Below are 235,600 nucleotides of genomic sequence, written 5' to 3'. Positions count from 1 at the left end.
ATCTTTAACAGCCAAAAAGGTAAAGGTCCAATCTGCTCTTCATTAGACAACCCTTCAACTGAGAAGTCAACCAAGTGCATCTTCTCCAGGTTTCCTCTAGTGCTAATAAACATGGTGACCAAAACTGTTTGCAATACTTCAGCTATATTTGCAGCCATGCCATATAAAGTTGTGTGAAACTTCCAAACTATTATACTCCATGCCATCTTGGACAATGTCTCCCATCCACTCCATAATGTACTGGTTAGGCACAGGAGTACATTCAGCCAGAGACTCATTCCACCGAGATGTAACACTGAGCGTCATAGGAAGTCATTCCTGCCTGTGGCCATCAAACTTTACAACTGCTCCCTCGGAGTGTCAGACACCCTGAGCCAATAGGCTGGTCCTGGACTTATTTCCATTTGGCATGATTAACTTATTATTATTTAATTATTTATGGTTTTATATTGCTATATTTATACACTATTCTTGGTTGGTGCAGCTGTAAAGAAACCCAGTTTCCCTCGGGATCAATAAGGTATGTCTGTCAGTCTACTCCATATCTCTTGCATTAAAGACCAATATTGCAATAACTTTCCAAACTACTTGCTCTACCTGAATGTCAGCCTTTTACCGGGATCCTCAAGTAGCCTTACACCACAACATTTTGTAGCCTCATTATATTTAAATAAAAATTATTTTTTCATTTTCCTTCTGAAGTGGATAAACTCACATGTTCAGACAACATACTCCATCTGTTAAAATTCCTGCCAATTTACTTATATACATGCGGTGGAGACTTTGTTGGCCCAGGAATGGAAGCCAGTGTGCTCTCCTGCTGCCGTAACCCATCCACTTCAAGGTTCAACGTGTTGTGCATTCAGAGAGCATCTTGTGCACATCACTGTAAAGTGTAGATATGTGAGTTACAGTTGCCTTCCTGTCATCTTGAACCAGTCTGGCCATTCTCGTCTAACCTCTCTCACTAACAAAGAATTTACGCCCACAGAATTGCTACGCACTGAATGGTTTATTTTCATTTTTCACACCATCCTCTGTCAACTCCAGAGACTCTGATGTGTGAAAATCCCAAGAGATGGGCAGTTTCTGAGATATTCAAACCAACAATCAAACCACAATCCAAGTCATTTCGATCGCATTTCTTCTTCCATTCTGATGTTTGGTCTAAACACAACTGAACTTCTTGACTATGTCAACATGCATTTATACATTGAGTTGCTGCCACCTGATTGGCTATTAGATATTTCCATTAATGAGCAGGTGTTCAAGTGTACTTAATAAAGTGGCCATAAGACTCTTTGTGTCTGCTTCACAATGTGCTAACCCACCTATCTTTGCATCAGCAAATTTGACCGCAGCATAGTCAGTCTCCCTGTCCAAGTTATTAAAATAGATCGTAAGTAGATGAAATCCTGGCACTGTTCCTGTGAGGCCCTTTGGATTATTGCTCACCAGTCCAGAAGTAATCTATAATCTTTCAAAAATAATTATTCAGTATCTTTGAAATTCTCTATTCCTCACTCTCATCCTCTAAGTAAGACTGCACCATTTGGTTTAGATACTTTCTATATATCTGCAAAAGCTTTTACTGTCTATTCTTTATATTTATTTGCCATCACAGTGTTCTCCCATTTTATGTTTTTTGTAGTCATTTGCTGAATTCTAAATGTTTCCCAAGTATTTTGCTCTGTGGTGTATATAAATAATAATGAAACTTGCAGACCAGAAGTTTAGATAGCCTTTCCTGAGTTAGTTATTTTCAAACAAGGGAACAAGTCATGGTGATACAATTCACTTAGTATCCTTGAATTACTTCCGAAAAAATCCTATTCTTAAGCACCAACATTTTAATTCCTCCTAATATTATTTGTTGACTGAGCATTTCATGTGACTCAGCCATTTTGGTGGTTAAACAGTTTGATGTCGTTTAGTATATAAATGAAAGTCACTTTTAAGTTAGGCTAAATGAGGCATTGTTAACTTTGATAACTTAAGTCATCAAGTGAGGAGGCAACTAGTAAAAGAAATCACTATTGTACACATTATTGTGAATCATAGACTGAAATTGGACTTGGAACGTACTAGAAATATGGCTCAGAAAGTTAATTGTATTATTTAACTATAATTTTCTTTTCTTGGTAAAATATCATGGATGTAGCAGTTTTATTTTTATAAGATGATTCACTATTGTGTTACATTGTCAAGAGAAATGTTCCTTGAAAGTTAACCCACAGGATTCTGATAAATCTTCTTTCCCAATATCTCCAAGACTAATGTGTGATACAGAGAACTGGACCCATTATTCCATGTTGGATCTCGAGAGGTTAATTTTCTGATCCTTAGGGTTTTCCGGGAGTCAGGAATGGGGAGTAGTCTTAATTTCAAGACTGCTGTTCAGTTTAGAGTTCAAATAAACATACAGAAACTAAGCAAAGTAAATAAAGAGCTGAGAAACAGTGCTAGAAAGTGTATAGATGTGAAGACAAAGGATTAAAGATGGTCCCTAGTTTAGCTGCTATACCACTTTCTGCCAGTGAGTGGGGATTAACCACAAGATACTGTGAAAAATACATGAGTTTGTTAAAAAGTACAAATCTTATTTAAAAAGTATTAGTTTTTTTAAGAAGTGTTTTCCAACATCTATCCGTTAAGCTTTACACAGAATTTTGTATAACTTTTAACCTAACTTGCGCCTCTTACAATGACATGAGAGAGGAACTGGCCAAGGTTGACTGGAAAGGGACGCTAGCGGGAATTAGTTTTAAATTTTCTCTTCCCACCCCACTCTTCATTTTCCAAAGCGATCACTCTGTATCTGACTTCCTTCTCCATTTGTCCTTTCTCATGGTCTCCCTCCTAGCGCTTATGCCTGCAAATGGGATGTGCTATGCCTGCCCATACACCACCTCCAGAAGCACCATTCAGAGCCCCAAACAGTCATTCCAGGTAAGGTGACACTTCACACGTGAGTCTGTCATCTCTGTATCCGGTGTTCACAATGTGGGCTCTTGTTCGTCAGTAAGACCAGATGTAGATTGGGCTCCGACTGCCACAAAAGATGGGATTTCTCAGTGGCCTCCCATTTCAGTTTGACTTCTTAACCCAACATATTGGTCATAGCCTCCTCTACTGTCATGATGAGACTGAGGCCTCACTTGTACTGAGGAGCAACACCTCATATACCATCATGGTTACCTCCAATCTGATGGCATGAACATCAATATTTCTAACCTAGTAATTTCTTTCCCCCCCCCACCCCCCCAATATCTTCTCTCTTCTTCCATTTCTGCGAGACCTCAAGGCCCAGATGCGACAGGCCATGCATGGAGTTGAAAATCATATGTCTCCAGTTTGTGGGCATGATGGGGCGAGGGTGACCGGTTGAGATAATGCACGGGAGTGAAACCCCAAACGTAATGTCAGCCAACCACAGGCCCATGACTGCTGTTCGGTAAGCCTAGACCTCTGGGTCGGTTGCCACGCCGACAGTCAACCTCTATGTGTATGACCTCAAAGGTTGTAGGTGAGAGGCAGTCAGCCACAGCATTATTTTTTCCCTTGATAAGCTGTATATCATTTGTGAACTTGGATATGCAGACTAGGTGGTGTTGCTGCCCTGCAAACCAAGGGTCTGATATTTTGGCCATCGCTGCACAAGAGGTTTGTGGCCAGCAAATGCTGTGAAATGGCAACCTTCTAGATGAAAACAAAAACGGTGAACAGCCAGACAGAGAATGAGAAGTTCACTGTCAACCACGCCGTACTTCCTTTTGGGGGTGGGGGGGGGGGAAACGGAGCTGCTGGCTAAGGAAGGCGAGCAGCTGGCACACACCTCCAACCAGCTGTTCATGCACAGTATATGTCTACAAACAAGAGAAAATCTGCAGATGCTGGAAATCCCAGCAACACACACAAAATGCTGGAGGAACTCAGCAGGCCAGGTAGCATCTATGGAAAAGAGTACAGTTGACGTTTTGGGCCAAAACCCTTCAGCAGACTCCTGCCAAAGGGTTTCGAGCTGAAACATCAACTGCACTTTTTTTCCATAGATGTTGCCTGGCCTGTTGAGTTCCTCCAGCATTTTGTGTGTGTTCCACAGCATATGTCTCCTCTGTCTTGTATCTTAAATGGCTCTCACTATGCATTGAGTGCCCCTGGAATGTTTATCAGTGGAACCATCTACTCCAGGATCTCTCAATTGGAGTTCCATGGAACTCTAGGATTCTAGGTTGCACAAGATCATGATTTTAAAAAATGAAAATCATTTTTTTGCACCTTGCATGACACACAATGCTAGCACTCGCAGTGGTGGGCAGTGACCGAGCAGCCGTCAGGAATCTCGTTAGATGTCTCTCTGCCCACTGAGGCAGTGTGCAGTAGGACCGTTTTTATTTGGTTGAGTCCTCTCCCTCCTGAATTACCACCCCCAACATCCCCTTACGTGCTGCCGACTGGCTTATGGGAGCAAACAAACTCTACCAGTGTCGTAGAAAATTGGAGGGAAATTTTCATTCTAAAGACAGTCCAATGTGGCAGGCCAAGACCTATGGACAATTCTGAAAAGGTTAATGAAGAATTACAATCTTCTGAGTCATTTCAGTGCACTAGTTCAACAACGCATAATAAAACAGTCTGCCTTTGGGTTTTACATGAATGGTGATTCAAGCTGTCCTGTTCCACTGTGCCCAGTCTGTGGCAAACAACCTACAGATGCAGCAATGGCTCCAGCAAAATTGAAAAGACACTGAACCGAAAAATCACAGCCAAGGGGCCCAGAAAAGGGCTGATCATTTTAAATGGCTATTGGAATCTCAAAACAAAGTAAAGCTTTTCTTAATAATGTCACAGTCAGTTAAAAAGGTTCAGGAAAGAAGCTATTTAGTAGCAGAACTTATTACCCAGAAAAGGAAAAGTCACACAGTTGGTGAGAACCCAATAATGCTAACATGTAAAATTATAGTGGGTAAAATGCTAGGACAAGCTGCAGTATGAGGAACTGAAAATGTTTCACTCTCAAACTGTACGATAAGTCAATGTGTTGATGACGTGTCACATGATGCTGAAGAGGTTTTGCGTGACCAACTTGAAAACAACAGGTCCTCTATCCAGGTTGATTAGTCAACAGGTTTCACCAATAAATGTCATGTTGTAGCATTTGTAATTGATGGTAAAAATTCAAGAAAACTTTTTCAATTGCAAAGAGCTGCCCGAAACAAACAAAGGCCAAGATATATTTATTGTTTTGTCTTCATATCTGGAAACAAAAGGTCTGTCTTGGAGGAACTGATTTGGCATCTGCACTGATGGTGCCCCGTCAACGGTTGGCTCCATGAGGGGATCTGTTTCTCTTTTTTAAAAAAAAGAATATCCTTATGTTGTCACAACACACTGACTTCTTCACAGTGAGATGCTGACGTTAAAGAGTCCTGGAGAAGAAATGAAAAAAAAAATCCTGGATGGTGCTATAAAAATGATTAACTTTATTAAACAAAAACCAGTTCACTCAAGAATGTTTAAAAAACTGTGTGCAAACCTGGAAAACAGCATGCCAATCTCCTGCTACTTATCAAAGGAAGAGTTCCCATCAGAGTGTTTGAGCTGAAGGAGAATTGCAGGAGTACTTTCACGAAAATAGTAAGCCAGATTTTGCTGAGAGCTTTGAAGATGAAGAATGGCTGCAGAACCTAGCCTACTTAGCAGACATTTTTCATCGTATGAACCAGTTGAACAAGTTTCTGCAAGGCCCTGGAGAAAATGTTTTGACTTCAAGTGACAAGATACTTGGATTTAAAAGAAAACTGAATATTTGGAAAATTCTGGTTGCAAAAGGAAATGTTGAAATGTTTCCACTCCTGCTTAGGCTCGAGACTGAGGAAAGATATCAGAAAGTCCTGAGTCTTATTGAAAAGCACCTGGAAGAAATGCAGAACAAAATTGAACAGTATTTTCCTCCCTTTCAACACTAGAGGGAGCCTTTCTCTGAATCTTCTGCTCAGCCTGAGAACTTGACTTTGAGAGAAGAGGAAGAACTTTGTGAGCTGCACTCTGATTGTGCACTCAAGATGAGATTTACTAACTTGCCCTGGTCAAGTTCTAGATTTCTATGAAAGTAGAGTATCTTGCCATTCATAGGAAAGCAATAAACATTTTGCTGCAGTTTTCAACTTCTTACATGTGTGAGCATGCTTTTTCTTTGTTAACAAGCATCAAGAGCAAGAATAGAAATGATCTCAATTCAGTGTGCTTATCTCAGGTTCTATCCCGAATTGAGTACTTATGCAGTGAAAAACAAGCATAGGTTTCACATGCTGGGACCATATTTGAGCCTGATCATGTCACTTTTGTGTCTTAGCCTATATTTTTATTCATATTGCTTTGGCTTATGGCTTTTAGTAACTTTACTATTCAACATAGTCAATAAATTTTCATGTTGTAAATAGCATTAATTAAAATCAATTTATAACCTTTATTTAAGTTAAATCTACCAAGCCTACCTTTAGAAAAATTAAATCCCATTTTGCCTTAAGCCAGTTATTTAACAGAAATTTGTTATATTTGCCTTAAGCGTTTTTAAAATTTATCAGAAGGAAAGAAAGATTAATTTTCAAGGAAGGTAAGGCTAAGCTCAGCTACCTGTTTTTCCTTTTCAAAGAAGGGTTAGCTAAAAATTCATTCCCTACTCAAAAGAGCATCAATAATTATTTTTGATTATAGATACAACTTGCTGATCACACTGATGTATTGTGAGCTGTAGATATAATAGTTTTTACACAGTAGTTCCCTGAGATCTGAAAGTTATCTCAAGGGCTCCTCCAAGGCAAGAAGCTTGAGAAAGGTTGATCTACTCTATCTTTTGTTGGTGAGGATATAATCCATCTGGTGCCTGGTTTTACCATCAGGAGCTGCCCATGTGTATTTGTGTCGAGGGTGTTGATCAAACATTGTGTTCATTGTACAGAGGTGGTTTTCTTGACAGAACTCAGCTAGCCATGTCCCCTGTTCCTTTGGTGTTCCTAAAACGTTGTTTCCCATGACTTCCTTATTCAGAGATATTTGACCTACTTTTGCATTGAAATCACCTAGAATGAGCACAACATCAGTTTTCGGAGTATCATCAATGAGGCCTTGCAGGTTGTTGTAGTGTCCCTCAGGCTCTTCCTCCTCTGCAAAGCCAGTTGGTGAGTAGCGGACAATGAGCATGATTGGGAAAGGCTTGCATTGTATGCAATGGACATTAGTCGTTCGTTCAATGGGCTGTAGCCTAGAACTGTTTTAGATATTTCTTGCTTCAAGATGAACGCAACACCTGCTCTTCCTCCTTTCTCAGATCCGGAGTAGTTCATTGTGTAGCTGTTCTTTATTGTAAAATGACCTCTGTCAGACTATCTGATCTCTGTAATTCCAATGATATTACAGCCGATTCTGCTGATTTCATCGATGAGAAGGTGAAGTTTCCCTGTGCTTCTTAAAGTGTGAACATTCCAAGTGCCAGTATTGATATAATGTTTGTTAAGTCTGAGGGTCTTTGTGCCAGCTCTGGTTGCATCAGATTCTGGGGTTCCTGGAATAGGATTTCCCCCAGAGTCGTCATTATGACCATCGGTACTTAAAGTGCCGTCAGCCTCTTCCCCAGTAGCATTGTTACCGTGATACAGCCTGCGGGTCCCACTGTCCACCGAAAGGTTTTTGTCATTCATTGGTCCTGCCATAGAGTGAAAGTGGTTGTCTTGGAGGATAGAGGATTCTGTGAGTGGATCCCACGTCCTTCTCAAAGCGCGGTGGACACTCACTGACCAAACTGCCCAGCCATTGATGCCATTATGCCGTTCTTCCGCCTGCGCAGTTGACATTATTGCCATTAACCTGTCAAGTTCCCCCGCCAATGCTGTCATCCAACACCCTGCTGCCAGAATAAAGCACCTGGTCCAGACAACATCCCAGCAGAACTACTGAAAGCAACAGGCACCTCAATGGCCTGCATCTTGCACCACATTGTCTGCACCATCTGGAAGACTGGCAAATGGCCAACGAACTGGTGCAAATCTGTCTACATTCCAATTCCCAAGAAAGGGGACCTCCTGCAGGGCAGTAATTACCGAACGATCACATTGATATCACACGCCAGCAAGGTTCTACTCATAATCATCTCTGAGAGACTAAAGAACTACGTAGATAGAGAAATTGCACTCAAACAGGCTGGCTTCAGGAGCGGCCGAGGCACCAGGGACCAGCTTTTCAACATACACCTAAATGAGAGAGGTCAATACCCCCCTGTACATCTGCTTCACAGACTACTCAAAGGCATTTGACTGTGTCCAATACACTAGACTGTGGACGACAATGATTCAACCGGGCATGGCGCCACACCTAGTGGCTCTTCTAGAAACACTGTATGCTATGCAATCCTCCAGCCTTCGGACCACATCTGGCGAGACTGAATCATTCTGCAATGGAAAAGGAGTCCACCAAGGCTGCGTTCTTCCTCCACACCTTTTTAACATCTATGCTGAGATGATCATGAGACTGGCAATTCCAGACAACACTGGCATTAAAATAGGAGGAAGAACCATCAGTAACTTGAGATACACCAATGACACAGCCCTGTTAGCCACAACAGAAGAAGACCTACAAGCTCTACTCAATAATGTTGCAAAAGTTTCTGCTGAATTTGGATTGCTGATAAATGGCAAAAAAAGACCATTGTTATGGTGATAAGCAAAACTTCAATACAAGCTGACATCTACATTGGAAATGACAAGATCAAACACGTGTCTTCCTTTATATACCTTGGTGCAGAACTAAATGACACAAATGAATGCAGCAAGGAAATAAAGCAAAGACTAGCACAAGCACTACCAAACTCTGGAACATCTGGAAAAAGAGATCTGTGAGCACTGACACCAAGATACGCCTCCTCAAGAGTCTCGTCTAGCCAGTAGCCCTATATGGCTGTGAAACATGGACCCTAAAAGGAGCTGATAAAAAGAAGTTGACAGCATTTGAGTTGTGGACATACAGACGGATCCTCAGGGTATCATACATTGAAAGGAGATCCAACAATTTCATCCTAGGAAAGACTGGCACGAAACTAATACTTCTGGAAACCGTTATCCAAAGGAAACTTTGTTACTTTGGACACATCTCAAGAACTGACAACACACTGGAACACACTGTGTTTGAAGGCAGAGTAGAAGGAAGCCACTCCCAAGGCAGACAGAGGACAACCTGGATCGACAACATCAAGAAGTGGAACAGCCCCACCGCCAGAGATGCAGAAGGTTTGACTGCCAACAGATCGCAGTGGAAGATAGTGGTTGCCGAGGCTCTGGCAGAGCATGGCACATGAAGATGAGTCTATCACTTTGAAAATGCTGCCCTCTACAGGGACCTATGGCCAATAGCAGGGAAACTGAATAATCTTCCGTACAAAATAGATCTTAAAATTACAAAATAATTTGAACAGTCTCAAAGAAAATAGTCTAAAGATCAGGGTGTGCAGATGGAACTAAGACACAAAAGAACAAAACTATATAACAATTATCAATTTTTCTTCTTATGGAATTAAATTCCATGTGAGATTAATTCTCCCAGATTAGAATGGTTACTGAGCTTAACTTCATTTTGCTGTTTCAACGCTGAGTTATTCCTGATGAGCAATCTTTCCAGCTGCTTTTGAAGTAGACTGCTATTACCCTGTGTTCACACCACTATGGTGAGTTCTGTGGAAATTCTCTCAGTAAAGGTTATCTTGGGCTAGGCTGGGCTGCACTGGTGGAGCAGTGATACTGTGAGGGACAGAGACAACCATGGCACCTCAGGACTGTCAACATTTTGATCATTGAGATTAATTTCAAGGCAGAATACCAAACTCACTTTTTTTAAATCACCTTAATGATTTTTTTCTGTATTTACTCTCAAAACCCGTATCATTTTCATTTGATGTTGTGGTGTTCGTCAAGTTTGGCAACGAGCTTGCAGATGTTTCACCACCAGTCGAGGTGACATTGTCAGCTGCAGTTGTTGGGGTTTCCCTCCAGGAGTGCTCATGTTTAGAGAGGCCTCCACTCGCTTGCCTCGGTCCTGATTGGCTACCCCTTCAGCTGACTTTTGAATTCTATTGGTTCACATTTATATAAGCCTCCATTCACTTGCCTCGGTCCTGATTGGCTACCCCTTCAGCTGACTTTTGAATTCTATTGGTTCACATTTATATAAGCCCCCATTCACTTGCCTTGGTCCTGAATGGCGTTTCTTTGGCTCTTTGGGGTTCATAGATGGTGTCCATTTCAATGTGCTTGTTTACAGTTTTACAGTTCTAAAGATTCCCATGCCTGCTTTGTGATTGCCTGCACCAGTACCTTCACAGTGTCCCAGTTAAAGTGGTGTCCTTCTTGGTCTCCATGTAGTAAGATCAGCAAAAGTGACATCTACAAACCCCTCAGAGCCAAAGAAGCATGAATCAATAGAATACAAAGGTCAACTGAAGGTGAAGCCAATCAAGACTGAGACAAGTGAAGGGGGTGGGGGAGGCCTATATAAATGCAAGCACTCCCAGAGAGAAACACCAACAACTACACACTGAGGATGTCTCCTCAACTGGTGATGAAATATTTGCAAGCTAATTGCCAAGCTCAGCAAACACTGAAGCAAGCTGCCAACATTCAGCAATTCCTAAACTTATTATTTTCATTAGTTTCACAAGGAATCAAGGATGGGGCTTTATGGTTATTCCTTTGCAGGGGTGTTAACTTGCATTTATTCCCCATTGCTAACACTCCCTCTGCCTTTTCCTTTCAAAGCACACCACAAGGTATGTACATGGCTCACATGGATTGGTCATTGTGTTGATTGCATTGTAGCATCATCGTATCAGTGATTGTAAAATATTTGCAGTAACTTGTGCCAATTCAACAAGTAACAAAATGTTCCGAGTGTTGCACATTATGAACATTGAGTTTTGTAAACTTGAATCGTGTATGTGCTTATTAAAAGATTTTTATTGTCACAGGGATGTGTATAATTTGCAGAATTAAATAGAAGAGTTGCAGGTCAACAAATCTGCTTAATTCAAGAGAATATCAAAAAGATTCAGATGATTCAGTTGCCAGGAATCTGAAATAAAAGCAAAATTTATTCAAAATAATGCAGCATTGAAGAGTTCCATTTCAAGTCACTGATATTTCTTTAGAAGTGAAAAATAATGTTAAAGGACCAAGGGCAGGAAAGGACAAAATGGAAGGTTTCTTATAGGCTGGATGACAGGAGAGATTGGATGATAAAATAATTGAAATTTTTGGTTCTTGGTGTTGACTGTGTAAAGGTGTAATCCTTAGGGGAAAAAAGCTGTTCTTTGAGCTCATGTTGAGCTTCACTGGAAAAAAAATATGAAGCTAAGGACAGGCAGATTTGAAGGAAGTGACATGAAGAGCTATACTGACCAAGACAAAAATTTGGAATCGTGCTTGTACATTAAACAGGTGCTTCATAAAATGGTTTTGCGCTCTCCTGTCTCTCTAGGGCAATACAAATTACAACAGCAGCAAAATAAGCAATATACAAAATTGAAAACATAAGGGAATTGTTGTTCCACTTGCAGAAAAACGCTTGAGGTGAAAGATTGGGAGGATGAGGTGCTTCATTCTTTCTGTTTGAAAGGAGAAGTGCCATATTGTGGGGAGGTAGTGAATAAGGGACCACCTAAGATGTCAAGACAGGCTGATTCTTATGAGGTGCAGGGAGTGAAGTAGAATGTGTTAGTAATGGCATTGGTTTCATGATGCTTCAAATGGTGGAAGATGATCTGCTGGATATGCGGATCAGCAGTGTAAAAGATAGGGACAGGGAAATTAATGATACTAGAAGCCGAGGTAGGGCAGGAGCAGAAAGGCAGGAAAAGAACCCTGATATCTCAATTGAGGAAAAAAAGAAGACATGTCATGAGCACTGTAGTTGAAGGTTCCAATTTTAAAATATGTGGCAGAACCGAGGTGAGGTAAGGCAGTGGGCCCATCACTAAGAGCAGGAAAGACCAGAGGTTCGATCAATTTAAGTGCCAGGCTGAATCGAAGAAGTCAGGTACAGGCCAAATCGAGGCAACAGGGTCCAGGCCCCAGAGTATACCAAGGTGATGGAACCTGAAGTTTGGATGACGATTTAAGCACCAGGCCAGAATAAAAGGATCAGACAAGAGATGCTCTGGTTCAGGTGGCTGCTCCACTCTACAGGTGGACAGGACTGTCTTTATGGACTTCAGTTCCAACAGTTATTTGCTCGTGCTGATGATTCTGCCCCTGTAAGCAGTAACTCACACTGACGCTGAGGATGGACTATGCCTGACCAGTTGATGGCAAAATAACTACTAAATATGAGATAATATCCATCAGTTAAGATGACTGGCAATAAATTTAAGAATTATGAGAGGCCTTTGTTCCTTACATTGTTCATAGAATCAGTGGAAACAGAGTCAGATGGTTTTTTTAAGTGAGAATCTTTTGGAATTATTCGAGGAAACAACAGGCAGGGTAGACAAAGGAGAGTCAGAGGATGTTGTTTATTTTGGGTTTTTTAGAAGGCCTTTGACAAAGCACCACAGATGAGGCTGCTTAGTAAGATGAGAATCCATGATATTACAGGAAAGGTACAAGCATGGTTAGAAGATTGGCTGATTGGCAGGAGGCAAAGAGTGAAAATGAAGGGGCATTTCCTGGTTGGCTGCTAGTGGTCAGTGTGGAAACCGCTTCTTTTCACGTTAGATGTTAATGATTTGGATGACAGAATTGATGGCTTTGTAGCCAACTTTGCAGATGATGTGAAGGTAGGTGAGGGGCAAGTAGTGTTGCAAGAGCAAGGAGGCAGCAGAAGAACTTAGATTGGAAGAATGGGAAAGAAGTGGCAGATGGAATACAGTGTGGGAAGTATATGGTCATGTACTTTGTGGAAGGAATAAAGGCATTGACTATTTTGTAAATGGGGAGCAAATTCTAAAATCAGATGTGCAAAGGGACTTGGGAGTCCACGTGCAGGATTCCCTAAACTTTCATGTTGAGTCGGTGGTACGGAAGGTAAATGCAATGTTAGCATTCTTTTCCAGAGGGTTAGAATACAAGTGCAGGGATGTAATGCTGAGGCTTTATAAGGCACTGGTCAGACCGCACAGAGTATTGTGAGCAGTTGTTGATGCCTCATCTAAAAAAAGCTAAGCTGGCATTGTAGATAGTCCAGAGGATGGTCATGAGAATGCTTCTGAGAATGAAAGGGTTAATGTATGAGTAACAATTGATTGCTCTAGGCATGCTCACTGATGTTCAGAAGAATGAGGGGGAATCTCATTGAAACATATTGAAAGGCTTAGAGTAGATGTGGTGAGGATGTTTCCTATAATGGGCAAGTCCAGGAGAAGAGAGCACAGCCTCAGAATAGAGGGATGTCCATTTAGAACAGAGAACAGGAGGAATTTCTTCAGCCAGAGAGTGGTGAATCTGTGGAATTCATTACTACAGAGGGCTGTAGAAGTCACGGCATTGGATATATTTAAAGCAGAGGTTAATGAGTTCTTGATTAGTCAGGACATCAAAGGTTCCAGTGAGAAGGAAGGAGAAATCCTTAAGATACCTATCACTACAGCAAAAAAAAAATTGCTGCTCTTTGTCTAAGCTTGCAAATGATTCAGTAAATACATTGGACTTCCTTTGATCTGATGTGTTCATTTATAAATCTTATCTTTCCTAATAACACAATGGGTTGTCAAGAACTCATTTTTTCATTGGTTTTATTTATTAATTGTTTTGTAGTGCAATTGCAATGGAGATCTTGAGTACCCTTCAACTACTCCCTTGTATATTATAAACAGGGAAATCTAACCAGCAATTTTAAGAGAACCCTACTCTTTTGAAACTATAATTGATACTTCAAAGGATATGACCATAAGACATAGTAGTATTAGGCCACTTGGCCCATCGAGTTTGTTCCGCCATTTAATCGTGGCTGATTCTTTTGTCTTCCTTCCTCAGCCTCTTTCCTCCATGGCCTTCTCCCCGTAATCTCTGATGCCATGTCCAATCAAGAACCTATCAAGCTCTGCCTTAAATATACCCAACAACTTGGCCTACACTGCTGCATGTGGTAATAAATTCCACAAATTCACCACCCTCTGGTTAAAGAAACTTCTCTGCATCTCAGTTTCAAATGGACACCCCTCTATCCTGAGGCTGTGCGCTCTTATCCTAGACTCCCCCACTGTGGGAAACATCCTTTCCACATCTACTCTGCCTAAGCCTTTCAACATTCAAAAGATTTCAATGAGATCCCCCTTCATCCTTCTAAATTACTGTGAGCACAGGCCCACAGCTATCAAATGTTCCATGTATGATAACCCTTTCATTTCCAGAGTCATCCTAGTGAACCACATCTGAACCTTCTCCATGCCATCACATCTTTTCTTAGATAAGGAGTCCAGAAGTATTCACAATACTCATTGTGAGGCCTCACCAGTGCCTTATAAAGCCTCAGCATCACATCCTTGCTCTTATATTCAAGTCCTCTTGAAATGAACGCTAAGACTGCATTTGCCTTCCTCACTACCAGCTCTGCCTGCAAGTTAATCGTTAGGGTGTTCTGCACAAGGATTCCCAAGTGCCTTAGCATCTCAGATTTTGGATTTTGTCCCCATTTAGAAAATAGTCTGCACATGTATTCCTCTACCAAAGTGCATGAGCATGCATTTTCCAGCTTTGTATTTCATTTGCCACTCTCTTGCCCATTCTCCTAATTTGTCTAAGTCCTTCCGCAGCCTACCTGTTTCCTGAATACTACCTGCTCCTCCACCATTCTGCGTTATCACCTGCAAACTTGGCAACAAAGCCATCATTCCATCATCTAAATCATTGACATACAGCATAAAAAGAAGCGGTCCCTACACTGACCCCTGCAGAACACCACTAATCACTGGCAGCCAACCAGAAAAGGACCCTTTTATTCCCACTCACTGTCTCCTACCAATCAGCCAGTGCTCTAACCATGCCAGTAACTTTCCTGCAATACCTTGGGCTCTTAACTTGGTCAGCAGCCTCATGTGTGGCACCTTGTCAAAGGCCTTCTGAAAGTCCAAATGTACAACATCCACTGCATCCACTTTATCTAAACTACTTGTAATCTCCTTAAAAAATTCCAAAATGTTTGTCAAGATTTTCCGTTAATGAAACCATGTTGACTTTGTCCCATCTTATCCTGTGTCACCAAGTACTCTATAACTGCATCCTTAACAAAATTACTCCAACACCTTCCCAATCACTGAGGTCAGACTAACTCATCTATAATTTCTTTTCTGCTGCTTTCCTCCTTTCTTAAAGAGAGTGACTTTTACAATTTTTCAGTCCTCTGGCACCATAACAGAGTCCAATGATTTTGCATCCTTCAACAGCTGGCACACTGCTGGTGTCCTCCACAGTAAAGACTGATGCAAAATACTCATTTAGTTCATCTGCCATATCCTTGTCCCCTATTATTACTTCTCCAGCCTCATTTTCTAGCGGTCCTATATCCACTTTCATCTCTTTGGAGGATTGGAGGGAGGCAAATGTTATCCCCTTGTTCAAAAAAGGTTATAGACCAGTGAGCCTTACATCTGTGGTGGGAAAGCTGTTGGAAAAGATTCTTAGAGATAGGATCTCTGGGCATTTAGAGAATCATGGTCTAATCAGGGACAGTCAGCATGGCTTTGTGAAGGGCATATCATGCCTAACAAGCCTGATAGAGTTCTTTGAGGAGGTGACCAGGCATATAGATAAGGGTAGTGCAGTGGATGTGATCTACATGGATTTCAATAAGGCATTTGACAAGGTTCCACACGGTAGATTTATTCAGAAAGTCAGAAGGCATGGGATCCAGGGAAGTTTGGCCAGGTGGATTCAGAATTGGCTTGCCTGCAGAAGGCAGAGAGTCGTGGTGGAGGGAGTACATTCAGATTGGAGGGTTGTTACTAGTGGTGTCCCACAAGGATCTGTTCTGGGACCTTTACTTTTTTGTGATTTTTATGAACGACCTGGATGTGGGGGTAGAAGGGTGTGTTGGCAAGTTTGCAGACAACACAAAGGTTGGTGGTGTTGTAGATAGTGTAGAGGATTGTCGAAGATTGCAGAGAGACATTGATAGGATGCAGAAGTGGGCTGAGAAGTGGCAGATGGAGTTCAACCCGGAGAAGTGTGAGGTGGTACACTTTGGAAGGAAAAACTCCAAGGCAGAGTACAAAGTAAATGGCAGGATACTTGGTAGTGTGGAGGAGCAGAGGGATCTGGGGGTACAGGTCCACAGATCCCTGAAAGTTGCCTCACAGGTAGATAGGGTAGTTAAGAAAGCTTATGGGGTGTTAGCTTTCATAAGTCGAGGGATAGAGTTTAAGAGACGCTATATAATGATGCAGCTCTATAAAACTCTAGTTAGGCCACACTTGGAGTACTGTGTCCAGTTCTGGTTGCCTCAGTATAGGAAGGATGCGGAAGCATTGGAAAGGGTACAGAGGAGATTTACCAGGATGCTGCCTGGTTTAGAGATTATGGGTTATGATTGGAGATTAAGGGAGCTAGGGCTTTACTCTTTGGAGAGAAGGAGGATGAGAAGGGACATGATAGAGGTGTACAAAATACTAAGAGGAATAGACAGAGTGGACAGCCAGCGCCTCTTCCCCACTACTCTTTGCGACTTTATATCCATGTAGTTTGATGTCTTACTTCTTTATTTATCCAATGCTGGCTCTCTCCATCCGTACTGCTCTTGCTGTTAACTGGAATATACATCAAGCAATGAATCTGGGATGCGGCTTTAACGCTTAGTTGTGTAGCTCGGGCTCCCCAAGGGGAATGGGTAAAGTGAAAGCGAAAACAGCGGATCAGCTGACAGCCCGGACTTGGAGCGGAAGCAGCCGGGGGCCACTCTAATACTCGGGTTTCTCCCGTCTTGCAGAATGTCTGGAGCGATCCTGCTCTTGTGTCTTTCCGGCGTGCAGCTCCTTCAGCCCGGGTGCTGCAGTGACCAGCAGCCGGAACTCGAAAGCCGAAACGCCACCGCCGCTCCCGAGAAGCTTTTTCTACAGTTTGTTACCAAGTACGGCCGGAGCTATGCGCTGGGGAGCCCCCGGTTCCTTCAAACATACCGAGTGTTCCAGGTACCGTACGGCATCACCCCTGCTTCCTGCACGATCAGACCCGAGTGCGAGTTCCGGGGAGCGTTCGACTAAAGGGATGCGGGGAGGTGGATTACTAATTTCTACCGAGATGTTCCCGATTTAACTGTATTTGTTTTAACATGAGGCTCTCAGTAACGTGCAAAATTGGCAGCGAAAATTAAACTTTGAAATGTACGTGATTAATGGTTTAGTTTTATAGTGCGGTGTTTATATAATGCAAAAGGGTAGAAACTCTCAAAATGATTTGACTTCAATTTTCATTGCGAGGTCCGCGGAAAAGCCTTTGCAAATCACATGCTCTTATATTATCCTTTATTCCTTTCCTCGATCGGTTCTTGCAGTGCGCCTGCACGGAAATGTTTGCCTGCAAAGCGCAAGACAGTTCTGAAGCCATGGCAACTTGCTGAAAGCGATAGAGAAGCGTTTTCACCAGTGGTAAATCTATTCCTCTTTGTCTGACGAGCGATCTTGGGGCTGAAATTTTCAGCAAGAACCCACAACTCTGCTTGACCTGCTGAGTATTTCCAGAATTTTTCTGTTTTTATTTCAGAGTTCCAGCATCTACGCTGGACTTAATGTTCATAGAGATAGTTGCCACCTTGGGGGGTGGGGGAGGTGCAGGAGCCTTTAAGGCCCACAGTCAGTGTTTTAAGAACAGCTTCTTCCCCTCTGCCATCAGATTTCACAATGGTCCTTGAACAGTATCTCACTATTCCTCTTCTGCACTTTGTTTTTGTAATTTGGAACAATGTTTATTCCTTACATTGTACTGCTGCTGCAAAATAACAAATTGATAGCAGTATACAAAATTATGAGGTGAATGTAAGCAGGCTTTTTCCCTCACTGAGGTTGGGTGCTACTGGAGGTCCGGTCATGGGTTAAAAGTGAAAGGTGAAATATTTGGGGGAGCATGAGGGAGAACCTCCACTCAGAGAGTCATGAGAGTGTGGAATGAGCTGCCAGCAGAAGTGGGAGATGTGAGTTTGATTTCTACATTTAAGAGAAATCTGGCTGGTTGCATGGATGGGAGGGGTATGGAGGCTGTGGTCCAGGTGCAGATCAATGGGACTAGGCAGTGTAATAGTTCAGCACAGTCTAGATGGGCCAAAAGGCCTGTTTCTGTGCTGTAGGTTTCCATGATTCTGATGAGTCCAGATTGAACTCCACCTTGGTGTCGAAGGCAAATTTGCTGATCTAGTTTATCATGTTATCATCCTGATCGTTGATATAGGTGACAAACAACAACGGACGCAGATCCCTGCGGCACACGGTTAGTCACAGGCCTTCAGTCAGAGAGGTAACCATGTACTACCACTCTCTGGCTTCTCCCGTGAAGCTAATGTCTAATCCATTTTACTACCTCATCCTGAATGCCGAACCTTCTTGACCTACTTCCTGTGCGGGACCTCGTTAAAGTCCATGTAGGTAATATCCACTGCCTTTCTTTCATTAGCTTTCCTGGTAACTTACTCAAAAAACTCTATTAGGTTGGTTAGACATGACCTACCACGAGCAAAGCCATGGTGACGATCCCTGTCCATCCAACTACTTATATATTTGTTACTTAGAATATCATCAATAATTTTGGCGGACCAATCGAAGAGAGAGAGAACGTCACACAGGTTGGGGAGAAAAGTTTGAAAAAGGGGCATTTCCGGGGCTTGGCGCATTAGAATAGTGGGCATGACTGTGAGGCCAGTTTTCTGTTCTGGGTGTCAGATGTGGATGTCCGGGAGACTTCCAGCCTCCCTGATGCACCAGGTGCTTTGAGTTGCAGCTCCTTAGAGACCGAGTTAGGGAAATAGAGCTGCAGCTCGATGACCTTTGGCTTGTTAGGGAGAGTAAGGAGGGGATACATTGGAGCTACAGGCAGGTAGTCACCCCAGGGCCACAGGAGACAGATAAGTGGGAGACTGTCAGGAGGGGCATCAGGTAGTGGAGAGCACCCCTGTGGCTGCCCCCTTAACAATAAGTACTCCATTTTTAGTGCTGTTGGGGGAGGTCTACTTGGGGGAAGCAACAGTGGCTGTGCCTCTGGCACTGAGTCTGGCTCTGTGGCTCAGAAGGGTAGGGAAAGGAAGAGGAGGACAGCGGTGATAGGGAACTCGATAGGGGGTCAGACAGGTGATTCTGTGGACACGGATGGTAGTTTGCCTCCCAGGTGCCAGGGTTCATGATGCTTCTGAGCGCAACCACCATATCCTGAAATGGGAGGGTGAGCAGCCAGAGGTCACGGTACATATTGGTACCAACGACATAGGTAGTAGAAAGGTGGCAGTCCTGAAAGCAGAATACAGGGAATTAGGAAGGAAGCTGAGAAGCAGGAACTCAAAGGTAGTAATCTCGGGATTGCTGCCTGTGCCAGGTGACAATGAGTATAGGAATAGAATAAGGTGGAGGATAAATGCATGGCTGAAGGATTGGAGCAGGGGGCAGAGATTCAGATTTTTGGATCATCGGGACCTCTTCTGGGGCAGGTGTGACCTGTACGAAAAGGACAGGTTGTACTTGAATCCGGGGGGGGGGGACCAATATCCTGGTGGGGAGGTTTGCTAATTCTGTGTGGGAGGGTTTAAACGAGATTTGCTGGGGGGGGGGGGGGTGGGAACCAAAGAAGTGAAGAGGCAGAGGATGGGAAGGTTGGAGCACAAGTTGAGACAGCTTGGAAGGAGTTTGTGAGGAAGAATAGGCAGATGTTAGAGCAAAGATGCACTCAGGCTGGTGGTTTGAGATGTGCCTGTTTCAATGTAAGGAGTATCATAAACAGGGTGGATGAACTTAGAGCGTGACGTTATGGCCATTACAGAGACTTGGAGCAGGAATGGTTCCTGAATGTGCCAGGCTTTAGGTGTTTCAAAAAGAACAGAGAGGGAGGCAAAAGAGGTGGGGGCATGGCATTGCTAATTAGGGATAGTGTCACAGCTGCAGAAAAAGAGGAAGACATGGAGGGTTAGTCTACTGAGTCAGTGTGGGTAGAAGTCAGAAACAGGAAAGGGGCAATAATTCTATTGGGTGTTTTTATAGACCCCCCCCCCCCAATAGTAACAGGGATATTGGGGAGCAGATAGGGAGGCAGACTCTTGAACAGTGCAATAATAATAGTGTTGTTGTGATGAGAGATTTTAGTTTTCCTAATATTGATTGGCTTCTCCTTAGCACAAGGGGGATTAGATGGGGTGGAGTTTGTTAGGTGTGTTCAGGAAGGTTTTGTGATGCAATATGTAGATAAGCCAACTAGAGGAGAGGCTGTACTTGATCTAATATTGGAAAATGAACCTAGTCAAGTGTCAGATCTCTCAGTGGGGGAGCATTTTGGAGATAGTGATTGCAACTCTACCTCCGTTACAATAGCATTGGAGAGGGATAGGAGCAGACAATTCGGGAAAACATTTAATTGGGGTAGGGGGAAATGTGATACTATTAGGCAGGAACTTGGGAGTATAGATAGGGATCAGATGTTCTCAGGGAAATGCACAGCAGAAGTGCGGCAAATATTCAGGGAACATTTGCATGGAGTTCAGTATGGGTATGTTCCATTGAAGCAGGGAAAGATTGGTAGGGTTAAAGAACTATGGTGTACAAAGGATGTAGAAAACCTAGTTAAGAAGAAAAGAAAAGCTTACGAAAGGTACTGTTAGAACTCTAGAAAATTACAAGGTTGCTAGGAACCTTGCAACCTTAAAAATGGAATTTGGAGAGCCAGAAAGGGCCATGAAAAGGCCTTAGCGAGCAGGATTAAGGAAAACCCCAAGACATTCTACAAGTATGTGAGAATAGGACCAATCAGGTACAATCATGGAAACATGTGAGTGGAGTCGGAGGAAGTAGCTGAGGTACTTAATGAATACTTTGCTTCAGTATTCACCAGGGGAAAGACCTTGGAATTCTAAGGATGACTTACAACAGACTGAAATGCTTGAGCATGTAAACATTAAGAAAGAGGATGGGCTGGAGCTTTTGAAAAGCATTAAGTTAGATAAGTCACCAGGACCGGATCAGAAGCGAAGGAGAAGATTGCTGAGCTTCTTGTGATGATCTTTGCGTCATCAATAGGGACGGGAGAAGTACCAGACATTTGGGATTGCAAATGTTGTTCCCTTGTTCAAGAAAGAATATAGGGATAACCCAAGAAACTAGACCAGTGAGTCTGACTGCAGTGGTAGGCAATTTGTTGGAGAAGGTCCTGAGAGGCAGGACTTATGAGCATTTGGAGAGACATAGCCTGATTAGGAATAGTCAGCATGGCTTTGTCAAGGGCAGGTTGTGACTTATGAGCCTGATTTAATTCTTTGAGGATGTAACAAAGCACATTGATGAGGGTAGAGCAGTGGATGTAGTTTCTATGGATTTCAGTAAAACATTTGACAATGTTCCCCATGCAAGGCTCCTTCAGAAAGTAAGGAGGCATCAAGAAGACCTTGCTTTGTGGATCCAAAATTGGCTTGCCCACAAAGGGTGGTGGTAGATGGTTCATATTCTGACCAGTGGTGTTCCACAGGGATCTGTTCTGGGAACCCTCCTCTTTGTGATTTTTATAAATGACCTGGATGAAGAAGTAGAAGGGTGGGTTAGTAAGTTTGCTGATGACACAAAGGTTAGTGGTGTTGTGGATAGCCTGGAGGGTTGTCAGAGGTTACAGTGGGACATTAGTAGGATGCAGATCTGGGCTCAGAAGTAGCAGATGGACTTCAACCCAAATAAGTGCGAAGTGGTTCATTTTGATAGGTCCAATTTGAAGATACAATATAATACAAATGGTAAGACTCTTGACAGTGTGGAGGATCTGAGAGATCCCGGGGTTCGTGTTGAAAGGACACTCAAAGCTACCATGCAGGCTGACAGTGTTGTTAAGAAGGTGTACGGTGTGCTAGCATTCTTCAACCATGGGATTGAGTTCAACAGTCGTGAGGTAATATTACAGCTATGTAAGACCTTGGTCAGACTCCACTTGGAGTACTGTGTTCAGTTCTGATCACCACACTACAGGAAGGGTGTGGATACTATAGAGAGAGTACAGAGGACATTTACAAGGATGTTGCCTGGATTGGAGGGCGTACCTTATGAGAGTAGGTTGAGTGTTCTTGGCCTTTTCTCTTTGGAGTGATGGAAGATCAGAGGTGACCAGATAGAGGTGTATAAGATGATGAGGGGCATTGATTGTGTGGATAGTCAGAGGCTTTTTACCAGATCTGAAAAGGCTAACATGAGGGGGCATAGTTTTAAGGTGCTTGGAAGTAAGTACAGAGGGGATGATTTTTTATGCAGAGTGGTGAGTGCATGGAATAGGCTGCCGGTGGTGGAGATGGAAACAATAGGGTCTTTTAAGAGACTCCTGGATGGATACATAGAGCTTAGAAAAACAGAGGGCTATGGGTAAGCTTAGGTAGTTCTAAGGTAAGGACATGTTCGGCTGAGCTTTGTGAGCTGAAAGGCCTGCATTGTGCTGTAGGTTTTCTGTGTTTTTAACTGCACTGCCGGAGGCTGCAGTGGAAGCGGCTACAATAGGGTTGTTTAACAGACTCTTAGATGGGTATGTGGAGCATAGAAAAATAGAGGGCTATGCACTTGGGAAATTCTGGGCAGTCTCTAGAGTAGGTTACATGGTCGGCACAACTTTATGGGCCGAAGGGCCTGTAATGTTCTATAACTTACCCACTACTGACTTCAGGCTTGGCAGCCTATAACTTCCTAGTTTATTCTTAGAGCCTTTCTTAAACAGCGGAACAACATTAGCTATCCTCCAATCTTCTGGCACCTCACCCGGGGCTAAGGACATTTTAAATACCTCTGCTTGGGTCCCTGCATATTTTGTACTGGCTTCCCACAAGGTCCAAGGGAACATCTGTCAGGCCCTGAGGATTTGCCTCAAGGCAGCAAACATCTCCTCTGTAATTGTAATCGGTATAGAGTCTTTGACCTTCCTGCTGCACTGCCTCACATCTGTAGACTCTGTGTCAATCTCCGGGTTAAATACAGATGCAAAAAATACATTTAAGATCTCCCTCCCCATCTCTTCCATCTCTGTGTATAGATGACCACACTGATCTTCATGAGGGCCAATGTGGTTCCCTGCTGTCCTTTTGCTCTTAATATATCTAAAGAAGACCTTGGTACTCTCCTTCAACACCTTGTCTGCTAGAGGAACATCTTTGCCTTTTTTTCTCCCTCTTGATTTCCTTATGAAGTGATCTCTTGCCCTTTGCAGTTCACCTGCCATTCAAACAGTGCACTGATGAAGCCAGAGCATATCTCTCCACTCTGTCCTGTCTCACCTAGGAAACAATGCCCCCTATGCCAGGATGCTGTTACTCAATTTCAGCTTGGTGTTCAACATGATCATCCCTCAGAGGCTGGTGGGTCCTCGTTGGGACTCAGCACCCCTCTCTGTAACTGAATCTTGGTCTTCCCAGAAAGATCCCAGTTAGTCCAAGTTGGCAGCAACTTATCAAGCTCCCATCACGCTGAGCCCCTAGGCTCTGTGCTCAGCCCACTGCTGTTCATGCTGGTTGGACAACATCCGTGGAGCGAGCAGTCAACGTTTTGGGCCAAGACCCTTCATCAAGGAGGGGGCAGGGGCCCTATAAAAAAACGTGGGGGGAGGGTGGGAAGGAGAAGGCTGGTGGGTGTCAAGTTAAAAACCAGTAAGGGGAAAGATCAAGGGTTGGGGGAGGGGATAGGCAGGAAAGGTGAAGAAGGAATGTAAGGGGAAAGCACTATGGGTAGTAGAAGAAGGCGGAACCATGAAGGAGGTGATAGGCAGCTGGAGGAGGAGACAGAGTGAAACTGAGATAGGGAAAGGGAGAGGGAGGGAATTACCAGAAGTTGGAGAATTCAGTGTTCACGCCAAGGGGCTGGAGACTACCCAGACGGTATATGAGGTGTTGCTCCTCCAACCTGAGTTTGGCCTCCTCATGGCAGTAGAGGAGGCCATGTATGGATATCGAATGGGAATGTGAAGCAGAGTTGAAGTGGGTGACAACCGGGAGATCCTGTCTGTTGTGGCGGACAGAGCGGAGGTGCTCAATGAAGCGATCCCCCAATCTACGTCAGGTCTTGCCAATGTAGAGGAGGCCGTACTGGGAGCACCAGATGCAATAGATGACCCCAACAGACTCACAAATGAAGTGTTGCCTCACTTGGAGGGACTGTTTGGGCCCTGAATGGTGGTAAGAGAGGAGATGGAGGGACAGGTGTAGCACTTACTCTTGCAGGGATAAGTGCCAGGTGGGAGATCTGTGGGGAGGGACATGTGGACCAGGCAGTTGTGGAGGGAGCGATCCCTGCGGAAAGCGGAGAGGGGTAGAGAGGGAAAGATGTGCTTAGTGGTGGGGTCCTGTTGAAGGTGTCGAAAGTTTCGGAGGATAATGTGCTGGATCCGGAGGCTGGTGGGGTGGTAGGTGAGGACAAAGGGAACTTCCCATCCTACCCCCACCTTCTTTATAGGGCCCCTGCCCCTTCCCTCTTCAGTCCTGACGAAGGGTCTCGGCCGGAAACATTGACTGCTCGTTTCCACGGATGCTGCCCAACCTGCTGAGTTCCTCCAGCTTGCTGTATGTGTTCCTTTGACCCCAGCATCTGCAGTGTACTTTGTGTTTGCTGTTCATGCTGCTGGCACGCGACTGCACTGCCAGATTCAGCTCAAATCGCATCAACAATTTCTCTGACGACACTGTAATGGTCTGCCTCATCGGCAACAATGATGAGTCAGCATACAGCAAGGAGGTTGTCAACTGGTGTGAGAAGAACAGCCTGTGTGTCAAAGTGGACAAGACAAAAGAAATGATTGTGTACTTCAGGAAGGCAAAGGTCGGCTCCTCTCCATTGCACATTAATGGCTCTGTTTTGGAGGGAGTAAAGTTCTTAATATAGTTGTCGACAGAGGAATGCATTCAGTGTATGTTGTGTTCTTTTGATTGTAAATAAACAAAATCAGTGCAGACACATAGTACAGAGAATGGATTACCTTCATTCAACGCTTTCAATGATTGTATCTTCCAGATCTTCATTTTCATTGGATAATTATTGATAACTTCAAATTTTTCGTAGTTCCCAACTTGTTGAAGTAGTGTAATAGTTTAATTTTCACTCCTGGCTGTTTCTAGCATCTCCATGCTTAAACGTTTGAAACTGCAGTGAGCAATGTAGTTCTGAGTTGTCTTACTGCTTATTTCTCGCCAACTCTCAGTGCCAAAAATCACTGCTATTTTAACACAAAGACACGGAACTGTCGCTACTTAAAAAATGTTCGCTCTAAGCACGTGTAGTGTCTAACGGCCATGTAAGTGCATTCAACTGACGCTAGTTAGATATTGTTCGGCAACAGTTAATTAAGCAACATAGTGTCCCAAATAAACGAAGGGAGTCCTAGCTATTTTCTCGATTAGTTTTTGTACTTTAAGAGTTGTCTCAAATAAGCATATGCAATTAACCGATGGCCCAATTAAACAGAACCCAATGTATATACCTAGTAAAATTCTTAATTAAACCAATCATTTGTCGCTTAATTTATGTAACTCTCTCCTACTGAAGCATGCTGCATTGTCTACATTTTAGTGTGTAATGCTTGAAGTGCTACATGTAGAATTTTGAGATCATTCATATTCCTTGTATGTGAGATTAAAATTAGTATAAATAAGTTTTGGAAATATACAACTCTCAAACCTGATGATGAAAATGAATCAAGAAATGGGTCGCTGGAGGTACTCTGCATCATTTTGCAAGGAAGAAATTGAAGTTTTCGAGCAAGATCCTGCATTAGGACTGTGAGAGTAGTGAGTGGGGGCGAGGGGGAGGTTGGGGGTTAACTTCAAACATTAGCAATCCTTGCCATCCACAGATGCTGCTTAGCCTACTGAATTCTTCCAGTGGCTTGTTCATTGCTCCATATCCCAGTGCCTGCAGTCTCATATGTGTCCGTCTGTGGAGAGAAATGAGCACTTGTCTGAATTCCAAATTCAGACACTTCATCTGGAAGAGTGAATTTGGATGTGAATATTTTAGTGCTTCACAGCTGTTGAAAAGCATCTGAGGACTATATAAAAATCAGAAGTATTAAATTTAAATTATTATTTCAATACCTGCCTTGTCAAGTCTTGCCGGTTAGAATTAAAACATGATCATTTTGGTATTGAAGCAAAATATTTTAACCCATGCCTTTTCTGAAACAAAAAGGCTCTTTATTTGAGCGTCATCTTACACTTCTGCAAGATCACTGCTTTCCTATCCTTGATCCAGGCTGTTCTTTCTGATGTGATCTTTTGCTGGGAGGCTAGCCTTCAGCAAATTGGCATAGATCAGTGCAATGCGGTGAAACACAGGACCTCTCTGTGTGATTGGCTGACCATGTGCAGAGAGAGGCTTTGACAGCTGTTGAGACCCCTCTCTTTGACTCACTGGATGACAAAGATGACGTTGAGATTCAATGTTTCTGAATACCTTTCAATTCACAAATATTCAAAAATATTTGAGAACTATTTAAAAATAACATGAATTATAACAGTTATATCAATGCCTAAGAAGAATAATGTGAGCTGCCTTAGTGACTATAGCCCAGTAGCACTCACATCGACAGTGATGAAATGCTTTGTGTGGTTGGTCATAACTAGAATGAACTGCCTCGGCAAGGACCTGGACCCATTTCAATTTGCCTGTTGTCACATTAGGTCAACAGCAGATGCAATCTCAATGACTCTTCAGATGACTTTAGACCACCTGGACAACACAAACACCTAAGTCAGGATGCTGTTCATCGCCTATAGCTCAGCATTTAACACCATCATTCCCACAATCCTGACTGAGAAGTTGCAGAACCTGGGCCTCTGTACTTCTCTCTGCAATTGGGTCATCAACTTCCTAACCAGAAGACCACAATCTGTGCGGATTGGTGATAACATATCCTCCTCGCTGACAATCAACACTGGCGCACCTCAGGGGTGTGTGTTTAGCCCACTGCTCTACTCTCTGTATACACATGACTGTGTGGCTAGGCATAGCTCAAATACCATCTATAAATTTGCTGATGATACAACCATTGTCGGTAGAATCTCAGGTGGTGATGAGAGGGCGTACAGGAGTGAGATATGCCAATTAGTGGAGTGGTGCCGCAGCAACAACCTGGGACTCAATGTCAGTAAGACGAAAGAGCTGATTGTGGACTTCTGGAAAGGTAAGACGAAAGAGCACATACCAATCCATACAGAGGGATCAGAAGTGGAGAGAGTGAGCAGCTTCAAGTTCCTGGCTGTCAAAATCTCAGAGGATCTAACCTGGTCCCAACATATCAATGTAGTTATAAAGAAGGCAAGACAGCAGCTATACTTTATTAGGAATTTGAAGAGATTTGGTATGTTAACAAATACACTCAAAAACTTCTATAGATGTATCATGGCAAGCATTCTGACAGGCTGCATCACTGTCTGGTATGGTGGGGGGGGGGGGCTGCTACTACACAGGACTGAAAGAAGCTGCAGAGGGTTGTAAATTTAGTCAGCTCTATCTTGGGTACTACCCTACGAAGTACTCAGGACATCTTCAAAGAGCGGTGTCTCAGAAAGGCAGTGTCCATTATTAAGGACCTCCAGCACCCAGGGCATGCCCTTTTCTCACTGTTACCATCGGGTAGAAGATACAGAGCCTGAAGGCACACACTCAGCGATTCAGGAACAGCTTCTTCCCCTTTGCCTAAATGGACATTGAACCCTTGGACACTACCTCACTTTTATTTTGTGTTTCTTTTTCTATATTGTGTATTGCATTGTGCTACTGCTGCTAAGTTAATAAATTTCTTGTTAAGTGCTGGTGATAATAGACCTGATTCGCATTCTGAATATCAAAAGAATTATTAAAACTTAAATGATTACTTAAATAATACTAACCAAAGCTTAAACACAATCAAATAACAAGCAAATTAAAATTTTAAAAACCTACTTGCCATTCATGCAGCAGCATTTTTTTCCAATTGCTTTTGATAAGGCTCCTTGAGGGAGATTTCAGTCTCTAGAGCAGAGAAATTCAACCAGCCCCATTGTGCTCCAGCTTTGGAATTCCATGGAGCATGGGAACTGGATTAAGTCTAACCGAACTGCAGGCGCCCATACAGAAGTTCCACATTATAGAATTAGCACAGGGGTTCCCAACCTTTTCTATGCCATGGACCCCTGCCATTAACTGAGGGGTTTATGGACCTCAGGCTGGGAACCCCTGCATTAGCGTGTCCTTCATCTTGCCACATGTTAATTATTAGACTAAAGTGCATATTGCAGTTATCACTAGTTTAGCCTGACTGTAAAATAACAATACAATATAATTTATTAATAAATGGTTAAAACGGTTTAAATATGATACGTGACTTCAATAATTTTTTTTCAGGAGAACATTCAGAGACATTACAGCTTGAACCTTATTTCTTCAAACTTGTCGAGTGGAAGCAATTCTGCTATCTATGGAATTAACCAGTTTTCTGATATATCACCTGAAGTGTTCAGAGGTGAGGTTACATCTTAATATTAAATATTATTAAGGCTTGGACTTACTATATTTTGTGTAGTTGAAGTTAATTATGCCATTAACATGTTAAGCTTTAACAAACTGAAAATTTATAATATGCTGGATAATGAAAAATATGAAAAATAAGCATCGGTTAAAGTATGAACATAAGAGAGTAGTCCTGTTTCATTGTTCTAGTAGTCTTCCACATCAATAGTTACAGTAACGTATTAAATTTTCTCCCTTATTGTTCTCGACTGAAATTTGACATTTTAAAAAAATGCATACCACCTCTGCAGTGAACAGATCATTTGGGCTAATTTGTTCTGTTATTGGACTACGAAGAAAATTTGCATTTTTATTTGCTATTCTGTTTCACAGGGAGATCTAAAGAGATATCTATCTGCTATCCATCACAATTGTTTCAACCACAGCCATATCTGAATAAAAGTCTCAGAGGCAGAATCAGGTTTAAGATCACTGGCATATGCCAGGAAATACAGTGCCTTGCAAAAGTATTCAGCCCCCCACAACTTCTTTCACATTTTACTGTTTCATTTTCTGAATTTAAAATACACTGAAGTAGGATTTTTTGAGCTAATCTACAAAACATTGTGCATCATTTCAAATCTAAGGAAAAATTGCAAAACCTGTCAACAATTTAAAAACCAAAATTGTGAGGCTGTAAAAGTATTCATCCCCTTTGTAATTACAATGCTAACTTTCCACAGTGCAATACTGTATATTACCTTACCAGCTCACCCAGTTTGTTGATGTAGAAAATTGGAGGATCACCTATTTTCAATGAGTTCATAAGAAATTCTCTCTGTAAGGTCCAACGATATTATCAACAGACCAAACTAAGAAGACAAAAGAGCATTCAAGGCAAGACAGGGAAATGAGAATAGAGAGGCACAAATCTGGGGGAGGGTACAAAACCATCACAAAGGCACCGAACATACCTTAGAGTTCAGTATAGTCCATTGTAAAAAAGTAAAAGGAAATATGAAACCACAGCCACACTGCCCAGGTCCTGCCACCCCTCTAAACTTAGTTGCCAGAGAAGAATGGCACTGTGACACTGGCAGTCACTCTGAGTGAGCGGCAGGTGTCAGTGCCTGCAGCTGGAGCTGAAACTCATGGCTCCACAATCTCTAAGGCCTTGCACAAAATGGGTATGTACGGAAGAGTGGCAAGAAGGAAGCCCTGGGCCAAAACCCTTCAGCAGGGCACCATAACAGTAATATTCATCTATGTGAACAGAGGGTTGGGGGGAATGAATACTTGTACAAGACACTCTATGTTGTTTGTGGCAGCTAGACATTGCAATTGTTCGTTCATTTGTTATCTGCCATGTCATTCGGACTATGATGGTCTTTCTGTGACCATGATTGTTCTTGGCAAATTTTTCTACAGAAGTGGTTTGCCATTACCTTCTTCTGGACAGTGTCTTTACAAGACAGGTGACCTCAGTCATTATAAATACTCTTCAGAGATTGTCTGCCTGGCATCAGTGGTCACATAACCAGGAATTTGTGATATGCGGCAGCTGCTCATACGACCATCTACCATCTGCTCCCACGGCCTCACATGACCCTGATCGGGGGACTAAGCAGGTGCTACACCTTGCCCAAGGATGGCCTGCAGGCTAGTGGAGGGAAGCAGCACCTTACACATCCTTTAGTAGAGACATATCTCCACGCCACCACCCTAAATTGCAATATATAATGGAAGTATATACAAAAACTTAGATAAGTAGTGTAAAAGAAAGCAAAAAAATTGAGCTATAGGCACAGAATGCCAGAGGAACTTAGCAGGGCAGGCAGCATACCAAGTCTCCTCGAACTCCTAATGAAATATCACTGCTGTCATGCCGCCTGTGTAATTGTGTCAATATGTTGGGCCTCAGAAAGATCTTCAGAGATGTTGACACCCAGTAGCTTGAAACTGCTCACCATTACCACTGCTGATCCCTCAGTGAGGACTGGTGTGTATTCCTTTAACTTCCCCTTCCTGAAGTCCACAATCAATTCCTTGGCCTTGCTGATGTTGAGTATGAGATTGACGTTGCAACACCACTTAACCAGCTGCTCTGTAAGCCTCTCATCGCCACAAAGAAATTCTGCCAACAATAGCTGTGTCATTGGCAAATTTATAGATGGTATTTGAGTTGTGTTTGGCTGCATAGAGTGAGTAGAGCAGTGGGCTAAACTTGCATCCTTGAGGTGTGCCAGCGTTGACTGTCAGCGAACAGTTGACTGTGGTCTCTGGTCAAGGATGTCAAGGATCCATTTGCAGAGGGAGGTACAGAGGCCCAGGTTTTAGAGCTTGTTGATTAGAACTGAGGTTATGGTTGTGTTGTACGTTGAGCTGAAATCAATAAACAGCAGCCTGGCGTAGGCATTGTTACTGTCCAAATGATCCAAGGCCGAGTGGAGAGCCAGTGAGATTGCATCCGCTGTATGTTATGGCGATAGGCAAACTACAGTGGATCCAGGTCCTTGCTTAACCAGGAATTCGTTCTAGCCATGACCAACCTCTCAAAGCACTTCATCACAGTAGTTGTGAGTGCAGCTGGGCAATAGTCATTGAAGCAGCTCACCCTGCTCTTCTTGAGTACTAGTTTAATCGTCGCCCTTTTGCAATCTGTGCAGTAGTGACAGATTGAAGATGTACTTGAATACTCTTAACAGTTGGTTGACACAGGTTTTCAGAGCCCTACCAGGTACACCAACAGGGTCTGGTGCCTTGTGAGGGTTCACCCCCTTGAAAGATGTTGTGATGTCAGCCTCCGAGAAAGAGATCACAAGATCACCAAATGCTGCAGGGATTTGCTCAGGTGTAGTTTTTGAGAATGTATAAAAGGCACTAAGCTCATCTGAGAGTGAAGCATCACAGCCACTCGTGATGAAGAACAAGGGAAAATCTGCAGATGCAGGAAATTAAAGAAATACACACATATTGCTGGAGGAACTCAGCAGGCCAGGCAGCGTCTGTGGAAAAAAGTGAACAGACAATGTCTTGGTCTGAAATGTCAGCTGTTTCCTCTCTTCCTTAGATGCTACTTGGCCTGCTGAGCAGTGTTCCCTCTAAATTGTAATGAACAGTGTGCACAAAAATCTTGTGCTGTACAATATTTTGCCCAGTGACAACAACGTGGATGCACAGAATTTTATATAGAGGTATTTATTTCAACAGCTAGCAAAATACTGTCAATAAGAACTTTGATCTCCTCTGGGTTTGATCATTTTCACTCTCGTTCATCTGCACTCTCAAAAGATACATAGCAGGCCATTAGAGGGTAATGAAGGATTTTCTCACTGGAGCTTTTGCACACCATCTAGATATGATTTGCTTGCTAAACAACACTTTTAAAGTCAAGTTAATTATCGCTCCATTTCTTCCCACTCGCAAATTCTCCAGCTATCTTTGCATCGCAGCAATACATGCAGGTATCACCAGTTTCTGTATTGTACATAAATATTTCTTGTAACTGCACGTTCCTGACCTCATGAGCTTTTGGTGTAGCAGTTCAATAAAAGCAGTATTGTTACGAACCCCATAACTGGGTCACTTACCAGCAAAGATAGAGAGGTCTGTTGAAGCCTGATGATACTATTTTTAACAGTATTTATTGGTAAAAATGCACAAAAATAATATCAATGCAAATCTACAGATAATATACGTCATCAATACTAAATCTAAAAGTGTGGGTACAATAATAATCAATAAGAAATAAGCTCTATCGTTGTCTAGGGGATAAATGTATTGTCTGAAGGAAATATAAAAGTCACTCAGTTCATGCAGGCTGCAGCCTTTTGGGGGACTGCTATGTGGCAATGGTTGGAGAGAGAGAGAGATTTTGAGAAACTTGACGATTCCTTTTATGATTTCGATCCATCGGAGTCTCGTTGGTATGGCTGTTCACTTGTGGCCTCTCCTTTAGCTAAGCCGTTCTTCCGTGGTGAGCCCGCCAATCCCAGGCAAGGGAAGGACGCACACAAGCCCTCACCGGCTGTCACTATTAAACGCTGTCACGGGATTTCTAGCGTTTCTCCTGGTGCGTCTGAAGGGGTTGTTCCCCAGACCCTCTTTTATCCTTACTCACAGGGTCTCAGATGTCAGTCAGGTTGGGATGATGCAATCCCTCAACCAGCCCACTCTGGTTGTCCCCTGAGGACTTCAATGAATAGTACAGTACTCAATACACAATCCCGTCTCCAAGAGACAATAGCCGTTATCAGGGGGTTTTGTTTCGCTGAGGCCAGGACACATTCCAAACCTTGTGGATTCTCTCTCATTTCCTGCGTCCCAGACCCGAATTAATAGCGATCTTGCGATCCTCATAAAGGGGGGGGGGGTGACTTTGTACCCTTCGGCCTCTCAGATTTGTGGCACATTTGTAACACCCCCTTCCTTGTAAGATTTTTACCACCAGGTAAAAATGAATTAATACAGAGTCTTACAGGATTTCAGAATCTAACACAATACAAAAGAGATTTTTTTTCACTACAGAGTAATACAGTTATACATACAATTCAGCATCTAAACAGTTAGCGATTACATTGTCACTTCTTTTAATATCTTAACATCTTGTATCTTAATAAATTCTTGTTGCATCAGACTCCAATTTAATAACCACCATTTTTTATTCCTTTCCTTCAGCAAACAAAAACTAAAGAGTTGTGATCTTAGCTTACGTGTATACTACAAAAGTTCATGCAAATACTAATCTTTATGTTACTTTCAAACTTAACAGTCAATCTTCCATGGGGGTTGTCTTTATTATTCACATGCTTTGTCAAAATCCCTTCAGACCAGATCCTGTTATTTAAAGTGGCATCCCGTCAACCCTCGCCCCTTTTCCAGTTAACTCCCACATGGTTAACTTGTATATCAGTGTGGAATAGGCTTATGCATGCTCCTTTCATAGGAGTTATTTATCAACAACGTGTTCCAAACTTAGACCAATTTCCGAATTTCCACACAATTCTTTAATTTTAAGCAAGTTGTTAGCATGAGTTTTCAGTTTAAACTCTGCAAGGGATCTCCCTTTGTCCAAACAGCATTTCAAATTTGACCTCTTCACAGCACACTCTTGAATAACAATAGTGTGTGGGGCACCTTTACATTCCAAATCAACCTGTAATTGAGTCGCAGGCAGGCATCCTGTTACCAAGCCATTGTCTCTGCAGCCTGGTTGCTGCTTCTGACATCAATCCAGAGTTTAAATTTTCTTCATTCAATTTAGGAACTACACTTTTCCCTTTTCCTTCAATAGTAATATTCACCTCACCACCTTTTATCTCCTCACTAACTTTTAACACACCTTCGAACACAAACAACGAGGAATTCTCACTTCCCACTATTACCAAGGTTAACCCTTTCTTCACTGAACCAAGTCCACAAGGACTGCATTCCTTTTCAACTGAATCAAATACCTCAGACTTTTTCTGAGCTCCATTACTAGGTTCAGTGCACCACGTGCATCCACATCTTGAACACACTCAAACGGGACATCTGCCTCTTCCAGGCTTTCAATACCCATACCCTTTTCAAATTCTAAATTCCCCTGATCCTCCCAGTTACTCTCTGGGCAACTCCCTTCCGGAGTCAACTCAACCCCACGGTCTGAAAAAACTTCATCTGCCAACCCAGCAGACTTCTTCAAGGTAATGGCATCCTTTTCATCTAGGACTGCCCTCATTTCATTATCAGGAACACCTTTAGAATTTGAACTTCAAACAGTTCTGCCAAACCAGACAGATCATCCATGTCCAACCCTGGACCTTTTAACAGCCTTACCTGTTTCTCATCTTTACTTTGTGCCTCTATAAATTTCCTCCTGGCTAAGGGCAGGTCTACCTCCTCTCCCTTAGTCTCTTTCACTTTCCTATTCTCCGTTTTACCACCCTCTAACCCCTCTTGGTACAGGGTCGGTAAAAACGTCTCAGCCAAATCGATACTGGCCGGATTTAAACTGGTCTCGTTCTCAGCTGCCTTTCTCGACATGCTGCGAGTGATCGCGCATGCAGGATAGAGCTTGTAATCTAGGGGCGGGACCTCAACACCTACAGGCTGGTTCCTCCGCTCCATGGCCGACCAAACGTCACCACCAGCTAAATTGTTACCCAGAAGGATGTCTACGTCAGTTCTCAGGAATTCTGATCGTTTCCCTATTTCAACTGGTCCAGATACCAGCTCACAATTTATAATGATCCTATGCAAGGGCACCGCTTCTGTCCCTTTTCCTATGCCTCTCAAAGCTACCTCTCCAGTCTGAGGGCCAAAATCTAGTACCTTACTGCAAATCAATGACGGCTCAGCTCCCGTGTCTCTCCAGATCCGCACTGGAACTGGTGTGTCTCCCTCTTTCACAGACACAGTTCCTTCTGAAATACATTTCTCAGACCCTTCTCATACTCTGTCTATCTGAGGCTCTCTTGTCGATTTACTGATCACCACAACACATCCTGTAGGGACTGCTGCTTTCCATTTTCCTGTCTCCTTCCTCGGAGCAAGGCACTTAGTTGCAATATGACCCACCTTTCCACAATTAAAACAGGTCAAGCCAGGACCTCTCCTGCTGTCTTGCCTTTCCTCCTCCTTAATTTTACCACTAGCTCTCGGCGGGATCTCTGCCTCAGCCGTCGGGCTTTATCTACCGTTCCCATGGTCTCTCTGGTAACTTTCTTTCGAGGAAAACTTTGTCTTGTGGGTTAGGGCATATTCAGCTTCGAACCTAGCAAATTCGGAGATGGACTTATTCGGCTTCTCATTCAAATACATCCGGATATCATCCGAAACACAACCTTTAAATTCCTCAATCAGAATTAACTCCCTGAGACACCAAAAATCTTCTTCCACTATTTCTGCTGCACACCCAACGATCCAAGAGCACACCCTTCTCATAGGCAAACTCTGCATACGTCTGATTCCACCCTTTCTTTAAATTTCTGAACTTTTGTCTATACGCTTCAGGTACCAATTCATAGGTCTGAAGAATGGCCTCCTTTACTTTCTCATAATTCTCAGACTTCTCCTCCATGGACAACGCCACATATGCCCGTTGTGCCTTCCCTTTTAACACAATTTGTAACAATGCCACCCACTGCTCTTTGGGCCACTTCTGACTCACTGCCACCTTTTCAAAATGCAAGAAATAACTATCAACATCCGTCTCCTCAAACGGAGGTACTAACCTCAACTCTCGACTAACATTAAACCGCTCCTCTCGGTCTGACCCTTGAGCTCTTCGCTCTTGCCTGAACTTCTCCATGTCCAAGTCATGTTGCCTCTGTTTCTCCTTCTCCTCATACTCCCGCTCCTTCTCGGCTCTCTCCTTCTCTTTTTCGGCCCTTTCTTTCTCTTTTTCAGCTGCTTCCAGCTGTTTTAACTGAATTTCATGCTCCCTTTCTTAATCAGCTCTTTCCTGCTCCCTCTTCACCTCTAACTCCTTTAGCTGGAGCGCATGCTTCCTTTGCTTTTCGGCTCTTTCCTGCTCATTTCAGCTGCTTCCAGCTGTTTTAACTTAATTTCATGCTCCCTCTGCTTCTCGGCTCTTTCTTTTTCCTTTTCGGCTCATTCTGTTTCCTTTTCAGCTACTTCCAGCTGCTTTAACTTAATTTCATGTTCCAACCTTAATTTCTCCAACTCTAACTGAGCCGTCCCACTAGCTGGTACCTTTTCAGGGATATTTTCCAATACCTCAGCTGAAAACACGTTCTTCACAATATAGTACTGAGTTATGGCCCTCCGCACCTCCCGCTTTTTCATCGGCAACCTCACCTCTGCGAGATTTAATCCATTCGCAATATTTATCAAGTCCGACTTTGTGGCTGCCTCTAGCGCCTCCAGAGTCGAGTTTTCTATAAATTCATCCACGTCCATCTTTGCTGGTTTCCCGTCTGGTTACCTGCGCAACCAGACCCACGTTTGGACTTAAAAGCCCGATTCACTGGCCCTCCAATTTGTTATCAAATCCCGGAAGAGCCCCCACTTTGTTACGAACCCCGTAACTGGGTCACTTACCAGCAAAGATAGAGATGTCCGTTGAAGCCTGATGGTACTATTTTTAACAGTATTTATTAGTAAAAATACACAAAAATAGTATCAATGCAAACATACAGATAATATACGTCATCAATACTAAATCTAAAAGTGTGGGTATAATAATAATCAATAAGAAATAAGCTCTATCGTTGTATAGGGGATAATGTATTGTCCGATGGAAATATAAAAGTCACTCAGTTCATGCAGGCTGCAGCCTTTGGGGACCGCTGGGTTTTCAATGGTTGGAGAGAGAGAGAGAGAGATTTTTGGGAGAAAAACTTGCCGGCTTTTCCTTTTATGATTTCAATCCGTCAGGAGTCCCGTTGGTGTGGCTGTTCACTTGTGGCCTCTCCTTTAGCTAAGCCGTTCTTCCGTGGCGAGCCCGCCAATCCCAAGGCAAGGGAAGGACGCACACGAGCCTCCCACCGGCTGTCACCATTAAACGCTATCACAGGATTTCTAGAGTTTCTCCTGGTGCGTCTGAAGGGGTTGTTCCCCAGACCCTCTTTTATCCTTACTCACGGGGTCTCAGATGTCAATCAGGTTGGGATGATGCTATCCCTCAACCAGCCCCCTGGTAGTACCCTGAGGACTTCAATGAATAGTACAGTACTCAATACACAATTCCGTCTCCAAGAGACAATAGCTGTTATCAGGGGTTTTTGTTTCGCTGAGCCAAGGACACATTCCAAACCTTGTGGATTCTCTCTCATTTCCTGGGTCCCAGACCCGAATTAATAGCGATCTTGTGATTCTCAAAAAGGGGGGTGGGGAGACTTTGTACCCTTCGGCCCCTCAGAGTTGTGGCCCATTCATAACAGTATATATAAGCCAATTCTAAAATCTGCAAACAAAGTGTCGCAAACTCCACGTTGCCAATGCCATCTGCATCAGAAACTGGAAAAGGAAATGTGATTGTGTACGATTGTGAAATAAACTTAACACGTCATTGAGGGAGAGGGTGATGACCTTTTGTGCACAGTTTAAATTCCTTTGTGTGCTAGTAGCAAAAGGTGTGTGGATGTGCACAGCTTAGAGGGAACATTGATAATGAGCTCCTCCAGCATTTTGTGTTCAGCATTCATGAGTGTTAGGTTTTGACTTGTAGGAAGTAATGGCCTGCAAACCCTGCCAGAGCTGAATTGCATCCGACTCCATCCCTAACATTAATTAGAATGGATAATCACTCTTAAAATAGCCTTTCATAGGTTGTAGCTGGACTTGTTATATAGCTCTATATCACCAGTCTTGAATGTTGCAGATCGTGCCTTCAGCAGACGATGAATCTTCTGGTACATCCATGGCTTTTGGTTTGGGTATGTTCTCGAAGGCACACACCCACCCACGCAGCTCTTGATAAAGCTGGTGACAACTGTGACGTTTTCATTCAGATTCAAAGATGAATCCCTGAATAATGTGCAGTCTACTGACTCAAAGCAGTCCTGTAAGCACTCCTCTGCCTCCCTTGACCATTCCCTTCTTGGTACTCAACACTGGTGCTGCTGCCATTAGTCTCTGCCTGTACTCAGGGATAGAAGTAAGTGATTGGACTTTCCAAAGTGTGGTTGTGGGATGTCACGGTAAGCTTTCTTAATGGTAGTATAACAGTAGTCAAGTACGTTCCTCTGGTTCCACAGGTGGTATGTTGATGTCAGTTCAGAGGACTTTTTCAAGCTAGCCTGGCTGAAATCCCCCACGATGATAGGGAAGGCATCAGTCTGCATTGTTTTGGGGCTGCTGATCAGTGCTCAGCTTCTCCAGTGCTTGCCTGAAGTTGGTCAGAGATAAAATGTTACCACTACCAGGATGATGGCAGACAACTTTCTCGACGGATAGAATGGTCAGCACTTGATTGCTAGATGTTCAAAGTCGGGTGAGTATGATTGAGACAGAACCGCCATTTCTGTGCACCATGATGAGTTAACCATGAAGCATACTCCATCACCTCTACCTATAAAAGACTCAGTTGCCCTGTCTTTGTAGCAGATAGTGAAACTCTCGGGCTGCAGCTCTGCATCCAAAATGGCTGGGGATAGCCATGTTTCCTTGAAGTAAGGTACACAGCAGTCCCTGATGTCCCTTGGACTGCAGTCTTGCTCCAAAGTCTTCAGTTTTATTTTTCAGACAGTGTACATTTGTCAGCAGGATAGTCGGGAGTGGGAGGGTACAAGGGTTTTGCTTCGTAAGCGTTCCTGCAGACCAGCACACCTTCCACGCTTTTTCTTTAAGGTGAAACGCACTCGTGAGCTGAGTCTGCCATCTGGAGCCCACTGATTTTGAAGATCAGTGGATTTTTTAAAAATGCCTTACATCATTTGCTTCCTGAAGCACCCATGGTCTTTGACTGTGGATTTCAGCTGTAGCAGTCCCAAACAGAAATATGTGATGATTCCTGGTGGAGCTGCACACAATCAGTCACTCCTTAACAGCGCCATCAGTGCTTGACAATGAATATCTGAAACCATCTGCAAGAATGCTATATGTGTGGATGGTTTGGTAGTGCTTTTAAATAATCTTTATTTGACTTATCACACACAATAGCCATATATTTAAAGACTCGGAACAGTCTCTGAAATAGGTAAGTTTTGCCTTTTGTCCCCTGTGTGCATTCAGTCTTGTAGTCAATAATGCACACTAATTGCCTTATTTATGGGTGACTTGTTTCTACATAGTATATGGGCCGGGCTGTTAAAAAGTGATTATACGTGAATGGTTAATGTGTTCATACTATGCTCCTTTCTGTGGGTCGATTCTGGTGTTGAGCTATTACATATTTAAATTTGTCAATTCACATAAATACTCTATATAGCTATAGGTTAGCGGGGTGGGGATACGTCTCTAAGAGGTGCAAGACGCTCCTACCCTCTACTAGCCTGCAGGTCAACCTTGGGCAAGGTGTAGTGCCTGCTTAGACGCCCCCCCCCCCCAACCAATCAGGCTCATGTTAAGCCATGGGAACTGGTGGTGGATGGTCGTACAAGCAGCCAGTGCATTTCACAGGTCCTGGTTATACAACCACTGATGCCAGGCAAACAATCTCTGAAGAGTGTTGATAATAGCTTGGTCACCTGTCTTGTAAAGACACTGCCCAGAAGAAGGCAATGGCAAACCATTTCTGTGGAAAGATTTGCCAAGAAAATCATGGTCATGGTAAGACCTTGGTTGCTCCGTCATATGACACAGCACATAACGAATGAACAGCGTAGCAATGCACAATTAGTTGTATAAAATGGCTATTTGAACAAGTTTGCTTTCTGGAAATACTTCTGTTAAACTACTTTAGAACTTTAATATGGACTACTGTATGGTTTTGAAATTTCACATTTACAAGAAGCTAATATCAGGCGGGAAGGAAATAAGTTCTTTGACAATTAAATCTGCAGCAAAATATTTGGGTTCGAAACCAATGCCGCTTCCAAAATTCATGTCATTACTAAAGGACAGCAAGAAACCAGCATTACCAGCAAAGTTCGACTGGCGAGACAAGAACGTTGTTACCTCTGTGCGAAATCAAAGATCAGTAAGTTTCTCTTCAACTTTAAGTCTGTGGCACCATATCCAGGTTTATACACTAATGACTGCGTGGCCAGACTCTGATCAAACTCCAACAACGAGTTTTCAGCCAACTCCACAGTAGAGGGCCAAATCTCAAATAGTGCTGAGTTGGAGTGTAGGAAGGAGATAGAAGGCTTAGTGGTATGGTATCCTGCAACAACTTTTCCCTCGGTGTCAGTAAAACAAAAGAGTTGGCTCTTGATGTCAGGAAAGTAGGTGGGGTGGAGCACACATTCATGTTTATATGAGTGGTGATGAAGTGAGAGGATTTAAAGCTTCAAGTTCCCAGAAGTGAACACCACCCATAGCCTGACTTGATCTATCATCTCGATGCCATGGCTAAGAAAGCACACTAGGACCTCTATTTTACCAGGAGGCTATAGAAAAATTGGTAAGTCCTCTTTGACCCACACCAGTGTTTATTGATGCACCACTGAAAGCGTCCTGTCTGGATGCATCACAGCAGTGCCCAAGAGAACAGGAAACTGCAGAGAGTTAGGGCACATTGTGGAAATGAATCTCCTCTGTGTGGACTCTGTCTACCTTGGTAAAGCAGCCAACATAAAGACCCCAGCCTCCCAGACACTCTTTCTTTATTCACACATCAAGCAGAAGATACAAAAGCCTTGAAAGCAAATTACACCAGGCTCAAGGACAGCTTCTAATAAGACTATTGAATAGTCCCCTAGTACAAGAAGATGGACTTTTGTCCTCATAATGTACCTCATTATGCCCCATTGTCTGCCTGCACTGCACTTTTTCTGTAATTGTAACACTTGGTTCTGCATTCTGTAATTGATTTCCTTCCTATTACCTCAGTGCAATATTATAATGAAATTATCTATTGGGATGGGATGCAGAACAAATGCTTTTCACTGTACTTTGTATAGGTGATGATAATAACCAATTTACCAATTAATGCTAACATTGTATGTAATGAAAGAGTTTTTCAAAAGGATCCAATATATTTGTATAAGACATTGGTGAGGCCTAATTTGTATTGAGTGCAGTTTTGGTCACCTACCTGCAGGAAAGATGTAAATAAGGTTGAAATAGTGTGGAGAAAATTTACAAGGAATTGCCAGTTCTGGAGGACCTGAGTTATAAGGAAAGACTGAATAGGTTAGGGGTTTATTCCTTGGAAGATTGAGAGGAGATTTGATAGAGGTATTCAAAATTATGAGGGGTATAGATCGAGTAAATGCCAGCAGGCGTTCCCACTGAGGTGAGTGGGACTACAACACTTTAAGGGAAACATGATCATGAGAGCGTGGAACATGCTGCCAGTGCAAGTGGTTCACTAGAATTTGATTTCAATGTTTAAGAGAAGGTTGGAGTGGCACATGGGTGGCAAGGGTATGGAGGGTTACAGTCTGGGCTCAGCTCGATTGGAGTAGGCAGTTTAAATGGCTTGTCATGGACTAGATGGGCTGAAAGGCCTGTTTCTGTGCTGTGTTTTTCTATGAGAGATGAGGGCAGGGTGGTGGCCATCGTTTGTATAGACTTCAGCAAGTTCCTTGACGGTGACCCACATGGTAGGTTAGTCTGAGGTCTCGGGTGAGCTAGCTAACTGGATTCATAATTGGCTGAATGTGGGAAACAAAGGGTGATAGTGCAGGCTATTTCTCGGACTGGGGGCCTTGATAGTAGCGTGTCATAGGGATCAGTGCTGTGGCCTTTGTTCATTGCTTATGTAAATGATTAGCTAGGTCAGACTGACAAATGACATTTCGATTCAGAAAAGTGCAAGGTGTTGCCTTTTGGAAAGTCAAACCAAGGTAGAACTTAAACAGTGAATGGTCGGCCCCCTCAGGAGTGCTGTGGAAGAGAGGGACCAACATGCAGAACTTAGTTTCCTATATTCCTGCAAATCATCTGAGCTGCAGTACTAGGCATGTATTGCATTTGAGATCACAGCACCACAGAATTCTCAGTATCTGTGGTGTATTTTGAAATGGCTGCAGAGAGAGACATAGAATTGTAATTATGATGGTGATTGACTTTGCTGTTGAAGCAATAAGGCTGTATTGGACTAACTTCTGATTATTTTGTGCTGTAGTGTGGAGGATGCTGGGCTTTCAGTGTGGTGGAGAGTATTGAATCTGCTCTCGCGATTAAAAGTGGAAAACTAAAGACTCTGAGTGCACAAGAAGTTATAGATTGTTCTTACAAAGATGCTGGCTGCAATGGTGGATCACCAGTCAGTGCCCTGAAGTGGCTAAACCAGGTTGGTAAAAAAAAATTTCACAGAGATTATTCACCAGTGTTCTTGTCGGACTGCCTTTAATAAATTTCTGAAACTGACAGAGAAGAGGATAATTCAGCTCATCCATTAGGTTGTGTTATGGTCTTCATCATAACCAAACACTTCCAAATCTATTTCCAATGCTTCTCCATCTTGTTCATACCATTGGCAGCTAAATGAATGGAAAGGTAATAATTTCCAGATTGTTACCTGAGGCACATACCAATTGGCACAGGGTTAATAAGATCAGAGAGTTAAATGCATAGCTCAACAATTGGTGTGGAAGAAGTGGGAATGAAGTCACAAGACAACTGCACCAGTACTGAAGAAGGAAGAAGCTATTCCGATGGGATGGGCTCCACCTGAACTATGCTGGGAGCAGGGTCCTGGTGAATCGCATAACTAGGGCAGTGAGTAAGGCTTTAGGATGAAGCAGAATGAGGCATGAGAAAGGAGCAGACCAAAGTTGATTGGAATGGGACACTAGCTGGGATGATAGCATGACCAGCAATAGCTGGAGTTTCTTGGAGCAATGCAGAAGGCACGGGATAGATACATCCCAAAGAACAAGTATTCTAAAGGGAGGATGACATTACTGTGGCTGACAAGGGAAGTCCAAAGAGTGGTGTTTCAACAGCTTGGCAACATATAGATAAAGCAAAAGGGAGGGAGGGAGAGTGTAGGAGATGTTACTGAAGTCTCTAGAATAAAAAAAAGACCAAAAAGTTTAGAAAGTGATTAAAAGTTTAACTTCAGGCCACATGGGGACAAAATTGAAAAGAAAAGTGATGATTACAGGTACTGTAAGTGTTATATTTAAATGTGTGTTATATATGAAGTAATGTAAATGATCTTGTAGCACAGTCAGAAATTAGCAGTAATGACATGGTGGGTATCGAAAGAAGATCACTTCTGGGATCGTAACATCCAAGGATACACATCGTATCACAAGGACCAGCAAGTGGGCAGAGGGGATGGAGTGGCTTTGTAGGTTAAAAAAAGATTAAATCAGATCCTTAGAAAGAAATGACACAGAATCAGAAAATGTAGAATCCTTGTTAGGAAACTACAGGGGTAAATGGGAGTTACGTACAGACCTCTGAACAGTAGCCTGGATGAGAGGTACAAATTATAATGGAGATAGAAAAGGCAATGTTACAATGGGCATGGGGGATTTCATTATGTAGGTAGATTGGAAAAATTAGGTTGGTGCTAGGTCCAAAAGAGGTGTCCACCGCAAGACGAGTGGTGAGGACCACAAAGGCCTACAGGACTGCTTTGAATCGGTGGACTGGGCAATATTCAGGGATTCATCTTTGAACCTGAATGAAAATGCCACAGTTATCACTGACTTCATTAAGACCTGCGTGGATGATTGTGTGCTTTTGAGAACATACCAGACATACCCAAACCGGAAGCTGTAGACGAACCAAGAGATTTACAGTATGCTGAGGGCTAGATCTGTGGCATTCAAGACTAGTGATCCAGAACTCTACTGGAAATCCAGGTACCACCTATAGATGGTTATTTTAAGAGCAAGAAAGCAATTGCAATTAAAGTTAGACATGTCAGCTCTGCCAAAGTTTTCAAGCCATTACCTCCTTTTAGGCGAAAGCCAACATTGTAAATGCTTCACTGCCAGATGAACTCAGTTTGGATAGGGAGAATATAAACCACACCTATGCAAATCCCTGAAGCAGCTGGCATCCCTGTGACCTCTGTTTCAAAGGCCAACGTCAGAGCATCTTTCAAGAGTGTGAGCCCTCACAAGGCATCAGCCCCCAATGGTGTGCTTGGAATGCTGTGCACTCAAGGGTTCTTAGCTGCTTCAGGAGGTCATTAATCATACCAGTGCCCAAGAAGAACAGGGTGAGCTACTTCAACAACTATTGCCCAGTTGCTTTCCCTTGTATTGTGATGAAATTATTTGAGAGGGGCATGGTTAGAATGAACTGTCACAGCAGGACCTGGCCCCACTTCAATTTGCCAACCATCACAGTAGGTCTATAGAAGATGCAACCTCACTGTCTCTCCATTTGGCTTGGACCAACTGAATAACAGCAGTACCTATGTCAGGCTGTTGTTTTTGATTACAGCTGGGTATTCAACACTATGCTGCCCTTGGTGCTAATTAACAAGCCTCAGAACCTGGGCCTCCCTCTGCAACTGGAACCCTGACTTCCTCATTGGAAGACCACAGTCAGTGCAGATCAGAAATACAACATCTCCTAGCTGGCTCAAGACTCCCCTCCATCAAGGACATTTTCAAAAGGTTGTGCCTCAAAAAAGTGGCATTGTTCATTAAGGACCCTCGCCATCCAGGGCATGCCCCCTTCTCATTCAAACCATTGGGAAGGAGGTGCAGGAGCCTGAGGACACACACTGATGTTTTAAGAACACGTTCTTCCCCTCTGCCATTGGATATTTGAAAGGTGCATGAATCCATGAACACTGCCTCATTATTCCTCTTCTGCACAGTTAATTTATCTACTTCAATAACTAATAGTAATTTTTACGTGTTGTAATGTCTTGCCACTGCAGAACAATGAACTTTGTGACGTATGTCTGTGAGAATAACCTGATTGTGATTCTCAACTCCCAGAATATTTTTAGCTTCAAAAGTCCAAAAAGTACATTCATTCTTACAAGTGGCAGAACTCGTGTCCTTCCTCTCTTCATTTTATTCATTGTTTTTTTTGTTATCAACCTATGCCTTTCAATTCAACACTGTGGAGGTACAGTTACCATGTCGAGTGACTATTGTGTATTTTCTCACTTGAAGGACAAAATCAAAGTCTGTAAAAATAGATACCATTTGTTACCCAGGTTACCGTTACCTCGTACTTCTGTTTTATAATTTAAAAATGCAATTTTAGGCATTGTAAGTCAGAAGTATGGGATAATGTGAAATGAAATTGTACTGAACATGCAGCTGATAGTGTTCTATGCATTTAAGATTATTTCACGGGGCAGATGCCAATTAACCTGCATGCACATATTGACAGTGAGAATATGTAAACTTAGCACAGATACCGCCCCGTGTCAGGATCGAACTCTGGTCTCTGGAGGTGTGACATAGTAGCATTTATGGTATTGCTAATGTGCTGCCCTCGATTATTTTAATAGTCTTGGGATATATTTTATATAGACCTGATGGTTTATCTTATTCAGTAATACTTCCTGTCTTTTTGTTGTATTTATCCCATACAATTTTTCTACATTTACTGAAGGAGATTGATTTTCTGGCTAAGTTATAATGGAAGAGCGAGGGATATGCGGGCTGTTTTGTGTACATTTGTGCCACTGCTGCTGGTCCACAGTGTCCAGTGAACAAACACTTTGGTTGTGAATCTACCCCAATTTGCACAAATGTAATGCCACAGTGTCTGGGATGGGATGATGTCTCTGAAAGGGCCATGCAAACTGCAGTAGGACATGTATTGTTGTGTTGAGAGTGTGGAGTATTTAAAAGGACAATGCGGGGATATACTGTGTGTATGGTATAAGGATCTGGAGTTGAGGTAGAAGGATGTCAGACACAGGGACTTTGAATATTCGAGCTGCAAACATCATCAGACAGGGAGGGGTGAGAGGGAGAAATGGGATATTCAAAACTGAACTCAAATATTGTGGCTGGCTATATGTGGGTTGGGGCGGTCAGCAATGCAGCTGGGTGCAAGAACAGACACAAAATTGGCTTGTGATCCTACTTGGAGGTTGGCAGACTGTTGGGTTCATGAAACTCAAAAGGTGATCAACATGCAGACTTTTAAAGGACCAACCTGCAACAAGATCAACACCTCAGACTCTCCCAGGAAGCCAGCAGATCTATGCCTAAGACTGCCCTTGGTGTGAATGGCTCTGTATTCATAGGCCACCAATATGTTACGCATGTTACAGCAGCACATGACTTCACTCCACATATCGATCGTCTTCACGTCATGGCCATGGTCAGATCTGCATGCTCATGTTGGTTTGGTGTTAGATAACATTCATTTTGCAATACTTGAAATAAATTTTAATTCCATCAGGTTGAGCCAGCAGTCCTGAACCTTTTGGTTTTGTTCCTTGACTAGTACACTTGTATTTTTGGTTACAGAGTAAAGCACGGTTGGTGGAAGAGTCTGTTTATCCCTTCACTGCAAAGACTGGAATATGCCATTACTTTCCAAAGTCCACATTTGGTGTTTCAATCAGGAACTATAGGGCATACAGCTTCAGGTAATCCTTGTTTGTTGTAGTTTATTGGGTCTTGCAATTTGAAATGATGAGTATTGAATACTGTTACTTCTTTACTGTCAATCTGATACTGCAGTGTTTATGGTGAAGGAAATGAAGTTTGATATTTCCAAACAATTCCACAGCCTTCCTGTGTACTTTCATCAAAAAGACATATCGAATAGATTCTGGATAGGGAAAGATTTATTTATTTATTTACACTTATTGTGCTACGGCTCAGAATAGGCCCTTCCAGCCCTGTGAGCCATGCAGACCAGCAACCCCCCAATTTAACCCCAGCTTCATCATGGGACAATTTACAATGACCAATTAAACTACCAACCAGTATGTCTTTGCACTTTGGGAGGAAACTGGAGCATCCAGGGGAAGCCCATGCGGTCGTGGGGAGAACGTACAAACTCCTTACAGGCAGTGGTGGGAATTGAACCCAGGTCGCTGGTACTGTAAAGTGTTGTACTAACCACCTTAAGATCTAAGCAGTCGTAATTCACCGTAAGCCAGTATGTAGCTCTGGCAAACCCTAAAATTGTCATATATTAAGGATGACTGCCCTCTAGCTAAATTGAACAGTAGACTGCATGAATGTTATTGTATTGCTCAGTAATATGCCTGTATGATCATACAGATTCAGCCATGTAAAATTGTTATCTTTCCAGTGTGGAAAACTTTCTAGATCTCATACTCCATCTCTGTATTTTACTGTTGCTTTTGTCATAGGCTGCGATGCTACTATGGTATGTGTACAGGACTAAAAACCTTTTCTAAAAAATGTCTCTAAATTTAACATGCTTACTAATCAGCAAAGTGCCTTCTGCCGTTTACTTGTCCTGTCAAAGTGTCTAAGTCCATAGGTGCTCACATTCTGTTCCACCTCCCACTTTCTTACACAACTTAATCTGTCTGTGATTCTTTGCTAGTTCTTTGATTTGTCATTGAGTCTGACTTTGTTACCTAGCTTTGCACCTTCAGTAAACTCTGCTATAATACATTCCCGTGACAGGAGAAGATTACGTTTAATGTAAATGGATGAGGCCTAAGGACTAAACCTTGTGGTTCTCCAAAAGATATCCACTGCATCTCAAAAATATCTCCTCCAAAAATAGGAGGAAATGATGAGCTGTTGGCCTCGTTCTATTGGAGACATTGCATTCATCTCAAATAAAGTAAGTAATTACTGACGTTTGTAGAGTCATACAACACAGAAGTGGGTCTTTTGGCCCACCACATCGACTGTATGATAACTTTTTTGCCCACCACACCAATCCCATTTAGGCATTTATCCTTTGTTGGATAGCGTGTGTTCATTCAGATAAGCTCTGATTCTCAGTGCTGAGTTCAGTTTGTGATTTTTAAATACTTGAAGTTTAATTTTTATAAAAATTGCATCAAATAAGTACATTCAGCAAATTCAGCAGTTCACTTCCCTATTACCTCTGTTAACAGTATACAATGATGTCTGAGAGGAATCACTAAGTAGCCAGAAATGTCCTAGTTTAGATAAAAATTACCCATGCAATAGTAATAAATCTATTTCATTCTAATCATATAACCATATCTTGGTTTACTCTTCATCGATTTCACAAAATATCTCTGAAACTTTGAAAATGTCATTTAAAATGTAACTCAATGTGTAATCAATCCTTAAAGCTTAACCCTTGAGATCCAGTGGTCTATGACAAAATCTAGAACTCCACGCATTGAAGCATAACCCTCAGCAAATCCATTCCGACAGAGTGCTGGAACGTGTAGCTGTCACTATTTATCACATGACATCTACATCTCCAGTAATTTTCTCACTAATGCTCAGGTTGGATTTCCTCAGGCGCACTGAATTACAGACCCCATCGCAATCTCAAACATGAACAAATAAGCTGAATTTCAAAGGTGGGGCAAAGGTGACTGCCCTTGACATCAAAGCAGCATTTGACCATGAGCCTGGTTAAACTAAGGAAAGTGAGCATCAAAGGCTGAACTCCAGTGGCTGGAGTTAAACCTCACAAAAAGGGTGTTGGTTGTTGTTGGCAGGAGTCAGTTATCAGTGCTGGACTTCCTCGTTGCGATGTTGGAGTCAACCTTATTCATGAAAATCAACCATAAAAGTAGATCCTAGAGATCTCATACCTATTAACTTCAGTTTTACTAGGCTCCTTAATCCCATACTTAGTCAAGTGGTTCCTTGAACATCTAACTAAATCCAGCCTACATTCATTGATAGGGAAAACTGCATTCAGCATGGAGAAATCTCAAGCTGATGCCCACCAACCCATCATGAAATGGAGCATTTGTTGTTCCAGGAAAGGACAAGTAAACCGTATTGGAAATATTCCTGCTGCCATATCAGGCTCTTCTTCAATGTCATTACCAATCACAAAGTTGAGCAGCCATCATCATCATCATTATTAGGTGCCATGTTGATGACTTAGATGGTCATGGTCTTTCCATGACCATGGTTGTTTTTGGCAAAGCTCAGAAGTGGTTTGCCATTGCTGCTTTCTGGGCAGTGTCTTTACAAGATGGGTGTCACAAGCCATTGTCAATACTCTTCAGAGATTGACTGTCTAGCTCCAGTGGTCGCATAACCAGGATTTGTGATATGCACAAGCTGCTCACACAACCATCCACCACCTGCTCCCATGGCTTCACGTGACCCTGGCTGAGGGGGGCTATGCAGATGCTACACTTTGCCCAAGGGTGACCTGTAGCCTAGTGGAGGAAAGGAGCACCTCACACCTCCTTTGGTAGAGGTGTACCTCCACTGTGCTCCCAAAGAGATGGTTGAGCAGCCATCTTCCTGATAAAAAAGGCTAGCATTCCATTAACCATTCAGCGCACGTTGCCAGAATTGTATATACACATCAATCTCTTTGGACCTCCCTGGTTCTACTTTTTCATCATTGTCATGATATCATGTCTGCCAATATTGAAATTCATTTATGATAATTTTGACCGTTCATTTAACACACTAATATCTCTCTGCTATGCTTCTGTTTACACCGTTATGCCCTCTGTATCAATACTATGCTAAGGAAATCTGGCTTCCTTTACTGCTGCACATTTTTTACTAGGACAGTTAACAGTCCAATGTGGATTCTAGCAGGATTTCCCAACCCACTGATTGGATTCTGCCAGTTCAAGTACTTGGTTGTTATCACTACTTCCTGTCTTCCACGTGCCAGGCAAATAATTTGCTCCCAATTTTAATAGTTTCAAAGTTGGCTCTTAGGTCAGACGTGAAAAATGCTTTCTAGAATTCCACATGAATAATAACCATAGATATTCCTTTCTCTGGCACTTTTGAAATCTCATTAAAAAAAAGCCGTCTTCATCAGACTTTGACCTAACCTTTACAAACCCATGGTGTATTGGGTATATTTTGTGGTGTAAATTTTATAATTCTAAACTATGGTAATTTCCCCTTGTGTACTTTCTATTTTTTATGTTCTCATTCACATGATGTTTGTGTCTTTATAATTTTTTCTTGCATTTTCCTATTTTATTTTTTGATTCCACTGTAACAAAAGTCTTGGATTTTTTTTCCCCAGAAAATAGGCTTTGTAAATAGGACATGAAAAATATAAGATAAAAACAGAAAATAATGGAGAAAAAAACTGCTCAACAGGTCAGGCCGCATCTGTGGGAAGAGAAAGAGAGAAATTGAAATTGGCATTTATCCAAGACCTGCCACACCAATCAGATGGATTATGGTTCGTTTGTTTCTTAATTGAACCAGTTTGGTCGATTCAAGAGCGACAGTGAGATTTGTGTCCAAAGTGGAGCACAGTTGGATGTGTCCTTGTTAGGACATAACATTAAAATTAGTTCTGCCCATTGAAATTGGAGCCCGTGTGTCCTATGATGACCTGATCAATGTTTATCCTGTTGCTATAATCAATCAAAATTCCTAAAAATCTATCATTGAATTGCTGTGCATGTCAAATTTACAGATACAATGAGGAGGAACTGATGCAGAAGCTATTGGAATGGGGACCTTTGGTGGCAGTTGTAGATGCAGTCAGTTGGCAGGATTATCTGGGTGGCATTATACAGCACCATTGCTCTCATGAAGAACCAAATCATGCAGTAGTTATCACTGGTTATGACAAAACGGGTAAGTGAAATGAATAAATGTAATTATTTTCCTGTTAGTTTAACTCTATTTGCTAAATAAGAAGCAGCATTTTGTCCCTTTTCACAAAATTACTGTCCTTAAAATTCAGTAGAAATTTTCTAAAAACCTGCTTAATGTTTAAAGAATGTGTATATCATTCTGCTGTTTCTCCCAATCTTCATTTGATAATCCCGTGACGTTTCCACTGAAGTAGCATGTTCCTACTTGGATCAAGTTCCCGATTCTTATCAATTCTTTTCTATTTGTTTCTGATGGATTTATTTATTCTGTCTACCATACATGTATGAGGTGTCTAGGGTGGGGTAGCACCTCTGGTGAAGGGGCTTGTCATGTCCATTCTCGGGCATCTCGCTCGCCTTTGGTCCTCACCAGCCACTCAGCTCTCATCTGTGGCTCCAAGTAGTTGTTTGCTTGCGGCAGCAGCCACACCTTGTTACACTACTTTGACAGGCAGCTAGACCAGCTGAGCGTAACCAGCAGACCTCAGACCCCAGTGAGATAGGGGCATGCCTGTCCTAACGTGTGAAGTCAGCTCCAGCGGACTGGCAGATGAGATTTTCAAAGAGATCCAATGGCTAGGAAGGCGGTACTACAATGCTGCTTGGAGCACGAGGGCCATCACAAGGCACAGAAAACATGATGGTCATCCACTGCAACCAAGGAAGATCCCAGTTTGTGAAGCTTGTCCGTACCACTGGACCCAGACTTCTGAGATCGCGAGAGTGGAACTGCCTCATTGCAACAGCTTTTCCACTTCAAAAACTCTCCTGCACTGGTTTCTTGTAGACGTCGGACACAGTGGACAACCACCATACCATACATCATGGTTTTTTTTTGCAGAGGTAAAGGGATTTCTAATCAGCACAGTTGTCCTTTTTAATTCTTTGAAGTTCTCTTGTTATTAACTTAAAAACCTGATGCTTTACATGTCTTTAACTTAAAAGCAAACATAATTTATCATTCATCATTTTTTTGATTTATACTTCACGTTGCTTTGTGACTGAAATTTGATTCGTACAACTGAATATACACTGTTTTCCTAAGAATGAATGACAAATATCGATCACATCTAATTATTTTTGTAACATAGAATCACTGATATCGAGTACAGTATTTTGAATAATTCCATTGTGAAGTTACAGATGAAAAGAGCATTCAAAATGGATACAGTCTGTCTACCTCTTCCTAATTCCCCTTCTCTTCACCTCATCTGCTCATTTCCTCCCTTTGATGCCCTTCCTTTTTACATTTCACAAGTAGTCCACTCTTCTCTTCTGTCAGATTCTTCCTTCAGCTGCCTTCTATTGTCCACCTATCATCTCCCAGCTTCTCACTTCGTCCCTCCTACCGCAACCAACACCTTGCCTCTCAACAGGCTTCCCCAATCACATGCCAGCTTATGTTCATCCCCTGTCCCACCTTTTTATTCTGGCTTCTTCAAAGATTCAAAAGATTCATAATTCAAAGTACGTGTATTCTCCAAGTATGTATGCAGTGTACAACCTTGAGATTCATCTTCCCACGGACAGCCACTTCCCATTCCTTCCCAGTTCTTATGAATGGTCTCAGCCTGAAACATCAACTGTTTATTCCTCTCCTTAGATGTTGCATTTTGTGGGTGTTGCTCTGGGTTTCCAGCATCTACAGAATCTCTTCTATTTACAATCTAAGTTATGTAGTCTTGTGCTTGATCAGACAGGGAGGGGTTCATACCAATATCCTGTAGCTTTTGTTTCCTGACAAACAAAATAAGCGAGTATGGTAAAACTCATACATTCCCTTCTATTTTGTAAACAGGTGATATTCCTTACTGGATAATAAGAAATTCATGGGGAACCAGCTGGGGAATTAATGGCTACGTATATGTCAAAATGGGAAAAAATGTTTGTGGTAAGTTTTTCTGTCTGGTTCATTAAAAAGCTAACATTCCTTGGGGCAATATGTATTGATTAATTTTAATGCTGTTGTCCAATAAATTATTTGTTTGGAATACTCGGTCACAATTTTCCTCCTTGTTCAGTTTGCCCCCTGATGAGAACCAGTCATAATTTCCTGCAGCCTCAAAAGTAATGAAGTTGAGAAGCATCCACCCTTTCATTGCTGAGGCTGGTGAGTCTTCATGTCACTACACCCATGAACAAAAGACTTGCATTTAATGTATATCTCCAGCAAAGTATGTCCCAGTTATTTAGTCCCACAGAAAGAGGCCAAAAGAAAAGTGGATAGCTTGTATGATGAGTGATGATGTTTCTAGTAAGATGGCGACACTTCTGGTAGGATGGCGACATGTACAAATGCAGCAGCGTGTCGGGAGCCTATCAAAGGTGTTCTTTCCTTTGTAAAATGAGATTTTTTTCCGATCCATAGACAAGTCCACTCAAAGAATTTTGGGTACTGCAGGGCTATTCCTAGTAGGCCTCCGTTAGTCTCGATAGACCATGGATTTGCACCTTTGGAAAATTTCCAGGGCACAAGCCTGGGCAAGGCAGTTACCAAAGCTGCAAGTCTTCCCTTTCCACACCACCGATGTTGTCCAAGGGAAGGGTACTCCATCAGTGAACTGCTTGTTGATCACAGTAGCTGGACTGGTATAGGCCAGCGTGTCAGAGAAGAGCCCGGCCAGGATGTTGAAGGAGTCAGTTTGGGTTCGGAGGAGCCGATCTGGCTTCGGACCATGTTGCTGCCTCCTACTCAAAGGCATCAGGGTTAGTGCGTGAAGGCAGCATGCAGTATAAACATAGGGATTGTCTTGGATATTTCACTTGTAATCACAAAATTCTGTAGGACAGTGATAATGTAAGTTGTAGTAGGCCGGTTACCCTTATCTGGTGGAGCGACAGGCGACATGGGAGCTGTGTAGCCTGGATTGTAGCAAGGACTAGGCCTCAAGTCTCAGGCTTGCCTGCTGTTGCAGACCAGTCGAGAAGATGTGCGGAAGTGTTACAGCATGGTGCCCGTGCCTCTCCCGTTGGTGCTACCCCCATGTGTTCAAGTGGTGGAATGACAGGCTGGTTTGCATGTGTCTGCACACTCATGGGAGACTAACATCAATTGCCAGACATCGTTGCTCAGGTTCTTGTCCAGATATATGTTTTTTCTTGAGGGCATATGTTTCTTTGCTCGCTATTTTGAATGTCGCTTGTTCTTTTGAATGTTTTCCACCTTGGCTCCAGAGGAATGCTGTTCCATTCAGCTGAATGTATGGTTGAATGATAATTAAACTTGATTTGGTTTTGATTTGATTTGAAACCCTCATAGTCACTTTCTGCTGCTAGAACTTCACTAAAGTCACACAATTGTGATTTGGACACAGGAGTGCCAATACCAAACAAAGGCTGAAATCTGAAGATTGCAGGGTATTATATTGCTGTGACTGAATATATTTGTAGCTCACTGGGACCACCCAGACCAGGCTCTCTTCTTGCTGCTGGTAAAAGGTACAAGAGCCTCAGGACTCACTCCACCAGGTTCAAGAAATTACTACCCCTCAACCATCAGGCTCTTGACAAAAGGGGATAACCACACTCCCTTTCCCACAATCAGTGATTTCACTTTTAAGGTCTCTTTATCTCATTATCTACTGTTCTCGTTGCTTATTGCTATGTATTTGCATTTGCAGTTTGTTTTTTTTCTGCACTCTGGTTGATCTTTCATTGATCCCGTTATAATTACTATTCTGTAGATTTGCTGAGTTTGTCTACAGGAAAAGGAATCTCAGGGTTGTAAATGGTGACATAGATGTACTTAGATAATAAAATTTACTTTGAACTATGAATTGTCCTCACATTGTCCAGTTTTCAAATAGGAACAGTTCACAGTTATCCATTTCCCACATTCATGTTGTTCTGACCGTTGAGTTAGCCAGCTCATGCAAAAATTAATTAGGGGTTTGTTTTTGGAGCTCATTGGAGCTGGCTGATTTACTTCAAGTAACATCCAGACAGCTGTCAGGAAAACCCTGTCATTCTCTCTATTTCAGTGAGGTAGTGGCTAGCAGTCAACATATCACATCATTCATTTCCATCCACCAATTCCACAATCCTCCAGTGTAAATTCTGTTTCATAAAGGTCTCCAAGTAGATAGTGTAGCACAAAACAGATGGGTTACTCTTGCTGCCATGAAATAGGATTGTCAACATTTTCTTTCATAGTAATAGTGACAGCTATAAAGTAAGCCTTCCAAGCAAGTCTCTTCATCGTTGTATCTGAGTGAGGGAAAAATAATTTGCAACTAAATATTGGATATCATTATAAATCGGAAATGTAACTCAGTGTTTCTCTTTGCTTTTTTAGGCATTGCTGATTCAATTGCAGTAGGAATTGTGTGATAAGAAACTCCATTGATACCTCTCTGTGGGACAGCCTCTTACCACAAGCTAATATGAATCCGAAAGACTTTGATTACACTAGGTATGCTGAGAATTAAGCATTTGGCTTATCAGAGTATAGAACTACAAAGGAATCAACCTGACTTTCTTAAATTGGCAATGCCTGCTGAGGTCCATTACCTTTTGATGCCTTTGGATCCAGAAGAGATTCACCTGAAGCTTTTTCAACTCTGTATTGGTGGCACAATTTCTCAGCAGCTCCTGAAAATCATAAGCTCATGGTGCTAATTTTTCTTGTACGTTGCCAATGGGCAAGCTACCTCCCAATGGAATAGCCACGGAAAAATAATGTCAAAGTGTCTTGATATCAAGTTAGTCAGGCATTAACATTTCTGCTTTATGCAGAACTTTTGGCTTCACTAGCAAGGTTGGCATTTAGAGTCATATGTGGTACATCACAGAAATCGGCCGTTTGGCCCATCTGGTCCATGACGAATCATTTAAACTGCCTACTCCCATCAACCTGCACCAGGACCATCACCCTCCATACCCCTACTATCCATGTACCTATCCAAACTGAAATGTTGAAATCGAGCTAACATGCACCAGTTACACTGGCAGTTCATTCCACACTCTCACAACCCTCTGAGTGAATAAGTCTCCCCTCATGTTCCCCTTAAATTTTTCACCTTTCACCCTTAACCCATGACCTCTAATTGTAGTCCCACTAAAGCCAGCTTGTATTTATCCTATCTATAGCCCTCAATTTTGTATACTTCTATTAAATCTCCTCTCAAACTTCTACATGCCAAGGAATAAAGTCCTAACCTATTCAATATTACCTTATAGCTCAGCTCCTTCAGACCCAACATCATCCTTCTAAATTTTCTGTGTACTCTTTCAAACCTATTTACATCTTCCCTGTAGGTAGGTGACTAAAACTGCACAAAATACTCCAAATTAGGACTCTGTACAACTTCAACATGACCTCCCATCTCCTGTACTCAGTACTTTGATTTATGAATGCCAATGATTTATTGAATGCTCCCTCCTTGGGAAGTTGGTGGTGAGCCACCATGATTAGCTTGAGATTTTCAGTACTCTTCAACTTCTACATCAGAACACTGTGTGAGTTGTCATTATTTATAATTTTAATACTAAAAGTTTCTCACTGAAAATGATGAACAGCTATTCACAGAATTCAGTTGAGTCTTGTGATTTCTTAATGCAATAAATGCTATTATAGAACTTTACAAAACTGCCTTAGTTTTATTAAGCCTACAAACGGACAATATTGAAAGCAAAATAGATGTGTTTTAAATTTGAAAGCTAATTCATTTTCCCCAGTTTATATCCATCATATCTATTTCAATAATGAGGCATTTGACTGATACCTCACAAATGTCCTTCTTCCTGAGGGAAGGGTTAGGCCAGGGGTCGGCAACCCACGGCTCCAGAGCCACATGCGACTCTTTCATCTCTGTGCTGCGGCTCCCCGTGGTTTGTTAGTTTTTGAAATGTAATTCAAAATTTGAAGATTATGGTGATCTTGTACAATCTAAAAACGTTGTGGAGACCCCATTTCCTGGAACATCCGAACCGGCTCACAATTAGCCACCGTTCCGGCTAAGGAAGATAGCATACGGGGGTTTGTGAGTACGTGTCTTTTGGAGCATCCGCGCCCACGGGGACGGGTTGAGGGAGGCTTTAAAGCAAGGCTGTTTAGTTCGAATAAAGTTACCTTTGACTGCAGTGTCTTTATTTTAGCGCTGTGTGTAGCACACCGCTACAAAGTGTTTTTTATTGCTATTAATATACATCACCACTGCCAATGCCTGACACCCGCCAGTGCGCGCTTTCTTTTAATTCTTCGATCCAAGGTAGGCTAACTATGGAGTAACCTTCAACCCAACGTCTTTTTTTCGGAGTTCAAAATGTTTTAGTTGCATGCAGAAATGTAATTTCGTTTTCTCTGCAGGAGTTCATCAATTTCATAAATGCAACACATTATAGTTTGTTTATACATAGCATAAAGGCAAAAAAAACCGTTTTATGCAGTGTTATTTCATTTTAAATGTCAAACGGGTTTTGTGGCTCCCAGTGTTTTCTTTTTTGTGGGAAATGGGTCCATATTGGCTCTTTCAGTGGTAAACGTTGCCGACCCCTGGGTTAGGCTAATCGAGGAGTGTGCTCGAAGGATGGCACAAGGTTATGGGCCAAAGGGCCCATTCTGTGCTGTACTGCTCTGTGTTGTAGGACAGGCTAAATATGGGAAGAAAAACTCCCTAAATAAAAATTTTAACAACTGCAAATGTTGGAAATCTGAAATAACAGCTAGAAAGTGCTAGAAACGCTGAGCATATCAGGCAGCAGCTGTGATAAGACGGTGTTCAGAACTGTGAAAGAATGAAATCAAGTTAGTTTGAAATTAGTGATAAGGTTGGGGAGGGACAGGTAGGATAAAAGGAGTAGAGATGTGAGATTGCAGATGATGGAGGAACTCAGCAGGTCAAAGAGCGTCTGCAGAGGCAGAGTGATGGCTGATATTTTGGGTAGTGACCTTGTATCAGAGCTGAGAGGAAAGAAGGAACAGAGCCAGACTGTAGAAGTGACACAGGCTGGCAGGTGGTGCGTGGAACCAGATTTTGAGCAGGGGAAAGAAATGGAGATAGTTGTGGGAGGGGCGGAGGGGAGTTTAGAGACTGAAGACTGGAGTTGATAGGTGGAACCAGGTGGGGTTGAGGATGAATGGCAGATAGAACCAGGTAGGTGTGAGAAAGGGACAATAAAGGTGAACCAAGTAAGAAAAAATTCAGGTATATAGGTGATGGGAGGATAGCAAGTCCTAGGTAACGAGGAGAGGTACATAAAAGGGAACAATGAGACAGGGAATTTGAGTGAATTGTTGGCTGGATTGGGAAAGGAGCAGATGGGGTGTGGGTTACATGATATTTCATGCTGACTGTTCTGCCCATCTATGCTAGTCCCATTTGCCTGCATTAGGGTCATAGGGCTATGACTTCCCTTTGTAAGTGTGTGTCTCAATGCTCTTAAAGAGACTAATTAATTCCGGCTTCTCCTCTGGCATCATGTTGCAGATATCAATCACTAACAATTTGTTTTAAAAAAAGCTTACCCATAGAACCTCCTAGTTTTCACCTTGAACCTTTGCACTCATCTTTGATACCCCTTCCATGGGGCAAAATTTTGACTATTTACCCTATGTCATTCAAAGTCTTACATGCTTATTTTGGGTACCCCTTCAGCCTCCTTGCTCCAAGAAAAACAAGCCTAGCCTATTCAATCTCTCTCCATTACTAAGAGTCCTCCAATCCAGGCATCATACTGGTAAATCTCTTTTGCATTCTCTGCAGCACAAAAAGATCTTTCCTGTAGCGCAATGACCTGAACTGGACACAATACTCCAAGTATTTCCCAGTAAATGCATTGCAAACTTGCAACAATCTACTTTATGTTGAAATCAAGCTCACATGCTCTTATACTTCATGCTCTGTGAAGACAAGCATGTCATATACCTGCTTCACCACCTGTGTAGCCACTTTCAGGGAACTATGGACTTGAACCCCGATTTTTCTATGTCCAACAACATTCCTTGATGACCTTCTATTAACTGTACATGTTCTATCCCTACTTGACTTTCCAAGTTAAAGCAACTCTCACTTGACAGGGTTAAAGTCCATCCACCAATGCCTCACCCAACTTTCCCACTGAACTACTGTATATCCTGGTGATGGCTGCAACATGTCCAGATAGAAGATGCGATACTGTTTTTTAAGCTAACATTGAGCTCCGCCATATAAATGTGGGAGGGCACAGATTGATATCTCAAAGTGGGAGTGGAATGGAACATTAAAGTGGCGGGTAGTCCTGAGGGACAGAATGCAGGTGGTCAGTCAATTTGCAGCTGGTTTCTCCAATGCAAAGAAGACCACAAGTGTGAAAGTGGTGATTAAGGCCAGGACTGGATCAACCATTATGTTACTGAGCAGTGGAACAGGCTCAAGGGCTGTTATCTGGAACAGTTTTATCTTTTCCTTTGCTCCTCCGCCATTTTGGTCCAGGAATTCTTCAGTCTTTCTCGATGAGGCTTGGAGAACACCTTTAGCCCCAACAATGTTTTGTTATGGCAGAGTTCAGGGTAGAGTGTTTTGGGAGGTCTGGTGTTTTGTAATCACTGCTGAGTAAGGTTATTAGGTCTTCAATGATGGGGATATTGAGTTATGAGAAGATATTGATGTTTAGTTCATTTATTTTGGGGATTTTATGGTCAAGATATCAGTGGTAATTTTCCAGTTTGTTGAGATACCCCTACAGATAGCCTCGATGTCAGAAACCAGCAAGAGGATATGAGTCACTGTTGTCTGGTAACCATGTTTATCATGGGTTAGAGGCCTAGATCTTCAGATATTCTCTTTCTCAATGGCCTTTCTACATTCAATAGGAGGAGGCTCCTTAGTTACATGATATATTCCTTGTTTCCATGGACTTTTTTTTTTGTTGAACAGCAAGGTTATGTTGGTTTTTTAAAAAAATCTTTGATTTGCATATTTAATGTTTTGGTAAACAGATTGTTGATGGCTTGGAGCTTGGCCTCTTCAAGCATCATGCACTGAAAGACCAAACATGCACATCTACTGAGAGAAGGCTCTGCAGCAACACTGCTCTATAAGAATTCACTACTTACAGAGAAATCCTGATAGCAGGTCCCTGCAGATATTGAGGTTAGATTTGCCAATTGTTCAAAACAGTTTTATAAATTTAGTATGATCATCTGTTAGAATAACTTCTACTTTATTCAAATACTACACTTTATTTACAACCTGAAATAAGGTTACCAGACAAATTTGTACTTGATTAAGTGTAAGTTCCTAAAGAAGGCATCTGCTTTAACCCACCATGACACAATTTGCATGATTTTGTGTTTCATAATTGCTGAATTCAATATTTGAATGTCCCAATAAGATGAGGAGCAACTATATTGTTTTTCATTCTGTGGCTGGTGGTTACGCTATGGATTTACCAAAACAGCCACAACCAATTTTTCATTTCCTACCATGGCAAACCTGTGTGATTGTGATCATCTACAGCTACAATGTTAAATGTGGGAGGTGCAACAGGATTGAAACAGGTGTATTTTTGCAGCTGCTACTGTAACTGAGCAGTCCGCTTTAGGGTTCCTTCTGCTGACCATGCATGGGAGAAAAGATAGAAAATGTGCCTGAAATTTAAGCTCTTTCCCTTTTCCAGGATAGCTAGTAGGATCACCGTGCCCTGAATAAGACTCAAGTATGTTAAACATAAAAAGTCTGACACGACATCTCCCCTCTCCCGTGTTATCTATATATATAATGGGGAGAGAGAGAGAGAGAGAGAGAGAAATTAGAGATATATATGTAGATATATGTTTCTCCCAACATTGTTATTTGTTGACAACTTCCTTGGACAGCAGTGTGATTGGGAGAACAGGACAAGCTGCAAGCAAGCATAGGAGGAGGAAGGGAATAATAGTTTTCAATAGGAAATCATTTATACAATGGTTCATCTATCTAATTTTATCTTATGACACAAGCGACTGGTCCATGTGCATTCATAACATGGATACAATGAACTTCCTATTGTTTCGTATCACTGGTGCATCTCCAGAGCACCACTGAAGAATGTGTAACCTGCTCCTTCCCATTTAGTGCATTTTCTCAATTTCAGAATCAGTATAATGTTTAATATTGCTGGCATATATCATGAAATACCTTTCTTTGTGATGGGAGTACAGTGCAAAATATCATTTTAAAAACTATAGAATAAGAAATATATATTTAAAATTTTAAATTAAGTAAGTAGTTCAAAAAGAGAGCAAAAATGCTGAGATAATGTACATGGATTCATTGTCCATTCAGACATCCGATGGCAGAGGGCAAGAAGTTGTTCCTAGAATGTTGAGTGTGTGTCTTGAGGCTCCTGTACCTTCTCCTTGATGGGACCAATGAGAAGAGGACATGTCCTGGGTGATGGAGATGCTGAATGATGGGTGCTGCCTTTTTGAGGCTAGGGAGTCCAGTGCCATGCTGGAGGTGGTTGGGTTTGCAACTCTGCAGCTTTTTCCAACACTGTACGTACCTTGCAGTGATGCAACCAGTTAGGATGCTTTCAAGGGTACTGTATATCTGTAGAAATTTGTTAGTGTCTTTGGTGAAAAGCCAAACTCCGAATGAAGTATTGCTGCTGTCCAGGATAGCTCTTCAGAGATGTTCACAGCCAGGAAATTGAAGCTGTTCACTCGTTCCACAGCTGATCCCTCAATGAGGACTGGTGGTGTTCCCTCAACTCCCCCTTCCTGAAGTCCACAGTCAGTTCCTTGATCTTACTGATGTTGAGTGCAAGGTTGTGGTTGCAACGCTGATCAACCAGCTGATTTACGTATCTCACTTCTATACACCTCTCATCACCATCTGGAATTCTGCCAACAGTAGTTGTGTCATTTGCAAATTTATAGAAGGCATTTGAGCTGTGCCTATCCACAGAGTCATGGATGTAGAGTGAAAGAGTAGTAGACTAAGTACACATCCTTGAGGTGCACCAGTGTTGATTGTCAGCGAGGAGGAGATGGTAATTCCAATCAGCACTGACTGTGGTCTCAAGATGAGGAAGTCAAGGATCCAGTTGTGGAGGGAGGTACAGAAACCCAGGTTTTGGAGCCTGTTGGTTAGTACTGAGGGTACGATGGCCTTGAACACTGAGCTATAATCAATAAACAGATTCTTGTAAATATGGAAACTTGGGTCAATATTGTTGTGAAAAAATGTCTAACCTGAAAATATTGCAAAAAATGTGTATGAGTGAGAGAAATTTTATTAACTCCTCAAAAGTCATCAATCGACCATCACAAAATAAAATCTGTAAAAGAATGGATTCCTTTATTTTTCCATAGAAGAAAAATGGGGTCAGTTGTTGAACGTTTAAGTGAAAAGTTTCAATATAAAAAACTAGACAACTTAAATTGTTTAAAATTGTAAAAATTATGAAACTGAACCCAAATCTGTAGGGATTGTTTAATAACTGGATAGAGATTTAAATTTGGAATTTTAGAGAGCTGTAAAGGTAATGGAGCTCCTAAAATCGAAGCTAAATGGAATAGTTTAACAGCTTTTAATTCCAAATCAACCCATAATGGTTTTTGGTTCTTATCAAGCCAATATAACCAAAAACATAGTTGTCTAATATTCACAGCCCAATAATAGTCTTAACTTAGGATGTGCAAGTCCACCATCTTTTTTAAATTTTTGTAAACGATACTTATTAATTCTTGGTCTTTTATTGTTCCAAATAAAAGAAGAAGTAAGACAGTCAATTTGATGGAAAATTTTTTTAGTTAAAATGATAGGTATATGTTGGAAAATATATAAAAATCTAGGTAAGATCATCATTTTCACATCATGAATATGACCTATTAAAGAAAAAGTAAGTGGATTCCATCTACAAAATAGTTGTTTCATGGAGTCCATTAAAGGAACTATATTCGCTTTATAGAGATCTTTATATTTTTTAGTAATTATAATACCTAAATATCTAAATGTATTAACAATTCTAAACAGAATATCATTATATATACTAACATGGACATTTAATGAAAACAATTCACTTTGGATACCATGTTGGATACCATTTTGAAATTGAATCCCTTAGTGAAAGATTCCATGAGGAGAATTTATAATTTATTTTTGTTACAAAAAGAGAACCTATCACTAAAGATTAAACAAGATTGGGTGAGAGAACTTAATATGACCTTTGTTAATGAAGATTGGCTTCGAGATTAGAAAAACGTAAATTCTTCTTTTGTAAGTGCCAACCATTGTTTAATTAAATTTTAAATTGTTCACCGTTATTATTTAACAAAGGGGAGACTATCTAAAATATTTCCTAGTGTAGACAACTATTGCGATAGGTGTAGAACTGAAGTAGCTACTTTGTCACATATGTTCTTCATTAAAATCATTTTGGAAATCTTTACATTCTACAAGTTCTAAAGCTTTGAAAATTAATTTACAACCTAATAGATTGACTGTTCTATTTGGAATGGTTCCGCATCGTATTCAGGGTATCTCATCTTCAGGTCAACATGTAATTGCATTTGTTACACTACTGGCAAGAAGGGCCATTTTATTAAAATGGAAAGATATTTTTCCCCTACATTAATTGGATGGTTTTCTCAAGTAATGTTATGTCTTAGTTTGGAAAAAATTAGAAGTAGAACTTTTGATCCACGGTTTGATTTTGAGAGAAGATGGGGTTCTTTTGCCAAATACTAACATTTAATTTGAATTAAGTTATATGGTTTCCTTCCAATTTTATTTTTTTTATAAATATGAAATGGCAGTTGATGACTTTTTTATATATTTAGATGACGGTCAAACATATTGCTCTGGGGGGTTGATTCCTAATGGGTTTTTTTTCTTTCTTTTTTGAAGTTAGTGGGGGTTTTTTTCCTAGTTAGATGGGGGGTTTTTTCCCATCTTTTTCCTATATATATTTTTTTTATTCCGTTTTTATATTTTATGATCAGTTTTTTCTTCAGCTTTATTAATTGTATACATAGTAATCTGTTGAAGTTTTGTATCATTTTATAGCTGTTGAAGATTATGTACCAATAAAAAGATTCTAAAAATGAAAATCAATTAACAGCAGTCTGACATAGGTAATGCTGTTGGCCAGGTGGTCCAAGGCTGAGTGGAGAGCCAGTGAAATTGCATCTGCTGTAGACCTGGTGTGGTAATTGTCAATTGTAATGGGTCCTGGTCCTTGCTTAGGCAGGAATTGATTCTGGCCATGACCCAGTCTCTCAGTGCACTTTGTCACAGTAGATAGAGTGCAACTAGTTGATAGTCATTGAAGCAGCACACCTTAGGTTTTATTCACTCATAAAATCGTCTTCTGTTAGTCATACCTGGACATCCTGTATAGTTCTGGATCACCAGTCTTGAAAGCCATAGATCTAGCTCTCAGCAGACTACAAATCTGGTTCATCCATAGATTTTTGTTTGGGTATGTCCAGTATGATCATGAAGGCACACACTGGCTCTCACAGGTCTTGATGAAGTCAGTGGCAACTGTGGCATATTCATTCAGATTTGAAGATTAATTCCTGAACATTTTCCAATCCACCAACTCAAAGTAGTCCTGTAAGTGACCCTCTGCCTCCCTTGAACAAATCTTCTTGGCCCTCACCACTAGTGCTGTGATCTTTATTCTCTGCCTGGACACTGGGAGTAGAAATACAGTCAGGGGGTTGGATATCCGAAAGTGCAGGGTCAGGTGGCACGGTAAGCATTCATGAAGGTGCTATAATGGTGGTCAAGTGTGTTAGCTCCTCTGGTTCTACGGTGATATGTTGGAGATAGTTGTTCAGAGACTTCTTCAAGCATGCTTGATTGCAATCCCCTGCTATGATGGGGAAGGCACCAGCGCTGTTTTGTGACTGCTGAGCACAATACTCAGCTCCTCCAACGCCTGCCTGACATTGGCCAGTGGTGGAATGTACTCTGCTACCAGGATGATTGGCAGAAAATTCCCTCAGCAGATAAAAATTTATAGGCTGGCTTCAATTACAGAATGCCTGCAGTACCTCCCAGAAGCTCCGTTCCTCTATTTATACATTTATGTCTCCACTTAGTCTATGATGTGTTATTTTAGATCAGGACATTGCGAGCAGGCTGTCCTGTGCTGTTCTGCAATGAGAAAAGGTTAGCAAAAAATCTTATTGTGCAGTATTCTTTAGGGATGACTGACCATAACATAATAGAATTCTTCAAATAAGCTCAATACAAAACCAAGATTCTAAGTTTAACCTAATGGAATTTGGAAATGAAGAATGTATTGGCAATAGACAATTGAAAGCTTCAGTTAAAGATCCATTCGTGACAGGCACTATCTAACATTTAAATTCAAGAACTGCAATCATTAGTCATTCCGTTCTGCAATAAAAACACAAAAGGAAAAGTGATCCAATCCTGCCTTGCAAATAGGTTAAGAATAATATTAGATCCAAAGTGGAGGCATATCAAGTTGTAAAAAAAAAGTTTTAGACATGAGGTTTAGGAGCAATTTATAATTCAGCAAAAATGGATCAACGGTTTGACTAGTGAGGATCAAATTTTCTAGCAACATAAAAATGGACAATAAAAAATTCTACAAGTACAGACAAAAAGATTAGTTGATGACACATGTAAGCTTCTTACAGTCAAAGATGCGAACTCACTAATTAAAAAGCTGGAAAGAGTAAATGGGGAATTAGAGTTCCTATAGTTCCATAGTTCCTCCTAAACAGGATAATCACTGGAGTCTGTTCTGAAGGATGTAATAGCAGAATACATAGATAACATCAATGGGATGAGACAAGGTCATGCATTTATAAAAGGGAAATCATATTTGGAAAACCACCTGAAGATATTTTTTGAAGATGATATGAATAGAATAGATAAGGGAGAATCAGTAGATGCGATATATCTATTCAATTGATCTTTGATAAACTCCCACATATGGTTAGGGCAGGGGTCAGCAACCTTTACCACTGAAAGAGCCACTTGGACCCGTTTCCCACAGAAAAGAAAACACTGGGAGCCGCAAAACCCGTTTGACATTTAAAATGAAATAACACTGCATACAACGTTTTTTTTGCCTTTATGCTATGTATAAACAAACTATAATGTGTTGCATTTATGAAATTGATGAACTCCTGCAGAGAAAACGAAATTACATTTCTGCATGCAACAAAAACATTTTGAACTCCGAAAAAAAGACGTTGGGTTGAAAGTTACTTTTAAGTAAAATATTCAATGTCTATTTGAGTCCTTCTTGTATTTATGAAAAACGCCGAACTTAAATTTTCCGCCAGCAGCAAACCAAAAATAACGTCAGCCAGCTGTCATCCTGAAAAATGAAAGGACTATTTCACTGAACTATGAAAAAATATGAATATAAGTAAAATAATAGGCAATTAAAATATTTATCATACTTGGTTAATGGGATTTCTGCTCCTGGACCTCAGCGCACAGCGTCTGCACATCAGGGCTGTATGATGTCACCTTCATCTTTACACAGGATCGCAAGCTGTCATCTGTGAGGTTTTCAATATCACTCCATTTGTTTCTGAGCAAGAACGGCCTTCTGACGGGCAACATCTTCAAGGTCTGCTGTCAAGCGTCTAAACTTGGACACCCATATGTCTTTGTCGGCTATGACGGCCAGTTCCATCTCAAGATCAGGCTGACTCACACCTGCCAATGCAGTCGTATTCAGTAGGGAAGGATCGATGCTTAAGGGAGTGACCGGGAAGGATAATGTGTTTTTTTCCTCTCTGAACTCACAGAAGCGTTTCCCAAACGATGTTTGCATTGCGATGATTGCAGAATGTAAATACTCCGAAATTATCATGTCGTGACCTTGTTTGAACTCTCTCAAATTGGGGAAGTGAGACAAAGTGCCTTTCTGTAAATCTCTGGCAAGCACTGTCAACTTGCGCTCGAATGCCAAAACATCCTCCAACATGTGCAGGGCTGTACGTCCTTTCCCCTGAAGAGCTGTGTTCAGCGTGTTCAGGTGCGCTGTCATGTCTACCATGAAGTGTAGCTTTTCCAGCCACTCTGGCTGTTCCAGCTCAGGAAAGGTGAGCCCTTTGCTGCCCAGGAAAGTTTTCACTTCTTCCAGACACGCGACAAAGCGTTTCAGCACCTTCCGTCTGGACAGCCAGCGATAAAAACACGTTGTAGCGGTGTCAGTAAACTGCAGTCAAAGATAGCTTTATTCGAACTAAACAGCCTTGCTTTTAAGCCTCCCTCAACCCAGCCCCCATGGACGCAGATGCTGCAAAAGACGCGTACTCACAAACCCCCGTAGGCTATCTCCCTTAGCCGGAATGCTGGCTAATTGTGAGCCGTTTCGGATGTGGCAGGAAATGTGTCGCTACACTTAGGTTGTACAAGATCACCATAATTACATTTCAAAAGCTAACAAACTAACATAAAATACATTTTAATTAAATACTGACCAATTATTTCCCAAAGCCACAGGGAGCCGCAGCACAGAGGTGAAAGAGCCACAAATGGCTCGGGAGCCGCAGGTTGCCGACCCCCGGGTTAGGGTGTAAAGTTAAAATGTATAGTCTTGAGGTAATAGACTAGCATGGATTGAAATTCAGCTAACAGACAGAAAATCAGGTAGAACTAAATAGAATTTCTTTGGGGGGGTTTGATGATGACAAGTGGAATACTGCAAAGTCGACAGCTTAGCCTCTAAATGGCATTTAGAACTGTGGAAAAAAATCAGTAGAATTCTCCACTATAAGCCAAAATTGACGAATATGTTTAAGGAGGTAAATTGATTTCTTATCCAAAAGATAGCTTTAAGGTATCTCGGAAGAAAGTGGGAAGATAATATTGATAAAGAGTATCAAGCATGTTATTATCAAATGGTGCAGCAAATCTAACTGTTGACTACTCAAAATATTGGTGCCCTGCTGAATCATGCAGCATATGACCACTGAATTGTTTGTATAAGCCAAGCAGGCAAAAGATCAAGCAACACCAATATGGCCTGATGCCTGCAGTAAAGACAACCAGCCAGTTTTAATTAAGCACAGTTCACCCTTGACTCTTCTCGGGATCTCTATTAAGTAAACTTAGGCATTATTACTTTACTTTTAATTTTAATAAGTAGACAAACGAATACACAAACAGCCAGAAGAAATGGAAAAGGGAATTAAAATGATTTAAATTGCAACAAGGCGAATAGACCTTCAGGAAATTATTTAAGAGGGAATTACAGAAGAAGACAGCTAAAAGAGGAACCATCTTTGATGGGTTAGATGTCAACAAGCTGGTGGATGTTACATTAGGCCAGAATGAAGCATATGGTAGAGTACACTAGGACAGATAACCATAAAATTAGTGAGAAATGGTGAGCCAGAGTATCTATACAAAGTAGGTGAGAAATTCCATGGTGATGAGAACTGGAGCTGAAATGTGTGTTTTGCGAAATATAGAGCAGAATAGCAGGTCATTTGTTAATAAATGTTAGGCTGTATTTCAAAACCAACTGAAAATAATATCAATACATCTTTAAAATAGTACATGAATTTTGCTTTATAATGTCTAGCTTAACAATAATCATTCAACCTTAGAATGTGTTTAGATCTCTTAATTATTACCATTTTGTGGAGTAATGACTAGAATGACACGAATTAGAATGATATCTTACCAAACACAAGGCCCTTTTGATAACATTTATATCACTATATATTTATAGTACTTATGTCAAAAGGCTTGTCAATTAATTTTCAGAAGCAATATTGCCCTTTTTTTGAAATATAACATTAAGAGTGTGCATCAATTACAGAATGAAAATGATTTTACATATTCTACATACTATCTAATAAAAATATAGGTAATGAAAATATGAATAAATACAGTGGATTCTGATTAATTGGTCCATTGATTAATTATTTGGGATAATTCTTAAAGAACGAAAACTAATTGCAAAAATAGTTGGGATTTCCTTTGTTTATTTAGGGCAGTATCTTGCTTAATTGGGCCAGGAGTCTGTTGCCAAACAGTTTCTAACTAGCATCAGTTGTGAGAACTTGTGTGACTGTTAGACATTACATTATGCTTAGAGCGAACAGTTTTTTAACAGCATCAGTTGCATATGTTTATGTTCAAAAAGTATTTATTTTTGTCACTGATAGTTACCAAGATGCAATCAATAAGACAACTTGGAACCATTTTGCTCACTGCAGTTTCAAGCATTCAGGTTTGGAAATGCTAGAAGTAGCTGGGACTGAAAATGAAATGATTTCACTACTTCAGCAAGATAGGAACGAAGGAAAATTTGAAGGTTCTTGACAATCATCTTGAATGTTACAATCAAAATGAAGACTTGGAGATACAATTTTTGTAAGCATTGTATGAAAGTAGTCCATTTTCTACACTAGGTGTCTGCACTAATTCTGTTCATTTACAGCCAATCAAAAGTGCACGGCAAACTGTTGGTTGCCGGCTGTATCCAGCAATGACAGTGAAACCTGGGAGGGAGAGTTCTTAAAGTGGGAAAAACAATTGGACTGGGGCAGTTCCACTCTCTCAACCTCAGAAATCCAGGTCCAGTGGTATGGGTAGTCCTCACAAACCTGGGTCTTGGATTCAATGGATTACCATGACTTCTGTACTTTTTCATGCACTCTCATTGCAGAACAGCCTTCCTGGCCATCGGATCTCACTGTGAATCTCATCTGCCCGGTCCACCAAAGCTGACCTCACATCAGTCAGCTCACAAACTGGAGTCTTACTGGGACAAGCATGTCTCTATTTCACCAGGGTTTGAGGGCCATTTGTCAAAGCAGTATACTAGGGTGTGGCCATTGTCGCAAGCAAATGGCTACTTGGAGCCACAGGTGAGAGCTGAGTGTCTGGTGGGATCCAATGGTGAATGAGCTGCCCCATAATGGATGCAACAACCTTCTTCACCAGAGCTGTTACCCCTTATTGGACACACCATACACAGCAGCATACACTGGATTAAATCCTCCACTGATAACTATTAGGAACTAATACACATTTTATAGTACTCTAGTAACACTGGTACTGTTCTAAGTTCTTCTGTATTTTATTTAAATGCCTAATTTGTTACTCAGTTAAACAGTAGTTTGTTATTTTTAAACCTTTTTAAATTATTTCTTTGAAACTTCAGCTAATTGGGGGCAGCCATTTAATTGAGCCAAAATGTATGATGTGTCCCAGTTAACCAGAATCCACTATATTTGTGAAATTGGTGCAACAAACCAGTTACATCTAGTGGTATTTAGTAGGGTGCTAGTCAAGCAGATTAGATTGAAAGCACAAGATAATCAACAGAAGTAAGAATCTGGGAAGATGTAAAATTTGTGCTCAATTTGTTAGTACATACATTTCACTATCATAAGATTTATCCCAAGTTCTTTCTCTGTCTTGCTTGATGATGTATTTGAGGAAAAGATTGCATTATAAGCTTTGAATATCTTGAACTTTATGTATTTTCCTTTCTGAATCATATTCCGTGTGAAACATTGATGCGATCTTGACTTCAGTCAGATTCCTCACTGCTGAAGTATGAGCTATCACAGCACTCTGCAGTGTAGAGGAATTTGTGGATTGACGATGTTAGCTTTGGAATCCAGTGTCGTGGGACCAAGAAGGTTGCAAGATTAAACAGGTCAACAAATACTTTGTATCGGTCACTAAAATAAAGATTACAAAAAAGAAAAAAATATATTTAAAATGCATTTTATTGGCTAAAATTACTTTTACAACAAGGGCAGATTACTGAAATAGTTCTTTCACAACAATGTTTACAAAATTACTATTTGAAGATTTTCCAAAGCGCTCTATGCTTTGTATCTGTTGGTAGTCGTGGCAGATCTAAAAAAACATCATTCCTCAAGAATGTTACAGGGGAGGGGAATTATTTTGGGAAACCATAGTGAGAATCAAGAGAAACTGGCTTGGATTCTTCAGTCATTTCTAATGTTATCTGTGGCAAATAAAGGATGCTTTGCCAACATTGGATTTTGCATTACAGAAGTCTGAATCAGAACTTAAAGTGGATTTTTTCAATTGGCATATTTGGCTAGGAGACTGAATTGAACTGAATTGACTTTATTTCTAACAACCTTCATGTCCACATACATGAGGAGTAAAAATCTTTCTGATATGTCTCCATCTAAACGTGCAATCATAGTAATTTATAATAATTTACAATAATTAGAACAGTAAATGTAACATAGAAATAGACTCAGATCAGCATGAGTTAATCAGTCTGGTGGCTTGGTGGAAGAAGCTGTCCTGGAGCCTGTTGGTCCTGGCTTTTACGCTGTGGTACCCTTGCCCGGGTGGTAGTAGCTGGAATAGATAATGGTTGGGGTGACTCGGGTCCCCAGTGATTCTTCGGGCCCTTTTCTTGCACCTGTCTTTGTAAATGTCCTGAATCATGGGAAGTTCACATCTACAGATGCGCTGGGCTGTCTGCACCACTCTCTGCAGAGTCCTGCGATTGAGGGTGGTACAGTTCCCATACCAGGCAGTGATGCAGCCAGTCAGGATGCTCTCAATTGTGCTCCTGTAGAAAGTTCTTAGGATTTGTGGCTCATACCAAACTTCCTCAACCACCTAAGGTGAAAGAGGCCCTGTTGAGATTATACATTGGAGAAGTGAGTTTCTAATTTATATTCTGTATAAATTGCCCCTCCCAAGAAAAGGACAGTGGGCTGCAACAGATTTTAAGTATAACTTAAACCCTAACAAAAGATAAAATTGCATTTCACTATCAGTAATAGATTAATCGTCATAAAACTGTTTTACTAGAGGATAAAGCCACCAATTTTACTTCAATTTCTGTGTTACCACTCCACCAACAGACAAATATTGGTCATTAATATAAGGTGGGGGAGCACAGAGGTGTGATATACAACAACAAAAGAACTAGACTAGCAGTGTGTGACCACTCTCAAACCTACCCCAACATTCAATATGATCATAGTTGATTTACCCCAGGCATCATCTACTCTTCAGTGCCATTCCCCACAGCCCTCCATTTCTTGATCCTTATGAAAAATAATTATTTATTTCCTGTAAGAAGTCATCTTTAAAAAGGTATTTGCATGCTTAAAAAGCTGAACCTGCAATCATGCAGTAAATTTAAATGTGTCAGAAGTGCAAAACAGACATTTGCATTTTAGTATTCAAATATTGATGTGAAACAACTTTGTGGAATTTTATAAAAACAAGGAAGTACATCTTGTCACTTGGTGTTCTGTCTTTCAATAAGATTGTGCTTCATCTGGACATAACTGTCTTACAGTCAGATGTAAATCTTCAATGTCTCTGAAGTAATCGATCAAGTGCATGGGTTGCAGGAAGGCATTTTAGCAAAAATAGCTTTAGAAAATTATTATTCAAGTTCCTTCCCTTAAACAAGTAGTTCTCAAACTTCTGAGCTAAACTCATCTTCTGAATTATAATTTTTGGTTGCCTAATAACCCATGCAAAAATATACTTTACACCCTGTCTATCTGACACCTTAACAGCTACACCACCTCAAATTACTTGTAATTCTCAAATGCTGATTACACACAATTTAAATTGTTAATCTTTGTAGAGGTGCTCAACCAGTGGAAAATTGCTCAAAAGCAGGCACACTAAATTTGTCCTCTGTTTCCATTCTTTGTGTAGTTTTTAAAGAGCATTATAAGGAAGGAAATGGCAGCTGAGAAGTGGAGATATAGGAAGGGAAATTCAGTGGATGTGGCCTCATTGAATGAAAACATGGCTGCCAATAGAGGATTCCATAATTAAATTTCAACTTTGGGAAAGAACAAGAAGCCAGAATTGTAAGACTGGGGGTAGTTACAGAGTTTGAAGAGGTAAGGCCAGGGAATGGGAAGGGAACTTTGAAATGGAAGGACTGGAAGCACTGAGAATCAATGTGGATCAGCTACTCGAAGGGTGTTGGGTGAGAAGGACTTGGTGAGAGTTAGGATGCAGGTTCTGAGTGAGCTCAAACCTACTGGCAACTTGAATGGTGAATTCCTTGGATGATTAACTTTTAAATTTTGCTGAGGGCTAAACAAATATATTTGCAGTAGTGGCAGATTCCAAAATAATGTACGGAGAGTTTGAATAAAGGAAAATAATCTTTGGGCATGAATCAAAGGAAATCATTCAATATGCATGAAAAGAGCATTCATTAACTAATCTTGGGTGCATGATTATAGTCTGTGCCTCTGAAACTTAACGCACGTCCTTCAGCTGCTATCAGCCCCTGGCCTTGCAGAAGCACTATGCATCTGGTGGTTGAATGCATTTAAGCCAGTTCCTCATATTAATCAACCATGACTCTTGGGGGGGGGGGGGGGGGGTAGGGGGGAACCATGAAATTGAACAACAAACACAAAGCACAGTCTTCCCACCTAGGAGGTTGAGAAGCAAGGTTAGAGCACATCGAACTGGGAATAATGCATTAACATAGATTCAAAACTGATTACTGAACAAAATTCATAGAGTGGGAATAAATGGATCAATTACAGGTTGTTAGGTGAATACTTGTAAATTAGACTAGTGTTTGGGCCAAAGTTATTCACAGTCTGGATCAATTTGCCTAAGGGAAACATATGTCTTTATTTCCACATTTGCAGAATCCTGAGCTTTCAGTAATGCTAACACAGAAAATGGCTATTTGCACACAGCATTGTGTTCAGTTTTAGAAATTGGGTGCTGGAAAGTTTAAGGCTTTATTTCCCTAGCTAAAGTGTAACCCACATTTGAATGTTTAACTCAATGAAACCACCTTCACACTTGATATATAATTTAATTAATCCACGATATGTTCAGTGATTTAGAATTTAATTGAAAAAATTTTTTGATGTATTGAGGTACAGCATGGAATAGGCCCTTCTGGACCTTCAAGCTGCACTGTCTAGCAAAACGCTGCACCCCCTCCCCCTATTTTAACCCTATCCTAATCCCCCCCCCGCCCCCCGACTTAACTCTAGCCTAATGATGGGACAGTTTACAATGACCAATTAACCTACCAAACAAAGCATGTTTGAAACGTAGGGGGAAAGGAGAGCACCTGGAAGAAATCCACACAGTCACAGGGAGAACGTACATAGAAACAACAGCGGCAAACGAACCAGGGTTACTGGTACTGCAAAGTGTTGTGCTAAACCAGGCATGGGCGAACTACGACCCACGGGCCATATGCGGCCCATTAAGCTTTTTAATCCGGCCCGCAGAACTTGATGAAATTATATTAATAAACCTTAACGTTTTTTCCCCGCAATTCTGGCGTTTTCCCAATAGATGACGCACTCTATATACATTGACCTTTGTTGAGGTGCAGCGTATTACTCCACATTTGCGCTTTACTTTGTGACCTTGTGGCGACCCATTTCCTGGCACATCCGAACCGGCTCACAATTAATCAGCGTTCCGGCTAAGGGAGATAGCCTGCGGGGATTTGCGAGCACAGAGCTCCGCATATTGGCGCACTCTCACTGTTCTGTCATTGTGCGGGTCGTTGTTGAGTTTTGGGACAGTGGACAATTGAATAAGAAGGAGCAGGACAAGTAGACCTGCATCTCCTACCGTTTTTGAAATAAAGACAGTCAGGAGGAGAGTGATGATGATAATATCTTGAAGGATAACAGAATTTTCAGTGCTTTAAAATAATAACTGTTACTATTAAAAAAGCTGTATTTTATTCATTTAATTTTCAGTGTTTTAAAAGACATTTCAATAAATAGCTAAATACCATGGGACTTCAAAGACAGATATTTTGTTGTAATGCATTTGTTCAATTTCAATTGAAATTAAAGCACATGTTTTCTACATATCCCATGATATTTTATTTTCTCTTATGAGGTGTATTACCAAAACACTCGTCCATCTGCTCCTGGTCCGGCCCCCCTGTCAAATTTTAGAACCCTCTGTGGCCCTCAAGTCAAAAAGTTTGCCCACCCCTGTGCTAAACACTATTGCTACCATGCCACCTTTAAGCATTTATAAAACTTGTGTTAAAGAGCTGACACAATTAGCAGACAGGAAAATACTATATTTTTAGGTAAGAGGGGAGAGGAAATGCAAAACTTAATGTCAGGTCAAAGAAGAGTTTGCACTTTCTATTGTTTAAGAGCAGGCAAGTTTCTTTAAAAGACTTCTCAGCTGCAGTGTTACAGCATGCAGGAAAGATGAACTGGCTGTCCACCAGCAGATGTCAGCAGTGAGGCAGGGCTCACTGTATTCAGGAGGGAAGTGACTTGGTCAATTGCTCAAAGCAATGCATCATTTGATTTATTGGTAGTTTGTCCAGGACAGATTATACCATTTTCATAGCAAGCAAGTAGAGAAGAAAGACAGGGTATCAGCTCATAACATAGCAGGAGGCTTCAAGAAAGTGCAGACTGCAGCAGAAGGCAACGACTTTCATCAAAAAAACTCCACCGTCCAGGCCACACTGTTGTTTCACTTTTACCATCAGGAATGAGGTACAGGAGCCTGAAAGCAAGTTCAAGAACAGTTACTTCCCTTTGACCATTTCATTCTTGGACCTGTGCTTATCCATCAACACCAGCTCACTATTTCTGTTTCATACCATTTATTTATTTGTAATTTGTTGTAGTTTTTTTTTGACTTGCACGGACTTGCCGCTTCAAAACAAATTTTACAACATATGTATTCTGATTCTGATGGTCTCCATAATCAAGGGCCTGAGTTAACCATTGTTCAGAACTACAAACGGGCCATGCATGTACTGTAAATGCAATGGTAAGACAAGCTGGGTACCATGTAGTGAGCCTCTCACCTTCTGATACCTCATTTCTTCCCCATCCTCCACAATGCATAATTCCAGAATGCAACTCCAACAGTACTTTTGATCATTTATTGATTGATTGATATACAGCACTGAGTAGGCCTTTCTGGCCCTGCAAGCCATGCCGCCCAGCAACCCACTTACTTAACGCTAGCCTGATCACAGGACGATCCACAATGACCAATTAACCTATCGACCAGCATGTCTTTGGACTGTGAGAGGAAACCAGAGCACCCGGAAGAAACCCACGTGGTCATGGGGACAATGCACAAACTTTAACTGTATTGTAAAGCATAGTGCTAACCACCACACTACCATTCTTGATGTCCTTCATAACAAAGTGTCCCACTAGATTGGTATACCATCAATAATCCTAAATATTCATTCCTTCCACCAGCAGTTACAACAGCTGCACTATGCACTGTGTATAAAATGCACTGTAGGTATTCAAGCTCAACCAGTCAAATAGCACCTCCCTTTGGTGACACATCAGTCCTGCTTGGAAATACACCATTCCTTCTTCATCACTGGGTCTACACTCTGACTGTCCCTACCCAGCTGTATCCTGGAAGTGACACCACCAGAAGGACAGCAGCAGTTCATGGAGCTGTTCACCATCAACAATTTCTGACCCTGGTGTGTACCAGTCTGCCTCTAGGTTGCAGCAAGCACACCTCCCTGTGGACCCTGATCCCACCAACCAGCATGAGGGCATAGTCTCCCAGACTGCCACACATCTCACAAGCAACATGCACAAACTGTTGGCAGATCTAAGCAGGTCAGACAGCATCTATCAAGGTGAATAAACAGTCAACAGAGACCCTTCATCAGGACTGGAAAGGAAGGGGGCAAAAGTCACAAGAAGAAGGCAGGATGTGGGGAGGAGAAGGAATGCAAGCTGACAGGTGAAACCAGGTGAGAGGGAAGGTGGGTGATTGAGGGAGGGGAGATAATGTAAGAAGATGAGAGGTGATAGGTGGAAGAGGTTTAGAGGTGAAGAAGAAGGAATCTAATTGGAGAGGACAGTGGACCATGGAAGAAAGGGAAAGAGATGGACAACCAGAAGGAGGTGATGGACTGATCATGAGGACAAAAAGGGGAAGAGAAGTGTGAGAAGACCAGAATGGGGACTGGAAAAAGAGAGAAGAAGGGTGGGGTAAACAGAGCAAAGTGTTTGTCTGAAATTAGAGAAATCTATGTTCATGATAATTTCATCAGGAGAAATAGGATTGTTTCAGCAGACCTTTTGATACAGTATGTGCTCTAAGACACGTATAACAAGAACCTCTATTCCTCAGCATTGCTGAGGTTCCTACCATTCATTGTGCATATTATAGACTCCAAAAATACATTATCTTGCATTTTTCAGGATTAACTTCCATATGTCATTGTCTGTGCAGTCTTGGTTTATGTGAATTCAGATCCTCTGTACTGCTGGCATAGCTAAGATCCCCTTTAAACTGACTGAATAAATCACTCACTTGCATCCTTATGTAAGAAAATGAAATTAGACAGGCCACCTGACATTAGTCTGGGCATTGAATTCTGATAGGAAAGTTTGTCCCCAACCCAACGGATCTTACAGTCCTCCTCACAAACAACAGGGGACTATTATTGAAGTTCACGTATCTATTCCACAGCAATCCAAGAAACTGATATATTCCTTGCTTAAAAAATCATCTTGTAGACTGAAATAGGAATTGGAGCTGTACAGAAATATAGGATAATAGAAGAATTACTACAAGGCGTCAATGCATAAGCACAAAGAAACTAGAAATATATACCTGTTGTACTTAGGGGCTGGGTATGTGTGATTTTTTTGTAGTAACAATTTGATAAACTGAGCAATAGAGTTGCTGGAACAGGACAAGAGCAGAGACACATAGATTGCAAACAAGAGAAAATCTGCTGATGCTGGAAATCCAGGCAACACATACAAAATGCTGGAGAAACTCAGCAGGTCAGTCAGCATCTATGAAAAACAGTGCAGTTGATGTTTCAGGCCGAGACCCTTCAGCAGGACTGGAGAGAGAAAGATGAGGAGTAGAGTTAAAAGGTGGGGCGGGGGGGAGAGAGAGAAACACAAGGTAATAGGTGAAACCAGAAAGGGAGGGGGCAGGGGTGAAGTAAGGACCTGGGAAGTTGATTGGAGAAAGATGCAGGGCTGGAGAAGGGGGAATCTAATAGGAGAGGACAGAAGGCCATGGAAAAAAGGAAAGGAAGAGGAGCACCAGAGGAAGGTGATGGGCAGGCAAGGAGATTAAGTGAGAGAGGGAAAAGGGGATGGGGACTGCAGAAGGAGAGTGGGGTAGGGGGGCATTACCAGAAGTTCGAGAAATCAATGTTCATGCCATCAGGTTGGAGGCTACCCAAACAGAATATAAGCTGTTGTTCCTCCAATCTGTGTACAGCCTCGTCACGACAGTAGAGGAGGCCATGGATAGACATATTGGAATGAGAATGGGAAGTAGAATTAAAATGGGTGGTCATCCCACTTGTTCTGGTGGATGGAGCATAGGTGTTTAACAAAGTGGTCTGCCAACCTACATCAGGTTTCACTGATATGCTTTAGCCCACACCGAGAGCACTGGACACAGTAGATGACTCCAACAGACTCACAGGTGAAGTGTCGCCTCATCTGGAAGGACTGTTTGGGATACTGAATGGTAGTGAGGGAGGCGGTGTAGGGGCAGGTGTAGCACATGTTCCACTTGCAAGGATAAATGCTGGAAGGGAAATCAGTGGAAAGGGACAAATAGACAAGGGAGTTGCATAGGGAGCGATCCCTACGGAATGCAGAAAGTTGGGGGGGGGGAGGAAAAGATGTGCCTGGTGGTAGGAAACCATTGGAGGTGGCGGAAGTTGCACGGAATTATGTCCTAGACATGGAGGCTGGTGGGGCGGTCGGTGAGGTCAAGTGAAACCCTATCCCTGGTAGGTTGGCAGGAGGATGGGATGAGAGCAGACGTGTGAAATGGAAGAGATGTGGTTGAGGGCAGCATTGATGGTGGAGGAAGGGAAGCCCCTTTCTTTGAACAAAGAGGTTATCTCCTCCATTCTGGAATGAAAAGCTTCATCCTGAGAGCAGATGCGGCATTTTCACAAGTTACAGGTTGGGACGAGATGTAGTCCCGGTAGCTGAGAGTCCATTGGTTTATAATAGGCATCAGTGGATAAGCTGTCTCCTGAGATAAGAGACAGAAAGATTCAAAGGGGAGGGAGGTGTCGGAAATGGACCAAGTAAATTTGAGGGCGGAGTGGAAGTTGGAGGCAATGTGGATGAAGTCGACAAGTTATGCATGGGCGCAGGAGGCAGCACCAATGCAGTCGATGTAGCGTAGGAAGAGTGAGGTCGGCCATTAGTGTAAGCTTGGAACATAGACAGTTCCATATAGGGAACAAACAGACAGGCGTAGCTGGGACCGATGCGAGTGCCGCTGGCTACAACTTTTGTTTGAAGGAAATGGAGGAGCCAAAGGAGAAATTATTAAGAGTTAGGACATTCCACTAGACAGAGGAGAGTGGTGCTGGATGAGAACTGGTTGGGTCTCAGTGTCCAGAAAGAAACGAAGAACTTTGAGGCCTTCCTGGTGGGGGATGGAGGTGGATAGGGACTGGACATCCATAGTGCAAATAAGATGATGGGGGGCCAGGGAACTTGAAATCATTGAAAAGTTCGTGAAGATTCATGGATGTAGGTAGGAAGGGACTGAACTGGGGGATAAAACAGGGTCAAGATATGCAGATGCAAGTTCAGCGGGGCAGGAACAATTGGTCTACCTGGACAAGCGGGTTTGTGGATCTTGGGTGGGATGTAGAAACGGGATGTGCAGAGTGATGGAACAATGAGGCGGCTGGCAGTGGGTGGGAGATCCCTGAGATTGAACATTTGACCTTGAAAGGTAATAGTACATCCATAGAATCTATAGAAAATCGTTTGCTAGAGAGACTTTCATCACCGCAGGACTAAACGATTAGTGTATAAAGAGTTATCAGGGCTAGCTGAGGGTAGAGGCAGGCAGAGATAGCTCCAGAAAGCCTCCAACAATTATGTCAGAGTAATGGGAGTTGAGTGAGCTTAATGCTGAGTTAGTGTGGCCACGATTGGAGGGGTTGTGGATTGGGTAGAAAGCTGGCAAAGAATACAGCCTAATATAGATCTCAGGGACAATTTGTGGTTATCAAATGTAACTGACTACAGTACATAGATGTGGGGAAGAAAGCTAATTGAAAATTTGTAGTCAGGAGGATAGAGTTAACATGATAGTACCACAGCAAAGATATTCAGCATTGAAACCCCAGTTCAGACAAACACTATGCAACTAACCACAATTAAATCCTTGGCATTATTTTATCTAGAGAAGCAAACTCTCAGGAGATATGTGACTTATGCAACAGTGATTATGTAGGTTGTCGCAGGCCTGTTGCCCTTGTCTGGCGGAGGGACAGATGACATGGGAACTGTGTAGCCTAGCTTGTAGCAAAGACTAGGCCTCAAGCCTCAGGCATGCCTGCTGCTGTAGACCAGGTGAGAGACACGGAAGCATTTACAGCATGGCGTCCGAACTCGGCTGGGGCCTGGCCTTTCTCGTCAGTGCTACTCTCCAGTGTTCAAATGGCTTAATGACAGGCTGGATTGCGTGCATCTGGGAAACTGTATCATCGATTGCTGGACATTGTCGCTCTGGACTATATATATATATATATATATATATATATATATATATATATATGTTTTTTTTTCCCGAGTGAATATGCTTCTTTCCTTGCTATTTTGAATTATGTTACTCACTAGTTTTGAACTTCCGCTTGCTAGTTTGAATGTTTTGCACCTTGGCCCGTTCAGCTGTGTCTGCACGATTTGAATGACAATTAAACTTGATTTGATATTTAGTGTACAAATATATATTGTAATAACCATCAGTAACTTCTGTTAGATTTCTGTCAGTTTTCCACCGCAGATTTGGGAGAGGATTAATGGAAGGTTAGAGAAATGGTTATCCTTTAGCCTACCTCATGGTGGAACGTAAATATTGATAACCAGATGATCCGCCTGTACCAGCTTTACCACCAATCATCCTTTGTGCCATACAAACATGATTATCTTTGGGAGAATAAGAAGAAATTAAAACTTTAATAAAAAATATGCTTTAATGCAACTAGTATAAATATATACATAGCTTAAAGGATAATTACATACATCTCCATTTAGTCATAAGAGCATCAATATCCATGAGTGAATTCAGTAACTGGAATGGCACCTGGAAACGTGGCTCTTCTCTGGAGAGAGGTAAACAATACAGTTAACTTGCACAATTTCATCTCCATTTTAAAGTTAATCAATCTTCAGTCCTCTGAAGCCATGCACTAACAAGAGTGGACAAAAACCCTGCCTCCACCTCTCAGCAGGAACCTTTGCTCAGTGTAAAACAATTAAGAATTTCATCACTCAAGGGGCTCAGATGGATCACTGTCTTTTGTTGGCTCCTTGGTTGAACAATCTAAAGGATCATGTCTGTGCATTTTTCTCATTAATATGTTTCTGCTCCTGCCTCAGATGTCCAAACTTTCTTCTGTAAAATGCAGGTTTCTGATAAAGATCTGTTGATGTGCCTACACCCCTACCACCTTTCCACTTTTATTCCACTATTTTGATGTTACTAACCTGTAGAAGTAGATCATGAGAGCCCCCTGCATTGCCTTGTATGATACTCTCCGTTCACCTGAAGAAAGTAAAAACACAGGTTCACTGAGTTTTCAGCCCACAGTTCACCTCTGGATACAAAATGGAAACTGGACTAATTTCCATTACTTTTCTATTCATATTTTTTGTATAAAAGCATGTTGTGGTTTGAAATGGCAATGGTCATTTCCTGCTGAAATACTGTCAGTCGGGAAACCGGACTGTTCAACTCCTGTCACAATGCACCCAAGCACAAGTTTTCTGTACTTAGCATATTTTATGCACATGATGATGTCATCAACATGGGCAGCACATTTTAGTCACTCATTGACAAGTGTCCATTGCAGGAAAAATAAACATTTTTTCAATGGTGGAAACTTGCAAGTCTCGGGAATGAAGAGGAAACTGATGTCCCAGTGAATGATTCACGAAGGACAATTACACAGGTACAACAAGTAATCAGGAAAGTTGATGAAGGATCTCAACCTGAAACGTTGTCTGTTTATTCTTTTCCATAGATGTTGCCTGGCCTACTGAGTTCCTCCACAATATTGTGTATGTCTTGCTTTGGATTTCCAGCATCTGCAGACTTTCTCATGATCAGGAAAGCTATAATATTACTTACTATAAGGGGAATTAAATAATACATATGGAGAAGGACCATACCTCTTCCTTTCAAAACTTAAACAAAACCCATCCATGGGTCCTTTTGTTGCCAAATGGAAATAGTGAGCAGTTTCCAATTCCTGGTTGTCAATATTTCCAAAGATCTGTCTTGGACCCAATATATTGATGCAATTACAAATAAGGCACAACGGTGGCTATAGGAGTTAGAGGAAATTTGTTTTTTTTTTATCAAAGACTGTAGCAAATCTTTACAGAAGTACCAGGGTGAGTGCATTCTAACTGATTGCATCACCATCTGATATGGAGGGGCCATGGCACAGGATCAGAAAAAACTGTAAAAACTGTAAAAACTCAGCCAGCTCCATCATGGGCACCAGCTCCCCAGCATCGAGGACACCTTCAAAAAGGGTTGATTCAAAAAGGCAGCAGCCATCATTAAGGACCTCACCACCCTGGATATGCCCTCTTCTCATGGGTGAGGAGGTACAGGAGTCTAAAGACACACTCTCTGCAATTTAGGAACAGCTTCAGATTCCTGAGCAGACAATGAAACAACCTATGAACACTACCTCACGTTTTGTTTTATATATATATATAGTTTTACAGTAATTTATAGATCTTTAAATATATTGTACTGTATTGCTACCACACAATGACAAATTTGTTAATTTATGCCAATGATATTAAACCTGATTCTGAAAGGGCAAGAATAGGGAGGAAGGTGACAGAAGCAGGAAGAATGGAAGAGTTCTCAGCCATTACTCCCTTTCTAGCAATGGTCTTCAGGAAGCAAGACTACAAAGTCATTTCAACATTATGATAGGAGATAATGGTTAGGAGGTTCTCGCAGAAATAATTCAAATACTGCAGCTACAGAGCATAGTCAGAATTCCAGCTTCAAATTCTGGAAATAGTTAGCCTGGTGTTTTACATAGAACACTATGTGCCCTTAAGTAGAGCCTGAACTTTCATGGAGTCCATTATCCTCACAAATCTATTTGCCTATTCGAACTAATTTGCCTGCTTAATAAAATAGAGGCAAAGTCCCTTTTCGTTACAGGAAACAGAAAGCAGGGAAAACTATCAGTACTCAGCTACAACAGCCTCAACTAATTCATGAACTCATAGAGGGATACAGCATGGAAGTGGACCATTCAGCCCACCAAACCTGCACTAGCTATCAACCACCCATTTACACAAATACTGCATTAACACCATTTTTAATTCTCATCAGTATTCCCAGGTTCTGTTACTCGCCATTACACTAGGGCCAACTTAACAACCAAGCTGTGCAATTTTTTGGATATGGGGAAGAAATGGAGCACCCAAAGAAAACCATGCAGTCAGAGGAAAAATGCATAAACTCCACACAGTCAATTCCTGAGGTCAAGGCTGTTCCCAGTTGTCTTGCACTGTGAGGCAGTACCTCAGCTTATGAAACTCCTTAAGAGGCTAGAAAATCTTGCGCTTCTATTGGCACAAATCGATTAACAGAGGTCTGCTCACAATAGGTGTATATCCACAAACACTTAGAAAATCAATGGATGTATTATTGCTCAGGGAGATGGAGGTTAGTCCTGACGATGGGTCTCAGCCCGAAACGTCGACGGTGCTTCTCCTTATAGATGCTGCCTGGCCTGCTGCGTTCCACCAGCATTTTGTGTGTGTTGCTTGAATTTCCTGCATCTGCAGATTTCCTCGTGTTTTCTTTTTCCTGGATGGATCAAACCTCCTGAGCTGGTGGCATGGCAACAAGTGGAAAATATTCTACTAAGCTCCTGATACGGCTTGTTGAGGATGAGGATTGCCACCAAGGACCCAGCCTCTGACCTGCTTTCAAAACCACAATTTTATGGGGTCAGAACATCTGAGATTCCAGTGAACCTCAGCATCTGGTGACTATCAAAATGTTGATGATGCTAGATATGGTAATGGTAATGCCAGTGTCAATGCTCATCAATGGATGTTGTTTAGAATCTTTCTTACTGGGAATGGCAATTCCCTTACATAAATTCCACTCACTGCTTCTTAACCCATGCCTGAAAGTCACCCAAGACTTGTGTGCAGGGTTCATCTGCTAATGATTTATGAATGTTATTGAACACTGCAAAATCAGTGAACCTTATGGTGGTCATTAATGGAGCAGCTAAAGTTAGCTTAGTTTCAGATACTGCCCTGACAAATACTTGCAATGATGTCCTCGGACTGATGTGATTATCCTCCAATAGTCATACTCTTATTCCTTTACATAAGGGATAGTTTCAACCATTGAAGTGTTTTCCTCCGGATGCACATTGATTTTCAATTTTAACTGGGCTCCTTGAAGCCACACTCCATCAAATACTACCTTGATATCAAGGATTGTCACTCTCACTTCACCCTGGGAATTCACTTTTTTGGTTTTTGTTTGGATTAAGCTGTGATGAGATCTGGAATGGAGTTCCCCTGATGAAACTCAAATTGGCATCAATGATGTGGTTATTGTGAGTAAGTGCTCCTTGATAACACTATTGATGACAGCTTCTCAATTTGCTGATGATCGAGAGTAGACTGAAGGAGTAGTAATTAGCTAGATTTGATTTGTCAAGCTTTTTTTTTTGAGAACAGAACATTCTTGGCAATTTTCCACATTGTTGGAAAGATGCCAGTAAGCCAACTATATGGAATAGCTTGGCTAGAGTCCCAAATAGTTAGGCCATAAAACTATAAGACATAGGAGCAGAACTAGGCCATTCAGCCCATCAAGTCTGCTTCACCATTCCATCATGGCTGCTTTATTATCCCTCTCAACACCATTCTCCTGCCTTCTGATAACCTTTGATGCCCTCACTAATCAAGAATATATCAAACTCCACTTTAAATATGCCCAATGACTTGGCCTCCACAGCTGCCTGTGACAAAGAATTACGCAGATCCACCACCTTCTAGCTAAAGAAATTTCTTCTCATCTTTGTACTAAGTGGACATCTCTCTATTCTGAGGCTGTGCCACCCAATCCTAGACTCACCTACTATAGGAAACATCTTTTCCATGCCGACTCTATGTAAACCTTTCAATATTCAATAGGTTTCAATGTGATCCTCCTCATTCTTCTAACTCCAGCGAGAATACAGGCCCAGGCCCAGACCCAACAAATGCTCCTCATACATTAAACCTTTCCCTCCCAAAATCATTCTCAAGAATCTCCACTAGAACTTCTTGAATGCCAGCACATCTTTTCTTTGATAAGTGGCCCAAAAGTACTCAGAATACTCTGTGCAGTCTGACCATTGCCATACAAAGCCTCAGCATTACATCCTTGCTTTTATATTCCAGTCCTCTCAAAATGCAAACATTGCATGTCTTCCTTACCATCAACTCAACCTGCAAGTTAACCTTTAGCGAATCCTGCACAAGGACTCTCAAATCCCTTTACATCTCAGATTTTAGAATTTTCTCCCCATCTAGAAAATCGTCTACACCTTCATTCCTCTACCAAAGTGCATGACCATACATTTCTCAACATTATATTCCATCAGCCACTTCTTTGCCCATTCTCTTAATCTATGTAAGTCCTTCTGCAGACTCCCTGCTTTCACCACGCTACCTAGCCCTCCATCTATTTTTGTATTATCTACATACTTGGCCAGAAAGCCATGAATTCCATCATCCAAATCTTCATGTACAACATGAAAAGAAGCAGTCCCATCAACTATCCCAATGAAACACTAGTAGTCACCAGCAGCCAACCAGAAAAAATAACCTTTATTCCCTCCTGCCAGTCAGTCAATCTTCTAAATGCATTAGTATCCTTACCACAGGCTCTTATTATCTTGTTAATCAGCCATGTGTGTCAAAGGCTTTCTGAAAATCCAAGTAAACAAAATCTACTAATTCTCCTTTGTCTATCCTGCCTGTTATATCCTCAAAAAAATTCCAACAGGTTTGTGAGCCAAATTTCTCCTTAAGGAAACTATGCTGACTTTGGCCTATTTTATCATGCACCTCCAAGTACCCCACAACCCCTTCTTTAATAATGGAATCCAACATCTTCCCAACTCCTGAAATCAGACTAACTGGCCTATAGTTTCCTTTCTTCTGCCTCCCTCCCTTCTTAAAAAAATGAAGTGACGTATGCAATATTCCAGCCCTCTGGAACCATTCCAGAATCCAGTGATTCTTAGGCCTCCACAATCTCTTCAGCCAGCTCTTTCAGAACCCTGGGAGTAGACCATCTGGTCCTTGTTACTTATCTACCTTCAGATCTTTCAGCTTCCCAAGCACCTTCTCTTTAGTATTAGCAATTACACTTACTTCTGCCCCCGACACTCTCAAATTCTGGCATATTTCTAGTGTCTTCCACAGTGAAAATTAATGCTAAATACTTCTTTGTCCCCCATTTCTACCTCTCCAGTGAGATTTTCTAGAGGTCCAATTGCCACTCTCACCTCTCTTTTACTCTTTATAAAGCTGAATAAACTTCTGCTATCCTCTTTTATATTATTGGCTAGCTTACCTTCTTACTTCATCTTTTCTCTCCTTATGCTTTTTATGGTTGCCTTCTGTTGGTTTTTAAAAGCTTCCCAAACCTTTAACCTCCCACTAATTTTTGCTATATTATATGCCCTCTCTTTTCCTTTCATGTCGTCTTTGATTTCCCACATCAGCCACAGTTGCCTCATCCTCCCCTTAGAATACTTCTTCATTTTTGGGATGTATTTACCCTGCACCTTCCGAATTTGCCTTAGAAACTCCAGCCATTGCTGTTCTGCCATCATCCCTGCTAGTGTCCCCTTTCAATCACCTTTGGCCAGCTCCTTCCTCATATCTCTATACTTCCTTTTACTCCACTGTAATACTCATACATGTGACTTTATTTTATCTATCTCAAACTGTAGGGTGAATTATATTATGATCATTGCTTTTTATTTACCCTGTAATTCCACCTTATTATTTTAAATACCTTTCAAGTCACTCTTCTGGATCATTTACAACACAGAACGTTTGTTACCTGGAATTCACTGCCAGAGGAGATGAAAGAGTAATATACAGTCACTAAGTATAAGAAGTGCTTAGACATCTGTCTATGAAGGTTCTCAGCCATCCAGGTGTTTGTATATCAAGCAGCAGTCAAACAAGGCAACTGGACATTTCACCACTCATCCAAGAGGCTTCCTCATTTCTAACCCATGATAGGTAGTTCTTCAGTTTATAAACTCTGTGAGTTGTTTAAAGGTACAGCAATCACATGAGGGTTGTTAAGAGTTGTAGAGGCAATCAGAAGGTCATTAGTCTTATCTTTGCATGAATGGAGGTGAGAACTGTGAATTTATCAAAGGTGTGTCCCTCAGCTCCCTGGGATAACACACTGCCCAGTGAGTTCATGCAGCTCCCTGGGATAACACACTTCCCAGTGAGTTCATGCAGCTCCCTGGGATAACACACTGCCCAGTGAGTTCATGCAGCTCCCTGGGATAACACACTGCCCAGTGAGTTCATGCAGCTCCCTGGGATAACACACTTCCCAGTGAGTTCATGCAGCTCCCTGGGATAACGCACAGCCCAGTGAGTTCATGCAGCTCCCTGGGATAACACACTTCCCAGTGAGTTCATGCAGCTCCCTGGGATAACACACTGCCCAGTGAGTTCATGCAGCTCCCTGGGATAACACACTGCCCAGTGAGTTCATGCAGCTCCCTGGGTTAACACACTTCCCAGTGAATTCATGCAGCTCCCTGGGATAACACACTGCCCAGTGAGTTCACGCAGCTCCCTGGGATAACACACTGCCCAGTGAGTTCATGGAGCTCCCTGGGATAACACACTGCCCAGTGAGTTCATGCAGCTCCCTGGGATAACACACTGCCCAGTGAGTTCACGCAGCTCCCTGGGATAACACACTGCCCAGTGAGTTCATGCAGCTCCCTGGGATAACACACTGCCCAGTGAGTTCACGCAGCTCCCTGGGATAACGCACTGCCCAGTGAGTTCATGCAGCTCCCTGGGATAACACACTGCGCAGTGAGTTCATGCAGCTCCCTGGGATAACACACTGCCCAGTGAGTTCATGCAGCTCCCTGGGATAACACACAGCCCAGTGAGTTCATGCAGCTCCCTGGGATAACGCACAGCCCAGTGAGTTCATGCAGTTCCCTGGGATAACCCACAGCCCAGTGAGTTCAGGCAGCTCCCTGGGATAACGCACAGCCCAGTGAGTTCATGCAGCTCCCTGGGATAATGCACTGCCCAGTGAGTTCATGCAGCTCCCTGGGATAACGCACAGCCCAGTGAGTTCACGCAGCTCCCTGGGATAACACACTGCCCAGTGAGTTCATGCAGCTCCCTGGGATAACACACAGCCCAGTGAGTTCATGCAGCTCCCTGGGATAACGCACAGCCCAGTGAGTTCATGCAGCTCCCTGGGATAATGCACAGCCCAGTGAGTTCATGCAGCTCCCTGGGATAATGCACTGCCCAGTGAGTTCATGCAGCTCCCTGGGATAACGCACAGCCCAGTGAGTTCACGCAGCTCCCTGGGATAACACACTGCCCAGTGAGTTCATGCAGCTCCCTGGGATAACACACTGCCCAGTGAGTTCATGCAGCTCCCTGGGATAACACACAGCCCAGTGAGTTCATGCAGCTCCCTGGGATAACGCACAGCCCAGTGAGTTCATGCAGCTCCCTGGGATAACGCACAGCCCAGTGAGTTCATGCAGCTCCCTGGGATAACGTACAGCCCAGTGAGTTCATGCAGCTCCCTGGGATAATGCACAGCCCAGTGAGTTCACGCAGCTGCCTGGGATAACACACTGCCCAGTGAGTTCATGCAGCTCCCTGGGATAACGTACAGCCCAGTGAGTTCATGCAGCTCCCTGGGATAACACACAGCCCAGTGAGTTCACGCAGCTCCCTGGGATAACACACTGCCCAGTGAGTTCACGCAGCTCCCTGGGATAACACACAGCCCAGTGAGTTCATGCAGCTCCCTGGGATAACGCACTGCCCAGTGAGTTCACTCAGCTCCCTGGGATAACACACAGCCCAGTGAGTTCACGCAGCTCCCTGGGATAACGCACAGCCCAGTGAGTTCACGCAGCTCCCTGGTTCACGCAGCTCCCTGGGATAACACACTGCCCAGTGAGTTCACGCAGCTCCCTGGGATAACGCACAGCCCAGTGAGTTCACGCAGCTCCCTGGGATAACACACAGCCCAGTGAGTTCACGCAGCTCCCTGGGATAACACACAGCCCAGTGAGTTCACGCAGCTCCCTGGGATAACACACAGCCCAGTGAGTTCACGCAGCTCCCTGGGATAACACACAGCCCAGTGAGTTCACGCAGCTCCCTGGGATAACACACAGCCCAGTGAGTTCACGCAGCTCCCTGGGATAACACACAGCCCAGTGAGTTCACGCAGCTCCCTGGGATAACGCACAGCCCAGTGAGTTCACGCAGCTCCCTGGTTCACGCAGCTCCCTGGGATAACACACTGCCCAGTGAGTTCAAGCAGCTCCCTGGGATAACGCACAGCCCAGTGAGTTCACGCAGCTCCCTGGGATAACACACAGCCCAGTGAGTTCACGCAGCTCCCTGGGATAACACACAGCCCAGTGAGTTCACGCAGCTCCCTGGGATAACACACAGCCCAGTGAGTTCACGCAGCTCCCTGGGATAACACACAGCCCAGTGAGTTCACGCAGCTCCCTGGGATAACACACAGCCCAGTGAGTTCACGCAGCTCCCTGGGATAACACACAGCCCAGTGAGTTCACGCAGCTCCCTGGGATAACACACAGCCCAGTGAGTTCATGCAGCTCCCTGGGATAACACACTTCCCAGTGAGTTCACGCAGCTCCCTGGGATAACACACAGCCCAGTGAGTTCACGCAGCTCCCTGGGATAACACACAGCCCAGTGAGTTCATGCAGCTCCCTGGGATAACACACAGCCCAGTGAGTTCACGCAGCTCCCTGGGATAACACACAGCCCAGTGAGTTCATGCAGCTCCCTGGGATAACACACAGCCCAGTGAGTTCACGCAGCTCCCTGGGATAACACACAGCCCAGTGAGTTCATGCAGCTCCCTGGGATAACACACTGCCCAGTGAGTTCAGGGACACCCCTTTGATGATAACAATGTGCACACTTTGGACAGAGGAAGACCAATAGTTTGAAAGAGAGTTTAAAGAAACCATCTTTGTCAAAATGGAAAACCCATCCCTTTACAGAGAGGGTGGAGTACGACACCTCCTATCATCTATTTACAATGCAGTCCTAACATCTCTACCTCAGTGTTATTACAACAGTTCACACCTCCATACATGCAAAGTTAAGACTAATAACCCTCTCATTACCTCTGTGAATCTTAACAACCCTCATGTGACTAGAAAACTACTCACCATGAATTAAAATTGAAGAAGCTTCCTAGATGAATGACGGAACAGCTTCTGGACAACACAGCAAGTGCCGATGCCTTGCTTTGCTGCTGCTTGGTAAGTATTTAGACTGGCACTTTAATGGGTGAGGCATAGATGGATATAGATCTAAAGAGGCAAATTAGATTAGAGCAAATGAGCAAGAATGTTGGTTTAGATACAGTGGGCCCAGGGACCCATTACCATGCATTGCATCCCTCAACTCAGCCTATTGTAACATCGGAATTTTTTTTAATATGTACACCAGCCTATGAAGAAAAGTGTGTTATATGCCTTCCTCACTGCCTTATCTTCCTGTATTGCCACGTTTGAGGAACTATGGACTTGAAGCCTCATCGTTCCTCTTTTCATCAACATATCCCTACTGTTCATGATATACATCCTACTTCTGTTTTGCTTTACAAACTGCATCACCTCACAGTTGGTGAGAATAAGATCCACCTGCCAACGCACCACCCAACTTTTCGTCTGATCCATATCCTGCCATAGCCCTAGACAACTTTCCTTGTCATCCATAACACCATCATTTTTCTTGTCATCTGCTGGCTTATTAGTCATACCAACCACACACAGACAAAATGCAGGAGGAGCTCAGCAGGCCAGGCAGCATCTATGAAGGCAAATGAGAAGGCAAGCTTTTGGCCTGAGACCCTTCATCTGTTTATCCCCCTCCATAGATGCTTCCAGACCTGCTGAATTCCTGCAGCTTATCGCGTCTGTTGCTCAAGATTTCCAGCATCTACAGAATCTCTTGTGTCAATTATATCCACACCATTTACACCCAGGTTAGTAATATTGAAATGCATCAAATTCTAAGAAGATTTGATAGGGTAGTTAATAGGGAAGATATTTTCAAAATGTGGGGCAATTAGAACAATGGAGAATAGTTTCAGAGTTTTTAAATACTTCTATAAACAGTACCCTCTGAACTGGCACAACAAACAAACGACTGGCGGAAATCAGTGGGGAAGCAGAATTTGTGGGGGGGGGGGTGGGGGAGAGGGTAATGATTTGTCCTTCACAAGTGCTGCTTGTCTCATCGGGTTCCTCCAGCCGATTGTTTGTTGCTCCAGAGGCAACATCTACAGTCTCTCGTGCCTTCACACTCCGATTTTGTCTGCTGTGCACAGTGACGCCAAGCTACCTTTAAGGAGGATCTGTCGATGACAGATATCTTCCTTAGCTTATTTCACAGGGTCATAAACTAGAGGGGTCATATTTAGAATAAGATAGAAGAGGTTTAGAAGGGATACAAGCTGGAAGCTTCTGCCAAGAGACTGATTGAAATCCGGAATGCACTGCCTGAGCAAGCATTGAGATGAGCATTTGAATTGCAAAAGCAAAGGAAACAATGAATCGACTGCTGGAAAATGGGTGTTATGTGTGGATGGATATGATGGTTGGTGTAGACAGAGCAGTCGGTAAAGAGCCTCTTTCTATGCTGTATGACTTCATGAATCTTCGACTCTACGACTGGAGCAAGATGCCACTACTCTTGGTCTCAAATACTCCTGCAAAAAAAAAGTAATATAGTATTTGCTTTCTGTACACATACGTTAAATTGTACTTTATGCACAAGGACACCCAGGTCCCTCTGGACACAAATGCTTTAAACATCTACGCTTCGTCTGCCCAACAAGCGGTATCTTCCAATGGCCATCCATTTTAATTCCACTTCCCAATCCCATTCCAATATGTTCACCCAAGGCCTCCTCCACTGTTGGGATAAGGCCACACTTAGATTGGAGGAACAACACCTTATATTCCGTTTGGGTAGCCTCCAGCATGATGGCATGAACATTGATTTTTCAAACTTTCAGTAATGCCTCCACCCAACACCCCACTCCATCACTTCCCATCCCCTTGTCCCCCTCTCATGTTATCTCCTTGCCCTCCTACTTCTGGAGCTCCTCACCTTTTCTTCTTTCTTCTGTGGCCTTCTGTCTCTTTCACCAATCAACTTCCTAGCTCTTTCCTTCATCCCTCCCGCTCCAAGTTCACCTATTGCCTGATGTTTCTCTCTCCCTTCCCCCACCTTTCAAATCTACTCCTCAAATTTATTTTTCTCCAGTCCTGCTGAAGGGTTTCGGCCCAAAACATCGACTGTACTTTTCTTCCATAGATGCTGCCTGGCCTGCTGAGTTCTTCCATCATTTTGTGTATGTTGCTCAGATTTCCAGCATCTGCAGATTTGCTCTTGTTGTGCTTTAAACATCTACTTAATCTATTTAAGAAGGCTTGACAGCAACTATATTTTATTTGGAGTTTAAGGAGATTTGATATATATCGCCAAAGGTACTGACAGGTTGCTACAGATGCATTCTAACTGTCAGCACCACCAGCTTGTATGGGGGGGGGGCTACTGCACAGGATCGAAATAAGCTGCAGAGTTGTAAACTTAGTCTGCTCCATCATGGGACTAGCCTCCATGGTATCCAGGACATCTTCAAGGAGTGATGCCTCAAAAAGGTGGCATCCTTTATTAAGGAATCCCGTCACCCAGTACATGCCTTGTTCTCATTGCTACCATCAGTAAGAAGGTACGAAGGCTTGAAGGCACACACTCAACATTTCAGCAACAGCTTCTTCCCTTCTGCTATCTGATTTCTGAATCCATGAACATCACCTCACTACTTTTTTCTTTCTATTTTTGTCCCATTTATTTAACTATTTAATATACTATATATAATCACTGTACTTCAGTTTTATCTCTATTATTATGTATTACATTATGCCGCTGCTGCAAAGACAACAAATTTCATGACATATGCTGGTGATATTAAACCTGATTAAAAGCTATTCTGTTGTTCTGTTTTTCTACCAAAATGGATAACCTTACATTTATCTTCTACCTGCTATAACCCTGTCCACTCACTCAGCACCGTATCCTCTGCTTGCTGCACATACTCCAGCTATTCTTGTCTCACCAGCAAACTTGATATATCTCATATTTGATCCTTTCATCTGCATTATTTTTATAGTTCATGAACTGCTGATCTGAGCTACTAAATGCATGAATCATATTTAACAATCCAAATATGGCCCATTTATTCCTACTCTAGTTCATATTCATTAACCAATCTTCAGAAATGAAACCAGCATATTATTCTTAATACTGTGTGTTAGAATTTTATTTAACTCTTGTTGTCTCTAATTAAAGGCTTTCCAGAAGTCCAAATTCACTAATTCAACTAATTCAGTCTTATCTATTCTACTAGTTCCAAACTCAATATATTCAAACAGATATATCAAACATGATAACTCTTTCATAAGTTCACGTTCACTCTTTTAACCTTATTATGGCTCTGTTACCATTTCCTTATTAACAGATGCTATCATTTGCCAAAGTACCAATGTCAAATTAACTTAACTGTAGTTTCCTGTTCTCTCACTCTCTTTCTCTTCCTTTCATTGTAAAATACATTTTCTACCTTTCAATCTACGGTTCTAGTATCAATAGAATTGGGTAAATGACTAACCAGTGCACCCACTATCTCTGTAGCCACCTCCTTCAAAACTCTATCAAACTCATTTCCTCAGGTAACAGAATCAGAATTGGATTTATTACCACCAACATGCAACGTGAAATTTGTTAACTTAGCAGCAGCAGTTCAATGCAATAAATAATCTAGCAGAGAGAGAAAAAATAATAAATAAAATAAAACATAATAATAAATAAACAAATAAATCAATTACGTATGTTGAATAGATTTTTTTAAATGTGCAAAAACAGAAATACTGCATATTAAAAAAAGTGAGGTAGTGTCCAAAGCTTCAATGGCCATTTAGGAATTGGATGGTAGCGGGGATGAAGTTGTTCCTGAATCGCTGAGTGTGTGCCTTCAGGCTTCTGTACCTCCTACCCATCTCACTGATGGTAACAGTGAGAGAAGGGCATGCCCTGGGTGCTGGAGGTCCTTAATAATGGACACTGCCTTTCTGAGACACCACTCTTTGAAGATGTCCTGAGTACTTCGTAGGGTAGTACCCAAGATAGAGCTGACTAAATTTACAACCCTCTGCAGCTTCTTTCAGTCCTGTGTAGTAGCCCCTCCATACCAGACAGTGATCCAGCCTGTCAGAATGCTTGCCACAGTACATCAATAGAAGTTTTTGAGTGTATTTGTTAACATACCAAATCTCTTCAAGTTCCTAATAAAGTATAGCCGCTGCTCTCTTGCCTTCTTTATAACTACATAGATATGTTGGGACCAGGTTAGATCCTCTGAGATTTTGACAGCCAGGAACTTGAAGCTGCTCACTCTCTTCACTTCTGATCCCTCTGTATGGATTGGTATGTGCTCTTTCGTCTTACCTTTCCAGAAGTCCACAATCAGCTCTTTAGTCTTACTGACGTTGAGTGCCAGGTTGTTGCTGCGGCACCACTCCACTAATTGGCATATCTCACTCCTGTACGCCCTCTCATCACCACCTGAGATTCTACCGACAATGGTTGTATCATCAGCAGATTTATAGATGGTATTTGAGCGATGCCCAGCCACACAGTCATGTGTATACAGAGCGGAGAGCAGTGGGCTAAGCACACACCCCTGAGGTGCGCCAGTATTGATCGTCAGTGAGGAGGATATGTTATCACCAATCCGCACAGATTGTGGTCTTCCGGTTAGGAAGTTGAGGATCCAATTGCAGAGAGAAGTACAGAGGCCCAGGTTCTGCAACTTCTCAGTCAGGATTGTGGGAATGATGGTATTAAATGCTGAGCTATAGGCGATGAACAGCATCCTGATGCAGGTGTTTGTGTTGTCTCGGTGGTCTAAAGCCATTTGGAGAGCCATTGAGATTGTGTCTGCCATTGACCTATTGTTGCAATTGACAAATTGCAATGGGTCCAGATTCTTGCTGAAGCAGGAGTTCAGTCTAGTCATGACCAACTGCTCAAAGCATTTCATCACTGTCAATGTGAGTGCTACTCGGCGATAGTCACTAAGGCAGCTCACAAACTGGGGATTTAGTTGATTTCAGTCCATTAATTCCTCCATTACTAACTGTTTATAAGGCTAATTTCTTTATGCTTCTCACTGACTGTGGATCTGTAGTTCTTCATTATCCTTCTGACCTATGGGCCAGGAGATCCGCATCACAAGCTTCTCAAATCTCACTCCAATTACCCAGTAGATTTGGTGCTCTGACACAGGTTCCTGTTATGTTTTGTAACTTCAAAGCATTAAACTATTTCAAAGAAGGACATGGGAGGCCGAAATGCAGGTCTAACTTTGAGTTTACTTTAAGCAAGGCGTGCCCGTATCACATGATGACGTATGCAATTCACGTATTTATACATATAACTCATAATGAATTGTTTAAACAAACAAGATTGCTTAATCAAATGATAAATATACAAGATTACTCAAATATGAAATACACAGCAGTTCCCGCACTGAGCAGTACTTTCAATGTCCTGTGTTTCTCTATAGAGTCCTCTCAGTTTGACTGGAACCATACTGTCTTCAACTATCAAAACTCTGTGGTTTGCAGGGAAATCTTCTTGTTTCCTTTGTAAAGCTACTGCCTCATCCACCTGCATAACACAGCCCTGTTAACACCCAGGCCATTACATTATTTTTCAAGGCTTCTTCAGGACCTGATTCAATATCCTGTAGAAGAAATCCTACAGGAAAAGAAAAGAACAGAACCTATTGCGTACATACTAAATACATCCCATAGGCCCTAGGAAGGAATCATTGTCTTCTGCAATTCTCAGTGATTCAAAGCACAAACTGGATTGGCATTTTTCTTCCCAAACCAGGTAAGGTCACCTCCATGGCAAGTGATTGCGGAATTGATCATACTGTAGCGGTGTGCTACACACAGCGCTGAAATAACAACACGCAGTCAGTGAGCTGCGGTTGCAAAAGAGATTTATTCAAACTTCGCGGCCTCGCTTTAAAGCCTTCCTGATCCCACCCTCCTCGGGAGGGAATACTGTAGGGGGCGCGTATTCACAGTCCCATCCTGCGCGCGGGCTTTTCCCCTTGCTGGGGAAGCAGACTTGGTGCCCTTTTTGGGACCAGCCTCAATGCCGGCGTGCGCCACTTTGTGAGCTGGTTCGAGTGCACTGGGAAGTGGGTCGCCACATAACCCCCCCACCAGAACCGGCGATACACCCCCCAATGTCCACAGTCTGGGTCGGACTCTGTTTGGGAGGTCTGCCTCTGCACCGCGGTGCCAGAATCTCGACCGGCTGTGCCAAATCCACATGGGCCGCCACCTTCTGGGGGTCGCTGAAATCCACGTTGGACAGCAGTAGGCGTATGTCTGCGGGCAGCTGCTCCAGGAATGCCTGCTCAAACACAAGGCAGGGCTTGTGACCTCCGGCCAGGGGCAGCATCTTGTTCATCAAAGCCGGCGGTGGCCTGTCCCCCAAACCATCCAGGTGCAGTAAGCGGGCAGCTCGCTCGTGCCGTGAGAGTCCAAAAATCCTTATGAGCAGGGCTTTGAATTCTGTGTATTTGCCGTCCGCTGGGGGTGATTGTATGAACTCCTCAACCTGGGCCGCTGTTTCCTGGTCGAGGGAGCTCACCACGTAGTAGTAACGTGTGGCATCCGAGGTTATCTGCTGAATGTGTGTGGTGAACTCTGTGCCTGTCTGGACACGCCCCCTGCTGAATGCTCCTGTGGCTCCTCCCACAGGCCCCTGTATAAAGGCGATCTGAGGCCTGACGCTCAGCCTCAGTCTCCAGGACATAGTATGATGGACACTCACTCCTGGTTCCTTCTTCCAGTCAATAAAAGCCGATATCTCGCCTTACGTCTCAGTGTGAGTTATTGATGATGCATCAATTTTATTGACTGGAAGAAGGAACCAGGAGTGAGTGTCCATCATACTATGTCCTGGAGACTGAGGCCGAGCGTCAGGCCTCAGATCGCCTTTATACCGGGGCCTGTGGGAGGAGCCACAGGAGCAGTCAGCAGGGGGCGTGTCCAGACAGGCACAGAGTTCACCACATTCACCCTCAGACCCCGCCACCGCCGGCTCCCGCGAGCGAAATCGCCGCTGCCAGTCGCGATTCCACGAGCTCCCCGAACCCGACCACAGCGGCAGCCCGTCAGATGCCTGTGCTTTGTTATTTCTGTGGCCATAAAAAACATCCTCGACAACGCTGTCCAGCGCGAGAAGCGACCTGCTCCAGCTGCGGAAAGCGGGGCCACTTCGCCAAGGTCTGTAAGTCTCAACCTCGAGCGGAGTGCAGCGCTGCGGGTGAAACGTGGGGGCCGCCATCTTGCTTGCCCGGATGTGTGCAGCCATCTTTGTCGACGTCAGCATGCCCCGCCCCCGGCCCTCAGATGCTTACCGGGCACCCTGATGGCGATTCGACTCTGGCCACTGTAACCCTCGACCAAAGCGCCCCACACCAGCTTGCAAGGTCCATGATGGACATCCGGGTGGAGGGGCACAGGACTAGATGCCTGTTTGACACGGGCAGCACTGGGAGTTTTATTCACCCGGACACAGCGCAACGCTGCGGACTTGCAACGCGGCCGGTAAGTCGGAGGTTCCATTTGGCTTCTGGGTCGCAGTCCGCAGACATCCGGGCGGGTTGTGTAACGACTTTGGTGGTGCAAGGCACAGAATATCGGAACTTTGAACTGCTGGTCATGCCTAATCTGTGCGCACCTGTGCTATTGGGGCTGGACTTCCAGAGCCATCTCGAAAGTGTGACTATGGCATATGACGGGCCCCTCCCACCGCTCACTGTCAGGAATCCTCAGTTTTGTGGGACTTCTTCACATACCCCGCTACTGACCACACACACACACGGACACACACATCCCATCCAGAACCAGGCCGACAGCTGCGCTACCGACACTTGCAGCCTCTCCACTCTCAAGGTCCCTCCCCCACCGCTGTTCGCCAACCTGACCCCTGACTGTAAGCCTGTGGCAACTAAAAGCAGGAGGTACAGCGCGGGGGACAGGGCCTTCATTCAGTCGGAGGTGCAGCGGCTGCTCAGGGAGGGGATCATTGAGCCAAGCTCAAGCCCTTGGAGGGCCCAGGTGGTTGTTGTTCGGACTGGGCAGAAAAATAGGATGGCGGTGGACTATAGTCAAACCATCAATAGGTTTACGCAGCTTGACGCGTACCCCCTACCCCGCATCGCAGATATGGTCAACCAGATTGCTCAGTACAAGGTGTACTCGACGATAGATCTGAAATCCACTTATCACCAGCTCCCCATCCGTCCAGAGGACCGCCCCTACACCACCTTCGAGGCGGGCGGCAGGCTCTATCACTTCCTGCACGTCCCTTTCGGTGTCACGAATGGTGTCTCTGTCTTCCAGAGGGAAATGGACTGGATGGTGGACCAGTACCAACTGCAGGCCACATTTCCCTATCTGGATAACATCACCATCTATGGTCACGACAGGCCAGATCACGACGCCAACCTCCAACGATTTCTCCAAGTGGCCGCAGCTCTGAACCTTACTTATAACAGGGACAAGTGTGTGTTTGGAACCACCCGCCTTGCTATACTTGGGTATGTCGTGGAAAACGGGGTTATTGGCCCTGATCCCGAACGTATGCGCCCCCTGTTAGAACTCCCTCTTCCCACCACTCTCAAGGCCCTCAGACGGTGCCTGGGTTTTTTTTCCTATTATGCCCAATGGTTCCCCCATTACGCAGACAAGGCACACCCCCTGGTCAAGTCTACCTCGTTTCCCCTCTCTGCTGAGGCCCGTGCGGCCTTCAGCTGCATTAAAGAGGACATTGCCAAAGCTACAATGCATGCGGTGGACGAGACCGCTAACCCTTCCAAGTGGAGTGTGATGCCTCCGATTTTGCTCTGGCTGCTACCCTCAATCAGGAAGGCAGACCAGTAGCATTCTTTTCTCGCACCCTCCAAGGCTCCAAAATTCGGCACTCTGCGGTGGAGAAAGAAGCCCAGGCCATAGTGGAGGCTGTTAGGCATTGGAGCACTATCTTGCTGGCAAAAGGTTCACCTTGCTGACCGACCAGCGCTCGGTTGCGTTCCTGTTCAGCAACCAACAGCGGGGCAAAATCAAAAGTGATAAGATTTTGCGGTGGAGAATAGAACTCTCCACCTACACCTATGATATCCTGTACCGACCTGGCAGACTCAATGAGCCCCCTGATGCCCTATCCCAGGGAACATGTGCTAGCACACAGCTCGACCAGCTGTACACCCTTCATGCACAACTTTGCCATCCGGGGGTCACCCGATTTTACCATTTTGTGAAAGCTCGGAACCTGCCATACTCCCTGGAGGACATCAGGACGATGACCAGGGACTGCCAAATTTGCGCTGAGTGCAAACCTCACTTCTACCGTCCTGACACGGCACAACTTGTCAAGGCCACCCGCCCTTTTGAACGACTGAGTGTTGACTTTAAGGGCCCCCTTCCCTCCACTGACCGCAATGTCTATTTTCTCAGTGTTATTGACGAGTACTCACGGTTCCCCTTTGCCATCCCCTGCCCCGACACCACTGCCACGTCCGTCATAACAGCCCTGCGCCAGCTCTGTTCGGGTATCCCTGCTATATCCACAGTGATAGAGGGTCCTCCTTTATGAGTGAGGAGTTGCTAGCTAGGGGCATTGCTACCAGTCGGACCACGAGTTATAATCCCCGGGGAAATGGACAGGTGGAGCGGGAGAATGCCACAGTGTGGAAGGCCACACTTTTAGCCCTTAAGTCAAAAGGGTTGCCGGTCTCTCGATGGCAGGAGGTCCTCCCTGAGGCACTGCACTCTATCCGCTCTCTGTTATGCACGTCCACCAATGCCACCCCTCACGAACGCCTATTCTCTTTTCCCAGGAAGTCTGTCACTGGGACCACCCTACCAGTTTGGCTGACGTCCCCGGGGCCAGTGCTGCTCCGGAAACATGTGAGGAGCAATAAATACTCCCCGCTGGTGGAGAGGGTTCACCTTCTACATGCGAACCCCCAGTATGCCTACGTGGTCTTACCTGATGGGCGGGAGGACACAGTCTCCATCCGCGACCTGGCACCCGCAGGTGCAGCAGACCACTACCCTGAAGGCTCTCCGGTAACTATGAACCCTGCACCAGAGGTGACACCGTGCTCACCAGGCCCTACACAGACTCCTCACGACACTTGTATACCGGGTGTTTCGTACGCATTTATACTAGGCGCCTCGCGTGCGTGCGCCTAGTGGGCAGGAACAAGCGCAACCTCCGTCCCCTGTGCAATCACCAATGTTGCCGGCATCCATGCGATCACAGCCGGTGCTACGTAGATCGCAGCGACAGATTCGACCACCTGATAGACTTGACTTGTAAGAAACTTCGCCACATGGGGACTCTTTCAAACAAAGGGGGGGTGAATGTGGTGAACTCTGTGCCTGTCTGGACACGCCCCCTGCTGACTGCTCCTGTGGCTCCTCCCACAGGCCCCTGTATAAAGGCGATCTGAGGCCTGACGCTCGGCCTCAGTCTCCAGGACATAGTATGATGGACACTCACTCCTGGTTCCTTCTTCCAGTCAATAAAAGCCGATATCTCGCCTTATGTCTCAGTGTGAGTTATTGATAGTGCATCAATGTGGAATTGGGCTTCTGCTTGCTGGAACCACAGGTGAGGTCGCAGCTTCCAGAAGCTTGGCAGTTTTAATGAAACTGCATGAACAGATGCGGTGTCGTTCATCTTCGGCCCAAATATTGTTTGGGCCATCGGGGTCACTAATTGTAGTGGTGTGCTACACGCAGCACTGAAATAACGACACGCAGTCGGTGAGCTGCAGTTGCAAAAGAGGATTATAAAAACTTCGCTGCCTCGCTTTAAAGCCTTCCTGTTCCCACCCTCCCTGGACAGGAATGCTGTAGTATTCACAGTCCCATCCCACGCGCAGGCTTTTTCCCTTGCTGGTGAAGCAGGCTTGGCACCCTCTTTGGGACCGGCCTCTATGCCGGCGCACGCCACTTTGTGAGCCGGTTCGAGTGCGCTGGGAAGTGGGTCACCACAATACTTCCAATTTTCCTCAGGACATTGAGCTTTCGTATAAAGAACAAGTATCAGTGTCTCTCCTCTACAATGTACATCCCTACCTTTACTCAACAGATGCTCATGACGTTTTTCATCAAACAGCGATGTCAGCATCTCCTTCCGTTTGTTAAATTCCAACAACATATCTTCCTTCTCCTCAAATGCAGGATTTGACTTCTGAAAAACAGAGAATCTGCATAATAGTTTACCACTTTCACGCTTGAAATGTTTTTAGCTTTTAAAATAAATTTCTCTTCAGTTAACTTAAAATATGATTTTACCACTTTGTTTCCTAAGTAGATTTCCTGTTAAATCATAGCACCGTAAAAAAATTAAACTTTAATCTCATACATTCATACATTTATCCAGTCATAAATACATTACTATTATTAGAATGATTAATTCCTTTCCTCAGATTAAATTATGTGTTAATATATATTTGTTTTTTAGGAAATCCACCAAATGCTTTATTAGTACACGCATAAATGTCCTTTACATTCCTGTCTTGCTTTAAATCTTTTAGTGAAAATTACCTGAAGATTTGTAAATTCTTCTTCCAACCCTGCTTCAATGTTGATTTTCAATTTGCCCCAGAAATCAAACCCATCAGGTTCAAGTCCAGGAGTTCTCTCGAGCCATTGCTGAGGAAAATAAAATCAGTGAGAAGCTGCAATATTGAATAGATGTGGATTCTCAGTGACCGTAATCTCACCACTAATGAATGCCTCTTGGGTGCTCCAGGTGAAGAGGATAACCCTCAGCTGCCCTAAGCAGAGAATAATTAATACAATGAGTGGGTAAGCCGTACTCAGTTATGAACACTTTCACTCTTGTGTCAGGAAATAGTGAATTTAAATCATACTCCAAACATAAATCTGGAGTCAAAGAGTTGTTCAGCATAGGAACAGGCCCTTCAGCCAACTGCATCTATGTCGAGCATCATGTCAAACTTTACTACTCCCATTTAGCTGCAATAATCCCACATCACTTTATGCCTTACTGAGTCGAGTACTGGCCTGGATGTCCAGCTCAAATGCCTCTAAATGATGCCATTGTTCCTGCCTCCACTACATCTTCTGACAGCTCATTCTCAAAACCAACTATACTTAGTGTGAAAAATTTACCTTTCCCATCCCCTTTCAGCCTCTTCCTTCACTTCTGAAGCCTCTGCCTTCTAGCTTTACGCACTCTTACCATAGGAAACAGACCATAAGCTCACCACCCTATCTGTGTGTCTCACTTTATTATACCTCTACCATATCACTGTTCAAGCTCCTTTGTTCCAGGGAAAATAGGCCCATCTTATCCCAACCAATCTATCTCCATAACTTTGAGCGTGGCATGGTAGTATCTCAAATAGACTGCAGTGCCAATACCTCAGGTTCAATTCCTGCCACTGCCTATAAGAAGTTTCTCCCCGTGACCACGTAGGTCTCCACAAAGGCTCCTGTTTTCTCCAGACATTCGGATTAGTAGGTGAATTGGTCACACAGATGGTGCAGGCTAGGTGAGCGGAAAGGATTTGTTATTGCGCCATATCGCTAAGTAAAATAATCTCAAGCCCTCTAATCCAGGCACAACCTTAAGAAACTTTTCTACACCGTTCCAGCTCAAGCACTCCTTTCCTGTGGTGTAGTGAGCAGATTTGTGTGCTGCTAAACCAACATTTTGCACAACTTGTACAATCTAGGGTGACAACTTAGTATGGAACTGGAGAAGCTCGCAACTATGGATGAAATCTTACACTGAATATCTTTTTTTTTGTCAAAGATAGCATCTCATTATTTTGAAGAATCACAGGTGTATTAACCCTGGTGACCATATTGATTTTTAATCAATGAATGTCACTGAAACAGTTTATTTTAGAGATACAACATTGTAACAAGCCCTTCCAGCTCAATGCTGCCCAATTACACCCATGTGACCAATTAACTTACTAACCCGTACACCTTACGGAATATGGGAGGAAACCAGAGCACCAGAAGAAATCTCACATGGTCACGGGGAAACGTAGAGAACTCCTTAAAGACAACAGCTGGAACTGAACCTGGGTTGTTGGCACTGTGAAGTGATGTGCTAACCGCTTCGCTACTGTGCCGCCCCTGTAGTTGACCTGTCGTTATTATTTCACTCTGTCTTTAAGTTTCTTCTGAGCAAGTTAATGGATTTTCCCTTCATTTCAACAGCAGCAACTTGAAGGACCTCACTGATTTTTCAACAGGATGTGGAATTTGGAATCCTCAAAATATAATAGCCATGGAACTGAAATTACCTATAAAAAGATTTAGAAAGAAAGAAAAGGAACTGAAATTACCAAATCACCATCACTGTACAGCAAACGAACCACTGCCACTGCAAGTAAAATCCCCAAGAGGACTGCAGCCTCGTTATAGGGTTTAGAGGCTTGCATGCCTCAATGACCTGGAGAGCTAGGTTGGCTGGAGTTAAGGCCTTGTGCTTTGGCTCTTGATCGGGTCACCCATGCCAAGAAAGTCAAAGGGTAAAGGGCAGACTAACTGGTCCTCCAGATTCAGGGGTTCAGCTCTGACTGGTTTTTTAAAAAAATTGTTATGGAAACAGCACACAGACAACATTCATAAATGACCTTTATGAATCTATTAACCCAGATTATTTCATGAATAATTTATTCCCACAGGAACCGCATCCTTTCCCTCTCAGGTATGTTCCTTTAGGCTTCCATTCATCTCCCATCTTCACTGCTTACCACTAACTTTCCTCTCTTTCCTATTTGACTGATTCCAGCATTTTCTATTCAGATAGGTAAGAATCTTTGAATCCGGACAGCTTTGAGGAGACTTAACCAAGAAATATAAAGTTGTGAAGGGTCCTATTGGAGTAAAAGTATATCACTTGTGCCTTGTAACATCAGTGAGTAATATTTGAATCTCAATGCTAAATACCTCAACGAGTTGTAGCAGCGTAGGTTCCATCTCAGATTGACGAAGTAACTCATTTTCCCTCCCTTTGAAGTTGTCCCTATAGTGCTTTCTGTTGTAAGGAACCCGCAGATTCTCTGGAACTCCGATCTTATTCTCTATAAGGCGAAACTGTAGGCTCTGAAATCCAGATGCAGGTACTAAGTAATTTCTTCAAAAAGAAATGACAGAAAATAATTAGCATGTTACATGCACAATGAAAGATCGATACATAATACATTATATTTTTAAAAAATAAGCTAGTACGTTGACTCACAGAAGTATCTATGGGAGTTAGGAAAACTGGAAGGGTAATCCAGGACAACCTATCATGGACATTGGGACATAAAGAGTGTTACATTTGCTTTTTTCAGTTCTCTGGCACCTCCCTTGTTTCTAAAGAGAATTAAAAGGCTTTAGCAAGTCCTTCTGCATTATCCATCCTCACTTCCATCAGCAACTGCAGCACATTCAAGCCTCGTGGTCTGTTTACCAAAGACAGCCTTACAATAACCTTTTCCCCTATTTTTGCCACATTTATTTTGTCTGCTGCTTGACTGAGATGCTGACTGTAGCATCATCCTTGGCAAAAAAATGAGTTTCTAATATTCATCAGATAAGAGTTGCTCCATCCCTAATCTTAGCACATAAAATCCTGAAGAAAATCCTTGTAGCTGGAAGGAATTTTGACCAATTTTTGGATGTTGAAACTACTCCGGAACCTCCCTCTGAGGATGACTCCTGAGGCTTCTTAGGTAAAGGGGGTGATTTGGCAGACCTCAGAGTCAGCTCCATAATATTCACTAGTCTTTAGCTGAAACAGAAACAAAATCAGAATCCAGATCCTCATCTGTATCTTCAGACAATAGGAACGAGGCACTACAAATGGTCTTTGTGCTCCTGGGACTAGGCTCCAAGGATCTACGTTTAGGAGCCCTTCCCTTACACGGAACATGGTTGGGCAGCTAGAGTTCAAGACTGCTTGGGCACCTCCTTGTCTTGCTCCTGAACTACAGACCCTCTCTCTATTTCCAGTGCACCCCTGATTAGACAGGGTCAGGGCTCAAACAGTCCTCTTGGCTGAAGCCAGCTTGTCTGCCCTTGGAGGCAGGACTGGGTCTCCCAAAGGCTCCAGGTTACCCCAAACAAAAGTCTACCTCTTCATCGGCCACTGGTCTCAGTGGAGTCTGGGAGTTGGAACATTAAGCTGAAAACATACCCTCTTGAAACGACTGGACCATGCAAAGATCTTCTTCCTTCCATTTCACGGAAGGGTTTTGCTGGGACAGCTAAGGGTGCCCAAGGATCAGGAGTTTGTGAGGAGAGTCAATGATATAGAAACAAATGTCCTCTATCCTCATCTGCAAAACTGATGTCTGCTGCAGGAAATACCCGGAACTAGGAGGATAGGCTGTTGCACGCATGGGCTGGCTCAACTCCTGCAGTGGTTTGTTGAGGTGATGGATGGTCCCCAAGTCCAGGAACTTACCGGCTGCCCCAGAGTCCTGTATTCTATAATGTGCACAAAGATCACAGTATTGCAGTACTACATTGAGGTTGTGACGAGAGACCTAGGCGAGGATGGTCAGGACCCAAATGCTGGCGTATCCAAGACTAGAATCGAGACACGATACAAGACTAAAATGAAGACCAGGTTCTAAACTAGACACTAGATGAGAATCCAAAGTTGAACTGATGATTAAACACTGAATCTCAATTCAGGTGCTCCTTAAATATTAAAATCCTGGCACCAAAACATAGTCGCCAATTAGCAGGGAGGGCCTGAAAGGGGCCACACCCTCCATATTCCAGAGAATTAGAGCGCCTAAACCCTGGAGGCTGGCGTGTCTTAACGAAGATAGTTAAAAGCAAAACAGTAAGAGTGCAGAATGAAGTGTTACAGTTACAGAGAAAGTGCACTGCAGTTGGGTGATAAGTTGTAAGATCATAGCAAGGTAGATTGAGTTCAAGAGTCCATCAGATTATGCTAGGGAACCATTCAATAGTCTTACAACAAAGGATGGAGCTGTCCTTGAGCCTGACGGTATGTGCTTTCAATGCTTTTGTACCTTACAGTTGTAAAGTCAAAGAAAAGTCCAGCACAGAAACAGGCCCTTAGGTCCACCTAGTCTGTGCTTAACCATTTAAACTGCTTACTCCCATTAACCTACATTAGGACCATACCCTCCATGCCTCTACCATTCACGTACCTATCCAAACCTCTCTTAAACGTTGAAATTGAGCTTGCATGAACCCCCTGCACTGGCAGCTCATTCACACTCTCAGAACCCTCTGAGTGAAGAACTTTCCCCTCATGTTCCCCTTAAACTTTTCACCTTTCACCCTTAATCCATGACCTCTAGTTGTAGTCCCATCCAAACTCAGTGGTAAAGGCCTGCTTACACTTACCCTCTCTATACCCCTCATAATTTTGCATACCTCAATCAAAACTCCCCTCAATTTGCTAACCTATTAAAGTCCAAACCTATTTGATCTTTCCTTATATCTCAGCTCCTCTGGTCCCGTCAACATCCTTGTGAATCATCTACCCAGTAGAAGGGGTGAGATAGAAAGGAGAATGATCAAGGGTTAGTTGATGCTTTACGGAGACAGGAGAACGTGTAAGCAGAGTCCATGGAAGGGAGGCTGGTTTCTGTGATCTGCTGAGCTGCATCCACGATTCTCTGCAGTTTCTTGCAATCATTGGCAGAACAGCGGCCATACCAAGCTGTAACGCTTGCTATAGAGTATCAATAAAAATTGGTGAGAGGCAAAGGGGATGTGCTTTTTTTCAGCCTCCTGAGGAAGTGGAGGCTCTGGTGAGATTCCTTTGGTTGTGGCATCAATGTGGCTGGATCAGTACAGGTTACTGGTGATGTTTACTCCTTGAACCTCAGCACCATTGATGTAGGCAGGAGCACGTGCATTGCCCCCTTTCTGAAATCAATTTTGCTGACATTGAAGTAAAGATTGTTGGCATGACACCAAGTCACTGGGCTCCCTGTCTCCTTATGTACTCCGAATCATCGTTATTTTAAAAAGTGATCCACTACAGTCATTATCACCCACAAACTTATAGGTGGAGTTACAGCAAAATCAGGCCACGCAGTTGGAAGTGTACAGTCCGTAGATTAGAGGGTTGAGGATGCATTTTTGCGGGGCACCAGTGTTGAAGATAATTTTGACAGAGGTGTTGATGCCTATCCCTACTGATTGTAGTTTATTGGTCAGGGAGTCAAGGATCCATTTGCACAGGGGGTGTTCAGTCTCAGGTCTAATACTTGGAAATAATCTTGCTGTAGTCAATAAGTAACATAGCTGTCTTTACTGCCCATGTGCTCCAGAAATAAGTGCATGGCCAGAGAAATGCCAGCTGTCAGCAGCCTGTTCAAGGTTAAACGTCATTCAACCAAACATGTGTATACAGCTAAATAAACCAGCATTCTGCCAGGGGCAAGGTGCAAAGTACAGAACATACAGTCACAAAAAAATAATATTAGTCCAAGTCACCTTCTGGCACAGCCTGAAGATAGATGGGACGATGCATGGGATGTTGTCTTGTAGCCACGTTTCCGCAAGAACAAGCACGCAGCAGTCCCTCATCACGTGCTAGTGCAGCTGCAGACGAACACAATCCAGTTTGTCTTCCTCCGAGGGAACACTGGAGAGCTGCACCATAGGAAGGGGCCAGTCCAGACCCCCACATACTTCCACAATGCCGCCAATGCCTCCTTCCCCAGGTGACTGCAACAGGCAACATGAGAGCCTATTCTGTGCAAATACCCAGGCCATGCTTCTCCCCTCTCTTTGGTCTCACCAATAAACCAGACCTCATTACCAAAGTCCAACAGGGTCTTCCAATCACAAAAAAAAAATCCAAGACAATCATTTAGACCACTTATTAGACCATGATGCCATCTTCCCTGGGTACTGTACAGGCGATGACATGGTACACAACAAGCCCACACTGCACAGCTCCACTGCTATCCACCAATGCGCCAGTGAGGCAGATCTGCAGTACTGGGATGATAGAGGCCTTCTTAATGCTATTGGGAACCTCAGATTGAAGCAGGAGAAGCTAAAACTGTCTGAAAATACTCCTGCCAGCTGATCTGCACAGAATCCCAGAATATGGCTGGAATGCCTTCCTGTCCAAACGCTTTCCACAGGTTCACTTCTGGAAGAGCGATTTAATGTCCACAACAGTGATAGTGGATTCAAGTGCATTGGAGGCTACCAGATGGGTGGTGACATTCCAACTCCCTTCTGTTCAAAATGTGCATAGACGCATTAAACTCATCCGTGAAGAATGTGCTGCTGTCAGCGATGCTGCCCAACTTTGTTTTGTAATCCATTATAGAGTGTAAGCCCTGCAGCAACTGATGGCTGGTTTGAGACTTGAGTCTGGATAGGTATTGTCCCTTGGCACCCATGATATCTTTACAGAGGCTCCTTACTTCCTTTTAATTATCCTGGCACATGATACCAGTCCTGTTCTTTTCTATGTCACTGTTTGAGTATTAGAACTACAACATATTCCGACAATACTGTTGGAAAAGAGAGAGAGAGATACCGCTTCAACCTCTTCCAACGATTCTGAGTGAGGCACAGAGAGATCTGTATTTACTGACAATTATCTTTATTGTTGAAACTAACTAATACGTGAATTTATACACTAAATACCTTTTGTGCACACCTGCTAAGTGTCCCTGACTCTCCTGAATAGTCAAAGAATAGCAAAGGTATTACCCGGGTGGAGGAATTTACACTGGCCAGGCGCTCCTTGTTCCTCGTGGTCCCGACTCACTCTCCACGTGCTTCACGCAGGGTTCTTCTCACTTGTGTCTACGGTGGTTATTCTTCAAAGTTACCGCCACCAGCACCCACAAAGCATCCACCTTCATATCCATTCCTTATCAATTCAAATGTTGCATTCCCATGTCATTGGCCGCAGGTCATGTGTCTGGCCTTTAACACCTGGTTATTGGCTCTGGTCCAAAGCAGCATCCATCTATTGTCCTCTTCCCATCAAGGGACAGTTGCTGACTCATGGCTCTTTGTTCTCAGACAGCAATGAGTTTGAATCACCTTAGGCATTCACAAGTCTGCATGTTATAGCCAACCAAAGAACACCTCACAAACAACTCTTTATTTGGAAATGATGTCCAGTCCAGCAAATTACCTGAAGTCTTTGTGTCTTCTTTAAAACACTAATCAAGTCCAGCATGTCAAGCTCACAAAATGGAGAATCGAGTGTCTTCACAAAATGGCAGCCTCCATCCCCCAAGCACACGGCAAGAACAAAGACTGTTTCCACTGACCTTGATTCATTTGAATTCACAGATTTGAAGATTGTCATTCTTTCTGGCCAAAAATACACACAAAATGCTGGTGGGACGCAGCAAGCCAGGCAGCATCTATAGAAAGAAGTACAGTCGATGTTTCGGGCCGAGACCCTTCGTCAGGACTAACTGAAAGAAGAGATAGTAAGACATTTGAAAGTGGGAGGGGGAGGGGGAGATCCGAAATGTTAGGAGAAGACAGGAGAGGGGAGGGACGAAGCTAAGAGCTGGAAATTTGATTGGCAAAAGGGATACAGAGCTGGAGAAGGGAGAGGATCATGAGACGGGAGGCCTGGGGAGAAAGAAAGAAAGAATTCCCATGATCCTCTCCCTTCTCCAGCTCTGTATCCCTTTCGCTCTGACTATCTCTTCTTTCAGTTAGTCCTGACGAAGGGTCTCAGCCGGAAACGTCGACTGTACTTCTTCCTATAGATGCTGCCTGGCCTGCTGCATTCCACCATAATTTTGTGTGTTGATGCACCATCAATAACTCACACTGAGACGTAGGCGAGATATCGGCTTTTATTGACTGGAAGAAGGAACCAGGAGTGAGTGTCTATCATACAAGGTCCTGGAGACTGAGGCCGATCTTCAGGCCGCAGGTCTCCTTTATACAGGGGCCTGTGGGAGGAGCCACAGGAGCAGTCAGCAGGGGCGTGTCCCGACAGGCACATAGTTCACCACATTCACCCCCCCTTCGTTTGAAAAAGTCCTCATGTAGCGAAGGTTCTTACAAGTCAAGCCGATCAGGCGGTCGAATCTGTCGCTGCGATCTACGTAGCACCGGCTGTGACCGCATAGGTGCCGGCAACATTGGCGATTGCACAGGGGACGGGGGTTGCGCGTGTTCTTGCCCACTAGGCGCCGGTGATCCCTCATGCATGTGCGAGGCGCCTGGTATAAATGCGTACGAAACGCCCGGTATACAAGTGTCGTGAGGAGTCTGTGTAGGGCCTGGTGAGTACGGTGTCACCTCTGGTGCAGGGTTCACAGTTACCGGAGAGCCTTCAGGGTAGTGGTCTGCTGCACCTGCGGGTGCCAGGTCGCGGATGGAGACCGTGTCCTCCCGCCCATCAGGTAAGACCACGTAAGCATACTGGGGGTTCGCATGGAGAAGGTGAACCCTCTCCACCAGCGGGGAGTATTTATTGCTCCTCACATGTTTCCGGAGCAGCACTGGCCCCGGGGACGTCAGCCAAACTGGTAGGGTGGTCCCAGTGACAGACTTCCTGGGAAAAGAGAATAGGCGTTCGTGAGGGGTGGCATTGGTGGACGTACATAACAGAGAGCGGATAGAGTGCAGTGCCTCAGGGAGGACCTCCTGCCATCGAGAGACCGGCAACCCTTTGGACTTAAGGGCTAAAAGTGTGGCCTTCCACACTGTGGCATTCTCCCGCTCTACCTGGCCATTACCCCGGGGATTATAACTCGTGGTCCGACTGGTAGCAATGCCCCTAGCTAGCAAGTACTGGCGCAGCTCCTCACTCATAAAGGAGGACCCTCTATCACTGTGGATATAGCAGGGATACCCGAACAGAGTGAAGAGCTGGCGCAGGGCTTTTATGACGGACGTGGCAGTGGTGTCGGGGCAGGGGATGGCAAAGGGGAACCGTGAGAACTCGTCAATAACACTGAGAAAATAGACATTGCGGTCAGTGGAGGGAAGGGGGCCCTTAAAGTCAACACTCAGGCGTTCAAAAGGGCGGGTGGCCTTGACAAGTTGAGCCGTGTCAGGACAGTAGAAGTGCGGTTTGCACTCGGCACAAATTTGGCAGTCCCTGGTCATCGTCCTGATGTCCTCCAGGGAGTACGGCAGGTTCCGAGCTTTCACAAAATGGTAAAATCGGGTGACCCCCGGATGGCAAAGTTGTGCATGAAGGGCGTACAGCTGGTCGAGCTGTGTGCTAGCACATGTTCCCCGGGATAGGGCATCAGGGGGCTCATTGAGTCTGCCAGGCTGGTACAGGATATCATAGGTGTAGGTGGAGAGTTCTATCCTCCACCGCAAAATCTTATCATTTTTGATCTTGCCCCGCTGTTGGTTGCTGAACAGGAACGCAACCGAGCGCTGGTCGGTCAGCACAGTGAATCTTTTGCCAGCAAGATAGTGCCTCCAGTGCCTAACAGCCTCCACTATGGCCTGGGCTTCTTTCTCCACCGCGGAGTGCCGAATTTCAGAGCCTTGGAGGGTGCGAGAAAAGAATGCTACTGGTCTGCCTTCCTGATTAAGGGTAGCAGCCAGAGCGAAATCGGAGGCATCACACTCCACTTGGAAGGGAGCGGTCTCGTCCACTGCATGCATCGTAGCTTTGGCAATGTCCGCTTTAATGCAGTTGAAGGCCGCGCAGGCCTCAGCAGAGAGGGGAAACGAGGTAGACTTGACCAGGGGGCGAGCCTTGTCCGCGTAATGGGGGACCCATTGGGCGTAATAGGAAAAAAACCCCAGGCACCGTCTGAGGGCCTTGAGAGTGGTGGGAAGAGGGAGCTCTAACAGGGGGCGCATACGTTCGGGATCAGGCCCAATAACCCCGTTTTCCACGACATACCCAAGTATAGCAAGGCGGGTGGTACCAAAAACACACTTGTCCCTGTTATAAGTAAGGTTCAGAGCTGCGGCCACTTGGAGAAACCGTTGGAGGTTGGCGTCGTGATCTGGCCTGTCATGACCACAGATGGTGATGTTATCCAGATAGGGAAATGTGGCCTGCAGTTGGTACTGGTCCACCATCCGGTCCATTTCCCTCTGGAAGACAGAGACACCATTCGTGACACCGAAAGGGACGCGCAGGAAGTGATAGAGCCGGCCGCCCGCCTCGAAGGCGGTGTAGGGGCGGTCCTCTGGGCAGATGGGGAGCTGGTGATAAGCGGATTTCAGATCTATTGCCGAGTACACCTTATACTGAGCAATCTGGTTGACCATATCCGCGATGCGGGGTAGGGGGTATGCGTCAAGCTGCGTAAACCTATTGATGGTTTGACTATAGTCCACCACCATCCTATTTTTCTGCCCAGTCCGAACAACAACCACCTGGGCCCTCCAAGGGCTTGTGCTCGGCTCAATGATCCCCTCCCTGAGCAGCCTCTGCACCTCCGACTGAATGAAGGCCCGGTCCCCCGCGCTGTACCTCCTGCTTTTGGTTGCCACAGGTTTACAGTCGGGGGTCAGGTTGGCGAACAGCGGTGGGGGAGGGATCTTGAGAGTGGAGAGGCTGCAAGTGTCGGTAGCGCAGCTGTTGGCCTGGTTCTGGATGGGATGTGTGTGTCCGTGTGTGTGTGTGGTCAGTAGCGGGGTATGTGAAGAAGTCCCACAAAACTGAGGATTCTTGACAGTGAGTGGTGGGAGGGGCCCGTCGTATACCATAGTCACACTTTCGAGATGGCTCTGGAAGTCCAGCCCCAATAGCACAGGTGCACACAGATTAGGCATGACCAGCAGTTCAAAGTCCCGATATACTGTGCCTTGCACCACCAAAGTCACTACACAACCCGCCCGGATGTCTGCGGACTGCGACCCAGAGGCCAAATGGAACCTCCGACTGACCGGCCGCGTTGCAAGTCCGCAGCGTTGCACTGTGTCCGGGTGAATAAAACTCCCAGTGCTGCCCGTGTCAAACAGGCATCCAGGCCAATGCCCCTCCACCTGGATGTCCATCATGGACCTTGCAAGCTGGTGTGGGGCGCTTTGGTCGAGAGTCACAGTGGCCAGAGTTGGATCGCCGTCGGGGTACCCAGTCAGCATCGGAGGGTCGGGGGCGGGGCATGCTGACGCCGACAAAGATGGCCGCTCACATCCGGGGTACCCGGTCAGCATCCGAGGATCGGGGGCGGGGCGTGCTGACGTCGACAAAGATGGCCGCCCACATCCCGGCATGCAAGATGGCGGCCCCCACGTTTCACCCGCAGCGCTGCACTCCGCTCGAGGTTGAGACTTACAGACCTTGGCGAAGTGGCCCCGCTTTCCGCAGCTGGAGCAGGTCGCTTCTCGCGCTGGACAGCGTTGTCGAGGATGTTTCTTTTGGCCACAGAAATAACAAAGCACGAGTTCCTTACGGGCCACAGCCGTGGTCTGGGTCGGGGAGCTCGTGGAATGGCGACTGGCGGCGGCGTTGGCGAATTCGCTCCCGGGAGCCGGCGGTGGCGGGGTCTGAGGCGTCCACGAAACCGGCGGGGAATCGCGCGACTGGACAGCGTCGGCGTTATGCCGCGCAGCTTCTAGAGCGTTGGCCTTCTCTATCGCCGAGCTTAAGGTAAGATCCGAGTTCTCCAGCAGCCGCTGGCGCATGTACACTGACCTCAGTCCCGTCACAAAGGCGTCTCGCACCAGCAGCTCCGCATGCTGTTCTGCCGTGAGCGTCTTGCAGTCACAAGCTCGGACGAGTGTCTGTAGTGCTCGGAGAAACTCAGCGCACGATTCGCCAGGCCGCTGTTGCCGGGTAGCTAAGCGATGTCTTGCGTAGACGGTGTTCACCGGCCGCAGGTACTGTCGTTTGAGGGCGTCCAGTGCCCCTTCGTAGGTCGGCAGGTCCCGGATAAAGGAGTAAACTTTGGAGGAGACCCTCGAGAGTAGGATTCTGTGCATAACGGCGGGTTCAGTCGCACGAAGCTCCGCCAAGTACGATTGGAAGCATGCAAGCCAGTGTTCAAAAGCGAGAGCTGCGTCAGGGTCTTGAGGGTCCAAATCCAACCGGTCCGGACGCAAAACGGGTTCCATGTTTTAAAACTTCCAGTCAATAAAATTGATGCACCATCAATAACTCACACTGAGACGTAGGCGAGATATCGGCTTTTATTGACTGGAAGAAGGAACCAGGAGTGAGTGTCTATCATACAAGGTCCTGGAGACTGAGGCCGATCTTCAGGCCGCAGGTCTCCTTTATACAGGGGCCTGTGGGAGGAGCCACAGGAGCAGTCAGCAGGGGCGTGTCCCGACAGGCACATAGTTCACCACATGTGTGTTGCTTGAATTTCCAGCATCTGCAGATTTCCTCGTGTACAATGTCCTGGGTATGTTACTCAAAATGGCCTCTTTGGTTTGTTACAAGTAGGAATGTTTCTTTGTCGGATAAGTGTTTCTCTAGCCGTTGTTTCACTTTAGAATGGCTGATATGGTAATTGTATTCAATTGTTAATCAATGGGGAATGTCATTGTGTCTTGTGATGCTGGGAACTTGGGGGAGGGGTTTTCGCGGGTTTTTGGGGAGAGGCCGAGGAAGAGACTGAAGAAGGTGGACGTGTGCTGGACTGCTCGTAAGACCACCGGGGTGGTCCCAGGTGCGACGGCCGGATGGGTCGATTGGTTCGTTGATTGAGCTCCAACGAGTGCACTAAACAGACTGAACTTTGATAAGTGGCGCCTTTTGTTTTTTTCCTTGTGTATATATATTGTATTGCTTACTACTCTTTTTAATTTTAGTAAACTCTTTAAAGTGTATTTCATAACGGTATTTGTTGTGGATTTGATACTGTTGGCGGGCTCGAGGCGTAAACTCGATTCTCACAGCACCTGCGTGTACAGGAGGTGGGTTGGAGAGTGGCTGGATCCCCTTTTTCCCCTAGACATATACCAGCCTGTTGGGTAAGGGTTACACTCGTGTTTGCGTTTTTATATATTCTGACTAGTTTATTCGTACTTGAAGTTCACTGATGCTGTTCACCATGAAGTCATACCAAAGTGTATTAATAAAAGGTCAGTGAGATTGATGCAGTCTACAAGCAGGGACTCCTACTATTGCTAAATACAGTGATGATTTGATTTTAGACAATAGACAATAGGTGCAGAAGTAGACCATTCGGCCCCTCGAGTCTGCACCGCCATTCTGAGATCATGGCTGGTCATTCACTATCAATACCCAGTCCCTGCCTTGTCCCCATATCCCTTGATTCCCCTATCCATGAGATATCTATCTAGCTCCTTCTTGAAAGCATCCAGAGAATTGGCCTCCACCATCTTCCGAGGCAGTACATTCCACACCTCCACAACTCTCTGGGAGAAGAAGCTCTTCCTCAACTCTGTTTTAAATAACTGACCTCTTATTCTCAATCCATGCCCTCTGGTACTGGACTCTCCCAACATCTGGAACATATTTCCTGCCTCAATCCTATCAAATCCTTTAATTATCTTAAACGTTTCAATCAGATCCCCTCTCAATCTCCTCAATTCCAGCGTGTGCAAGCCCAATCTCTCCAATCTCTCTGCGTAAGACAGCCCTGCCATCCCAGGAATCAACCTAGTGAATCTACGCTGCACTTCCTCAATTGCCAGAATGTCCTTCCTTAAACCTGGAGACCAAAACTGTACACAATATTCCAGATGTGGTCTCACCAGGGCCCTATACAAATGCAAAAGGACATCCTTGCTCTTGTACTCAATTCCCCTTGTAACAAAGGCCAACATTCCATTTGCCCTCTTCACTGCCTGTTGCACTTGCTCATTCACCTTCATTGACTGATGAACTAGGACTCCTAGGTCTCTTTGCATTTCTCCCTTACCTAACTCTACACCGTTCAGACAATACTCTGCCCTCTTGTTCCTGCTTCCAAAGTGGATAACTTCACATTTATTCACATTGAATGACATCTGCCAAGTATCTGCCCACTCACCCAGCCTATCCAAGTCTCCCTGTATTCTCCTAACGTTCTTTTCGCATGTCACACTGCCACCCAGTTTAGTATTTTCAGCAAACTTGCTGATATAGTTTTCAATGCCCTCATCTAAATCGTTGACATAAATCGTAAAGAGCTGTGGTCCCAATACAGAGCCCTGTGGTACCCCACTAGTCACCTCCAGCCAGTCCGAGAAACACCCATTCACTGCTACCCTTTGCTTTCTATCTGCCAACCAGTTTTCTATCCATGTTGAAACCTTGCCCCCAATGCCATGAGCTCTGATTTTACTCACCAATCTCCTATGTGGCACCTTATCAAATGCCTTCTGAAAATCTAGGTACACAACATCCACTGGCTTACCCTCGTCTAACATCCTTGTTAAAAAACTCCAACAAATTAGTCAAGCATGATTTGCCCTTGGTAAATTCATGCTGGCTCGGCCTAATCCTATTACTGCCATCAAGATGTGCCACTATTTCGTCCTTAATAATGGACTCAAGCATCTTTCCCACGACTGACGTTAGGCTAACAGGGCGATAGTTCTCCGTTTTCTCCTTCCCTCCCTTCTTGAAAAGTGGGATAACATTAGCCACTCTCCAATCTTCAGGAACTGATCCTGAATCTAAGGAACATTGGAAAATGATTACCAATGCATCCGCAATTTCTTTTAGAACCCTCGGATGCAGACCATCTGGACCCAGGGATTTATTAGCCTTCAGTCCTATCAGTCTACTCATCACAATTTCTTTCCTAATGTCAATCTGTCTCAATTCCTCTGATATCTTATGACCCTGGCCCGTCCATACATCTGGGAGATTGCTTGGGTCCTCCCTGGTGAAGACAGATCTAAAGTATGCATTAAATTCTGTTGCCATTTCTTTGTTTCCCATAACAATTTCTCCCAATTCATTCTTCAAGGGGCCAACATTGTTCTTAACTATCTTCTTTCTCTTCACATAGCTAAAAAAGCTTTTGCTATTCCCTTTTATATTCCTGGCTAGACTGAGCTCATACCTGATTTTTTTCTCTCCCTATTGCTTTTTTAGTTAAGATCTGCTGTTCCTTAAAACTTTCCCAATCATCTGTATTCCCACTCATCTTAGCCCTGTCATACTTCTTTTTCTGTAATGCTATACAATCTCTGACTTCCTTTGTCAACCACTGTGGCCCCTTCCCCCTCTTTGAATCCTTCCTTCTCATTGGAATGAACTGCTTTTGCATCTTTTGTATTATCCTCAAGAATATCTGCCACTGCTGATCCACTGTCTTTCCTGCCAGGGCATCCGCCCATTTAACTTTGGCCAGCTCTTCCCTCATGGCTCCGTAGTCTCCTTTATTTAATTGCAACACTGACACCTCTGATCTGCCCTTATCTCTCTCAAATTGTAGATAAAAACTTATCATGTTATAATCACTACTTCCTAATGGCTCCTTTACTTCAAGATCACTTATCAATTCCTGTTCATTACACATCACCAAGTCCAAAATAGCCTCGTTCCTGGTTGGCTCAAGCACAAGCTGTTCCAAAAATACATCCCTTAGACACTCCACAAACTCCCTATCCTGGGGTTCAGCACCGACCTGATTCTCCCAGTTCACCTGCATGTTGAAATCTCCCATAACGACTGCATTACCTTTAGCACGTGCCAATGTTAACTCCCTAATCAACTTGTACCCAATATCCACGCTACTGTTTGGTGGCCTGTACACAACACCCATTAGGGTCTTTTTACCCTTACTGTTCCTCAGCTCAATCCACACAGACTCTACTTCCCCTTTAAATGCAGGTTGGTACGATCCCGGGGTTTGCAAATGTTACAAATTCTGAAGGTGATGTCAGTAACACAGAAGAGTTGTTACTTGGGCAACAAGATGATACTGATGGCCAAAGCAATGGCAGAGGAAGCATTATGCACTTCGGGAGGACTAAAAAGAGCTAAACACACACAAAGGAAGGTCGGGCCCTCAGTGGGCCTCAATACTACTGAGGCCTTCAGTGTAGGTCCAAGGATCCCTAAAAGGTTGGATAGACCCACATAAACAGGTGATGAAGAAGGCATGCCGGATATTTGTTCTCATCCGTTTTCCACTCCCTTTCAGCCCACTGGGCCCACTTGAAAAACTATTGCTCTACACGTGGTAGTGTAGTGGTTAGCACAATGCTTTACCGTACCAACCACCAGGTTCAGTTCCCCCGCTGCCTTCTGTAAGGAGTTTCTACAATCTACATTCTCCCTGTGACCACGTGGGTTTCCTCTGGGTGCTCCAGTTTCCTCCCAAAGTCCGAAGATGTACTGGTTGGTAGGTTTACTGGTCATTGTAAAAATTATCCTGTGATTAGGCTGGCATTAAATCGGGGGATTTCTGGGCCGCAGGGCTCAACAGGCCTACCCCACGCTGTATCTCAATCAATCAATAAACAAACAAACAGATAAATAAATGCAGCCATGGTGTGTAAAACCAGGGGCAGAGCTTTAAAGTGAGGGATGGGAGATTGAGATGGGATGTGAGGAAACATTTTTTATCCAGATGACGGTCTGAATCTGGAACAACTGTTGAGGGATTGGTGAAGGCAGAGACCCTCACAACATTTAAGAAATACCTAGATGAGTACTGGGTCAAGGCAGGAAATGGAAATAGGATTAACATAGTTGAGTGCTCAATAACCAAGAGGGATTTTGTGCACTGAAGGCCCATGTCAGTGCTACATGATGCACCTCATGCTTGGAAATCTTGATCCTTGAATTCAAGCACCTAGTGTCACTTTTACTACATGTGGCCCCTGAGGAAACATGTTATATCCTGATTCCCAAATATTACACAAACTGCAAGCAAACTTTCTTCTGTTGTCCTTTCAAGGAATCTCTAACCACTTTTAGAAATATTCATTCAATTGCTACCCTGAAATACTCCTTTTTCTCACCTTTCCAGTTTAAGATAAAGGCATTAATTGGAAAGCAGTGGTTCCACCACAGTCAGAGCAGATACCTGGGGTATGAATTGCTTAAATCTGCACTTTTGATACTTGAGCTTTGAGTGGTTTCACCCTAGGTGCTTTGTGAAATATCAGACTGATATCACTAAACGTAGTTCCTACAATTGCCTAATTTCAACTTTTGCATTGAGGTGTAACGCATCCACTCAGCACTTACAATCTCAAGAATTGCTCTCGTGGATTGCTCATTTTAGGTATAACTTTATCATAATTATTTATTTACTTTGCAAGTTTTAATCTTCTTTAAATCTGCTTCTTAGCTAATCTGCACAAAGCAGTGTATATGATCAGATTAATCTGGATATTTACAGAGGAAGACAATTCCTTCCCTACCATGATTATATTACACTTGGTCGCTTTTGTTTTGGTTGCTACTTTGTGTGATTTTGATCAGGGTGAACTGGCTCTGAGACCCGAAGTTAACAAATGACACAGCGCTGGATTGAACTGAACTGAGCTGAACCAAATTATGCCTGGACTCTTCAATGATTTTACGGTTTGGTGTCTTATATTCTGTATTTTTCGCTCTTATTTTGCCGTTTGCACTATTTGCTTTTTTTAGCACATTGGGGGAGTTGATGTTTTTCTTTGAATGGGTTCCATGGTTTTCTTTGTTTCGTGGCTGTCTGTGGGAAGACAGATCTCAGGGTTGTATACTGCCTACAGACTTTCATAGTAAATGTACTCTGAATCTTTGAAAGCCACTTTAAACATTGACTATGGTACAGCTTTCAGTTTTGTATGACGTGTGATTGCAGGTCTGGAGAACGTCAAGCAAAGTCACCTGCGCTGCAGGGTGGATTCCAAATACCCAGTAAAACCCTGCAGATTTTCATCCCACTGCTCTCAGGAATTCCTGTATGTCTGGACATCAGTGGCAAAAAAATGAACAGCATACCCATGGCTGAAAATTCTTCTTCCCCCAAAACTCCTCATACAACCCCTCAATACCACTCCATCAGATGCCCAAGGACACCAGACCCTGACTCACTGGGACTTCCTCTCTCTGGCATTGACACAACTTGGAGCACAAATGATGGGTCCAGCAGCAAGTCACGTCACAACCTGATGCCTCACTGTAGTTCTTCTGATGACAGCCATGGTTTTTGATCATTCTAGAGGCAGAAGATTTTAAAACTCCATCCTTATGTGTACATGACTAATTAAACCCCATGGCCCTCTCTTTTGTCTACCTGATTTGGAAATCTTTATCCAACAAACACCAATATGTGGAACAATATACTCCAGTAAAGTGGCAAATGACAAAGGTTTTTTCCCCAAATTCAGATGCATTGTGCTGTAATTTACTTTTGTTCTGTTCCAGCATTTAATTATAAGTATTTGCTACCTGAAATCAAAGAAATCCAAAGCTGTCATTGTCTCCAGAACTGCAAACTGATCCACTAGGAGTTTAAGGATTGTCGCGATTCGATGAATTCTTGAGATCACCTTCAACATATTTCTTTCATCTCTTACCTGGAACAAATATTTTCCCAAAAGGGTTATAATTTACTGTTCATTCAATTTTTTTAAAAAAAAAGCAAAACTGAATTATCCTCAAGATAAGTTGGAATGGCCAACCACCTACATACCTAGAACAAATTAAAAATAACATAAAAAGATTCTGAAATGTCTCAAATTTACCATGTGGCCAGAAGCACTTTCAAACGTTACTTCTGATTTGGTCTTATAGCATTATACATATATTCTGACAGGTTCTGAATTGACAAATGAAAACTATTGCTTTCCCTTAACTACCAACAATTGTGGCAGTGATCAACATTCCAGAAGCTGAGAATATAAATTCCAGCACTGAATTTCTGCAATTAAATTCATAGCACCAGTTTTGCAGTTGAAATGTCAGTTCTAAGTGGAGCTTCCTACATCTCCTTCAGCGAGTTCCAGCAACTCTGGGAATTCAGCACTTGCATGTTAACACAGAAATCCCAAGCACACTTACCGTGTCTAGTGCGGAAGCAAATTGCTGTGGCATTTCTCCACAACTAGTGTTAGTGGTCTCACTGAAACTATCCGCACAAGGTTGGATTCAATGTTTACAAATTATTCACCACTGAGTTCAATGAAAGAGGCTGGCTGCAAGACGTTGAAAGGAAAATACTAACAGACTAAATAACTTCTTTTAAATGCCTTAATATTTTTCAAGTGTTTAGGTCCTCTATTTTCCATTAGTAACCTCTACATTTTACAAATAACGTTGGGAAATGAGAAACGTTATGTTTTTGACTGCTTTAAACCAGGGAGCACGTATTAGCTGCCTGCCGAAGGACTTCTTCAACAATTTTGTGGGTGCAACTCCTTTTGCTCCCTCCATATGAAATCCCTGCACATAAATTGGGATTTTTGTTGATGACGTGTTTGCCAGCAGGTTCTCACAGAAGGAATCACACAAGGAAAGTACACACAGATTGACACCGACCACAGATGTAAGTAATTAAATATTACAAGTATCAGTAATATCTGTTAAACCTAAAAATAAACATTTAGATATCTGTAATATCTAAACATTTAGTTTGCATGATGCAGTATAACAAGTACTGTATATTTGTATAGAGACACAAGAAATTGCAGATGCTGAAATCAGAGGCAAAAATGTAAACTGCCTGAACCACAAGTATCAGTAGAGGCAAAGGGAGAGCTGACATTGTGGGTAACGATCTGCATTAGGAGTGAGACTATAGGGGAAAGGTAGTCAGAGGGAGAGCAAGACAAGGGCTGGAACAAGGTGAGGTGGCAGCTAGGGGAAGAAGAATGAGACATTTCGAGACAGATACTAGTAAGGAATGGGTGGAACCATAAGAGAAAGGAAACTGGGCAGATGGAGAGAGGGAGCAGGGGATAGAGAAGACAGAGACAGAAATGGGAAAAGAGGAAACCAAGGTGGACCAGTAGGAATGGGAAAACAACACAAGTGGACTGTTTCCTGATTTTAATAAAGTTCTTTCAGATTTTCTTGTAATGTTTTCCCAAACTCCTCCAGAGTATTATTGTATTCTATATTTGGTCAGTTCAGCTACACAGGAATCATGGTTCTGAAGTTATTGAGATATATCTTCTCCAAAAAGTACTGATGTCCTTCCAAGCTAATAAAAAGAGCAGAACTTCCAACAAAAATTCCAGTCAATTTCAGAAAGAAACCAAAGAACAGCCCAATCATTTTCGCAATACAAGATCACTCAACAGACAAGGGGGAAGAATGAAATTAGAATGGAATATGCTAGAAATACTTAGTGGATCAGGCAGCTTCGGTGGAGGAGGAAAAAGATGCTCTGTCTTTTTTTGAGGAAAAAGATTACTAAGCTTTCATCAGAACAAGGAAGTTAGACATCAAACCTATTTTATGGCAGAGAGAATGGAGGGTAGAGAAAGAAAGACAATCTTTGTGATAGTGGAATGGCAAAACGTCATTGATGGTGATGATGGTGCAGCTGGAAGTGGTTGAAGGGAACATTGACTTATATTCAGTATTGACATGGATATGCATTATTTGCGTTTAATTGGGTGGCTTAGCTTTACAAGTAGAAGCTCCTGTATAAATTACAAACCAGGATCTGGTTAGGATGTCATGGAAACGCACAGAAGTGGTGGGGGGGTGGGCAGTTTGCTCCATTATGTCTGTTCCTACTATAAGAAGAATTAATCAATTAGTCCATTTTCCCTGGTTCCAATGGACAATTCCTCCTCTGGCAAATTTTATCCATTTACTCAGCCAGGAGAAATCCACCCAGCTGTGTCAAATGCTCCTCCATCTCATCGCGTGTATTCAGAATAGGGGAGAATGCAAATTACTCACGTGACCATTCTGAAATATTTCCCGTACTGAATCCAGTTCCCAAAGAATCTGCTTGAACCACAATTCATAAGCTGCAATTTGTAAAGACAAATAGAGTTACTGATAATGTACCAAAATAATGCTGAATTATTTCATGAACAATTTGCAAGTACCGCATATTTTCAGCAACAAATGTTAGCTCCTCACCTTGGTGGGTTATAATAAAAAGATGTTCATCATGTATCTTGTTTCCCTTCTTTTCACTAACCAGTTCTTGTGCGTTGATGATTTTATCCAGCTTAAACAGAAGAATAAAGTTCAATTACCAGTCAAAAAGCATTTCAGAGATACAAAATAACCAAGGATTCTGATTGTTTATTTTTATATCTTTTACTTCATGCTTCCTAACCTGCAGCAAGTACAGTACACCGTGAGACGAAGAAATAATGCAGTCATTCAGAAGGACAGAGGCAATAAGAAAACAAGTCTTTATGGCGAATTATAAGCTCTTCTTCCATGGAGGGAGCAGCAGAAACAGAAGAAATGTCATTTAAAATTGGTCTTTTAGTATATTTGTTCATCTTTTACACAAGTTCCAGTTTGGCAAGCACTGTGAAAAATTAATTTTACTATAACTCTCAAACATATACTGAGGTATCTTTAAAGTCACTAATTATGTGTTATGTTGACAAAGACAGTCTGCAAATTGGACCACTGCTGAACTAAAGCCATTAGAACAATGGAGCACAGTTAGCATTACTCTGTTCAAGCTGATGAATATTTGATGTGATATTCAAACACTGCATCTCTAGAAATCTTGAGCACTTGCTTCCCTTCTCTTCCAAATGTGCGCTTCACACTAATTGACACCCCGTACCTTTCATTCTATTTATGTAGAGAACTGTGTTAGGGCAATTGCAAGCCTCCTGCTTATTAGAAATGCTTCTCTTTCTTCTCCTGAATGATTTGATAATAGTGGTAAGAGAGTGCAGGTGGGAGGGTGAGGTTGTGAGGGATACATCCTCTGCCAGGAGAAGCCATCATTGAGCAGACATGAAAAGGTGATTTGATGGAACTACTGAAGTAATTGCCTGCAGCTCAGACAGTAAATGAGAAATTATATCAACTTACTGGATTTGACAAGATTACTTTTACATACTTGGACTGTAGGTCACAAAATAAACTTTGAAATAGATATAATTGCACTATTTCAACGCGCCCTCTCCTTTCCACAACTTGAACAGGCTTATATCCTTCCCTCTACCTATTCTTAACTTAACGATATCGTGATTTCTGTTTGATAGATGTTCCTTGTTTACTTCCTAGAAACAGATCCTTCACCATTGGCCAAAGACACACCGAGCAAAAACAGCTCTCCAGAACACATTTCAAAAGTTATTCCTCCAACTTATGTTATTGTTCTCACAGCTTAGACATCTGGAAAGCCTTCATGTCTACACTTCCTTACAAATTTGTTCTGCAGTACCATTTCACTAAACAGGTGACCTATAGAATGCAACCATGTCTCTGTTGTTGATTAAATAGATCAGTTTAGTCCTCCATTGTACCAATCTTCTCTCTAGTGCTACAACATTCTCCTTAACCAATACAGCACCTCCCCTCCTTTCTTCCTCTCCCATTCTTTACTGAACACCATGTGTCAAAGAATATCACAGAACCCACCTCTGCCTTTTTGTAAATGTCAGATTCAGATTCAGTTTATTGTCATTTAGAAACCACAAATGCAATGCAGTTTAAAAATGAGACAACGTTCCTCCAGAATGATATCACAAAAGCACATGACAAAACAGACTACACCAGAAAATCCACATAACATTTGGCAATCCCCAATCCAGAGTCCGGAGAGGCTGCTGCATATTAATATCACGCTACCGTCTAGCGTGTACCCCGGAAAGGAGCTCCAAATCCACCAGACAAAACAAGACCAAAAACTAAAGCTACAAGACCTGCACAAAACCACATAGTTACAACAGTGCAAACAATAGCATAATTGATATAAAAAAAACAGACCATGAACACAGTAAAAATAGTCCAAAGATGTTCAAAGACTATAAATTCAAAAGAAACCACCACACAGTCTCTATTATTGCCACATCATTATGCTATATGGTGCATTATGCATATGCTATATGGTAAAGATGTTCAAAGACTATAAATTCAAAAGAAACCACCACACAGTCTCTATTATTGCCACAGCATTATGCTATATGGTGCATTATGCATATGCTATATGGTAAACTGTGCCTGCCACAAGCAATTGTAAATTTCAAAGCTTTCTTAGACCTTCATTCACTATTAGAATAGTCTTGTTTAAAAATGCTGTATGAAATTTTTTTATTTACTGAGATACAGCACGGAATAGGCCTTTCCAGCCCTTCGAGCAACATTGCCTAGCAACCCCCAATTTAACCCTAACCTAATCACAGGACAATTTACAACGACCAATTAACCTACCAACCAGTACATCTTTGGACTGTGGGAGGAAACTGGAGCACCCAGAGGAAAGCCACACAGTCACGGGGAGAATGTACAAACTCCTTACAGGCAGTGGCAAGAATGGAACTCGGGTTGCTGGTACTGAAAAGTGTTGTGCTAACCACTACGCTACTCTGCCGTCCTAAAAATAAAACTGCAAATGTTGGAAATCTGATATGAAAATACTCTGTAGGTCAGTCAGCATCTTAACATTTCAGGTCAAGACTGTCCATATTTTGGAGAAAGGGAGGGAGAAAGAAGGATTCCACTGTGTCCATTTGTGCAAGTTGCAACCTTCTGGAAAATATCAAACTTTTCAACTTCAGGGAACTCAGCTTTACACAATAGCTACCTTCTTACTGCCCTGTGAATCCATTTGTGATAGTCTCACCCTATCACAAATATTCCCCATGCAATTTAAAATTTCTCAGTTTAACTCTTTCCTAGCTTTGATAAAGGTTCCCCTGACTGCAATGCATAAACTTTGTTTCCTTTCCAATGATGCTCCCTGTATCTTCAAATTCTCTTTCTCCTCTACCAGGTACTGTCCAGGGATGCAGTTCTTATTGAAAGGAGAAGGGATTTGATAATAGGCTGTGAAGAAAAAGTTCAAGTTGCATGTTCGATTCAGTGGTTTGTAAAACAGAAATAATGTTGAGGTGGGGCAGACTGAGAATTGAAATGGTATAATTTCAGCCAGCGCTGGCGTCAGTATAAATTCCCCCCCCCCCCATGACATTTAACAATATTCCCTCTGGATAGGAGGGTGTGGTTACATGCTCATCCCCATCCTGGTTTGTTGCCTTTGCCTCCATGGCTTCTGTTTTATCCTGAAAGAGGGAAGGAACTGCGTGTACATGCAGTGTGAAGTAGTGTGCAAACAATTGTTCAAGGAGTTTAGACAATGGAGTAACTTGTGCAGTTTTGGTCACCTACCTATAGGAAAGATGTAAATCAGGTTGAAACAGTACAGAAATAGTTTACAAGGATGTTGCTGGGACTGGAAGAACTGAGTTATAAGGAAAGCTTGAATAGGTTAGGACTTTAGTCCTTAGGACATAGAAGATTGAGGAGAGATTTGATAGCGGTGTACAGAATTATGAGACGTATAAATGGGGTAAATGCAAGCTGGCTTTTTGCACTGAGGTTTTTTGGGACTGCAACTAGAGGTCATGGGTTAAAGGTGAAAGGTGAAAAGTTTAAGGGGAACATGAGGGGTAACTTCCTCACTCAGAAGGTTGTGAGAGTGCAGAATGAGATGCCAGTGCAAGTGCTGCAGACAAGCTCAATTTCAACATTTAAGCAAAGTTTGGATAGATACATGGATGGTAGGTGTATGGAGGGTTATGGTCCTGATGCAGATTGATGGAATTAGGCAGTTTAAATGGATTGGCACTAACTGAATGAGCCAAATGGCCCATTTCTGTGCTGGACTTTTCTATGGCTCTAATGTGTGCCTGTGTGTGGCACGTGGCCAAGTGGTTAGGGTGTTTGACTAAGCGACCTGAAGGTCGTGAGTTCAAGCCCAGCAGAGGCAATGTGTGTCATTGAGCAAGGCACTTAACCACATCTGAATAATGGGTCAACCTCGCGATAGACTGGCATCCTATCCAGGGGGGTGGGGGGGGGAGTCTCGTACTCTCAGTCGCTTCACGCCACAGAAACCGGCATAAGCACCGGCCTGTCAAGCCACAAAGGTTCGGGACAGGACTTTGACTTTGAATGTGTGCCTGTAGGGCTCACCCCAGTACTAGAAAACAAAGAGTGCATGTTTGGTGATGTTTATTACATTACTGGTGTGCAGAAATAGGTTGCCTCTGCTTCTGTGTTTTCTGCATGAAGATTTCTGCAGGATCCCGCTAGATGGAATGATCATTAAATATTTACAAGTTATGATAGTTTGGAGAATGCCCACACAAGTTCCTCCAATTAAGTGCTGGAGGCTGGCATCAAGAAGAGCTTTAAGTGCTCTGAGCGTTCGCATAATTGGACCCTCTACTGAGGCTAAATTTCCGATTAACAGTATGGCTTGCTCTGGCTGTGTGTAGTAGGTGTTTTAAAATTAGTAGGTAGCACAATGTTGGTACGCTGTTTACATCAGAAGTAAATGGCACAAATGAATCATGCATGACTATACTTGTGTGCATTTACTGAGGCTGTCCAATATTGCTGAGCCTTTTTCTTATGTGATTATAAATAACTCCTTAGATAGAAAAGTCAGTGATGGAAACGAAGAACAGGATAAAAACCCAGAGGCGAGACTAGTTCACTGAGATTCTCATGCATTGAAATAATGATGTGCTTATAAGTAAATTTTTGAACTTAAAAATGTGTGTTTGCACCCCAGTACTAGAATTGGAACAAAGTTAGTGCAAGTTTGGTGATGTTTATTACATTAGTGATGTGCAGTAAATCGCCACCATCATCCAATACTACCAGCACTGATTGAAACCATTTTTCAAAGTGGATCATAGAGATTAGAGAGAGCTTTGGTGAATGCAGAGGCTATGGTGGGGAGGGGCTGTGGAATCTTTTCAGCACTAACCTTTGGTTGGACAGCACAACACTGGTGTCGGTCAGAAAGGTAAGTGTGGTATACAAGTATGTATACCTGTCTGGACACGCCCCTCTGCTGACTGCTCCTGTGGCTCCTCCCACAGACCCCTGTATAAAGGCGATTGGAGGCACTGCTCCCCCCTCAGTCTCCGAGATGCCATGCTCCCTTTTGCTGCTAATAAAAGCCTATCGTTCACCTCTCGTCTCCAAGAGTTATTGATGGTGCATCAGTAAGTATTTTCACTTTTCTGTAATTCATATAAAATGCAGGAACAGATTGGATCACATTTTACGGGGTTTTTTCATATTAAAAGTATAATATGTAAGCTCAGTCCCTTGTCTTTACAACATGCTGCTCCATGTAAACTGGATGAAGTGCCTGTGGTTTGAGCAGCTTGAGCACTGGTTTTTGGAACTTGAGTGACAATTGGAGACAGACGTGCACCAACAAGGCTGAAGGAGATATTATTTATTTATTTATTGAGATACAGCGCAGAACTGGTTTTTCCGGACTTTTGAGCCATGTGCCCAGCAAACCCCCGATTAACCCTAGCCTAATCCTGAGACAATTGACAATGACCAACTAACCTACCAACCGGTATGTCTTTGGACTGTGGGAAGAAACTGGAGCACCTGGAGAAAACCCACGGAGTCACGGGGAGAATATACATAATCCTTACGGGCAACAGTGGGAAATGAACCCAGGTTGTTGGTACCATAAAGTGATGTTCTAACCACTATGCTACCATGGAGAGCACAACTTTCGAGGTAGTCACTCTGCAAGTTAAGAAAAGCTGTCAAACAAAGGGATAGGTGGCACGAGGCAAAGGAATTGAAGCAAACAGGTACGGTATTCAGTGAAATCTCAGAGCACATCATCCCCCAAGGGCAGGCTTAGAAAGAACCTGACGAAAGCAGACAGCCAGGAGCTACCCATAGGTACAATATGTCTACATCTGACAGGGGAGAGAATCTAAACTGAAAATAAGAATCAGACCACTTCTATGAGGGTGAATGACTCGCACAGTGAGTTCACAAAACTCTGAGTGTCAAGAGGTATAGAGAGCCGAGTAAAAAAGGAAAAGAGGCATATGGCACATACAGAGAACTGAAAATGGGGGAGGTCTTTCAGGTCCATAGAAAATGCAATCGGAAGAAATCAGGAGGGCAAAGTTGAGGGGGGGGGGGTACATGATATATCACTGGTGGACAAGATTAAAGCCCCAAAGCATTTTGCATGTATTTTGAAGGCAAGAAAGCAACCAGGGAAAGAGTGACCAGTGTGGATGAATGTCGTAATTTGTGTATGCAGACAGAAAATGTAGGTGATCGTAGGGGAATATTTCTCATTTGTATTTGCTGTAAAGAAATTTTACAGCAAATTATCAATGAAAGAAGAAGTATGGGATATCTTCATGGACTTAAATGAGAATAATTTCCAGAGCTTAATGAGATGTATCCCAGGTTCCTAGGACAGGAGATCGCCATGGCCCTGACAGAGAATTTTAAATACTTCATTGGCTATTGTTGAAGTGCCAGGTGACTGACAGAGAATAAATGAGGTGTTTCTATTCAGGAAGGGGAGCAGGATAAACCAGACAATTCAGGCCAGTGACTGCAATATCAGTGCCAGTGAGGCTACTGAAGAAATAGCAAAGGATTAGGATTAATCAGCAGTTGGATATGCAGTAATTAATCAGGATAGTCATCATTACTTTAAGTGAGGATCCTAGATGGCTAATAATTTCAACAAGATAACCTAGTACATCAGTGAGTGTAAAGTGTTTTATGTACTGTACATGAACTACGGAAACGCCACCAGCATTTGAGGCTGGTCAAAAATGTAAGAGCCATAGAACTCTTGAAATGCTGGTCAAGTGGATTAGAAATTGGCTTGGTGGTAGAAAGCACAGGGTTGTTTCAGCAACTTGAAGCTTATGACCAGTGGTATACTGTTGTGTTCTTTATACGTGCCATGGGGCACTCATAAAGAAACATATTCTGGAAGAATATAACTAGAGCTTTTATTTAACAGCAAATAGCAACCATGCTTTAACCATACAAGTTTTGCAATCATCCTGTCATTTCTGTGCATGCTCAGAACTCTGTCCAATCACATCTTACACATGACATGTGATATCACCACATCTTCCTTTCCTTAAAAAGAAAAACAATTAGCAACATTAATCAAAACAAATGCATAATTTAACATGTCTCCATCAGTCTCTCTGGCAGTTTACAAACACGAGTAGACCTTCTAAGTGGTTCACACAGTTCTTGTGTTTTGTTGTTATTTTCATGTTTTGTCTGGTCTGCATCAATTAAGTGTAACTCTGAAGTTGACTCCTTCTTGAGGCCTTTGTGATTTCTTCTTAACACTGCTCCTTCTTCTGTTTGGACCATGTATGATCTGGGTTGTACTTCTTCAAGTACTGTAGCTTTCTATGTCCATGTGTCCATTTTGTCTTGTATCCTTACTTCACCTCCTTGGTACAGTTCAGGTAATGGACAAGAAGATCTGTCAAAGTATGTTTTCTGTTTTGCTTTGTGTTCATCTTTCCATTTTTTCACTTATTCCCCTCCCTCAGTTCTCAGAAGGCTCTCACCTATTGGCAGATTGGATCTCAAACGGCGTCCCATCAAGAGCCGAGCAGGTGAAAATCCACATTCAAGTGGAGTACTGTGATGGGCTAACAAAGCTTTATAAAATCACTTACACTATCTTTTGCTTTGTGCATCAGTTTCTTGATAATTCCTACCGACTTCTCAACCATTCCATTGGACTGAGGGAAAAATGGACTGGATGTTGTATGAACAAAGCCCCATTCACGAGCAAAATGTCTCATGCATTCACCATTGAGTTGTGGACCATTGTGTTACACGGGGGCAACGGAGGAAAACCTCTGGCACGTCAACTCAGTTAGGGAGGCTGGCATAGACCTGAACGTAGAGCAGGAAACCAGAGGGATCTTGACAAGGAGACAGGATTCACAGGAACTCTCTAGAAACTAGAGTGGAACTTAGAACTACCGGTTCTAATCAGAACAGGGAACGAAGTATCACACGAGAATTGACCAACGAACTGGCAACCTGTGATAGAGTCACCGTCGTATTTATTTCCCAGTCTCTGATGAAAGCCAGGTGTACGGTAATTGGGTAACTAGCAGCAATTGACTGAAATTGGGGCATAAACAGGGAGAAAGAAGTGTTAAAGGGGAATGGCCGACCAGAACCATGTCACATTTTCTGTGAAAACTTCATCAGGTAACCCATGTCTGGAGAAAACTGATTTCATGCATGTAATTACATTCTCTGCCATGATTCTGCTCAGACCACACACTTCAGGATACAAGGACCAGTAATCTGTTATTAATGGATAATCTTTGTTGTCAGTGACAAAAAGATCAACGCCTACCTTCTGATCAGGTCTCTGGGGACTAGGATGTGGATCCAGTGGCTCCATAGGGTTGTTACATTTGTATTTAAGGCATATTTGACAAGAAGACACCAATTCTGCAATTTCTTGATTCATCCTGGGCCAAAACATCACTTCTTGCTTCCTTCTCTTACACTTTTCAATACCCAGGTGGCCTTCATGAATTTTCCCAAGCATTTCTTTTCGGAGACTTTTAGGAACCACAATTCTGCTACCTTTGTACAATATTCCATCCACAACAGACAGTTCTGATCTGTGGTTCCAATATTCTTGTACTTCTGAGGTACAGTCATGCCTATTATATGGCCATCCATCCATCACCACTTGTATTACTTAACTGAGAATTTTGTCCTTCTCTGTCTCAAGACACAGCAGTTCCAACTTTTTGGGAGCAACAGGTACAGTCTGTATGATCATACCAACAAATGCCTGAACATCAACAGCGTCCCTGTGACTGCCTTTTGTTGTTGGATCCACAGCTCTGTAAAGTGTGTCAGCCGTGTACATGAATTTTCCAGATGTGTATGACACATTCAATGCATATCTTGCAATTTGATAATCATTCACTGAATTCGCAAAGAACAGTCACTTAAAGGTTTGTGAAACAATGCAATCAGAGGCTAATGATCAGTTTCAACATCAATAGATTGCCCTGACACAAACTGATGAAATCTCTCACAAGCAAACATAATGCTGAGCAATTCTTTTTCAATTTGTTTCTAGATCAGATAATGAACGAGATGCATATGCCACTGCTAGCCATTCCTTATCATGTTTCTGGAGTATTACTGCCCCTAAGCCTGCTTGAGATGCATCACATGAGATTTTGATAGGTCTCTCAGCATCATAGAATTTCAACACAGGTTCTTTGGTGAGCACTTCCTTGAGATTTTGCTATGCCTTCTCCTGTTCATGATTCCAGCTCCATTCCTTTTTCTTTTCTGTTAGCTGCCTCAATGGAGCAAGCTGTTCCAAAAGATTGGGTATGAATTTTCCCATGTAGTTGACCATTCCCATGAACCTTTGAACATCCTTTTTACATTGCAGTCTTGGCATGTTCTCAATAGCAGAAACCTTCAATGGATCAGGACGTACACCCTCAATGCTGATGATATCACCCACAAAGGTAAGTTCAGTCACTCCTAGCTGACATTTGTCTTTATTCAACTTCAGGTTTGCCTTGCGCGTTGCCCCTAAGACTTGACTAAGTCTGGCATCATGCTCTTGTATAAATGATCCCCAAACAATAATATTGTCCATGGAAGTATCCACACCCTCAATGTGCTCATATAGCATGTGAATAGTTTTATGGTACATTTCAGGAGCAGATGCAATTCCAAATGGAAGCCTAAGAAAATGGTATCTGGCAAAAGGAGTGTTAAAAGTACATGACTTTGAACTCAGTTCATCTAGCTTAAGTTGCCAGAATCCAGGGGATGCATCTAATTTACTAAAGTACTTCACATTAGCAAACTGTGACATAATTTCTTCACGAGTCGGAAATTTGAAATGCTCTCTTTTAATGGCTTGATTCAAGTCTCTTGGATCTAAGCAAATCCTCGGTTTTCCATTTTTTATCAACAATGGCAAGCGAATTGACCCATTCAGTCGGTTCATCAAATTTTTTTATGACTCCTAGCCTTTCCATTCTGTCTAGCTCTGTTTTCAGTTGATGACGTAATGCAAAGGTACTTTTCTACATGGATGTACTACGGGTGGCACCGTATTGTCAATTTTAATCGTGTGCTCTCCTGGAAGACAACCAAGCCCTTTGAACAAGTCCTCATACTTTTTCATCAAATAACTGTATTCTGACTCTGTGTCACTGTCCAGGACTAATACTCTTTTCACCAAATTCAGTCTCTCACAGGCAGGTAAACACAATATTGACTGACCACAAATGAAAGCGTGTGCACAATATTTTGGAGTGATACTTTTGCCACTCATGTTCCTTTAACTGGAATGTTTGCACCTGAATACCCAGTCACTTTCATATTTGTCTGATGTAACTTCGGTCTTGGCTTTAATGCATTCAACCCAGATTCTGCAAGAACATTTACTTGTGCTCCAGTATCCAGTTTAAACAGAATATTGTTTTGGTTCACTTGCAATGGCACAGTCCAGTCATTCTTATTTTGTTTGTTTTCACAAAGCACATCTACATAAAACTCCTCACATTCATTTTCAAGCACTGCATTTATGTGTTTGATTTTCTTTCTACTTCTGCAACAGCATGAAAAATGATTACTCTTACCACAATTGCTGCACATTTTCCCATATGCTGGACACTTTTTTGGCAGATGTTGCTACCCACAGCAATCACAAAGTTTTTTTCTTTCAGATGACATCTTGCTCTCTGTCTGGTTTGTTGCCGTTTTATAAATTTTTCTAGCATGTTTGCGCTTTTCCACAGCATCTACGCAGCTCTCAATAAAAAGCTCTTTAGCATTACAAACGTTACAGTTTCTGAAGCCTTGCAGAGAATCAAAGCTTTTCCCAAATTTATGTCTGGTTCTCGTAAGAGTCTTTCTCTCAGAGCATTATCCAGAAGGCCACAAACAATTCTGTCTTTGATGACAGAGTCTGTCAGCTCTGCAAACTCACATGTTTTACTGCGGTTTCTCAACTCAGTGACAAATTGATCAATTGTTTGACCAGCTCTCTGTCAACAGGTAAAGAATTTGTACCTTTCATATGTCACATTGTGCTTTGGTATACAAAATGCATCAAGTTTGTCCATTATCGCTCTTAGATTCAAATTATCTCCATTCTCAGAAGTAAAATGGTTATATACCTCAATTGCATTGTCACCAGTCACGTGAAGTAGAACGGCAGCTTGCGTGTTTTCTGATTTATCTTCTGCTCTGATCGCCGATAAATAAATTTCAAAACGCTGTTTAAATTTTTTCCAGTTTTCAGTTACGTTCCCAATCAGCTAAAGCATCGATGGGAGTTGCAAAACTTCCATTTTTAAAGCTATTAGCAAACAACAAAAAAGTTTGTGCTCTTTTTTTTGATAATCTTCACTTCTCCCGTGTTAGCAAAAAGTATTATTCTTCCAAACCAACTTCTGACAACATGTTGTGTTCTTTATACATACCGTGGGTTACTGTCATTTCTGCGCATGCTCAGAACTCTGTCCAATCACGTTCTTACACGTGACACGTGATATCACCACAGTATACCACACCATTGGCTGGAACTTTGCGGATGTCAGGGACATTATTAGTAAGTGTAAAGATGAAATAAACATTGATGGTATTGTTGCTGTTGTGAAGAACAGTCTTCAGCTACACTTACCTCTTGGTAAGATGGGCAGAGTAAATACAATTTAATTCTGGTAAATGTAAGATGATGTCATTTGGAAAGACTTATAAAGTTGGATGATTACATTCACACAAATCTCCCGCATTCTCCCCCATTCTTGCCTTTAGTGGGGAGGCAAAGCTGAACACAACACTTCAACTGGAACTGGATCAGTGTGGTAGAAGGTCTTGGTGTAGGAAGAATGTGCAGGCACTGCGGAGAGGGCATTGGAGATTTGAGGTTCCTGAGATGAGACACTAAAGTTTAAAAATATATATAGATTTGAGAATGGGGCTTTCCCTGTGAAATCAGAATTAAGTTTATCATCATTCACATATGTCATAAAATTTGTTTCTTTTGCAGTAGCCATGGCAATACAGTGCAATACGTAAAATTACTACAACACTGTGCAAGAGTCTTAGACACCTTATCTATCTATCAATTTATATACACTTAAGACTTCTGCACATTACTGTATATTTTGAAGGAAAATGTTGAAAGCTACTAAAGTGGGCCTAATGTGTTGTTCTGTTAGAAATAAATGCAGATATGATGGACTAAAAGGCTCTTTCATTACAGTTCTATAATTTTAAATAGCACATGGTAAGGTTTTTCCCTTCTACTTAAGCCATATCCATGGTCTAACAATGGGTTACATGGATTACTAAAGTCTAATTTGGCAGGACTGGTCTTAACAAGGTATCGCATGAGTACTGATGCCACCAAGAAACTTCGGTGGAGATTTATGGATTGTGTGAAATGCTACCTTGCCAAATAATTCTTGGTGTGCAAGAAAAAGTGTTCTTATGAGTTGTAAACTGAAAAAGTCAGCCAAAAGAATAGTGATGATACCCAAAGCTGCAGCTTTTCCTTTAAAAGTTGAATGTTTTCCAATGCTGAGACATTTTCTGTGTCTCATAGGTTTCAATGACACTGACACAGTTATGTAAATAGGGGTATGCTATTGAGGTAAAGAGACATTCAGTAAGGAATAATGCTGCAGTAGACTCATGAGTACCTGAAGGTAGTCCGCATATATTATTCCACCTTTACTAGCTTTATTCGTTCCAGCTTGTGATGCGTCATAATTCTCCTGTACCTCTGAAGGAAACGGATGTCTGAAAAAAGTTTGACATAAGTTTCAGTTAGAACATATCAGGGTATTTTACTGCATGATATCACATCTTACAAAAAATTAGACACTTTATTCTATAATTCAGTAAAACCTTGCACCTTCTTTCTGACCCTATGAATATGGCCCTTTTCCACCTTTGTCTCAGCTCAAGATGCTAAATGTCTCATGCCTTTTTCACTTCTAGTATCAGCTACAATATTCCAAAGTTTTTCCTGCATGTTTGCAAGCTAAATTCTCATTTTCCCAGGTCCTATTCACAGGTCACCGTGGTGTTTCATAATCTGCAATAACGTCTCCATTTTAAAATTATCACCTGTTTTTCACATCCACGCTTTCATCAGCTCCCACCCCACCTTCCTATCTCTCTAATCTCATTCACCTCCATGACCGACTGAAGTCTCTGCACTCTTGTGCACCCCAGGTTCCACCAGTAATCTCGGCTCCAAGCTGTGGAATTATTTCCCTAAAATATTGGAGAAGAACAGAATGTTTTAACAAATTAAAATTTTAAGTCAACCCATGCTTGTGATTAACTGTCATAACATTTTGAAGGTAATAATGAAGCATTATAATGATAAGATGTTGCATTTTATTGTATATTTTATATTTTATTGTATATTGGCAAATCCCATAGTCTAGTGTGTTATGTGATAGAATATCCAAGTGTGCAATAGCTAGTTAATTCCATTATGAAGTACAGTACTAAATTTTTGAATGTGATGAAGGTTTCTGCCTTTACCAAAATAGAACATAGAACAGTACTGCTCTGGATAGGCTATTCAGCCCACATTGTTGTGCCAATCTTGATGCCAATTTATACCAAATATCCTCCTCTTGTGTCTGATAGGGTGGTAAGACATAGGAGCAGAATTAGGCCATCTGGCCCAATGAGTCTGCTCCACCATTCAATCATGGCTGATCCTTTTTTCTATCTTCTCCTCAACCCCAGTTCCCGGCCTTCTCCCCGTAACCTTTGATGCCATGTCCAATCGAGAACCCATCAATCTCCGTATCATCCATATATCATTCCATTCCCTTCACAAGTTGTGTCAGCCTAAGGTGGCTTTCTTTTTCTCTCAATCTTAAGCACACAGTCACTAACAGTTAACTTCTCAACATAGTTAAGACCAAGTCATTCATATATTTGGAAAAAAATAATGGACCGAGCACTCTGCTGGATTTCATTATGTAAAGGTGTATCATAAAGTAAAAGCCATTTACCAATCTTTCAATGATTCTGATAAACTGAGAAGTTATTTTAATCAAAATATTTTCTGTTATAATCATCAGCCATAAAACAGGGTATTTCCCGGATTACAATGGCTTAGTTCACTGAGTCAACCAATCTATGCATTTACAATAAGCAGATAGGACAAGATGATACAGAAAAAGGGGGAGACTGAAAATTGAATTGACTGAGTGGAAATTTTATGTTTTAAAGAAGATTAGAGGGAATAAATCTTAAAAGGGACCTGCATCCAGGTTTGATCATCTCTGCCCATGGGGAACACTCTTTCAAGTGGCTGCAGAGTGAGTAATGTTGAAAGTCAACCACATTTAAACAGAACTTTGCTTGCAAATAGTTTTTAAAATTTAAAGGGAAGAGCAGATTAGAATGTGTGCAATTTTTAAAATCCAAAAAAATAACTAAACAAAAAATGAGTTTACTGCTTTTTTGTGAGCTTTTTCTTTTCCCTCAGCCAGAAGTACTCAAGTCAAATTCAGGAGTTACTGTATCAGAGAGGAAGCATGGAGCATCGAACTATAGATTTCAGAATTCACAGGTAGCGAATCCAAATTAAACTCTGGAGATAGTTCAATGATTTTAATTTAGGAAGGATTTATTTATTCTTACAAAAAGTCTGAAAAAAACAGGGATAATGACTATTTTGAAATTTAATCATAACAATTAACTTAGTGAATGACTAATTTATTTGCTTCCCATTGGAAAAGAAGCATGGTCCAGGAAACCGAGAAAACTCATTACACTCCTCAGAATAGATTTTCAACATCTGCCAGGGAAGGTAGGAGAGTAAAGTAGCCCCTCATAGCTTTATGTTGTATCCTATTTAGACTTTGGTAAACAGTTTTTTTGTTTTTGATAAAATCAACAGAAATCTGTATGGAAGTTAATGATTTATAATATTTATCCATAATATAACATAAATATGATAACTCAACATATTAGAAATTGTTTTTGGATTATTCATTTAATCAAAGTTATCCAATAATAAATTATACAATCATTATGGAACTTGCTCTACAGATATGCACTCAGTTTGAGTTAGGATGCCAATGTACTCTGTCCCAAGGTAAATGATTCATTGAAGTCCATTCATAAACAAGGTTCAAAACAATGATTGAAATACTCCATTGTAAATTTGCATTTCTACTAACCCATTCAGTGAGTTTTCTTATCGATGTTCATACAAATCCTTCGAAAAAATATTCTATAATGCAATAGTTCTGTAACTTACGGTTATTATATTGCAGCTCTTTATCCGTGAAATGTAATGTAAAGCTGGCAGAGAAATTGCAATCAAACTAAAGTCAATAATATAGTACCAAGAAATTTCAAAAGCAGAACATACTGGTTCTTGAGTAGATGGTGAATTGATTGTGTCTTGATTGTTTTTCTTTTGCTGTGATGTTTAACCTCATCAAACATTCAAATTAGTATCCAAACTTTAAACTTGAACATTACATGGTCTTTTCTTTGTCCACATCACCCAGAGTCATCAGGACTGATGCACAAAATGAATGAAATCATAAAAGAATGATTATATTGTTAATGTTGCTAAATATGATGAGAAGAGCATACCATAGCCTACAGCTCTTCCTGTGGTTTTATGTCGCATCAGAGGAACCCCAAAGAGGAAAGCCAAACTAAGTCAATTCGAGTTGGTAACAGGACATCCTGTGTTATTGCCCAAAGCTCTCGATCTCAGAGATGCTGATATACACATTATGACAGAGAGTTTCATTAACTGTTGTGTGAAATTAACCCAAGCAGTCCAGTCTGCTTCTCAGCAGGTTTCTGCCACTTGGAGTGATCCAATGGGAGGACACACCCTGATTCCTGGTGAGCGGGTCCTGAATAAGAAACCGCATAAGGAAGCACTGGGACGTCCTTTACGTCCTTATCTTGGCTATTAATTACCAACTCAGTGGTGAAGGTAGAAGGTAAAAGTTAGTGGATACACAACAGCCACTACAAGTGAACTAAAGCTGTATCTGATGATGACAACATGCACTGTAGTTAATGTCCTAGTAACCACCGACCCAGTGCCTACAATGCTGGGCTACAGTAAGCAAATCACCAACCAGCCAGAAGGCTTCAACAAAGTCAACAACTACTTAACTTTATGAAGTTTATTCTAATATTAGTTTTTATATTTTTGCCAATTTTCCCTACTCACAATGTGCCAGTTGAGATGACTCATGATGTGTATCACATGAAATTGCTGATGCTGAAAATAATTCTAGCCGTTAGGTATGTCAACACAGTTGAAAATATTCAACAATGATCCGGAACAAACATAGGCCCTCTTTATTGAACATTGCATTGATATTATATCTTCGATTCCTTATTCTCAAGGGATTCAAAAATCTATGGTGATCATGACCCGAAATATCATCTTAAACTTGATCATTTATGTTAATATAATCAGCATGATAATATTTACATAATATAAATATATTCATTTTATGTAAAGACCCTATTCATGTCTTATCCTGGGAATTCTCAATATCTGCATTTAACGTTCATGACAAAGCTAGTAAATCTTTACACATGTTCACTATAAAAGCTACCTTTTGCTTAAGTTCAGAAGGTATCATTCCAGTAGGTCATAGTTTATGCAATTTCACTTTACGTTGTCCGAAATGGGGTAATAACTCTGGAGTTTTCATTGACGATCAGGAAAATATTACAATTTATCAAAGTTCCTGTCAAGAAATAAGTGAAGTTTTAAGTTCATGGAACAATACATGCCTTGTATGCAGAAATGGGACCTACACCTCTCTTCTACTTAACTAGTCAGGATCTTGTATTGAGAGTATGTCTCTCCTGCCATGAGACATACACACACCTTTCCTTTACGTCCCGAGTCTAGAAGTAGAAGAGTCATTTCAGAAGGAGGTCATTTTGCATCAGTTTTATTCCTATTTTATGGTTCTGCAAGGAGTCAGCATCATCATTACTGCCATGTCATAATGGTCTTCCATCTGTCATTAGACTAAGAAGTTCTAATAAGTTCTTCAAAACTTTTGCTAGCCCATTCTTTGGTGGAACTTACAAATGACATTTTGTTCCATCAGTTTTTCTCGTCACTCCAAGATGTTCAAGCTACTCTTTCCTTAGTATATGACCCAGAAATTCCATCTGCCATTTCCTGACTGATGGTATCAGCTCTCTTCTTCTTCCAGCTTTTTACAATACTTCATTTGTTACTCTGTCCTTCCATGATTTTTTCATCAATCTTCTCAAAATCCACATTTCTGCAGCTTCGATCCTTCCCGCATTTTGCTTTGACATTTGTCCAGCATTTGCAGAAAAATTATGTTATTCTTCTAATTTCAACGTAAGTCCTACCATCAGATATTTTCATGCTCCCTAAGTAACTGATATTCCATACTTGTTCTGTTTCATTGCCCACTTTCAGTTTGCATTTGTGTAGTTCCTTCTTCTTTGTGATAACATTCACTCATCCTGCAGTGGATGGTCAATCCTCTTTTTGCTCTTTGTTTGACGATTTTATCTTGTGATTCTTGGAGCTTCTCTTCGAGGTAGCTGTCAGCACTGTGTGGTCTGCATACTGCAGGTTGTGAAAATTGTATCCACCAATTATCATGCATGGAATACTGATAATTTCTCTTAGAATCTTCTCGCTGTAAAGGTTGAAAATAGGTCAAGCCAGAGAACACCATCCTGTCTGACTTCCCTCTTAATCTCAACAAAATCACTTGTCTTATTTTCAACTCTTATTCTTGCCTTTTGTTCCCAGTACAAACTTCTGATGATTCTGATATCTTTCCCATCAATACCCAAGTGCTGAAGGATTCTTATAAGTTTTTCATGTCTCACCTTATCAAATTGTTTCACCTTATTGATGAAACACTGGTATAGGTCTTTCTGGACCTCCAAGGTACACTCTCAAATCGTTCTAAGGATGAAGATCACATTTCATTTTCCACTAGCTTCAAGAAGCCACACTGCTCTTGCATGACCTCCTGTTTCAAGTTTTGTCTTCCTCTCATCATGATGATTTGCAGCACAACTTCACAACATGATTCATCAAACTAATTGTGCAGTTTAACTCGCATTCAATTGCTAGGACTAGATTTTTGGCAGTGCAATAACTAAATTGTAATGAGTATAAGAGAGATTAAAAATGTGGTGTCATTGCTTACTCGTTCTAAGACAGCAGCTAACATTTTTAATACCCTGGGAAATGGAACACCTTGAAATATTTGCCATGTGCAAGATGGTTCTTCAAAACCAAATGGCAAGTTATCTTCTCTTAGCAGTTAAGGGAGGAGCACAGGGCACGTGCAGTCACACCTGATGAATCTGAAGTCATAACTGATTTGGCTGATCATATCCATAAAGTAGCAGCTAAAATACATCAATCTAATGGATAGGGTTTCTTTGACTGGATTCATTCAAGTCTCGGAAGCTGGGGTTATGCAATATTCTGAGTCATATTATTGATACTAATACACCTTATCATTTACATCTTTTTTTACTTGCCTAAAGCAATTATTAATAGGATAGTTCAAATGCATAATAATCTGCCTACTAATCTGCCTAATTATGGCATAATCCTTTGAGTGAAGAATATATACCCTTTGATATTTCATAACCTAAGTAGCTTTTTTGATTATTATATAGTAATGTAGATACCAGAAGTTTTTTTCAGCCTCTAAATTTTCAAATGTACTGATTCTATACACGTGATTTATAATCAAAGGGGGAATTGTTGGATCCAACTGTTTAATTCTTAGATTAGACTATTTAATTGCTTATTTTCTTTGCAATTTAACAATTAATTGTCTGCTAGTATTTTAAATAGTTCTTATATGTAGATAACAGTTTAATATGCCTCTACTGGCAATACAAAGCGTAATTCTGGAAAACTTTGGAAGGTTCCTCATTCTGGATTATTTGAATAAGTGCTTTCTCATTGGTTAACGGTTCTACAGTATTTGAATAATAACTTTCTAATTGCTTAATTCTTATCTATAAATGTGATTGGAATTTTCCTTGTTTCTGTGGTAGAAAAATAGCTGTTCTATGCTAGATGCCACCTTAATCTTAGCTTTCCCTTCACTTAGTTGGCCACTATCACTGTATTCAATCTTAATAAAGTTATTAAGATAGTTTCCTCGTTTGTCTCTTAATAAAGTGATTGTGAAGTGTTGTCCCTTTTTCCTGACTTCTAAAAGAACCTTGATTTAAAACATCAGAATCCAACACTGAACTCTTATCACTTCCAGTTTCACTGATGATCACATATGTGAAAGTAATAAACATGTGGCAAAGAACTAAAGTATTATGACATAAAGGCAGGCAATTACACTTGGGGTGCAATTAGGCTATGATCTCACTGAATTCTTAGGAATTCAAGTGCCGATTACTATCTTATAATAGAATTGTGTCATACATTCTCTACAGCACAGAAGTCTCTAGCCCCATCGAGTCTCTGCTTGCACTTTTAAGTGCAATACTTCCCTGGTTTTTCCCCAGTGCTTCATTTTCTAATCTTCAGACGTTTATCCAAATCACCTTTGAATGCCACAACTGAATCTGGATCTATCCCACTTTTAGACAACTTATTCCAGTTAGTAAATACTTTTTCAAATCACATCATGCTTTTCTTCTTTTTACCAAACATTCAGACTTCAAAGCCAAACGTTGTGTTGCCGCCAACTTTGCGGCCTCTCTCCCAGATGAGCTCGATCGCTTTTATGCTTGGTTCAATGTCGCTGACTCTGAGCCTCCGAGGAAAGCCACCGCTACAACCTGCAACCTGGTCATCTCTGAGGCTGAGGTACGGAGATGTTTCCAACGAGTGGACAGCCGCAAGGCGGCATCCCAGGGCGAATACTCAGGATGTGCACAACACAACTGGCAGGTGTGTTTACAGTCATTTTTAATCTCTCCCTCTCCCAGTGTAGGGTGCCATCTTGCTTCAAAATATCCACCATTGTCCCTTACCAAAAAAGACCCAGGTAACATACCTGAATGACTGGTGTCCTGTCGCACTCACCTCAATAATAAGCAAATGTTTTGAGAGGCTGGTCAAGGATTACATCTGCAGCTTGCTACTGCCCACGCTGGAGCCCCTACAGTTCACCAATTGACACAACCGATCGACAGATGACGCAATAGCCACAGCTCTACATACCATCCTTATGCATCTGGAGAAGGATGCATATGTGAGAATGCTGTTCTTGGACTACAGTTCAGCATTCAACACCATAATTCCTTCCAGGCTCGACAAGAAGCTCAGAGACCTCGGCCTTGGCCCTGCCTTGTGCAGCTGGATCCTGGACTTCCTGTCAGGTTGCCAGCAGGTTGTAAGAGTGGACTCCCTCACCTCCAACCCTCTGACTCTCAATACAGCAGCCCCCCAGGGCTGCGTACTGAGCCCCCTCTTTTACTCCCTGTATACCTATGACTGTATCCCCACCCACAGCTCCAATCTGCTAATTAAATTTGCCAACAACAATACATTGATTGGCCTAATACATTGATTGGCTTAATCAATACATTGATTGGAGACGTTATCTCAAACAATAACGAGGTAACCTACATGGAAGAAGTAATCTCTCTGACACAGTGGTGTCACGAAAACAATGTCACAAAAACTAAGGAGCTGGTTGTGGATTACAGGAGGAATGGAGACAGGCTAACCCCTATTGACATCAGTGGATCTGGGATTGAGAGGGTAAACAGCTTCAAGTTCCTCGACATCCACATCACTTAGGACCTAATGTGGTCTGTACACACCAGCTGTGTGGTGAAAAAGACACAATAGTGCCTCTTTCACCTCAGACAGTTGAGGAAATTTGGTATGGACCCCCAAATCCTAAGAACTTTCAATAGGGGCACAATTGAGAGCATCCTGACTGGCTGCATCACTGCCTGGTATGGAACTGTACTTCCCTTAATAGCAGGACTCTGCAGGAAGTGCTGCAGACAACCCAGCATATCTGTAGTTGTGAACTTCCCATGATTCAGGACGTTTACAAGGACCCGTGTGTAAAAAGGGTCCGTAGGAACATTGGGGTCCCAAGCCATCCCAACCACAATCTATTCCAGCTGCTACCATCAGGGAAACGGTACCACAGCATAAAAGCCAGGACCAACAGGCTCCGGGACAGCTTCTTCCACCAGGCCATCAGACTGATTAACTCACACTGACTTGAGTGTACTCTATATTACATTGACTGTTCTATTTATTATAAATTACTATGATTGCACATTGCACATTTAGATGGAGACGTAACATAAAGATTTTTACTCCTCATGATTGTGAAGGATGTAAGAAATAAAGCCTATTCAATTCAATTCAATATTATGATGAAAATTAACTTACTTTCTGATTTAGGCCAAGGCAAACAGATAAGTTTTTATATCTTTACATGTAGGGTAATGATAATTATTAAACTTTGATCTATTATTAAACGTGTTTGTGCATATTATGCCAAAACAACAGCAAGTTGTCAAATAAACCTTTATCATGTTGACTGATCGAGATGCATCATGTGAGTTACTTTTGATCTATAGTCGTCATTACGGTATATAAATATTCACAGGATTTGAGCAGTTCAACGTAACACTTACAGCTGCCTGATACTTTCACATTAATTTGAAAACATGTAAGTACCAAGTTAATTAGACTACTTTTTTGCATTTTATTCACAAAATCACCAGCATTTTTAGAGTCCAAAGGAGCACAATTGCCAAAAAAAACAAGACTTCAGATCCAACAAAGAGGTTTTAAAGTTATGGAATTACAAGTAGTTGTTTTTTCTTCTAGTTCTTAAATTAGAGGGAAACTTACATTGGTTTACTGCCTTGGAATGGACATCCACTCATGATCCCACCTTCTAGGTTTTGCTTAATGCACTTGATGCACTTGTTTTGTTTATAAAATGAGTCTCCTTATCTATTCCAATCAATCATCAGCAGAACTTTGATTTGTGTTGGGATTCAATTTTACTATGCAAATATAAAGAAGAAAAAAATAAATTAAACAAACTTTAATCAGCGTACAGTGAGCATAAATGTAATTATTGACAGATTATTTTGCGACTTTCCTTACTGACTCCAGTAATCCGGAGTAATGCATACTTAATGCACCAAATAACAAATTGATATATTTTTAAACACTGGTTTGCTCTTTCTAAAATATCCCTTAACTGATTATATTGTTAAGAATAAGATGATGTCAGACTGAATTAACAGAAATAAATATTGCGGAAGATTAAAGAGAATCACATAATTCCAAATAGGTCGGGGCAATGCCCCTGGCAGGTTGCCTTGTGATATCCAAGAAATGTCCTTCAGCCTGTAATTCTGCAGTAACTTTTGTAGCTTCCAGTACATCTCTGTGACACTGAAATTAGACATCAGTTAATGGACATGGAACTATTCACTAATTTACTAAAGTTTTCACTAAGCATTCAGTTGCCTAATGCTGCTGAGACATTAAATATACACCCTTACCAACTGATATATAATTCCTTTATTTAGCAATGAGCTCTTTCAGAATCCTGGGGTGTAGTCTCTCTAGTCCAGGTGACATCGACCATTAGAGCTTTCCATTTCCCAAACACCTTCTCCTCAGTAACAGTGACTGAACACAGGTCTGCCTCCCGACACTCGAGTTTCTGACGTGCTCCTGATGTCATCCTTGCTAGTGTCCCTTTCTCTCACCAGCTTCTCTCTCACACCTCTGCAAGTCCTTTTGCTCCATTGTAATACTGATATATCAGATTTTAGATTTTTCCTCTCAAATTGCAGGTGCATTCTATCATGTTATGATCACTGCCTCCTTAGGTTTCCTTTATTTTAAGCTCTGTAATCAAATCTAGTCCACTACTAAACACCCATTCCAGAACTGTCTTTCCCTCGACCAGCTCAACCACAAGCTGCACTAAAACGATGTCTCGTAGGCATTCTACAGATTTCTTGTCTTGGATTCCAGCACTAGCCTGATTTTCCCAATCTGTCTGAAATCCCCACTGACTATCACAACATTGCCCTCTTTACGTCTTTTCTAACTCCTGTTGTAATTTGTACCCCCACATCCTCGTTATTGTCCAAAGACCATCCAGGTCCCACCAGGGTTTTTTGCAGTTTCTTAACTCTATCCGCAAGGATTCTACATCTTCTGTTCCTATGTCACATCTTTTTAAGGATTTGATTTTCATTTTTTTTTACCAACAGAGCCCCCCCCACCCCCTCTGCCCACCTGCTTTTCCTTTTGATACGGTGTGTATCTTTGGATGTTAAGCTCCCAACGGTATTCTTCTTTCAGCTATGGTTCTGTGATAACCACAATATCATACCTGCACATCTCTAACTGCACTGGAAGATCATCTATGGTATTTTGTATGCTGCATGCATTCAAATATAACACCTCCAGTCCTGTACGGTATTCACCATCCTTCTTTTCAATTTTGTCTCCACGTTGCCTGAAGTTAAATTCTTGTCCCTTCCTACACCTTTTGTCTTTTTTTTATTCTGAAGTCATCTGTAAATTCTTCTACATTTTCATTCCCTTTTATTTTATTGACACTTTTCCAAGTTGACCCCCCCCCCCATTATTTAGTTTAAAGACCAATCCACATCCCTAGTTACGTGAATCATCAGAATCCTGATTCCAGCATGGTTCAGCTGCAGCCTATCCCTTTGGAACACTCCCTCCTTCCCCCAAAACTGGTGCAGACATCCCGCAAATGCAAACCCACTTCTTCCATACCAATCTTTGATCCATACCTTTAGCTCTCTGATCTTAAAACCCTGTGCACATTTGCACATGGCTGAGTTCATTACCTCTTTGATTCTGCATTTTAATTTAGAACCTAGCTGCTGTGGTGAACTATACCTGTCTGGACACGCCCCCTGCTGACTGCTCCTGTGGCTCCTCCCACAGACCCCGGTATAAAGGCGATTGAGGACACCGCCCCGGCCTCAGTCTCCAGGATGCAGTGTGGTGGTCAATTGCTGCTTGTTCTTTCTTACAGCCAATAAAAGCCTATAACTCGCCTCACGTCTCCAAGAGTTATTGATGGTGCATCAGCTGCTTAAATTCCCTCAGAAGAACTTCTTTCCTTGTTCCTTATGGTCATTGGTACCCACATGGACCACAACAACTGGATCTTTCTCCTCCCTCTGCAATTTCCTTGGCGAGTCAAAAGAGGTAGTACATTGAACATAGAAATTTACAGCACATTACATGCCGCTTGGCCCACAATGTTGTGCTGATCATGTAACCTACTCTAGAAACTGCCTGGAATTTCCTTAACACATAGCCCACTATTTTACTAAGCTCCATGTATTTATTTCAGAGGCCCTTAACAGACCCTATTTTATCCACCTCCACCACCAGCAGCGCATTCTACTCACCCACCACTCTCTGTGTGAAAAACTTACCCCCGACATCCCCTCGGTACCTATTTCCAGGCACCTTAAAATTATGCCCTGTTGTGTTGGCCATTTCAGCCCTGGGAAAAAGTCTCTGGCTATCCACAAGATCAATGTCTCTCATCTTATACACCTCTATCAGGTCACCTCGTATCCTCTGTCGCTCCAAGGAGAAAAGGCTGAATTCACTCAACCTATTCTCATAAGGTATGCCTTCCAATCCAGGCAACATCCTTGTAAATCTCCTCTGCACTTTCTCTGTAGCATCCTCATCCTTCCCATAGTGAGCTGACCAGAACTGAACACAGTACTCCAAGTGGGGTCTGACCAAGGCCTTATATAGCTGTAATATTACCTCACAGCTCTTGAACTCAATCCCACGGTTGATGATGACAACACACCATATGCTTTCTTCACAACTGTCAACCGGCGCAGCAGCTTTGAGTGTCCTATCAACTTATCATCATCCCATGATGCTCCAAACCTGGACACTAGGTAGACAACACAGCCACTGAGACTCTCCATCCTTGAGAATTTTGTCTACATCAAGTCAAGTCAAGTCAAGTCACTTTTATTGTCATTTCGACCATAACTGCTGGTACAGCGCATAGTAAAAATGAGACAATGTTTTTCAGGACCATGGTGTTGCATGACACAGTACAAAAATTAGACTGAACTACACAAAAAAAAACAACACAGAGAAAGCTACACTAGGCTACAGACCTACACAGGACTGCATAAAATGCACAAAAACAGTGCAGTCATTACAATAAATAATAAACAGGACAGTAGGGCAAGGTGTCAGTCCAGGCTTCGGGTATTGAGGAGTCTGATAGCTTGGGGGAAGAAACTGTTATGTAGTCTGGTCATAAGAGCCCGAGTGCTTCAGAGCCTTTTCCCAGACGGCAGGAGGGAGAACAGATTGTATGAGGGGTGCATGGCGTCCTTCATAATGCTGTTTCCTTTGCAGATGCAGCGTGTAGTGTAAATGTCCGTGATGGCGGGAAGAGAGACCTCGATGATCTTCTCAGCTGACCTCATTATCCGCTGCAGGGTCTTGCGATCCCAGATGGTGCAATTTCCGAAACAGGCAGTGATGCAGCTGCTCAGGATGCTCTCAATACAACCCCTGTAGAATGTGATGAGGATGGGGGGTGGGAGATGGACTTTCCTCAGCCTTCGCAGAAAGTAGAGACACTGCCGGGCTTTCTTTGCTGTGGAGCTGGTGTTGAGGGACCAGGTGAGATTCTCCGCCAGGTGAACACCAAGAATTTTGGTGCTCTTAACGTTCTCTACCGAGGAGCCGTCGATGTTCAGCGGGGAGTGGTCGCTCTGTGCCCTCTTGAAGTCAACAACCATCTCTTTTGTTTTGTTCACATTAAGAGACAGGTTGTTGGCTCTGTACCAGTCCGTTAGCCACTGCACCTCCTCTCTGTAAGCTGACTCGTCGTTCTTGCTGATGAGACCCACCACGGTCGTGTCATCGGCGAACTTGATGATGTGGTTTGAGCTGTGCGTTGCAGCACAGTCATGGGTCAGCAGAGTGAACAGCAGTGGACTGAGCACACAGCCCTGGAGGGCCCCCGTGTTCAGTGTGATGGTGTTGGAGGTGCTGCTCCCAATCCGGACTGACTGAGGTCTCCCAGTCAGGAAGTCCAGGATCCAGTTGCAGAGGGAGGTGTTCAGGCCCAGTAGGCTCAGCTTTCCAATCAGTTTCTGAGGGATGATTGTGTTGAATGCTGAACTGAAGTCTACGTAAAGCATCCCAACATATGTATCTTTTTTTACATGGTGCTATGGGTTCGATGCTCATCCTACTACAGTCCCACTCTCATCCTCACAGCGAGCAACAATCTCCGATCTGTTGGTAAAGCTCAAGGACAGCGGCTTCTCCAGCACAACATCTTGAATTCCCCTACCTGCCTCATTCTCAGTCACATCCTCTTGTCCCTGAACACAGTCCAAATTCGAAGTAATTGATCTATTTGTTGTGACAGCCTTCCAAAACACAGGGTTCAGATAACTCTCCCCTTCCCCAATGACTCACTGTATCTGAAGATCAGATTCCATGTCACCAACGCTGATGTGCAGATGTGGTCAGCAGGAACCACAAAGGAACCCACCAGCTCCCACATCATGCAGCTGCAACACAGAACCAGATCCTGTATCTCCATTTTATTTAATTTGTTGTAATTAAGTATCTTTTTAGCTATATAATGCTATATTTTTTTTAAAAACTCTTAGCTATTCTTATCTGCTACTCACCTGTGCCTCTTTGCCAAAGGCTCAGGTCTTAGACTCCTCCACTAGCCCACTCACACAATGGATGATCCAAACTAGAGTTCAGTTTGGGTCTCAGATGGATGTGGAAGATTTAGAGAGAAAATAGAGAGCATGTTCTATGAAGATCGATTGAGAGAGCTAGGGGTTTTCTCTTTGGAGCAATGAAGGATAAGAGGACACTCGATAGAGTTGTACAAAATGATAGGAGTCATAAATAGAGTGGAGAGCCAGAGGTGGGAATGGCTAATATAAAGAGGCATAATTCTAATGTGTTTGGAGGAAAGTATAGGGAAGATGTCAGACGTGAGTTCTTTACGTAGAGTCGTAGTGTGTGGAATGCCCTGCCATGGGTGATGATAGAGGCAGTTACATTATGAGCATGTACAAAACTCTTAGATGGGTGCATGGATGATTCAAAAATGAAGTGTTAATGTTTTTGATATTAGAGTTGGTTAAAATAGCCCACAACATTGTGGGCCAAAGGGTGTGTACTGTGCTGTAATGCTCAATGGTCTATGTTCTAATGTTTGTTGGTTGGTCCTTCTTCATCAGGAAGTCAGCTTCCCATTCTCTGCATCTCTACCACGCCTGTAGCATCTGCACTACATCCTGGAACACTGAACTGCCAGTCCTGCCCTTCCCTCAGCCGTGTTTTTGTTATGCCTATGGTACTCCAATACAAAGCCAATCCACACCCTCAGATCATTCACCTTACCAGCCAAGCCTCTTGTACTGAAATAAATGTAAGTTAAGCCAATGGTCTTGCCTCTCCCTTTTCTGTACTCCTGACTATCCTGACAAATGAACTTGCTCTGGTAGACTACGATGTCATCCTCTGATTTCTCATCTGCCACTCTGTTACTTAGGATCCCACACCACTGTCACTCCCCAGGGCCTGACAAGGAGTTCCCTCGGACTCTACAGGAGCAAGTGCAGAAATTGCTGGAGCCCTAACAGAGACGTCCTTAGCAATAGGAGAGGTATCAGAGGATTGGAGGATAGCCAATGTTGTACTGCTGTTTAAAAGAGGCTCTAAACCGAAACCAATAAATTGCAGGCTGGTGAGTCTGACATCAGTCATGGGAAAGATTTTGGGAGGTATTCTAACGGACTGGATCTATGAGTATTTGGATAAACATGAACAGGTTAAGGATAGTCAGCAAGGCTCTGTGCATCATAGGTCATGTCTAACCTATTTTATAGTGGTTTTCAAGGAAGTTCCTAGGAAAGTGGATGAAGGCAAGGTAATGGGTGTTGTTTACACGGAGTTTAGCAAGGCATTTGACAAGGTTCTGCATGGGAGGCTGGTCAAGGAGGTTCAGTCACTCGACACTCAGGTTAGGGTAGCAAATTGGATTAGCTTTCTGGGAGAAGCCAGAGAGTGGTAGTAGAGAGTTGCCTGTCTGACTGGAAGCCTGTGACTAGTGGTGTGCCACAGGGATCGATGCTAGGTCCTTTGTTGTTTGTCATAGGGATGATAATGTGGTTAACTGGATCAGCAAATTTGCGGATGGCACCAATATTGAGGATGTAGTGGACACTGAGGAAGGCTATCAGGGCTTGCAGTGAGGTCTACATCAGCTGGAAAAATGGGCAGAAAAAGGGCAGACAAGTGCAAGGTTTTCTACTGCAGTAGGACAAACCAGGGAAAGCCTTACAGAGTGAATGGTAGGGCACTGAGGAGAGTGGTAGAACAAAGTGATCTGGGAATACAGGTATATAATTCATTGAAAGTGGCATCACAGATAGATAGGGTCATAAAGAAAGTTTTTGGCACAATGTACTGAGTACTGAAAATTGGATGCTATGTTGAAGTTGTATAAAACATTGGTGAGGCCTAATTTGGAGTATTGTGTGTAGTTTGGGTCACTACAAAAAAGATGTAAAGAAGGTTGAAAGAGTGCAGAGAAGATTTACACAGATGTTGCCCGGTCTGGAGGACCTGAGTTATAAGGAAAGATTGAGTAGGTTAGGACTGTATTATTTAGAATGTAGAAGATTGAGAGAGATATGCAGGGTATAGATGTGGTGCATGTGAGCTCGCTATCAAAGTTTAAGAGAAATTTGGACAGGTACATGGATAGTAGGGATATGGAAGGCTATAGTCCTGGTGTAGGTTGATGGGAGTAGGCAGCTTAAATGGTTTCAGCATGGATTAGATGGGCCAAAGGGAATTTTTCTGGACTGTATTTTTCTATGACTCTAGTTTAAAGCATCCCAAGTAGCATCTGCAAATCACCCAGCCAGGATATCATTCTCTCTCCAGTTCAAGTGCAGCCCATATCTCTTGTACAGATTATTCCTACCCCAGAACAGATCCCAATGATCCAAGAACTTGAATCCCTACCCCATGCACCATCTCCTCAGTCACATATTTATGTAAGATGCATTTTTATTCCTGCTGTCACTGGCACACAACACGGGGAGTAATCAATAGATTACTGCTCTTGTGGTCCTACTTTATTCATTCTTTCCTAACTCCTATATTCACTATGTGGGGTCTCATCGACTTTCCACTTGTGCCATTGGTACCAACGTGTACCATGACCTCAGGCTGTTCACCTCCCCCTTCTGCAGAAGCTCCAAGACTTCATTAATCATAGTAACTGGAAGGCCATTCACCATCCTGAGGTCTCTTCTGCTGCCACAGAAACTCCTGCCTGTCCCCCTATCTACTGAGTCTCCTATCACCCCGCCCAACCTCTCCCTCACCCACTGAGGCTCACAGCCAGTCTCAGTGCAACCAACCTGGCTTTCTGCTGCTGAGCCCAAAAAGGTTTCTCCCCCGACCCCTCGGCAATAACTAAAGGGCTAAACTTGTTGCTGGAGGGAATGGCCACAAGAGGACCCTGAACTGTCACCCCTCTTCAGCCTACACCTTAAGTGTGACCACCCCACTAAAGCTCCTGTCTATGGTGCTCTCAGCATCTAAGCACGTTCAACTTCAGCTCCATCCCCTTCACATGGTCAATGAAGAGCTGTAGCTGGACAGACTTCCTACAAGAGAATCCATTAGGAATACTGGCAGTCTCACAGACCTGCCACATTCTGCAGAAACAGCATTATCACCGATATAAAACTTATAGCCTCTTGTTATCTGGCTTAACTCTGCTGCCCTTCTCAAATAAAGGAATAACATTAGCCATCTTCCTGTACTTCCAACAAATATGCAAAAATGTTCAAGCCCCAGCACTTACTATTCTTGTTTCACAGCCTGGCACGATTAGCAAGTTTGCAGATGCCATGAAAATTCCACGTGTTGTTGATAGTGAGGCTACAGAACAACGTTGATCAGGTGGTAAGATGGGAAGAGCAATGGCTGAATAAATTTAATTCTGAATATGCGATATTGTACCCTTTATGAGGGTAGGACATGAATAGTACTCCAAGGGAGTACTGAGGAGTGGAGGGACCATGGTATGGAAATACAAGGAACTCAGAAGGCAACAGCAGGTGGACATGGGGGCTGTGAGATACTTGGCTTCAGAACCAAGAGCACAGAATGTAAGAGCAGGAAAGTAATAAAACAACTTTATGAAGTGTTGGATGGTTCAAAGCTAGAGTACTGCCTACTGCAGCCCTTCTAATACAGATACCCCCTCTCCATACGTTTGAAAGGATGTGATTGTAATGGAGAGGATGTAGAGGAGATTCATTACGACGTTGCCTGGGATGGGTTGCTCAGTTACAAAGAGAGGCTAGACAGCTGAGTGTTTTTTTTTCCCTTGTCGTGAACCTTCACTATCATTCATCTATAAACAGGCCAATTTTGGATCTAATTTGCTAATTTGCATTAAATCCCATGGGCTGCCACCTTTTGCACCAATTTCCCATGTGGGATTTTATCAAAGATCTTACTGAAGCCCATATTGTCTCTAAAAAATCTACTGACCTCCTCAAAACATTGTCTTCAATTAGAAAGGTCTGGATATTTCTCTGTTTTCCCATGGACTATGCCCAGCTGATCAATCTTTGCCTCTGCAAGAGTGGATTCATCCCAGCTCCCAGGTTTATTTTCAAAATCACTTCCATACTACTTAGATTAAACTCTCAACCTCTAATGATCTGGCTTGTCCCTGCTGCCATTTGTGGATAAGGGTAGCACTTTTGATGTCTTCTGCACTTCTGGTATCTCACCTCTTGCAGTGAGTCTCTCACCACCTGACTCTCCAAAGGCTTTCAACTATCTAGATGGCACTGACTGGTTGAGTACACCTCCACTAACTCTCGAAGAGCTTAAATCTATCCAGAATAAATCTGCCCATCTGACTGGCTCCCATTCACCATCCTAAACATTATGCTCTCCATCACTCCTCCTATTACTCACCCATTCTACTCCAATATCTCCCAAACCCATCACTTCTACTTCCAGAAAGTTAAGGATAGAGAGTACATGAGAACACCACTACCCACATGTTGTACACCATGTTGTACACATGTTGTATAGTTGTACATCAGCCTGGCTTGGAAATGAATTGCTAATCCTGCATTATCACTGGATCTAAATCCTGAAACACCCAACCCAACAGTTCTTTGGAAGTAGCTGCACTAGAATGGTTGCAGCCTCCAAGAAGCAGTTCATCTGTACCTTCTCATGAACAGTTAAGAATTTACAATAAACGCCCAGATCCTTGAAAGTGAATAAATAAAAAGAAAGATCCAAACATATTATGGAGACTGTCGAAGACAAGGTCCAGCAAGTTCTCTTTGTTCCCTTACAACTTGCACCTAGGACATCAAAAATTTTCCTACTCAGTCAAGGGTTATGCAATTGAGCTATTCTAGTTGATGGAGGTTGAAATATCTTTGTCACTGTCCGCATATCTTCCATGTTATATTCCCATGTGAATCTGTAATGGGTGAATGGTTAAAGCCTCTTGTAAACTACTGCACTGTTTACAGTTTCAATAGCTGAAGGTTTAATAATTAATCTGTTATTATGGAACTCAAGAGAATATCAAGGGCGGCATAATCCAAATCTGTGTAACAACCTGGGAAAGGGTTCACTGCTAACGCAATGGTCTTTCTGTAGAAGCACTGTTTGGGTTCCAGTTAGAGATAATGCAGATGATACTAAGGTAGGTGGCGTTGTGGATAATGAAGTAGGTTTTCAAAGCTTGCAGAGAGATTTAGGCCAGTTAGAAGAGTGGGCTGAACGATGGCAGATGGAGTTTAATGTTGATAAGTGTGAGGTGCTACACTTTGGTAGGACTAATCAAAATAGGACATACATGGTAAATGGTAGGGCATTGAGGACTGCAGTAGAACAAAGTGATCTAGAAATAATGGTGCATCATTCCATGAAGGTGGAATCTCATGTGGATAGGGTGGTGAAGAAAGCTTTTGGTATGCTGGTCTTTATAAATCAGAGCATTGAGTATAGGAGTTGAGATATAATGTTAAAGTTGTACAAGGCATCGGTGAGGCCAAATTTGGAGTATTGTGTACAGTTCTGGTCACCAAATTATAGGAAAGATGTCAACAAATTAGAGAAAGTACAGAGGAGATTTACTAGAATGTTACCTGGGTTTCAGCACCTAATTTACAGAGAAAGGTTAAACAAGTTAGGTCTTTATTCTTTGGAGCGTAGAATGTTGAGGGGGGACTTGATAGAGGTATTTAAAATTATGAGGGGGATAGATAGAGTTGACATGGATAGGTTTTTCCCATTGAGAGTGGGGGAGATTCAAACAAGAGGACATGAGTTGAGAGTTAAGGGGCAAAAGTTTAGGGGTAACACAAGGGGGAACTTCTTTACTCAGAGAGTGGTAGCTGTGTGGAACGAGCTTCCAGTAGAAGTGGTAGAGGCAGGTTCAATTTTGTCATTTAAAAAAAAATTGGATAAGTATATGGACAGGAAAGGAATGGAGGGTTATGGGCGGAGTGCAGATAGGTGGGACTAGGTGAGAGCAAGCATTCAGCCCAGACTAGAAGGGCCGAGATGGCCTGTTTCTGTGCTGTAATTGTTATATGGTTATAATGGGTGCTTTGGTATGTGAGCCATCCAATGAAGGGAGTGTGTTTTCATGTTGTGTGCCTGACACCGGGGTGAGCTGGGTCTTCTTGTTCAGCGGGAGATGAAGGGAAAAGACGCCAGAGAAAAGAGGTAGTAGGACTCGACCCAGAGTGGGGTCATGATCCGACGAAGCCCGGGGAGATTGAGGGAGGATCAGTGAAGGGGAAACCGTGAGCTCCGACTTGTGCACATTAGATTGTCTCATTAAAATGGGCCCTTTTCTTTTTTCTTGCTTTTTCTTTACTAACCCTTTAGCCAAATTAAGAATTATAAAGCTAAATTGTTTAATTTTATGCGATGTACTGTCTGTTATTTCGTGGTACTCATTTGTAACAGAGTTACAAATCACGCAGCATCCACACAAACGGGGGTTTCCAGGGGGGGCTTGCACTGTAACCTCACACATCTGACATGGCTGGAGATTGTCTTCCCTAGACTTATGCAGCCAACAGAACCAGGGTGTTTCATATGCTTTGGAAATTACCTTTTCTCCCATACCATAAAACTGTAAGACATTAAGACATAGGAGCAGAACTAGGCCATTCAGTCCATTAAGTCTGCTCTGCCATTCCATCATGACCGATTTATTATCCCTCTCAACCCGATTTTCCTGCGTCCCCCCCATAACCTTTGACACTCTTACTAATCAAGAAACTATCAACCTCTACTTTAAATATACCTAATGACTAGGCTGCAACAGCCAACCCCGGCAATGAATTCCACAGATTCACTACCCTCTGGCTCAATAAATTCTTCCTCATCACTGTTCTAAAGGGACGTCCTTGTATTCTGAGACTGTGCCTTCTGGAACTGGACTACATCGCCATCAGGAGCATCCTCTCCATGTCCACCTTATCTACGCCTTTTAATATTCGATAAACTTCACTGAGATCCCCTACCTACTCATTCTTCTGAAGTCCTGCGAGTACAGGGCCAGAGCCATCAAATGTTCCTCATATGTTAACCCTTTCATTCCTGGGATCATTCTCGTGAACCTCCTCTAGAGCCTCTCCAATGCCTGCACACCTTTTCTTAAATAAGAAACACAAAACTGCTCATAATACTCCAGGTGAAGTCTAACCAATGCCTTATAAAGCCTCAGCAAAACATCTCTGCTTTTATATTCTAGTCTTCACAAAATGAATGCTGACATTGCATTTGCCTTCTTTACCACCAACTCAACCTGGAAGTTAACCTTCAGGGAATCCTGCATGATGACTCCCAAGTCCCTTTGCACCTGTGATTTCTGAATTTGCACCCCATTTTGAAAATAGTCTACACCATTATCCCTTCTACCACACTACATGGCCGTACACTTCCCTACACTGTATTCCATCTGCCACTTCCTTACCCATTCCCCTAATCTGTCCGAGTCCTTCTGCAGACTCCCTACCTCCTCAACACTCCCTACCCCTCCACCTATCTCCGTATTGTCCGCAAGCATCTGTCTCCTGAACTAGAGCAGGTAACTTCACTCACTGAACTGATTGTACAACCTACAAACCACTTTCAAGGATTCTACAACTCATGTTCTCAATATTATTTGTAACTTTGTTCTTTATTTATAGATTTTGTTCTTTAAGAATTGTCCCAAATAAATTGCCCTGATTAACCAATGGACCAATTAACTGGAATCCACTGTATTCATAGTTGCTTTAGTATTATCACGTGTGCTAAGATACAATGAAAAGCTTTAGCTTGCATGTCACCCAGAGCATTCCATTTAGAAACACACTGAGATAGTACAAAAAGAAAATTTGGCTATTGTAATACAAGAATAAGATTCGATTTACCTGATAGACTGGAAAAAAAACTAGTTCATGTTAAGTCAAGTGACAAAGCAGAAAGCTGCATTCCACGAAGAGTGAGGAAATCCAAATGTTCTCAGTGAATCAGATGTCACAGCACAAGAGCTGATAAGCAGGGTTTGCCTGAAGTTCATTGTCAGCCATTACAATCCAAAACTGCATGACAAAACAGGGTCAGGAGAACAGGCCGTGACAAGGCTTGCCACAAAATTGCTTTGACAGATGAAAAACAATGCTGCCACTATTAGATGTATCTGATAATCAAAGGCTTTTAAAAATGATCAAAAATTTCGAGAACCTTTTCAATCCTGACAAATTAAAAAAAGGAAGATCACTTAAAACTCATGAACACTTTTTAAATTATTTTAAACATATTAAGCTGACAAAAACTGTTTCAAAATATAACTTAATTTAATCATGACGTTTCTCCCCCCACAGAGGTGAAAATTTCTTTCAAATCACTGCGGTCAGGGTATTAGAGTGAAGATCTTGTCATGGAGTCATAGTCATAGAAAAGTACAGCACAGAAACAGGCCCTTCAGCCCATCTAGTCTATGCCAAACCATTCAAACTGCCTACTCCCATCCACCTGCACCCGGACCATAGCCCTCCATATCCCTACCATCCATGTACCTATCCAGACTTCTCTTAAACATTGATATCGAGCTCGCATGTATCACTTATGCTGGCAGCTCATCACATTGTTTTATGACCCTCTGATTGAAGATGGTTCCCTTCATGTCTCTCTTAAACTTTTCACCTTTCACCTTTAACCCATGACCTCCAATTTTAGTCCCACCCCACCTCAGTGGAAAAAGCCTGCTTGCATTTACCCTATCCATACCCCTTATAATTTTGTATACCTCTATTAAATCTCCCCTCAATCTTCTACATTCAATCTCAGGTCCTCCAGACCTGACAGAAGCTTTCTCTGTACTCTTTCAACCTTATTTATATCTTTCCTGTAGGGAGGTGACAAAAACTGCAGACAATACTCCAAATTAGGCCTTACCAATGTCTTATACAACTTCAACATAACATCCCATCTCCTGTACTCAATACTTTGATTTATGAGGTCCAATGTGCCAAAAGCTTTTTTTATGATGCCACCTTCAATGAATTACGGACATCTATTCCCAGATCCTTTCATTCTACCACATTCCTCAGTGCCCTACCGTTCACTGTGTATGACCTATCCTAGTTGATCCTCCCAAAGTGCAACACCTCACACTTGTCTACATTAAATTCCATCTGCCATTTTTCAGCCCATCTTTCCAGTTGGTTCAGATCCTGCTGCAAGCCATGATAGCCATCTTTGCTGTCCACTACACCCCCAATCTTGGTGTCATCCACACTTTGCTGTCCAGTCAACCACACTAACATCCAGATCATTGATACAGAAGATAAACAATACTGGACCCAGGACCGATCACCGCAGCACTCCACTAGTCATAGGCCTCCAGTCAGAAAGGAAACCATCTACCACCACTGTCCACCTTCTCCCACAACACCAATACCTAATCCAGTTTACACCTTGTCAGGCCCTGAGGATTTATCCATTCTAATTTGCTTCAAAACAGCAAACACCTCCTCCTCTGTAATCTATATAGGGTCCATGATGTTAATGCTACTTTGCCTTGCTTCTACAGACACTGTGTCCATCTCATGAGTAAGTACAGATGCAAAACAAAAATCATTGAAGGTCTCCGCCATCTGTTTTGGCTCCACACGTGGATTACCATTCTGATTTCCCAGAGACCAATTTTGTCTCTTGAAATCCTTTTGCTCTTGACATATCTGTAGAATCCCTTAGGTCTGCTAAGTCTGTTCACCTTGTCTGCTAGGGCAACTTTATGCCTTCTTTTAGCCCTCCTGATATATTTTTTAAATGTTTTCTTGCATTTAGTATACTCCATAAGCACTTCATTTGTTCCTACCTGCCTGTACCTACTATGCACCTCTTTTTTTCTTGATCAGGGCCTCAATATTCTTGACCTCCAAGATTCCCTACACATGACAAATTTCAGGGCATTGTGACTGGAATTCCTTAACCATGACTTCTACTACTACAAACACAGTTTCATTTTAATAGTCCTACTCATCCCGCATTGACATTCCATGTTCTGACTCTGGTGTTTCAAAGGGGCTGTTTTCATGACATTCTGGGATCCACACATAGGTACATTCATGCTATAGACCCCTCTGATTCACACTGTCACAAGTCTGTTGATTCCATTTTATTCTTTGCTGCATATGGTACGGCAATAGAAGAACTTTTTCTTCCTGTTGGATTTCAAACATTGCAAACTTCAACAGTTCTCAAGTTTAAATTCCCTACTGGATCTTCCTTCAGTTTCCTCAGAATCTGTTCCCACCCCCTATCCTGCTTTCACTATCCTTTCTGACTTACCCTCTCCAGTTTTGAATGAGGCCTCAGTTACATTCCCCTAATTCCCCAGCTTAATGAGCTCAGGGCCGAGCCTGACATTAAATTCTTCTTCAGCCTCCTCTGCTTCCGTGCACATGTATTGACCAAGAACTTTTTCAGGGGGCAATAGATACTTTCTGCTTTCTCCAGAATCCTTCCCTCTAGTCTTTAAGCTTCTCAAATTCTATTCTTTGAAAACAGCTGATGTAATATTGACATTCTCAACTTCTCCACTTCCCTTAGTCTCTCCAATCTATTCCTTTCAGAAACTGCAAAACTTTCTCTACTAATGACCAATCACAATAACTTCATTAAAGGCTGGTGCTGTGGTGGTTTAAATGACCCTTGCTACTCAGGCCTCTTCCCTCCAGTTATCTTCCATTATATTATCTATTATATTAGTGACTCTATTGGCTCTGCTTCCTGCACTCATTTTCCAACCTACTCTCATCATCCATTATTAACTCTTCCTTTTTACTTTTCTGGGTAAATTAAAATTTAACAATCTTACAAGCCAATACTGCCAATATTCCTTCCACTCCATCTCTAGTAAGGACTAAGTTCCATTTTCCCAGGTCCTCTGTCTACATCTTGGCAAGATTTTCTGCATGGATGCCTCTGAAGTGTCTTTCTTTTCCCTTAGCTATGGTTTCCCAGAATATACAGAGCTTTCAGTTACATCACACCTCTGGTTTTACCCTGTTTCGTCCCAGCCAGACTGATAATAGAGTTCCCCTACTCCTCCTCTGCCAGCTTACTAGCCTTCACATTCACTGGACCATCCTTCATGATTTTTGTTTTCTTCAAAGACTCTACTACTAAGCTTGTCTTCATCTCCCTCCTGTTTCAGCATTCCAAAGAGGCCATTCCCTTTATGACTTCCCAATTTGTTCTTCCATTTCAACCAATCATTTCTCATGTAAGGAGAGACAACACCTATGTAACTATGTAACACACTGGGAAAGGGTTCACGTAATGGTTTTTCTGTAGAAGCAGTGTTTGGGTTATGGTTAGAGATAACAGGTGCTTTGGAATGTGAACTGTCCAATGAAGGGAGTGTGTTTTCCTGATGTGTGCCTGACACTTTTGTGAGCTGGGTCTTTTGTTTGGCAGGAGATGAAGGGAGGAGACGCCAGTGAGAAGAGGTCGTAGAACTCAACCCAGAGCAGGGCCATGATCTTACGAAGCCAAGGGAGATCAAAGGAGGTTTAGCAAAGAGGAAACCGTGAGCTCTGGCTTGTGCAATAACCTTGTTTCATTAAGATGGACCCTTTTCTTTTTCTTGCTTTTTCTTCACTAACCCTTTAGTCAAATTAAGAATTATAAAGCTAAATCATGTAATTGTATTTGGTGTACTGTCAGTTATTTCGTAGTACTGATTTGTTACAGGGTAATGAACCACACAGCATCCACACAAACAGGGGGTTTCAGGGTGAGCTCCCACCTCAATCTCACACATTTGGCGGGGCCAGAGAATGTCTTCCCTAGACATACGCAGCCAACAGAACCAGAGTGTTTCAATTGTGGGGGCTTCGTCCGAGATCGATTTCACTGGATGCTATGTGAGCATTGATCCAGTAGGTTGTGTGTTTAAGTCTGTGCTAAACTATTGTCCCGTAAAGTGATTACAGGACATGGTTATGGATGCTGCTGGAGTTGAGCTGGCTGGTATTGTAAGTTGAATCTCACGTAGCTAGGGCCAGAAACTTCAAAGACAGGTTGCTCTTGTTTCTGCAGAGCTAGGGGAAGGAGTGGGCTGGTCTGGAATGTCTAATGAGTACCCTAGTGAGAAGTGAAAATTCTGAGCCCCTGGCAAATAAATAGAGAAATGCCCAGGTTCAAAGTCCCAGCTATGGTAGTCTCCACCTGTTCTCAGGAACGAAGCCCACCCATAAAGGGGAAGAGGAGTATGAAACATGGGCAGAGCAGACCTCTCAGTTGTTAGATGAGTGGCAGTGCTCTGATGACATAAAATGACAGTGAATGGTTGAAAGTTTGAGCAGGCAGGCTGCTGACGTAGCGAGAGCAAGGGCACGTAGCAAGGGCACAGAACCCCCTTGCCACCTCTGCGGCCTACAAATAAGCATTAGAAAAGGTGTTTGCTGCGATGAGAAGCCCAATGGAGCTCATGGCAGGGTTTCAGAACATGCATCAGGAGGAGGAGAAGCTTTCTGCCTACATTTTTCAGCTGGAGAAGCAGCTAAATTGCTTGGGGCCTTTCAGATGGCTGAGGTGGATCGGTTAAAAATGGACCAAATACCGAAAGGTACCCAGTCCCAGAACCTGATGAACTATGCGGAGGGCTGATAGCAGCCAGGGTCCCAAGAGAGGGGGCGTGGCCAGTTCAGTCTGTTATAACTGTGGTGAAGAGGGTCACTTCAGGCAGGAGCGTGAAATCCTTCAGAGAATGAGCCCCCAGGTACCTAAGCAGAGAGAGACATTGGGAAAACAGAAGAAACTCAGAAGGGGATGGCCTGGCCTATCGGGGGAACAAATTCCCAGCAATATATCAAGGACCACCCTAAAGAAAAAAATCCCTATTCCCAAAGGCTTAGTGGGGCCAAGCTCCAGTGTTTTGCTATGGATAGAGGATGTTTATGCTAAAGCCAAACTTGACACAGGCTCGCAGGTCACTTTGCTGTACCATTCATTTTACAACCAGTATTTGACACATTTACTATTGATGCCACTCAGTGCATGAGAGAACTGGGGTTTTAGTGCGGGTGATTATCCATACGATGGTTATTAACCATATAACCATATAACCATATAACAATCACAGCACGGAAACAGGCCATCTCGGCCCTCCTAGTCCATGCCAAACTCTTAATCTCACCTAGTCTCACCTACCCGCACTCAGCCCATAACCCTTCACTCCTTTCCTATCCATATACCTATCCAATTTTACCTTAAATGACACAACTGAACTGGCCTCTACTACTTCTACAGGAAACTCATGCCACACAGCTATCACTCTCTGGGTAAAGAAATACCCCCTCGTGTCTCCCTTAAACTTCTGCCCCCTAACTCTCAAATCACGTCCTCTCGTTTGAATCTCCCCTATTCTCAATGGAAACAGCCTATTCACGTCAACTCTATCTATCCCTCTCAAAATTTTAAATACCTCAATCAAATCCCCCCTCAACCTTCTATGCTCCAATGAATAGAGACCTATTCATTATTTGTCAGAGAAGCTGGAGCTTTCGGAGGCCGATGTGGGAGTGGCTGAGGCCTTGTTGCATTAGCACTGGTTTGTCTGGACCCTGTTGGGAGGGGCAGATTTTCAATTCTTGTGAGGACAAATACTCCCATTGTGAGGAGGCTCATGGAAGCCTGCAAGGAAAAAGCTGGAGAGAGCTTTCTGAAGACATTGTCCGTTTACTCTGACGAAGGGTCTCGGCTCGAAATGTCGATTGTACTTCTTCCTATAGATGCTGCCTGGCCTGCTACATTCCACCAGCATTTTGTGTGTTTGTCCATTTACTCAGTGTTTCAAGCTGCTCTCGAGGAATTGTGTGGGCGCACTGGGCTGGATAATGAGTTTAGACAAGGGATTGTGTGGTTCATCCAGTCAAAGCTAATTGTGATACAGCCTGGGGAAGTAGCGAGAATGATGGGAAACCCCAAATTTTCCCAGAATGCCTGATGCTGAGGCTCTCTTGGCAGATGCTCCGGAAGACTATGAAGAGGAGGTGGGCATGCCTGCTGGGGTACTGGTGAGGCCCGAACTACAGTAGCCTTTGATTGTACAGGTGAACAGAATGGCAGTGATTGTCAGGAACACTACGAAGAGGGAGGCTACTGTGGTGATATCACATGCAATGATGTGTCAGTAACTGATTGGAGAGCACTGAGCATGAGTTGGGTTTGCCAGAATGTTTCAGCATGTGGCGGGGTTTGAGATGTGTTTGTTTATTACTGTACATAAAAGTTCTCTAATTTTTCCACAATATGATTCTTTACTGTTTACCCACAGTACGTTTAATTAGAAGAAACATAACACAGTGTCAGAAGTGCTTCTGGAAGAGTAATACGGGAGAATTGAGAATCGAAGATAATCAGAAGAAGAAGAAGAAGAAAGTTCAAACTGTAAACAGTAAAATGGAAGGTTTACAACCCCCCACCAAAACTGCAGCTGACTGGCAATGTAGCTGAGAATTGAAAGATATTCAAGCAACAGTTTGAAATATATTTATTGGCCATCGGAGCTGACAGAAAAGCGGACAAAACTAAAGCTGCAATCCTACTCCATGTAATCAGGACTGACACAGTAGAGGTATATAATAATTTTGTCTTTGAAGATGGAGATAATTTCAATTTAAAGTCGATAATGGACAGATTTGAAGTATTTTGTATACCTAAGCATAATTTAACATATGAGCAGTTAAATTGCTGAAACAATTGATCAGTATGTTATGGAATTAAGGAAGCATAGCAGAACGTGAGAGTTTGGATTCCTCACAGACTCGCTTATTAAAGATAGACTAGTTTGTGGCATTTGAGATAGTGCACTGAGAGAAAGGCTGCTGAGAGAGCAAGATTTAAATTTTGAACAAGCTTTCGTGCTCTGCAAAGCTTCTGAGACCATAATGTCACAGGCTGAAGAGCTTTTTGTTGAAAACTGCAATGTAAACAGTGTAAAAAAGCGCAAAGATATCAAGAAATATAATAATACTTCGTCAAAACCGACAGAGAGCAACATGGCATTTGAAAAAAAAGTTATGTGATTGCTGTGCGCAGGAACATCACCCAAATCAGTTCTTTGCATATTGCAAAATTTGCTACAACTGCAGTAAGATTAATCATTTTTCATGCTGTTGTAGAAGTAGAAAGAAGGAAAATGAAATGAAACAAGTAAATGCAGTGATTGAAGATGAACTTCAGGAATTTTATACCGATGTGCTTTATGAAAATGCTGACATGGAGAATATAAAATCTGTAGCTGCAGTGTCTGAGATGACCAAACAGGAGGCAATTGATGATGTGAAAAAGCAATGGCAGGAAGAGGTTGCTTCAACGCAAGCGATAATGAAAGAGACACTGAGAGAATATGAGATTTGGTCTAATCACCATCTAGAGCAAGAACGCTCACAGTGAGCACAGTATAAGGAAGAGGTGAAAGCACAGGTGAAGGAATTGATAAGTTTTATTGAAATGATGAAGTCTCGGCATAAAAAAGAGATTACACAGTTAATGAATGAATTAGAAGAAGAAAAGAAGATTCGTATTTCATTACAAATAGAAGTGGAAGGAATTAGGAAAGATGCAGTCCAAACAGAAGCAGAGAAGCAGGTTGCTGAGGAGGATAGTGTGAACTGCTTACCTGAAATTCCAGATTCTAACCAGGAGACATGTGAGAGTATACCAAAAAGTTTAGTTGAGATACATAAAGAAAAGCTTAAAGCAGAAAAGAAGAAAAAGAAGTACAAGAAGGGTCATGGCCCAGAGAGCGAAGAGCCAACTTCAGAGTTTCAGTTAGCTGATATAGATTTGTTTGTTGGTTAATGTTATTCGTTTTTCTTTTTAAGGTAAAGAAGATATGATTCTTCAGGGATTCAGTTAACAGATGCAGAGGAGATAAAACAATGTAAATAATAACAAGGAAACACAAGATCTGTATGTACCACTTAGAATGGTACTCGTGCTCATAAATCCACAGAGAAACTGATAGAGACTTGTTAAGTTATGTATGTTTTGATTAATGCCGTTAATTGTTCTTCTTTTTAAGGAAGGGAAGATGTGGTGATATCACGTGCAATGATGTGCCAGTACCTGATTGGAGAGCACGGAGCATGCACGGGGTTTGCCAAAATGATTCAGCATGTGGCAGGGTAAAGCTGTGTTTGTTTACTTCTGTAAATGAAAGTTCTCTAATTCTTCCAGAATATGATCCTTTACTGTTAACCCACAGTACGCTTAAATAGAAGTAACATCAAGCTACCTTCAAGCGGGGGATGCCCCTGGCCCATCTCTTCCCGGTGATGGTAATGTCTAGTGTCCCTGTGAGACAAGCCAGGGAGAAGCTATCCGCAAAAGAGGGAAAGTTGACCACTGAATCATTGAACTTGGGGACTACGGGTTGGAAGAGGAGATTGATAGAGAAGATGTTGAAACTGGAAGGTGTCTTTTCTACTGACGAGGATGGGATTGGGCCTGTCAAGATTCTCCATCAAAACCAGATTCTGCCCCTGGGATATGAGTTGTGGTTAACCTGGAGCCTACACCTAGTAAGAGGACTCTGCAGCGACATGGAGCAACTGAGGGACCAACAGCAGGAGAGATTGGACTGGCCTCGGCCCCTGAATGGGGTATGGACTTGAAGGATTAGGAAATGGGGGTGCTGTGTATGCTGCCTTTAGCTAACTCCAAGCTGATTGAGGAAGAAATTCCCAACCCTTCTCACACTGAGTCAGGTGAATTCAGGGGGATTATCTGTGGACAGGTTGGGGTTTAGCAGGACCATGAAAGGGATGAAGTGGGGTTCAGCCAAGGGGCAGAGGGGTTCGAGTTGAAAGAAGACATGAGTGATAGACCGGGGGAGGCCTAGCCACGTAGACCAGAAGTATCCCAAGGCGGGTCTGAACGTGAAGAAGTAGGTGATAGGGTAAGGAGGTCTCAAAGGATCAGGAGACCCCCAGACAGGCTGGCCTGTGTAGCACTGCAGGAACAGAGTGTGGCACCTATCGCTTTGGGGAACTATGCCACAGCCATTTACACCCAGTTTGGACCTTCTGCTCTGTACCAAGGGCTGGCAAATTATCTCAATGTCATGAGGTCATGACTAATTTTGGTGGGGGAAGAGTGAAATGCCTTGGGAAAGAGTTCACTGCTAATGTACTGGTCTCTCTGTAGAAGCAGTGTTTGGGTTATGGTTAGAGATAATGGGTGCTTTGGAATGTGAACTGTCCAATGAAGGGAGTGTGTTTTCATGTTGTGTGCCTGACACTGGTGTGAGCTGAGTCTTTTGTTTGGTGGAAGATGAAGGGAGGAGACGCCAGTGAGAAGAGGTCGTAGGACTCGACCCAGAGCGGGGCCATGATCTGACGAAGCCCAGGGAGATCAAAGGAGGTTTGGCAAAGAGGAAACCGTGAGCTCCGGCACATGCAATAACCTTGTTTCATTAAAATGGACCCTTTTCTTTTTGCTTTGCTTTTTCTTTACTAACCCTTTAGTCAAATTAAGAATTATAAAGCTAAGTCATGCAATTGTATGTGGTGTACTGTCTGTTATTTTGTGGTACTTCTTTGTAACAGGGTAACAAACTATTTAGCAACCACACAAATTGGGTTTCGGGGGGGGGGGGGGGCTCGCGCCTCAATCTCACACATTTGGCGGAGCCAGAGATTATCTTCCCTCGAAGACAACCTAGGAACTTTTCCCAGCTAACGGAACCAGAGTGTTTCACCAATTTGCTTACTTGATCCTTCCCACCATCTCAGGACCCAAAGAGTTCTTCCAGGTGAAACCGTGACCAGTGTACCTCCTGTACCTAGTAGGAAGGCCACTGAGGGTATGTGCATGGTCTTCTGCTGCTGTAGCCCATCCACTTCAAGGTTCAACATGCTGTATGTACAGAGATGCGATTCTGCATGCCACTGTTGTAACGTGTCATTATGTGCACAGCTGTTGCCTTCCTGTCAGCTTGAACCAGTCTCACCCTTATCCTCTGACCTCGTTCATTAACAAGACATTTTTGCCCACAGAATGGCCACTCACTGGGTGTTCTTTGTTCTCACACTGTTCTCTGTAAATTCTACAAAAATCTCAGGTGATCAGCAGTTTCTGAAATACTCAACGCACCCCATCTGGCACCAACAATCATTCCTCAGTCAAAGTCACTTAGTTCACATTCTGATACTTGATCTGAACAACAACTGAAGCTTTTGACCATGACTGCATGCTTTTATGCATTGAAGTTGCTGCCACACGATTGGCTGATTAGTGGTGTGGAAACAACAGCCTTGCACTCAATGTCAGTAAGACTAAAGCATTGATCATGAACTTCAGGGAGGAGATATTGAGATATGTACACCAGACCTCATCGAGGGATCATCAGTGGAAAAGGTTAGCAGGGCACCTCCAGACACCTTGCTAGGATGGACAAAATAAGGACCCTTGAGACACCAAAAATCAAGTGAAAAGGAGGGGAACAAGGTTGACAGAGATCACAGAGAGAGAGAGAGAGAGAGAGAGAGAGAGAGAGAGAGAGAGAGAGAGAGAGAGAGAGAGAGAGAGAGAGAGAGAGAGAGAGAGAGAGAGAGAAAGAGAGAGAGAGAGAGAGAGAGAGAGAGAGAGAGAGGGTGAGTCACAACTGCTTGAAAAGGGAAGCAGTTCGTGGGCAGCTGGGGCTGGCTTATTTATTATCAAAAATTGTTTCACTACAGATAATGCTTGTGTAAATGACAATCAACTTGTGCTTCCTATCCAGGAAATCAGAGGTGTATGAGGACTTGTACCGTCTAGGAAATGCATGGACAGATTTCTAGCAATTACTTTGCAGATAACCAACCCAAACTCGACACATTTTACTTTGAAAATAAACACTAAAGGAACTTAATTTTCAGCACTTATAATATCCATTTTGTTGAGGACAATAATTCTACATTTAACCTCCCCCACCAAAATGATAACATTTTCATTTAAATAAATTAATCAATAATTTTCAGAAATACAAAATCCTCAAAAGTCCTGATTCACTGATAATTTGGCAGGAAAAGCTAAAAAGAGGGGTGCACCACCAATGACACTAAGTTCATGTTTAGAAAACATAGCCGTCAATAACATTGAAAAGTCAACATCCAAATACAACCAATGCACCAATCAACCTTCAGTAAAAATGGGAGGAAAACTCAAGGTTCAGCATCTGTTGAAAATGGTAACTTAGGAACTATCAATCACCTAACCACATCACAAGTTCAATTTGAATATGACCATGAGTAAATGTGACAAGGTTGAAGTCTGTTCAATTTAGTTATAAATAATTGTTCAAATAATTTTTGAAAAGAGTTAAAACAATTTATTTCATGTGAATATTATTTCATGTTGAGAAAAGAAAAGGGATATTACTTGAAAAAACATGCAAATGTGTTTAGTTGAAAATTCTGAGAATCTGTATGCAAGATATTCTTTTATAGTATTGAGCAATGAATCTACCTTTGACTTGTAAGGGCTTGCATTCAATCTTCAACACATTGTAGATTGCTCATGCCAGCCAGATGCCCGGGGAAGGGCAGTGCATTCGTTCCATAAAGTGACTGAAGCATGAACATAGCCCATCTATTTTTCATTTGCCATATCCCTTTTCTATGTAGGGAAATAAATACAGAAAATAATAGGAGTTTTAAGCAAGTTGGCACATTCATGATCTCAGAAGAATGCTAAGTATTTTTTCAGTGGTTTTGTATGATTCTTTTTGTTATATGTTCATTTGAAACCGTGGGGAAAAAAGGGCTGTTTTCATCCATGTGGCTTGTATGATTGAAGCGTTAAAGCTTCATGGAGATGATGCTATAAGTACACAGTGTAACTGCTTGGATGCATAGCATTGCTGATGACAGCTTATTGGAGTATTTTTATATTTTGTGTTATATTTTTGATAATTTAGAATTACAATAAGATGATCCCATGGAATATCAGAAAAGATACTTAAACCAAAAAAAGCCTAAACGTTAAATGAATAACAGTATAAACAGGAAAAGGATTGAACTTGATTTAATCTATATCTCGTTGCCTATTGTTTACAGTTAACTGGATGTACTGAAATTAATTCCATTCCATAAAGTGACTAAATGTTTCATTTGCTATATGTCTTTTCCAGGGGTACTACATAAACATTCCAAAAGAATATAAAATGAAAGATCAAACCAATTAGATTGAAGATTGGTCGTAGTTGACCGTGGATGTTGCTTCCTACCCATCTATGTGATAAGCAAGCCAGATGACGAGCCTGGGCAGTACAATATGGAGAGCAAGCTGTTGCCCACGCAGCAGGCTCCCCTACTCCTCACAGCTGACAAATCCAAAGGCACGGCAGAAACCAATGCAGTTCGGCACCAACAGAATTGCAGGAGATGTCAGGACTGCCTTAGGGACACCAGCTCTGGATTTTTTCCTCGGGTGTTTACTCCTGAAGTTTTCTTTCCACTAGATGAGCTGCCGACCATGACTGATGACCCCCGTCTGCCCAAAGTGATTGGTTTTAAGGCAGCAGTAACCTTCTTCTACCCCTTCTCCTGTCTCCAGAAAAAGGTTCCTCCGGGTTTAGAGGCTAAGCCACATGTGAAGGCCAGGAGCTGAACTTGGTTGTCAGAGGGTATTTCAGACGCACAGGATGGGGAGCAATTCATACCCTGCAGAGTACCTCTGTGTCAGTTTCCTCAGTAATAAGTGTACTAGTTTGGATACTGTTGGTGGGGGCGGGGGGAGCCACAGAAACCGGGTCTCTGCACTGAGGCTGGTGCTGTGGCTCCAAAGGAAAAGGGGAAAGAGCTGCAGTAGTGATAGGGGATTCCATAGTTAGAGGATCAGACAGGAGTTTCTGTGGGCATGATAGAGACAGTTAGATGGTATGTTGCCTCCCATATGCCAGGGTCAAGGACATCTCAGACCAGGCCCATGACATTCTAACGAGGGAGGATGAGCAGCCAGAAGTCGTAGTACGTATTGGCACCAATGATGTAGGTAGGAAGAGCAAGGGAGTCTGAAAGAGAGAATTTAGGGAGCAAGATAGAGAGCTGAAAAACAGGGACCACCATGGTAGGAAGCTGCCCGTGCCACACACCAGTGTGAGTAAGAATAGGATGACTTGACATGTAAATGCACGGCTGAGGAATTGGTGATCCAGGAGTTCAGATTTCTGGATCATTAGGTTCTCTTTTGGAGAAGGTATGACATTCACAAAAGGGACAGGTTACAAATAAACCCGAGGGGGACCTATATCCTTGCAGGCAAGTCTGCTAGAACTGTTGGGGGAGTGGGGGGTTTAAACTAAGTTGCCAGGGAGATGGGAACCAGGATGATAGAGATGAGGATAGAGTTTCTTCTTTACAAGCAGAGACAGTGTGTAGAGAGGTAGAGAGACTGTCAGGAAGATGATAGGGCAAAATAGCAGTCAATGGGATGAGTAGCAGTGTAAAAGGGGGAAAATCAAAAAAGATTGCAGATACAAGACTGAAGGTGTTATATGTGGTATGCAGTAGACGATCTTGCGGAGCAGTTTAGAGATTGGCAGATATGTTCTAGGCATCACTGAGTCTTAGCTGAAAGAAGATTATAGTTGGGAGCAGAGAGATTGGCGTGGCTCTGTTGGTAAAAAGTGAAATCAAACTTTTAGAAAGAGGTGACATGGGCAAGTAAAGAGAGCAACATTATGATGGTCAATGGAGAGTTCAATATGCAGATAGATGCTCGATCCCAAGAAAGAAAATTTGTAGAATGCCTACAAAATGGCTTTTTAGTGCAGTTCGATGTTGTGCCCAAAATGGGATCAATTATTCTGGAATTGGTGTTGTTTAATGAATCGGTATTGATTAAGGAGCTTAAGGTAAAGGAACCCTTAGAATGCAGTGATCATAATATAATAGAATTCTCCCTGCATTTTGAGAGAGAGAAGCTAAATAGACAATATAGACAATAATAGACAATAAACAATAGACAATAGGTACAGGAGTAGGCCATTTGGCCCTTCTAGCCAGCACCTCCATTCACTGTGATCATGGCTGATCATACACAATCAGTACCCCATTCCTGCCCTCTCCCCATATCCCTTGACCCCGCTATCTATAAGAGCTCTATCTAACTCTCTCTTGAATGCATCCAGGGGCTTGGCCTCCACTGCCTTCTGGGGCAGAGCATTCCACATATCCACCACTCTCTGGGTGAAAAAGCTTTTCTGCATCTCTGTTCTAAATGGCCTACCCCTTATTCTTAAACTGCGGCCTCTAGTTCTGGACTCACCCATTAGCGGGAACATGCTTCCTGCCTCCAGTGTGTCCAATCCCTTTATAATCTTATGTTTCAATCAGATCCCCTCTCATCCTTCTAAATTCCAGTGTATACAAGCCCAGTCGCTCCAACCTTTCAACATATAACAGTCCCGCCATTCCGGGAATTAGCGTTGTGAACCTACGCTGCACTCCCTCAATAGCAAGAATGTCCTTCCTCAAATTTGGAGACCAAAACTGCACGCAATACTCCAGGTGGGGTCTCACCAGGGCCCTGTACAGCTGCAGAAGGACCTCTTTACTCCTATACTCAATTCCTCTTATTAAAAAAGCCAGCAAACTATTAGCTTTCTTCACTGCCTGCTGTACCTGCATACTTTCTTTCATTGACTGATGTACAACAACACCTAGATCTCGTTGTACGTCCCCTTTTCCTAACTTGACTCCATTTAGATAGTAATCTGCCTTTCTGTTCTTGCCACCAAAGTGGATAACCTCACATTTACCCACAATAAACTGCATCTGCCATACATTTGCCCACTCACCCAACCTGTCCAAGTCACCGTGCATTCTCATAACATCTTCCTGACATTTCACACTGCCACCCAGCTTTGTGACATCAGCAAATTTGCTAATGTTACTTTTACTTTTAAAGTCAAATGTATCAACATTACAATGGGGTAAAAGGAATTACAGACGCATGAGAGAAGAGCTGGCCAAAGTTGACTGGAAGGGGACACTAGCAGGGATGTTGGCAGAACAGCAATGGCTGGAGTTTCTGGGAATAATTCGGGAAGTACAGGATAGATACACCCCAATGAAGAACTATTCTAAAGGGAGGATGATGCAACTGTGGCTGACAAGAGAAGTCAAAGCTAACAGAAAAGCAAAAGAGAGGGGAGAATAATGGAGCAAAATTACTGTGAAGTTAGAGGACTAGGAAACTTAAAAGCGACAGAAGGCAACTAAAAAAGTCATAAGGGGATGAAAGATTAAATATGAAGGTAAGCTGGCCAATAATATACAATAACAGAAGTATTTTTCAGATACATAAAGAGTAAAAGAGAGGTGAGAGTGGATATTGGACTACAGGAAGATGATGCTGGAGAGGTAGCAATGGAAGGAACAAGGAAATAGCAGCTGAACTGACCAAGTATTTTGCAAAAGCCTTCACTGTGGAAGACATTCACAGTTTGCAAGACATTCATAAGTGCTGGGGCTGAAGTGAGTGCAGTTGTGATTACAATAGAGAAGGTGCTTGGGAAACTGAAAGGTCTTGAACTAATAATTCCTTTGGACCAGATAGACTACATTCCAAGTTGCTGAAAGACGTAGCTGAAGAAATTATGAAGCCATTAGTAATAAGCTTTCAAGAATCAATAATTTCAGGCATGGTTCTGGTGGACTGGAAAATTGCAAAATGTCACTCCACTCTTCAAGAAGAGAGTGGGCAAAGAAGTGACAGATGGATTACAGTGTCAAAAATGTATGGTCACACACACTTTGGTAGAAAGAATAAAAGCATAGACTATTTTCTTATCAAGGAGAAATCTCATAAATCCTTGTGCAGGACTTTCTAAAGGTCAATTTGCAAGTAGATCCAGTGGTGAGGAAGGTAAATGCAATGTTAGCATTCATTTCAAGAGGGCTAGAATATAAAAGCAAGGATGTAATGCTAAGGCCTGATAAGGCACCGATGAGGCCTCACTTGGAGTATTGCAAGCGTTTTCGCGCCCCTTATTTAAAAACAGATATGCTGACATTGGAGAGGCTTCAGAGGAGGTTCACGAGAATGATTCTTGGAATGAAAGGCTTATCATATGAAAAGCGTTTGATGGCACTGGGCTTTTACTTGTTGGAATTTAGAAGAATGAAGGGTGATCTCATTGAAACCTACTGAATGTTGAAAGGTCTAGATTGAGTGGATGGGAGAGTATGTTTCCTATGGTGGGGGAGTCTCAGACCAGAGGGAACAGCCTCAAAATTGAGGAATTTTAAAATGGAGATGAAGAGGAATTTCTTTATCCAGAGTGTGGTGAATCCATAGAATTCGTCGCCTCAGGCAAATGAGGAAGCCAAGTCTTTGGTGTATTTAAGGCAGAATTTGATGGCTTCTTGATTACAGGGAGAAGGCAGGAGAATGGGGTTGAGAGAGAAATGTATCGGCCATGATGAAATTACAGAGACTCGATGGACCAAATGACTTAATTCTGTTCCTATCTCTTCTGGTCTATTCACTTAATAGGTAGTGGGAGCTTATCTCCACCACCACCCTGCAGCTATAACAACCTTAAGGAACCTAACAGAAGGAATTAATTGTAGATTGAAGAAATGCCAGTATATAAAACCAGTAAGATGTAGGAGCAGAAGTAGGCCATTCGGCCCATCAAGTCAGCTCCACCATGCTAAGCCAATTCTTCCAGTCATCCCCATTCCCCTGCCTTCTTCCAATACTCTCTGATGCCCTGGCAAATCAAGAGCCTATCTATCTCTGCCTTAAGTGCACCCAATGACTTGGCCTCCACAGCCACTCGTGGCAATAAATTCCACAGATCTACCACCCTCTGACTAAAGTAATTTCTCCACATCTCAGTTCTAAAAGGACGATCTTCAATCTTGAAGCTGTGCCCTCTTGGCCTAGAATCCCCTACCATGGGAAATAACTTTGCCATACCTAATCTGTTCAGGCCTTTTAACATTCGGAATGTTTCTATGAGATCCCCCCCATTCTTCTGAACTCCAGGGAATACACCCCAAGAACTGCCAGATGTTCCTCGTACAGTAACCCTCTCATTCCTTGAATCATTCCCATGAATCTTCTCTGAACCCTCTCCAATGTCAGTATATCCTTTCTAAAATAAGGAGCCCAAAACTGCACACAATACTCCAAGTGTGGTCTCACGAGTGCCTTATAGAGCCTCAACATCATACCCCTGCTCTTATATTCTATACCTCTAGAAATGAATACCAACATTGCATTTGCTTTCTTCACCACTGACTCAACCTGAAGGTTAACTTTTAGGGTATCCTGCACAAGGACTCCCAAGTCCCTTTGCATCTCTGCATTTTGAATTCTCTCCCCATCTAAATAATAGTCTGCCCCTTTATTTCTTCCATGAAAGTGCATGACCATACACTTTCCAACATTGTAGTTCATTTGCCACTTCTTTGCCTATTCCCCTAAACTTCAGCAAATTTAGCCACAAATCCATTAATAAAATAGTCCAAATCATTGACATACATTGTAAAAAGCACCAATCCCTGTGAAACTCCACTGGTAACTGGAAACTAGCCAGAATAGGATCCCTTTATTCCCACTCTCTGTTTTCTGCTGACCAGCCAATGCTCCACCCATGCTAGTAACTTCCCTGTAATTCCAGAGGCTCTTATCTTGTGTTACGTCCGTGGCCCCCTCCTTTGTGAGAATTGTGAGAATTGTGAGAATTGTGAGAACTTGTTGGGTTAGGAAAAGAGACGGGCAGGTTGGCTTGTTTCCCCGGCGATGTAAAGCTACGGGACATGGCCATTGTCTCCGGAAGATCAAGTTGTGTATTGAGTACTGTATTATTCATTGAAGCCCCTCAGGGGATGACCAGAGTGGGCTGGTTGAGGGATTGCATCATCCCAACCTGATTGACATCTGAGACCCCGTGAGGAAATATAAAAGAGGGTCTGGGGAACAGCCCCTTCAGACGCACCAGAAGAAACATTAAGTGACCACGTAACAGCAGGAAGTCATCTGAAGGAAGCCACGTGCGTTCAATTCCGTGGCTGGAACCACAGAAAACAGCTTTTAGCTAACAACGGGGAAGCCCGCTCCCCTGACTCAACGGATTGGCATCTTAAAAGACCTGGGGCAAGTTTAAACTGCATCACTTTTAAACCCAACAATGCTGCAGCTTGAATGAACTGATAGTGACTTACCTTTCCATCAGATAATCCAGTAACCCCTAGACAATGATAGAGTTATTTCTTATCGGTTATTATTATACCCGCGCTTAGAGTTAGTATTGACGATTTATATTATCTGTATGTTTGCATTAATCTTCTTTTTGTGCCCTTTATCAATCATCTTTGCTGGTAAGTGATCCAGTTACGGGAATTCGTAACACTTGCTAATCAGCCTCATGTGTGTCACCTTGTCAAAGGCCTTCTGAAAATCCAAGTACACTATATCAACTGCATCGCCTTTGTCTACCCTGCTTGTAGTTTCCTTGAAGAATTGTAGTAGGTTTGTCAGACAGGATTTTCCTTTCAAGAAGCCATGCTGGCCTTGTCCTGTCTTGTCATGTGCCTCCAGGTACTCCGTAATCTCATCCCTAACAATTGATTCCAACAACTTCCCAACCACTGATGTCAAGCTAACAGGTCTATAGTTTCCTTTCTCCTGCCTCCCACCCTTCTTAAATATCAGAGTAACATATGCAATTTTCCAGTCATCCAGTACAATGCCAGATTCTATTGATTCTTGTAAGAACACCGGTAATGCCTCTGCAATCTCTCCAGCTACTTCCTTCAGAACCCAAAGGTGCATTCCATCAGGTCCAGGAGATTGAGCCACATTCAGACCATTAAACTTCCTGAGCACTTTGTCAGTCACAATTTTCACTGCACAAACTTCACTTCCCTGACACTCTTGAATGCCTGGTGTTACGGATTCTGGCAACAATAAATATAATGGGTCAGGCAGGAGTTTTTATAATAACACGTTTATTAAACATGTTATTGAAAACAAACCCCCCCAAAAGTAAACAAATCACTAACGTAACTGGAAATCAGCTGCTGTGTGGCAGCTTAAACAGTTCTTAAAGCAATGAAGGTTAAGCAGTTCTTAAAGCGATGTTGCAAAATCAGTTCTTTAAAGTAGTATTGCCAAAAGTTCAAAATGCTCACAGTCCATTTAAGGGAGAGACTTTTTAAGACGATTTAAATTCTCTTTCACGTCGTGTTGCTTCGGTTCCCAAGATCGAACTTTTTCCCACTAAGAATTTACGAAATGAAACGGCTTAAGGCACTGACCTTTCCTTTACAGAACTATTCCCAATCCTTTCTGCTATCCCGCAGAGATTAACACGAGTACAGTCAACGAATTCCTTCTGAATGAGGATCAAACAAGGTCGAACCTGTTTCACCGTCGAAATCGATTCTCTTCGATCTTTAACTCCCGAACTCCGATCTTCACTCTCCACTGATTCTCAACCAGCGGTATTGTAAAGAAACTGCTGGCAATGACCTTTTAAACTTCAGGCATTAGATAAAACTTCATCTTTCAACTAAACTGCGTCATCACGTTAAATCACGCAGTGGCATGAAGTCAACGTGGCAAATACAGCCACGAACTGCCCCTCCTCACAGGGAGGGGACCTCCTTTTATACCCTGTAAAAGAAACTGTCACATGACCTCTACTGGTGGGAAAATGACGTCACTCCACCATCACAAGACCATTACCTCAAGTCCAGTTTAGCTTCAACCCCAGTCACGTGACAAGGGTACAACTGTCACGTGTCACGAGTACGCAACACCAGTATACTGCACATAGTCTTCCACTGTGAAGACTGATGCGAAATACGCATTCAGTTTCTCTGCCATCTCTGCATCTCTCATTACAGTATCTCCAGCATCATTTTCTATTGGTTCTATATCTACCCTCGACTCTCTTTTACCCTTTATATACTTACAAAAGCTTTTAGTATCTTCTTTGATATTAGTCGCCAACTTCCTCTCATAATTCATCTTTTCCTTCCAAATGACCTTCTTAGTTTCCTTCTGCAAGTTTTTAAAAGCTTCCCAATCCTCTGTCTTCCCACTAGCTCTGGCTTCCTTGCATGCCCTCTCTTTTGCATTTACTTTGGCTCTAACTTCACTTGTCAGCTATGGTAGTGTCCTTCTTCCCTTTGAAAATGTTTTCTTATTTGGAATATATCTGCCTTGCACTTCCCTCATTTTCGCAGAAACTTCAGTCATTGTTGTTCCATTGTCCTTCCTGCAAATGTCCCTTTTCAGTCAACCTCGGCCATTTCCCCTCTCATGCCATTGTAATTTCTTTTAATCCACTGAAATACCAACTCATTGGATTTTATTTTTTCCCTCTCAAATTTCAATGTGAACTTGATCATATTGTGAGCACTGTTCCCTAAGGGTTCCTTAACCTCTTATCACCTCCAGATCATTGCACAACACCCATCCAACACAGCCAATCCTCTAGTGGGCTCAACAACAAGCTGTTCTAAAAAGCCATCTCTTAGACATTCTACAAACTCTCTCGCTTGAGGTCCAGTTCTGAGCTGGATTGCCCAATCCACTTTCATGCTAAAATTCCCAACGATTGTTTTGACATTGCCCTTCTGACACGTCTTTTCTACCTTCTGCTGTCATTTGTAATCCACATCCTGGCTGCTGTTTGGAAACCTGCATACCACTGCCATTAGCGTCCTTTTACCCTTGCCATTTCTTAACTCAACCCATACAGACTCTACACCTTCCAATCTTATGCCATCTCTTTCCAAAGATTTAATATTATTTCTTATACACAGAGCCACTCCACCCCCTCTGCCACGGTCTGCTTACCGTCCCCAGGGTAAAAACTAAACACGGTGAAGCAGCTTTTAGTTACTATGCTCCATCTATCTGGGAAAACCTTCCAGAGGACCTGAAGTCTGCCACAACTCTAAGCACTTTTAAATCTAGGCTTAAAATGCATCTTTTTGATGTAGATTTTAATCTCCTGCACTGTACCTTTCATTTCTATATTTTCTATGCATGGTTTTATTATTTTTATATTATCTGAAGTTTGATATTTATATCTTGTTCTATGTAAAGCAAATGTAAAACTGCCTTGGGTTTGTAAAGTGCTATATAAATAAACCTGCCTTGTTTTAAAAGTATTAAACTAAAACAGTACAAAATGTAGGATTCTATTAATCTTATATTCTTGAATGATTTAATTAATTTTTAAGTACCACAATAGACAATAAATGTGGGAGTGAACTTTATTCTCAAATGCTAAATAAGTATCTCCAGCTCCGAGCTCTGCCATTGAAAATGTAATATGCTTCTTTCAATGTCATAGCTGGGAACTGGTGAGACAGTACTTCATTGGCAAAGAGTTATTCCAATAAATTGCTCTGTGCTCAGACACAGCCACCTCTGTGGGTCCAACCAAAGGTGCACACTATGCTTCAGCCACCCAGGGAAGAAGGCGACATAGGCACTGATCAATCCAACGGGCAGTGTGGGTGATTATCTTGGATGCTTTTATTATAATCATCGCAAGACCCTGCTGGACATTGGTAATATAGAATACAGTGAGTCCAATTCTCCAGTTCATTAGTGAGACCAAAGGAGGGGGAGCTGAGCGGCCCGACCATGGCACAGACTAGACCCTCACGCCTCATGGTCAAATGTTGCAGCCACTGTGACAGGAGACACCAGAGTTGTCTTTGAGCCGCTGGGTTCCATACTGGGTTGGGAACTGGTCCTCCCTGTTGGCGCTGCTCTTCGGTATTCGCTTTGTGGAAGACAAGCTGCAATATGTTCATCTGCAGCCACACGTGCTTGATATGAGGAACTGCCGCAAAAGTGTGGTTCCAGGACAACATCCAGGCATCATTAATCTCAAGCAATGACATTCGAGGACTTTGCCTGTATTATTAATTTTCAATATACTTTTTGTAACTATATGTCTTTTGTTATCATAATTACATGTACTATGTATGCTGTGTGTGGCTGTTAGTACTGTGTTTTACACCTTGGCGCGAGAGGAACGCTGCTTTGGCTCTATTCATGTGTACGGTTGAATGAGAATTAAACTTGAACTCAAAATAGGAGAAAGATAAACATTACAGAACAAGCACACCACCTGCTGGATGCAGACAACAATAAGTGAATAACAACAACTTGCACTTATTTCTTGAGACAGATTTTCTTCCAAAATCCTTAATTTCAGCAGAACCACTCTTTTTTCTTGATCAGAGATTGGACTCCACCTATCTGACACCACCAACATCTCCTTCAGAACAGGAAATCACATCACAGCAGTTCTTTGAATGTTAGCTTCGGTTGTACAAACGCACAGAGTATTATATCACCTGTGGAACCAGAGGAGCCAAAACACTTGACCATTGTCTTTGGAAAGTCCGATCAGACAACCTGACTGGTGAAAAAGTCTCTACAGAGGGAGAATTATCTTGACTGAGAGCATCATACAATGCCTGGAGAAGATATCGTGCTAGGGAGCCATTATGGCTCTCTCTCCAAATCAACACTCCCATCACTCTCCTCTCCAAACCCACCCATCCTTTTCAGCATCTCTTGATCTGGTAGCAACACTTTCCCATTGTTCTCCATATTTTGCTATTTTTGAAAGAGCAAAGGAGGCAGATGCTGTGCCATTTGTAGGAAGCCTGCAAAGCACAAATTAGCACTTGACACAGGAAACACTGAAAACACAGGCCACAAGTCTCATAATTGAAATCTTCCCTCTTCATAAACCTTACACAAGCAACTTTAGAGCAGATGTACAATGCTCTTTCAGCATGGACTAAGTGCCAGATTAGGAATGGGAAAAAGTATCTGTGATAAATTTAATTAAAGAAGATCAAGTGCAGAATCAGTTTGATTAGAGTTAAGGACTAAACAGGGGGAATGTCATTAACATTACAGGGAGTATTATACAGGCAGCCATGCTTTGGTTTTGGTTCATTATTGGCACATGGACCAAGATACAGTGAAAAGCTTGTCTTGTATACTGTTCATACAGATGAAGTACATGATGCATTCAGCTAGAATAAAGCAAAACATTAACAACACAGAATAAAGTGTAAAAGCTGCCAAAAAAGTGTAGTGCCAGTTAATGATAAAGTGCAAGATGCAGATTGTGGGACCAAGGGTCCATCTTATCACACAAGAATCTGATAAGAGTGTGACAGAGATATGAAGAGGAAGGAACAACTCTGTATTATGTTACCAAGAAGTCCTTTGAAAGGAAGCCTGCAATATAGTCAAATTCCAGCAGATGCTCTTCTCATTACGGAAGACTTGAAGTTGATGAAATCCATCCTTTCTCCATTCCTTCAGTATGGAGTTCAGGTGACCTCTTTAATGGAGCAGTGTTCAGCAAGTTGTGAAATGTCAGAGAAAATCATCGGGCACATCCTGGATTGATCCAGCAACTAGGAAATTGAAAGAGGTCATGACTTGGACTCGCAAGGGCAAAGTACGTTTGCAATTGGAGGAGATTGTGATCACAACAAGGGCAAAGAATGCAGTTGAAATGTTGGCTCATTACATAACACTATGCAAAATAAAGGGGTTTAGTATAAGACATATGTGTCCCTGAAGAGAATTCCAGAGCAACAATAGCACATGATAGATGCCAGGTTGTTTATTTGAAGTGAGAACCAGGTGGGTTACAGAAAGCTCAGAGATGAAATCAAAAACAAATTGTGGGATTATGTGACAAAGACTAGCAGCACACTTAAAGGAAACCCAAAAGAATTCAATAGGCATGTCAATTTAATTTGACTTAATTAAAGACAAATTGTGTCTGACTAACTTGATAGTGTTTTTGATTAGGTTGATGATGTAAATATGATGTATGTAGACTTCAAATTGTGTTTCCTAGGTGACATTTCATTCCATTTTGGGCGATACGCTGCATTTTTATTTTTCTGTCCAGGGTGTACAGCTTCATGTTTTGTTTACTTGCTTCATCTTTGCCAATAACATTAACTACACATCTCTTTTGTGTCTTCTCCACAACTTTCTTTCCTACCCATTCTTTGAATTAATGAAAAACTATACATAAACAAAGGCTGACAGAAAGAAAAACATGTGCAAAAGAAGACAAATTGTGCAAAGAAACAAAATATGGGAATATGAGTTATAAAGTCCTTGAAAGTGAATCTGTAGTTCGTGGAATCTGTTTAGAGCTGTGGTGTCTGATACCCAGTCACTTATCCAACCAATGCATTACATCCCACACCATAAGCTTTTATTTTCATAATAACCTCACGTGTTTTCCAGTATCTCACTATGAATATTTCTTGTCAAAGAGCCAAGTGGTGTAGGAGAAGCAGATTGTAAGGTATCCTTTTTTTCTGGTAGATGTTGAATACAGAGAAATTATGAGGAAGGGTGGAGCACATGTGTGCCAGTTGAATGAGTTAAACTGTGTTTACTTTAATGTGAGGAGTATTCAGAAGGAGGGCGATGAACTGAGAGCGTGGATCAGTACACGGAATTAAAATGTTGTGGCCATTGCAGAAACTGGATTGGCTGCTTGAGGTTCTGGGGTTAGAAGTGAGGATATCATGTAAGTCATCTACTGAGTCAGTGTGAGTGGAAGTCAGAAATAGGAAAGGAGCCATCACTCGATTGAAGGCATTCTCTAAGTCTCCCAGTAGCTACCTGGACACTGAAGAACAGGCAAGTTGGCACATTTTGGAAAGGTGAAAAATAATTGGGTTATTATGACTTCACCTTTCCTAATATTGATTGGTACTTCCTTAGTGCAAAAAATTTGTTAGGTGTGTCCAGGAAGAATTTGTGACACAGAATGTGGACAGGCCATATTAGATCAAATACAAGGAAATTAACCTTGTCAGGTGACAGACTTCTTGGTGGTAAGCATTTCAGAGCATCGCTACAACTCCCTGACCTTTAACATAACCTTGGACAATGATAGGAACAGACAATATGCGTAAGTATTTAATTGGGTGAGGACTAATTTCTACCTCTAGAGAAGTAGTATAGGAGCCTGAAAACCCCCATTTCATGCTTTAAGAACAATTTCTTCCACTCCACCATCATATTTCTCAATGGTCCATAAACCCATGAACACCACCTCACTATTTGCTTTTTTGCCCTATTTATTTATACTTTGGGTTTTTTTGTTTTTTGCACTATACGAAACAACAAATTTTATGACAAATTTTTCAGTGCCCACTTCATTAACTACAAATGCTCGTTATTGCAAATATCTAATCAGCCAATCATGTGGCAAGAACTCAATGCATAAAAGCATGTAGACATGGTCAAGAGATTCATTTGTTCAGACCAAACATCAGAACGGGGAAGAAATGTGATTTAAGTAACTTTGACTGTAGAATGACTGATGGTGCCAGACAGGGTGGTTTGAGTACCTCAGAAACTGCCAATCTCCTGGGATTTTAAGCATCGTCCTATTAGAAGTAGTCAGCATGACTTTGTGAGGGGCGGGTCGTGCCTCATGAGCGTGTTTGACATTTTCTAGATGGTGACAAATTGATGCAGTAGATGTAGTGCATATGAATTTTAGTAAGGCATTTGGCAAAGATCCCCAAGGTTGGATTCTGAATTGGCTTGCCTGCATGGGCAGAGGGTGATAGTAGATTGGATGTATTTTAGTGTTCTGCAGGTATCTATTCTGGGACTCCTGTTCTTCATGACTTTTATAAATGATTTAGATTAGGAAATGGAGGGGCGGTTCGTACATTTGCAGATGACACTAAGGTTAGAGGTGTTGTGCATAGTGTAGCAAGTTGTTGCAGCTTTCAGTGGAATATGGACAGAATGCAGAGCCAGGAGGAGATGTAACAGACAGATTTCATTCTGTTCAAAAAGTGTGAAATGATCACATTGAAAGATCAAATTTGAAGGTAAAATACAAGGTTAAAATTAAGATTCTTCACAGTGTGAAGGAAGAAGGGGATTTTGCGGTCCAAGTCTATCAATTCCTCAATGTTGCCATCCAAGTTGATAGGGATTTTAAGAAGGCATACGGTGTGAGGGCCTTCATTAGTTGGGAAATTACATTCAAGAGCCATGAGGTAATGTTGCAGCCCTACATAATTGCTCAGCCCACACCTAGGACATTGTGTTCAGTATTGATCATTATAGGATGCGGAAGGTTTACAGAGAGTGCAGAGGTTTATCAGTAAGCTACCTGGAATAGAGAGCGCGTACTGCAAAAAGTTTGAGCACATTAAGTTTTTTTTGGAGCAACGGAGGATGATAGATGACTTGATGAAAGTGTATAACATTATGAGAGGGGCAGATGAAGTGGACAGCCAGCAAGCACCTTTAATGCAGAGTTACAATGGTAAATGCCAGAGGATGTCCGTCAGTGGAGAGAAGTTCAAGGATATGTCAGAGGTAGACTTTTTACAGAGAGTGGGTGCCTGGAGCACACTACTGGGAGTAGTATTAGAAGGTGATAAAATAGGGAGATTTAAAAGATATAGCACATGGATGTGATAAAATTGGAGGATTATGGGCTGTGTAGGAGGAAAGAGTTAGATTGATCATGAAATAGGTCTATATTGGTAGGGTCAGTACTGTGCTGTACTGTTCTGTGTTCAATGTTCAAAGCACCTCCTCTCAAATGCTTCATTTGAAAGCCTTGAAAAGTGCTTGGAGCTCATTGTCTAGGCATGTCCAGACAAATATCTTCAACATATTGTGTAGATAACTATGGCTTCAAAGTTCAGGCAGAGAAGTTCCAATATCTTCCCATTTAGTTCTGACAATTAAATCCACTTCAGCATTAAGTTAATTGGAGATAAAATGCAATAAGAAAGGTTGAGCCAAATATAAGGCATTGATATAGCCTTGCTTTTGCCATGAATTATTTTTATACACCTGTTAATTAATATTACAGCTTGCACTCTGTGGTGGGGAAAGCATAAGTTGGAATAGAATTTGCAAAGGGTATTCCAGTCCCTCCCAAGTCAAACAGGTCGGTGAAGTCAGAAGAGTCTGATACTGCTCTGTGCATTTTTCTGAGAAATCCTGGGCAATGATGGATGCACATTGACGTGGAGACTCCTCTTTAGTTCTGAGAGGAGGCAGCTGAGGAGATCTGGTGACTCTCCCCTGCAATGGACAGCAGGAAGACAACCCTGTGGTTACAACAACTGGACTTACCTCCTTTCTTGAAAATGGGCATGACTACACCGGCTCTGATGACCCTTGGCATGACCTCTGTCTCCCAGATGTAGGTGATGAAGCTGTGGATTTGTGACTGAAGCACTCATTACAGAGTTTCAGGATTTCACTGAGGAGATCAGCTGCTCCTGGAGCCATTTTATTTTCAATCTGCAATATGGGCTTCTCAGCTTTTTGTTAATACAAATGGGCAATGGGTGAAGCGAGCTACAAATACCGGGCAGTAAGTTTTGCAATCTCCCGTCAGTCCTCAAAGGTGAACTGTATATTTCCCTCCATAGATGCTGTCGAACTTTCTGAGTTCCTCCAGCATTTTTTGTGTGTTGCTCAGGTTCTCATTTGTTCCTTTAGATACAGGGGGAGGTTTGCAGAAGGAATGAGTGTAACAAAATGATAAGGATATAACTGCAGGTAGTTCATGCATTGGAGGCCACACAAAGGTCCGGGGATGTTAGAATCAGCCATGCTAAATGCTGCCTTCAGCAGCATGTTGGGATGAATCTGCCACAAGAACTCAAGTGGGCATCCACCTGATTTCTCCTTTCAGCAGCCAGAGTATTACCCACTCTGAACATATCGTTCATGGGCTGGAAAATCACAGCTAAAAACAACTACATTTAAATTAATTCTGCAACCAGATTTAATTTATGTTTACTATTTCTTCATGGAAAAGTCTTTATGCTGATGCTTTTTATTTATCTTATTATCTTATTCTGCATGACATTGCATAACATCATGCAGAATCAGGTAATTCCATTGAGGTAGTTTTGTGATCAGGCTAATATTTGCAAATGTATTTTCAAGCACAAAAACAGACTAATATATTGTGGTGTTTTGGAATCATTCCTTGCCAGTTGGTAAGAGAACAGATCAGGCACACAACCTGATTAATTTGGTTACCTCAAAGTCCATCCATAAATTAACCCCCCCATAAATTAACCCCCATGGTTTCTGTTGTGAGTCCAAGCATTATTCTAGTGCAAAATCACTCATCAAGTCATGAAGCCATAAGGTTAGCTTATCAAGTATATTTTCATTCATCATATCTTGCATTTGCATAAAAGAGGAAAAAGTAGTTTTTATTATGGTATTTTTATGCTTTTAAATTATTATGCCACCAGTGGGCAGTTTCTCAGTTGTCACAGAGGGATACATCACATCTCATTAGCAAGGCTACTCACCGATGTGGGAAGCTACTTTTCAAGATGTAATGAACTACTTTCAGTGGTCCTTCAAATGACACCATGGCTTCCGTCACATTTATATACGTGTGTGTGCGCGCTTTGGATCTTGTAGTCAATGAATTACGGTACAGATTAATCTAAATGATTCACTTTTTCCTATTATGACTCATCAAGGCCTTACATCCAGGGTGAGACTTTTTTTTAAACATGGCATTTTACACAACTCTGCAGAAAAACTGGATGTACTTCTCTTGGGAAGATAAATTTGGCTTTCATATAACAGTAGTTCCTTTAACTTTTTCATTCCATTTGTCTTCTTTCTTGTAAGAACAGTATGTAATTTGCCTGTTGCAGTAGTCCAGGAGAGGAGACGCCGGAAATGGTGCAGTGTGGCGTCCATGCTGAGCTGGGAGCAGACACTGCCCGTTGATGCTGCCATCTAGTGTTCAATCAGTGGAAGGACAAGCTGGAGTGCATGCATACATTCATCTGTGGGCAACTGAGAACTGCTTGTACTTGCTGATAACATCCATGCACCTTCAATTTACAAGGCATGTCACTCTGGACTTGGACTAGGTATTTTTGTGTGTGATTGTATGTTTATTTGCTATCTTATAGATGCTAGATGTGCCTTGTGCTGTGCTTGACTGTAGGCACTGTGATTTGCACCTTGTCCCAGGGGAATATTGTTTCATTTGGCTATATTCATGGGTATTCATGTACGGTTGAATAATGATTGAACTTGAATTTGTTTATGTTTTTTCTTGTGAATGCTGCTTACGTAATGCTATGTGCTTGTGATGCTACTGTAACTAAGATCTTTGTTGTGCATGTGCACATGTGTACTTGTGCAAATGATAATAAACTTGACTTTGACTGTTTTAGCCTCAAACAATTTACTGTTCATTTTGCATTTGAACTTGATGCAAGTAAAGCAGCATCAGTGGAGGCAAAGTGGTGCTCTAGGTTTTGGACTGAGACCACGCATCAGAGCTGAGGTGAGAGGGAGGGGTACGATAGGTGAGAAGTAGAACGAGATGAGGTGTGGGATGATGGATAGATGAAGAGGCTGTATTTAGTTTGTTCCTGACAGCTAAAGGAAAACTTGAAATGCTCACATAGATGGAGGGCACCAATGATTCCCTGACACGTGTGGGAGCAGCAAAGCTATGACCGTCAGCGACCTGGAGTGATGTCACTGCTGAGACAGTGACAATGATAATGACTCTGACTTTGACTGTCAAGAGTTGTCCTGGCACGATTTAAGGATACAGAAGGTTATTGAACTTGGAGGATTTCTGTATTGAAGTGCAAGTACATAACCATTTCTTCTTAAAGAATCTTCAGTACGTGTCATGTATATTTAGTGAGCAGCAATTCTTAAAGATGATTCAGCCCGATATCATTGACTGTATCAACACCACCCCCACAGAATTTGCTGGAATTTTGACAGAACCCATCCTAAGAGTCCAAGTAACGCTGACTTCCCACTGTTCTTTCAGGCAACCCCTGGAAAGGTTACAAAACTTTGGCTGACCATGGAATCAAGTAATATCTGAGGTGATGGAGTTCTGGAAATTTTGTATCTCCAATTACTGTTGCAGTTCCAAGCCAAAGGGAAGCTTCCCCCCACCCAACCCAAAAAAATGAATACTCCATGCAATCTGGGAGGAATTGGTACCTCAGCAATTACGCTGTCTCCTGCAGACACCTCCCCCACAAACATTTCCAATGGCCATGCACAGGACTTCCCAATTGGATGGTTTCATGTGCAATCAGTACACATCTTTGGGTCCCACAAAAAGTTCGCAACATCCAACAGGGCTAGCACAGCAGAACCACATCCCCACCTTGTAAACCGTACAATCTGGCAGCATGTTGAATCAGCGTTTCACAGAACCTTGTTCTTTTAAATAAATACTGTAAGATTTGGCACATTTCACAAATCCTTGCTTTCCAAAGTAAACCTGAAAGTGCTTGCTAGTATTTGTTTATTTAATGAAGAAAGACTAGAAACCATCGTGCTATTAAACAGTTTTCATACTACTTGTCAGAGTTCTTATAAAATGCCCTTTAAATTCATAAATGGTTCGTTTTACTGCTGTGACAGTTAATGTTTGAGTATATATCAAATTAATGATGTTTCCATGGTTTATGTCCAAAATTATATATTCTTTGATGAATCGTATTTCAGTCTCCGCTTTTTCGAGACAGGAACCAAACTTTCATTGGTTCTTTCTTACCCTTCATGCTAACCAGATCTCTATACTCCAGTTGAAACTGTTCATCTGAGTTCTCGGCACTCATAAGGCATCTAGTTATAAAAGAAGATGGAAGTTAGGACTATTTGTCTAATTTTAAATGCAGGTTAATACACTGTCAATGGAGAGACATGTGGAAGGTATAAACATGATTTGTACCCCATGCTCAGCCAATGTAATCATACCATTCCAAAATAATTCAACTACCACTCACCTGTATGTATACTCTGAGACATTGATTCTCCCTTTTTCTCCAGTGGTTTCTGTCCTGCTTGTTAAATTAACAGTATTTCCAAACAAGCAATAGCGAGGCATTCTCTGGCCTATTACACCAGTGACAACTTCCCCAGTGTGAATGCCAATAGTGATCTGAAATGAAAGCAAATATAGTTTTGTATTATACTTAAAGAGTGCAACACCAGGATTCACAGCACCAAGTTCAAGAACAGTTACTACCTCTCAAACATCAGGCACTTGAATAAAAAGGGCTAACTACACTCATTTGGCCCATCACTGAGATGTTCCTGCAACCAGTGATCTCACTTTTTGGTCTCGTATCTCATCATCTCATGTTCTTGTTATTTATTGCAACTTGCCTATTGCCTGAATAGGTCAACGGCAGACGCAACCTCAATGGCTCTCCACACAGCTTTAGACCACCTGGACAACACAAACACCCATGCCAGGATGCTGTTCATCGACTATAGCTCAGCATTTAATACCATCATTCCCACAAGCCTGATCGAGAGTTGCAGAACCTGGGCCTCTGTACCTCCCTCTGCAATTGGATCCTCAGCTTCCTAACCGGAAGATTACAGTCTGTGCAGATTGGTGATAACATATCCTCCTCACTGACGATCAACACTGTTGCACCTCAGGGGTGTGTGCTTAGCCAACTGCTCTACTCTCTGTATACACATGACTGTGTGGCTAGGCTGTGATAATAAACCTGATTCTGATTATTGCTATTTATTTATACTTGCATTTTTTGCACAGTTTTGTCTTCTGCACTCTGATTGAACTTTCATTGATCCTGTTATAGTTACAGTTCTATAGATTTGCTGAGTATATCCACAGGAAAATGAATCTCAAAATTGTATATGATGCCATATATGTACTTTGATAATAAAATTTACTTTTTACTTTGTACCAACAGTGTCTGAGTTGCGGCCAGTAGGATTGCAATTAGGAAAGGTCTGGTTGACCACAACTAGAGAAATATATCCATTTCTAGTAACCACACTCTTAAAAAATGTGAAGATGGAGATGAAGACGGTGTCTCAGAAAGGCAGCGTCCATTATTAAGGACCTCCAGCACCCAGGGCATGTAATTTTCTTACTGTTACCATCAGATAGGAGGTACTGAAGGCACACACTCAACGATTCAGGAACAGCTTCTTCCCCTCTGTCATCCAATTCCTAAAAGGACATTGAATCTTTGGAAACTATCTCACCTTTTTTTAAATATACAATACTTCTGTTTTTGCACTTTTCTTTAATCTATTCAATATATTACATAATTGATTTACTTGTTTATTTATTATGTTTAATTTTATTTATTATTTTCTCTCTCTCTCTCTCTCTCTCTCTCTCTCTCTCTCTCTGCTAGATTATGTATTGCATTGAACTGCTGCTGCTAAGTTAACAAATTTCACGTCACATGCCGGTGATAATAAACCTGAGAGGATATGACGAAGGGTTGTTAGGATCATTCCAGGTTGTAAGAGCTGCATTTGTCGTCCCTGGAGCAAAGGGTGCTCATTTGAAAATGCTGTACAAGGTTACAATAGGTTTAATAAGGTCAATAAAGAAACGTTGTTCCCTTTAGCTGATTGTATTAGGATAAATGGGACATAGAGTTAAAGGTAGAATGAGACAAATAGGAGATTTATGTGGAAGTTCTATTTTTTTATATAATAGATGCCAATGAACTGGAACACTGCCTACAGAGTGTCAGATGCAGATACAAAGATTTCAAGACTTAAACTGGAGGGGTCCCAAAGGGAAGTTTTAACAGGTAGGGCAGGGGTGCAGCAGGGAAATGGAACTTAACAAATGGCACTTCAGTGAAATGGCATGGTCTCAGTGAAAACTAATCTTCTCTGTGCACAGTTCCATGCTTTATTTCTTCACAACTCTATAGGCTATATTTTAAATTAACCACCATCTTTAACTTCATTGATAGCCTGTAATGTATATTCCATTGTCCATGGAATCTTCCTTTTGCAAATGTCAAGATCCCCCTCTCAGCCTCACCAGTGTAGTCCAAAGGAAAGCTTATGAAGCAATATGCTTGGCACCAGCCTGGCAGCTGGAAAGATGTTCAATGACACCCAGCAGCGTTAGAGGCTCCACTCCGGATTTGGATTTACTCCCATAGCCTTCGTCTCTCCCACGGCTACTCTCAAGGCGGTGTGGGGCTACTTACCCACAGCTAGGGATCTGGTACTCGAGCACCAGCACATGTCCACACACTGGTGGGCCTGCATGTTATGTGTGCAGGGCCAGACCTCCTCCCTGCCCTCTGTAGTCCAGCCTGAGTCTGAAAGGAGTTCAGTTTCCATGTGTCGTCAGCGAGGAGGCACCACATCAGCTTTGTTGTTGGAGAGGCTATGGATGGGCCGGGAGAGACTCACACACTCAGTTCTCCTTTTCGCAAGACTGCTAGCAAGCGGTGGAAACTAGAAGTGAGAGTAACAAGCACTACCCACAACAACCATTTTGACATGGAGATTTATAAGGATTCTAAATATACCACAGAGAAGGTGGGTGTAACTATCATATGCATCTCAGAGCTTTACGAGGCTAACCTGCACAGGTTCTCCATCAATCTTCACCTGTCCTGCAATTTCCATCATGTCTAATGCCAGGTGACATATAGAACGAGCATGATGGACGCATGGCTCCGGCAGGCCACTCACAGTCATGTACTTATCTCCAACCGTCTCCACCTGAAAAAATAAGGAGCAAGTAAAGGCTCATTAAAAGATTTTTAAAGGATAGTGAACAATCTAAAATTTGAAGATGTAACTGTTCTCATAATATTTCAACTGTTGTATTAATTCAAATCGGAGTCAGTCAACCTCATTATACTTCTTTTCAATGCCTTAGCGTCAAAGATCCTTTCAACAACAATGAGCCAGATTGTGCTGGACAGGATTCGCAGTCCACAGTCACCAAACACACGGACTCCCCTGGGCTGACTCTCCTCACCCACAAAGTCTTTGGCAGGGTTTAAACAATGATTAGACTGTGGGTAACCCAAAAACAAAGAGCCAAAGGTGGGAAGAGAGGTTTGTTTCCGGTCAATGTTGCGTTCGCTAGTTTTTAAGTATCGCTGACACTCAGAGACTTCTAATAACTACTATTTTGATGAATTATTTCAAAAGTAAAACTGAAGAATATTAATATCAGAAAAGTTGAAGAAAAATACAGAAATAATTAAAAGCTATAGGAATATAATTAAAAACGGCTACCTCTCTGCATATTAATCTGCAGGTTTAGAATCCTTGTTGACATTGGAGATTTGATTGCCATGCCTGATACAACTTTGCACAGGGAATTTTAGTAAACTTGTTGCCCTCCAAGGGTGACAGAGCATAGCAAAACATCTGATCTACATATTCAGAGATTTGTAACAATTTGAAAGCTGAATATTCAGGGTTGCCAACCATGGCCAGCAGAATCTGGATAATATAAAATACACCAGTGCCGTCTGATAAAATCTGACACCTAGTGTAGAAATAATAGAATAAGTGATCAAATATTTGTTCAGAAGCCAAAAAAAACTAACTGCTGGAGGAACTCAACAAGTCAAGCAGCATCTGTGGAGGCAACATGGTGGTCTATGTTTCAAGTTGAGACCTTGCAATGAAACTGAGGAGAGGAGGAGGGTTAGGAAAAGGGTTGATATTATCAAGTGTTCTTCATCATAAGTAGAAGGTGAGAGATGATGGATAGATGAGGATAGTTAAGGGGAGAGTGGAGGAAGTATTAAGACAAGAGGCAGGTGGGTGGTAGGTGGAAACAGATAAGGGAAAAAGATTGGGGGGGAGGAGAAGGTGAAGATTGAGCAGAGGTTGGATGATGATAAAGTGGAACCACCTAAAGGAGGGATGACGGGCAGATGGAACCAGATGGTGAGGGGACAGGAAAGGTAGAAACGACGATTCTGCACAAGTGGAAACAGGTGGGGTAAGGTAGCAGATCTAGATAACAGGTGGGAGGAGTGTTGCATTCCTAGAAGAAGGTCTGTATCACTATCTTGTCTATACCTGCACTCAGAAACATGAATTGAAAAAAAAAGGAATCTTGCCCTTACTTATTTACTTTTTTCACACTAATTCCATGAGAGTGAGCTTTATTATGTATCTCAGATTTGTGGGTTACAGTAAGTATACTCATTACAGTTACTTGGGTTACAGTTGGTGGGGGTCACCTGTAATCTGGAGAGACTGCAGAAGCAGATTTTCCTCCTTGTGGCACATTAGACTGAGGAGATATGTTCAAAATCAAGGAATTTTAATATAATTTGAAGGTAATGACAAGAGTGAAGATGACTTATTTTTCTGCAATGACTGAATAAAAACTGAATTGTTACTGCTGAAAATACGTTGGAAATAGATCCTCTCGTAACCTTCAAAAGGGAATTTGCAGGAGAAGGTTATAAGGAAAGCTTTCTTTCCAGGCAATCACCCAAGATCAGGGTGAGGGACGATGTGCGGAATACTTTCCATTTGGTGATTTATCACCCTGAGTTTATGGAATTAGGCAAAGAAAATCAGATTTAGATGACAACTTCTAAATGATTCTGTTAGCACCATTTTTACTGAGCACATCCCAGTCCACAGTGTGTGGGACATTTGTTTCCATTTGTTGCTGATGGACATACAAAATAGCAATAGTTACACCTTGTATTTTACTTCTGAAATCTGGTTCCAATTTATTGAGACTGATTTTAGAATAGTAGGGTAACACACACATTACTACATTTATTGCTACTAACCAGTATCAGATTTCTAGTCAATAGCACTTACTTCTAAACTGAGTCAAATGAAAATAGGATAACTCACCTTAAACACATAAGGGTTTATGCGTGAATCAGTGAGGATGTCAAATTTTGTATAAAGATCATTGAGGAGATTTACAATTTTCATAGCTCCCTCAGTTGAGGCATGTTTACTGCAGAAAGAATTGAATCCAACAATTCCACTGAAAAGGATAGTTACGTTGTCATAACGTTTAGCAGGAACAGGACGCTTGTGTCTCAGCTCATTAGCAACAGAATGGGGAAGAACTGAGTACAGTAATCTGAAAGCAGGTGAATGTAATAATCAGATTCTCAAAATATTTAAATATTCTAACTTTAACTAAGCCATTGGTTTCCAAATAAAAACTATTTGGCTTTAACTTAATAATGCCTAATTCAGCAAAGCCACTGGATATAGGAAATTAATAATCAGTAACAATCATAAACACAAGAGATTCCGCAGGTAAGAATGTGATTGGATGGAGTTCTGAGCATGCGCAGAAATGAAGGAATAATCTAGAGAGCATGGCAGTGTAAAACGTGGTTGCTGTTTGCTGTTAAATAAAAGTTCTAGATATATTCTTCCAGAATATGTTTCTTTATGAGTAACCCTTGGTACCTATAAAGAACACAACAATAAACACGAGAGATTCTGCAGTTGCTGGAAATCTTGATCAACACACAGAAAATGCTGGAGAAACTCAGCAAGTATCAGCCATTGAGGAACACAAACAAGAGAAAATCTGCAGAAGGTGGAAATTGAAGTAATACACACAATACTATAGAGGCATAGTAAATTTTGGCACATGAAATTGAAAATGGGCTGCATGCCAACAAGGTACCTGTTGGTCTCTGTAAAATTCTGCTGCAGAAGGCCAAAAAATAATTTGCTATAACTCAGGCCTTGTTGAAATAATAGACTCAAAGATATTGCCCGCATATTCTTTACTACTGTTCAGTGCATGACAGAAAACATATAGGTTACAATTCTTGTTTGTGTGGGGTGAAGATGGGTTTTAAGCCTCAGAGTCAGGCATCATTAAAGGAGAGGGAGTAAAGAAAGATCTTTGCCAACTGGGGAAAAGGACTCAAGGAGAGACTGAGCTGTGAACCATTGTGGGGTCCTGGCCCATCCTGAGATGCAGGCTCCTAACAGGATGCTTCAGGCAGGTCCTCTTTACCTCTTTGCAACTTGCTTTGTGCCCCCTCCAACTAATAATCAATGATACACTATGAATGATGCAAAGGATTTCCTCAGAAACTGTTCAGAATAAAGACGCAAATGATTACTTACAGGCTTGCTTCAAAGAATTAGCATAATTGAACATTTATTTAAATACTGTATGTTTGTCTGTGGTTCATCTTTTTCCTGCATAGTTTCCTACATTTTACCTAACAGCTAGATGACGCCAAAAACTCATAACCCCATAAATATATATATAATCTTAAAACCCAAAAGATATGTATTAATTTTAGTTTTACTCTCTTTAATTTTACACAGCTTATCATACTGAGGAACCAGGAAGTGAGAGATTAAAAATAACATACGAGTAGTGACTTTCTTTCAATTTACTTTATTATCAGTTGATAGTAAGTAAACTACGGAATCATCACAAAATGAGGTCGACTGTGCTTAAGCCAAGTCTCTGAAAGAGTTAACAATTTATCTTATCTCTTTGTTCTTTCCCTGGGGCTTTGCTGTTATATTTTTCTTGTTAAATGAACTCACTGTTGAAAGTTACTATTGAATCTGAATGGATCACTCAACACAGAGAATGCAATTCAGATAACTTGCTAAGCAAAAATAAATCTTCTCACTTCCACCCTTTCTACTTTGCCAATTATCCTTCAAAGTTTCCTCGGCTTATAGAGTCAAAGAGCTCAGAAACAGGACCTTCTGTTCATGAGAACCATGCTGTTCCCTTTGGCCACATCTCTCTGTGCCTTGCCTTTTTAAGTGATTGTCCAAATAACTCTTAAAAGCAATAGTTGTATCTGGTCTACTCTCTTTAACTGTGTCTGTGAGGAGGTGTGTCAGAGTGAGATAGGTTGAATGGTGAAGACTGTGGAATTGATGAAAGACAAGTCAGGTACACAAGCACCACTTCTTAATGAAGGACCTGAGTTGCAAAGGGTGAGCAGCTTCACGTTCCTAGCTGTCAACAACATGGAGGATCTATTCTGGGTCGAGCACATGCACACAATCGTGAAAGTGACACACCAGTGTCACTACTTCTTTAGAAGTTTCAAGAGATTTGGCATGTCATTGAAGACTGACAAACCTCTACAGACGTACAGTAGAAAGCATTCGAGCCTAGAATGAAAACCTGAATACACAAGAGCCCAAGAGGCTACAGACAGTGGTGGACATAGCCGGTTCAACATTGGGTGCAGCTCTTGCCACCATCGAGCACGTCTAACAGAGGCGATGTCTCAGGAAGGGGACAGCCATCAGTAAGGGCCCCCACCATCCAGGCCATGTCCTCTTCTCATTCCTGCATCAGGGAAGAGGTACAGAAGCTTGAAGACCTGCACCTCAGGGTTCAACAACCATCTATTTCCCCACTATCTTTTGACTCTTGAAGGACTGTAACACTAACTCCGACAGTACCTTTGTGCTTATTTTGTTAATCCTGTCATATGCACTATATATAACTTAAGTTCAATTAAACTTACGTTTCACTTATGTTTGTCACATTTGAAACATACTGTATTGCTGCTGCAAGAAGTTAATTTTCTTGAAGTTAATTTAAACTTGTGGGGATGGGTGAGTCATGGGCTGGATGTCCTGCTCATTTAAGGAAGAGGAAGTGACTCCCATAGCCTCCCTTTTCTAGGTGTAGTGATCGCCACAGGACCACTGTTTGGATTTCCATGCAGGAGATCACTCACCTATGACCTCTCTTATACTACTGTCCCCATAGCAACACCTTCACATGGTGTCCCTGTTTTTACTGAGTTTGCTTCATCACAACACGACTGAGTGTCCAGCAGTATGACTGGGCGGGCAAACTGGGATCATCGGCATTGGCTGGCAGCCAGCCTGGGAGAAGGACAACTCCGATTCCAAACCCGGGTAGATGGAACTCATTAGCCTTGCCAGGCCAGGAGAAGGAAAACTCTGACATTCAACCTACAGCCTTGTGGTCACCACAGTCATCACAGCTTGCTGTGCCGTTGCAGAACGCCCCCAGCCTACAGCGCGGAATCGGTCCACGTGCATCGAGCTTTACTATAAACCTATGTAGCACAGGTGGGAAGAAAAGTCCTACAGAGATGGAGTTCTCTCTGGATCTTCGCAAGCAAAGAATCAGCCATCACATGTGCGCTCATGATAATAAACTGATTCCACCACCGTCTCTGGCAGAATGTTCCAGATATTAACCACTTTTACAGTAAAAGACATACCTCCAAGATCCCCTGTATAAGCTCTTGCTCTCATCTTAAACCTGTGCTCTCTTGCTTTTGATAACTTTAACTTGGAAAAAAAAGTTTTTGACCATCTCTCATAACCTCATATACTTCTGTCAGGTCACTTCTCAACTTCCATCTTTTCAGAGGAAATAAGCTTACACCATCCAGTCTCCCCCTCCCCCCAGCCCCATATAAAGTCCTCCAATACAGACAATACCCTGATAAATCTGCTCTGCACCCTCTCCAGTGTATTCATATTCTTCCCAGAGTGGCATACAATAACCCAAGTGCAGCCGAACCAGTGTTTTGTGAAGTTGCAATATATCAAATCTTATATTCTATACCCTGATCCATGAAGGCAAGCATTTCACATACCTTCTTCACCACCCTATCCTCCTGCGCTGCCATTTTCAGGGAACTATAGGCCTGCATCTCTGTCTTCCTGTTCATCCACATTCCCCGGTGCCTTAACACTTACCACATATGGTCTACTCCAATCTGCCTTCCAGAAATGAAACACTTCAGACTGCCAGAATTAACTTCCTACTGCCAATGTCCCACCCAACTTTCTGACTGATCTATACCCCGATACCACCTTAGAAAACCTTTCTCACTATCCATAACACGCTATCTGCATACATACTAATCCTAACCCCTACACCTATATGCAAATTATTAAAATATATCACAAACAGCAAGGGTCCCAGCATAGCTCCATGCAGTACACCACTAATCACAGACCTCCCTTCCAACCTATCTTTTGCCTCCTGTCACTAAGCTAGTTTTGGATCTAATTAGCCAGCTCTAATTGGATCCTGTGCTTTAGCCTTCTAGATCCGCCGACAATACTGGACATTGTCAAATTCTTTACTGACATCAATTTGGATACCATTAGTTATCCTACCATCAAATTGCTGAACTATAGTACCCAAACTACTGTCATGCCTTGTTCTCATCAGGAAGGAGATACAGGAGCCTGAAGACTCCTGTACTGATGCCACAAAGACAACAAATTTCACAAGGTATGGCAGTGATATAAAACCTGATTCTGATTGTTAAAACATTTAACAGTTTTACATAACTTTACAGTATTTCCTTTCCATCTCTAGTACTACAATGATCCTAGCTTTTCCAGTCTTTCCTGACAACTTAATATACCCTCTATTCTCAGCTTTATGGCTTAAGAAAAGTTGGCAAAAAAAAGCATACACTCCATTTCCCAGCCTGATGCGGCTTACCTGTCTGTCTTTTTCTTTTCATCTTCCAATTCTCGCAGTGTATGCTGCAGGCGATCAGTCAAGATTTCTAGTTCCTGTGTAAGTTTGTACTCTTCTCTAAACTGCTCGCCCAACAAAACAAGGTCACGTGTAGCATCATGTATCGGGATATCACTGAGGTAGAGGCCCCTCCTTGTCAGATCATCCAGATTCATTACACTAAATTAAAGATTTTTTTTATATACTTTACTGATGGATTATAGAGAGAAATAAGTTTATCTGCATTGAGGCTTCCATATAAATGCACCACCGCATGCACGCTTATTACGTTCCTTTGAATACCTTAAGTAAAATATCTGAAAGTCCAATATAATGAAAATTCACTGGAATGTATCAGCTATCTTAAAAAAATTTAACAGCATTTCTCATTAAGAGTGCATCCAAAGCTATGTAAAACAAAGCAACAACATCAATGAAACATAGGACAGAAAATAATCAAAATTCAACCTTGTCAAAATTCTTTGTGCTACCAAGTACAAAGAACTTGTGTGGCACGTGGCCAAGTGGATAAGGCATCAGTCTAATGACCTGAAGGTCGCTAGTTCGAGCCTTAGCTGAGGCAGCGTGTTGTGTCCTTGAGCAAGACACTAAACCACACATTGTTCTGCCAATGACACCGGTGCCAAGTTGTATGGTCCTAATGCCCTTCCCTTGGACAACATCGCTGGTGTGGAGCGGGGAGACTTGCAGCATGGGCAACTGCAGGTCTTCCATACAACTTTGTCCAGGCCTCAGTCATCATTGAAATTGATGGACAGTCAAAGAAGCTACCAAGCGGGAAATGTCATTATAATTTACAAGAGGCAGTCATTCAGCTCAGAACAGGGCAAAAATTGACTTCTAAGCTAATTCTGCCTTTGACCTTCTTGATCCATGCCCCTCTAGTCCTCATGGCCCTTCTAATGCTTTCTCCAATTAATTAATTAATTAATTTGAATCCACATCTACTCACTATCTGCCTCTTTGGGAAGGAAAGCAGGCCGTTCCTGTTTACCTGTTCAGGCCCCTCATAATTCTATACAACTCCATTTATCTCTCCTTTTATTACAAAGAAAGCTACCCCAGCAAAGGCATTCTCCTGTTCAGGCAATGGCTATGCGCAGTATATCTCCTTTGTTCCATCCCATTGGCTATGAATAGAATTGTGCACCAATGGTATGCAGACCCACTGTGGACTTTAAAAAAAGGAGACAGGAATAAAAATTCTTGAGGATATTGTACAATCTGACTGAAACACTGAATGGGATATCAGGCCACACAGGAGATTCCAACTACAGGCTACATGAAACCCACGGACCTTCCTTTTCGTCATGGAACAGGTAAAGAAACCCATTCCTGAATGTGCAGACTCAATAATGAGGCAATATCTGATAGCAGAGAGAGAAGCTGTTCAAACTTTAGTGCCTGCAGGGAAAGCTTTGATCTATCATCCAGGCTCATCATTGCTCTGAATTCCATTCTTGGTAAGGGATTGAAGGCTGCAATGGCATTCCAATGATATGTCCACCAGTAGGTTTTACAGCCAGCTGATGTCCTGCCCTGGCTCTGGAGAAGCAATAATGGAGGACAAATCAGCTGTCAGAATTGACTGGTTCTAATTTTACAGAATGAGACACAGGGAGTTCTCTTCAATTGGTTAAGAAGCACCTGGAGACATCTCTTCAGTGTTTCATATACTGCACAGCACTTCTCCCACAACCATATACATAGTAGAATGAGTTTCTGAAGGACTCACATAAAGCATCTGACATGTGATTATTATAGAGTGCCTGGCTTAGGAAATTCTGGTCAATGGTGATCCTCAGGATCTTGATAATGGTAGAATGGGTAAAAATAATCTCACTAAATGTGAAGCAGAAAAGGAGAAACTTCACTTGATCTACATGGCCATTGCAAAGCTTGACTGTGACTCGGTAGTAATCTCAGAGTTCAACTTTTTATTGCTGTTAGACACAGAGTGTCCCTCCATTTGAGCCTGAGGTTGTCTATGCCAACTAAGGATCATTGTTTTAGAACAGATGTTGATGTTAATGATGGAGAAGACATTTCTTCACTCAATGGTCCATGAACCATTTGAATACATAAGCCTAGAGGGCCTTGCATTCTTTGCCAGTGTAGATACTCCAGACTGAGAATGGTAGATTTTGGATACTATGGGATCTGTAGTTAAACTGGGATCAAGGATTAACTACTTTTACATGATCTTAGTGAACGTCAGATGAGAATAGGAAATGATTGAGCCTCGTCCTGATCCTTATTCTTCTATGCTGTTAACATCTTTGAAAAGAAGAAGAGTCTACTTAAAAGTTAATAGGAATACACTTTGTTCTAGAAATTCTGTAAACTTAATGTACAGTTTCTTGACAATTGAAAAATATACCTGGGAGAACACAGGAAAAGTATATTATCAGCTTCAGGTAAATAGATCATCTGCCCCTTCAAACGCAAACAGCAGATCTCAGGACCCATCAGTTCATTGTAAGATTCTGCCTTTTCTACATTCAGCAAGTCATCCTAAAGTAGTAAAATAGACGTGTTTTTTTTTTAATCATTTACTCTTTAATGATTTTGATTAAGTTTGTAATAGAAGAATTGAAGCTTGGGTTACCTTAGTTCTTAACACAAAAACTGTGTTAATATGCGAGAGGATTCCATGAAACGAGAAGTCAATATGTGGCCGAACCAAAGAGAAAACTGACAGGAGGTTACAATTCCCAGGCTGCAGCTAAAGCAGAACGTGAGGAAAAATTACAAACTTTACTCTATTCATAGTTCTGTCATTCAAGATCACAAATTGAACTTCTCCATCATCTAAGACAAAAGAGAAGAAAATCAAATGCAAAGAAAAGCTGTGTTGCCCTGAAATACAGCAAGGACTTGGGAGGACAGATTTGATGAAACGGAGGTTTGAGCAACAGGAACACAAACCAATTTGGTACAGTACCGAAGACCTGAGCAAATTTCTACTCTACAGTTGAAAGCATCCTGAGTGCCTAGCATGGAGACTTCATTGGACAGGATAAATAAAAGCTGCCGAGGGTTAATGACCATTAGGAGCTCACCTCCCCATCATCAAGGACTTCTTCAAAAGGCAGTGCCTCAAGAAGATGGCATCACTCATTGGGGACCCTCAATACCCAGGACATTCTCTCTTCTCAATACCGCCATTAAGGTGGGGGTGCGGGAGGCAGAAGTTGCACAGTCAACATTTTAGGAACCGCTCCTTCCCCTCTGCCATCGCTTTTTCTGAACAGTCCATGAACCCATGAACACTTCCTCACTATTTTGCTCTCTTTTTACCACCAGTATATATTTCTTTTGGTAATTTATAATAATTCTTTATGCACTGCATTGTACTGGTGCCGCAAGACAACATATTTCATGGCATATGACAGTGATGATAAACCCAATTCTGAACTGGAAAACTCGGTTATTCGAAACTGCTGAATTCAATATTAAGCCCTACAGAAGTTTTTTTTCACCACTAACATCATTCACTTCTTTCTATAACCATCTCCTCTGCTGAACCAGTTATAGTTAACAAACCTTTAACACCATCTCACCTATCTTGGCCCCTCTGCAACCCAGTACATTTGTAGCAACTTTCCTTAGTTTTAATGAATAGAGCTGATAACTGTGATTCTCTCATCAAAGGTGCTGCCTAGCCTGCTGAATTTTTAACACTTTTATTTTTATTTCAGACTTCCAACATCTGTAGCTTATTACTTTTCCAAACTGATAAAACTCACTTAGATAGAACAGCACTTTGCTTGCATGCTCTATAGTCTCAACTATTTGCAAAACTTGCTCAATGCCATGTAGTATTTTCAGTCCTCAACAAAACAAAATTCAGCTAAAATTAGAGTCGTAGGATCATACAGCACAGAAACAGGCTCCTTAGGGCTGTCGTGTTCATGCCAACTATCAATTACTTATTTATGTCAGCTGTCCCTAACCTAGGGGCCATGGACGCCTTGCATGATGATATTCTTCTGTGGCATAACAAAGGATAGAATATTTATATTCTAACCTATATTTATCCTCTTTACTGCATATGGGTGTTGGCACGTGGCCAAATGGTTAAAGCGTTCGTCTAGGTCACTGGTTCAAGCCTCATCTGCGGCAGCATGTTGTGTCCTTGAGCAAGGCACTTAACCACACAATGCTCTGCAATGACACCGGTGCCAAGCTGTATGGGTCAACTGCTGGTCTTCCATAAAAAAATCCTTTCCAAGGCACAAATCCATGGTCTATCGAGACTAACAGTCTCTAATAACGTCTCTAACTAATATGGTCTTCATACATTGGCCTTCACTACATTAGTGAACCTACTGCACTAGCTGCTGCACCACAATGTCATCCAATGGGAAAAAGTGAGAGGTTAGACAGAGACAGAGGAGAAAGTCAAAGAGTAATAGAGATAGAGATTGAGATATGTGTCTGAGAGAGAACCAGATGGGGGGGGGGGGGAGAGGAGGAGAGGGGGGAGGGGGGAGAGAGAGAGGGGGGGGAAGGGGGAGAGAGAGGGAGAGGGGAGAGAGAGAGAGAGGGAGGGAGGGAGAGAGACCATAACAGAGTTTATCATCTTATGATTCCTACTGGATAAATACCTGTGGAAGGACGCGATAAATTGCATTGCCAGACTGAGTTACTGTCAGTTTTCTGTCAAACATGATGTGAAAGGGAAATGCTTTGGAAAAGGTGAATGGACTGATCCTAGATTCCTGGGTACTGTTCTCCTCAAACTTATCAAGATCTTCTGAAAAAGCCACTTCTTCAGAATCCTTTTGCTCAATCAAAAATTGAATGTGATCACACTCTTCACTCTTCTGCTGGACCACCTAAAATGAAGAACAGATTTACCTTAGCGACCTCTTCAGTCTCAGGCAAAGAAAAGTATCAAATAAAAGAAGCAACTTTCACTGTTAGTAATGTTCATTCTAAAACCTGAAGCACACCATCTGTTGTTATCTTCCTTTATCAAAACCAGAAATTTAAGCATATTTAATAGGGCCCATAAGTGAGCTTTTATAAGAACAAAAACATATACCAAATGAGATCCTTGATTCTGTCTTCACTGAGAACACATTTCATAAATGAGAAGCTGATAGAAAAATTGGTTGGATACAAGGAAATGGATGGGATGAATTTATACGGATGTCTCAAAAAAGAAAATCATACAGACAAGAAAGGATCATTCTAAAAGCTGAGGAAGCAAGAACTGAAGTAACAGAGGTTCTGGCTACAATATTTCAGTCCATGATGGATATGCAAGTAGGCCCAAAGAATGCAAGTGTTACAACTATTTTAGTTCTCTTCTATAAAATTTACAGAATAAATCCAAGGAGGAGTCTACAGCTACTTGCGTATTCATGTGACAGAGCTATTCCATTAAACCTATTCCCACTCTGAACTGGAAACTGAGGAACATAATTCCAATATCATACAAATTACAAATATCAAGACTTAACTGCGCATGTTCGAGTTAAGAAATTATATGGCTCGTAAAACACATTCAAATGGCAAGACTCCAGTCTCAAGCCATTTCTTCCTAGTCCAAATCACAGACAATCCATACATATTGTAATATCAATTACAATAAACGTAGAACTGGATTAGCAAATAATATCATTAAACAATGAAAGGATAAATGTTAAATTTTGAAATGGTTAAAGATAATGTTGCAATAAAGTGGAGGATTATATAATTCTTCAAGCATAAATTTGGTTTCAGCATGGAAGCAATTTATCAGTGAGCTTTAGTGCTAAGTAGTTAGTAGAATATTGTATTCATTTCCAGCATGTTCATGTGACAGAGAGTACTATGATTGGCAAAACTCTGGTACATTAATTGATACTGACATATTGCACCCCAGTCTCCAGTTCTCTAACCTCCATTATTAAAACTGCAGATTTTATGATCTTACCTTCATGTCTATTTCAGTGCCATGAAGCTGCTGCGAAACTGTTTTAATTATTCCAATTACAATATCCTGCAAACCTTCCCTTTCTGAATAATAATGTAAAAGGAGACCTTTCCCTTTATCAGCGTCTGTGCATCGGAAAGATGGTGCACGCATCCCTGGGTAAATGGTAGCCAGATGATCATGTAAAGCATCAAGGTTCTAAGAAGAAAAGATTAACAATTCCCTTCGTATTTATCAAAGTATTTTAAAGCATAATCATTATTTAAGCAACAAAACAGAAAATGTTAAACTTAATGCAAAGGTTCTAGCTTCCTCAACACATTTGCTGCACCATATTCTAACCTTATCATAGCAAAAATAGCAAATAGCAAGGCTATTCTTGAGAACGAGGGCATGAACCCAGATGTAGTGGTCCATGTAGGGACCAACGATGTAGGTAAGGTGAGTGAGGGGGTCCTGCTTAGAGAGTTCGGGGAGTTAGGAGTGAAGCTGAAAGGCAGGACCTCCAGGGTGACAATCTCGGGATTGCTACCTGTGCCACGTGCGAATGAGGCGAAGAATAGAATGATTATGCACATTAATACGAGGCTGAGAGCATGGTGCAGGAAGGAAGGGTTCAGGTTTTTGGATAATTGGTCTTTGTTCCAGGGACGTTGGGATCTGTTTCGAAGGGACGGTCTACATCTGAACCGGAGGGGTACTAACATTCTTGCAGGAATGTTTGCCAGTGCTACTCGGAGGGGTTTAAACTAGATGTGCAGGGGGCAGGGATCCAGAATACGAGAGAAGATGATATGATGAAGGATAAGGGACAGGTGGGGAATACACGTTTCCCAAATATTAATTGTGTAAAGGAGAAAGGTGAGACAGAACATGTGTTGGAAAAGTTACATGTACAGAGGGTTGGTCAGAAGGAGCATGGGGTTAAAAGTGTAGAAGGTTTGGGTGATCTTGATAAGGTCATCAAAATTCAAGGTGCAATTAGCCCGATGGAAGTTCAAGGAGCTGGGTTAGGTACAATAGACAGTGTTTTAAGCAAAGAGAGGAGGAATGGGCTAAGAATTATATACTTGAATGCACGTAGTGTCAGAAATAAGACAGATGAGCTTGAAGCTCAGATGAAAATGGGGAACTACGATATTGTTGGGATAACGGAGACATGGCTGCAAGGGGATCAGGCCTGGGAATTGAGTGTACCAGGGTATACGTGCTATCGTAGAGACAGAAATATGGGAAGAGGGGGTGGGGTGGCCCTGTTGGTGAGGAATGAGATTCAGTCCTTAGCAAGGGGTGACTTAGGAACAGGGGAAGTAGAGTCTGTGTGGATTGAGCTGAGGAACAGTAAGGGTAAAAAGACCCTAATGGGTGTTGTGTACAGGCCACCAAACAGTAGCGTGGATATTGGGTACAAGTTGATTAGGGAGTTAACATTGGCACGTGCTAAAGGTAATGCAGTCGTTATGGGAGATTTCAACATGCAGATGAACTGGGAGAATCAGGTAGGTGCTGGACCCCAGGATAGGGAGTTTGTGGAGTGTCTAAGGGATGTATTTTTGGAACAGCTTGTGCTTGAGCCAACCAGGAACGAGGCTACTTTGGACTTGGTGATGTGTAATGAACAGGAATTGATAAGTGATCTTGAAGTAAAGGAGCCATTAGGAAGTAGTGATCACAACATGATAAGTTTTTATCTACAATTTGAGAGGGATAAGGGCAGATCAGAGGTGTCAGTGTTGCAATTAAATAAAGGAGACTACGGAGCCATGAGGGAAGAGCTGGCCAAAGTTAAATGGGCGGATGCCCTGGCAGGAAAGACAGTGGATCAGCAGTGGCAGATATTCTTGGGCATAATACAAAAGATGCAAATGCAGTTCATTCCAATGAGAAGGAAGGATTCAAAGAGGGGGAAGGGGCCACAGTGGTTGACAAAGGAAGTCAGAGATTGTATAGCATTAAAGAAAAAGAAGTATGACAGGGCTAAGATGAGTGGGAATACAGATAATTGGGAAAGTTTTAAGGAACAGCGGATCTTAACTAAAAAAGCAATACGGAGAGAAAAAATCAGGTATGAGCTCAGTCTAGCCAGGAATATAAAAGGGGATAGCAAAAGCTTTTTTAGCTATGTGAAGAGAAAGAAGATAGTTGAGAACAATGTTGGCCCCTTGAAGAATGAATTGGGAGAAATTGTTATGGGAAACAAAGAAATGGCAACAGAATTTAATGCATACTTTAGATCTGTCTTCACCAGGGAGTACACAAGCAATCTCCCAGATGTATGGATGGGCCAGGGTCATAAGATATCAGAGGAAATGAAACAGATTGACATTAGGAAAGAAACTGTGATGAGTAGACTGATAGGACTAAAGGCTAATAAATCCCCGGGTCCAGATGGTCTGCATCCGAGGGTTCTAAAAGAGGTGGCTCAGGAAATTGCGGATGCATTGGTAATCATTTTCCAATGTTCCTTAGATTCAGGATCAGTTCCTGATGATTGGAGAGTGGCTAATGTTATCCCACTTTTCAAGAAGGGAGGGAAGGAGAAAACGGAGAACTATCGCCCTGTTAGCCTAACGTCAGTCGTGGGGAAGATGCTTGAGTCCATTATTAAGGACGAAATAGTGGCATATCTTGATGGCAGTAATAGGATTAGGCCGAGCCAGCATGGATTTATCAAGGGCAAGTCATGCTTGACTAATCTGTTGGGAGTTTTTTGAGGGTGTAACAAGGATGTTAGACAAGGGTAAGCCAGTGGATGTAGTGTTGCTAGATTTTCAGAAGGCATTCGATAAGGTGCCACATAGGAGATTGGTGAGTAAAATCAGAGCTCATGGCATTGGGGGCAGGGTTTCAACATGGATAGAAAACTGATTGGCAGATAGAAAGCAAAGGGTAGCAGTGAATGGGTGTTTCTCGGACTGGCTGGAGGTGACTAGTGGGGTACCACAGGGCTCTGTATTGGGACCACTGCTCTTTACGATTTCTGTCAACGATTTAGATGAGGGCATTGAAAACTGTATCAGCAAGTTTGCTGACGATACTAAACTGGGTGGCAGTGTGACATGCGAAGAGGACGTTAGGAGAATACAGGGAGACTTGGATAGGCTGGGTGAGTGGGCAGATACTTGGCAGATGTCATTCAATGTGAATAAATGTGAAGTTATCCACTTTGGAAGCAGGAACAAGAGGGCAGAGTATTGTCTGAATGGTGTAGAGTTAGGTAAGGGAGAAATGCAAAGAGACCTAGGAGTCCTAGTTCATCAGTCAATGAAGGCAAATGAGCAAGTGCAACAGGCAGTGAAGAGAGCAAATGGAATGTTGACCTTTATTACAAACAGAATTGAGTACAAGAGCAAGGATGTCCTTTTGCATTTGTACAGGGCCCTGGTGAGACCACACCTGGAATATTGTGTACAGTTTTGGTCTCCAGGTTTAAGGAAGGACATTCTGGCAATTGAGGAAGTGCAGCGTAGATTCACTAGGTTCATTCCTGGGATGGCAGGGCTGTCTTACGCAAAGAGATTGGAGAGATTGGGCTTGTGCACACTGGAATTGAGGAGATTGAGAGGGGATCTGATTGAAACGTTTAAGATAATTAAAGGATTTGATAGGATTGAGGCAGGAAATATGTTCCAGATGTTGGGAGAGTCCAGTACCAGAGGGCATGGATTGAGAATAAGAGGTCAGTTATTTAAAACAGAGTTGAGGAAAAGCTTCTTCTCCCAGAGAGTTGTGGAGGTGTGGAATGCACTGCCTCGGAAGACAGTGGAGGCCAATTCTCTGGATGCTTTCAAGAAGGAGCTCGATAGATATCTGATGGATAGGGGAATCAAGGGATATGGGGACAAGGCAGGGACTGGGTATTGATAGTGAATGATCAGCCATGATCTCAGAATGGCGGTGCAGACTCGAGGGGCCGAATGGTCTACTTCTGCACCTATTGTCTATTGTCTAAATAGGAAAAAAAGGCAAAATTTGAAGGAAAAAAAGCTGGTCCCTCCAATTGTGAGAAAGTTCAAAATTCATGGTCAAATGTGGATGGATATGAAAATTCCTCATAACTGATCAAAGCTGTCACTCAAATTACACTGAAATTATGCATTCCTGAAAAATCAGTGGTGTGTGCCAGTAAATCTGCTAATGATGCATTATGATCTGTGGCTCCTTTGAATTTCAATGGAGAGAAACAACTACAAGTACGAAGGGTAACCGGAGAAACCTTCAGTACAGTCTGTCCTCAGGTCACGAATTGATGCCTGTCTTATGGGCACCCCCACACACAACTGAGTTCCCATAACGTTATTAAATTCAAAAGTCCTTCAAACAGCAGAACCATTCTCCTCTCTACATTTAGTAAGTGTTCTTACATGCCATTCATTACAATACTATTGAATGACTGTACGTTTTTCAACTAATGGGCAAAAATTAAATAATGGACATCTATACAAACAGAACCCCAGAGAGTACTTTTTATAGTTAATTAATTTAAATGACTGAAATTATTTTTAAGTGTTTGAAAGCATTTGTGCTTCTGATTGTCCTTATTTTAACTGAGCTTAATTTTTTAATACTTTGGAATATGAATGCCTGATACATTCAAGCTGTCATATGTACATGTGCGTAGAACCATAAACTCGACAAAGCTTGCGTTCAGGTGACCTGACGTGCAACTTGACGTTGAATCCTTCTCACTCAGACATGAGTGAGGTCCAACTAAGCTTCAGTTCTCCCTGTACAATCCAAGCCTTGTAAGCTGCTTAAATTAAGGAAAAGTTCAAATAAAACAGAATGTCAGAGGAGCATAGAAAGCCTATGTGTGAAATAACGTGTTAATTCCGAAGTAAAATAATACTTGCGAAGTGTAGTTTATCAGACAGAAATATTTTATAAAATTGCTGTCTTTGAAATTGGACCCATTTGCACATATTTGGTAAAAGTTATTTTTCCTTGGTGAGAACAGACTTATTATTTTCAGGCCAAATGGCATCTATCGGGAAACTTGTGTCGATAAGTCCATGAGTGGTTCTCCACGATGCAGATGGTATTTCCCCACTCGGGGTGAACCATTTCCCTATCTGCTGGGTATCCAATGATGTCAATGATGTCACAGTTGACACATGGCACACTTAGTCCAGCAAAAGTTATATTGGGAGAAATCTATAATCTTTAGCATTCATTTATGAAAACCTTGAATACTGTATTGAGCAGTGAGCAGGGAATATCTACAATCTTTACTGTTTAGTCATGGAAATCTAGGAAAATACTGTGCAGGGTAATAAGACGGCAGTTTTAATCCAGTCATAGCTTATTAATATCCATTTTAATAGAGAGGCTTTACTTTAGTAGGCAGCTGTCAATCACAGGGGATCATGGGTTTGCGCCTCTGGCAGACTGTGTCCTCTCCAGGGTGCAAGCCTGGGTGGAAAGATTTGAAGAACCAGCTGTTGCCCATCAGCGGCTTCCCCCTCTCCATGTCACTGACGTAGTTCAAGCTAAGGGCAAGCGCCGATACAGCTTGGCACCAGTGTCATCTCAGAGGTTACCAGAGTGAAGTTGTAAACAACATCAAACTGCCCTAGGGACTCCGGCTCTGGATTTCTTCCTCGGGTTTACTCCCAAAGCCTTTACCGTGGGTAGGTATGGGTGCAAGGCAGTGCAGGTGTAAAATCAGAGCTTTCCTTCTCCTCGACGGGCTACCCTCCAAGATTGATGAGCCCCGCCTGCCTGAATAGAGGGGCTTAACTGCAACAAAGACATAAAATGTTAGAAATTCTCAGCAGATCCAGCAGCATCTATAGAAACAGAAACAGAGTTGGATCAGCCACAATCTTATTCAAAGGTCCAGCAGGTGTCCCAAAACTGTGAGATTCAACAACACAGTTTGGATAAGGCTCTGAAAATCCGGTCTGACTGGAAGAGTCTTGCCCTGCACCCACGCCATTTAAAGAGGTCATTCATTATGTACAGAATTGCTGGACATTGACTGGACAGAGGCGAAGCAAGGATAGGGCTTGTCTATCTAGGAGACAGCCTTTGTTTCATCTATCACTGTGGGTGCTCCAGCCATGGTCTGTCTTTCTGAGTATCCAAGATCATCCTAAACAGGGCCACTGCACGAGGTCGTGTGGGGGGGGGGGGGGGAGGATAAACAAGATTTGACTGAAGTAAACATACCCCAGAAGCCTTTCCACAGACGCCAAGAATTATTTTCTTCTGTGTAGCTAGAATTGTTCCAAAAGCTATGCTCCAACCACAACCTTTTTGAAAAGAACTGCATCTGGAGAATAAAATTCAAGTCACAGGTATTCTGTCACCTTCTGCAGGTGGAGCTCTGCTTGTTCTGGTGAAGTTCCTCATTGCCTTCTGAAGCTCTACCTCATGTCAGCCAGTAGCATCAATAGATGCTGACTGCAGCATCCCATGATAAATAGGACGTCACAAATCTTCTCCCTTGAAGAATGAAACTGATTTCATCCTTGTGTACACGGTATTGGGCATTGGAAAGTAGCCCAAATAGAAGACTTCAAGGGGTATTAGTCAGCAATGTGCATTACCAAGGCCTCTGCAACTGGAAATGCTGCCATTCTGCAAATCTCCTGCTTGAACGACCAGTAGGAAAATGAAGGATGCTATGCATCCAGGAACATTGCAATGCTCATCCAACCTGAGGCAATTCGTAATGCCAGCCGTTTTTATCACGTGCCACATTTCTCGAGGAGACATCAGACTGCATAGAAAGAGAGAGAGTTTAAAAGAAGTGAAGGGGCAGTCGGCCCTTTTTGCACCATAGTTTCTGAGGAGACATCAGATTGCATAGAGGGAGAGAGAGTTTAAGAAAATGAGATGGGCACTTTTTGTGCACCACTGCTCCTGAGCAGACATTGGACTGTGCATAATTATGCGCATGGCAAAGACCAATAACAAGAAGTTAGGTTAACAAGCAGTCATTCTGTGAATGGGCCAGTGTTAGAGGAGGGAGTTGAGGCCTTGGTTCATTGAGGTTTGGCGAGGAGATGGAAGCCAAAGGTGCATTTTTTTATGCTATTTAATCATTCTTGTTGCACATTTAGAGCAGAGGAGATGCCAGGCTGGATAGTGGAATGCTCCTCTTGTAGGATGTGGGAAGGCAAGGAGACGTCCAGTGTCCCGGATGATTACACCTGCAATAAGTGCATCCAGCTTCTAACAAAACATGCAAGGAGTTGGAGCTGGAACTGGATGAACCCAGATCGTTCAGGAGGTTGAGGGATTGATCAACAGTTACGTCCAAAGTGCAGGTCAAGATGTTAAGAGGGCAGCCCATGCAGAGAACCCCGGTAGACATTCTCCTCAATAACAGCGCTTCGGATACTGTTAGGGGTGAGTGGCCTAGCACAGTAGTCAGATGTCTGGCTCTGCAGCACAGAAGGGAAGAGGGGAGAAGGGGGTGAGTTGTAGTAATAGGGAATCCGTTGGTTAGGGAAACAGAAAGAAGGTTCAATGGGAGAAAATGAGATTCCCGGTACCAATGTCATGGGTAGGAGAGATGACGAGGTCCTACAAAGTGACTTCAGGGAGTTAGTTGGTAAGTTAAAAGATGGGATTTCCAGAGTTGTGATCTCAGGATTGCTACCCGTGCCACATGCTAGTGAGGGCAGAAATAGGAAGATCATACAGTTTATCACATGCTAAGGAAATGGTGCAGGAAGGAGGGCATCAGATTTTTGGATCATTGGGTTGTCTTCCGGGAAGGTAGGACCTATACAGACTGCAGGGGGATTAATATCTTAGTGAGAAAGTTTGCTTGTGCCGCATGGGGGCGGGGATGGGGTTGTTAAATCAGAGTTGCAGGGGGATGGGAACCAGGGCACTAGAACTGATAGTGGAATGGCTGTGGAGAAAGATGTTGTTAAGCCTACATACAAAGTCAGGAATCAAACAGGTTACGCTTAGTGTGACTAATGTTCTGAGCTTTTCATTGCAAGGAGTATTGTAGAAAGGCGGATGAGCTCTGGGCATGGATCAGCACTTGGAATTATGACATTGTTGCCAAAACTGAGACTTTGTTGCAGGAGGGGCAGGACTGGCAGCTCAATGTTCGGGGAGTTCCATAGATGAAGATGTAAACAAACAGGAAGGATTAAGAATAAGGTGCCATTACTAGTCAATGAAAATGTTATGGCAATGCTCAGACAGGACAGGCCAGGCCAGAGAGCTCATCCAGTGAGGCTTTATGGGTAAGACAGAAGAATAAGGAATGTATGACAACATTAATGGGATTATATAACTGACCACCCAACAGTCCGCGGGATTTAGAGAAACAAATTTGTAGAGAAAACACAAGCTGTTGCAAGAAACATAAGGTCTTTTCACATGTTGACTGGGACTCCCATACACTAAAAGGGCTGGATGGGAAAGAGCTTGTTAAATATATTCAGGAAATCTTCATTAGTACATAGAAGTCCTAACTAGAGGTGTGCAATACTAGATCTCCTATTAGGGAATAAGACAGAGCAGATGACAAAAGTTTGTGTAGGGCGGGGGTCGGCAACCCGCGGCTCCGGAGCCGCATGCAACTCTTTCATCTCTGTGCTGTGGCTTTGGAAAATTTGTGGCTTTACTGCAGAAGTCGCTGGACAGAAAGCTGCTGACTTTTCACTGCATCTTGCACCAAGAGGCACTGTGCACTCAAACATTTCCTCCGGAATGCCAAAGTAATGGATGTTGTCATTCAGATTGTCAATAAAATAATGGCAAAAAGTTTAAATCACCGTCAATTCCGTTTGTTACTGGACGAGCTGGAAAGCGCATATTCTGATCTCCTGCTGCACAACAAAGTCCGGTGGCTGTCAAGAGGGGAGGTACTGAAACGCTTTGTCGCGTGTCTGGAAGAAGTGAAAACTTTCCTGGGCAGCAAAGGGCTCACCTTTCCTGAGCTGGAACAGCCAGAGTGGCTGGAAAAGCTACACTTCATGGTAGACATGACAGCGCACCTGAACACGCTGAACACAGCTCTTCAGGGGAAAGGACGCACAGCCCTGCACATGTTGGAGGATGTTTTGGCATTCGAGCGCAAATTGACAGTGCTTGCCAGAGATTTACAGAAAGGCACATTGTCTCACTTCCCCAACTTGAGAGAGTTCAAACAAGGTCACGACATGATAAATTCAGAGTATTTACATTCTGCAATCATCGCAATGCAAACATCGTTTGGGAAACGCTTCTGTGAGTTCAGAGAGGAAAAACACACATTATCCTTCCCGGTCACTCCCCTAAGCATCGATCCATCCCTACTGAATACGACTGCATTGGCAGGTGTGAGTCAACCTGATCTTGAGATGGAACTCAGATGCCGACATAGCCGACAAAGACATATGGGTGTCCAAGTTTAGACACTTGACAGCAGACCTTGAAGATGTTGCCCGTCAGAAGGCCGTTCTTGCTCAGAATCACAAATGGAGTGATATTGAAAACCTCCCAAAACCGGACAAACTTGTGTTCGAAACATGGAATGCTATCCCCGACATTTATGTAAACATTAAAAAGTATGCGCTTGGAGTCCTGTCAATCTTTGGATCCACATATGTATGTGAGCAGGTGTTCTCCAACATGAACTTTATTAAAAACAAACATCGCGCACGCCTCACAGATGACGGCTTGTGATCCTGTGTAAAGAAGAAGGTGACGTCATACAGCCCTGATGTGCAGACGCTGTGCGCTGAGGTCCAGGAGCAGAAATCCCATTAACCAAGTATGATAAATATTTTAATTGCCTATTATTTTACGTATATTCATATTTTTTCATTGTTCAGTGAAATAGCCCTTTTATTTTTCAGGTTGACAGCTGGCTGACGTTATTTTTGGTTTGCTGCTGGCGGAAAATTTAAGTTCGGCGTTTTTCATAAATACCAGAAGGACTCAAATAGACATTGAGTATTTTACTTAAAAGTAACCTTCAACCCAACGTCTTTTTTTCGGAGTTCAAAATGTTTTTGTTGCATGCAGAAATGTAATTTCGTTTTCTCTGCAGGAGTTCATCGATTTCATAAATGCAACACATTATAGTTTGTTTATACATAGCATAAAGGCAAAAAAAACATTGTATGCAGCGTTATTTCATTTTAAATGTCAAACGGGTTTTGTGGCTCCCAATGTTTTCTTTTCTGTGGGAAACGGGTCCAAATGGCTCTTTCAGTGGTAAAGGTTGCTGACCCCTGGTGCAGGGGAACACTTTGCATCTAGTAATCATAATGCTGTTAGTTTCAAGGTAGTTATGGAGAAGGATAGGTCTGGCCCTTGGGTTGAGATTCTAAACTGGAAAAGACCAATTTTTATGGTATCAGAAAAGATCTGGCAAATGTGGATTTGGACAGGTAGTTTGCTGGAAAGGTGTCTTTGGTATTTCCATGGACTTCAAGAGTGAAATTTTGAGAGTAGAGTTTGAATGTTCCTGTCAGAATGAAAGGCAAGGATAACAGGTTTAGGAAACTTTGGTTTTGAGGCCATATATTGAGCACCGGTTAAGAAAAAGAAGAAGGTGCATAGCACCTATAAGCAGGTAGGAACAAAGTATAAGAAACATAAGAGAATACTTAAGAAGGAAATCAGGATAGCTAAAAGAAGGTGTGAGGTTGCTCTAGCAGACAAGGTAAAGGAGAATCCTAAGGGACTCTGTTAAAAGCAAAAGGATAGCAGGAGGCAAAATTGTTCCTCTGGAATATCAGAGTAGAAACCTATGCATGGATTCAAAAGATTACAGGGAGATCTTAAATGGATTTTTGGCATCTGTATTTGCTTGGGAGACGGACACAGAGTCTATGGATGTGAGGCAATGTAGATCATAGGGCATATACAGATTACAGAAGAGGAAGTGTTTGCCGTCTTGAAGATAAATTAGGATGGATAAATCCAAGGGCCCAGCAAGGTTTTTCTTCAGACTTGGCAGACTAGTCAGAAATTACAGGGGCCCGAGTTGAGATATTTAAGATGTCCTGAGCCATGGGTGAGGTGATGAAGGATTTTTGGATAGCTAATGTTCCATTGTTTAAAAAAGGCTCTAAGAATGTCAGGAAATTGTAGGCTAGTGAGCCTGACATCAGTAGTGAGAAAGTTATTGGGAGGTATTCTAAGAGATTGGATATACTAATATTTGGATAGACAGGGACTGTTTAGGGATAGTCAGCAGGGCTTTGTGCATGGTAGGTCATGTCTGACCAATCTTACAGTTTTGCAAAGAAGTTGCCAGGAAAGCTGATGAAGGCAAGGCAGTGGATTTTGTCGACATGGACTTCAGCAAAGCCTTTGACACGGCTCCGTTTGGGAGGCTGGTCAAGAAGGTTCAGATACTTGGCAATCAAGATCTGGTAGTAAACTGGATTAGACATTGACCTCATGGGATAAGCTTGAGAGTGGTGGTAGATGGTTGTCCTGGAGAAGGCAATTACAATCACAGTCAAAGGGTCATCACAAGCTCAGATGAAACTGCTATCAGACTCTTCCTGAATAAGTAACTGAGAGGGCACCACGCTCTCTGGATAGGACCTTCTGCTTTGCTGGCATCTGCTACATGGTACAGGCCTTGCTGCAAACAGCAAAATCATGAAGAATGAAAGAGAACAGAAAGAGAAAAGAAGTTAAAATGGTGATTATGAATAGTGGCCACTCTGGGTGTGCTCTCAGACAAGACCTAAGGACCAAAGATCAACAGAATATTTCTCAAGCTTGGGGCTTAGAGAAACAGTCCCTGACCAGGTAATGTGAAATACTGCCATATTTGTACTTTGGCAAGTCAGCCAAATACTATTACAAACAAACTTTGTAGCTTCAACTAATGCATTAGGGAGGGTGGTATTTTAGCATAATATAAATATCATGTTTTCAGACTCACTTTGAATGTTCATCAGCCCTGCACAGCTAGGGGCAGGAGTGAGGAGAGACGGACATAACAATCAAAATAGAACAGGATAAATATCTGAAAGGGAATCATTTCAGGGACTGTCTGCCTAGCATCAATGGTCACATAACCAGGACTTGTGATAGGCACCAGCTTCTCATACGACCATCCAACATCCGGTGGGGGGGGGGGGGGGGGGGTCGTGCTAAGCAAGTGCTACACCTTGCTCAAGGGTGATCTGCAGGGTAACAGAGGGCAATCACGAGGGCAAATGTTGTGACTGCGAACAAAGTCACTGGAGAAATACTAAAGCTGATGGATATAGAAGTCTTTGTTCAGCAAAACAAGCAACAGACATCAGACTGGAGACACTCTTGGAAGAAGAGGCCTCCTGACCCAATATTACATCACATTTTATATGTTAAAGAACAAAGGTAACAACAGGACGATTCCTATGATTACAATGCATTCATAATGCTTCCTTGGCATTGCATATAATTTCAAACACCTCCAAATCTTCACACCAACACACACAAGATAGGTGTCTCTGTCTCAGAGTTACATTCATATGTATGCAGACATCTCAGGTGACTGGGTTTGCAATCACCCCAATCTGCACTCCAGGAAGACCATTATTCTGGGCTGCATTTTAAATTCAGTCTACAATCCACATTCAGATCTGAAGACTGGTTGCTATTGAAATTAATATTTGATATATACATAACTCTAGGATACAGGGGAGTGGTGTTGAAGAATAAACTTAACATTGGTAGATTTAAATAGGCTTAATGAATGTTTATTTTTGTAATATATGTAATGGCTTGAGAAAAGAGCAAACAAGTGGCATTCAGATCTAGAAAAGACATGATGTTGTACGACAGATTTTAACATTTCAATTCAAGCAATTACATTATAGCAAGTATTTTCAAATATCTTATGTTTAACCTGAAACATGTTGTAGTTATGCATTTACCTGCAAAAACTCTCGAACATTGGAGCCTAGAACTCGAAGGATTGTATCGTAACCAGATTCTTGGCAGAATTCAAAAAACATCTTCCCAAACATCTGCAGAATTTCACCAGCATTGATTTCTGGAAAGAAATTATCTCATAACTCACTGTTAGGTCTCATTCCAAAAATCTCAAACTTTTAAGATTGATCATCTGTGTTATTAGCTGGCTGTGTTTATAGAAGCTTAATAACTCATCGTGCAAAAATATTCATAATATCTTCTGGCAAAATGGAAATGACTAAACCAAAGTTAAATATTTGATGAAACATGGAACAGAAGAGAAATCCAATAATGTCCAGTTTGTGCTACAGACTAAACAGAATTTATATCCTAGAAAGTCAAAGATAATGTATAAACCTTTCCAGATTTCCATGAATCACATTTATGAACATACCATTCTCAACAACTGCCTTCCTAACTCAAACGCATTCTCGTTGAAAAGTCAATGGTACTGGAGTCTTAATCATTCATCAAAACAGAATCTCAGAAATTTACAGCAAATGAGGGCATTTGGCTCACCTGCCAAAAGCTTAAAGTAATCCCACCTCATGATATAAACCCTTAAGAAAGAGTAATGCATACAAAGTGCTGGAGGAACTAAGCAGGCCAGGCAACTGAGTTCCTCCAGCATTTTGTGTGTATTACCTTGACTTCCAGTATCTGCAGATACTCTTCTGTTTGTGCCATAAGAAAGACTTCCCACCTGTCATAGAAAGCTTTAAACTTGGAGGCAAACTCACAGTCTAAAGCATACACCAATCCACCACCTTTAATTATTTGCACTGAGTCAATTCATACCAATTGTACCATTCTCATTTTGAGAGATTCATTTCTATGATCAAAGGAATTTTCCAGATTCTCCCAATTCTAGGGCCTAACAACAAATGAGTCCAAAGAGCTATGGTTTTATAATTTCTCACTTTGCATCCTCTAGCTTGGAACCTTTGACCTGTTAGGGAGAAATTCAGTCTTTGCTAATAACCAGCCTCACCAGCTTTTGCATATTTTTGCACTGCCTTTCACATCCATTTTCCAGGTAATGGAAGCGATTTAGTTGGCCAATGCCTCCAGTGGACTCTTGTTTGCTTACTCTGACCACATATTCTTTTGCTCGTTATGTGCCGTGTCATATGATGTGGGTTATCATGGCCTTTCCATGACCTCAACTGTTTGTGAAAAATTTTTTCTTCAGAAGTCATTTGCCATTGTCTTCTTCTGGGCAGTGTCTTTACAAGATGGGTGACCCCCAACCATTATCAATACTCTTCAGAGACTGTCTGCCTAGCTTCAATGGTCACATAATCAGGACTTGTGATAGGCACCAGCTTCTCATATGACCATCCAACATCCGGGGGGAGGGGGGTCATGCTAAGCAAGTGCTACACCTTGCCCAAGGGTGATCTGCAGGGTAACAGAGGGAAGAAGCACCTTGCAGTTCCATTGGTAGAGATCTATCTCCACCCCACCATCCTATGTATTATACTTCATTATTAGACTGCAATAAAGTAAAGATTACATGTCCACAATTGTCCAAACTGTCCACAATTTCTGGTAGGATTTCTCTCAAAGTTCAATGTAAATTTATTATCAAAGTAGATATCTGTCATTATGTACAACCCTGAGATTCAGCTTCATGTGGCCATACACAGTAAATCCAAGAAAAACAACAAAATCAAAGAAAAACAGCACCCAACGGGGCCAACAAAACAACAATATTGAGAACATGAGATGAAGAGTCCTTGAAAGTGAGTCTATTGGTTGTGGAGCTGTTCAGTGGTGGGGCAAGTGAAGTTGAATGAAGGTGTGCCCTCTGGTTCAAGATCCTGATGATTGAGGGGTAATAACTGTTCCTGGACCTGGTGGTGTGATCCCTGAGGCTCCTGTACCTTCTTCCTAATGGCAGCAGCGAGAAGACAGCATGTCCTGGATGGTGAGGATCCCTGATGATGGATGCTGCACAGTGCCTTAATTGTAAACTTCCACCCTTTTTTCAATATAACCCAAGAGGTCCTTACATTGTCTATAGAGCTTTGAAAAATATCCCCTTCGTACAATATTAGAAAGATTAATAAGCCAGAGGACTGGGATGCGAGCAGCAAAGGGATGCAAGAGGCATCTCCTGAAGGAAGCCGACACAGTTCCAGCTGGAAAATGCCAACTCCAAAAGGCAAGACAGTACAAGAAATAGGAGCAGGAGTAGGCCATCCGGCCCATCGAACTTCAGAGGTCAACATCAGAACACGTGTCACTGAGTTATAAGAAATAGCTCCCCCAGTTGCACCACGTTGTCATTGATACTGAAGTGTACTCAACTCTTCACAGATGAAAGACGTGTTAAAATTTTCAACTTTGCTGATGGTACAGAGACTGTAAGTGGGAAAATGAAAATGTTGCAAAGAGTATGCAAAAACTGGATAAATGGAGAAGAATTATAGAATGGGGATATAGGATATCATTCCTTTTTATAGTAAAAATGAAAAAAATAGAACTGTCTTGAATTAAATAGTGTACCATATTATTAGCCCCCAATGCTAAGCAATTGAGACCTGATTTTTAATTCAAGTGGAATACCTTTGCAATGATATCTAGGTTGCATTATGTCACGCTGGAAAAAGAACCAGGTACTTCATCTCATGAAACATTTTTGAAAGCTTTTCCAGTTTAGACAAACCTGTGTTAACATCAAACTCAATCACTGGAACATCACCAAGGCAGGACTGGGTTTGGCAATCATACTTCCATAACATTCCTTGTTTTCTAGCAACATTAATTGAAAGTGTCACTCAAACTACTCATGCTGAAGGACTTGGAAGTTATCCAAAATGGATGCTACCCTGAAGATCCTTCTGACATATCCTACTTGGGTGGAAGTGCCATATCAGGCTCCACAGTTGCAACAGATATAGTCTTGCGAAGAGGCATTTAATGGGGACACTTGCTATCTTAACCTTTCTAAAGAGCTATGTTCTGCAAGGTTACAATCAGAGAGATGTGATAATCTGTGTATTTTCCTCCAGCCACACACTCATGCCTAGAATACTGAGGCAACAGCACTATCACACTCAAAATCTCTACACTCATATGTGCAGAGGAAAAAGCTGATCTTCATGAATCAAAGCAATTGAGTGAAATGAAACTACTTGATAAAATCAAAACAGGCTGTGGATCTCATGATCTCATAATAGTTTACTTTGTGGAAAACAAATGATCCATCCATAGTTCTATTACCAAAAGTCACTGAAATGAAAAAAAACTACTTACTTAGGACTTTGCTTGCTGCACTGATTAAATCATATGTTTTAGAATCGTCATAAATAATCCGTACCAAAAACTGTCCTTCTACATCCACCTGTGCTTCTTTTCTACAACAAGAAAGCAGAATGAGAAAATATGATACAATGAGTTTCTGCAGAAGTTCACACAGTCTTCTTCCTTTGCTGCTTATGCTTTTATTTTCAGGACTTCCGTGAATCTCTTGACGAGAACTCCTGTGAAAATCCATAGAGAATGAACCGTTGTTACTATGCACTTTGAAGTAACGATCAGAAAGTTTCAGAAATAAAGAAATCAGTAGCAAAATATCACTACAGTCAGCCCTCCTTATCCACAAGTTCCGCATGCGCAAATTCAACCAACCGCGTATCAAGAAAACCCGGAAGTGCTCTTCCAGCACTTGCAGTTTGAGCATGTATAGACTTTTTTTTCTTGTCATTATTCCCTAAACAATGCAGTACAAAAACTACTTACATAGCATTTACATTGTATTAGGTATTATAAGTAATCTAGAGATAATTTAAAGTACACAGGAGGATGTGCGTGGGTTATCGAGGATCGGGATCGAAAAAAACGGACGTTCTCTTACCAAGTATCGGAACAGGTACATCCAGTGTTATTTATCATCAGTTATTCAAACATTTGCATTAGTATATAATATATATTTTATCTTTCTATGCAATAAAACACTTAAGGAACATATGTATTTCAATAATTAAACCACTGCATTGCTTAGTAATAATTGTAGCTTTGATTGGGGCAGGGCCTTTCTCACTTTATCCTTTAAAATTGTTCCAATCGTTGACTGACATAGCCTAATGCTTTTCCAATGACCGATGGTATTTCACCTCTTTCCGATCGGTTTATTATTTCCACTTTATTTTCACTCGTGATCATGATCATTTTTGTGAACAGAAACAGTGCGGATTCAGAGCTCCGCTGGGTCTTAAAGAGCACCGCACTGAGACTGGTTATATAAGGGTAGGGGTTCTGCTGGGTCCTGAAGTCCACCGCACTGAGACAGGTTAAATAAGGGACTTGAGCATCCACGTTTTTTTGTATCCGCGAGGGGTCCAGAAACCAATCCCTCGCGGATAAGGAGGGCCGACTGCACTTGTAATCATTCAAAAGGGAAGGATGTGCACAAATAAACAAAACCTTGAGCGACACACACAAAATGCCGGAGGAACTCAGCAAGTCAGGCAGAATCTATGGAGAGGAATAAACAGTTGACATTTTGGACTGAAACATTTATCAGGCCTGAGGAATGATCTAGGCCCAAAATGTTAACTGTTTATTCCCCTCCACAGATGATGTCTGACTTGCAGAGTTCCTCCAGCATTTTGTGAATGTGCACAAGTTTTGACACTTTCCCACTGGTACAATTAATCTGAGTTGCTGAAAGCAAACGGGAATGAAACTGGCACAGATTTTCAAAGACTGGTGTAAATGACTTCATGGTTAATTGGCTCCAATAATGAGAATTCCCAGGGAGGTACTGTTTTGACTTAATGATCTAATTAATCAGAAATAAACTAGGATGGGTTCATTCCAATATGGCACTCTGTTCTTACACCATATGTGGATGACTTCATGGCTACTTAAAAGATGGGCAGTTTTTCAAATCATTTTATTTACTTATTTAGTGATACAACACAGAATAGGCCCTTCTGGCCCTTCAGTCCCGCAACCCCCAGCAACCCCTTATTTGACCCTAACCTAATCAAAGGACAATTTACAATGACCAATTAACCTACTAACCAGTACATCTTTGGAAGGTGTAAGGAGAAAACCCACGCATTCGACAGGGAGGATGTCCAAACACCTTATGGAGGGTGCAGGGACTGAACTCTAGACTCCAACACCTGGAGCTGAAATAATGTTGTGCGAGCCACTACCTTACATGGCGAGCAGTTTTTCATTCTATAGTTAATAGGTAGAAGCTGCAAAAGAGGAAGATGGCTACACAGTTAATTCATAGTGGTTTCAGAGAATAAAATGGAAGATCCACTGTGGAAATAAATGTCAAACAGCAAAGAAAATGTAGAAGCAGAAAACAAAATAAAATCATAAAATGCAGGAACTATTCAGATTCTGATTCTGAACAATACCGATTCTCATTCTTATGGTTTAATCAAATATTTTAAAGAAAACTGATTGCTCTTGCCTGTCTGATGTTACCCAATGTCATTACTGTTGTGACTGAGAACAAGGTCACTGGGAGACAATGAAGCTGGTGATATAGGTCCTTATTCAGCACCAAAGCAAGGAACCATGCTGGAGACACTCTTAGAAAAAGGCTCAAAAACTCAAAGTGCATCACTTGATATACCCTTAAGATCAACGGTAACACAATAGAGCTTCAATAGCTGCAATGAAATTGTTTACTTCAAAACTTTGGGTTGACAATGCTTCCTTTTAGTTACATATAACTTTCAAATACATGGATATTCACACCAACACTCCAGATACCATAGATTGAATATTAATTACCACTGTCATTCAATGGGGACAATGGGGATTTTCCTGGTTTGCAATCTGACCCCAGTTCATATAATTCCTCAACTCCCTCCATTTCACACCAGGATAATTGAAGGACACTTGCTTCTACTTTGAACAAAGGTCCAACCAGTCCCCTTCCTCTACTCTTCATACATAACTTCTCCTCAACTCACCTCCACAATCAAAGTTTTAATAATGGGCACTCATGTGTATCCAAGATCTGCCTGACTCTGTGGGTCACAAGGAACAGTTCTTGCATCAATCCTACTCAAGCTACCTCCTACAACTTATACAGTCCACCTCTGATTCTTCACCAGACAATTCTGCTGTAAAGTCATCCGTATGTAACATTAAAACAGTTTATCTCTCTTCCAGATGCTACCAAGATTGCTTGCATTTCTAGTGTAACACCCTGGGAAAAGGTTCACTGCTAATGTAATGGATTCTCTGTAGCTGCCGTGTTTGGGTTACGACAAGAGATAACGGGGGCTTTGGAATGGGCAGCGTCCAATGAGAGGAGTGGTTTTCTTTCTTATATGCCTAAGAGCGAGGGATTCACGGGCTTTTGTTTGGTGGAAGATAGAGAAAAAGCCAGAACGAAGAGGTCATAGACTGCAGGACTGAGTGGACATGGAATGGGGCCTGGAGTCGACGACGCCCGGGGGAAATCGATGGAGAACGAACAGACGGGAAAGTCATGAGCTCCAACATATGCATTAGAGCAGGGGTGGGCAAACTTTTTGACTTGAGGGCCACAAAGGGTCATAAATTTGACAGGGGGGCCGGACTAGGAGCAGATGGACGAGTGTTTTGGTAATACACCTCATAAGAGAAAATAAAATATCATGGGATATGTAGAAAACATGTGCTTTAATTTCAATTGAAAATGAACAAATGCATTACAACAAAATATCTGTCTTTGAAGTCCCATGGTATTTAGCTATTTATTGAAATGTCTTTTAAAACACTGAAAATTAAATGAATAAAATACAGTTTTTTTAATAGTAACAGTTATTATTTTAAAGCACTGAAAATTCTGTTATCCTTCAAGATATTATCATCATCACTCTCCTCCTGTCTTTATTTCAAAAACGGTAGGAGATGCAGGTCTACTTGTCCTGCTCCTTCTTATTCAATTGTCCCGTCCCAAAACTCAACAATGACCCGCACAATGACAGAACAGTGAGAGTGCGCCAATATGCGGAGCTCTGTGCTCGCAAATCCCCGCAGGCTATCTCCCTTAGCCGGAACGCTGGCTAATTGTGAGCCGGTTCGGATGTGCCAGGAAATGGGTCGCCACAAGGTCACAAAGTAAAGCGCAAATGTGGAGTAATACGCTGCACCTCAACAAAGGTCAATGTATATAGAGTGCGTCATCTATTGGGAAAACGCCAGAATTGCGGGGAAAAAACGTTAACAAGGTTTATTAATATAATTTCATCAAGTTCTGCGGGCCGGATTAAAAAGCTTAACGGGCCGCATATGGCCCGCGGGCCGTAGTTTGCCCATGCCTGCATTAGAGTGTTTCATTAAAATATGCCCTTTTCTTTTTGTTCTCTTCACTAACCTTCTAGTCAAATTTAGAATTATAAAGCTAAGTCGTTTACTTGCATATGGTGTACTGTCTGTTATTTCGTGGTACTGATTTGTAACAGGGGAAAACATCACACAACACCCATACAAACGAGATTTCACAAGTTTGGCAGGCCAGAGTGTGTCTTCCCCTAGACTAATGCAGCTCACTGAACCTGAGGGTTACACTAGTAACGCTCTTTTTGTTTCAGGTTTTTACAATCACTGTGTAACAAGTTCAAAATACTGTCCATTAACCAAACCGTTAGAACTTCATCCCAAGTAATAAGACCATAAAAATATAAGACATAGGAGCAGAATTAAGCCATTCACGCCATTGAGTCTACTTCGCCATTCAATCATGGCTGATTCCACCCACCCCACTCAGTTCCACTTCCCAGCATTCTCTCCATAACCTTCGATGCCATGTCCAATCAAGAACCTATCAAGCTCTTCCTTAAACATACTCAAAGACCTGGTCTGTATAGCTGCCTGTGGTAACAAATTCCACAAATTTACCACCGCCTGGCCAAAGAAATCTCTCCACATCTCTGTTTTATATGGATGCCCCCTCTATCCTGAGGCTGTGCCCCCTACCATGGAAAACATCTTTTCCAAATTAACTCTGCCTTGGCCTTTCAACATTTGAAAGGTTTCAATAAGATTCCCCCCTCATCCTTCTAAATTCCGGTAAGTACAGACCCAGAGGCATCAAATGTGCCTCATATGATAACCCTTTCATTCCTGGAATCATCCTTGTAAACCTCCTACCAAACCTCTCCAATCCCAGCACATCTTTTCTTAGATGAGGAGCCCAAAACTGTTCAGAATACTCAAGGTCAGGCCACACCAGTGTCTTATAAAGACCAAGCATCACATCCCTGCGCTTGTATTCAAGAGCACTTGAAATGAATGCTAACATTGTTGTGCCTTCCTCATCAGCAACTCAACCTGCAAGTTAACCTTTAGGGTGTTCTGCATAAGGACTCCCAAGTCCCTTTGCATCTCAGATTGTTGAGTTTTCCCCCATTCAGATAAGAGTCTGCACATTTATTTCTTCTACCAAAGTGCATGACCATGCATTTTCCAATATTGTATCTCACTTGCCACTTTCTTGCCCATTCTCCTAATCTAAGTCCTCCTGCACTACCTGCCAACAAAGCCATCTATTCCATCATCTAAATCATTGATATACAGCAGAAAAAAAGTTGTTCCAACACCGACCCTTGCGGAACACCACTAGTCACTGGCACCCAACCAGAAAAGGATCCTTTTATTCCCACTTACTGCCTCCTACCAATCAGCCGATGTTCTAACCATGCTAGTAACTTTCCTGTAATACCCTGGGCTCTTAACTTGGTAAGCAGTCTCATGTGTGACATTTTGTCAAAGCCCTTCTAAAAATCCAAATATACAACATCCACTGCATCCCCTTTATCTATCCTAATTGTAATCTCCTTCAAGAATTCCAACAGGTTTGTCAGGCAAGACTTTCCCTTAAGGAAACCATGCTGTCTTTGTCCTGGTTCATCAAGTACTCCATAGCCTTATCCTTAACAATTGACTCCAACACCTTCCCAACCAATGAAGTCAGGCTAATTGGTCTATAATTTCCTTTCTGCTACCTTCCTCCTTTCTTAAAGGGTGGAGCGACATTTGCAATTTTCCAGTCCTCTGGCACCATGCCAGAGTCCAATGGTTTTTGAAAGATCATTACTAATGCCTGCACAATCTCGATCACTAATTCTTTCAGAACCCTAGAGTGCAGTTCATCTGGTCTGGGTGTACCTGGAGGCACATGACAAGATAGGCCAAAGCCAACGTGGTTTCCTGAAAGGAAGATCCTGCCTGACAAACCTACTGCAATTCTTTGAGGAAATTACAAGCAGGGTAGACAAAGGAAATTCAGTAGACATGGTGTACTTCGATTTTCAGAAAGCCTTTGACAAGGTGCCGCACATGAGGCTGCTTAGCAAGATAAGAGCCCATGGAATTACAGGGAAGTTACTAGCATGGTTGGAGCATTGGCTGTTCAACAGAAAACAAAGAGTGGGAATAAAGGAATCCTATTCTGGATGGCTGCTGGTTACCAGTGGAGTTCCACAGGGGCTAGTGTTGAGACCATTACTTTTTACGATGTATGTCAATAATTTGGACTAAGGTATTAAGGGATTTGTGGCTAAATTTGCCAATGATACAAAGATAGGTGGAGGAGCGGGTAGTGTTGAGGAAACAGACAGCCTGCAGAGAGATGGGCAAATAAGTGGCAAATGAAATACAATGTTGGAAAGTGTATGGTCATGCACTTTGGTGGAAGAAATAAATGGGCAGACTATTATTTAGATGGGGAGAGAATTCAAAATGCAGAGATGCAAAGAGACTTGGGAGTCCTTGTGCAAGATACCCTTGTGAAGAAGGGGAATGCAATGTTGGCATTCATTTCTAGAGGTATAGAATATAAGAGCTGGGATGAGGCTCTATAAGGCACTTGTGAGACCACACTTGGAGTATTATGTGCAGTTTTGGGTTCCTTATTTTAGAAAGGATATACTGACATCGGAGAGGGTTCAGAGAAGAGTCAAGAGAATAATTCCAGGAATGAGAGGGTTACCATATGAGGATCGTCTGGCAACTCTTGGGCTGTACAGTCGGCCCTCCTTATCTGCGGGGGATTGGTTCCAGGACCCCTCACGGATACCAAAAAATGCAGATGTTCAAGTCCCTTATTCAACCTGCTCAATGTGGTGGACCTTAGGACCCATATAACCATAACAGCACTGAAACAGGCCATCTCGGCCCTTCTAGTCCATGCTGAACGCTTACTCTCACCTAGTCCCACTGGCCCGCACTCAGCCCATAACCCTCCATTCCTTTCCTGTCCATATACCTATCCAATTTTACTTTAAATGACAATACTAAACCTCGTTCCACAGCTACCACCTCTAAGTAAAGAAATTCCCCCTCGTGTTACCCTTAAACTTTAGCCAGCTAACTCTCAACTCATGTCCTCTTGTTTGAATCTCCCTACTCTCAATGGAAAAACCCTATCCACGTTAACTCTATCTATCCTCCTCATAATTTTAAATACCTCTATCAAGTCCTCCCTCAACCTTCTACGTTCCAAAGAATAAAGACCTAACTTGTTCAACCTTTCCCTGTAATTTAGGTGCTGAAACCCAGGTAACATTCTTCTCTGTAGTCTCTCTATTTTGATGATATCTTTCCTGTAATTCGGTGACCAGAACTGTACACAATACTCCAAATTTGGCCTCACCAATGCCTTGTACAACTTTAACATTACATCCCAACTCCGATACTCAATGCTCTGATTTATAAAGGTCAGCATACTGGAAGCTTTCTTCACCACCCTATCCACATGAGATTCCACCTTCAGGGAACTATGCACCATTATTCCAGGATCACTCGGTTCTACTGCATTCTTCAATGCCCTACCATTTACCATGTATGTCCTATTTGGATTATTCCTACCAAATTGTAGCACCTCACACTTATCAACATTAAACTCCATCTGCCATCGTTCAGCCCACTCTTCCAACTGGACTAAATCTCTCTGCAAGCTTTGAAAACCTACTTCATTATCCACAATTCCACCTACCTTAGTATCATCTGCATACTTACTAATCCAATTTACCATCCCATCATCCAGATCATTAATGTAAATGACAAACAACATTGGAGCCACTACAGATCCCTGAGGCACACCACTAGTCACCGGCCTCCAACCTGACAAACAGTTATCCACCACTACTCTCTGGCATCTCCCATCCAGCCACTGTTGAATCCATTTTACTACTTCAATATTAATACCTAAAGATTGTACCTTCCTAACTAAGCTTCCGTGTGGAACCTTGTCAAAGGCCTTACTGAAATCCATATAGACAACATCCACTGCTTTACCCTCATTAACTTTCCTCGTAACCTCTTCAAAAAATTCAATAAGATTTGTCAAACATGATCTTCCACACACAAATCCATGCTGACTGTTCCTAATTAGACCCCGCCTATCCAGATAATTACATATACCATCTCTAAGAATACTTTCCATTAATTCACCCACCACTGACGTCAAACTGATAGGCCTATAATTGCTAGGTTTACTCTTAAAACCCTTTTTAAATAATGGAACGACATGAGCAATACGCCAATCCTCCGGCACCATCCCCATTTCTAATGACGTTTGAATGACATTTCTGTCAGAGCCCCTGCTATTTCTACGCTAACTTCCCTCAAGGTCCTAGGGAATATCCTGTCAGGACCCAGAGATTTATCCACTTGTATATTCCTTAAAAGCCCCAGTACTTCCTCCTCTTTAATCATCATAGTTTCCATAACTTCCCTAATTATTTCCCTTACCTTACACAATTCAATATCCTTCTCCTTAGTGAATACCGAAGAAAAGAAATTGTTCAAAATCTCCCCCATCTCTTTCGGCTCCACACATAGCTGTCCACTCTGATTCTCTAAGGGACCAATTCTATCCCTCACTATCCTTTTGCTATTAATAGAACTGTAAAAACCCTTCGGATTTATTTTCACCTTACTTGCCAAAGCAACCTCATATCTTCTTTTAGCTTTTCTAATTTCTTTCTTAAGATTCTTCTTACATTCTTTATATTCCTCAAGCACCTCATTTACTCCATGCTACCTATATTTATTGTAGATATCTCTCTTTTTTCTAACCAAGTTTCCAATATCCCTTGAAAACCATGGCTCTCTCAAATTTTTAACCTTTCCTTTCAATCTAACAGGAACATAAAGATTCTGTACCCTCAAAATTTCACCTTTAAATGACCTCCATTTCTCTATTACAAATTGTCCCAATCCACTCCTTCTAAATCCTTTCGCATCACCTCAAAGTTAGCCTTTCTCCAATCAAAAATCTCAACCCTGGGTCCAGTCCTATCCTTCTCCATAATTATATTGAAACTAATGGCATTGTGATCACTGGAACCGAAGTGCTCCCCAACACATACCTCTGTCACCTGACCTATTTCATTCCCTAACAGAAGATCCAACACTGCCTCTTCTCTAGTTGGTACCTCTATGTATTGCTGCAAAAAGCTATTCTGCACTCATTTTACAAACTCCAAACCATCCATTTCTTTTACAGAATAGGCTTCCCAGTCTATGTGTGGAAAATTAAAATCTCCCACAATCACAACCCTGTGCTTACTACAAATATCTGCTATCTCCTTGCAAATTTGCTCCTCCAATTCTCACTCTCCATTAAGTGGTCTATAATACTCCCCTATAAGTGTTACTACACCTTTCCCATTCCTCAATTCCACCCACATAGCCTCTCTAGCCTCCCTAGACCCAGCGGAACCCCAGATCTTATTTAACGTGTCTCAGTGCGGTGGACATTAGGACCCAGCATCAGAGCTCTGAATCCACAGTGTTTCTGTTCACGAAAATAATCACGATCACTATTGAAAATAAAGTGGAAATAATAAAGCAATCAGCCATCAGTCATTGTAAAAGCGTTAGGCTATGTTGGTCAACGATCCGAACAGTTTTAAAGGATAAAATGAGAAAGCCCCTGCCCCGATGAAAGCTACAATCATTACTAAACAACGCAGTGGATTAATTATTGGGTTTTGGGGTTTTGAGTTTTTGATCCTCCATGTCAACCCGGCACGAATGGAGAGCTCACTCGAAAGTGATCTGTCACTGGCTCGAACTTGGGAACTTCCGTTCCCCAGCCCAGCGCTGAAACATACGTTCTTAAGTGTTTTATATGCTTAGAAAGGTAAAATATATACGATATACTAAGACGAACATTTGACTAACTGAAGCTAAATAATACCAGATGTGCCTGTTCCAACTTACTTAGTAAGAGAACTTCAGATTTTGTTCGATCTTCATCCACGATAACCCACGCACATCCTCCTGTATACTTTAAATCATCTCTAGATTACTTATAATACCTAATACAATGTAAATGTAAAGCCATCTCATAGGCATTCAACAAACTCACTCTTTGATAATGACTCCCACAGAAATTTCTTTCATAGAAATTAATAATAATCACTAATGTCATACAACTGACTCGCCCTAATCAGCAAAAGGCAGTAACAGCCAAACTGAACTTGAAATATCTCTATCTTGCCGGCTTTGCTCTCCACCAATGTTGGCAACAGCATCAACTGGCAAATAAGTACATCATTAATGGTGTGGTTCTGCGGCTGTTATTGATCTGCATTTTAAAAGGAAGATGCACACTGGAATTATCAGTGATAAAAGGCAATAATCTATCAATTAAAGAAGATTTAACATTGCAATTTATAAATATTATGACATAATATCTGTTAACAGCAAACTAAAGAAATTCAATTAACTATACAATTCAGATACTTATTGCCCATTACGCCAATGGTACTCAGGGCAGCAATGAGAGTCCTCCATCTCTGTCAGACCATCACACACAGACATAGGAGGATTCTTTATTGCTGTTTCTGAAAAAGCAATGTTTGATAGTCCAGATTGTTAGCCCTGAGCTGAACCGCGAACCTGGGGGGCCAGTGGACCACTCTGAGTCTGGCCTCTACCCTTTGACCTGTGTGGCCCCATTGACCCTAATGAGAGCCAAAGCACAAAGCCCTGACTCCAGCCAACGTAGCTCTCCAGGTCATTGAGGCAATACAACCACTGATACATATCAATTTTTAGCAAATTTAAAATAACATTGGATAAGGTGAAATAAACAAAAGCCTTTTTATTTAATGGTTTATCTAAACTGCATTTTGAAATCGTGAGTATATTTGGACGTTAAAAAGTAAACGCTTCCATACTAGCTGGTTATACACATTGATGCCAAACTGGAAAGGTAAATCTTAGCCAATTTATCGCTGTTCTGGTATGATTTAATCCTTGTGTCTTCTACAACACGTTTTAAAGAGAGTTTTAGGAATAAATATTGCAAACTCGCAGGCAGAAAATGGCTGGTTATTTGATGTCAATTAAAATCTACTGTAGCTGTTAACACAAGGTTTTTGATGACCAAATACACACAGAACTGAGGACAGTTTCACGTATTTCTCTGTGTCACTACAGAATAAGATGTCCTACCCTAGACCCCGACCGACAGCGGGTCTGCGCAGGACTTTCCACTGCTGCTGAGGACGGATGCTTATCGATTATTGTTATTATTTCAGACTCCGGGTCAAATTAATTTCGAAGCCGTAGAACTCATTTAACGTAATGTGAAGCTGAAGTAATTTCATTTTTTAAGATATGCAATTTTAACATAGATGCTTGTTTCACTTACTTGATATTTTCCCACACCAAAGGGCCATAATTACGCTGAATTAATAATTCCAATGCGTGATTCACGAAACCATACTATAAATAAAGAAAAATGCAAATATGTGATCTTGTTTTTATGAACTGACGTCATCATCTTAACTGTCTTAAAGCATATTTGTGAAGTATAGCAGAACAGTGGGTGTGTGTCAATAGTTGCCGAGGAAGCCATGAAGAACTGCCTCCTCCTCCGTGGTGAGTAGGTGCTGGAAGCAGCCAATACAACAACACGCATATTTACAAACACCGATGCCAATTCTCCATCATCATGCTCTGAGCAATTCACCAGCGCGATTCTTTTCCTGACTAACGGACATTGCGGTAATGAGAAGGGGGCGGAGTGGGGGAGATAACTGAAAAAATATCATCTAAAAAAAATATTCCGAAGAAAGATCACAATCTTGTCTACACATCATGTTTCTGCCATTGCGATGGCAGAGTATCTGGAACATTGAAATTAAATTAAATTAACTCATCATATCTAAATTATTACTGTTCACGAGTAACGCGATTATTCACCATAACGATGCTCTCAGCCGTCTCCTTCTTTCTGGATGATTTTACCGAGGCAGACAGATCCGCCTGGGAGCTCAGGCAGCGCCAGCCAATGCCCTGCGTCGAACTCTGATTGACAAGGAGTCCCGTCAATAGAAACAGAGAGTTTGCACACCAAGTATAAAACGCCATTCGCTGGGGAAGCAGAGCGTTCTTCAATTTGTGAAGTAGCAACGTAGAGACAAATTGCGTAGTAATAAATTAAAGCCATATAGTGCAAAAATAAAGAGTGCAAAATATCAACGTAAATTTTATAGAGTGTCGTAAACAAAACCTTTATGACAGTTGTTCTTTCGATTGATGAATCCCATATTATCCCATATTTGGGATATAACAAAATATACTGTGTACTTAGTATTTGTGAAGAACCAGGAGATAAATATCAATTTTATTATTTAATATTGACTGCATTAAATATATTACGATTTCTGTCCCATGGATAATTAAGTGTAATTCAGATTTAGCTCCCGTGAACAAGTGCACTATTCAAAGTAGTTTATTGTTTTTTTCGGAGCACCTACCTGTCAAGTGACAAAACTACTGCTCCATTTTCAGCAGTTTTCGCTATAATGCAATTGACCTCAGGGTCTGTGTCTTGGGTTAACGTGGTTTGTTTAGCCTGAAACGTACCATTTTTAATCCTGCCGATAAATGGCAATATTTCATTGATCAGTATTGTACGTGGGAATACAATATTGTGTCAATTACCTGAAACATGTTTGAAAGGTCAGAACTATCAATTCAGCATTCTGGGATATACACCCCCTCGCGTCCAGGTTACGGCCTTTCAAGAAACGGAAATTCACACTTAGAGAATTCACAAATCACTGAACAGATGACTGAAAATTGTTGGTGTTGTTAACAGTGACCTGAATATTCTTGGTCTATATTGATTAACAGGTAAATTGGTCAGAGTTATGGCAGATGGAATTTAATATGTGTGAGTGATACATTTTATTAAGGAATGGTGCACACAAGTCCAAAAATCCCTGGGGGTGACAGCACCAGTATGTAGAGTGGTGAGGAAAGAACACAACATGTTTGCATTCATTAGTAAGAAAATGAAGTGTAAAAGTGGAGTGGGGGGGGATATGGCCTGACTTACAAAACATTGTTCATGCACTGCTGTTGTATTCACTACACTAGACAAAGGACACAATTGCCTCTGAAAGAGTGCAAAGTTCCACCAAGATGTTGCCACAGAGGGAACATCTCAGAAATGAGGGGAGGCTGGACATGTTGTGTTTGTTTCTTGGCAGAAGAGACAGGTGGGGGACTTGTGAGAAGCATACAAAACTGTGTTAAGTATAGACAGCATAGGTAATAAGATACTACTCCACATTGCAGAGGTATCTGAAACTTGAGAGCATAAGGAGTGTGCTGTTTTGAGGGAATCTTCACCCAGAGGGTTGTTGAAATCTGGAAGACACTGCCTGAGAAGCTGGTGGAAGCAGAGACAGAAAGTTTAAGAAGCATCTGGATGAGTTTTTGAAACCAAGGCATAGAAGGCTGTGGACCAATTGTTGGTAAATGGGATTAGTTTACTGGGTACCTGATGATCAGAATGCACGATAAACAGATGGGTTGTGACTATGTGATTAAATTATCAGGAACTGGGACTCCAAGCAAGTGATGAGTGATTCTCATTGACACAATATCAGGGCAAAGTTGGAGAAGGAGCAGAACAAGAAAGGCTGAAAATGGAGGGAAGACAGGACAGGAGAGGGGAAAGGATGGGGTGAGGGATGAAAGCAGGGGGGCTGAGGGAGGGTGACTGAGAAAAGGAGGTGGGGAAGGAAGTAGGAAAGTAGTGGAAGGAGTGGTGGGAAGAGAATAGAAGGGAGCAGAGAAGAGACCGGGAGAAGGAGGAAGAGTTCAACAGGAGGAAGAAAGAGAACTGGGGTCAGGATGGCAAGTGGTAGACGAGAAAGAGGGAGAGGGAAGAGAGTGTGGGAGTGGGGGAGAGAAAGAGGAAACAGAGTGGGAAAGGGGGGAGAAGAAATGGGGAGGGGAAGAAAGGAGCAATAGAATGTTTAGGTAAGGGGAGGGTAGAGACAGGAGAGGTAGAAGGAAAAAACAGTTGAGTAGAATAGGATCTAGGCAGAAGAGTGCAGTTTTTGAGGGGAGGAGCGAGGCTAAGTAAAGTGATTGTATGGGGAGAAAGTGTGAAGAGAGCAGAAGATACAGTAGAGAATGGAAGTACACGGGAAAGGAGTAACATGAGTGCAGGTGAAACATGTGGGGTTGGGTAAGGCTGTGGGACAGTACAAGATGATAGGGGAGAGAAGGGTGAGGAAATTGTGGTAAGAGTGCAAACGTGGGGGCTTAAGACAGATTCAGGAAGAGGAAATCTAGTTTAATGGAAGAAGTATGGAAAGTCAAGGGTTATGAAGTATAGGGCGAAAAGAAAGGCGGAAGACTTATTTATTAGGGTTTATAGCAAAATTCTTGTGGTCAGAAACGGAACGTGAGCTTTTGCTTTGGAACTGAAACAAAAGGCTTTATTAATTTATGAGTTAGAGCCATAGAGGACTGCAGCACAGAAGCAAGCCCTTCAGCCCATCAAGTCCATTTCAAACTGTTATTCTGCCTAGTCCCATCGACCCACACCTGGGCTATAGCCCTCCATCCATGTACTTATCTAAGCTTTCCTGAACTGTGGCAATCAAATCCACATCCAACACTTCCAGTGGTATCTCGTCCCACATCATGCTACCTTCAGGTTCCGCTTAAATATTCACATTTCAACCTGAACCTGTGAACTCGTTCTAGTCTAACCCCACCTCAGGGGGAAAAGCCTGCTTTCATTTACCCTCTCTACACCACTCCTAATTTTGTATACCTTCTGCAACAGATACCATAGCATCTGTCATGCACCTGGCCCTGACATATCTAAAAAACAAGGACGCATGTCAGAATGTTGTTTGTTTCTGGACTTTGGTTCGGCATTCAACACCATTAACCCACAGACCTTTGTGAACAAACTCCTACTCCTCAGCCTAAATACACCACTGTGCAACAGAGCATTGGACTTCCTAATGAACGTACCTCAGACAGACAGGATGCACACCGTCCCCATCATCCTCCACACAGGTGCCCCCCCCAGGCTGTGTGCTGACCCCATTGTTGTGCACTCTGCTCACACGTGACTGTGAGCCAAGCAACCAAGCAATCACATTGTCAAGTTTGACAAAACAATGGTGGGGCTCTTTATCAACCAGGCCACAGAGGAGGTGGAAGAGCTGAGGCTTCCTGCCAGGAAAATACCCTCTTCCTAATAACAGCAAAATAAATAAGATGGTTATCAACTTCAGGAGAACTCGCGGTTCTTTACATCAGCAGCACAGCAGTGGAAACTGCGAGCAGTTTCGGGCTCCTGGGAGTCCACATCACACACAACCTCTCATGG

The 235,600-nt window shown here is 42.3% G+C and overlaps 4 protein-coding genes across 6 annotated transcripts; 1 reads left to right on the top strand and 3 right to left on the bottom strand.

Annotated features, from left to right (window-relative positions):
- The first annotated feature begins 16,809 nt into the window (after window positions 1–16,809).
- Window positions 16,810–56,476, top strand: ctso (cathepsin O). 3 transcript variants are annotated; one of them, XM_059964926.1, is made up of 8 exons: window positions 16,810–17,161; window positions 28,550–28,667; window positions 40,102–40,238; window positions 42,333–42,500; window positions 46,618–46,739; window positions 50,702–50,865; window positions 52,684–52,776; window positions 55,180–56,476. In XM_059964926.1, the coding sequence occupies exons 1-8, from the start codon at window positions 16,961–16,963 to the stop codon at window positions 55,212–55,214; spliced, it is 1,038 nt and encodes a 345-aa protein (XP_059820909.1). In that variant the 5' UTR covers window positions 16,810–16,960; the 3' UTR covers window positions 55,215–56,476. The 3 variants fall into 3 exon arrangements, with proteins under 3 accessions (XP_059820909.1, XP_059820908.1, XP_059820910.1); XM_059964925.1 differs by lacking the exon at window positions 55,180–56,476 and adding an exon at window positions 52,907–54,221; XM_059964927.1 differs by lacking the exons at window positions 16,810–17,161; window positions 55,180–56,476 and adding exons at window positions 17,409–17,617; window positions 52,907–54,224.
- An 11,068-nt stretch (window positions 56,477–67,544) lies between these two features.
- On the bottom strand, window positions 67,545–138,671 carry LOC132390927 (tryptophan 2,3-dioxygenase-like). The gene is made up of 12 exons (XM_059963462.1): window positions 138,637–138,671; window positions 135,816–135,915; window positions 123,211–123,301; window positions 123,025–123,095; window positions 120,562–120,689; window positions 104,256–104,442; window positions 101,868–101,975; window positions 101,397–101,511; window positions 81,289–81,346; window positions 80,824–80,903; window positions 80,637–80,727; window positions 67,545–70,494 (listed from the first exon to the last, which is right to left on the bottom strand). The coding sequence occupies exons 1-12, from the start codon at window positions 138,669–138,671 to the stop codon at window positions 70,341–70,343; spliced, it is 1,218 nt and encodes a 405-aa protein (XP_059819445.1). The 3' UTR covers window positions 67,545–70,340.
- Window positions 110,135–114,522, bottom strand: LOC132390815 (uncharacterized). Its single transcript, XM_059963357.1, has 2 exons — window positions 113,550–114,522; window positions 110,135–112,355 (listed from the first exon to the last, which is right to left on the bottom strand). The coding sequence occupies exons 1-2, from the start codon at window positions 114,321–114,323 to the stop codon at window positions 110,343–110,345; spliced, it is 2,787 nt and encodes a 928-aa protein (XP_059819340.1). The 5' UTR covers window positions 114,324–114,522; the 3' UTR covers window positions 110,135–110,342.
- Window positions 138,672–187,148: 48,477 nt separating the features above from the next.
- Window positions 187,149–232,215, bottom strand: gucy1b1 (guanylate cyclase 1 soluble subunit beta 1). The gene is made up of 13 exons (XM_059963356.1): window positions 232,156–232,215; window positions 231,602–231,675; window positions 220,228–220,328; window positions 216,927–217,045; window positions 204,085–204,282; window positions 202,769–202,999; window positions 200,767–200,883; window positions 200,539–200,672; window positions 198,120–198,317; window positions 193,511–193,748; window positions 191,249–191,389; window positions 188,653–188,807; window positions 187,149–188,491 (listed from the first exon to the last, which is right to left on the bottom strand). The coding sequence occupies exons 1-13, from the start codon at window positions 232,156–232,158 to the stop codon at window positions 188,368–188,370; spliced, it is 1,833 nt and encodes a 610-aa protein (XP_059819339.1). The 5' UTR covers window positions 232,159–232,215; the 3' UTR covers window positions 187,149–188,367.
- Window positions 232,216–235,600: the final 3,385 nt, after the last annotated feature.

The sequence above is a fragment of the Hypanus sabinus genome, chromosome 3 (assembly GCF_030144855.1).
Source record: "Hypanus sabinus isolate sHypSab1 chromosome 3, sHypSab1.hap1, whole genome shotgun sequence".
Lineage (NCBI taxonomy): Eukaryota > Metazoa > Chordata > Chondrichthyes > Myliobatiformes > Dasyatidae > Hypanus > Hypanus sabinus.
Note: the sequence above shows the minus strand (reverse complement) of the source record. Positions and strands in the feature narration are given on the sequence as shown.

Excerpts from the sequence above, each read along its gene's own strand:
- ctso (XM_059964925.1), top strand. The coding sequence starts at position 16,961 with ATGTCTGGAGCGATCCTGCTCTTGTGTCTTTCCGGCGTGCAGCTCCTT. Across the intron at positions 28,668-40,101 it reads ATCACCTGAAGTGTTCAGAG|CAAAATATTTGGGTTCGAAA; the intron begins GTGAGGTTACAT and ends TTAAATCTGCAG. Across the intron at positions 42,501-46,617 it reads CCCTGAAGTGGCTAAACCAG|AGTAAAGCACGGTTGGTGGA; the intron begins GTTGGTAAAAAA and ends TTTTGGTTACAG.
- LOC132390815 (XM_059963357.1), bottom strand. The coding sequence starts at position 114,323 with ATGGAACCCGTTTTGCGTCCGGACCGGTTGGATTTGGACCCTCAAGAC. Across the intron at positions 112,356-113,549 it reads AGCGGGGCCACTTCGCCAAG|AGGGAAATGGACCGGATGGT; the intron begins GTCTGTAAGTCT and ends TCTGTCTTCCAG.
- LOC132390927 (XM_059963462.1), bottom strand. The coding sequence starts at position 138,671 with ATGACTCTGGGTGATGTGGACAAAGAAAAGACCAT. Across the intron at positions 120,690-123,024 it reads AAATATTTCAGAATGGTCAC|GTAAGAGATGAAAGAAATAT; the intron begins GTGAGTAATTTG and ends TATTTGTTCCAG. Across the intron at positions 101,976-104,255 it reads CGCTGCTACAACTCGTTGAG|CAATGGCTCGAGAGAACTCC; the intron begins GTATTTAGCATT and ends TATTTTCCTCAG.
- gucy1b1 (XM_059963356.1), bottom strand. Across the intron at positions 193,749-198,119 it reads GAAAAGAAAAAGACAGACAG|ATTACTGTACTCAGTTCTTC; the intron begins GTAAGCCGCATC and ends ACCTGCTTTCAG. Across the intron at positions 188,808-191,248 it reads TTGATGGAGAACCTGTGCAG|ATCACTATTGGCATTCACAC; the intron begins GTTAGCCTCGTA and ends CTTTCATTTCAG.